Source organism: Haliotis cracherodii, unplaced genomic scaffold, assembly GCF_022045235.1.
Source record: "Haliotis cracherodii isolate W230 unplaced genomic scaffold, xgHalCrac1.p SCAF_6, whole genome shotgun sequence".
Lineage (NCBI taxonomy): Eukaryota > Metazoa > Mollusca > Gastropoda > Lepetellida > Haliotidae > Haliotis > Haliotis cracherodii.
In genome coordinates this window covers 48,810,400-49,066,351 of record NW_027266319.1, presented here as the reverse complement: position 1 = coordinate 49,066,351, position 255,952 = coordinate 48,810,400, and the positions used below count along the sequence as shown (strand labels likewise).

The following is a 255,952-nucleotide window of genomic DNA, read 5'->3' as shown; positions in this document are numbered from 1 at the left end:
TTCGTTGATCATTTCAATACATTTTACTTCATGCATCTATCTTTTGTGGTTCTTAAACCAGAGTGATTTAAAACTATAGTAATGTTTCTTTACTACACACATACCTATGTGTATACACATTTCTGTCCCTTATATGCCAGACTAGCATTTCATCCCAGAAAAAAAGTTACATTATTAAAAAAAATATATCTACAAACTACAAAACAAAATCCATATGGTCCCCATAACAATGCTTAATTTCAGAACTGAGGAAATCTAGACTTGAGTTCGAAGATTGTTTTACTATATTTTCTAGGGTGTGTGAGACAGACAACTTGTATGCCTGCAGCTGTAAGAGACTGATCTCGTTTGCTGAAGCTGGGATGCTGACGACCTTAATCTCGCCATTCATTCATGAAAGAGGCCAGCCACACATCTCCGAATATACACAGAAACAGATATATATGAACGGACTAATTTATTATCTGCGGGTACATTAACCTTCTTCGTCGCTGTTTCAACAAAAATCGGGATTCAATACACAACTCTTCCTGGAAGGATATGCTCCAGACACACAAGTACGGATCAACAGAACAACACGACATTTTAATTAGTTTCATTGTGGGAAAGTTATTCCTACAACACTTTTAAATATTTGAAATATATTGCAGCGCAATCAGCCGTTAATCTGTACCGCATCAGAAGCAGCAAACACACCGTCCATCGTTCACTGTCCGCTTTCAGCTGGAGGATCCTGAAGCCCATGCGCCGTTCACTTACAATGTCCACAGCGAATAGAACACCAAGACTGCTGATACATTAAACTTTCAAACTTTTAATTGATGAGTGAATAATTTCATGTCATGATAATACAAAATTAGATTTACTGTACCATTTATGAGACCTTAGCAATGCCCGGTGTGTGTCGAGGCTCGAGAAGATGATATTCATCTGTGTTTTAAGAAACATTAGTTTAACATTGACTTTGGCTTTAAAGTTTTAAATCTTGCAAGTGCCTAAAATAATATATTAACCACACGAGAAGTGGAGGGTTGGTCAATTTCAAGAGATTTTTAAATATACTACATTTCCGTAACCCAAGGGGTTCACTTAGCTCACTAAACGTAGGACTCGGGTTAGACTTGTTCTTCAGCAACCCTTGCTTGTCGTTAGAGGCGACAAACGGTGGTCAGGCTTGCTGACTTGGTTGATGCATATCATGGTTTCCCAATTGCGTTCATCGATGCTCATGATATCAATCACTAGATTGTCTGGTCCAGACTCGATTATTGAAAAATACCATTGCCCGACGCCCGTGCCAAGTATGCTTTAGATATCGGGCGTGTAACATACGTTTTCTAGTATGCCCGTGGCAAGTAGACACAAAAAATGAACTGGTAGGTCAAGTTTCACACGAATGTAATCATGTGATCATGTTACGATATTTGATTGGCTAATATTTTGCTAGTGTCCGAGACTGGCAATCTAATTTGCATATAGCTACACCAGTCAACCAATGGGATTTATACACTTCCATGTCAGGCAGGTCAACTACGAGAACCAGGCTTGTTTCATTGTTAAATCGTCGTAACACTTCCATATATGGCACATCATGCTTCTTGGAAAATGGAATGACAGACAGTTGACTACTTTCCTTGGAATTTGTAATGCGAGGCAGAAACAGTTTCCGACTATAGAAGCTTTGTTAGGCCTAGCTTTGAAGACATATATTTTTTAGACACACCAGTCACCGTCGACGCTCTGGATCGCGAAAACTTTGTTGACACAAAACAGTCGAACTACAATAAATGTGACTTTTAACGTGTCAAAGAATGGCATTTATAATATAGATCTATGTATCTATTTCTTGTCAACTAAAGTTCGTTTCACGGCGTCAATAGCGATAACCTGACCGTGGTTTCTGTAAATAACGGCGAGTTGTGCGATCTACCGATCCCTTTACGCACAAAATTAATCTAAACTATTGAACGAAATTTTGAATAAAATTAATAAAATATGCCACAAACATATGTCAAAGTGTACGACGAACATGTTTTTATCACCGGATAGTGTAATAATAGGATTAAATTGAGGACTTCATTGCGGATTTGTGATTGGTATTTCCGGTGTTGCGTCCTCGCAGTGATCAGCTGGTAATATTTTTTTGCGATGGGGAAAAGACATCGTGTCAGTGACTTAAGTTTTCTAAACGTGTATATAAACTTTCGGAACCATGTGTTACCGCTCGCTATGAGAGCTATGAGAGCGCGATTTTGACGAGCGCAATAGCGAGGGATCACTGTAAGTAAACCTGCAGTCTTTTGTTTCAAATGAGTAAGCTTGTGAAGGATAGAGTAGCCTCCCTTTGCCTCATCAGCACTCAGGGGATATCTTCAATAACAATTTACATTGCCAGTACATGTCGGATCATGTCACAGCTAGCGGTCTATTTAGGTTTCTACAGCGATGGGGACAAACTTAAAAGGAAGGCGGAGGGGAATTCTGAACATTATATAGAATACAAAGTGTATAAATGAATCTATATCGGCCAAGACTAAGAAGTATGACGAGTGTAAACGAAAACGAACATTCCTCGCTGGGTGGAAAGACCCATTCCCTTGGGTTGCGTATGATGACACGGCCGAAGTCATGAAGTGCACCATCTATTCGAAGTACCCAAACATACATGCTTGCAAGCGAATAAGAACTTTTATTGTTAGATGTTCTAATTTCAGAATTGAATATTTGAAAAGTCACAATACATCAGATGTGCTCTAACATTTTACTGAATTTATTAGCTTGTTTTGGGGCAAGTACATTTTCCCGAATGACTGTCTGGGTGAGAAGAGGGGTCACACCTATCCTAATGACTGTCTGGGTGAGAGGAGGGGTCACACCTATCCTAATGACTGTGAGGGTGGGAGGAGGGGTCACACCTATCCTAATGACTGCCTGGGTGGGAGGAGGGGTCACACCTATCCTAATGACTGTCTGGGTGAGAGGAGGGGTCACACCTATCCTAATGACTGTCTGGGTGAAAGGAGGGGTCACACCTATCCTAATGACTGTCTGGGTGAAAGGAGGGGTCACACCTATCCTAATGACTGTCTGGGAGGAGAGGAGGGGTCACACCTATCCTAATGACTGTCTGGGTGAAAGGAGGGGTCACACCTATCCTAATGACTGCCTGGGTGAGAGGAGGGGTCACACCTATCCTAATGACTGTCTGGCTGAGAGGAGGGGTCACACCTATCCTAATGACTGTCTGGGTGAGAGGAGGGGTCACACCTACCCTAATGACTGTCTGGGTGAGAGGAGGGGTCACACCTACCCTAATGACTGTCTGGGTGAGAGGAGGGGTCACACCTATCCTAATGACTGTCTGGGTGAGAGGAGGGGTCACACCTATCCTAATGACTGTCTGGGTGAGAGGAGGGGTCACACCTATCCTAATGACTGCCTGGGTGAAAGGAGGGGTCACACCTATCCTAATGACTGTCTGGGTGAAAGGAGGGGTCACACCTATCGTAATGACTGTCTGGGTGGGAGGAGGGGTCAAACCTTATTCAATGACTGTCTGGGTGGGAGGAGGGGTCACATCTACCCTATTAACTGTCTGGTGGTAAGAGGGGTCAAATCTACCCCAATGACTGCCTGGGAGGAGGGGTCACACCTACGCTAATCACTGTCTGGGTGGGAAGAGGGGTCACACCTTCCCGAATGTTTGTCTGTGTGTGAGGGGGGGGGGGGGGGGGGGGGGGGCACACCCATCCTAATACACCCAGGATCCATTCCCGTTGTTATCGCTGTCTCAAATTACCTCAATTGCCCTTGATTCCCTTTAGCCAATTTGATTGGCTACGCTACTAAGTCTAACGTACCAATCAGAATGCCAGTTACAAACCTAAAATGTCCTAAACGCAGTGTACACAATTACACATCACCGATGAAGCATGTTTACAACATTACTGAGTGGGTAGGTCAGGGTTTTCGCCGCTGGTAGCATATTATCCCAGTACTATCAGTGCAGGAGACACCAGAAATGGGCTTCACAATTGTATGAGCGAACGTTTTCACCGCCAGGCTACTCCATGGCCCATTTTTCTACATCATCAGTAATAAAATGCACTTTAAGTGCGATTTGGATTTTACGCCACTTTGAATAGTATTTCAGATTCGTGTCAGAGATACACCCGGAGTAGAGCAGGACTTTTAATACGGCTGTGAGACCCTGAACACCGCTGTGATCAATACTTAGTGGAAAGTCAACTTACATTTGTGAAAAACTGAGCCTATTTAAGAATGCCCAGTCTGACATCTGAGTAGCATGCAATATTTCTAATCCATTCTCAATGTACCGAACGGACAGAACATTTACACGTGTATCTACATTAATGTTTTGCAAAAGCAACTTAAGTTATGTCGGAAATGGCCGTTGAAAGAAGACAGGCTTTTGCTATTAAAGTATCGTGTAGCTACCGATCTACCAACCTATGGTTTGAAGTATGTCAGTCGCAAGGAGTCCTATCGACAATTTACAGGAGAAAAATTCGAATGAAAACAGTAAGTGCAGGTTTCTTCTGAGTACAATGAGGAAAGTCTGAAACGGACTTAAGAAGTATGCGCATGTGACTCCGTAATAATAATAATAATAATAATAATAATAAATGTATATTTTCTAATTATAAGATAAGGCTTTCAATAATAATGAAGTCGTCATAATACATCTAATCCACACACAAAAACAAGTCAGTTGGGGAATATTCTAATTGTGCATCTTAGACAATACAAAAATGACGCAGCATTTGTTTTGTCAATACTGTTCCCTTAATACATGTTGCATTACATCTGCACAGCCATAGCCGTGGTACACGATAGAGTAGGAAATGAATACTAGTTCTTTACACTTGAGAGAGACAGAGGGAAACCATTTATCAGTTTAGATAGGATGTATTACCTACTGGCCCTCGCTCTAGGGTTTTCATACCAACAAATAAACCAAGAACGAAAGGGTTGTCAAAAAAGCCCGAGACGTAATAAGACAACTTTGATACAGGGATGATCGGCGGGGATTTCAGGGGAGAACATTCTTATCTTCGAGGTCACATTATCTCTGCGGCATTCATGACTATCGCAGTCAGTGCTTCCAGATCATTTTCCTTGATGAAACCTGGGTAAATAAGCATCATTCCACTGACTACATGTGGATGCCATCAGACGAACGAAAGCATCCACGGTACCAACTGGTAAAGGTAATCGTGTCCTTTTTTGTACGCCAAAACCCATGGTCTGGGGTTAATTGACGGATTGGACCTATTTCGAGGCAAATAGGAAACTTGGTGACTATCATAAGGAAATGAATAGTGGTGAGTTCTTAGACTGGTTGGAACATGAGCTCCTGTTCAATCTAAACAGCCCCAGTGTCATTGTCATGAACCAGATACTGTCGCACCAATCATGAGTAGTCTGAAGGCGACCATACAGCAATATATCTGACTTCTTGCAATGTCGACTTCAGGACATCTGAACAAATCATGGAAACATTTCGCCTGAATATGAAATCAGTACAGTACAAGACAGAACACGGTTACTTTGTCTTACGTACACCAATCAGACATTGTGAGGTCATCCCTATTGAGCTTTTCTGGGCTAACTGTAAAGGGATCGTGGGAAGACATAACACAACATTCATATCAAAGGGTTGATGAACGTAGTATTTTCTAGAATCACATCAGATGTATGGCAAAAGGCTGAAGATCACGCTCTTGAAATAGAACGTCAGTACCGCCATCTTGATGGTGAAAGCCTCAGCCTTTTTGCGACAGTAACCTTTGGATGATTGTACATATTCAAATACGTCATCAGCTGAGTAAGGTAAAGAAATGATATGTGCAACAACAAATACTTCTTGCTTCAAAAAACCCAACGTTCCAATACTCATCCCGTTTCATAGCTTTTGACTATTCCATCATTTTTCCAAGCAAGTAGAATGCAGTACAGTAAACTACGGTTATAACGAACTCAAAGGGACCAGCAATTTTAGTTCGTTGTATCCGTGGTTCGTTATATGCATATAGACAGCATAACTACAGCAAATAGTCGGGACACAAAATTAAGTTCGTTATATCCGTCAGTTCGTTATAAGCGTGTTCGTTATAACCGTAGTTTACTGTACATATCTTTATTGATACCCTGTCAACGCGTATCTCAGTACAATAACAGCAATATTTTGAGACCACCCCCAACTCATGTGATATTTGCACCTGAGAGAATGCATGGACCGGTTTGACAGCAGTGGGGCCCCTCAGGAGTGCCAGAACCTTAGCATCGTGGGTTCCACTTCCAATGATAGGGATGATTATGATGGTGGTGGTGATGATAAAAATCGTAGATGTAGAAGTACCACTTCAGGTAATAGTAGCAGCAGCATAAATAGTATCATCCTCGACACCAGGTCTTTGAAAGGCATTTAGAAGTGATACACATTAGGACGAGAATATATGGATGTAACTTCTTTATTATGAGGAACACAGCGTTTCGGAGTATATGCTTACTCCTTCATCGCCTTCCTTATCCTCGACACCATCATCAGTAGAAATAGAATTATCATCGTATTGTCGTCGTCATCATTAGACAGCAGCTGGACAATCAGTGTAACAGATTGAATAGAAAGGGGTCGTCTGTTGGAACCATTGTAAGACCTTGACCTATGCTTGAGAAAGATACCTTCTTCAACTTCTTCAGAAGTCAGCAAAATCCGCCATTCCATCGTAATTATCGTCCAACGCTTTGAGAAGATGCATGAAGTAGTCCGTCTTCTTGACGATTTGATGAAACAGATAAGCACAATCTACCCATCTTCCTCCCTCACTGACAAGTTTGGCCCGAGGAAAATTAAAGAAAATGTTAAATTTCTAAATTCCTCAAATTCAGGTAAAACGACGGGAAATATGTCCTTGTTGACGGCTCCAGGTAAATCGGTGGAGAAGAAATGACATATTTGTACGTGTCGCAAGTCACTGTGGTCAAAGGACGATGCTTGCCCCACTAGCTGGGATCATTCATATAAAGTTCTTGTCCTACATAGGACTTGTGGTTTCAGAGAAGATTTTGGAAATGTGTTTAAATTACGTGTGTACGTTACAATACGCCAACTGGGATGCCGCCCCACTTACCTCCTGTCTCTCTGTTAGCCTCCCTTTGTGTGACAGCGCATCATTCAACAAGAGTGGTTCGACCCGCCAATTGAGGCGATCCATGGCGTTCTCAGGACTGAAAATAGTAGAATACAACAAAGGTAGCTTCATAAAGCAAGTAAGTGAGATTTGCCGCATTACAAAAGCATATGCCATAACTGTTATGACGTAAAATAAACCAAAGACTAAGAGAAGTCTGCCGCAGGACAAACAGTAAAGAGCAGACCATTTGATATTCTTGTGGAATTGTTCCAGAAAGTGTGCTGCTGACTGTTGAAAATTAAAGAAATTGTCAGCCAAACAAAAATACATGGTTGCAAGCTGGGTTTCTTTTGTAATCACAATTATTTAGGCTCGTAGGTTTGAAAATCTAGCCGACAAAATAACCAGTCTCCATACAAAATCCCAACTATATCCCTAAATTGCTGTAAATGTGAAGACGAGTATCACCTTTCCCCTTGTAGTGAACTAACTTGCGGGGACTCCGAGAGCGAATTATTTATGAAAGTTACTAAACTGTTGCAGACCAATGAGAAAAAAGTCATACGTCTAGACAAGAAAACATTAAGTTTTGCCACAGCATCATATACAGTTGTTTTATAAATGAGTGTATTTGGGGGCAGATTTGTTCTGCTATATTTCTGTGTGGCTGTGTGTCTAGCATAAGAGGTGGAGGTCATAGAATGAGAGGTGGAGGTCATAGCATGAGTAGTGGAGGTCATAGAATGAGAGGCAAAGGTCATAGCATGGTAGGTGGAGGTCATAGAATGAGAGGCAAAGGTCATAGCATGGTAGGTGAATGTCAGAACATGAGAGTCTAAGTCAAGGAAAAAGAGGTGGAGGCCATAGCATGAGAGGTGGAGGTCAGAGCATGAGAGGTGAAGGTCATAGCATGAGAGGTGGAGTCATAGCACGAGAGGTGGAGGTCATAGCATGAGAGGTGAAGGTCATAGCATGAGAGGTGGAGGTCAGAGCATGAGAGGTGGAGGTCATAGCATGAGAGGTGGAGTCATAGCACGAGAGGTGGAGGTCATAGCAGTAGAGACTGATGTCATAGCAATAGAGATTGAGGCCATAGCAGTAGAGACTGATGTCATAGCAGTATACACTGAGGTCATAGCAATAGAGATTGAGATCATAGCAGTAGAGATTGAGCTCATAGCAGTAGAGAGTGATGTCATAGCAATGGAGACTGAGGTCATAGCAGTAGAGATTGATGTCATAGCAGAAGAAACTGATGTCATAGCAGAAGAAACTGATCTCATGAGACAGAGATTGATGTCATAGCAGTAGAAACTGGCGTCATAGCAGTAGAGATTGAGGTCATAGCAGTAGAGACTGATGTCATAGCAATAGAGATTGAGGCCATAAAAGTAGAGAGTGATGTCATAGCAGTATACACTGAGGTCATAGCAATAGAGACTGATGTCATAGCAGTGGAGATTGGTGTCATAGCAGTAGAGACTGATGTCATAGCAATAGAGATTGAGGTCATAGCAGTAGAGAGTGATGTCATAGCAATATAGATTGAGGTCATAGCAATAGAGACTGATGTCATAGCAGTATACACTGAGGTCATAGCAATAGAGATTGAGATCATAGCAATAGAGATTGAGGTCATAGCAGTATGGTTTTTCATCTCACATCGCTTTCTGTAGGCCGAATTAATCACTGAATAAACCATTCAGTTAAAAGTATATTCGTAAATCGCTTTAGATTTTATGCAAATAAGTGCTGGTCAAAAGGTTCTTAGCCAGACTGACTTTCAGCTATGGGCCATAACAGAGTAAACTAGCCAATGTAGTACATTTTTTGAGTAGTTCATTGCAAGTGTATTTGGTCTGTTGAAGCCGTTTGTATTTAGTGACAGCCAGTTGATAGGGGTCCGAAATGGACAAGAATGAGAACCATGCAGTCATAATGTTTTGGATTTTAGAGAAAAGTACTCAGTGTCACAAGTGTATGGGTATAAGTGCCCTAGCTATTCAACTGTTAAACGTTGGGCAGCTATGTTTAAGGCTTGGAGAACAGGCCTTGATGATGATCCTAGGTCTTGGCGTCCCTCAACTTCCATCACTGAGCCTGAAAAACTTATAGACGTCAGATAGACGATTTATCATTGCTGAACTTGAGGAAGACACAGATCTATGCTATGGATCCATTAAAACTATTATCTATGAACATATACAGATGAATTTGATATCAGCACGTTGGGTGCCAAAGTTTCTATTTTTTTCTAAAGGAATACAGAACTGACATTGACAGAGAAGATTTAGAGCTATTTGAGGAGGATTGCGTCAAATTCAAAACGAGATTAGTAACGGGTGATGAAACATCGGTCTACCACTATGATCCCGAGTCAAAACGCCAGTCCATGGAATGGCACCATTCCAATTATCGGGCACCACAGAAATTCAAGGCTTCAAGATCAGTGAAAATTATGGGCACTGTATTCTGGGACGTAAAGGGTGTGATCTTTATTGATTACTTAGAAAGTCAAAAGACGATTACCAGTGCCTACTATGCTGATCGCCTAGAGAGAGATTCTATCAAAGAAAAGCGGCGAGGAATGCTGACTGCTGGAGTTCTATTATGTCATGACAATGCCTCTTCTCACACCTCTCAACTTGCGAAGGCTGCTGTGTGACAATGTTGGTTCGAAGACCTGGCCCAAAGTGATTTCCACCTGTTTCCTATAATGGAAAGCGCTATGACGACAACGATGACCCCATGCTGCCGTGAATGGATTTTTCAGGGTGGCTTCAGAAAACTTCTTCCTGAGTGGAATTGGAAAGCTTCACTATCGATATAAGAAGTGTACTGAAAAGCCGGGCGATTATATTGAAAAATAAAATTAAAAACACTTTCACAATTCTTGGTTTTGTTTGTCAGGCTCAAAACCTTTTGACCAGCCCCCGTAGCTTAAATTTAGTGGATAATCCTTCATTGAATATGCCCAGAGGTATACTTTACTTTTGAAGATAAATTCAAATTAAAGAACATAATTCAAAGCATTCGTTTGATACACACGTACACCCTTGCACAATCCACTGTTGATAAACATCCGCGTGCCATCTCTTCCTCCGCGCCGCTAGAAACAGGTTCTCTGTCAGAGACGAATCCGTTCCTCCAAACCACAGGCATGGTTGAGGTAAACACGTGACACTTATCTACTGATCTGACGCGTGAAAATCATCACCTCGCTATCTACTTCAGCCTCCTTGTCGATGGAACACAGACACAGGAAAGGCCATACCAAATCAACTACTTGTTTTTTTCTGAATTAAAACTTCCGTGTTTGTGTTTTTTGAGTTAGAAAAGGTAAACTATATTTATTTATTATCAGGAATAGGATTCTATACATAGAAAGTAAATTATCTTTTTGGCAATAGATACTTTGTCTGACTTAAAAATGTCAAATATTTTCCCGGTCTTGCTTTCAGGAACGGGTAACTGCAAAAAATATTATTTCGTCAGATTATTATTGTTATCAAATATGATATATCCAATAGAATGTCTTTTAAAGAATAAAACCTCGCGAACATTAGAATACGGGCAAATATGTGGTCCTGTGCACATGTTGCTTCCCTTAGTCGCGCCAGGATTTAAGGTCGTGGGTTCGAATCCTACGATTCGTCCGGGGTTTATTTCGTAAGAATGTAGGGCATCGGCTCACATTCACAACACACAACTGGTCCAACTGTGCGCAGTAAACACGCAATGTACAAAACAAATTTAAGAAATACAGAACAAAGTTGGGTTATATCCTGAGATTTTTGACATGATAAATATACATAGCAAGGGTTTTTTTTATTATCTTTACATTAGATGTAGACATCAACGAATTTAATTTAAACAGTGTTGGATGAATAACGAATTTGTTTGGAACATATCTACCTCATGACGTATTGTATAGAGAACAAATCAATATAAAATGGTATTCATCTCCCACAACATTAGTACCGGCAAATCCTTTCATCTGATCAAGTGGCAGGTCCGCAGGTCTAGACGTTGTAGTGCCGTGTGTGAGACTGATCAAGTAGCAGGGTTTGCAGATCTAGACGTTGTAGTGCCGTGTGTGAGACTGATCAGGAGGCAGGGTCCGCCGGTCTAGACGTTGTAGTGTCATGTGTGAGACTGATCAAGTGGCAGGGTCTGTAGGTATAGACGTTGTAGTGTCATGTGCGAGACTGATTAAGTGGCAGGGTCTGTAGGTCTAGACGTTGTAGTGTCATGTGCGAGACTGATCAAGTGGCAGGGTCTGTAGGTCTAGACGTTGTAGTGTCATGTGTGAGACTGATCAAGTGGCAGGGTCTGTAGGTCTAGACGTTGTAGTGTCATGTGTGAGACTGATCAAGAGGCAGGGTCTGTAGGTCTAGATGTTGTTGTGTCATGTATGAGACTGATCAAGAGGCGGGGTATGTAGGTCTAGACGTTGTAGTGTCATGTGTGAGACTGATCAAGTGGCAGGGTCTGTAGGTCTAGATGTTGTTGTGTCGTGTGTGAGACTGATCGTGTGGCAGGGTATGTAGGTCTAGACGTTGTAGTGTCATGTGTGAGACTGATCAAGTGGCAGGGTCCGCGGGTCTAGACATTGTAGTGTCATGTGTGAGACTGATCATGTGGCAGGGTATGTAGGTCTAGACGTTGTAGTGTCATGTGTGAGACTGATCAAGTGGCAGGGTCCGCAGGTCTAGACGTTGTAGTGTCATGTGTGGGGCTGATCAAGAGGCAGGGTCAGCAGGTCTAGACGTTGTAGTGTCATGTGTGAGACTGATCAAGAGGCAGGGTCTGTAGGTCTAGATGTCATAGTGTCATGTGTGAGACTGATCAAGAGGCAGGGTCTGTAGGTCTAGATGTTATTGTGTCATGAGTGAGACTGATCAAGTGGCAGGGTCTGTAGGTCTAGATGTTGTTGTGTCATGTGCGAGACTGATCAAGAAGGGGGGGGGGGGGGGGGTCTGTGGTTCTAGACGTTGTAGTGTCAGGGTCTATACTTTATTCGGGTAGGTGGTCCCCTTTAATACTTAGATTTGCTTGATTGTTTGTTTGTTGTTTAACACCGCACCCATCTATATAAGACAATCCATTGACTGATATCATGAGCATCGATCTATGCAATTGCATCAACCAAGTCAGCAAGCCTGCCCACCCGTTAGTCGCCTCTTACGACAATCATAGTCGCCACTTCGTCAAGGATGGGTTGCTGAACGAGATCTTCACGGGTCTTAATATACTTCCATGGTCTTTAATACTGCAGGGAATTAATTTGTTAATTATATGTTGTTGTTTTTTCAAATTACAGCAAAATAGGAGACTACCAAAAAACTTTTAGTACAAATAATCATTATATTTTTTCTTTGTAGTCCTCAATTACAGGCAAAGAGCGGAAATAATCACGTACTTAAAACCATTTTTGTGTAAACCAAGTCATAAGAAATGTGGCCTAACGTTCCCAGACCTCAATAATGGTCGGTATTCGGCATCAGGGAAAGTGTGTATACATCAATACAGTTCTGCACTTCCGCACTATGTTTGGAGTATAACACCTTTTCGAATATGTTTATACCTGCGATTGTGAGAAGCAAATCTCATTTGCTAAAGATGGGAGGCAATGGCTGCTGACGATCTTACTCTCGCCAGGCACACACCTCCCAGCATACACAGACACAGATATATAAACAGAGGGATTTAGTCGCTGCGGGTACATCATGCACCGTCTCCATTCTCACGCTATACCAGTCATCGTGATATGATTCAATGTTCTTCATTGAAGGATGATAGCCGCGAATAGCTGGAACATCGCTGATGCGGCTAAAAGCAACAATTACTCACTCACTCGCTGAAGGATGGCTCCAGACACAGACGATCGGATTTGTTTTAAGTCTACTGGTTATAGCATTAATTAATGGCATATACACTGTAAAATATGTCAAAAATGTAAACACATAGAAGATGTTTAGATCTAATCTTGATTAGGAAGGGGTATAAATCCTAAACGGACTACACATTTGGTGTGTTCATCTGAACGCATTTCGGTCTAAACACACAAAATGCGCTATCGTCTCACAGCCTAAAAACAACCTAAACAACATCATAATCTAAACATGTGCAGAATTTAAACACTTTACAACATGTTTGCGAGATGATAGCTCATTTCATGTGTTTAGACCCTAAACGTGTTTAAATAGAACAAACCAAATGTGTATACCGTTTTTTATTAAAACACATCCCTAAACATGTTTAGATGTTAACATGTCTTGTATGTGTTTACAGTGTACTCATATATACACTTATATAAATGTATACACTAGCTATATACACGACGTTATACACACAATGTCCATATATACACTTATATAAATGCATACACTAGCTATATACACGACGTTATACACACAATGTCCATATATACACTTATATAAATGTATACACTAGCTATATACACGACGTTATACACACAATGTCCATATATACACTTATATAAATGTATACACTAGCTATATACACGACGTTATACACACAATGTCCATATATACACTTATATAAATGCATACACTAGCTATATACACGACGTTATACACACAATGTCCATATATACACTTATATAAATGCATACACTAGCTTTATACACGACGTTATACACACAATGTCCATATATACACTTATATAAATGTATACACTAGCTATATACACGACATTATACACACAATGTTCATATATGCACTCTCTATACACACCGTATACTAGTATACTAGTATGCCCCTCATGTCCTGGAATGTCCCTTAGCTGAACTGAATCTGTCCATATGAATGTTAAACTGGAATCAATCAATAAAATCATATACATTCATCTTATCCTGGAGGACTATAAACAGAATACAGACATAAAGCGATCGTCAGAGATAGCCTGTCGCAGACTTTCTCGTTCAGTAGTACATGCAATTTCAAAATCCCCAAATTCCCATGTAACGGTCGGAACTTAAGGTAAAGTAAATTATTAAAGGGATACTCTGGTGAGAGGACTGGTGTCCATTTGTACCGCGTTGTAGACTTTGTAATTAATTGTCAATATCTGTGTAATTCGGGTAAACATTAACTGCTGCATTGATATGCATAAAAAATATCACCAACAGGCAGTAGCAATGTTGTTTCAGGGAGTTAAATCACATTTACTGCACCTGCCAATTTGCTCGAACAAAGTCCCCTATTAATAATTCAAACAGGTTCCTTATGTCCGCGGTCAAAGGCCTCAGCTCAGTACCATCCATCACTTGTTTTCGTGATCTCGTTAAGTCTGACCGATGTACAAGAGAAACAGCGATATCTAGCGTGCAGCGACCATTCCAAGGCCCTTGTGTGAGGATACAGCGTTGCATGAGACCCACTGTGACGAATCTGTTGTGTGTGACGCGAACGGATAAGTGTTGAATCTAACATTATAGTTTATTTTTGCCAAGTGTGTGAATTTAGGTTAAGAGTCTCGCTTGCAAGCACTTTTGTCATGACGAGGAGGTTTGTCGGTCTGTACAAGCAGTCAATGTCTGTATAAAGCTTGCCGCTGTATGTCCCGGGGGATGCTATGTAGCCTGGGGCATGGCGCGGCGTAACAAGGAAACAGTGCTCATTCGGAAGCGCGTGACGTGTGACGGGAAACGTAATATAAATTGTATATATGATGAAGATATATATCTATATCAACGCGGCAAGGAACCCTGTCACGGATGTAACGTCTGGACATTTTCATCGAAGATGAATCAGAAACAGGAGTTTCCACGGATGTGAACAGGGAGATTTCATTGAGATTGCTAGCCGGTAAGTGAATTTCTTGAATAATGTTCTGTCACTTAAAATCGCATCTCAGTAATGGCGGTACGTGATAAAAAGTTACAAAATATGTCAGGATCTTGTAAATAAAGATAGTCCGCACTCCCTGTAAGGCAAGCCTTTTCCTAAAATGATAGCTAGTCCAAGAACAGTGAAACCCCGTACATTCAGACTAGTGGAATTGACCGCATTAACAATAATCCAGATTAATGAATTGCGTAATTGAGTAATGTATTTTTGTGTATATTTAGACGCTCCAAGAGACTAGCGGTTTCGAACAATAGCGGTGTCCTGATTAACGGGGTATGAGCTATAGAGAAGTCCGGATTAGCGGGGTCCGAACTATAGCAGTCCCCGGATCCACTGGGGTATGAGCTAAAGAGGAGTCCGGATTAGCGGGGTCCGAACAATGTAGGATCGGATTCGCGGGGTCCGAACTATAGCGGTGCCCGGATTCAAGGGTAATGAGCAAAAGAGGGGTCCGCATTAGCGGTGTCCGAACTATATAGGGATCCGGATTAGCGGGGTCCGAACTATAGCGGTATCCGGATTAATGAGGTGAAATTGTATATATTTACATATATCCAGCGGCCATTGTGATCTCTATAAGATTGCATTTTATATAGGCAATAGGACCTGTGTTCTCACTAGCCTCCATCAATGAACAAACAAGCTGTTGATGTAAAACACGACTGGAGGGTGGGTGGGTGGGTGTGTGTGTGGGGGGGGGGGGGGGGGGGGGGGGGGTCAGGGTGTGGTTTGAAGGATGGATGGTTGGGGATTTGGGTACATGATATTCCATCTGGATATATAGATATAACAGCCACATAACTCAGGTCTATAAATACGTTTCATAACACTGTGACATAATGTGATGTCGCATGCACAAAGACATGTAGCCTATACTTATTTCTGTGATTGCGGCTGTCAAAACCACCTGTCCAGTAGCCGGCTCTACGGAGCCCACACAGACAGTAATACCCACACGCGGACGTGCTGTCATAACGGGTCCGCATTCTCGGCTGACGAATTAGTGATAGTCGGTAAACCGTGTTTAACATGAACCTCCATCTTCGTGCCTGTAGCATGCTGGTGAAGAGATTGTAGCTGTAGTGTTTATGGTGAAGGTCGCGACTGTGTTACCTCCCTATACACTTTTATGGTAGACCAAATTACGTTATTACTCGACCTGTAGTGGAACTTTCCAGAGCATATAGGGCAGCTTTGGTTGTATGTTCCCCAGGAAGTTGAGAATGAACCACATCCACTGACCGGGATAGTAATGTGTACTTTGAGCCTTTGTAGAGTTATCTAAGTGGCCTACTGTTGTTGTTGTTGTTTGGTATTGGTGGTGGTGGTAGTAGTAGTAGTGGTAGTAGTAGTAGTAGTAGTTGTAGTAGTAGTAGTAGTAGTAGTAGTAGTAGTAGTAGTAGTAGTATCCCATTTTAATCAAGTAATTTTAAAGTCGGTAGAGTTTTATTGGCACGGTTGTCTGCTCTCGGTACACCGCTTATCTCGAACTCCTGGAACCTCGACATAACTGTGCTTCACTGTGTTCCTGGGGATAGGAACCCCTCCGTGGTCTACTGAGCGACCGCCTGGAGAGCGAAAGGTACGGGGTTCCATCCTTGGCCGCGTCATGCCAAAAAACGATGAAAGATGGTACTTGTTATTACCCTGCCTGGTGCAAGGCAATCGGGGATAAAACAAGGACTGGTCGGCTCGGAGTCCGTATACTGTGTCCGAGTTGGGTAGTCTCGTTAAACTGCGGCATGGTATCTCAGTTGGCTAGTAACATAAAATCGGCATTAGTCCGGACTTGTACAAGCAGCCACACACACACACACACACACACACACACACACACACACACACACACACACAAGCACGCGCGCGCCTTCACGCATATGTAAGTCTTCAACGCTGCGTTAAACCCCATTTCACCTCACCTCCTTGGGATAGAGGTTATTGTTGCCATATGTGTCTTTTATTAAGTGGTACAAAGTATGTCTGCTTCGTATGGAGAGAAGCATATGTATTTTATTGCAATATAGCAAACATATATTTATCAACCATTGACATATTTATGGCGTCTCTTATTGTGCCCGTAACTTCCGAGATAAACAGGTTAGACCTGAATTTAATATATTGCCCTTTGTGCGTTATTTATAGCTACATACATGTGTGTCAAAACATGTCCATGATAAATGGTTTAATCTAATGAGCCCCGATGCACAAACCAATCATTGGTCCTCGACGGTCGTAGCTGTTCCTCGCGATAGCATAGACATCTGACAGCATTGGCGCTGTTTGGACACGTGGCCTGTTTTTAGTTTCGCAGTGGACAGTTGTGTCCGTTAGCTTTGACAGGATACCTTGGTCGTGGTTCGAATCCCAATTTCATCCGATTAATATTCTTTGTCTGTCAGAAACATGGCCATACTAACTTGAGGCTTTCCAGGTGTGAGTGTGTGTGCGTGTGTGTGTGTGTGAGTGCGTGTGTGTGTGAGCGTGTGTGTTCTGAGTGCATGCGTGCGTGCGTGCGTGTGTGTGTGTGTGTGTGTGTGTGTGCTAGGTCCGGTCTAATGCCTACTTTATAACATAGCTATCCTACTCAAATCTCAAATACTGTATGCAAAGTACTAGTCAACCAGCAATTGTTTCATCTCCTTAATATCGAGTGCCAGGCAGGGTAACAAAAAGTACTACATTCTAACGCAACCGGGGACTGAACCCCCTACTTTCCACATTCCGGGCAAACACTCATCCACTAGCCAAAGTAGGAGATCTTCGACTTAATTAGCCCACCTAATATTCCGTGATATAATTGAAATACTGTTAAAAACAGCACTCATTGGCTAAAATACCGTTTTACAATCTGGTACGTAAGCGGAGTTGAAGTGAAATGGGGTCTAACGTCGCGTCCTAAGAGGGGGGGGGGGGGGGGGCGCTAATTAATGCCGATTTTATAGTGATAGCCCAACTGAGATATCATACCGCAGTTTATACCCCACCCAGACACAATAAAGTGCGGTGTTAAACAAACAACCACAGTATACCGACTCCGAGCCGACCTGTCCTTGTTTTAGCCCCTTAATGTCGAACGCCAGGACAGTAACAGCAAGTACCAACTTTTAACGTATTTTGGTATGACGCGGCCAGGGTAAACTCGCGACTCTATACCACTAGCGGTTCTGGTAAGTAAATGAGGTTCTATATCAAAATGTAAACCATGGTAGTCAACCTTCTGACAAAAGCTGCATGTACCATTCCTGACAATGAAGGAAAACCATGTTTTAACATAAATGCCATATTAAATCAGGTTAACTCACAACCCGGGAATTTTCAAGAAATAATAATCATTGAACACAGTAACCATTTGATTCGGAATCAATACTCATTTAAGAACTGTTGGCGACACTTGTTATTTTTTAGCTGTTAGACAAATTCAACTTACTATAGAATTCACGGATTTATTCACATGGCTAAAAGCTTATTTGATCTGCACTCAATAACTGGAAAGACAAGGGCGGCGCTAAGCAAATAACACATTATCACAAAATCTAATCAAGTTTATTTTATTCAAATCTAAATAATCGGTTGGTACAACAAGCTTAAAAAGCATTCCTGTAGGAGTCTTACAACTACTTGAGACTAAACATCAACACACAGAGAAGCACAAGGCACGCATGTGCGTGGGAATCTCACATGATATTTGTCTTTAACGCCGAGTTGGAGCACCGCTAAGAGTTGTTGGAGAGCAAATTAAATATGGCCGCTCACTGCGTGGACAAGCATCCGTTTCCGCTATTGATGAGGTGAAAGCTCCTCACAGAGATCTAGGAGTCACGTGAGTATGGTTCACACCATAAAGCGCTTCATGTGCACCTTGTGGGAGTTGGAGAATTGCGTGGCCATACAGTGGGTATATAGTGTGGGACACTCGTTAAAGCTTCATGTGGGTGGATCTGATGAGTGACTATATGTTTTGACTGACGATACAGAAATTTCCAACATTCTCAGAGGAGTGCTTCAGGTCAAAGGACCTCGGATGTTTTCCGCTTGTTTTACAGTGACAGGTAGGTTCTGATGGAAGATATAATACTGGTTCCTCCTGAAGATTTCTTCAGGTGGAATTTATATCCAAGAAAAATTCTCCGGAACTAAAATCTTGGAACTATATTACACGAGTGGGAAGTTAATTCCTGTGAGCGGTATTTCCCAATCGCATATATAAAACCTCTTCTCAAATCACATTGTATCAGATGCTATTTTCGTGAAAGGGTTGGGTTGGTGGAAATAAAATTAGAAAATAAAAGTCCTTTGTTTAGTTGATGTACCCAATTCTCGAGCGAATTAAACAAAACGGAAGTTATTTGTTTCAAAGAATAGTCTGAGGGTGATGGTCTCTATTCCTATTTTGATTGTATTTAATTATTTCTGTCATTATTTGAAGTTATATTTCAACACTTGTGATATTAAGGTTCCGTAAATCATGTTATTAAAAAAAATCACACATCACCTCTTTCGATGAAAACCAGATGCTTAAAGGGGCACTGATCTAACGCAATTCCCCGTGACTGATTGTTGCCTTTGTTATTGTTTTTTCCCAGTGAGTACCCGGATGTATAGCAGAAATCTAGACTAGTTCGCGACCTCTGCTGCGCAATTCGTGAGCGCATCAGTCACAAAGTAAATATTTCACCTGAGCATTGCTTTTTTTATAGTGTGTATATTTTTGTACTGCCAAAATGTGTAACATTTTCAAATTTATTCAAACTGATTAAAAAACATTTCCATTTGTATTAGTATGATACCGAATTCCAAACATTTTGATGTTTAATGTCATCACCAAGAGACTGAAAATGTTACGTTGAAAAGTACATTTCTGTGTTGTTTGGCTTCTAATCCTACATAATGATCTGTTGTGATGTTTGTATGCCCTTTTGATCATCTTAATCAATCTGGACAGATTTTTTAGTCAAAATGACTGAAATATTTACACATTTTATAAATTGCCTGAGAGAATCACATTTTACAAATTGACTGTAATATATACACGCTTACAAAGGAAAGACATGTGAAAACAACGTCTATCGTGCATTGAAGAATTTCCCAACCAAGACGTAGAGAAACATGAACGAATCGGTTCAAATGAAGGAAAACAAAATGCAAATACCATAATTGCAACCTACCAAATTCATGTGTATAAATTTTAGGAGCTTCCTTGTTCGAGGAATGTATCCGTGAATATCCACACAAAGGAACAATATTCCACTCGTCCGCAGCTGTACAAAGAAACTTATTCGATGTCACGTGTCTCTGTAACAATCAAATATTTTAAATGATATATATCGTTTCGGGATATTATAACCCGTGTTCGTTTCTGAACTGATCACTTGGATTGTTTCAGGTGTTTCACATAGGTGTCAAGTCTCAAGGGTCGGCTGAGAAAGCCCACGTGACAACTATTTTCATAACGTCTACGGTTCCTAAAAACTCCATTGAGTGATAGATATCAATGATCAATCAATCAACGTATTATCAGTTAACCCTTTGAACAAAGTATGTTGTTTTTACATCGGCACTTCACGCCATGATATGAGTGTATTCCCTTTGTTTTAGTAAACCTAGACATGTAAACACTCACTTTTGACATATCCACTGTGCAAGATAACAGTAATTAATCAATCAACGTATTTTCTGTTAATCCTTTGATGACCTGGAACGATCCGTTGATTTACAAAAAAAAAGTAAATCAACTGATCATTCACCTCTTGCTGTTCTGCCACGCGCATATTACATAACACACATTTCACCTCACTTCAAACCTGGATTTAGATTGAATAATTACCCCAGACACAATAAATGCCAAATGGGAACCTTTGTCAGGTAATCTAAGTGGTGCTACCACTAATTGTACCTGTAATAAATTCATTAACTGAGCATCAAGTGAATGACGACAAATACACAAGTGTAGGGTTATACGAGAAAACGTGGATGACAACAAGGGAGTAGTAATCGTATTATCGACGCAATCTGAAATCCGAAAATGCTTTCACTGCATAGATTCTTTTATTAGTATTAAACTATAACCATCTGGGGTATTTCCAAATCCAATTAGCTCCGCCTTTCTTTTTGTCTGTTTGTTTAGGCTGAAGAAATTAATTAACATGCGCCCTTTCTCGAAATCTTTAGAGATCACCAATCAGTTAACCAGTCAGTGTTTATGCAAAAATTCGTAAAACACATATTGCCTCCAGCCTCCAAGTTTATTTAGCTGTCCTTGCAGACGGTAGCCCAGTCTCTGGTCACGCTCAGTTGCGTTGCGTATCATCCGGGTACTCACGGGGGAAAAAACAATAACAAAGGCAACAACCAGTCCGGGGAATTGCGTTAGATCAGTGCCCCTAAATAGAACACTATCCTACATAAAAGCCATGAAAAACTGCACATTTCATCCTGTCCCTTTGGTGCAAACGTTGTGAAACAACAAATCAAATTGATTTTTGAAGTTTTTTTATATTTTATCATTCGGGTTGTTATAATTAAGTTCTGTTTTAAAGGGGCACTGATCTAACGCCATTCCCCGGACTGGTTGTTGCCTTTGTTATTGTTTTTTCCCCCGTGAGTACCCGGATGATACGCAACGCAACTGAGCGTGACCAGAGACTGGGCTACCGTCTGCAAGGACAGCTAAATAAACTTGGAGGCTGGAGGCAATATTTGTTTTACGCATTTTTGAATAAACACTGATTGGTTAAATGTGATCTATAAAGATTCGACAAAGGGCGCATGTTAATTAATTTCTTCAGCCTAAACAAACAGACAAAAAGAACGGCGAGCTCATCGGAAGTCGTCATTTGGAAATACCCCAGATGGTTATAGTTTAATACTAAAAAAAAGTATCCATGCAGTGAAAGCATTTTCGGATTTCGGATTGCGTCGATAATACGATTACTACTCCCTTGTTGTCATCCACGTTTTCTCGTATAACCCTACACTTGTGTATTTGTCGTCATTCACTTGATGCTCAGTTAATGAATTTATTACAGGTACAATTAGTGGTAGCACCACTTAGATTACCTTACAAAGGTTCTCATTTGGCATTTATTGTGTCTGGGGTAATTATTCAATCTAAATCCAGGTTTGAAGTGAAAATCGCAAAATTACCAAGCAAGTGACCTATCAAAACTTCGTCACCATTACCTATGCTACCCACAAAGATACCTACATTTTCTTATTATCCCGAAAACTGTATTTCATTTTGTTGATCAATGTGACCATGCGCTCTTATTACTACCGGTATCCATAAAAGTGACTGATGCGCTTACGATTGGCGCAACAGAGGTCGCGAGCTAGTCTAGATTTCTGCTCTACATCCGGGTACTCACTGGGAAAAAACAATAACAAAGGCAACAACCAGTCCCGGGGAATTGCGTTAGATCAGTGCCCCTTTAAGCATGAATGTCGCAACTTATTGACGCATTGTACTGACTAAGATGGCGTTACCAAAGCTTAGGGGAAATGATGTTTTTATTAATACCCATGCTTGATGTATTGCGATGTCTCGTGTCATCTGGAGCAAGAGTGGCTAATCTTTCTTCTGTTATGAGCAAAACTATTCCCTTATGCTAGGCCGATGTCCTGTTTCTAGGAATCTGTTGTGAGTGATATGATCCCGGGGAACTACGCAGTGAGAGATATGATCCTGGGAAAACTATGCAGTGAGAGATATGATCCCAGGAAACTATGCTGTGAGTGATATGATCCTGGGGAACTATGCAGTGAGTGATATGATCCTGGGAAAACTATGCAGTGAGAGATATGATCCCAGGAAACTATGCAGTGAGTGATATGATCCCGGGGAACTATGCAGTGAGTGATATGATCCCAGGGAACTATGCAGTGAGTGATATGATCCTGGGGAACTGTGCAGTGAGTGATATGATCCCAGGGAACTATGCGGTGAGTGATATGATCCCAGGGAACTATGCGGTGAGTGATATGATCCTGGGGAACTATGCAGTGAGTGATATGATCCCAGGGAACTATGCGGTGAGTGATATGATCCTGGGGAACTATGCAGTGAGTGATATGATCCCGGGGAACTATGCAGTGAGTGATATGATCCTGGGGAACTGTGCAGTGAGTGATATGATCCTGGGGAACTGTGCAGTGAGTGATATGATCCTGGGGAACTATGCAGCGAGTGATATGATCCTGGGGAACTATGCAGTGAGTGATGTGATCCTGGGGAACTGTGCAGTGAGTGATATGATCCTGGGGAACTGTGCAGTGAGTTATATGATCCTGGGGAACTGTGCAGCGAGTGATATGATCCCGGGGAACTATGCAGTGAGTGATATGATCCTGGGGAACTATGCAGTGAGTGATATGTTACCGGGGAACTATGCAGTGAGTGATATGATCCTGGGGAACTATGCAGTGAGTGATATGATCCCGGGGAACTATGCAGTGAGTGATGTGATCCTGGGGAACTATGCAGTGAGTGATATGATCCCGGGGAACTATGCAGTGAGTGATATGATCCTGGGGAACTGTGCAGTGAGAACAAAATTGCAGTTCAGGAATTCGTTCGTTGTTCAATCTTATACATTTTCCGATTTGGGTTAAAAATGAATCCTGTTGGGGATGGGGGCCCCACGCTCATACTCCTACCACACACGGAAATCGATATACACTCCACCCAACGCTCACACACACACACACACACACACACACACACACACACACACACACACACACACACACACACGCACACACACACACAGAGTCTAAACACCACAGTGTATTCTCATGCCCCAACCACTCGGGCTGGACATACAACGACGGTGCTACACAGCAACGCTTAAAAATTCACAAAAGGGTTGCCATAGCTATGGACACGAGGAAGTATAGTTGGAGAAGGTGAAATAGTTTGGGGTCATTCAACTCGGAATTCATTAATCCGTCCTGGGTTGTTTTAAAAGGCAATCTGGATACAATAAGTGCAGTATGTCGCTAACACTAATAGGCGTTAATAGCCATGGAGTCATAGTAACAGGCCGATGTCCTGTTTCTAGGAATCTGTTGTGAGTGATATGATCCCGGGGAACTACGCAGTGAGAGATATGATCCTGGGAAAACTATGCAGTGAGAGATATGATCCTGGGGAACTATGCAGTGAGTGATATGATCCCGGGGAACTATGCAGTGAGTGATGTGATCCTGGGGAACTATGCAGTGAGTGATATGATCCCGGGGAACTATGCAGTGAGTGATATGATCCTGGGGAACTGTGCAGTGAGAACAAAATTGCAGTTCAGGAATTCGTTCGTTGTTCAATCTTATACATTTTCCGATTTGGGTTAAAAATGAATCCTGTTGGGGATGGGGGCCCCACGCTCATACTCCTACCACACACGGAAATCGATATACACTCCACCCAACGCTCACACACACACACACACACACACACACACGCACACACACACACAGAGTCTAAACACCACAGTGTATTCTCATGCCCCAACCACTCGGGCTGGACATACAACGACGGTGCTACACAGCAACGCTTAAAAATTCACAAAAGGGTTGCCATAGCTATGGACACGAGGAAGTATAGTTGGAGAAGGTGAAATAGTTTGGGGTCATTCAACTCGGAATTCATTAATCCGTCCTGGGTTGTTTTAAAAGGCAATCTGGATACAATAAGTGCAGTATGTCGCTAACACTAATAGGCGTTAATAGCCATGGAGTCATAGTAACAGACACTGTACTGACACTCAATCACACATTGTGGAGCGTTGCCGTGGAGGCTTGTGGTTAATGACATTTATCATGATAGACAAACCCTTAAATCCGACAAGACCACACCAATCGTGTGATCAAGTTCTTAGATACGCCGCTCGTTTGATGTGGAGATAAAGATACGATGACCTGATTACCATGCAGTTCATCAGAAAAGAATTCCTTTTTGTGAAGACAAGCAAACAATTTAAATTGATGGTTTGTGTTATTACTTATAAAATACCATCCTTGTGCTATTACGAAACAAAGAGGGTATTTTATGAATAATTAAGTTTACATACCTAAATATGGCTGTAAGTACATACACATCGATAAAGCATGTTTAATTATTAATGTTCCATTATTTATAATATGAACATCATCGAAAATAACAGTACCAAACAAAACATGCTAACATTTAAAAAATATGTTTTCGATAAAGCATTAGGTGTGTGTGTGTGTGTGTTAAAACATCAAGATATATCTAAAATATGCTTTATGCCTTAACTTCAAATATTGGTTCATATAGCGTGCGTGCGTGCGTTTGTACGTGGTGAACCCTAAAGCGTATTCGACGCGGCCATTTTCTCGAAAGTGAGCATACGACAAGGGCGGGTAACTCTCACTATTAACTTCACCGGGGTGCGACACCGGAAATGGACTTTGCACCAATGGATAGAATCTCTCCCGGGCCTTTGGCATTAACCACAAGGTTGCCCAACAGGGCATTACTGTGATATTACTTGGGTAGCTGAATAAGCAGAATATATCCGAGGAATGCGTAGTATGCTCTGTAAGAATGTGTAAATTTTCTAAATACAAACCTAAACACGTTCCTTGTCCCATTATTGTGACACGTTTGGGGTCTAAACATGTTTAGGGTTGTGCTAAACGTATTTAAGATCTAAACGTGAGAAAGACCCGTATCCCGAGGCGGTGTTTAGCTGTGAGAACATGTTTATTCTATTACTGGATAATACACGATTTGCGTTTAGTCGTAAACATATTTACACTCTGAAGATGTTTAGATTATTGGGGTGTTGTGTTTAGGTGGTATGTAGTAGAAGATGGCTAATTTTATGTGTTTAGACCCTAAACGCGTAGATGGAACACACCAAATGTGTATTCTGCATAGGATTTAAACATCCCTGAACACGTCTAAACATGTTTTGTATGTGTTTACATTCTTAACACAAATTTTTCAGTGTATTGTCAAGGTAATCAACGTCAGTGAGTATGGTTTTACGCCGCTTTTAGCAATATTCCAGCAATATCACGGCGGGGGACACCAGAAATAGGCTTCACACATTGTACCCATGTCGAGAATCAAACCCGGGTCTTCGGCGTGACGAGCAAACGCTTTAAATATTAGGCTACCCGACCGACCCTTCAAGGTAATCAAGAATTCAACAACGCATCGATCTTCATTAGAAGTTGTTGTTGTTGTTGGTCTGTTGTTTAATGCCGCACTCAGCAATACTCCAGCTATATGACGGCGGTCTGTATATAATCGAGTCTGGGCCAGACAATACAGTAATTAATATCATGAACATCGATCCACGCAATTGGGATCGATGACATGCATCAACCAAGTCAGCGAGCCTGACCACCCGATCCCGTTAGTTGCCTCTTACGACAAACATAGTCGCCTTTTACGGCAAGCATGGGTTGCTAAATACCTATTCTAACCGGAATCTTCACGGGTCCATTAGCAGTAAAAAAGAACGAGCGGAATTGATTGTGCTCTTGTCGGACCTTCAGGTTGTAGTGAGTAATGAGACTTGACAGCAAGTAGAGTATGTCCATGGCACCTGTTATTGATGTGTATACAAACAGTCCGGAGTAAAAGACACTACCAAATGATTAATGACGAGGAAAAATCATTTAAAGTGTCAGGTAAAGTTCGATTTTCTGTTCTGTGGAATCGGAGGAGTTATCAAACATTTACTTCAATCACACATAAAATAGATCGCTTTTCAGGTGTTTTGTATTTCAACACCAGGGCCGGTTTTATAGATAACTGGAGGCGGGCTTGGCCAAGTGGTTGTAGCCACTTCAATTAGCTGTACGGAGTTGAGTCCCTTAGTCGAATCCTTACCAATGATAATGGGGTCGAATCCTAGTTTTGCAACAATTATGTTCTTTAGCTTGTCTACACCATACGTGAGGGTCGTGGGTTTCACCGTAGTTATTGTTTATGAGTGAGTGCGTGAGTATGGTTTGACGCCGCTTTTAGCAATATTCCATCAATATCACGGCGGGGGACACCAGAAATGGGCTTCACACATTGACCGCCCCTGGTGATGTTTATGACCTGCATTACTCCGTGGTTTTTCCCACTTGACGCCAACACGACATGATACAGTAAAACCTTGTTAATCCGGGCACCGTATAATCACATCTTTAACGTCCGGATTAATGAATTATGATTGCTGAGTAATATACGAAGAAGAAGCAATTTGGATCCCCCCATCCGCCATGCCCAACAACACATCCACTCAGCTACATGCCACATCAACTGCCATACCCTACCCATATATATATACACGCCACATCCGCTCCCACACCCATACAACGCACCACGCCACATCCACTCTCACTCATACAACACACCACGCCACATCCGCTCCCACACCCATACAACGCAACACGCCACATCCACTCTCACTCATACAACACACCACGCCACATCCGCTCCCACATCCATACAACGCACCACGCCACATCCACTCTCACTCATACAACACACCACGCCACATCCGCTCCCACATCCATACAACGCACCACGCCACATCCACTCTCACTCATACAACACACCACGCCACATCCGCTCCCACACCCATACAACGCACCATGCCACATCCGCTCCCACATCCATACAACGCACCACGCCACATCCACTCTCACTCATACAACACACCACGCCACATCCGCTCCCACACCCATACAACGCACCACGCCACATCCACTCTCACTCATACAACACACCACGCCACATCCGCTCCCACACCCATACAACGCACCACGCCACATCCGCTCCCACACCCATACAACGCACCACGCCACATCCGCTCCCACACCCATACAACACACCACGCCACATCCGCTCCCACACCCATACAACGCACCACGCCACATCCACTCTCACTCATACAACACACCACGCCACATCCGCTCCCACGCCCATACAACGCACCACGCCACATCCACTCTCACACCCATACAACGCACCACGCAACATCCACTCTCAAACCCATACAACGCACCACGCCACATCCACACCCATACAACGCACCACGCCACATCCACTCTCACACCCATACAACGCACCACGCCACATCCGCTCTCTTACCCATACAACGCACCACGCCACATCCATTCTCACTCATACAACACACCACGCCACATCCGCTCCCACGCCCATACAACGCACCACGCCACATCCACTCTCACACCCATACAACGCACCACGCCACATCCACTCTCACACCCATACAACGCACCGCCCACATCCACTCCCACACCCATACAACGCACCACGCCACATCCACTCCCACACCCATACAACACACCACGCCACATCCACTCTCACACCCATACAACGCACCACACCACATCCACTCTCACACTCATACAACGCACCACGCCACATCCACTCTCACACCCATACAACGCACCACGCCACATCCACTCTCACACCCATACAACGCACCGCCCATATCCACTCTCACACCCATACAACGCACCACGCCACATCCACTCTCACACCCATACAACGCACCACGTCACATCCACTCTCACACCCATACAACGCACCACGCCACATCCACAACCATACAACGCACCACGCCACATCCACTCCCACACCCATACAACGCACCACGCCACATCCACTCCCACACCCATACAACACACCACGCCACATCCACTCTCACACCCATACAACGCACCACGCCACATCCACTCTCACACCCATACAACGCACCACGCCACATCCACTCCCACACCCATACAACGCACCACGCCACATCCACTCCCACACCCATACAACACACCACGCCACATCCACTCTCACACCCATACAACGCACCACACCACATCCACTCTCACACAACGCACCACGCCACATCCACTCCCACACCCATACAACACACCACGCCACATCCACTCTCACACTCATACAACGCACCACGCCACATCCACTCTCACACCCATCCAACGCACCGCGCCACATCCACTCCCACACCCATACAACACACCACGCCACATCCACTCTCACACCCATACAACGCACCACGCCACATCCACTCTCACACCCATACAACGCACCGCCCATATCCACTCTCACACCCATACAACGCACCACGCCACATCCACTCTCACACCCATACAACGCACCACGTCACATCCACTCTCACACCCATACAACGCTCCACGCCACATCCACAACCATACAACGCACCACGGCACATCCACTCCCACACCCATACAACGCACCACGCCACATCCACTCCCACACCCATACAACACACCACGCCACATCCACTCTCACACCCATACAACGCACCACACCACATCCACTCTCACACTCATACAATGCACCACGCCACATCCACTCTCACACCCATACAACGCACCACGCCACATCCACTCTCACACCCATACAACGCACCGCCCATATCCACTCTCACACCCATACAACGCACCACGCCACATCCACTCTCACACCCATACAACGCACCACGCCACATCCACAACCATACAACGCACCACGCCACATCCACTCCCACACCCATACAACGCACCACGCCACATCCACTCCCACACCCCTACAACACACCACGCCACATCCACTCTCACACCCATACAACGCACCACACCACATCCACTCTCACACAACGCACCACGCCACATCCACTCTCACACCCATACAACGCACCACACCACATCCACTCCCACACCCATACAACGCACCACGCCACATCCACTCCCACACCCATACAACACACCACGCCACATCCACTCCCACACTCATACAACGCACCACACCACATCCACTCTCACACCCATACAACGCACCAAGCCACATCCTCTCCCACAACCATACAACGCACCACGTCACATCCTCTCCCACAACCATACAACGCACCACGCCACACCCACTCTCACACCCATACAACGCACCACGCCACATCCACACCCATACAACGCACAAAGCCACATCCTCTCCCACAACCATACAACACATCACGCCACATCCAATCTCACACCCATACAACGCACCACGCTACATCCACTCTCACACCCATACAACGCGCCACGCCACAGCTACTCTCGCACCCATACAACGCACCACGCTACATCCACTCTCACACCCATACAACGCACCACGCCACATCCACTCTCACACTCATACAACGCCACATCCACTATACACCCATAAAGGACGTGCCCATCAATGCGAGGTTTTCGGGGAAATGGGGTTTTCAGAACTAACATGGTTTCACTGTAATTGAAATGCTGATACTAAGAATAAGTTTACATTGTGACAACAATGTTAACTTTATAATGGTTAAAAAGGATGCGTATTTACATTGTTCCATCTGTGCTATTCCAGCCTGCATCCGTAAGAAGAAAATTTGCCTGATCCTAATGGTGATATATGTGAAAACTCATGTGATATATCATTGCAAAAGTGGGTGCGTAGCTGTTTGACAAAGACCAAGCTCATTTCTTTGTTCTCTTCTTTCAGACGGTTGCGTTTCTGCGATTTCTCCAGTTGCATTGAACACTCACTTCAAGAACAGCGGAGGGATTAACCAGTTGAACCCAAGAATAACGCATGTGTCTGTGCATGTAAGCGTGGTGTAGAAGCTCATCCGTACAAGATAAGTGATAATTTAACTTGATGGACGACAACATACATATCGCAGATGCCCCATGGTCTCGAATGACTGACAACTGTGAGCCGTGTATGTGCGGGATGTTGACGAGGAAAATTAGGATCTTCATTTGCTGGATCGGATAGACGTTCACCTTCAGCGTATACACCAACACCAAACATGAAGGATCATTACAGTTTCTGCCTCCAGCGTGTAGCCTCGCTGATGGGCGACATCACTGTGAATACAAAGGCTTCTTCACTGATTCAACGCGTGTGCCTCAACGTCACCCATATTTTGAACGTCACACGACGTTACAGTCTGATGGACCTTGAAGAAGAGGCCCCTGTGGATCTAGCTGTGCCCCTCATGGGCTACGCTGCCCCCGTGGTCGTCTTCCTGACGCTGGTGTTGAATACTGTCGTTGTCGTCGTTCTCACTCGGCGGCGACTCAGGTCGCCCACAAACGTCATACTCGTCTCCATCGCAGCCTGTGATACATTCACAGCATTGTTCTCATTACCGGGATATATGTATACGTACACTTACGAAGGTTACCGGAATTACCCGAGTATGGGATGGTGTTATGTGTTGACCTACCTATGCCGGTTTACCCCACAAGTTCTCCACACAGTGTCACTGTGGTTGACAGCATTACTTGCGTTCCAACGTTACGTAGGTGTCGCTCAAATGGTGTGCAAAGCTTGGATCAGTCGTTACAAAGGTGTGGCTTTGTCGATCGTGTTTTTAGGCATATTTTCGTTCATATCTCACTGTTTTCAGCTCTTTCTTGTCTTAAAACCTGTGACTGTAATCGGAAAAGAATTATTCACTCCGACAGGTATTCAGATCTCGAACACTTGTTACAGACATTTAGCTGTTATAGAGAATGTAGACTATTTCTCCTATGTGTATACGTGGGTGAGACTAACCCTTGCCCAGGTTCTACCCTGTTGTCTTCTGCTAGTGTTCAACCTCTGCCTCATCAGGGCTACATACAGAAGCTATACATATAGGCGACGCCTGGTTGTTGGACACAAGCTGTCCGAATCCTCGGACACGAAAAACACAATCCGGATCTCGTTAATGTTGCTTCTCGTAACGTGCTGCACGTGCATGTTTGAAATGTTTGTTGACGTAAATCTAGTTTTAAATTTCGCCCAAATTTATTCAAAACGCTTTTTGGTTTCCCCGGACACCTTAGGCAGGCTTCTCCTTGTCAGTAATTTTACAATCATCCTTTCGTTTCCTCTCAACTTCTTCTTTTACTTCGCGTTCAGCACCAACTTCCGGGTCATGATATTGTCATGTGTGAAACCTAGGCTCAAGCGGAAGATCACACCTAACCGAGTGACACCAGGTGTCGACGGGCGCAGTACACATCACTTCAGCCTGACTCATTTTCAGAAGCAAAGACATAGCAATGGATACAACGGTAGTGTTCTGTGAATATGAAATTCGACAAAAATATAATACGTTCCAGCGACAATTTGAACAGTACAGAAATGTGCAAGGAAGGTGATTCATGACTGGATATTCATGTGCGTGTTCTCTGTAATAATCTGCGTTGTTGTGAGAACAATTAAAGTTACAAACATCATCCCAATGATGTATCAACTTAAGGATTCCGGCCATAGTGGGTCCCCGAATCATCAGTATGGGAGGCTGGTGGCTACAATGTTGACTTGACCCCGCGTGGTTCGTTGTCCGTCAGTTCCGAATACAGGCCGTTGTATTTCCAATGAAGGTCTAGATGTTATAAACAGTTTCATTTAATCACTGTGACATTGTGTATGTGTAATTGGGGCTATCATCAGCTGGTAGAGCATTGTACATTATACAAATTTAGTTATCAGGTCAATAATTATATTTTGAGAATTGACTTCCTATTTTGACAAATGCACTTTCATCTGACCCAAGCCTCGCGCCTTTTAACATTACTATCCCCTGCCACGAAGTAGGGCGGGGATATAGGAACGGAGTTTGTCCGTCCGTCCGCCCGCTTCTCTAAGTGCACAAATTTGCTCCAAAACTATTTACGTCAGAGGAATAAAACGGATGTTAATGGTCATAATCTCAAAAGAGTTCGAAAATTGCTGTCGTAAATTGATTTTTTTACAGAGTTATGGCCCTTGATCAGTGCTTTTTTACTGCATGAAATGGGAAAAAGTTTTCTCAGAAACCACTAACGTTACATGAATGAGAGTTTGCATGCTTATCTAAGAGATACTTGTCAAGACTGAGTTCCAAGATTGGTCCCGTAAATTATGTTTTACAGCGTTACGGCCCTTGGCCCATGCTATTTTACTTAGTGCATAGTTTCTGCAAAGGAGACAAGTTATTTTACTTAGTGCATAGTTTCTGCAAAGGAGACAAATTATTTTATACTTAGTGCATAGTTTCTGCAAAGGAGACAAGTTATTTTACTTAGTGCATAGTTTCTGCAAAGGAGACAAATTATTTTATACTTAGTGCATAGTTTCTGCAAAGGAGACAAGTTATTTTACTAAGTGCATAGTTTCTGCAAAGGAGACAAGTCATTTTACTTAGTGCATAGTTTCTGCAAAGGAGACAAGTCATTTTACTTAGTGCATAGTTTCTGCAAAGGAGACAAGTCATTTTACTTAGTGCATAGTTTCTGCAAAGGAGACACGTTATTTTACATATTGCATAGTTTCTGCAAAGGAGACACGTTATTTTACTTAGTGCATAGTTTCTGCAAAGGAGACAAGTTATTTTACTTAGTGCATAGTTTCTGCAAAGGAGACAAGTTATTTTACTTAGTGCATAGTTTCTGCAAAGGAGACAAGTCATTTTACTTAGTGCATAGTTTCAGCAAAGGAGACAAGTTATTTTACTTAGTGCATAGTGTCTGGAATGTGGTGACATGTTTTCTCAGAAACTACTGAAGCTTATCTAAGATGTATTTATCAAGACAATTATTTTTTTTCAGAGATGTGTAATAATGTCACATTTAATCATTTTTTCTGATGGCATAAAGAGATCCAAGTGCTTGTCTTTTCTAAAGGCTTATAAGACTTTTTTATAGTTTATATTCACTACTATATCAGTGAACAACATTCTAATGTGCCCCATGGCGGGGATAGTGATAACGCTGTTTTCTTGTTGTTTCTTAATTTCTTCGATTCCCTACGGCTAGATTCTCAAGTAGTGCCTGATGTCGTCATTGGTTTTCAGTGGTCCATTCATATAATTTTCACAGCTTTTTGCCCTTAACCCCAGACGGAATCTCTTTCGGCGGACAATCAAGACTGGTTATTATCTTGCATTGACGTTTAATATTTAAACAATAGTGACTCTGAATTTACCTTTCAAAGAAAATGCTGTGAACCGGTTGTGTGATATATGCATGTTTAAGTTAGCTGACAAATCGTCAGTGATGTTGTTGATAAAAGATGGTGTGATTATTGTTTTTAGAATACCTAAGGATATCAGCCGCGTCGTGTTGGTTCATTACAATGTGTCCGTCGTGTTTGTCAGACTATAACTGCCTTCTGGACAGGTGTATGTCATTTTGTTATATTTTCATAATACAACTTTGAATGGTTATATTATCTTACACGCAGTTGATATGATTTTAATAAACTATGTGGTTGTGTTTTTGCCTTGACATGTGATTATTATATTGTTGAATAAAAATACAAGTTGATTTATTAGTGATATTGAGTTTTTAGAAGTGTGTATGTATCCTTGAAAGATACGAGCTAATACTGGCTCCCACCTCGCATTACAACAGAGAAGACAGGGTGATGAGAAGTGATGGCAGATGGTCGAGTCCGACTCTCAGCTGAGACATGGTCGACATAGTGTACCACTGAACCGGAACGGCATTGATCGATGCTGCTGTTGTGTCTACATCCTGGCAAAGTCCGCCTTTGTTGGCCGTTTGAGTTCATAGTAAATTCGTAGACATCCAATCTCATTGTGTGTCTTGACACCTAAACGACCTATATTTGTGTGTCAGTCCTTTGTAGCATGTTACATGGAGCCGTACTTGCGTCTCTTGACGCTCTGTGGACACCCTTGATGCATGTCAGTCCTTTGTAACATGTTACATGGAGCAGAACTGGCGTATCTTGCCGCACAGTGGAAACCATTGATACATGTCAGACCTTTTAAACACGTAACATGAAGCCGAACTGATGTACCTGGACGCTCTGTGTTCACCCTTGATTGCATGTCAATCCTTTTTAACATGTTACAAGGAGCAGAACTGGCGTACCTTGACGCTTTGTGGTCACCCTTGATTGCATGTCAATCCTTTTTAACATGTTACATGGAGCAGAACTGGCGTACCTTGACGCACAGTGGTCACCATTGATGCATTCAGTTGGTATCGCGGCGGGTTTCACGATATATGCTAATTATCATGAGTCTGTATTATGGCATATAGTCCTGACACTACTTAACAAATCTGTTGTAATTGGTGAGACATTTCTAAAAGTGGCGTTTTCCGTGCGCGGAAATGTGCAATGGTAAGATTTAATTATATCGTGCGATTTATAGGTTTCACTGAAATGACGACCCGGAATAATGGCCAAACGTCTCTCTTTGTCGCCTCTCAAGGAAGCTATGACAAAACTGCTTCCTGCACGTCAAACATGAGTAATCATTGCAGCGTCTGCCTCGAGGGGGAGCCTCAGTGTCGAGCAGGAGGAAGATGAAGAAGGGGCCTAAAATACTGGTTTACTGCTGTCAAAATAGCAGCCGAGTTCGGAATGTATCATTTAATCACAATCCGCTGGACCTTGAAGAAGAGGCTCCTGTGGATCTAGCCGTGCCCCTCATGGGCTACGCTGCCCCTGTGGTCATCTTCCTGACGCTGGTGTTAAATGCTGTCGTTGTCGTCGTTCTCACTCGGCGGCGACTCAGGTCGCCCACAAACGTCATACTCGTCTCCATCGCAGCCTGCGATACATTCACAGCATTGTTCTCATTACCGGGATATATGTATACGTACACTTACGAAGGTTACCGGAATTACCCGAGTATGGGATGGTGTTTTGTGTTGATCTACCTATGCCGGTTTACCCCACAAGTTCTCCACACAGTGTCACTGTGGTTGACAGCATTACTTGCGTTTCAACGTTACGTAGGTGTCGCTCAAATGGTGTGCAAAGCTTGGATCAGTCGTTACAAAGGCGTGACGTTGTCGATCGTGTTTCTATCCATACTTTCGTTCATATCTCACTGTTTTCAGCTCGTTCTCGTTCCAAGACCGTTGACTCTGGTCTGTGAAGGTTGCGATTCTGATGTAAAGGTCCTAAACACGTGTTTTTTACATACATACAACGATACATACCTCACCCGCGTGGACACGCTGCTGCGACTTATCTTGGCACAGTTACTGCCGTGCTTCCTTCTTCTAGCCTTCAACGTCTGTCTCATCAGATCGACCTACAAGAGTCATAGATACATGCAGCGCTTGGTTGTGGGACATAAACCGTCCGAATACGCACACACCAGAAACACAATCCGGATATCGTTGATGCTTCTTCTCGTAACGTGCTTCACATGGATTTTCGAGATGTTTGTGAACTTAAATCTTGTTTTAAATTATGCAGATGATGTTGTGTCCCCGGATACCCTGAGTAGTCTCGTTCTTATATGCAATTTTACTACACTACTTTCATTTCCTCTGAATTTCGTATTTTATTTCACGTTCAGTTTTAACTTCCGGGACGTGATTTTGTCCTTTGTGAAAACGACGCTAAAGCGGAAGCTCGCGCCTAGAAAAGTGACATCTGGTGGGGATGGGCGCAGAGGCAATACATATGTATTCAGTCTTATCCATCTACAGGAACTGATGAATAAAGAACTATGAAGAGACATTACATCAAAATGTGGTAAACTACAGATTGTATAAGGAAAGGGACAAATTATATTTGAGAATTGAGAATAGTTGCGTCCCTTAATCTTGCCAGGATCCGTTTGATGCTGATACGATTCTTAGATTCGCCTCGATAATGATTCTTGATATTTGAGCATCATACCTGCGCCCGGAGGTTTGACTGACTGGATAGCGTCTACGGACTTTATGACTTGGAGTGAGTGTGCTTTTACGCTGCTTTTAACAATATTCCGGCAATATCACGGCGGGAAAAAACAAAAAGGGTCTTCACACATAGTACCCGTGTGGGGAATCGAATCTGCGTGTTCGGCGTGACGTGCGAACGCTTTAACCACAAGGCTACCCAATCGCCCCTTATGATTTTGAGTTTGCATCTCCTATAGAGGTGGCGAGCCGCCAAACAACTGATGTTATGCGAGTACCGTACTCCTGACGTTGATAGTTTAGATTTATGATGTATTGAAGTGAAAATATACATGTACATATTTTGGAAATTCTGTACAGATTTATTGAATGTCTGCTTGTATACGTGGTTGTGTCGAATGTTTTCCTGCCTTTTGCTTCTTTGTGACAATAAATGTTATGTTGGTGTTTTGCAATAATTCCTTGTTCGGCATGGAGTTGCGCCCCTTAGTCGTGCCAAGATACGCATAATGTTGGTTCAAATCCCAGATTAACCCCAATTATGATTCTTGGTATCTCAACACCCGACTGCACAAGGGGTTCACGGAAGTGAATCATAGTAGACGTGCCTCTAACATTAATGTTAAACGCCGTGGAATTACTGAAATACTGTTAAAACAGCACTTTACTGAACCATAGATTATTCCTACACGATACGTCTACCAGATTTATACCGCATATGCAGTGAAAGCGGACAAACGTTGGTTCGATTCCCAGTCGCGTCATACCAGCATACGTTTAAAGATGGTAAAAGATTATCCTCAAATTTGCATTGATTCCAGAGTTTGTCTATCAACAATCGAAAGTTAAAGTTTCATGACGCATATCAGATTACGTGTAGACTACCAATACTTAGTTCTTTATATTGATTAAAATGCTTTTATTCATGATTATATTGATAAATGAAACGAACCTATGCAATGAGCTGAGGTGCAATAATCGCGACGTTACACCTCATTTCAGGTCACCAAATACCAAAAGACGACAACTTCCGTTCCTGTATTGATTTTAGCCATTGCCAGGTGAGCTACAGTGCATAGACGAATATAGATCGTTTACAAACGCATTGGTCACTACATGGTGCTTCGACAGTAATCCTATCCCAACTTGCGTTTGAAGAGGAACACGATGATCCGTTGTCCACAACATGACGTGTTGAGAGACGTGTTCTTGCAAGCATCGCCTGCATGCACAGAGAAGCAATGCCACACCAGTGGGGCACAATGCCAACAGGGAAAATTGATGGCTGAAACCGAAGTCGACAATGGTGACGTTGGCAAGGGTTGTTGACGTTGAGCAATCATCAGCGTCGGTTAAGGTTAGGGCCCTTGCATAACATTCAATATATTAGCGAAAGGTCATTCCAACCATCGAGTATCATATTACCATCTTGATTAAGGTTAATTCAGAGAAGAGTTTTAACAACGAGGAACGAGTTTAGGAATGAACAAGATCAGACAGCCGCGGGCATGCAGCTGTTACTCGTACAGTTTTATATTTTTTAATTTATTCGGGAAAAGAAATAACAAATTATTACACCTTGCCCTGTGTGACTCCCGACATAGTAATGGGCTAGATTCAGATTCAGAGCAGAACGCTGTAAGAATGCATCTCAACATGTCATAAAGATGACGCAACGTATATAAATCCAGGAACCAGTATGCATGAAGTGGGTTAAATAAAACGCGTGACATTTCCGTTAAGCTTTGCGCACTGAACTAGATTAATCTGTTCACACTGACAGTGACGTCACGATTAATAGTGCGAGTCAATGATTGTTTAGACACAATATATATCGCTCAGAATAGGCAAAGGCATATATGCCAAAGTTTAAAAAACATGTTTTGTTCGTTGTTTGTTGTTCAATGCCGTACTGAGCAATATTGCAGCTGTATCACTATGCTGTCACTGGCCATCGATCAACACAGTTTATAGTTGTCTGAATGTGAGTGAGTGAGTGAGTATGGTTTTACGCCGCTTTTAGCAATATTCCAGCAATATCACGGCGGGGGACACCAGAAATGGGCTTCACACATTGTACCCATGTCGGGAATCGAACCCGGGTCTTCGGCGTGACGAGCGAAAGCTTTAACCACCGACCGCCCCTCTGAATGTGACTTTAATATGGAATACACGAAGGGTAAGACAACATTCCTATTGATGCCTTGGGAAAAGCGCCTTTGTTATATGTAGTTGTTACAATGGATCAATCAGTTGAAACAGCTCGTCAGAGAGCAATAGAGAAATTCATGCATTGACCGGATAGAACATTACAACTGGCTGGAGAAGGAATACCAACAACAATTAATTTGAAAGACTTCAGATTACACAGTTGCACGTTGTAAACAGTGCATTGTGGGTCCACATGTTGTTCCAAAGATGCTATGTGAAAAACACGTACATCCACACCGTGGGAAACAGTGCATTGAGGGTCCACATGTTGTGTCAAAGAGTGCTATGTGAAAAACACGTACATCCACACCGTGGGAAACAGTGCATTGTGGGTCCACATGTTGTTCCAAAGATGCTATGTGAAAAACACGTACATCCACACCGTGGGAAACAGTGCATTGTGGGTCCACATGTTGGGTCAAAGAGTGCTATGTGAATAACACGTACATCTACACCATGGGAAACAGTGCATTGCGGGTCCACATGTTGTAAAACAAAGTGAGTCGGAGATCGTCAATAAAGCTCTGGACATCCCTGTATCGTCAGCTGAGGGGGGAGTAGATGTAGGCGACAGGTCTGTGTTCCGTGTTACTGGATTCTCGAGTGCTCGTTAACACGTGTGCTTCGTGTTTCTATCGCACACGCGTGTAATGTAGCATACCCTTGTACACTGTCCCTGTTGATATTATTGTTGTCGATCCTCCCACACCTCCTGATCCATGTAGCTGCCTCTAAAGACATTATACTTTGTAGAAGTTGGTAGTCTACCGGATTCTTGTATATCGACAATATAGGCCCGTCTGAGTGTCCGCAGCGTTGATTCTGAGAGGTCTTCAAGTCAAGAAGTTCCGATCCAAGATAGCCAGACGCAAACCGCATGCGACGCACACCGTACGCACATCTCACGCGGAGCACACGGCACGCGACGCACTGTATATTGCACGTGATATACTGTATACGTCATATGATAACAAGCAAACATTTCTGGTACTTACATTCTTATCCGGAATCAAACGGGTTAAAACAGTCTGCATACTTGTTATAGTAAAACGATGTCTGATTACATGGATAGTCACTGGCGTCGTACTAATCTGAGCAGAGTGGCGTCCCTTAGTCGCGCCTGGCTCCGTTGACTGTGGGATTGAATCCCGGATTCAACCATATTATGATCATTGGTCTGTCAGTACCATTTCAACGGTTTATAAATATCCACGACCTGCGTCGCTGTGTACCTTTTCCACGAACATTAAACTGACAGTGTTCTATGGTTGAAATCCGCGTTAATTTACACCCAACTCACCCATACAGTTATTCAAAAGTAACCTTCATAACGACGCTAGTAATGTAGTACATATATGACTCCCAAATAAATGTTCCTTTATTTTCTTCCACAGTATATGTCTCAAAACAGCGACCTTCATCAAACAGACTTAACGCCAACAATTGACCCACGCACTATGTTTGTGGACTGCTTCCGACTCGTTGTTTTGTGACTTCCATCAGTTACTGTTACAGCTGCTGGTAATGGGTCTAAACAGTAAGTACATTCAGTTTTAAGGCCGACTTAGGTTCTATTACAGTGTTTCAGCTCAATGTGAGAAGAAAACCCCTAAACGTTTATCACTGCTAGCTGACCACTCATGTCCCCTGACACAGTAGGGAGCTAACCTTAGACGACTGGCTGACCACTCATGCCCCCTGAAACAGTTGGGAGCCAACCTTAGACGACTAGCTGACCACTCATGTCCCCTGAAACAGTCGGGAGCCAACCTTAGACCACTGGCTGACCACTCATGTCCTCTGACACAGTAGGGAGCCAATCTTAGACCACTGGCTGACCACTCATGTCCCCTGACACAGTAGGGAGCCAACCTTAGACCACTAGCTGACCACTCATGTCCCCTGACACAGTAGGGAGCCAACCTTAGACGACTGGCTGACCACTCATGTTCCCTGACACAGTAGGGAGCCAACCTAAGACGACTGGCTGACCACTCATGTTCCCTGACACAGTAGGGAGCCAAGCCAACCTTAGACCACCAGCTGACCACTCATGTTCCCTGACACAGTAGGGAGCCAAGCCAACCTTAGACCACTGGCTGACCACTCATGTTCCCTGACACAGTAGGGAGCCAAGCCAACCTTAGACCACTGGCTGACCACTCATGCCCCCTGACACAGTAGGGAGCCAACCTTAGACCACTAGCTGACCACTCATGTCCCCTGACACAGTAGGGAGCCAACCTTAGACGACTGGCTGACCACTCATGTTCCCTGACACAGTAGGGAGCCAACCTTAGACGACTGGCTGACCACTCATGTTCCCTGACACAGTAGGGAGCCAAGCCAACCTTAGACCACTGGCTGACCACTCATGTTCCCTGACACAGTAGGGAGCCAAGCCAACCTTAGACCACTGGCTGACCACTCATGTTCCCTGACACAGTAGGGAGCCAAGCCAACCTTAGACCAATGGCTGACCACTCATGTCCCCTGACACAGTAGGGAGCCAAGCCAACCTTAGACTACTGGCTGACCACTCATGTTCCCTGACACAGAAGGGAGCCAAGCCAACCTTAGACCACCAGCTGACCACTCATGTCCCCTGACACAGTAGGGAGCCAAGCCAACCTTAGACCACCAGCTGACCACTCATGTCCCCTGACACAGTAGGGAGCCAAGCCAACCTTAGACCACCAGCTGACCACTCATGTCCCCTGACACAGTAGGGAGCTAACCTTAGACCACTAACTGACCACTCATGTCCCCTGACACAGTAGGGAGCTAACCTTAGACCACTAGCTGACCACTCATGTCCCCTGACACAGTAGGGAGCCAACCTTAGACCACTAGCTGACCACTCATGTCCCCTGGTTTGGCACTCCCAGGGCTGTTCCAGTCATTCTTCCAACATTTAACTACCGAAAAGCTTCACTCATAATCACGGTAATTCCAAACATTTAACATGCTGCACAAATATATAAGAATTGAAATGTCTTACACCTTTACACTTTGCAAACTATTTCCATGTCCGATTGCAGGCAAGTACCTTCTATCCATGACATTCAGTGTTAACTGTATCTAACGACGAAATGCGCTTACACTACTTATCAACCACATTGCCTCTCAATGACAGCGTTCATTACAAACAGCTCGTTGGCATACACGCTAGCAGAAAGGTGTTTATTACGAGTGGTTAAGAATAATCTGAACGACTGAATGCATGCAGCGGTCAAAAGGGTTTTTGATTTTATGTATATTTTTGCATTCAGTCTCGTACTGCAGATGCGCGCAATCATTCTAAAACGACATAGCCTTCAGTTGTCTACGGCACGTTTTGAAGCGCTATCAGTAGAGTTCCTGTACGGATGTGGTGATCGATCTCGGAAGGAAACGAGCATGACGAAGTGTCCTTGATGCGAACTTGATAGTGTCATTTCCGTGCAAATACCATAAACCTTCAAAACGAGACTCATCCTTCTTCAATTTTCAGCCAACAGTTTTCTGCACCATCAAACAAACAAACATCAGAAAGTACATCGATTCCGTTATATAGACACAAGTGATGAGGGCCCAGTCTCTGCTGTCTTTATCGAAGCGTCCGTAGGACTCCAGGTGGAATAGGTTCCGTCAACCTGTGCATGTATGGGGAGACCTAATGGATTGGATAATCAGGTTTGCTGATTGCCTTGTCATCGGACACGACGGCGTGGATCGTTCATCGTAATAACAATCACTGCAATGTCTGATCCAGACTTTAATAAGTACACGCCGCCGTCATATTGTGTGAATATTGCGGACACCAGCGTTAAAGCAACCTATAAACCCTAACGACTATTAAAGATCAGACAGAGAATTTACGGTACCTGGATATGTGGAACGCAGTAACCAAGTTTCAAAGGCAGTGACGTGAAGCCACCCCCTAATGTTCACCGAATATTGCAACTCTATTAATCATAGCAGAATGGAAATGAACCAAATATTACTTATGCACTTTTATCAGGAAATGATCGTCATAATTATTCCGACTACAAGATGTAATGAGTAAATATAGTACTCTTGTCCTGCTATGTTCAATAATACTATCAAACAGTCACCAGCAGCATTTCTAGGGGGAAATGTTTTTAGTCAATGTGAAAGCAAACCTGATTTTCATTTAGGGAAATCAAAAGACAGAATAGATCACAGTCACACAGACACAAAACCACCTGCCTATCTCCTCTTGGTTAATCCAGGCCACAACAAATCTCCAGAAATGCTGGTCTCCAAATGAGAATTCAGGGTAGAATTAGTCCCCAGGATGGGCTTGTCTCCCTTAAAAGAGTCCAGGACAGGTTAAGCCCCTAGAATCCCACACTTGTGTTTCCAGGCAATCCCAGTTGTACTGGAAGCATGTGCAACAAAGTCAGTCTGATACCATCCTTTGTATCTCCACGGCTGGCAATTTGGTAAACCTGGACCCATCCTGTGGTTCTCACGATCTCATATTACCTGCCCTTCATTTTCATTAGCCAATTTGATTTGCTCCGCTGGTGAGTCTTATAAGAATGCGAGTTACAATACAGCTTCAATGTTGGGTAGTCTTCATTTCCACCTCATGTACCCATTCCCTTGAAAATCAAGGGCGGGTAATATGAGGTGGCAACCAGGGATTGGATCCATGGGTTAGTGTAGGTTTACCGAAATGCCAGCCCTGGAGATAAAGAGGATGGTCTGCTGGTACTTGTGGTACTTGTGGAGGTGTTGGGTTCATGTCATTCAACCCAGACTCAAAACTAACATACCCTGGCCATAGAATCAAGGAAGATGTCCTCAGTACCCTATAATTGTCTCCCCATGGGCTTCTAGCGCAAAATACATCCAATCACCCCAAATATCCCAAGTAACATGTGGATCAGGTTGTTACAATGTGTGTCTTCACAATACCCAGGGTATGAATCGTTGCTTATGCTATCAATCACTGGTTCAACACATACATTTGAAAACAAGCACCTTGTACTTCTTCAACCATCTTCCCAAAGCAAGGGTGTTAATGGACAAGAAAAGTCCAGTTTTCACCCTTGCAGAACAAGGTTTGAATTTCGGAGCTATATTTTGACTGGACTAAGGAGCTTATGTTAAGTCCAATCAAAATCGACATCCTGTTTGTAAACAACATGGCTACCTCAGAAAGCCATCTTCACCATGGTTCAATGTCAATATGAATGCATTCAAAACATAAGAAAGAAATCTGAAATGACAACAAACTCCCAAGTTTCACATATAAAATTTAATGAAACACATCACAATATTGATTTTTATGTCAAGCAATTTAATCATACTGGACATATAACTGAGATAAAAATATAATTAGACCATGTAAACACAGAATTAGTATACTTAACTACAATGTAAATGTCAACAGACAAAGTCAAGGAGGAATCACTGTGGAAATACCACAGGCTTACATGAACACATCTTTGATCCCTATCTTCAACATAGCATGAAGTAAGCATCAAGAAAATAAATAAGAACACTATAAGCAAAGGAAATTGAGATTAAGAATAGTAGAGTTGCTAGAAATTCTACAAATTTCCTCATAATTTCTTAAATACATAACTGTCTTAACAAGATTTTCACAATTTCCTGTTCTATATTAACCTTAACAATCCTACCTACCTATGTTATCAGCTATAACAGTTTGCGGTAGCAGTGATACTTTCTCGCTTGTATATGAATACGTCACCATGATAAAAATCTTGTGTAAATGTGTCTTGCCTATCATTACAAAATATTATTTTATGGAAACAGAATTCCATCTACACTGCTATAAGGAAAACAAAACTGATAAAAATACCTTTAAAATGTTCAAAACATTTCACCAATGTATCAAATCCTTGTTGGATTATCAAACTGTTTGGGGAAACCTTTTCACATTTATCATCTTATTTTTGATTGAATTACATAAATTTTCTGGGAGCAATTCTTTGAAAATTTAACAAAAAACATTGCAGTTAATATTCTCATTTCCAGTCACAGTGAATTATGAAAGAGACTTAATGAGACAATAAATGCATTTTGAGCAGTTATACTGCTAAAAATAGTTCCTTAGTTGACATTGTTGAATATGTTTTATTTACATATGAAAATATGAGTCAAATACTTGAAACAGTTCTGATATGAGAATAATGAAACTGTGAATGATCCTATGCAAGCACTTTTGAAATGGAAATCTTCATCGGACAAATCGCTGGTCCTCCTCTTCGTTCTTGTAGGGATCGGGGTACTCTGTCAGGTCAAGGGTCAGCACATTGCTGATAACACAGTCGCCTTGCTGGAAAACAAATCAAGGTAACATTTACAATCTGTGACAAAATTTTCGGAATCAATTGGCCCAATCTATTAAGTCTTCGATAATTTTCAGTAGATTTCAGAGTTCATATGAACTAGTAATACCGTAGCTTACTTGCCTGAACAAAATTTTACTTGGATGAGTTGCAAAAGTCACAGACTGCATTAAGCATGACAACCATCTAATTGAAGGGGCCAAATACAATGGTAATATGGATGTACAGTGACTGCAGAGAGGGCAACTAGATCAGCCTATTGTACAGTGACTGCAGAGAGGGCAACTAGATCAGCCTATTGTACAGTGACTGCAGAGAGGGCAACTAGATCAGCCTATTGTACAGTGACTGCAGAGATGGCAACTAGATCAGCCTATTGTATAGTGACTGCAGAGATGGCAACTAGATCAGCCTATTGTACAGTGACTGCAGAGAGGGCAACTAGATCAGCCTATATCAGCCTATTGTATAGTGACTGCAGAGAGGGCAACTAGATCAGCCTATTGTACGGTGACTGCAGAGAGGGCAACTAGATCAGCTTATTGTACAATGACTGCAGAGAGGGCAACTAGATCAGCCTATGGTACAGTGACTGCAGAGAGGGCAACTAGATCAGCCTATTGTACAGTGACTGCAGAGAGGGCAACTAGATCAGCCTATTGTACAGTGACTGCAGAGAGGGCAACTAGATCAGCCTATTGTACAGTGACTGCAGAGAGGGCAACTAGATCAGCCTATGGTACAGTGACTGCAGAGAGGGCAACTAGATCAGCCTATTGTTCAGTGACTGCAGAGAGGGCAACTAGATCAGCCTATGGTACAGTGACTGCAGAGAGGGCAACTAGATCAGCCTATTGTACAGTGACTGCAGAGAGGGCAACTAGATCAGCCTATTGTACAGTGACTGCAGAGAGGGAAACTAGATCAGCCTATGGTACAGTGACTGCAGAGAAGGCAACTAGATCAGCCTATTGTTCAGTGACTGCAGAGAGGGCAACTAGATCAGCCTATTGTACAGTGACTGCAGAGGGGGAAACTAGATCAGCCTGTGATATAGTGACTGCAGAGAAGGCAACTAGATCAGCCTATTGTACAGTGACTACAGAGAGGGCAACTAGATCGGCTTAAGGTTCAGTGACTGCAGAGAGGGCAACTAGATCAGCAGAGAGAGCTATTAGATCGGCTTAGTTTTGAGTGTTTTTGATGATTAGCTAACTTACTACTGGGTATATGCCAATGAGGGCATCTAGATCGGCTTAGTTTTGAGTGTTTTTGATGATCAGCTAACTTACTACTGGGTATATGCCAATGAGGGCATCAGCTCGGTTGTAGAACTCCTCCTTCAGGGAGATGACGATGCACTGGAAGTGGGTCTCTGACTGCTCCTGGATGTATGCCGCAACCTGGGAACAGTCAGGTGAAAACACTGGGAACACAGTCAGGTGAAAACACTGGGAACAGTCAGGTGAAAACACTGGGAACACAGTCAGGTGAAAACACTGGGAACAGTCCGGTGAAAACACTGGGAACACAGTCAAGTGAAAACACTGGGAACAGTCCGGTGAAAACACTGGGAACAGTCAAGTGAAAACACTGGGAACACAGTCAGGTGAAAACACTGGGGACACAGTCAGTTGAAAACACTGGGAACACAGTCAGGTGAAAACACTGGGAACAGTCAAGTGAAAACACTGGGATCAGTCAGGTGAAAACACTGGGGACACAGTCAGTTGAAAACACTGGGAACACAGTCAGGTGAAAACACTGGGATCAGTCAAGTGAAAACACTGGGAACAGTCAGGTGAAAACACTGGGAACACAGTCAAGTGAAAACACTGGGAACAGTCAAGTGAAAACACTGGGAACAGTCAAGTGAAAACACTGGGAACACAGTCAGGTGAAAACACTGGGAACAGTCAGGTGAAAACACTGGGAACAGTCAAGTGAAAACACTGGGAACACAGTCAGGTGAAAACACTGGGAACACAGTCAGGTGAAAACACTGGGAACAGTCAGGTGAAAACACTGGGAACAGTCAAGTGAAAACACTGGGAACAGTCAAGTGAAAACACTGGGAACACAGTCAGGTGAAAAGACTGGGAACAGTCAAGTGAAAACACTGGGAACAGTCAAGTGAAAACACTGGGAACACAGTCAGGTGAAAAGACTGGGAACAGTCAGGTGAAAACACTGGGAACAGTCAGGTGAAAACACTGGGAACAGTCAAGTGAAAACACTGGGAACACAGTCAGGTGAAAACACTGGGAACAGTCAAGTGAAAACACTGGGAACAGTCAAGTGAAAACACTGGGAACAGTCAGGTGAAAACACTGGGAACAGTCTGGTGAAAACACTGGGAACACAGTCAGGTGAAAACACTGGGAACAGTCAAGTGAAAACACTGGGAACAGTCAGGTGAAAACACTGGGAACAGTCAGGTGAAAACACTGGGAACAGTCAAGTGAAAACACTGGGAACAGTCAAGTGAAACACTGGGAACAAAGTCAAGTGGAAACACTGGGAACAGTCAGGTGAAAACAATGGGAACAGTCAAGTGAAAACACTGGGAACAGTCAAGTGAAAACACTGGGAACAGTCAGGTGAAAACACTGGGAACAGTCAGGTGAAAACACTGGGAACAGTCAAGTGAAAACACTGGGAACAGTCAAGTGAAACACTGGGAACAAAGTCAAGTGGAAACACTGGTAACAGTCAGGTGAAAACACTGGGAACAGTCAAGTGAAACACTGGGAACAAAGTCAAGTGGAAACACTGGGAACAAAGTCAAGTGGAAACACTGGGAACAGTCAGGTGAAAACACTGGGAACAGTCAAGTGAAACACTGGGAACAAAGTCAAGTGGAAACACTGGGAACAAAGTCAAGTGGAAACACTGGGAACAAAGGGATTTCTTAATACAGATAGGAGAAGGTGTTAGTAGGCCTTTTGGCAAGCAAGACATTTAAACATTGCAATACATTTTATTAACACCTATTATCAATGTCATTATATGATTGAGAATTTGACTCCGATTTAAAGAGCATCAAATTCATGTGTACACAATGCGCCTGACCCTGGTATTCTGGTATTACTGACTAAAGTATTTCCTATTGTGTACCTTGCCAATGTTGGTGTTGTCTAAGGCAGCATCAATCTCATCCAGCACAAAGAAAGGGGCGGGCTGGAAGCTGCAAAAAGAATATTTGTTTGATTGAATACTTGTACAAGTACATGTAAACTGACATGGTTTTCAGTCAATTGTGAAAACTGTTAAACATGTTAAATGTTCCTTTATTCAAATGAAATACCACAGACATTTCTTTTGAGTTTGTTTTCAGTATATTTATTGGTATTCAACGTTCCAAGGACTTCTACAGTCTGTTTTGATACATACTGTACCTTATGTTAACTTATTCATACAGAGAAGTGTGGATTAACTGAAAATATCATTAATGTGTTGTTAACAAATAGAGTGAGTTGGTGTTAACGCCGCTTTGAACAGTATTTCAGTTAAATCACGGTGTATCAGTTTCCTGTTGGAGGAAAGCCCAAAGTGGCCCAGGTCTCAGACTTTTACCACTTTGGTGAAACCCACGAGCACAGGTATGGTGTTGACAAACATAGGAACTTAATTGAGGCGAACTTGGATTTGAACCCACAATCATAGGTTTCTCGCCTGCCCAAGGGACAAACAGTGAATTGGGGCACAGGGCTACTCGTGCCCCTGTTTACAAAGAAGGTAATCTACCAGTAAAACACTCATTATATAATATTTTTATTCATAGAACACAGGATTTGAAGACTCTCTTCATAGAAGCTTACCTATGAATTGCAAAGAGCAGAGCAAGCGCCGCAACAGTCTTCTCTCCACCAGACAGGTTGTCCATGGGTCGGAAACGCTTGCCTGGAGCAACACAGTTGTAGTTTATGCCATCAAGGTAGGGCTCCTCTGGGTTCTCTGGACCAAGGAAAGCCTGGGCACTCTGATTCCGGGCTAGAGACTGGACACGGACAAGTCACACTCGTTTATGCACATCATGAAGCAATGTCATAAAGTAGACACATTAAGAATCTGGTGGACAGACTTGGATAAATATTCACACTAAGCCATGTTGAAAGGCTGAATCTATTTGGATTCAATTTAAAACTTTCATTAAAATAGTCTGTGCTAAAAACCTGACTGCCCAAATAAGACTGTAAGCATCATTTTCAATGGAGTTTAGTGTTATCATATAGACTGTTATAATATTACCTGAGCTTACTGGATGAAACAGAATTTTACTAGACTTGGGCTTCAGACTAGTGGCTTATTCAATCTGATCATGTAATGGTGTCATATACCAACACTGACACTTAATCATGTTTTGTAAGACAGTGCTATGTCTGAATTTACAGATACTTCTACAATGACACACAAGACATCATGCCAACGTAGGATAGATATCAAGCAAGGGCACGATTTAGCTGCATAAAACATGCACAAGTGCAACCTGTTATTGAATAACTTTAATCTAATGTTCATGTCTACATCACTAATCCCTGTGTAACGTGTACTTTGTCATGCTTTCTTGGGCTTGATGTCATCCAACTGAAGGTACTTCAAGGTTATGAGCACATGTTCCTATTACATTTTACAGCAATGCGTCATGAAATATGTGACACTGGCAGCAGAGTGCCTATGTTTCAACTTTTATAAATATATGGGAGCAGGTGCAACCTGTTTTTGTTTGGTGCAACTAGGTTTTCATGTCAACATGCACGGACATGTAAAACAGAATATATTGTTAAAAATAAGTAAGTATTTGTCCTACTGTGTGTATTTACTGTTTGTCTATACATGCTGCAAACTAATAACATCTAACAATGACAGGTATCTCCTTACCTTGTAGATTTCATCTATTCTTGTTGCCACATGATCAAAACATGTCATGAATCTGTCGTATCGCTCTTTACGAATTTTTTCAAATACTTGTTTTGCTTTCTTTGCACGTTTTCTTGCATTTTCAAATTCTTCTGATGTTAAAACTAATCTTTCCTTGACACCGTCTAACCTGAAACACAAGGGGAAATAGATTTAGAGTAAAACTTACCAATCGCTGAAAATGGAGACATTAGTAAAATCTAAATATTTTTTACATTTGTATACTTATCCTGCATTACTCCGTATTGCATTTACTGCTGTCTTTGACAGAGTGACGAACTGTGTGAGATCCAGCTGCTGAAGAAAGTTGTCCCAACCAGCTCAGGAGGCAGCGCCCTCTCACAGTCGGCACGTGACCCGGAAGTCATGACGTCACACAAAAACACATAACTGCTTTAAACATAACATCTGAAACTTCGTGGGGAGGTAGCTAGCGAAAGGGAGGGCACTTAGACTTCGTAATGCAGGATAAGTATACAAATGTAAAAAATATTTAGATTTTACTAAATTTTTTAACTTATCCTGCATTACTCCGTATTGCATCTTTATCAGACGGCATGGCCGGTGGGCATACCTGCAGATGTGAACCATATTAAACCCTCGTCAAGGTCCGATGAATCCGCACCGCATACAAGTGATGACCGGAACATCTACGACCATTCCTGTCTTCAGGAAACAAGAGTCGATGCAAAAACGAAACGCCCGAATAGGTAACCGAAATACAATGAGGCGTGTAGCCAAAATATATAACTTACCGAAGAGCGAAAGCGAAACGCAGTAGAGCCCTCTAATCTGAGGCGATTAACACCAGAGAGTTCGACGGGCCCCGCTCGGGGAATCGAAGAATCAGCGGCGTCGGCGGCAAAATCTACGACCAATCCCAAGAGCGAATGCGAAACGCAGGAGAGCCCTCTAGGCTGGAGGCAAGGAACACCGGTGAGGTCGACGGGCACCGCTCAGGTATCAGAGAAGCAGCGGCGTTGGCGTCGGAGATAGATGACCTGTTGGGCTACAACCAGGGACCAAAACTGTGAACGCCGGCGACAACTTTCAAGGCTACATCACGGAAGTAGTGGTTGGTGAAGGCGGTGTCCGATCGCCACGAACAGGCTTCCCTGAACGACTGGATGGAACAGTATACCGTGAAGAACCAGTGTAAATACGATCGCCCTGATCTCATTTTATTTCAGGTGATAGCCTTTGGGGGGAGGGTCCAATCCGGCGGCTCATAAGCTTTAAGGATGACCGTCCGGAGCCACAGGGAAAAGTATTCCGGCTGACCAACGACTGCGACGAAGGGGAGACCGGCAGAAAAAGGTGTTTCCTAGACTTGCGGCAGTCTTTAGATCGTAGAATAACCTTCAGTGCCCTTACTGGGCATAATGACGCTCATCCTCATCCTCGGCACCCACACTGGACGAGGGGGGAGGGGACAAGGAATGATCTATCAGGCTGTCCTGGGAGTTGAGTCTTTACGCTGACGTCCCAGTACGGTCCATGATGAACGGCGCCCTGGGTACCGCATTCGAACCGGGCACGGGAGACGTCGAGGGCGTGCTGTACATGGACTCGAGCGGCAGTAGTCAAAACCAGTAGAAACACCCGTCTTCTACTTAAGGTCGTAGAAGGAAGACGAGGGGAGTGGTTCGAAGGGCGTTGAAGACCACATTCAGATCCAACGCAGGCGGTCCGAACTTGGCCTTCAGGTCTTCAAGACTGAAGAGCGCAGCCAGGCCCGTAGGTGGGGAATTTTCGTCTTTCTCCGATCGTCCGGGATGGCCAGAACGGAGTAGATGGCGACCAGGTGTGTGGGGGTGGTAAGCCCTTCAACCGACGGGTGCTACGCAAGTACAGAAGGAACTGATCCAGGATCTGCGGTGACGCTGTCATCGGATCCTGGTGTTTGTCAGAACAAAATGCCTGGAACAAGCATCATTTATCAGCATACAGTCCCCCTGTAGATGGACGGTGGGCTGAAGCAATAGCCTTGGTCGCTCTAGCCGAATAGCCCTTGGCTTTCTGCAGGTGTGTCAGGCATGCAGACGATAACATGCGGGTATGAGGGTGTGGCAACAGACCGTGTGGATGGAGCAGAAGGTTGGACCACACCGGAAGTTCCAGGGGTTGTCTCTGGGTAGGTTTCGGAGGTCGATAACCCAACTTCTGGCTGACCAATAAGGCGAGACCAAAGTCAATGGCAGGGGTCGAGTGGCCTGGATCTCTGAAGAACCATGGGAGGGAGAACCGGAGTCAGAAAAGCGTACACGAGTAATCCTTCTCAGGAACAATGGAAGGCTTCGACTGCCACAGCGGTCGTATCCGGCACAGGTGGAATGGAAGACGACAGCTGGCCACATTCAGATATGAGGCAAACAGATCTAGGGTTGGGGTGTCGACCGTTTGACATATTCTGGCCCGAGGCGCCGGAGAGCGTGAGGCGTCGGAGAGCTTGAGGCGCCTGGAACGCCGAAGATGGTGATTCTCGGGGACGCCGGTCGAGTTTGTAGCGCCGGGAGAGGGGCGAGTACTCTGGGTCCGCAAACACCACACTACGGTGACGTCGTCAGTGGACACGATCAACAGGGCGTGACCGAGAAAGCACTGTCAGCAAGCGACGTCCTGGATAAGCCTTTATCTTGAGGCTGTTGCTGTGCCAATGGTGTTGATCTCTGGATCACAGGTGGTCACAATGTGGGCTTGTGTGGGCCACTAGCCACTGACAAGGTGGCAGGGGAGGTAGTCAGCAACAGGGGTCTGCGATTGCGTACCGTCAGTACGATTTGGAAAAAGGTGTGATCGCCTGCGAGCCAACCTCAAGTAGACGAAGTAAACCAGCTTCACAATCGACCGCCGGGGCATCGACGTAACCGGGTAGTAGGAAGTCGAGGCAATATGGCCATTGCACGAAGTAATGAGATCGTTTTCATCCCTGAAGCGGCGTATAAGTACTCCTGTTCTTATATCGAGGTGACGATGGAGGACGACAACACGATACGAGGCAGGTATGCAACAGGGGTTAGTGGGACGGCCGAGGGACTTTAAGTATCAAATCGACACTGTGTCCGGTAGTCAAGGCGGAAGATAGGAAGGTGTCGTAGTCGAAAAGATCAAACCGGACGAAGGAAGGCGATCTTTTCCATCCCTTGAACGCCTATAGGCGCTATCGTTCTTACAGCGAAGGGTTGATGAAACAAGGTTCCTCGTGACAGCCGTGTTGGTAGAGGAGGTCTATTGTTTCCAACATCCGTGCATGGATGGACTGCGACAGGCGCCTGGTTGAGTGGTAGCACCAAGCGTACAGGTAGACATGGAAACCAATCTGTAGAAATACATGGCACCCCTTGCCATGGTAAGTTGACCTAATTCCGGTCAGAGTTGTTGACAGTCCGAGTACTTGACACGTGACATGTAAATCACTCTGCGCAGTAGCCGAGAAAACCGCCTTGGAGTCGGAACTGAGGTGCAAACTCCACACACAGACAATCCTCAATGAACTGCGTGAGAGACGATCAAGTGGTGTACCCGAGTTTTGCGATAAAACACGGAACCCCATGGGCGTAGTGGAAAACCCGGTGAGCGCCGAGGAAGAGTCTCTTTCAGGAACGCTGGCGCTAGGGTAGGGTAGAACAACGTTGGTGTCGGCGATGTCGACGAAGTAAACTCTTTGTAAGTGGATGTCGTCGTCGAATCTGATACAGACGCTGTTCACATGACGCTCTGTTTCGATGGAAACCCGCAGGTCATCTCTCCGGAATCATAGCGCTTTAAACGACGGGATTATGGATAACGTCTCAGTGGGCAAGTTGAATCAGACCAACTGTCTATTGGTTGAAAAGATTCCACCCAGGAAGTAGAACGATAGTCACGATCCCGAAGACCGACGGGAGAGTAGCGACAGGAGCGGCGACAGTTGTTTCACCATGCTTCTCCGTGTGACGAGTTATGAGACGGCAGCAAGAGAAGAGGGCAGTGGCGCCGGGGAGGCGATTGCCGATGGTGCCCCTTAAGCCGCAGTAGAAGATCGGATAGTCGGCTCGTTGATCTGAGCTTGATAAAGCTTGTTGATCTGGGCGCCGGAGGTCATCTTAGGCGCCGGATATATCATAGGCGCTTCTTCCGTAACTCTTGAGGCGCCGGAGTAGTCAGAGGCGCCAGAGACATTAGAGGCGTCGAAGATCATGAGATCAAAGACCTTAGAGGCGCCGGGAGCGCCGAAGACATCAGAGGATGCGGAGGCGCCGGAGCGCGGAGACATCAGAGGCGCCGGGAGCGCCGGGAGCGCACGAGGCGCCGAGACATCGGAGGCGCGGAGACATCAGAGGCGCCGGGAGCGCACGAGGCGCCAGAGGCGCCGGGACTGCCGGGACATCAGAGGCGCCGGGAGCGTCAGGACATCAGAGGCGCCGGGAGCGCCGGGACATCGGAGGCGCCAGGAGCGCAGGGACATCAGAGGCGCCGGGGGCGCCGGAGACATCAGCGTTGATGTGGTGGTGTTGGAGACCGTGAACGGTCGTATGTCGTGCCAGGGGAGGCAGACTCTACGTTGGGAGCGCTGGAGCCGCCGGTGGAGTAGGAGACCGTGAACGTATGTCGTGCCATGGGAGGCAGACTCTACGTTGGGAGCCGCCGTTGGTGCTGGGAGCACTGCGAAGCTCAGCTGAGCGCTGCTGCCATCAACGTAGGTGGGGGTCGACGAGCACGTTGAGCGAGGTGTGTCCTGGATACTCGCATGAGCTGAAGGATCACAGCGACGAATGACTGCAACATCGGCACTGCCTTGTGAAAGTACAGGGCGTCGTACAATCACGGCAGAAAGGGGCGGCCCCGACCAGATTTGTTCCCGCGGCAACAAGTGCAGCGAGGCAGAAAATCTGGAATTTAAGCAAAACATAACTATGCGGCAAAGCCACAAAGTGCGGGAAGCATAATGTGATTCAGAAACTTTGTATTTCAATGAAGTTTATGAGATCAAACAATGACGCTAAAAGGTAGCGAAAAAGCATAGCTTTAAGCAAACACATAACCATGTGGCCAATCACAAAGTATGGGAAGCATAATGTGATTCAGAAACTTTGTATTTCAATGAAGTTTATGAGATCAAACAATGACGCTAAAAGGTAGCGAAAAAGCATAGCTTTAAGCAAACACATAACCATGTGCAAACACGTAACCATGTGGCAAAACCACAGAGTACGGGAGACATAATGTAACTCAAAAACTTCGTATTATATTGAAGTTTATGAGAAGAAACAATTACGCTGAGAGGTAGCGAAAAGGCAAGGCTTTAAGCACACCAAAACAACATACATAAATGTAATGTATTACCCAAGCCAAAGAGAGAATTCAAAACGCAGAACACGACATTACGTGGCCACATGGTGAATGGCCAAAATGGCGGGAAAGAAAACAAAATGGCGGGAACAACATTGCGCCCGTAAATTACTGTGACGTGAGCCACAGACGAGCGATAAACGTTACAATTTACGAATGGGAAGACCCTAAGGTCACGGCCCATAACAGGTAACAATGTAGCAGCATATAATGAATGTAGAAACACGCAAAATATAAAAAACAAATAATAAGCTTTAATTTCCACAAGGGATACAAAGTACGTCCGTCCGTGGAGGTGACAAAGCAGTTATGTGTTTTTGTGTGACGTCATGACTTCCGTGTCACGTGCCGACTGTGAGAGGGCACTGCCTCCTGAGCTGGTTGGGACAACTTTCTTCAGCAGCTGGATCTCACACAGTTCGTCACTCTGTCAAAGACAGCAGTAAATGCAATACGGAGTAATGCAGGATAAGTTAAAAAATATATTGTTTAGGAGCTTCAAACACAAAGAGAGAGTCGGTCAGTGGTTTTATCTCCATAGATGTTGACCCATCAAAGTACTGGTACTATCAACATTGAAAAGACATTGTTACCATCATTACAAAAATTATGCACTAGAGGGAAACCTATGGGGAAAATATCACCATGATTATGATGCATATATTATGCATTCTTTTTTCTAATTATTTCATTACCATGGTTACTATCAGGGAACAGTTAGAGAGTGAGAGTGTGAATTTAATCAGCTTGCTACCTGTCAAGTGAATGACTGGTAAGTTACATGGCTATATCACAGCAGCCTAACACACCTAGCAAGGCACACCATGCATGCCTATTAGCATGGTGGTTTTTGGTATGGATGTGTGTGTGTGTGTGTGTGTGTTTGGGGGGGGGGGGGGGGGGGCTAGCCCACTCAGATTCCGCGCTTCTGCATAAATACCTGACTCAGACACAGTTTACAAACTCCCAGTCTTTGTTTTTGCCTATTAATGATGAACGCCAGGCAGGTTAACATCAAGTGGTATCTTTTAACATCTTTTTGAATGGCATGGCTGGGGATCAAACCCCTGACCACGGGTGCAGTCTAATACATCATGACACATGGTATACTCACTTTTCCATAGCCTTCATATTGGGAGCATTTATCCTCTGTAATGTTGCATTCATATCAGAACACGCCTTTGTTAATTGCTCTAAGCCCTTTTTGACATCATCAGGATGATCGAGCTGAAACAAAATACCACCAATCAATACTAAGTCTACCACAGGAGTAACAGAGATGTCACAAGGTTTTTTTTTACAGATCTATTATCTGTGGCAGATCTTCCAAGGCACAAACTTCCTTGCCAATTATTTCCTGCTTTTAACCTTACTCAGAGATCATCCCCGTAATGTCAAACGATACAGCTAGGGCTATGAATTTCTCAGTATCATGCTGGTAATTTAAAACTAGCAAATCTATCAATTGTTCTTTTGGAAGATCAATCACCTTTAGTGATATCCAGTTTCAAGACTACTTTTATGAATGTCAAAACTGTCTGGATTTTAATTGAAGAGTTATCTTTCCTTGAGTAAACTGTACCACCATGGCTTGCAGTGACAAGAATGAACGAAGGTGGTTATTCAACTCCACCCACCTCTCTATGTTCATCATCTAGCTGAGAGTAGTCGATCTCTATCCGAGCCTCCCTCTCGTATATTGCCCGAGCGCCCCGACTACTGTTGCTATCTGTGGCAGAATCCTGGCTAGGTTGATTGGACGGGTCATTCTCTTGGCTGATATCATCCATTGTACCTCGACGCATTGGAATCCGGACAGCATCCATCTACATGAAAAAAATATCAATTTATAATGATGGTTAGAAATCACACAACCAGAATACTCATGCGATCATATGATGATATGCATTGATAAACAACACAAGGACACATAAAACAGTATGACCATCAGTGTTTGAAACAATTTTATCATCCCAAACTGGCTACCACGGGAGATATGGCGTGGGTGAGATCAAGCGATATTGTAGATACATTGTAGATATCGTTGCAATGAAATTGCATCCCAATGCTTTGCAGACCATTATGATGTCATTGGTTACCATGACATCACACCGGTGGTCTAGTGGTAGAGCGTCAATCCGGAGAGCGGCAGGTCCGGGGTTCAATTCCCGGCCGCGTCATGCCAAGAGACGTTAAAAGATGGTACTTGTTGTTACCCTGTCTGGCGCTCGGCATTAAGGGGCTATAACAAGGACTGGTCGGCTCGGAGTCAGTATACTGTGTCTGAGCGGGGTATTCATGTTAAACTGCAGCATGGTATCTCAGTGGGCGAGCACTATAAATCGTCATCAGTCCGGACTAGTACAAGCAGCCACATACACACACACGTACATGCACGTTGCTATATAAGTGCAATAATCTTGGACGCGACATTAAACCCCATTTCACCTCACCTCACCATGACATCACAATCAAATGACATCACTAATGGCTCTGCTACTGAAGCTGTTAGCAGTACTTTTTTTACACTTTAGACACTGATTATTACTGTCTACAAACTGAAAAGTTGGAAGAATGATGTTGGATGATAAATAAAATCTCACCCTCATGTCTTTTTATATCAAATATATCAACACTCTTCATATTGGGAGCATTTATCCAAATAAAGACACGCGAGGGTGAGATTCTCAATATAAAACCCAACAAGACAGTCGGACAGGTGACCCATAGATGTTGCTTGCCATCTTCAAAGTTGCCTGCCCGCATTCAGACATTAAAAACATTGAAACATCATGCAAAATAAGAGACAAATCATGTCTTGATTCAGTTGAAACAATTCAAACAATTACTTGAGAATCTCTGAGGGGTTTATAATAAAACTGAACACACAAGTCGTCTTAAAATTATCTGCCACAGTCGGGCAGGTGGAGAAAGATTTCATGCAGCCTGACAGAAAAGTTACCAGCCACGAGCAGGCATTTATTTCAGACACTCATGACCAAATATCGTAATTAATTATCGTCAACTCTACTTGTATGTAGGAGGCTTCAAATTTGGTTCATTTGGTAAATTGTACTTTCTATGTCTTAGTTGCGCTACTGTTTATTTCCATGGAACATATCAAGTATTAGGTTTTCATGTACCTTACTGCTTATTATATTGCAGCCCTACCAGCAAGAAATGTATCAAATACAGCCTCAATGTATCAGTGAGTGAATGTTCTTTTGTGTCATAGTCAGGGATGACTGTGAGATATTCAGCCGGACCAGACAATAAAGGGGTCAACTAGTGATCGGTTCCACATCTGATACCTGTGAAGGGAATGAAACCACTGTCTTGCACAGAAACCTATTGTCATCTTCCCGAGGCAAGGGAGTTAACGGACTATAAGAGTACAGTTTGCAAGTAATATGATAGGTGGAATCTGATTGGGCAATAGGAGAGACATAGAAGGGACATAACTCGTAATAGCCACTGCTGGTGCTATGATCGAACCAGACTTCTAAAGTCGGTTAACTCCCTTGCCTCAGGAAGGTGCCTATTGTTGAAGCCACACGGTCCCACTATCATCTCTCCACAGAGGCAAAGTCAGGCTTTGAGTCAACTCAAAGTGGAAAGCTTCGTGACAGGTGGCCAAACCAAGCACAATTTATACCATAGGCATTCAGAACAACATTTATGGGATTCAACTAACCTTAAGTCAAAGACACCATATTTAAGTTTGTCAATAAAGCCAAGTTAACAGACATTATCAGTGATTACCTTGCAAGACTTGAGGAGACTGTGTCGGTCAGCTCTCTTCTGTTCTAGCTTGGTCTCCATCACAGTGATGGACTTCTGGACTGTGTTGATCTCCTTGTTCTGGTTCGTCATGCGTTTCTTGATGTCTGACACAACACCCTCAATGTCGTCCACCTCAGACTTCACCGTCAGGCGTTGCTGCTTTAAACGCTCCATGTTCTGCATCTCCTCATCAATAACCTACAACATGCATAACATATTTTTATTATCTATATGACAACCGCATCAACAGAAAAGGGATGTGCGAGTGAGTTGGGTTTGAATAGTATTTCAGTAATATCCCAGCTTATCTTGGAAGGAAAGCCCCTAGTGATGCAGGCAGACGGTTATTGAATGGTGAAATAGCATGTGCATGTTGCCATGCAACTAGGGATCATGATCAGGTTATATCTTGGATACAAACCAGCAATCAGTAGATCCTGGTACGATTAAGGGACATAACTCTATACAACAAATCATAGCAATTCATAACCCTCAGGCACCTAGAAAATCACCCAGACATACACGTAATAATATCACTGCAACATAAGGCTAAGAAAAAAGTGACTTATTAAAACCTGATATGGACTTGCAGTGTCTCTAAACAGACATCTTCAGACATAGAAGTTGAAGGCTGAAGCTGGGTGCCTGGTACCTACCTTCATGTGTTTGTTCTCTTCATTCTTCACCTTGTCCAGCTCCTTCTCGTCTTGCTGCACCGTCTTCTCCCACTTCAGCACATTCTCTGTTACAACATAAATATTCATTACCAATATGGCTTCATCGGCAATCGTATTGGAGAATCATGAAAGCAATGAACTGAACCTTGCAAAGTGTGATATGATCCCATGATCTAGCAAACTGGAAGCTCCTTTATGCCGGACCACTGTTCGAAGTCCAAGGGTCCTTCTTATAATGAAACCAATCCAAAATTCACTATTGAACAAGAGAATGACTGCTACACTACAATTGGAATACCATCACTTTCAAGATATCCAACTTCACTGTACTTGACACATCTAACGCTAATTCATAGAACAATCAAAGCTATATTGTTTTCGAAAAGGAAATCTCATTCTAATTTCACAAACCATAAATTCCACATACATTGATTTAAAACTGAGCATGAAATGCAGCTACAATTTTCAGAATAATTACCAGATACTACTCCCTCTGACAGACAAGAACACCGACTCACCCCATGTGTCTCTGGACCTCTCAAAGTCAATCTGATTGGTCAGCCGGAAACGCTGGTTCTCAAACTCTAGCTTCTTCTTGGCTCGGTCCTGCTGTACCCTCAGTTCGCGCTCCTCGTACTGTCTGCATTACAGACACTTACATTACTACTAAGTCAGATGTTAATTCATCAAAATTGATTTCATGTGTCAACTTTACTCAAGGTTCGCAACCAACATGAAAACAACATCATGGCAAGGAGATGAGATGAGATGAGATGAGATGAGATGAGATGAGATGAGATGAGATGAGATGAGATGAGATGAGATGAGATGAGATGAGATGAGATAGTGAGTGAGTGAGTGAGTGAGTGAGTGAGTGAGCTGGAGACCTGTCTACCTACGTGTTTTGCCATGAATCCCACATATCCTGAACTGCCTTGTTACCTACCTGATATTGGCAACTCCAATCTGCTGACAGAAAACAGCAAACACTTCATCCTCCACACGATTCATCTTGTCCTTCAGCTGCTTGATGTGATCTCCTCGCTCCCCCATCCTGCGATCGATCTCTGACATGCGCACCTAACACAGAAATTTCCAGTAAGAGTGAGTGAGTTAGTGAGTTGGGTTTAACGCCGCTTTTAACAGTATTCCAGTTATATCGTGGGAGGAAGCCCGAAGTGATGCAGGTCTCAGACATTTACCACTTCGGTGAAACCCACGAGCACGGGTATGGTGCTGACAAACCTAGAAACATAATCGGGGCGAACCGGGGTTTGAACCCACAATCATAAGTTTCTGGCATGCCCAAGGGATGCAACTCTGCTCAGCGAATCGCAGCGCCTTAGGCGACTGGGCCACCTGTGTCCCCTCTTCAGTAAGAAACCACAGCAATTGAATTAGTAATAACGCAGGGTAATTATATTTTCAGACTTGTCATATTGTCTTCAGCTTCATGGAAGTCTTCACTGAATGCCATTAGGTGATATGCCCAACATATCTGGAAGTCTTCACTGAATGTCATTAGGTGATATGCCCAACATATCTGGAAGTCTTCACTGAATGCCATTAGGTGATATGCCCAACATATCTGGAAGTCTTCACTGAATGCCATTAGGTGATATGCCCAACATATCTGGGAGTCTTTACTGAAATAATACTGACCAGTCAAATACCTATCTGTGCTCAATAATCACTTAAAGTGACAAGTAAATTTTAGGGTTGTAACGCTACATTTAGTTCTTGATACATATTTTGCCAGTATGGTTGCTATGATATACATGATACAAAACTTGTTAATTCATGGCATTCTACAGCCTGTGAAACTTACCAGATTCGAAGACTCCACATTCTCTCTACCCAGTATAGTCTCACTAAAACGACAGAGCATTGGAGTGAAACACTTACATCAAATCCCTGCAGATTTTGCTGCACTTTTGCCAGATCCTTCTCAATATGCTGCAACAGTTTGGTTTGCTGAAAAACAAACAAAACAGGAACCAATGAAACATGGCTTGCAATACGTTCATGTACATTATCAGTTATCACAACGACACTCGACAAGCACATGGACATATGAAGCAGATTAAAAACATGTAAGTGAAAATGCTCTCACTTACAAATACCACAATTTCATAAACTCTGGTTTAAATGGTTTTCACTTTCAGTTATAATACATATAGCACAATATATCTCATCTAAATTTGTTTGTGTGTTTGTTTGTGTTTAACGCCACACTCAGCAATATTCCAGCTATATGATGGCGGTCTGTAAATAAGACAATCCAGTGATTGAAATCATGAGCATCGATCTACGTTATTAGGATACCATGACATTCATCAACAAAGTCAGCCAGCGTGACCACGCGATCCTATTAGTCGCCCCTTACAACAAGCACAGTCGCCTTTTGCAGCAAGCATGGGTTTCTGAAGACCTTTTCTAGATCAGATCTTCACAGGTTTCTCAACTTGTTATATTTAACAATGCATCAAAACACAATGCTTCAGTTTTACAACAACAGAGCATTTTATTGGAATGAGAGTTGACACTGATGTCTGAATACCGCGGCCTGTAAATAATCAAATCTGGACCAGACAATCCATCTTTTGATCAAATAAGGAACAATGCACACCTTCAGGGCATGCTGACACAGAATCAACCAACCCACCAAATCTGACCACTCAATCCATTTAGCCAGCCTCTTATGACAAGAAGAGATTGCCATGGACCAATCTTAACCCAGAATCCCCAATGCCAAACATTCTCTTTGCTAAAGAAACCCCCAGCTTGTGCCGTGCTTGAACTGACCGTGTTGTCCCTGTCAGTGATGGAGTATTTCAGCCTGGTCTCGAGGCCCTTGATCTGGGACCTGATGGTGTTCAGCTCCGACTCCTTCCTCTTCCTCTTGATGTGCTCCTTCAGCTCCTCCGACAGCTTCTCCTTGCGAGACTTCAGCTGATTCAGCATTTTTTCATCCCACCGCCGAGCCTTGGCTCGTAGGTCACTGTGAGGACAAGCTCAGGTCATCAACAGTGGCAACATTGACCATTTCATGATTTGATAAAATGTCACAAAATGTTTACATATCTAAAGAAAGAACCCCCAAAAGTGCGTGAGTGAGTATGGTTTTACGCTGCTTTTAGCAATATTCCAGCAAATTTACTGCGGGGGGACACCGGATATGGGTTTCACACATTGTACCCATGTGGGGAATCGAACCCGGGTTATCAGCGTGATGAGTGAATGCTTTAACTACTTGGCTACCCCACCACCCTACCACCCCACCAAAAAAAACAAGCATGTTTTTTTGAAAATTCCCGATGATTAAACCAAAATATTTGACAGTACAGACACTGAATGGCTTCATAAATATATTTATTATAAAGTATTTATTGTTGTTCATATGACAGGTGTACACCTGGCAGATAATATAATCACTTTACCTTGCACCACCAGAGATGATACCAGACTTCTGAAACAATGTTCCATCCAATGCCACTGACTGAAACACAATCAAGAAGAAAGTGAAGTAAGTTTTGAGAAGAAGAGAAACCACTAAAATATGACATATGCTATATCATCCTATATTTTACTCAGTAAACTGAAGGCAGCATCTAGCACGTCTAGGAAGATCCATGACTTGCACCGTGTGACTTCTACACACCTTGTGTCTCTCCTGTCCACCAAAGGCAACTCTCCTGGCATCATCTACTGTCTCAGCAACCAGAGCGTTTCCACAGGCAAACTGAAGGGCCTTCTTTATAGCCGGTGGGTCAAACCGGATCACATCAATGATCAGCTTCACATTCTTCGGTTCACGAATATCTCTGGAAAATAGTTAAACAAACTGGAAGTTAGAATTGCAACTCCCAGGATGATATAAATCTGTAAATCTAGGTTATATTTCATTCCAACATAACATTTATATCATCACAGATAAACTTTTCCCTAATATATTTGGGTTTCCCTTTCCAAGATCAAAATCACAGTAAGGATTTAGAAGAGATTGACAAGCATAGGTTGCTGGGGCCAATTCTAACCCAGAATCCCAACACGGTTACCTGAGTTTCTCATTGACAGGTTTGACATCCAGGTAGTCGAGGGGCAGGAATGTTTCTGGGTCAATACGCTGCTCTTTCATGTACTGGATACAGTCCTTGGCTGTCTTCTCCGTGTCACAGACGATGGCATCCATGTACTTCCCCAGCACCTTAGTGATGGCCACCTGGTACTTCTTGTGACTCGGTTCACAGAGATCGATCAGTCGGCCATGCTGGAACAGCAAAGAGAACAGTTCTAGATATCCTGAACGTTTTACATTTATATCAAAGACTTATAAATCTGGAATCTAGACATCAAGAAGGTGGGGTTTCCAGGCAAACCATGGAACAGAAGAGCCGAAGGTTTCGATCCCCTTGACGTGCCATACAAAAAATAATTCAAAAGATGGTACTTGTTGTTACCCTGACTGGCGCTCGACATTCAGGGGATAAAACAAGAAGTGGTTTTCTCATAACCAGTACAATGTGTCTTAAAGTAGGGTATCCATGTTAAACTATGGCATGGTATCTCAGTGCTCTACGTTTCCTATTCGGAATATTCTATAAGTAATACGTTACCACTGTTATACCAAGGCTGTTGTCTCCCACAACTGCTGCTATAGCAAAATCTACCACAGAGATCTCAATTACCTCATGCAGCACGTGCGTAGCCACCTAGCTGCCATGTGACACCCTTCACTCTTGTCTCTTGCGAGAGCAAGTGCTCGGGGGACGGACGGGCGGGCAGCAGCCTAGTGGTAACGTATTACTTATAGAATATTCCTAATAGGAAAATTCTACAAATTACATTAAGTAATACGTTACCACTGTTATACCAAGGCTGACTACCACAGTAGGCGGTGGGGAGCACCTACAACCCGAATCCTGACTGCTAGCATTCCTTCTGACCAGCGGAAGTAAACACCAAGGCGGAAGCACTCGATGCGCATGCACCTAGGTAGGCGTTACCCTATAGGAATACCAAAGCACTGTCAAGCGCATACCGTAAGGCTCAATCGTCATTGACAAAATGATTGGTGACTCCAAACGGCCCCACTGGATAGGTATTTCATCGCCGCAGCGGATGAGAACACTGTATCCGCATGAGCTAAATCTTAGATCAGGTTAAACAGTCGAAAGAGGGAAATTAATTTCATTCAGACCATATGCCAGAGCAAGCCTACTTAACGTATGTATTAGGCGCGTGACCTAATTCCAGTATTCGTAAGCATGTATCACAAGGTTGGAATACACGACAGACAATTAAATGCATAATTGTCAAAATACAAATAAGGACAAAACACACAAAAAGCCGCCTCACCTGTGGTGTGAGTGCGCTGGTTTGCAGAACCCCCACTCCTGTACCCACGGCGTGGAACATTGGAGACGACCCAGATTGACCAACGTGCAAGGACTGACGACTGCGGAGTTTCGAATTGCGCTGGACACCCCCCCCTAGATGACTGCTTGTGCCGCGATCAGCCGCCAAAGACGGTGCACCCCCTACACGTCTTCATCAGAAACCTTTCTGAGGTAATAATTGGCAAAAACGGAGTCAGAACGCCAGTAACAACCTCGTAATATTCTGTGAACAGAGATATTCGAGGGTAGGGCAAATGTTGCCGCTAGCGCCCTGATCTCGTGCCGGTTTGACGCCAGATTGATGACAGAACGAAGCCATTACGCAATCGAGTTGAGAGTTATGTCAACCATGCGATTAGGGTTACACGATATGAACAGACGGTCACGCCCTTGTCTACGTTCACTCGAAGCCTTAAGATAATACTTAAGGGCCCTAACCGGACACAGCGCTCTGTCCTCAGTATCAGCAGGATGTAAGATTTCTTTGAGTGATCTTACAGTGAATTCTCTCTCCGCTTGCCTGATTCTCTGATTCTTGGCGACAAAGCCCATGAGCAGGCCCGCTCCTTCGTCACCCCTATCGAATCGTACCTTGGCGACATCGAGTGCATGAATTTCGGATACACATGCCGCCGTGGCAAAGGAGAGGAGAAATGCTGTTTTCCAAGTCACATGCCGGAAGCACTATGCAAGGGTTCATACGGAGCTTCCGTAAGTGATTTCATCACTAGGGAAAGATCCCAGGCCGGTGTCCGAAGGCGGCCCTTCTTAAGATCGTGCTGTTGGAAACCCTTGATAATACCCCGTATCACCGGCTCTTTGGAGAGACTGGTACCCAACGGACGAGACATAGTTGGCAATGGAACACCCAGAGAGTTTACGGGTTTCTCACAAGTGAGACATGAAACGAGCAATATCCTGCACAGATACCTTATCTGGCGAACGAACATCGTGAAAATAACCCAACGTGCATTATACACCTTCAGGGTAGAATCACGATGCATACTAACGTATGCCCGAGATGCCCGATGAGAAAAACCTTTACTCCTCAGACGCTCGGTGACATCGACGCGTGCAGATTGAACTGCCCTGCGTTTGGATGAAGCTGATGGGTGTGAGGGTGGATCAAGAGATCCGGTCTCACAGGCAGTGGAAGTGCTGACTGCGTGACCTGGGTCAGTAAGTCGGGGTACCACGATCTGTTCGGCCACATTGGCGCGATGAGTAACATTCGACAGCGAACTCCTCGGAGCCGGCTAAGAATGTGTGGTATCAACGCTGTCGGCAGGTAAGCATAAGCGTCCAAGCCCATCCAGTCTTACGCGAGAGCATCGTGATCGATGGCCCTCGGGTCCAGGACTGGTGATACAAACAACGGGAGTTGATTGTTGAACCGTGTTGCGAACAGGTCGACCATCGGACGACCCAAACGTTCGCACAGCCACTGAAACACTACTGGGTTCAGCATCCACTCTGTGGGGCTTGGATCCTGAGGCCTCGACAGAGCGTCGGCCAGTACGTTCCGCACACCTGGGATGTGACGGGCGCGTATCTGGCACGGGACACTGTCCACAAGAGCGTAAAACTCAAACGCGAGATCGAGTAGCGAGTGACTGTGGGTTCCCCCCAGTTTGTTCACATAGGACACTACCGTCCTGTTGTCGGTCGCCAGCATGAGCCGGGCGGCGACGAGACGATGCTTCCAGTGATTGACTGCGTTGATCACTGCCTTGAACTCGAGACAATTGATGTGAAGACCTAGTTTGTCTACGTACCACAGCCCCGAGGTCGCCTCCCCCTCTAGATGGGCACCCCAGCCCACTATAGAGGCGTCTGTATACAGGTTAAACGTGGCCCGGTAGGACCGCATAGAGACTCCTGATAAGACATTGTAAGGGACCGTCCACCACTCCAGATGCGGTCGGAGCCAATCCGGGAGGGCGACGGCCGCACTGTTCTCCTCCTGTGCTAACAACTGGATTAAAAACCGTTGCAGCGGGCGGAGTTGGAGACAACCCCGTTCGGTGCAGTCCTGGGCTGACACAAGTAACCCTAACAGCTGTTCCCAAAAGTGAACAGTCTGTTGCACCGCTAAGACTTTGGCAATCATTGCCTGAATCTTGTGCCACCGATCTGGGGGGACAAAGAGGCGATTGGTAACCGTGTTGAACCGACCTCCAATGAACTTCAAGTTCTGTGAGGGGGTTAACTCGCTCTTGGGGAGATTGACAATCCACCCCAATTGCTCCAAGAGCCGACGTGCGAAATCGAGATGGCATGACAGGGTGTCCGTCATTCATTGTGCTACTAGCGAGTCGTCCAGGTACACGAAGTACCGGACACCCTTCCGGTGGAGGAACCCCACTATGGGGGTGGTTAACCGGGTGAACAGCCAGGGAGCGGATGAAAGACCGAGTACAACTCACTCGTAGTGCCTGCCTTGAAAGACAAACCTGAGATACTTGTGATGATCCGAGTGAATCGGAACATGCAGATAAGCATCCTTCAGGTCGATCGAAGCGAGCCAGTCGGACGGCATGATCAGAGCTGTCAGGTCCGCCAAGCTCAACATTCTGAACTTGGGTGGCTTGTGCAGGTAGAACTCGTTGAACGATTTCAAGTTGTGAATCATTCTGAGTTCAGCACTGTCCTTCTTGGGAACGAGAAATATCCTGGAGTAAAACCCCGGTGTTATTTCTGGTAGAGCTAACTCCCGAACTGCCCTCTTCTCCACCAATCTGCCGATGGCATCGGCAAGGATGGGAAGATCGGTTTCCGAATAGAAACCTGCCAACGTGGCAACGGTGAGCGGCGGATTCGCTTTGAGATTGAGCCGATAGCCGTACCGAATTGTGTTGACCACCCACGGGTCGTCGAACACTTGTTCCCAATTCTCCCAGTAAGTCTGGCTCCCACTGGGGAAGAAGAGGGGGCCCTGACAGGCTGCGGCAGGCGCAACTGTCCAGGGCTGAGTGACATGGGTTAGCCTAGGGGCCAACCGAAGTTGGCGCTCTCGGCACTTGAACCCCTCCAAAGAGAGTCACCTGACACAGCGGCCTGTTGTTCTTTTAGAACCCCAGGGATCTTGTTATTAAACAGGGTCCGAGCAGACCAAGGCTGCGAAAGGAGCACCTCCTAATTAGCAGCGTCCAACCCTGAGGCAACCAGATACGACTGCGCTGGAGAAAATGGCACGTGCCGGAAATAAAGGCTGAAGCCCCGGCAACGTACTCCAGGGAAGCATTTAAACCGATCTGGCAGTTATAAATGGGCTGGTCTCGGTCCGTGGGAGAACCTTCGACCAGGCCGCTGCAGCCAGGTATGTGTCTCCGTGAGACATTGCCAGCATGGAGTGTCGAGTGGGGGTGTCCAGCTGCTGCAACGGGTCGGGGGAAGGACCGGTGACCACGACAGCCGCCGCCGTACCGGTGGACCCCGCGTCTGAACCCGCGGCCACTGTAGAGGCCGGGGACGGAACAGCCAGCGGCCTATCCTGAGATAAGGCCACCAGCTTGGAGTCCACAAGTTTAGATAGCAATGCAGCGACGGAATCCCCAGACAGCCCGAGGACCGCCAAGGGATCCGCCGCAGCAGTGGAGATGGTACCCGCAAGGGGACCCCGACCGGACAAGCGGGCCACCACAGTGGTGGAGACGGACTGGACGTACAGTCCGTAGCGCTCAAACGTCGCAGGCCCCAGACCTTCGCACTGGGTGCACCGGGTGTCCCCGCAAGGAACCCTGCACCGCGGGCAACGGTCGTGGGGATCCCGGGTCGACAAGAACTTGCGGCATACCCCGCAACTCTGAGGAGCAGGGGTAGAGGGGGTTGGAACCGGGGACAATTCCATGTCAGACATTTTTTATTCTATGAACAAAGAGCAAAACATGGTTACAACGCATGCACCACAATGATTCACAAACGAGCATTTTCACAAGAAAATAAACGAGCCATGTGAACATATAACATACAGATATAACATAAAGAGAAATAAGTGATGTTAACCCCCAAAACATACAAGAACAGGGGAAACGTAAAACACAACGTGCATACGCGAACCCCGCAAGTATATAGAAAAAAGGGCGGGAAAAATTCTCTATTTGGCGGGAAAATTATATCCAAGCGTAGCTACCGCAACGCCCCATAAAAGTACAGTTTATTAGAGAATAAACTGTAATAAATATCACCGAATATTCAAGGAACGCTTCAGAAGTTTTGATACACGTCTTGCTAACGCAAGCGAAGGAGACAAGAGTGAAGGGTGTCACATGGCAGCTAGGTGGCTACGCACGTGCTGCATGAGGTAATTGAGATCTCTGTGGTAGATTTCGCTATAGCAGCAGTTGTGGGAGACAACAGCCTCGGTATAACAGTGGTAACGTATTACTTAATGTAATATAAACATGATAAAGCAGCATAAGTCTGGACTAGTTAAAGCAAATAAAAGTTAACCCCATTTCCCATCGCCTCCACATTTAAAGAAACTATACTGTGATTACCCTGACCCTGTGTTTATCTTCTGAAGCTTTGTAAAGTGTCTTGTATCAGTCAATAGCTAAAAAAGTTCATACATTTACTGTATTGTGTCTTCCACAAATCAAGGCTAACCACTTCAGATACTGCAATAGTGAATTTTTTCCTTACCACTCCCGGGAACAGGCGTTTGAGATTCTCCTTCAGCTCTGCCTTCTTAATTGCTCGGGCAGACTCGTGTTTATCCACCTGTGAGGGCAAATTATTTATGCAATGATACAACTTTTGTAATGGGTTTTTTTTCTATTACAAAAAGTGATGTCATAGGTAAATACATATGGCATGTACCTCAATTTCATTAAACAACAATTCAACTAACAAGAGCTTGAAAATTTCCTCCAATGACATGAAGACTGGATTCGGACTGAATATGTTGTGTCTTCAATCTGTTCAGCCTGCTTACCTTCGCCTCTCCTAGCTCCTGCATGATCTGCGCTAAGTCATCGTTGATCTCGGCAATACGGATGTTGGCACCATCCACTTCCTCCGACAGCTCCTGCTCCACCCGGCGCTGCTCGGCCACAGCCTGTGTGCTGGTTCTGGGCCACAACAGACCAAGGGTTAACGTCAGCAATATTCGAATGCTTATTCTATCAAATTGTAAAAAAATTAACAATACCACTTTGAAATATCCCAGCTTATGATAGGAATGTTAGCTTAACAACATTCTGCAACAGTTTGATAGGATTTGTTAATTTTGACTGTATTCAAGCATAGTCCCACTAGATCGCAGATAAGTGGAAGTTTCGGTTAGTTTGTTGTTTTACGCCACACTCAGCAATATTCCAACTATATGACAGCGGTCCGTAAATAATCGAGTCTGGACCAGATTATCTAGTGATTGATATCATGAACATAGATCCACGCAACTGGGATCAACAACCAAGTCAGCGAACCTAACCACCAGATCAGGTTCGCTGACTTGGTTGATGCAAAGTTTCGGATCTGTAGTATCTCCTGTCAGTCCCCACCTGATGTATTCGGAGAGCTTGTCGACTCTCTTCCTGTTCTCTTCCATCTCCTGCTCCTTCTGCTTGATCTGGGACTCCATCTCATTCTTCCGACGGACCTCGTTGTCATACTTGTCCTGATCCGACTTCTGTTCTCTGTTGATGGACTCCAGTTCCTGCATAGCTCGTGCAGCCCTCTTCCCGGCCTCCTCTTTCAACCGGTGGTACTCACTAACCTGAACAGGTTCAACAGCATACCACCAATGATGAGGCAATGTCATTCAGTCATCACTCCATACAAATCTATTTCAGTACTTCAAAAGGGGGGCACCCTTAACTTAACACCAAAACATTATCAGATCAGTAGTTACCAAATATGCTAACCCAAATCATGAAAAAATATTCTACCTTAAAAAAACACCTGATATAAACAAAATACTAATCAGAGATTGATATTATCACACAACAGAGACAATAATCAACCCTTTGCTCTCTTGCATGAGCTTTGTACTCACATAGCCTTTGAGAATCTCAACTGTTTGTAATAATTTCAGATAAAGTAATTTCTTTTTATTCCATATCTTGTCAAAAGACTTACTGTCCCTGAAAGAGATGTCACTGACTTGGTACTTACCTGTGCATCTTCTAACTGGAGTGATCTCCCTTGAGACTGAGATTCTTCTAAGATTTGATCTTCGAATTCTTGTTTCTTTTTCTCAATTTCATTCAGCTCTTCTTCCAGTGCATTGATCTAAAGCAAAACAAAGTCTCATCATACCCGTCCCTGATGATCGAATAACGTGTTTCTTCACATTAAACTGTCAACATGGTAAATGTCTTCATTTCTTCCACAGGAAACAGGATTTCTAAACCATTGGAAATAGTATAGAAATATTTGAAGCATGTGATTCAAATCAAAATAACTGGAATACTCACCTCCTGTTCATGGTTGTCATGAGTTTTTTTAGCGGACTTGAGAGATTTCCTAAAAGAAAAAGGATGATTTTAGTATTTGTTTGTTTGTTTGTTCTTAATGCTGCACTCAGCAATATTCCAGCTATATGACGGTGGTCTGTAAATAATCAAATCTTGACATTCAAGTGATTGAAATCATGAGCATCGATCGATACAACTGGGATATGATGACATGCATCAACCAAGCCAGCGAGCCTGACCACACACTCGCAACTTATGACAAGTATAGTTGCCAGTTACCATGGTTACAGCAAGCATGGGTTTCTGAAGACCAATTCTAACCCAGATCTTCACAGGTCTGATCTTAGTAATGTGTGCATTTCAACGTCATCCTGTCCACACTTTCCTGGAAACTGAGTTCGGTATAACGCTGCCTTGAACAGTATTTCTGTTATATCACGGCATGTCAGCTTGATGTGGGAGGAAAACTCAAGCTGCTGTATATCCTGAGACTTTCACCAAAACATTTGATACCCATGACGTGAAGGTGGGTCAAAAACCCATAAACTTAATCAGGGAGAATCAATAGAACCAAAAACAAGAAGAAACAAACAAACGTCTGATCATGCTGATTGTATCAGGAGCAAAATTTAGGAAAGTAAAACATTTTCATACACATAAATGTTCCCAAGGTAATAGCTTTAACAGTAACAAAGATACATCAAAAGTGACCAAAATCTAACACATGCCTCTCATCATGGTACAGTGAATTATCTAAACCATTTTCTTAACATCACATACTTAGCGCCTTCCAGTTTCTTGATCATGTGAGCTGTCTTTTCCTTTGACTTGATATACTGGGGACGTTTCTTGTTCAGTTCAACTTCCTGTGACATTGGTAATCATCAACATGTATCATTACAGATCCAACAACATACATAAAAACAATTCAAAGTTTTACATTAATTTACATACAAATGTATGCTGATATCATTTTTGACTGATCAAAATGAAACCGAGAGAATAAAACACTTAATGATTCTTGTTATGTTTCACATTATTTTGGATCTTAAAATGTTAAAATCTATCTCTTACAGATTCCTTCATCTGCTGGTCAATCTTGGTGAGCTCACGGCTGAGTTTCCCCTGCTCTTTCTTCTTTTCTTTGACTTCATCCTCAATCCGATCCCGTTTGCGGTTCTCCTTCTCAAGTGCATGTGTCTTCTTGGTCAACTCATCAGAGATTTCATCAATGTCCCGTTCATTATGGTACAACTTGAAAAGCTGAAGTTCCAGCTGTTTCTCTACCTGCATAAAAAATGTCAATTGGTTAGTGAATGGATGGAAGAATTCTGAACTTCGAAGAACTTATCTGGGTATCAATGAGATTCTGATCCCCACCCAGCAGATTCTGACAACCAAGGGAGGCAACTCTTCACAGTAGGATGGTAAGGTTTCCATCAAAAACTGTCAGGCTTAAAAGGTTTGGGGATAAACTAACATTGATTATTATGAAAGAATTAATGGATGAGTCGATTTAATGCCCCTTTGAACAGTAATTCAGGCCTATCGATGACTTGTCAGCATGACATCTGAATGTAGTCCAAAGTGACACAAGTTCTGAAAGGTTTGGCAAAATCTATTTGGGTATAGTGGTCACAATCAGTCTTAGAGCAAATCTGTGATTGAAATCCATGATTGTCAGCTTCTAACACAACTAAAGGGCGCCTCTCTGCACGGCACTTAAACATGTTAAAGACTGGGCCATCCATGTCCCATGTATAGTTTGTTGTTTGTATATACAGAAACAAGACTTACCAACTGGTCCTTCAGTCTCTGGTATCTCTCAGCTTCATCCTTCTCCATCTTGGCTTCCTTCTTCTCTGCTGCAATCCCCTTCTTCTTGTGGTAGTTGAACTGTGTGTCTTCTTCAGCCTTCAACATTTCTGCCTTGGCTCTGTCATAATCTTCCTTCAACTCACCAGACCTGGAGTGGCAAGAAAAAGAAATGATTCAGTCACTTCATCCCTCCCTTTCCCATACACTGGACACTGGACTTTCAAGGGGAGAAACGATACAGCAAGGTCATAATACGATATGTATCAAGGTACACAGGTCACGACACAATACGTATTGGACGTATATTTTTTTTTTTATTATTTCCATGTCAGGTACACACCACTATGGACTGAGTCAAATTCAAACGTATTGCCATGGAAACTGAAAAAAAAAGAAAAATCCAAAAATTGCTTAACAGCAAACTGCACCAGTTGACAACCTGGTCTGTGTGTGCAAAGTTTCAAGAAATACTACCTATAAGTTTTAGAGATATGGTCCAGACAAACACTACAGTGAACAGAGTCAAAGTCAAACTTGTTGTCATGGAAACAGGAAAAAAATATACATTCTAAACATCCCTAAACAGCAAACTCACCATCTTACAACCTGGTCTTTGTGTGTGCAAAGTGTCATGAAGGAATAACTATTAGTTTTAGAGATATGGTCCAGACAAACACACCATTGTGAACCATTATGAGTCAAAGTCTAACTTGTTTCCATTGAAACAGGAAAAATCAAATTTTGAAAAGTTCCTAAATAGAAAAAGGCACCACTTCATGTACCAGGTTTGGATGAAAAGTCTTTCACAGTTTTCAAGTTGTGCCCCGGAAACACCTACCCCAATCTTTTACGACTAAGTACAAATTGTTTCTCGTGGAAATCAAGAAAAAGAAAAATGCCAAATATCCACAGATTGCAAAAAACACCACTTCAGGATCTGTTTGATGTATCTGCCAATTTTTTCGTCTTTTGAATTACGCTCCAGAAATGTTTACTGACAGACGGATGGACAGCAGACTGACAAGATGTTGACTATTTCCCCCCACATTATATGCTGGGGGGATAAAAATGAACCCATACACATTTTTGACAACTTTGGGTATCCTCCCCAATTTTGCTGGATGTTGCTATGGTCACAACAGGAAGCTGGTCGCAAATAGTTTTGCTTTTTCAATCACAAAAATCAGTGGCTAATTTCTCAAATTTGTAATTTTAATCTGACTTGTCTCTTATGTATACTTTGCCAAAAAGATGAAAATATGCATATTCTTAAAACACAATATACCAGTATTTCCCATTGTATTGTGATACATATCCATTAGCTAGTAATACTGCACAACTCCAATAATTAACCTTTCACAAGAATGGTAAAGTAATACATCAACATATCTAAGACACGAACCTGCTTATTTCCTCGAACATCTGCGTTCTCTCCTTGGCGTTCTTCATGGCTATGCTCTCCACAGTCCCCTGGAACACCAGGAAGTTCTTGGACTTTACCAACACGCCTATCTTCCCCAGCGCCGCAGCGTACTCCTGACCTGACACAGTCTGAAAACAACAGGCAAGGAATGGGTCAGCATCATCCATGTACTTGATTCACATCATAATCACAATTGAAGTGCATTGTGCAGTCATTGATGTTTAACACCACACAAAGCAATATTGACAGACGCCTGTAAATAATCAAGACAATACAGTGTTTAATATTACGAGTGAATGAGTATGTTTAACGCTGCTTCGGACAGTATTTCAGTTATATCACAGCATGTCAGCTTGATGTGGGAGGAAACATGAAGTCTAATATTATGAAACATCATCCATGTCGTCAGGGTACAGTGACATACAATGAACCAAGTCATTGAGACTGCCAACTTGATAAAGTGCCTCATATGACAAACCGAGGCTATTGGGGGCCAATTCCAACCCAGAATCCTCACAGTGGTCTGTGCTAGGACTATCCCTATCAGCATGTATAATGATGTTAACCACCAGTAAATGTCTTAAAATGCATTGTGTGTTGTTCACAGTGTATTATGATCAAGTCAAACTGATGGACAGGGAGTGAATACGCCACATGTCTAAAGCAATCTAATGCAGGCTCCTTTTGTTGCACTCAGCAATATTCCAGCTATATGACGACAGTCTGTAAATAATTGAGTCTGGACCAGACAATCCAGTGATTGACACCATGTGCATCAATCCATGCAGTTGGGATAGCATAACATGCATCATACAAGTCAGCAAGCTGACAACCCGATCCTGTTAGTCACCTGTTACAACAAGCATGGTCGCCTGTTACAGTAAGACATGGGTTGATCAAGACCTGTTGCCGGATCTTCACGGGTCTCTGTTGTGAAAACTTATCCATTGTCCATTTGCAAATACCCATAAATTTACTTTTGATGCATGTTGACACTAACAGGATTAAAAATTTAATGGACCTATTCAACATGTTCAATGAGTTCAACATGTACAAGTTTCCGATTCTCAATCAAATTAATAGTTTCCCTTTTGGCTGTCTGTTGTCAATATTCAGAAAGGTACTTCCCTGTCCAAACATGCCAAAGCAAATTCATAATACATGTCAAGGTTCCTTACCTTTCCATTGATCTTGTGATCTGACGAGTTCCCATGTATAATCCTTGTGAAGCTGGTCTCCTTATCCTGGTCGGGGTCATAGTACACTGCCATCACACTAGCACGGTTTGATGCGGGCTGGCCGATCGGCGCACCATGGATGAGATCCTGCAGGACCCAGACAGTTAGGCATCAATATTATCATGTTTACGCCAGCATTGCCGATATCAGTGGACTATAGCAAGCCAATAGCAAATGTTCACAGATATTGGAGTTCAGGCTGTGACATTAGCTGCCAGTCCAGAACCTGAGCATAGTAAAACACAATTTCTTTCTGGCCAGTACACATGGTACGATTAGCAAATACTAGCATGACTAGTCCTCTAACTAAGTTTTATATCTATTAATAAAGTCATGCTTGTCAACCTGAATATCATGCTCATGTGTCCTTCCTACTAGGGCTGCAACGATACAGGAAGGTCACGATACGATACGCATCTTGATATTCAGGTCATGATACGATTCGTATCTCGATACGCAATGATAAAAAACACAAGACTTAAAGCATGTCAAGATTGAACCTTTCATGATTTTGGAACAGTCAAAATTATTTTAAAATAGCAAGACTACTGAAGTAGTTAAGCTTCAAAGTGGAACTTTGTCTAACTTTCCTTAAAAACAATTCAAATTTCAAACACCAGAAAATAATTAATGTACTCCACCAGTGATACAACTTCAAAGAATTTTGATGCAATAGTCGAAGAAATTGTATCTGAAATTATTATTTTATCAGGAATAATATATTCCAATATCGTGTTACTTAAGTTGCAGCTTTTACTATTATATTTAAAATTATAAGAACCACAAGTGTAGCATTGTGGTACTTGTGATTGCTGTTGCAGGATATTTTTACGTATGGAACAATTTGACCAGTCACCGTAGGGACTTCCCGCGCCTCATGTATTTCGATTGAGAAAACACTGTGTTGACATATATTAGCCAAATTGCCACAAATATGACTTTTAATGAGTCAAAGTATGGCATTTTTAATATTATATATGTATCCATTCTTTAGCAACTAAAGTTCGTTTCAATGCATCAAAAACGGTAATCTGACCGTGTTTGCTGTATCTCTTCACACGATTTCACCTAACTTTATGAAAACAATATTAAATAAAATTTTGAATAAAAATTAATAAAATATATTACAAACACAAGTCCAGATATACAATGAACACGTTTTAATAACAAGTTAGTATAATAATGGTTTTGAAGTGCGTACTTCAGTTCGGATTTGCTGACAGAAATTTCTGGTGTTATGTCCTTGCGGTGATCAGCTTATAATGTTTTTTGAGATGGGGAAAAACATCTGTCAGTGTAAAACCTTATTAAAAATGTTATAACCAAGTTAGCGGTTTATTGAAAGGCACAATAGGGAGGAAACGATGTACTTGAGATTTGCGTTCAGTATCGTTGTGTATTGATAAATGGGCCCACGTTTATCGTATATCGTATCGTGGGTCAAGTATCGCGATGCATCGGAATATCCATGATATCTGTGTATCGTTTCACCCTGACTTCCTACCCTTACTTAGAGTAGAACAGGTTGCAGAGAGGCTGTCACACCTGAAGATCTAGTCAATACTTACCTTCCACTCAAATAAAAATGAAACACAGCACAAAACTGAACAGATGGATGAGGTTCCAGCATATCTAGGGCAGGAATTTATCTAGGATTCCAAACTAAGAGCCCTTGGCAGAAAAATTAGGAAAAATCATTGTTTTGATCAAAATTGGGATTTTTGAAACTTCTTTTCTTAAATTCTGGGGTATTTCAACATTGCAATCAACTAAGCGTTAACATCTCTTTCATAACCATAAGTATTAACAATTTGTAATTTTTTACTATTATCTGCTGCAGACTTGGGGCTGAATATTAGCTTTTACATGTTTTAGCCTAGGCAAGTCTGGATAAATCTAGGACATGTAGATCATCATCATCATCATCAGATATTTTCTTCTAAGTTCTAATAATATGCTCTTAAGTCTTACCCCAAGCCTCTTGACTCTCAGATTGGAAGTTTTTTCACCAAGCACAAAGCTGATGGCATCCATCAAGTTGGATTTCCCTGCAGATATAAACACAAGTAATCACACATCAGCATAAGTTTTTCGGATGGTTATGGGGGTTCCTGGATTCAGATACAATAGGAACAAACTGGAACATGTGGATGGACACAAACAGACACAGACACACACCACCCCATCACCAATAATTTCAAAAACGGAATTAGAACTTTGGTCTTGAAGTCGAAAAACATTATCAGGAAATTGTTAATATCGAATTCTAAAGAGGTACTATGCTCTACAGCCTGCTAACCATATCCAGTTCTCAGGTCTAGACACTGTCATCCTATGTTTGAAACCTACATGACCTAACCAAAGTGTGTTTGGACTGACTTCAGTAATGAGAATGCCAGACACATTGGACATGATATTATCATGATTATCACCTTCTGATAAGTTATGTATAAATTCATTACCAAATCTTCAGAATATTCGCCGATGTCCTAGAAAAAGAACCCCATGAATACACATTTGCCAATTTTCTCAAGCATAGTTCCTTCTATAGTACAATTAATGTGTTCGGTATTAGTCTGATTAATGAATATTATCATCTCAGTATTATTATCAAAGAAACAAGTCACTTTTAATATGTTCACTATCATGGGTCAAATCAGCAACAAATGCATGGACTGTGTTTATCCCATCATCACATGTTTTCAATCCTCACCACTGAAGACAGGGAGTGAATACGCCACATGCCTAAAGCACTCTGATGCATGCTTGTTTGGTTTCACTCAGCAATTTTCCAGCTATATGACGACAGTGTAAATAATCGAGTCTGGACCAGACAATAAAGTGATTGACATCATGAGCATTGATGCATGCGATTGGGATCAATGACATGCATCAACCAAGTCAGCGAGTCTGACCCTCCTGTTAGTCACCTCGTAGGACAAGCATAGTCGCCATAGCCATAGTACCGGCTGCTGTTTGTAAACTTCCTGTCTGTAATCTCATGTGACTGATTATGTAGTGGACCCGTGAAGATTCCAGGGTAGAATAGGTATTCATCAACCCATACTTGCCGTAAAAGGCGACTATGCTTGTCGTAAAAGGCAACTAACAGGATCGGGTGATCAGGCTCGCTGACTTGGTTGATACATGTCATCAATCCCAATTGTGTGGATTGATGCTCATGATTTCAATCACTGGATTGTCTGGTCCAGACTTGATTATTTTACAGACCGCTGTCATATAGCTGGAACATTGCTGAGCGTGGCGTTAAAAGAAAAGAAAGAAAGGAAAAGATTATGTAGTGCATCTATTTTTAACTTGACTGTAATGGAGGGCTGGAAATCATGTGACAATAACAAGATCTCACCTGATCAACTCATCTCACTCGGGCAAGGCATTGTCACTATAAAATTAACAAGACATGGTCATTTGACCATCTAACTACAGGTGTATGTTAACAGAAATAAATGTTCTAAAAGATAAGACTTAATTTCAGTGTACTGGGATTGTTATTGAACACATAATCAGAAATACTCCCTATGGGGCTTGAAAACACAGTATGCACAGGATGCAAGGATATATATGTACAAATCGAAGGTTACTTTTGACATTAATCTGTTATTGTTCAGGAAAATTAGATCAACATGATCAAACAAGTGATAAAAGCAGAGCTCAATTTGCTGATAATGTCTGCCAGTAATATTAACACCACCACTCTGTAAAACATATACTTCAATCTCTTGACAACATAGATAGGCCAGTAATATATGGTCAAGCTCTATCCAATGTGTTGTATGTAAGTTGTAACAGTAAACATTATCAAGATCATCATGGGTCAATGTTCAACATGGTTCAAGCTGTTTATGAAAAAAATGATTGATTGAATACCAATCATTATTATTATATTATATTATGAGATTAACATGATTAATTCTCCAAATCTACCATGAATTTGGAAACTACTCAATTGAGATTTGTCAATCAGAGGTATGAAATAACACGAAAAACTCTGATTAAAACAGCCGATTTGATGGCCGCATCACCGCAGACATGGCAGAAGCTAATATTTTTAGAATAATACTTCACTCACAGTCACTGTCATTGGGCATATTAAAATAATGAAATGTACAATTATACAAAATGCAAATTTGCTGTTACTACAATATTCAAGGGATGTGTGGCAATACAAACATGATAGAAATCTGCAAAGAGAATGTATACAGTATTTCAAGTTTTGAGGACAACAGAGAGCTTGCTGTTTGGCAGAATAAAATCTTAGCACGGCTTGCTTAGTTTGCTTTAGGGATGCCCACCTCATGCTAGCTAGAAGTTGCCCTGCTACATGCTTTCAGTGATTGTCATATTTTTGTGTGAAGTATTATGGTGTAAACAAACTGCTTGAGCACATAGATCATTATATTTTGTTTAAACACTACTGTCAGTGATTCCGTAAATTCTCATCGACGACCTACTCAAAACACTGGAATCAACCCATGCCTCTTCACTCAACAATGCTCAAAATATTTGCAAACACCAAAGAGTTCGCATTTTATTTAGTCATGGTAGAATGGAGATAAACATACTGTTTTCAATGTAGAACTTGGTATGTTTACCTGTAGATTTAACCACGCTCAATTGAATTTGGAGCAGAATGTGCAGTATGAGTTTTTGAAATGATAAATTTAGCGCAGTTAAATCTACAGGTAAATTAGCTCTACATTGAAATCACTATGTTTATCTCCTACTCATTCTTGCAGTATTGTGTTTATTTGTTTAATGCCGCACTCAGCAATATTCAGTCTGTAAATAATCGAGTCTGGACCAGACAATCCAGTGATTGACATCATGCGCATCGACCCACCCAATTTGGATACGACATGCATCAATCAAGTCAGCAAGTCTGACCACCCGATCCCGTAAGCCGCCTCTTACGAAAAACATAGTTGCATTTTACGGCAAGCATGGTTTGTTGAAGACCTATTCTACCCCGGATCTTCACGGATCTGCGGTGTTGTGAACCAAAAGTGGGAGGGGACAATTCGATGATCTCCAGCATCGCTGGTTGCTAATTTTATCGATCAAATAATCTAAAAAGCCAATAAGCAAACTAATGATGATATATCACAAACGCACCTCTTATTAGAACATGTTCACAACATTCTAGGTCAAAAGATCTCAAATCACAACTGACTACTCGGTGAAAACAATGTTTGTTTACATCATGTCAAAGTGATTGTTCTTCGTACATTCCCATGAAATGGGCAAAATCGGGTGTCTATAATTAACAGAGAAGTGCATTGTCAATTTGCAATCGATTAAGAACGAAATTTATAATTGAGACGCAAACAACAGGTACGATCACAAACCTGATCCATTTGGTCCAATGATTGCACTGAACCGCTTGAAGGGACCGATGCGTTGTAATCCCTTATAGGACTTGAAATTATCCGCTTCAATGTATTTCAGGAATCCAGGCATTTTTATTGTGATGGTAGGAAGCCACCGAATATGAGATTATCTGCAATCGCAGCTAGTATTTATGTGTAGAAGTCAAAATGTAAACAAAGTCATCCAAAAGTACGCCATTATCATGGACGACAAATTTTAGCGCGAATAGATGGCGCTTCGTACGAGATAATCGAACATTCTCGCGAGACCAGCATTAATGAATCGGGTTTGTTTGATTCGTTAAAAATATTGTATTTTGTATATTAAAGGAAACAAGTAAATTAAAATCCAAAATAATTATCGAACAATTTGGCGAATAAACGCAGCATATATCACGTTCACGTTTTTCGCGTCTCTTTACAATTATTTATTTTTAGCCAATGAAAAGCCCTCTTTGCCTGCCTAACAACGCCATAAACTTAGCAACAAGCGAGAGGTCTTGTCAGATGTTGTGAATATTTGCCCGGAGGAAGGTCGTCGAAATCTTCAACAAAAATGTACAAACTAGACCTGCCTGTTGATTATAAGGAGGCATCAGCCATAGAAAGACGGCGAAATGTTGAAGAGCAACGTAAATCCAGAATATTCAATGCCCGAGTTAGGACCATTGGGGTAAGAATGTCTAGCCTTCAGTTTTCTTACAAAATGGCATGTGCACTAGGGAATAGTCATGTTTATTTTGCTCGTGTCTTTTTTCACATCACATTAATCAAGACAACATTACACATTTTGGTTACAGTCAACAGTATTTTCGAAACTAACATATGTGTTTTGCGACTTAGGCAAGTGTTTTTATTATTTGTTTTCAAAATTTCACCTCGAACAGACGGATCTGAACAGACTAAGCAAAACATACTTTCAGAGAGTTTATATCTGTGTTACCTTGGTAAGTGGTCCCAGGATAACCCTATATCATAGGTCACACCAATCATCCGAATGAAATAAATCAAGGCATGTTCACAAAAATTGATATTGAGCTGCATATGTCAAAATACCTTTAAAGTTTAAACAGATCTTGATACATAGGACACATCAGATCCGTTGAATTCCTTAACAGTTGTTTTGAATAGGCCTAGTAGGGTTGGGACGGGTAACTCGGGTACCCTTGTCGGGTTGGTACTCAGTAGGACCCACAGGACTACCCGGACCTGTGGTTAGTCATGTAATATATTGTTTAATGACAAAAAATATCTAGAACTCTATGGTTACACTACAAGTCACTAATGTTCACATTTCTTTCTGATTATGCACCCATTCCTTCTGACTTTTCATATGGTTGAATAAAGATATAACTTAAGTCATCTTCAGTGTATGCGTGGCCAGATAGTTTGATACATGTATCTAAATATGTTTCGCAAATGCTGTGGTAAAAGAAAAATATTCCCAATCGGACATTTTGTATCTCTTGAGACCCGGGTAGGGTCGGGTACTAGGGGTGTGGGTACCCGGGTAGTAAATTTGGACTCGTCCCAGCCCTATTGATTAAGTATACAAATCTGTGATATTAGCCACTAGTCCGAATCCTGAGTCTAGCAAATCTTCTGGTCCAGTAAGAACAGCTTTATATAGTGGTCCATTTACGAACACTAGAATATGCTGAAAATAATGCTAAATGGCTTTGGCACAGACTGTGGACAAATTGATTCATTTTTTTCCATTTTTTATGCTGTGTTCTATCACAAGGTTTATAAGAATCTCAGCCACTTTTAAATGTTCCATGACAGATTGACCCACAGGCTCTCGAGCAACAGGCCCGTGATAAACAGGAGCAGGAAGAGTATGAACGAAGAAGGCATGAAGCATTTGGTGAGGCTTGTTTCCTTTACAATGTACATGATGTATTAGACATGGGCATACAACATCCCCTCATCTCATTCCTCTCTACTATTATCTGTTCCTTGTGTTACATGGGACTATTATGGCTATGGGATAAGGTGTGACAAAACGTTCTGCCAATTTGTTCACGTGATGTTGGTTGTAGATCCCCAAATGTGCTGTCAGTTTCTGTTTTTGAACTGATGTCCAAATTTAAAGTTCACATTTTTTTAAAAATAATGTGGACATTTGGAGGAAAGTGATGTAACGATGAACAAGTGTGCATATTTGCAAACTTTTAAAACATCTTCCCCCTAGGTAACAGCTGATGTGAGTCATCATAACAGAACACCAATGAGTACTCCAGTTCAGAATAGGCCCTCAGCACCCAGAAATGTGTCACAATAGTGTGGAGTCGTTGTCACTGGTTTATCTTGGACAGACTTTATTATTTACAGGCTGCCACGATATGACTGTGATGTTGCTGTCTATGGCATCAAACAACATTTTATCACTCACCTGATTATCCCAAACTAGTTGTCACATATCTGCCTGAGGCAAGGGCATAATCTGACTATAAAAGTCCAGTTTCCACCCTTGCTGAACTAGGCTGGAATTTCCAGGCTCAATCCTAGCGCCACCAGTGGTTATTATGTGTTATGTCCCTTCTTTGTTCCTCCTATTGACCAATCAGATTCAACCTCTCATATCACTTGCATTTTCTTCAAACAAAAGGGTGGCACCCAGTCAAGATGAGGCCTGATCAATAATGTAATAAAACAGGTCTTACTATGTAAAGTGCATCAAATCATTTGAGCACCTCAATTAAAAACATGAAAAGATTTTGCAAGATATCTGTCAACGCCCAGTTGGTGCTTAGCAAGTCTTGCAGTTGACCATAGTCTGCATGTAGATCCATGTTTACAAACCGGATGTCTTGTTCGTTATGCAATTTTGATTGGACTATACATAAACTCACTAGTCCAGCCAAAATGTAACTCTGGAATTCCAGCCTAGTTTAGCAAGGGTGGAAACTGGACTTTTATAGTCAGTCCTTGCCTCAGGAGGATGGTATTGACAGGTTTTGAGCTGTCAACTTATTTGTCAACAAATTATTTCCTAATACCTGTGATTCAGCTGAATAACAGGGACAGTGACTACAGGACATCCTGCAGCACTGTTTTGGTACTTCTCACTGAGAAATGTGACCTTGCTTAATGCAGATTGACTACTTCATGCCTATTGTGTTAACTGTAAGCAAAGTGTCAAGTAGCAACATGACATCATATCCATGCATTATTACAAGTAATTACCTTGACACCATGTTGATTGCAGAAGATTTGGTGTGATGTTGATACTAAACTCAAAATCGTCATGATTGTGCTCATAAATGAAGTGTCTTTTAAAAACAAACATTGAATTGGTGAGAGGCCCATGTCTTGTGGCAATCAGAATCCTTCAATTGTCTGAAGTGTCTGAAATCCAGAAGAACAAAATAATATCTATACTTTGCATTTCCTATACTGTGCAATAAACATTATGAAATGAAAGAGGCTTTAACTCTTGATTTGCCCTGTGAAGATCCGGTGTAGAATAGGACTTCAGCAGCCCATGCTTGTGACTCACAGGATTGGGTGGTCAAGCAAGCTAACTTTGCTTGTCATGGGATCCCAATTGCGTGGGTTGATGCTCATGACATCAATCACTGGATTGCCTAGTCCAGACTTGATTATATACAGACTGCCGTCAAATAGATGGAATATTTCTGAGTGTGGTGGTAAACAACAAACAAACAACTCTTGTTTTACATTTTCCACAACTGCATTGGATGCTTAAACTAAGGATGTCAATCATTGGATCGTCTGGTCCAGACTCGATTATTTACAGACCACCGTCATATAGCTGGGATATTTCTAAAAGCAGCGTTAAACCATACTCACTCACTATTATTGAAACTGTTTGGATCATTTCAGCCTCTGATGCTGTCCGCAACGATCTGATTGCACAGCTGCTTGAACAAAGACAGGAGCAGGATATCCGGGAGCTCAACAAGGCAGAGAATGATTTCAGAGCATTACACCAGCAGCCAGGAAACCGACGAGAGTGGGATTTGTACGACCCAGAGGCGCTGAAGAAAGATAAACCTGCCCGTGTGTGCGATGATGACCCTAGGTGTGGCATCTCCAGCATTCAGAAGTTTGATGGCGAGGATCTGAACAACAAGGCTAGGAACAAGTTCCAGCAGGAACAGCTACGTGAGTGGCATACACAGCAAATGAATGAGAGAGACCAAGCCAAGCACAATCAGGATATGGCAGACAGACTGTATGAGCTGAAGATGCGTGAACTGGACCAGAGAGCCATGGAGCTGCAGGACGCAGAGGAACAGTGCCGTAGAGCTATCAACCATGCTACAAAGGACTTTAATGCTGCACTTGTAAGTAGGGGGTACTGATATATGAAACTATCAATGTATTGCAATTGTTTGCCATGATATTGTATTACATCAATAGTGATTAAAAAATGCTGATGGTTTTGTCAAGAATATGCATAACATGGGTGGGTTTGTAATTTTGTATTTAAATCATATTTATGCAAATCTTTATTTATATGTGAGACAAAGATTAAATTCCTTCAAAAGTTTGTTTACATCTTTCAAACTATTTCTCATCGCAATGTAACTTTCTCAAACTAAAAACAAATATAGCAAGTTGATGGAATCCTTTTGATAATCAGACAGTGACTTATCATTGTAATTTCCAGGATCGTGACAGGAAAGAGAAGGAGGCTCTGTCTCGTCAGCAGCAACTTGATGACAACGCCACAGAGATCGCCAACCACATATATGGGGACATCCTGACAGAGAACCCCTCTGTAGCTCAGAGTGCATTCGGCCCCCATCGCGTGATCCCCGACCGGTGGAAGGGCATGTCCCCTGCACAGTTGGAGGCGATACGCAAACAACAGGACCTCCAGAGGATGGAGCAAGATGTAAGCTTATAATTCTCTGAACTTGTAATGTTAGGGCTCGGTATTCATAAGTAGATCATTACTACAAAAGGAATTGTCATAAAAGTATTCCCCAAATACAATCAAGTCCCATTAATAAGACATTGATGGTTGCATATGATTAACGAGTATGTCAGATAAACGAAATTAAGTAGTATCGACGTTTGTGATCGAAAATCGGACAGCTTCGCGATAGATAACGATTCAAACACGTAATTAAAAAATAAATATTCATATTGTTATGTTACAGAGTTGGCAGAATATGTTTTCTAATCATGCAACCTCAAAGTTTAGCACACAAAAAAATACCTGAGACGTAAGAAGTTTCACTTATGATCTTTGTTCTTCCAGCGTCTTAAGCAAGAAGAGCAACTAAAAGACAAGGAATGGGAACGCCAGCAAGTGGCTAATGCTCGTGCAGCGCTGCTGCTAGAACGTGAGATGGCACGGAAGAAGCAGGATATGGACAGGCAGATGGCTGACGAGAATCGGCGCTTGTCTCAGGAGCAGAAGGCCCACAAGGACTACCTCTACAAGGAAGTGTACACCAACCCTCCCACAGCTGCCTACTTCATGCAGTTCAACACCACCACCCGATAGACAGACGTTTCATCACATTTCATTGCAATTATACTCATTTGCTTCTCGCATCACCCTCCAGTTATTTTGGATTATTTTAACTTCTTTGAAATTTCTATGGTTTGGGGATTGATGACCACGCTGCTGTAAAGGTGATATTTAATATGTGAATTTTGTAGAATATTTGGTTTACAGAATTTGTGAAATTGATCTTTTTAAAATGAACTTGTTGCGGACAATCTAGGTTTTGTTGATATTCAGTACTCTGCTGCGTAAGGGATTGTCCAAGGCACACATGCTTTATTGATGTCTTTGATTTTAACTGTTGAAATGTCATGACCAAGCATGTCAACATGCAAAATATATTTTAAACTGAAATCAAGAACTTTGACGTGAGGATGTTTTAATGAGATTGTTGGGAGTTTTTATGCTCATGATTGACCTTTTTTTTTATTCAGTTTTAAGAATGAAAATAATGTTTAAGCCAGTTGTTTTGACAAGTCAGCAAAAGACCTCAACATCTTCATCTGTTGCATTCCATGAAGAAGTCGAAATGTGCATCCTGAAGTACTTGTATAATAATGTTATTTGTATTTATCTGTAAATAGACTAAAGCTTGCAAGTGTACAGGTTTTGTGTGTCAGTCCGTCCAGAATATTATGACAAGCAAAAGCTTACTTTCTTTTTTTCACAATTGTAAAACTAATAGTCTCTGACTGTACGAATAAATTCACATGACATTGTTAGCTCTGTGTTTGTTGTTAATACTGCTGCATCCAAACAGTTCCTGTTTCACTGTTTGAAGGGGGTTGGCTGATCAGGACTTTACCTGCTCAGAAGCTGCAGCAGCTGTCAGTCAAAAAATCTGAAATTGGAATTAAATATTTCCCAATTCATGTCATTGTTTGTTGTAACACCGCACACAGCAATATGACAGCGATCTGTAAATAATCAATTCTGGACCAGACAATCCAGTGATTGACATGAGCATCGATCTATGCAATTGGGATACGATGACATGCATCATTCTAACCCGGATCTTCAGGAGTTTCATGTCATAGCAGAGGTGATTTCACTGATAACAGGACCAATAAAAGAGAACATGTTTTATTTCTTAATTGTTCCACTGAATGTAATGTTAACTGGAGAAAATCCCAATGTCAAAAGCATGGTTTGCCCGGATCTTCAGGGGTCTCTTCTCAAAGATTATTGGGGCAATTCTATTACTTACAGGCAAATCATGTTGCCAACCTGTGGTCAAATCTGTATGATATTAATCAATTTGCTAGACAAGTAAAACTGGAATATACGTGTGAAAAATATAATTCCATGTGCAGAAAAATAAACTTCATGTATACATGTACAAAGAATTCCAGACAGTGGAACATTGATGTTTGACTTTCTTCAACCCAATCCAGTCAAGATATTTTATTGTACTAACTCCGGCCCATATACAGAACAAGAATACAAAGTTTCAGTGAGTACAACCCAGCTATAGAGATATGCTGTATAAATACATTTGTGCCGATGAGGAGCCGATTATGTTACAAAGTGATGTCACAATGCAATACTGCTGACGTCGACACAGCGCATGGTGAACAAAAAGGGTTTACCTAAGAATAGTTTTATCATCCTTAGAGTTTAACAGATATTTACATGAATACAAATTTTGTAATGAAGGTTGAATATATGCTTCCGTAACCTGTACAAACATATAAATTGATGACTTCATGAGCATCGATCCACGCAACTAGGATACAATGACATGCATCAACTAAGTCAGCAAGCCTGAACACCCGATCCGGTAGTCGACTCTTACGACAAGCACAGTCGCCTGTAATCCAGTCTGGAGGCCCGTGAAGTCCCGGGGTAGAATAGGTCTTCAGCAACCCATGCATGCTGTAAAAGGTGATAATGCAGACCGCCGTCATATAGCTGGATTATTGCTGAGTGCGGCGTTAAACAACAAAACAAACAAAATCCAGTCTGGACCGCACAAACCAGTGATTGATCTTATGAGTGACGATTCACGCCGAGGTCTGATGACACACAATAAACCAAGCCTGACCACCAGATCCATTAAGTTGCAAATTCTAACCCGAATCCCCACCGGGCAAAATGGTATTTGTACTTAAGAGTGTTTCAGATTTTATACGGAACGTTTTTTCGGGTGCTCAATCTCAATGCAAAAGTCAAACTCTCCCCGTTGCACACTGAGTACATCCATAAAGATGGGCGCTATGGCAATCCATTCCAGTCAGTTAAAGAGTGACAGTGTTGAGAAATATCCCGTGTCGAACCAGGACATTACAACATCGTAAATACAATGAACACATATAGTAAACATATTGTTTCGGATCATACTAAATTGATATCAATGCTGTAATGATTCATATATGTTCATGAATTCGCAGAGCCAGATCGCGCCTGTCAAGAAGTACTTTCAAAGTCATTTAAAGAAAATGTTTGTCTGCTAACTCAAAGTACATTATCACAATGTCTGTATGAGAGCAACCTAACAATGAAGCCAACTGTACGGAAGTTGCAATGATTGTTCACGCAAGGTACTAGCAAATTTCAACGTCTAGACCTAGACTGGAAATGGCCGTTGAACAGAGGACTTTTCAAAGTGAGTTAGATTTATCGCCGCCTTTGACATTAATACAACCATATGTGGAGACGCCATTAATGGGCTTCACACTGTGTACCCATGTTGGGAATCGAACCCGGTCTTTCGCCTTGACGAACCAACGCTTTTAACCACAGGGCTACCCGACCGACCTACTTACTCTTCAATGTTGGCTTTGTCGTTACGACTTAGGCAAACCAGAGACCTATTTTATGGTCTCTGGACAAATGTGTATCAAGACAAGTTTGAGGCCTTGTTTATTTCACCCAGATGATCGCGAGCATTGTCACGTGATGTCATGGGAACGAGTTAAACCAATCACGGCTCGCTTCCGTTGCACGAGTTTTTCATGCGCGTTAATTCCAGACGCCGCGAATGAAAGCAGACGAGGAATATTTGACAACTGCATGTCAAATTAATTGCAACAATCTGTGAGATTAGATTGTTAACCGGCATGAACATGAGCTTGCAGACAGTATTGATGTTTCTACTATTTACACACTACAATGACGGTTTCGGGAAAAGACAATTTGTGATGTTCATTATGAATGCTACCCAAGAAGAAGCGAATTTTCACCGTGATTTCTTGGCCTGTTCTGGTGCACGAGAAAAAAGGTAAAAAAACAAGGTAAGTGGAGGAATATATGATTAACCAATCTGTTTGTAGTTGAAAATTTCGGAACAGCAGTGGGGGATATTAGTAAGAATGTATTTGCTGCTGTTTGCATCACTAATAATGACGGTGGAGTAGCCCCGTGGCTGAAGAGTTCACGCCCACATGCACATGAAGCTCACCCTTGTTTGTTTCCTCCCGTGATATTGAATATTGCTAAAAGCGGTGTATCACCATACTCACTCACAGATATACAAGACCTGGCCAAGTTTGTTTGGCAAGTAAAATTCTGAGAAGAATGCTCGTAAAGATCCGGGGTAGAATAGGCCTTCATAACCATGCTTGCCGTAAAAGGCGACGTGTATGCTTGTCGTACAAGGCGACTAACGGGATCGGGTGGTCACGTTCGCAGCATTGTTTGATGCATGACATCTATCCCAATTGCGTGGATTGATGCTCATGATATCAGTCACTGGATAGTCTGGTCCAGACTCGATTATTTACAGACCGCCGTAATAGAGATGTAATATTGTTGAGTGCGGCGTTAAACAACAAATCAACCAAACCAAATCTGAGAAGAATGCATGTGAGGATCGCAGTAGAGGTAACACATTTATGAAGTTATAAATGGACCAAACTGAATAAGTATATGCCCATAAACTCACGTGAGATTTCATTCCACACATCTTTGAATCCATCATACAGTAAGGTTCTTATTGAGTTTCAAGCGCGTTTAATGACGAATTGCGGCGTTCAGTTCTATATATATTATATAGTTTGTGGTAGGTTGTTTGGTAAGGATCAATGAGAAAAGTGCGTTAACACGTCCGAAGGTTTATCATTCATTAGTAATGAGCAAAACATGAAATAGCTACAAATTAGCTTTTACCCTACATTATTTTTGACATTAGGTTGTTTGGTAATGATCAATGAGAAGTGTTACAACGGCTGAAGATTTATCATTCATTAGTAGGCTGCAAAATATAAAATAGCTACAATCGCGTTTTACGACTGACACCGACCTTTATACTACACTACTTTGACATGTCAGAGCTTATTGTGTAAAATTAATCAAATATTATTAAAGGTGAAGTATCATGTGCTGAGTGGATATTAAAATCAGGTGTCACCTATTTGTTGTATCAAGAGTCAACGTGCAAGCTGCATTGTCTTCCGTGCCTATTTATGAACAATTATAAGATAATACATAGCTTTCCTTTAGGACCTTTTTTAATTCTGTAGATTTCAAACACACACAAAACAGATATTTACATATCCCATGTTCACAGTTAGCTTATTCATTAACCGAATGCTTTATGAAACATGTTTAGGCTCTGATATTTCTTAGAAAGTGATGCTCGTGGAAGACATTTTGAATGTAACAGAGTGTATATTATATGATGGTCGGGTGGATATATTGCGAGGCATCCTTAATAATTTGAGTGTTGAGAGTTAAAAGTAAACGTCTTCTGTACCCCGCCACAGCTATGAGTAAACCTAAATTTCAGTTCATATGTTGCACGGCATTAATACAAGTCAAAATAAATATTAACTACGCACGATGTGACCTATAATAAGCATGTACTGGTGGTGTGTGCACTTTCAAACGGTGTTTCGATGGAGTTTGGTTTATTCCATAAGTTACAACCCGATTCTTCGAAAAACAGAATGGTATCTGTTACTCTAATTCAGACACTGGCTCTAGTACGTTAATACCTACTCCCGTCCAATCATGGGCAGAGAAGTGGCGATTATGTTTTATGTGAATCCATCTTTTTAACTATCGCATGCCAATAGAACAGATAAACATGTTGCAAACCATGACTACGTCGACATGGAGAAATAAACACTCAACAAAGTAAACAACAATACTAATCTAACAATATTGTATAAGATACTAGTAAATGATAGATATACATATGCACTTATAGAAATCTTCAATACAGTTGAATATCGATCTTTCACTTCAGTCATGCAGCTTGGATTCCTCTGTTTGAAGGCGACAACGTTAAGTATCAATGTACCTCACTGTGTGGCTATGCTAGGTGCCTTACGTGACCTATGGTTAAGTTAAGTTAAGTTATATTTTCTTCAAGAAATCCTTATTACCCCGACTGCTTAAAAACATGACAAATTAATAAACAATGATGTTTTCGCTAATGACTGAAAACATGAAATTCATTTTCCCATTGCTCTAGCGTAGTATTGCGGTTGGTGTTGATACGACCGTAATATACAACACATACCGTGCTGTGCAAAATCAATGGTTGTTTTTTTTCTCTAAGGGCGAGAAATCTCTGTTTCTGAACATAGTGTACCTTGCGTGTAGCATAATAGGGACCACATGTGGGAAGTTGTCACCGTAACACCAATCCTCTGGTATATTGATAATAACATGAGATCCAACTTATATCAGCTTTTCGATAAACTATTGCTGTCACTAGCAACATCAGTTGCCGCTTAAAAAAACATAAACCAAAGCGGACTCAATAGTAATATCATCATATTAACCCCTAACGAGTCATAAATAACAAGAGACGTACGTGTGTGCAGTTTAGGAAACAGATGTTGGGTCTAAACATTAACTGGCACATCAGGCTACTCAGGTGATTCCTCATTCATTCAATCGATCTTCATCACCTTGATGATACATATACCTACAGGCAATACAGTAATATTATCTCGGCAGATTATTTTAAGGTACCAATGGTACATTAACCCCATACACATTGGATAGCCACGATATTTGAAAAAAAATATGTTATACCTAGACGACCGAGGTGCCTGGACATGGGTTTCACATTGCAACTGTCCGTAGTCACGTGGGCTCCATTCTAAGAAAGCTATGTTATGCTGGACTGTCCCTGTGAAGAATGTGGTCAGTAGATATAGGGGTGTATTTTGCGGGTCAGATGTTTCCGAGTAGCGGGGAAAGTATAACCTTCCGCATTCATGGTGAAGTGTAAGAATGAGTTGCGGGTGCTGTCCACACCCAATGATACCCCAGTTACCGTAGAAAGGCAGTTGTAGTGTCAGCTGAGGTCGTCTGGAAGCTTCATCTCATGTAATTACAGATTTGTAGATGAGGTATAGACAATTATGGTTGTAAATCTCTTTTTGTCAATCCAATATACACAGTACTGTTAGTGCAAAGACAGTGAAGTCTCTTTTAAACTCAAAATTTTACTCTGTATCAGAAGTTCAAAACTTTATATTTCTCTTTAAAACACCGCTGGTGGTCAGCAAGTATGACCGCCCGATCCTATTAGTCGCCTCTTTCGACAAGCAGAGTTACCATGCTTACGGCAAGAATGGGTTGCTGAAGACCTATTCTACCCTGGATCTTCACGGGTCTAATTTTAGTAGTTATACGATGGGTGTTCATTAAAGATTTCCCCTAAACCACTTAGGGTTATCATATTTGGTTGAAATTTCACATGTGTAATGATACATGTATCTATAGGTTATGTCTGAATTTGCAGCACCGAACTATTAATCTTACCACTTTTACTGGTGTTATGATCGAGTAGGGTGTGACAATGGAGCCAGTAGAATACAGAGCAGTGATTAGGTTTTTATATTTGAAAGGTCGCACATCAAAAGAAACTTTCGATGAAATGAAAGCAACTTATGGGGAAGATGCCCCATCATATGACGTTGTTAAACACTGGCATCGCCAGTTCAAGTGTGGTCGGACATCTGTGGAAACAGCTGCCATTCCTGGTCGCCCCTATTCAGCCATTGATGAGGACACTATCCATCAAGTGGAGACCGCCATTTTGGCAGACCGATGTATAACTGTTCGCAAGTTAGCACAAGATGTCAAGATCAGTGTAGGGTCTGTGGAAAAAATCATCCATGACAATTTGAACATGCATAAGGCGTCTGCACGATGGGTTCCCAGGTTGCTCACACCTTTCCAAAAGCAGGAACGAGTCAATTGCTCAAAGGATCTTTTGGACATGTGCCCAAAAAAACCAGGCAAACTTTTTTGACAGACTTATCACACATGATGAAACATGGGTCCATCACTATGATCCTGAGACTAAAGTTCAGTCGATGCAATGGAAGCACGTGGAGTCACCATCCCCAAAGAAGGCACTTGTCCAACCCTCTGCAGGCAAGGTCATGCTCACGGGACCAGCACAGAGTAGTGATGATGGATTTCTTGGCAAAGGGTACCACAATTACAGGAGCTTATTATGCTTCACTGCTGCGGGAATTGCGGGACGCTATCAAGCTTAAGAGGCGTGGCATGCTGGCCAAGGGTGTCCGTCTCCTGCAAGACAATGCTCCAGTACACAACTCTCATGTTGCCCAGACAGAAGCGCGGTCCTGTGGCTATGAAATCCTTCCACATCCTCCTTACTCTCCTGACCTTGCACCATCTGACTTCCACCTCTTTCCAACCATGAAGTCATTTTTGAAGGGAAAACGTTTCACAAATGATGAAAGACTGATTTCTGAAGTCAAGTCCTGGTTTGAGATGCAAAATGAGGGCTTTTACAAGCGAGGTCTCCATAGTTGCATAAACCGATGAGAGAAGTGTGTAACTCTTGATGAATTCTATGTGGAGAAAGACTAATACCTATGCCAAGTTTCATTCCACTAGGTCCATCGGAAGTGGGTCAGGGGAAATCTTTAATGAACACCTCTCGTATGTCTTAAAATGTGGTATGAAATCGCAGTTGGGCACAGTAATTAATTCCTGAGAGAAGGAAGTTGTTAATAAATTTAGAGTGATTACCACTCGAACTAGCTAAAATATCGCTTCTCCATTTTTGATATAATACATCCTTTAGCACCCCTTCAAGAGTTATGACAATCAATCGTTATGAAAATATTGAGGTACGAGAAATACTTCGGCCATGCCGCATACAGTTATTAAGTAACTGCCCTATACAGTTGAGCAAAGGGTACAAAGTCGAGTTGCATCACGATCATTAGGTTGCATAACACGTTAGACGTTTTTTCCGAGTTAACTTTCTATTGCAATTTAATGCCAATACTTGGTCATTCTCTTTGAAGTTTGGATACTTATATGTACTCTCCCCAGTTTGCCATATACCATGAAGATTTTAGCCCAGAGACAAGATAAATAAACTTAAACTGTACTCTCCCTATAACGTTAGAACACCCAAACCCCCGCATACAGTAGCATAGGTGAAATTATCACATCACAAACCTCTAATCAGACAATCGATTGGGATGTTAATAGTTCTTGCTTTTTTCAGTAAACAACACGAAGTCCTTTTAGCATCCCTAAACGAAGTTTGAACTGCGTGTGCAAGTATTCAAATGTTTTAAATGAAATTTGATGTCGAGATAAACATACGAGTCCATCGTTTCTATTTGACGAGTGCCGTACTGGGAGAATTTATTATTCTTAATATTTCCACTATCAAAAAACAACTATTTTGTTTTTAGATTTAATAAAAAAAAAAGTTTCCATTTCATACAATAATTATCATGGCGACTATGCTTCTCGTAAGAGGCGACTAACGGGATCGGGTGGTCAGGCCCGCTGACTTGGTTTGATGCATGTCATCGATCCCAATTGCGTGGATCGATGCTCATGAGATCAATCACTGGATTGTCTGGTCCAGACTCGATTATTTACAGACCGCCGTCATATAGCCGGAATATTGCTGAGTGAGGCGTTAAACAACAAACCAACCAGCCACTATATTTGTTTGGATGGGGCGTCTGCCCAGAGAACTTAAGGCCTGTGGCCGATTTATATGGTGAGATGGTACGAGCCGATTTTATATTTCATAAGCCAGAGATATATCGAATACTTATCAGTAAGGGATTTTGTAGTTGGATTGTATATAACTCCGTAAAATACCAACTTATACGAACAGTGTCACGTTACATCATTGAGGGGACAGACCTAAGTTGAACGTTTGAAGTGATTGGATTTTTTTGCACAATCCATTAAGCCATATTGGGTTTAGGTAATATTTCGGAGACCATCCAACATATATCGACAGGACTACACTGATTTCGAGGTATGCGAATATAAATGCCAGATAAACTGTTATAAGATTACATTGATCGATGATAAGTGGGTCAAAGGTAATTCAACACGCCACAACGAGTAGTCAGTTTCTGCCCATCAGGTGATACACATGTGAGAAATGAGTGCAGGTCGTTTCCATACAATAGCTGAACTAATTTTCTTCATTTCGCCTTTGAGTGATTCCAGAATAAGAACGAAAAACAAATTTCAATTCGTTTGTTATTTATTTCCACATTTACAATGCAAAGACCGCGTAAAGAGGAACATCACTCAATTTTTTTTAAATTAAGACTCGAGCGGTTTGTAATATTTTATGTATGAAAAACTGCTACACAAGAATAATAATATTGCATCAAAGAAGAATTTGAAAGCTGTCACAGAATATGTTTTTTTTCTGCATCTGTGAATCAATGCTGTACAGGAAATGTACCGTTAGACCAGTGTTCCCAGACACTCCTCCCCGTGGCATTCTGGGAAGGGGTAGGTATTAGGGATGATCATCGTCTCGGAACAGAACTCAAAGTTTGTCACACCCGGCCCTGGGAATGTTGCCTGAAAATGATAAACACAAACGGGAATGACTTCTGGCATGTACACTTGTGTACATCTTGGCCGGAATAAAATCTCGATGCATCATGCTTCTGTTCACACAAATATGTTAAGTATGTGTACCATTCAAATAATATCAGTTTAAACCAGGAACGTTTCGCGGATAATTCAGGGCCTAAGTTACTGTAATAATTTTTGCAGAGTTGCTTCTCTTCGTATAGATCGGATCCGCTGACAGTGGTTTAGAATCCCACATCGTCATCTACCAAAGGATCCCGTGCAAGCCCCCTTTGACTTCTAGGGGCTATAGGTAACATCAGGTCTTTCTCAAACATTAAGCTGACACGCCATGATATATAAGAAATACTGTTCAAAGCGGCGTAAAATAAAACTCACTCATTCAAGCACTGCAGATGGAACATGTTTTGACTTACTTCCATATAGAAGGCTAGCCAACCTTCAGGGGGATTCTGAAACGTAGCCCGATACACCCACTCTCCCTGCAACAGACACATAAAACATCTCAAGAGTGTCTTTTTAAATCGAAACTATTTTACTACTTTAAAAACGTAAGGACGTCGACTTTAGTCTTTTAAATATTTTGGGAATGTTCGTTGTTCAACAGAATGTAAATGTGAAGACCTACTCTTAATCAACAACATATAAATGTGTTAGCCTGTTCGTACACTTCACGAGCCTGTGATGCCAGGGAGTATATACAGCAAGCCTAGGCAACGTACCATAAATTCCACATCATCCCTGACCCACACAACAAGCTGAGGAAGGAATCCATCCGGGTTATTTGGGTCTGCTGTCGCCAACCGGAAGTCGCGTCTGCAGTGAACGAAAACAAACCACTGTTACGCTTGCTATAAATCATGTTATAAGAACTGAACGTATCAATGTGTCAACCAAACTGTAAAATAGTATATATACTATCAAGTTAATTTCTGGGGGTCCCCGATGAAGTGCATGGCATTTGGAAACTTTTCGACCCTGTCATTAAAGTGCAAATAATAGGTTTTCTTAACGACCGCAACGCATAGTTAATCTTGCGCTGAAAACGCATTTTCATTCATGGAAGCGCGTCAAAATGGAAAGTATACATTTAGAAACTGTTAAATATGATCCCCTTGTAGCCCATAACGCTCTTAGTGCTCGACGCCCACATGTAAGATCTGTTCGTGCAAACATGTTGGACACCAACCTGTATAGGCCGATCCTGCGTGTATGTTGGACACCAACCTGTATAGGCCGATCCTGCGAGTATGTTGGACACCAACCTGTATAGGCCGATCCTGCGAGTATGTTGGACACCAACCTGTATAGGCCGATCCTGCGAGTATGTTGGACACCAACCTTGTATAGTCCGAGCCTGCGAGTATGTTAGACATAAACCTGTATAGGCCGATCCTGCGAGTATGTTGGACACCAACCTTGTATAGTCTGAGCCTGCGAGTATGTTGGACACCAACCTGTATAGGCCGATCCTGCGAGTATGTTGGACACCAACCTGTATAGACCGATCCTGCGAGTATGTTGGACACCAACCTGTATAGGCCGATCCTGCGAGTATATTGGACACCAACCTGTATAGGCCGATCCTGCCAGTATGTTGGACACCTACCTGTAAGTTCCGATCGTGCGGGCATGTTAGACACCTACTTTGTATAGTCCGATCGTGTGGGTATATCAGACACGTACCATGTACAGCTCGACAGTGCGAGTGTTTTTTAACACCTACCTGTAAGGTCCGACCGTGCGGGTATGCTGCACTCCAATAGTTAAGGGCTTTACATTGGTATAAAAAGTCAGGATTCCACCATCGGTGGTCTAAACAAATACAAACATATTATATGAATTGTGTCTATATGAACATGTTATAATTTCATTATTAAATAGCAACAAATGATATAATGTACATATCGTGTACATGTTTGTGAAAGTTTCATGGACATTGTCAACAACTTAATGAAAGCACAATACAATCTGAACAACTTACATAGTTTTTCTCCCAGCGCAACTGAGGCCGTGGTGTATCCTGTAACAAAGACGTAAGGCCTGTTCAAAGTACCGAGGTTATAAATCTTAAGACAGCTTCAAGTCGCTGCACGCAACTGTACACCGTAGCTAATAGTCACTAACTACACGCATCACCCACTAAAGTTGCCTTTAAAGCTATAATCCTTTTCATGAGAAACTCGTACACAATATATTATCGTGAAAAATCTGTGAAACCTGTCTTGAGATTTAAATGGCTGAGCAGGTCAGTTATTCAAATATAACAATGTTGCCTTGACGGCTTCGTTGAAGCTGTAAATCAATTCTGGGTATTCCCAGAAAATAATAATAAAATAATAAAATGAATAACAAAAAAATATTTTTAAAAATGAAGCGACCAAGAGATCGGAATGAGAAAATGCATTCCTGAATTAGATTTCTTTCTACTCTGAGTTTTACTAAAAGTTAAGGTACATTTCCACTTAAAGACAAGGCTGTTCACACAGATACAATTAGTTCCTCACCTCGAGCACGCTCTGGAAGAAGCTCTGTATGCCGAAGAAGAGTGAGATACGATGGAACGTTAGACTATGCTCGGCGTTGGGAATTCTCCTTCAGAAACAATGAACAGATTATGTTGATTTAATCTGAAACCCTTTACATTTCTGTGTTTCGATTGTTCGGCCTTGAAAATGTTTTCCATGAGCTTAATACACATAAAGCCAAACTGATGACTGATTAGGGACGTAGTGATTAAAGCGTTCGCTCTTAACGCCGAAGGCCTGGCTTCGAATCCCCCCATGGGTACAATGTGTGAAATCCATTTCTGTTGTCCCCCGACGTAATTGCTGGAATATTGCGCCAAGCGGCGTAAGACCATGCTCATTATTGAATGATTAAGGGAGGTTTCCAAGAATTGTAACGTGCTGCAGAATCATTGGTGTACCTGAGATATGTGTCTCCCTTCAGATCTTTGAGGTAGAACTTAGCGTCGTCCGGAGGGAAGAACTCGTCTCCTCCCGTGGTAATGATGTACTTTGGCATTGTCAATCGGTCTATGTATGCTGAAACAGAGAGGTACTGGCATATATCCATATCTCTCTTTATATGTATGTCAAATAAAGAATGTCATTTTTTAGATGTCCATGATGCTATTATTATAGTAGATGACACCCCTTTTGTTTTCCTAAAGTTCCATGTGTTTTACACCGGACAAGAAAGATAAGATGAGACTATAATCTCTATATAGATATTCTTTTAAAACCTATTGATAATAGATATTAACTTCTGCACTGTTCATTACGTTGAAAAGGAACGAAAATATCAACTTCTTTCGATAGAAAGCATTTTCACATGCTTGTTCGCTTACCAGTGATGAATTATATAATCTGTATTATTTCAAGAAGTCAATATGGCCACCATGGCAGCTGTACCAAAAAAGCTATATATGGCCACTCTTCAGGCGTTTCTCCTCAACATGTACTGTTATGCGCATAAATTCTATCAAAATGTACATTTTGCAGTGTAAACATCTCCGATATCAGCAGACTGATGAAACTTTGGCACATATACACAAACCGCAAAAAGAAACGCAAGTCAAGTGTTCTTGTTTGTGAAATACACTAAATAGTAATTTGTGAAACGATGTATACAAACGTAAAGAGACGCATTGAAGATACACAGTACACTATTTACATCATTCATTTTGAGCACGTCGCAGGAACGCAGTCGTTTCGAAGCGCAAATCACATGCGAAAATGCGTGCATTTCCCTCCTTGTCCATTATTTATAAGCCACCATATTAAAAAAAACATAGATTATTTCACACTCGACTTAGTAAAAGAACAGGAAACATGGTTTCCAGAGCGGTGTTGCCAATGGGATGCTAAAGTACGGATCAACGCCAACTGCAGTGGCAGTGTTTTTTTAATGTGTTCAGCACACAATGATTGTTCAGCTATAAGGTGCTCAAAAAACATATTTGTTTAACCGTAAATACCGCTTACTAAATGCCCCGGATTGTTGAAAATCACGTCTACGCGCCGTGGGTATGCTTCAAACAGGAATGGTGCAATAAGAAATTGCCAGAAATTTTTATGTTGCTCGAAACACAATATCATCTCTTTGGAGACGTTATCTAGAACATCTTTTACCGTCAACGTATGACGTCAAGTCAACAAGTCAACCATATTCGGTTGGTGCATATACGGGATCGATACCAAACTGCCACAGCTCGGAAATGTCCTGGATTGAGACCAATTAGCGACAGAACCGTAGGCAACCAGTTGAGGGAGCACAACATCCGGCCCCGACGACCAGCGATACGCTTAATGTTCCTTTAACGTCAACGTCAGGCACGACTAGCTTGGTGTAGGCAACATCTGAGGATCAGAAGACAAGACTGGGACAGTATACTATTCACAGATGATTCCAGATTTTATCTGGATATCTCTGATGGTTTTTGCGTTACTCAACGTCGTCAGTTGAACGTCTAATGGTATGGGTGGCCTCACAATTCATGGGAGAACACAGCTCATCATTGTTAATGGCAATTTAAATGGCGTACGCTACCTGGACGACATAACGTCCTACCCTTTGAGAAAATACAGGGACGTAACGTCAGGTTGCAGCAGGATAATGCCCGCCCACATGTTGCACGTGTTGTAACAGACTTTTTGAGGTAGCATAACATTGCTGTGCTGCCATGGCCGGCTGTGTCTTCATACCTTTCTCATGTTTGGGATGAGATAGACGGACACCTAGGACAGAGTCAGAACAAGCCGAGAACACAAGCTCAGTTCGGCAAATCTTTGGTTGACATTTGGAACAACATCCCCCAGGCTGTTTCAATACTGTGGTGTCTTCAATGCACCGCCACATCAACGCAGATGGTGGCCACATCCGATATTGACATTGTTAATTGAGTTGTTACACCACCCCTCTTTTAGGACGTGCTGCTCCGTCTCCGGGTACCAGGTATGGGGTTTGTCATTGAATGTTTTATGGTAGAACATTGATCAGACAAATGACCAAATATTATGTTGTTATTTTCAATAACATAACATTTACACCACTTCATATGAAACAGTTATACTTTTCTGCTGATATATATAGTTGTACAACTGAGTTTCTGGAATATGAAAGCATTACCAGAGGTATCAACAATAGTGTAAAATTCAGTTGCAATATGTAGTAAACATGCCCTTAATACCTTTTGTTTTATAAAAGATGTAATAGAAATAATAATCATCAAGTTGTGTTTACCAAAATCTAGCGGAAGGAGGAAACAAATTACCATGTAAGCGAATCAGAACTTTCTGAGCTCTTCTCAATACAAGGCATTGATGGTTCCAGTATAGCATTGCTCATAGATTCCTACGAAACATTACTCTTCTACTCAAAATGCCATCTACTTTTTGAATAAAATCAACCGTTTTTGTGTCATGACAAAGTCCTATTTCTAACCATACAAAAACCCAATCTTATTTAAATGAGATCATTGTTCTCACTTCCACTTAACAAAGATCTGAAGACATCCCATTACGGGTCACGTCAGAACGACCTTTCAACCGACCAAATCAGAGCGTCGCTTGCCAGATCGGAAAAGTGACAGTCGGAATGTGTTTTCTAATCATGCATCTTCGAAAAGCTTAACACGGGGTATTCAGAACGACAGTTACGGGCTGTATGACTGATTCTGTCCAAATCATCGTCTATCTCTCGCTCAATGGAATAAACATTTGAAACGAAGGAGACTGTCCAAGGCCCGTCTGAAGTATTGTTATACAATATCGGCCGTTTAGACATTGCAGAATTTTCATTTGTTCAGTTTTCAAATTTCGAATGGAGAACATTGTCAAAAAAAATAAAAATTATAGCATGGAATGGAAATCGCTAATTTGAAGTCAAAGTTTGTTCCCCTCATTACCTGTAATGGGATGTCCTGGGACTTTTGTTTGGTGGTCGCGAGAATTAAGGCCTGATTTTAATTAAATTGACAAAAGTCCAAAATATAAATTCATACCCGTTCTTGTGGGTTTCACCAAAGTGGTAAACAAATAAATAAAGCGACAAAAACCTTTCCATATCCAATAGAAATCTCTGCATATATGATATATGATTGTATGATTCCGACTATATAACGAGCTTGTCTTTATGAATCACTATCAAATAGTACCAGTTGTTCGCGAAAAGACCTTTGGGCTTTCTTCCAACATAAAACTGACACGCCATGATATGACTGGAATACAGTTCAAAGCGGCGATAAAAAAGCAACCCACTCACTCACTCTATTATATACACATGCACAAAAGTTAAGCGCCACCCACCATATTTGTGAGCTGTTACTTTTGGCACTTAATGATGACTATTATAACGAGATGTACGATTGTTATAAGCCGTATATGTAAACCTCATGTGATGCAAAAAATGTCCCAAAGCAAGTTTATCTTGTCTTCCAAAAGAATATGAGCAGAAAGGAATTTTACCGAAGACCAGAAATTGAAGGATTAGAAAACATTGAAAAACGTTTTTTGTCATGTGACTGTCATGATATCAGCAGACCATATCAGGTGTCACATAGACACCCTAGGGAGTGCAGAATCTATTGCAAGACAGAAACGTCAGTAACGTGTGTATGATCCACGGACATTGACCACAGCTTCAACCTCACGCCTCATACTCATTACAAGTCGTTGAATGCTTCTCTGAGGCAAACGGATCCATTCTTCATGAAGTGCGGCTTCAAGTCCAGCGAGATGATCGTATGAACTGGGGTATCACGATGTCTGATTTTCCGGCCAAGAATGTCCAAGAGATGCTCAATCGGATTAAGATCCGGACTACAAGCCGGCCAAGGAAGAGTGTCAATAGCCTCTTGACGCCCAACCTGCCCGAGATCTGTGTGGTCTAGCATTGTCGTCCATGTAAACAGGTCTTGTCTGAAGAGGATGGTTGTCAAAATGAGGGACTACCACTGGACGAAGAACGGCATCTTGGTATTGTTGGCCATTCAGGTTTCCACGAATTGTCACCAGCGGAAGTTAGCAGCCGAAGGAAACACAACCCCATGTCATGACAGACCCCCCGCCACATGCTACGGTCTTCTGGATGTTCCTTGGTGCAAAATGAGTGTTACGTTGCCTCCAAACACGTATTCGACCATCAACAGTTCGTAGCAGCATTCGACACTTGTCAGACCAATGGATCCTTCTCCAGTTGACTAAGTTCCTTCGACTACAGGCACGACACCATATCAGAAGATTCCGCATGTGCCTCTCTGTCAGCTGAGGACGTTTTACTGGTCTTCTGGCGTTATAACCAGCCGCTCTGAGGCGACACCTTACGGTCATCGTCGAGAGTCTCTGATGGGTAATCCACTGCAGTCTTAAATCTGTTAAAGTGGCAAATGGATTTCGTCTGACTATCCTGAAAAGACGTCTCTGTTAGAGGTCTTTCTTGGCCTACCAGACATATGCCTGTCATTGACATCATTTGTTTGACCACTGGGATGACGACCCATTTGTCTTGCAATGCCCTGCATGACATGCCAGAATTTTCATGCCTATCACTTGCCATCTCTCAGCGTTCGTTATCTTTCACCTCACCATGGTTGATTTTCAACCTCTATTGGAAGGGGAATCTCACACAGGAGCAGAAACTTGAATTTCACTATTTATAGGATAGGGGAACTGCAGCAACACGTAAAGAACGCTTTCCTTGTGGTATCTGGACAAATGTGGGTTCATGAAACTATGGAAGCCTAATTCAGTCATACATCATCATGTTTCGTATTTCTGATTCCCACACGTGAAATCAAGAGACTATGAATATGGTGGCGCTTAACTTTTGTGCATGTGTATATCAACGTCTATATCTGGTATAATTCACCCGGATCGTCTAAGCCAGTGATGGTTTATCTGTGTTGCAGTAGCCCATATAGGCAAGCATGTTGACATTGCCTTTGGTCTTTTTATACCGTTTTCAAGATGGCCTCCTTGGCGGCCATGTGTATGATCTGATTTTTTTTTTAAATGGCAACCCATCATGACACTATGTCATATGAGTCTTAGTTTGGGTGAGCTAAAAGTGCACTTACCATCTTGGTAGCGCATCAGCCATTTCATCTTTCTTCGAAAAGAAAGGAATTTAACTAATTGTGTGATAAAGAATTAAAACGTTCAATGTCTCACAATAAGGGTCGACGATGTCGCACATGCGTTTAGTGTTGGGGTTATCAAGCTGCCTGGTGAAGTTGAGGCTGTAGTAGTCGCTGAATGCAAACGTCCACCCTCCCAGCGACCGGTAGTGATGGTGAAGATTCTGTCAGAAGCAAGGTGAGATGCCTCGTCGTACATAGTGCAAGTACACGAATATACAAACTTAAAGTTTTCATTACACCTGAAGAGCCTTGAAGGCAAGGTAGGACAAAAAGGTTGATGCGTGAGATTGGCAACTCTTGAAGATGAGGGTGCAGAATAGGTCTTCGGCAACCCATGCTTGCCGTAAGAGGCGACTACGCTTGTCGTGAGAGGCAACGAACGGGATCGGGTAGGTGGTCAGGCATGCTGACTTTGTTAATACTACATGTCATCGTATGCCAATTGCGTGGATTGATGCTCATGATCTGAAACACTGTATTGCCTGGTCCAGACTTACTTACAGACCGCCGTCATCTAGCTGGAATATTGCTGAGTGCGGCGTGAAACAACAAACGAATGTGGGATTGGCAGTGAGCAAGATGTGTGTTGAATGGTGTGAGAGCACGAAAGTGATTATTAGCTGAGGAACAATGTGAGGGGTAGGTGAGTGTAAGAACGTGCGTAAGAGAGAGGGTTAATTTGTGACTTCGAATGAGGACGTCAGGGTTAGGCGAGTGGGAATGCGTTTGTGAGACGTTAGGACTTTCTGTGGATGTGTCTGTACCAGTGTAAATCTTGCATTTACAAAACATCTAGGCACGCCAACATGAAGGCTTGAACACGGATCCCATGCGTGATGAGGCAACAACGTCATTCAGTAACCCATCACCTCTAATATGGCATAACGGGTGATAGCTATGACCATCGAACATCAATATTATTTTTTCTTGTGAAACCAATTTTTTCGGGTCACCCACTGTGATACGTCTGCAACTGTGCTTTAGCGGTGGAACATTAACTCACTCACTCTGTTAGATACGCACCTCTTGTACATTGAGTAGATCCATGACGATTGGAGCTATGGCGACGACTCTATTGTCTACAGCTGCCGTTGTCCACGTCGTCCACCCTCGCTGTAACGACGTCAAGTCTTATAACCTACATACAATCAGCCTAGATGGACCAATCAGTGTCTTTAGACTTCTCGTGTACATAGAATAATACGAAAGGAAACAGGAAAAATCATTATATTTAAGTATTTTAGATTCTATGGTGGATACCATTGTGGATTCTCAAATTTCGGAATATCCGTATCCTACCTTGGATTCCCCGCACACCATGAACTTCTGAATGTTAGACTGGGGGTTGGTCTTCTTGCCGAAGTCGGCCATTGTGTCCATGGCCCGCACAGCTGCCTACATAAACACAGAAAACGCCAGGTATTGCTATAATTAATACACGCTTGACGGACATTTCTTGCTTTTGTGAGGGGTGCAACCGCTGGGGAGGGGGATTCTCATTGCTTACCACTGAGTCCCTAATACTACTTAACACAAATCTCAAAAGCATTGAGAAAAGTGTGTTCTTTGAAATTAAATTGCTGAACAAATATCGAAAGATTAAAATATATAACGGAAATACACCATTATTATTTTTTTAAATGCTGAATCTGTGTACCCAAAAAGATTTTATTTGCGTCCCGCGTACCACACTGCTGAGTCCCGAATACCCTCAAAATAGACCCCCGTATCCCGCGTACAAAAAAGGTTGGCAGCCTCACCGCAGGAGCAGGATAGGCTAACCTTTTCGCGAACTCTTGATACCATCACTAATTGATAGTGATTCATCAACGCATGCTAATGACGTCGACAGTAATCGCACAACGGACTCTGCCTTTAGTAGAGATTGCTTATGGTTATGGAAAGGGTTTGATTGATTTATTGATTGTAACGGGAAACGGTATGGTCAAGTAGTACAAATTCGCCGTAGAGAGTCGTGTCCCTTAGTAGTGCCAGGATCCGGTGATCTTGGGGTCAGATCTAAGATTCGCCCTGATTATGAACTATAGTTTGTAAATTCTATATCCCAGCTCGCGAGTTTCACATGCATCACCTTGGGTTTCCGTACACATTAATTGACACGCCGTGACATAATTGGAGTCCTGTTCAAAGCGGCGTTAAATCAATACTTCTTCACCGAATGTTAGTCCGGAATATTGTCCGGATTAACGAGGTTGCAGTATGTACCTTCGTCATTGGCAACCGAAGCAGCCACTCGGGTCTGTCGGGGTGGTCCTGCACAAACACCTTCCACGTCCACGCTATCACAGCATCCTCGGACCGACTCGCCCTGCTGGGATCGTTCTGGAACACAACATTAATCAAATAGGCCAAAAGCATTAGACAAAAAATAACACAACCTTTTACTACTTTTCAGCAGCACATGAACAATGCAATAACACTGAACATTTTGAAGATGCCACTAGGTGGAACTTGGGGAACATTGTGCTCAGTGTGATTTTCTGCAGGTTTCCAGAAAAATTCAGCTTTCTACTATTTCCCCCCAGGTTATACGTAATGCTTTTGGCCTGTATGACCTCTAGTTGTAAAATAGGGACATGGCAGAAGGGGTACACGTGTGTTGGCCCCCTACACTGACGACGTCTAAGTTCATGGTGTCCCCCACAGCGCCGTGAATTGAAATACAAATGATGCATAGCATTCGAACTTTCAGTTCTTAGATCTCACTGTTCATTTTGGGTTTGAAGATTGATTCATCCTATTTTAAATTGACACGGGCAATTTGAGAACATATTGATTTGCCATTAACGTTAAAGAAAACTGCAAATCGGCCAGCCGAACAAGTGGAAACGTTCGTAAAATACTCATGATCTCTGAAAGCATCGGGATTTTCTGTACATACACCGAGTCCGACAACGAGTGACTAAGTCACTAGATCACGGGTTACAAAAATGTCTAATTATGAATGAAGATCAGTTAGGTTATTCTGCAAATGTCAAGTGATCCAGCTAATTATATACATTTCACTTACTTTACACCTATTTAGAGTGTGAAACATTATGCTACTGTGCCCGTTATCTGCTGGAAAACATTCACGGAGTAATTTGCGCAGATGTCCCTCCGGCAGTGAAATTTGTTAAACATGCGCACTACCGCATCGACACTGTAAAAACGAGTCCAGTTAATGGATCTAGCTATAGAAGCGCCTTTTCAAATGGTACATTTGATCAACAGCTGTTTAAGATTTAACTGGCGTTTCGATGATGCGCACTTTTTCTACTGTCAACTTGTCCGTAAAATCACTCTTTCCTTGTTGCATCTCTTTAACAGCCTTAAATTGAACCCTTCGTCGTAGGGACATGTTTTATGGGGTACTTTGTGAGGAAAATAGAATCAACCTGAGTAATCCCGTGCATGATCTGCAAGGACGTCCACTGATTGGTATTACCGGAATCTGGGAATGTTCAATATCTTTAACAGACTGGCAGATGTAGTGCAAATAGTCATTGTGACGGGCATAGAATGTACCTTGAATACAACCGGCTGGTTGGGGACTTGTCTAAGGTTGGCACATATGGTTCCCGTACTAACCGCCATCAGAGCAATGAAACTGATAAACTCGTCCCCCACGTCGGGAGTGAAACTGGAAAAAGGACAAGTTGTCAGGCATACGAGTTGAAACGTTTTATCATGTTAACGTCTCATTCAGCTAGGCCCCGCCACTTTTAGAGTCCGGGACCTACATAAATATGAAAGATGCCACGATGTAAAGTAAAATGACAACTTTTTCTACATTTGGGGCAGTAGCGCATTTCAATATAATGGTGAACTATAAGAAAAGTAATTTGTTTCACCAGCTTTAGATATGATAAGCTGGATAGGATGAGTCCATACTTGTCCGAGAGCCCGCTAAACAAGGGCCCGTTCCACAAATTTATCTTGGCGCTATTAAAGATCGTCACTCTCATTTTTTCACCCGATAGGCCTAGCGATAACAACGCTTTATGGAATTGGGCCCTTGCCGGTATCAGATACTTTCGTACCGCGGATAGTTCTTGCTATCTGGTTTGTTGGTCCCGAACTCTATCATTTCAATGCGTCTGTGATATAACGAAATACTGCTGATTCTTGGCTTTAAATCCTTAACTTAATACTTCAAAAACATTAGCTCTACGTTCTATACAACACCTCTCTTTACTCCATGACCCTTGTGCATCTTTACACACGTTTTGCCCATGTGTGATATTCGCTGACTCCAGCACTATATTTAACTAGCATCTAATTAGCGTGAAATATTACATATCCAAGTGAAGAAAATCTAACCTGGTTATATTGGCGCTGTTATTGTTGATATATATTTTTCTGCTTATACCGATGAGGTATATTACGTTAAACCAACATACAGTGAGTTCGTTGCGCGGGTAAATACCGTTCTCACCTGCCGTAACCGTTGCTGCCGTACGAGATATACAGACAGCCAGCGTCAGGCCGAGTCAGGTTGTCTGGCACCGCCACGATCATGTAGTGCCACCAGATAGGGTGCTCCACCTCCACCTCTGAATATTCAACAACATGCATGTTAGCCATTAGCCGGAGTGTTTGACACTGCCGTTCCGGGTTGGACCACTAAACAATAACATATTTCCGAAACAGCTGCATCACTAAGTCGTTATAATCAGTAGTGTGTTAAGTGGGGATTTTCAAATTCAAACAGAGCTTGACACAAAAATCCGAAGTACATTGTGAAATCAGTAAATGACTATCAATGAATAATCAATAAACTATCAAAGCACAAAATTATAAGGCAATACAATGGTTCAAATAAGTGACAGCAGCAAAACTGTGCCTGGGGTGTAAATCTGAAGCAAATCAGGTCGGAAATGCCTCGAAACGCTCTCTTGTCGCTGGGCCCCGTGAAGATCCGGGTTAGAATGGGTCTTCAGCAACCCATGCTTGTCGTAAGAGGAGATTTATGCTTGTCGTAAGAGGTGACTAATGGGATCGGGTGGTCAGACTCGCTGACTTGGTTAATGCATGTCATGGTATCCCAATCGCGTGGATCGATGCTCATGTTGTCAACCAGTGGACTGTCTGGTATTATTTACCGACGGCCGTCATATAGCATATTGCTGAGTGCGGCGTTAAACAACAAACAAACAAACAAATCATGTCTTCAGGCATAAGTTCCACTCAAGCGCTTGACGTACTCGTCGCCTGCCTTTTAGAAACTGCCTCATCCCAAAACTTCTAGTACTTTCAATCCCGCCATGTTTATGCACACAACAAGGGCGGGTAACTCTATTTCTAGTACAAAACTGTTATGTTCGACTTGCCGCTGTCTACCTCTGTCCAAATCTGGCTACGACAGCACTTGACACCCCTTGGCTGGTAGTCCAATCATTTTCTGCAAATTACTACAAATACATTTACAACAGTTTCTACCACCACTAACATTGCTTATATATGATAACTGTCACCATAGTTTATTCTACACCATTGACACCTAACATCGTCGCAAACATGGCTGGCTCAGTCGTCTAAGGCTAATTCGCTGCGCAGAGTTGCGTTCCTTGGGCACAGCAGAAACCTATGATTGTGGGTTCGAATCCCGGTTCGCTCCAATTGTGTTTCCGTGGTCTAGTGGTAGAGCGTCCCGGAGAGCGGAAGGTCGGGGGTTTGATCCCCGGTCGCGTCATACCAAAAAACCTTAAGAGATGGTACTTGTTGTTACCCTGTCTAGCTCTCGGCATTAAGGGGCTAAGACAAGAACTGGTCGGCTCGGAGTCAGTTTACTGTGTCTGAGTAGGGTATTCATGTTAAAACTGCGGCATGATATCTCAGTGTGCTACCACTATAAATCGGCATCTGTCCGGAGTAGTACAAGCAGCCACACACACACACGTGCATGCGCGTTGCTATAAAAGTGCAATAATATTGGACGCGACGTTAAACCCCATTTCACCTCACCTCACAAATTATGTTTCTATGTTTGTCAGCACCAAACCCGCGCACGTGGGTTTCACAAACCGTGGTAAACGTCTGAGACATCACTCCGGCTTTCCTCACACATTAAGCTGACACGCCGTTATACAATAAGAATACTTCAAAGCGGCATCAACACCAACATCAACTCACTATCACCCAACAGCATTGCTAACGCCATCACTGCTATCCTCGCAAACACCAGCATATATATAACCAAACATCGCCACAATCATCATCACAATCATTCTTCATCAACAGAACCATCATTTACGTCAGACACCTTTTCACCAAAACGATTACATCACTATAAAGTCACCATCTTACCCTCGTGAATTTCCAATTATAGCCTAAACTAAAATCTTCTGCAAGTTTATGGCATAATTCATTAAAACCTTCAGAGAATCCTACGTAGGACAGGTACTATTCTAAACAGACGCAATACACGTTCACTCGCACACACAAACCTTTACTCGTTAATCGGTCGGCATATTTCTTTTAGTGTTTTATTACGGTTCTATAGTAGAATAGCTTTAAATAAGACTTTGAAACTTCAGGATAGGTCTTTCTGGCGTCGATGACGTCACGCAACAGAGAATTACCGCATTTTCTCTATCATTACCTCACGCCTGACAAATACAAATGCGAAATGTATCGTCCTTGAACACTGAGTGAAGTGTTTACCAAACTATGCGCGTGAGAAGCTATTAAACTCATCATTTCGTATAATTTTAATTAATATATGTCGTGTTGACTAGTGAAAATATGTAAGAATATAATAAATGTTCTAAAAAGTAATATTTAACATGAGTGTTATTAGTATTCAGACCATTACAGTATCGACGATAATGCTGAGTGTTGGAGCTTGTGAGACAACCCAGCTACGCGCGGTGCGTCTTTGGCGTTATCCATCAATCGCAAAAACAACATCCAAGATATAACCAGACTTTAAAAGACAACCTTAATGCTTATGTTAGGGTAACAGATTCTTCGATCGCCTCATCCATCAATCTTGGAACTGTTGTTTTACGATCATTTCTTTACCACGGCGTACAAACGTTGCATGCTCCATGCTCAATACACGTTACACGACGTTTTATTGACGCTGTAATCAGTTCATCGAACAATAACGACGTGACTACTACACTTCGACGTCTATCAGATGTATATGCTGCCGCTGAAGACGGGCGGGTTATTCAACGCATTCGTTAACTTCCGTCATATAGATGTTTATCAGGCTATCACTAAACAGAGCACAGAAGGCGTTGTTCCGAGGAAGGGTTTTGTGAGGAAATTTGTAGGTTTAGGCATTGACTTATTTTGGTGGACATGATTCCATCGTGACTTAACATTCTTGGGAATGTGTATCTCCCGTCTCTCTGGAGTTTATGAGCTCAACTGTACGTGTTAGAAGTAACAGTCTGTGACGGGAGACGGAGTAATAGCTAGCAATCTTTCTTTCTTTCGCATCATCAGATTTATTTGCATTGGTCACATTGTGTAGTGCTGTGGTAGACACAACAATGGCAAGTCAATCGGCCTGTGTGACACGTCTGCGTTGAGTATAGATATCATAAATAAGATTCCGATTGTGGAGCAGACATCTATTGTGAATCATAGGTCCTGGAGCAGGCAGTCACTTCTTACTCAGACTTATATCCTCACTTACATTTACGCCCACGCGTATACTCACACACTCACAATCGCACTTACCCTCGCACTCACGTCCACACTTACATTTACACTCGCTATAGTTATAGATCCGTGGGAAGAAAGAAGAGGGCATAGTCTCAGCGGAACAACAAGCAAAACGTATTGCATTCATTTTGTGAACCTCTTTAACAAGTTTTAGTAGGCTGATCGGTGATCAAAGTTGCGAAAGATATACTTGCATGGTGTAAGCGCTTCACCTCGACCATCTTGTCAACTATAATAACGGTGTTGTGGCGGTCAGCAGTATGTGATGTGGTCTAGCTGCATGGTACTTTAACACCTTGTGGGTATGGGCATCGATTCTCCTAGCAAGTATGGCTACGCTAACACTTATACACCCAGACCATCACTGTCCAGACGGTACAGCCATCATTGCCAGCATTGAGCCGCATTTCCTGACTTGACGAGGTAGTAGTAGTAGTAGTAGTAGTAGTAGTAGTAGAAGTATTAGGGGAAGGACAAGTTTAGACTAATGCTTAGTCTCTTAAAATATATCATTTTCATAGAGACAAATAACCCAATTTAAATTAAAAAAGAACCCCAGTGAGATGGGAGATCCTGAAACTGGGGAAAATCAACACTTGCTTTATTTAGGGCTATAGAATTACAGTAAGGGCTGGGCGAAAGAGAACATAATATGGCTCGGGACTGTGAGACAGACGAAGACAAGTTGTACTACTATAGTTGCAGAGGGTGTGGTGGATGCTCAAGCAGAAACAGTTATAGCCGTAGTCGTCGCCGTCGCCGTCACCGTAGCAGGGAAACTGGTAGCCGTTTTAGAAACCAGAAACGTTCCTGTTCAAATTTCACTTTTAGAGAAAGCAGATATTCATATTTGAAGTAAGCATCCGAGGCAACAATGTGCATAGGATTCAAAAATATTTCTTGACGTTTATTGTGACTGTTTATCCCAGTTCTGGTCGCTACAGACGTGTGTTGTAAATACTGCTGGCGTTTACACTGGCTCGCCCCGTACCCCCCGGAAGTGACATACGGAACAGCTGATCGTGTAACGTGAACGAATGACAGTATATGGAAACCGCAACCAGAAATGTCTTCGCGTGATCCTTTGTCTTCACCAGCTGATGAGCGTCGACAGGTACACACTGAAACCTTAATTGTAAGGTATTCAAGTTAAAGCTATTCTTACATTGAGTCGTGATGATCAGACTTTAAGGCATTAGGTGAGTTGGGTTGAACACATATCACCGCCTGCCAGTGTAATGTGGAAGGAAAGCTCAAATTGACTCAGGTCGAAAACGTTTACCACTTTGATGAGTAAGTGCACTTGCATTGTACTCAGAGACCCAGAATCATAATCGCGGATTCGAACCCACAGGGAGAAAACTCGATCTGAACGACGAGTTGCAGCATCTGGAACAGACGTACCCTTAAAGTGGCCCCTTTTCGCTGTTCGATAGACTGTGTCAAGCCTCTCACGGCGATACTGTATCTATTCTGTCATTCTGGTAACGTTACGAATACGTCAAGCGCTTGTGGAACTTATGCCTGAAGACATGATATGTTTGTTTGTTTGTTTTTTAACGCCGCACTCAGCAATATTCAAGCTATGTGACGGCGGTCTGCAAATAATCCAGTGATTGACAACATGAGCATCGATCCACACAATTGGGATACGATGACATGCATCAACCAATTCAGGTAGTCTGACCACCCGATCCCGTTTGTCGCCACTCACGACAAGCATAGTCGTCTTTTACGGCAAGCATTGGTTGCAGAAGACCTATTCTACCCCGGACCTTCACGGGTCCTGAAGACATGAATGTGTTTTGCAACATTGATGGGTGTACCACTTCTTTCGTACTCGCCTCGCCTCAACACTTGTTGAAACCAAAAAACTAGGGCTTTCATGGTGCCGACAAACAAATACCATAATCTATGTGAATATGGGACTCGAACAAACGACCAGCGGATTCTGGAACACACAAGGGGCACAACTCCGTTCAGCGATCTGCGGAGCCTTACACCACTGGAGTACCAATGCCACCACAGTGAAATGATCTAACATCCTTTCTAAATAACGTCAGTCAACTTAAACACAGTTTCTCACCAGTCAGCCATTGCTGTGACGTCATATTGAGGAGGTATAGCGTGAAGTCCGGACCCCGGAACTTCCACTCCAACACCGTGTAGTTGTAGTGGGGGTCGGCCTTGTTCACGTAGTCGTCGAGGGGGGTCGCCCTTAGGGTGGGAACGATCACCCCCAATGCTGCCACCAAACATATCACTTTCAGCAACATTCTTGTCGGTTTGTCTCGGTGGTACACAGTCAATATTCCATGTAACAAGATCGAGTTCTGGGACCTAGTCCTTCCTTCGGGAGCTAGTATACAAGATAGAGAAGACGCGCTTATCTATTTCTGGGTCACATCCTTATGTGGGTCACCGAGACCACATACTGTGATTATTAAAGTTGCAGTGTCAATGTAAAACGAAGAACTTTATTAAAATAGTTTAATTACTAATTTAGATGTGTGTTACTGACATGCGCAAGTATTGGAAATGAATAAGTCATGGCAGCTGCAGGTCGATAGGAACGGTTAATATACTGTTACACGCCTTACCTACAGCATATCGTATGGAGACCGACTTGTATGCAGTAAGCATGTGTTCGTTTGTTTGTTGTTTAACGCCGCACTCAGCAATATTCGAGCTATATGACGGCGGTTTATAAATAATCGAGTCTGACCAGCCAATCCAGTGATTAACTTCATGAGCATCGATCCACGCAACTATGATACGATGACAAGCATCAACCAGGTCAGGGAGTCTCACCACCAGATCCCGTTAGTCACCTCTTAAAAGCATTTGTTGCTGAAGACCTATTCTCTACCCGGATCTTCAGGGGTCGTGGGCAGTTAGTAAGTGGGTGAGTAAGTTAAACAGTATTCCGCTTATATCACGGTTTGTCAGTATAATGTTGGAGGAAATCCAGAGGTGATGAAAGTCTTATACGTTTGCCACTTTGGTGAAGCCCACGAGCACCTGTATGGTATGACTCTTAATTAGGTCAAATCTGGTATACGTACATTATGCAAATAAAAACTCTGAAACTCTGGGGACAGCATGAAACGTAAAAGATGGGGTAGTATAAAGGCCCTTTTGGTCCACTAGAAATGTAAGAAAATTTTGAAATATTGGCATGAAAATTACCAGTTATGTTCAAAGTGACTGCCGACTTACCTGTTTTCTTCTTCACACTTGCAAGTTCTGGACTTCTGACATGGCGAAATACACCTTCAAATAAAATTCTCAGTACGAGAAAGTCCGTGACCAAATGTGACATTTTACCATTGTATGTGTGTAATGATTGTATGTACATCACCTATGAAAATCAGTTTGGGTCAAAGACTTGCTCGTGTTCAAATATTAGAAAAACGTTGCATGAAAGGCTCTAAAATTTGCCTTTTCGACACATTTTATACTTACCTAAGCATTTAGTATTTTAATAAGTCGTAAACATGGAATTGTTGAAATGAACAATGTTGAGTTCATATCTTATAACTTTCATATGTTCATATGAACATAACTTTCATAACAATTTCTAAATGTTTGCTCTATTTGTAAATCATGTAAATTCCGTGTGTCAAAAATGACCGTTTTCCAAGTTTGTCCTTTGTACCTTTAACGTACCGTTATGCATCTTTAGTGTAGTCACCTATATTTAAGTTTATATCGTTATCTCGGACAATATCAAACATGCTCTTGACCACCGTCAGACAATGTCGCGAGATCACGGGAGAGGGACACGTGGTATATATAAGTCGCGTGAGTCGTTAATATAATGGAACCTCAATATCATTCACCGTCATGTTCAAAACTGACCGGATCAAAGTTCTTCCAGATACAGGATAGGTAATACGAACTCAGTAACCCGTCACCGGGGATCGGCGTGTGGGGGTGCCGATATTTGGAATAGCTACCTCAGAAAAGTAGACACATAAATACGTGAATGTCAGAGAATAATCGGGCTCCATTATCTGCCGAAACAGATTCCATTGAGCTTAAAATCAAGATAGTAATGAACATTATATGAATGGATAATTGAAAATCAGTTATGACACCAGGTGTTCGCGACACTTGGACGCTTTCCGCCTGGGCAGTTCCGATACAAATTGTGTTTACTACTGATGCTCCCTAGCGAGGTTTCCGGAATATAATAGGTCTAAAGTAGCCCGTATCTGTCGTAAGAGTCGACTATATACGATTGTGTGGTTGCGATGTGGGAAAGGTCGCCGTCATATAACTGACTGACTCTGGCGTAAAACTACATTCACTCAAACACCAATTACACAATCAATGCCTGAATAACGTATCAAAGAACAATATTACTAATAATTACTTATAATTCTTGTGTGAACTCTTTATTGTTTACTTGAACATTCATTTATTAAATTTAACGGTTTACTGGAAAGTGGAAGTTACAGATCCCAAACGGTACCCTTCTACTATACCTACATGTCATAATCCAGGGCATTATAAGGATTGCACTGTATATGTAAAGTATATGACATCGGGCAAGAACAGGCATAAATAAACGACAAAGCAGTGACGTATTGGGTCAAAGTTCGCCCACGAAGACACTCAGAAGACTTCGCTGTTCATTATGGGTTAATGCATGAAGCGTTATTGATAATGAAGTTTCTCTACTGACGTGGAAATGTATAAGAGACAGTGATCCATTGCCTAATGAACTGTTCCGGCAATAACAATATTTACCAGAAAGTGTGAAGTGCAGCCCTTGAGGAAGATGAAACACTGCAACGCTCTAACCTTCTCTATGGCTCAGTCCAGAGAGCGCGTATAGACTTGGTGTCTGATATGGAATCATATATCAAATTATTTAAGGGTCCGGGAGTTCTTTTTAATGCGACAGCGACGTTTAAACCATTTTAGCGATTTTAGTTGTTTCATCTTTGTTTTTTATTGAATGAGTCACACTTCAGAAACGGGATAATTTTTACTTGAGGTACAATTTCTGAGAGTAGCGACGGGGTCCTACAGTCAAGACATGACCCTACATCACGTGGTCGTGGCTAGTTTCCATTCTTGTTGAACAAGACAGTAATTTCGGAGTTAGATTCGACTGCACTAACGAGGCGATGCACATTCCAATCAAAATTGCGAAATGAAATCGACGTCCGGTTCGTAAACTGCCGTGCAGATTTCGGTCGATTGCAGGATTTGTAAAGTACGTGTACCATCAACTCGGGGTTGACAGATATTTTCCAAGTCTTTTCATGTTTTTAATTAAGATGCGCCAGTAATTTGATGTACTTGGTGAGATAAGACCCGTTTTATTACAATACAGATCTTGATTATCGATCAGATTGTCTTGACTGGGCGCCGCCATTTTGTTTGAAGCAAATGCAAGTTTGATATGTGGAATCTGATTTGTTAATTGGAGGGCCATAGAAGGGACTCATCATAGCTACCGGTGGCGCTACGATCGAGCCACGAAATTCCGGCCTCGCTCGGCTTGGATGGAAACTGGACGTCTAATGTCATTTCCCCCTTGCCCTGGGAAGATGCACTATTAACTGTATAATAATGTATAATTACTGCATAATTTTAAAGAGAGGGGGAAATATCCATGAAGATGGTACTTCATGTGTCATATAACCAAAGGCGAATTGACAGGAAAGCCAAATGAGGTGTGGTTTCAAATTGGCAAGACGTGATAAATTTTTTTATGTAAATATAAGCAACAAAAGCATTTTAATTATAAGAAATCTCTGATAAAATCAGAGTCCATTGAACGATGCCGACTATATCAAAGCATGTGTTTATGGATCAGTATCAACTAGGAACAGGGCCCATTCTACAATGCAATATTAGCGCTAAGATCGTAACTCCCATACTTTAACATAGGCTTACGATGATCGTAGTACTAAGATCGCCTTGTGGAACGGGGCCCAGGACTCATCAATATTCGGGGCGGTCAGGTAGCCCAGTGGTTAAAGCGTTTGCTCATCACGCCGAAGACCCCGGTTCGATTCCCGACATGGGTACAATGAGAGAAGCCCATTTCTGGTGTCCCCTGCCGTGATATTGCTGTAATATTGCTAAAATCGGCGGAAAAACTCACTCACTCAACAATATTCAAACTTATTGTTTTTATGTAACATATATGCATTTTGTATCATATTTGCCCATCTTACTTGTTCTGTGACTCACAAAAGGCGACTGTTTTTACACCCACCCACAATTAAAATCCTGGACTAGAGGCAAAACTTGAAAGTTTGAAGTTTATCTCAGTCCATTCCAGGCATAGATGACCCTCCATGGTCTAGTGGTAGAGCGTCTTCCTGGAGAGCGGAAGGCCGGGGGTTCAATCCCGGGCCAAGTCATACCAAAGACGTTAAAATATGGTACTTGTTGTTACACTGCATACGCTAAAACATTTTACCCATTGCACCTTACTACCACCTCTGTGCAGAGATTCTTCATTCAGTACAAAAACTCCCAAACATTACTACCTAATGGGCGGGTCTCGATTTATTCCGTTTCTACTTAAACCAAAAAACATTTGTAGAGTGGAGAGCTAATTTATCAAGATCAACCTACAGACAAACTGTGTCTACCAGATGTTAAATCGCAGTCATTGGATCTTGTCCAGTGAAAAATAGACATTAGATCACATGGTGCACATCCACATCACCTCCAATAAATTGAGGCATCTACATTTAGAAGGATTGTTTGCTGCAGGTGTATTCCATGCAAAGTCGTATGCTCGGACGTGTCAATGATAGAGAACTCGCACAATATCAGGATGAATGCAAACTATTCCAGATGTACCTACATCGATATTATTACCTGTAGAATTGGGGTTTGATACAAACAAACCTTCCTTTAACAAACCACTTTGAACCAGCTGGTTCCAAGAAACACTTTCTCTTCAAGCACACTGAATGTATGCCAACCCCTGTGCAGTAACAGTTCTCTAGACTCAACAGTACAGCAGAGATATCTCCAATGTGTTGTACTTTTAGATATGCTAAGGTTGTGTTCTTTCAGTTTCCTGTTTTCAAGAAATGTGTATCCTTAGCTGTTTCTCCGGTTATGTTCATCGATAATGTAGTATGTTGAAGGCAGTAAAATTATCTAAGAGAGGATTTTGATATTCTGCACCCCTCACTCAAAATGCAGGATCTAACCCTTGGTAATCAACATTTGCTCACTTGCTGGCTCGATGGCTCACTCACTCACTCACTCACCCTTACTCAGCAAAGTATATTTTCGCTCTTAAAATACTGCTTGTATATTCAAATCCAAACTGTTTAAATGAACTGACACCACAAGCATAGAATATATGTGGGGTCTGTAATGGAAGGATTCCGAGCTCTCTATTCAGCTGTGTTAATACCACAGTGCTGACTTCGACTATTCGGTGGAATGGTGACTCATGTTGAAAGCTGAAAGTGAATAGCTGATATTGTCACTTCAACTTACACACAGCAAGATCAACTGGAAGGAACTTTTCAGAAAAGGCAAAGAAACAACGCTCTGAAGACCCACTTCTAACAAGGTAAAGTAGGTCATTTAAACAATCTGACAAATTGAAAGTGTGAGGTTTCAAAAGTCCTTTATTTGCATAAATTCACTATATGACAAAATGTACAGATAAACTGAAATCACAAAGGCACACCCTCAGTTAGCCTCTTCCTAGTCCTGGAAATAAGCATACCATGAACTCATTACTGAAGAATATGTGGAATGTTCACCTACATTTTCCCATAATATCAAATTTTTCCCACAGTTGATCAGGGCTTACTTACATTATGGTTTATATATGATATTAGGTATATTTTGGTGCCTGAAAAGAAACAAGGAACTTTTTATTGACATATACCTCTGAAAAAAAAATAATCACCTAGTCTTATGAAAGAGCAATCAATATATCACAACCACACTGTGGAATTTCATCCTCATCAAGTTTTAGGTCAGTGGCCCCAGTCTTCTTGTTCCTGAGACTGAAATTCTCAAACTTTTTAAAAGTTTAATTCAGCTCTGTTTAAAAACCAAAAATTAAATAAATGTTGAGTTCCAAAGCCATGGAGCTACATAGAAGTGCCTCACAGTTTTACAGTTCAATAACTGTCCTCTTCACGAACCTTCAAATTGTATATTGCTTTCATAGCGTCCAATGTTTACTGTGATCCATAAATATTATCAGCTGTCCTAAGATCTAAAGTGTATATTTTTAGTCCTCTCTTTTCGTCTAGTTCCTGTGTTTGCAGGGTTTCACTCCATATGATGCTTATAACAAAATGATATATCTGAGAATGATAAACTACAAGGGTACTATACACCATACAACATGTTGCATATTTGAAACCATACCAATACTGGATCTGGCTAATACTGAAAAAGTACATATAGTGTTATAGTATCAATATTCATAACTCGAACCATCTGAGAACACAAATTACAAGATATAATGTGTGCTGCACTTAGACTGAGAAGAAAACATCAACAGTGACATACATGTGCATAAAGTGAAACACTCGAAATGTTCTTCTATCCTTTATTATTCAAATTATATTGCATCAAGAAGAGGAAACGTCATATAATATACTTTGGCAAAGTGTCATCAGGTTGTTTTATATCAAGCACCTTAGTTCTAAAATACTGGTGTGGGATTATTGAATTACTAACACTTACGTTGCTTCCATCATGTTCTGTCCCACTTAAGTTTTCCTAAGGATAATATCCCATATTAGTGTTCTGATATTCCAAGATCAACAGATCTTTTGATTCATGTGGCCCAAAGAAACAATTTGCGTCTCTTAGTAATATAATACCTGGATACATTGTTTGATGAAAGCATACATTCTGTATGATTTCTTTGTTGGGACAGTCCGCAACATCTGTCTGTCAAGTACCAGCAATATCCCAGCCATGTCATGGTGGTCTGTAAAGTACCAGCAATGTCCCAACCATGTCATGGTGGTCTGTAAGGTACCAGCAATGTCCCAACCATGTTATGGTGGTCTGTAAAGTACCAGCAATGTCCCAGCCATGTCATGGTGGTCTGTAATGTACCAGCAATGTCCCAACCATGTCATGGTGGTCTGTAAGGTACCAGCAATGTCCCAACCATGTCATGGTAGTCTGTAAAGTACCAGCAACATCCCAGCCATGTCATGGTGGTCTGTAAAGTACCAGCAACGTCCCAACCATGTCATGGTGGTCTGTAAGGTACCAGCAATGTCCCAGCCATGTCATGGTGGTCTGTAAAGTACCAGCAACGTCCCAGCCATGTCATGGTGGTCTGTTAAGTACCAGCAATGTCCCAACCATGTCATGGTTGTCTGTAAAGTACCAGCAATGTCCCAGCCATGTCATGGTGGTCTGTAAGGTACCAGCAACGTCCCAACCATGTCATGGTGGTCTGTAAGGTACCAGCAACGTCCCAACCATGTCATGGTGGTCTGTAAAGTACCAGCAACGTCCCAACCATGTCACGGTGGTCTGTAAGGTACCAGCAACGTCCCACCCATGTCGTCGTGGTCTGTAAAGTACCAGCAATGTCCCAACCATGTCATGGTGGTCTGTAAAGTACCAGCAATGTCCCAGCCATGTCATGATGGTCTGTAAAGTACCAGCAATGTCCCAGCCATGTCATGGTGGTCTGTAAGGTACCAGCAATGTCCCAACCATGTCATGGCAGTCTGTAGAGTACCAGCAATGTCCCAGCCATGTCATGATGGTCTGTAAGGTACCAACCATGTCCCAACCATGTCATGGTGGTCTGTCAAATACAAGGCACAACAGCAATGTCCCACACTGACACAACCAAGTCATCCAGTCCATATAGTTGCCAAGCATAGGTTACTGGGGACCTTGAAAGAAAAATAATAGTGAAAATGAATAAATATTTTGTCCTGAACAAACAGAATGTTCAGTGTCATCAACCATTATTCAGTGCTGCCTTCTAGCATACTAGAGATTATTATACGAGCATGTGTGTAATACTGAATTCAGGAAATGAGTGTCAGATTTTCTGAGAGAGAGCAAGGGTAATACATGACTTCTTGAAGTTTTGTATCAGTATGTCACACATGCAAGTGTTATAATTTCTTTGTTACCCCATTATGTCCTATTCCTTATTAGCTCCCCTTTAGAATAATGCACTGATCACAATCTTTGAAAACAACAATTGTCCAATGACGTCAACAATCTTCAGCAATGATGCCAGTCCTAGTGTGACATCAATCTGACCTTATGCCACAAGATTCAAGTTGATGCCAACAATGCTGTCCTGATGTAAACAATACATTGATGCATGTGAGGTGATATTTGCACTAGTGCACATACAATATTTATGAACTTGGTTATTCCTAACTCTATGGGTAATAAATAAGTTGTTGTATTTGGCACAGCTTGACAAAACCACTCATTTCTTTTTTGGAAAAGTTGACCTGTAATTCTGGTCCACTAGATATTGACAGCGCTATATAACACTGAAGATCAACTTTGCTATCAGCGTATCTTTCTGCTAAGAACTCCCTTTCGCATATAAATGTGTGCAAAAATGACAATAATACTGATAAGTATTCATAAATAGGCAAAAAGAGCTCACTTCACAACCATATTGACGATACGGGGGTTTCCTTCAATTTCTGGTCAAAGTCTGATCAAATATGAAAATACATTAAAGAATAGATGTAATTGATTTCTTAAGCAGGATGATGGTCAGATTCCCATCTATTACCCATAGTCCACAACAGCTAGAGGACAAGCCAACTGGCACTTCCGTTGCCTGTCCTCATACACAACATATATACCCCAAATGGGCCTCTTGACGTCAGTGAAATCCAAGGGGCTGAACAGTTCTGTTTATCCCAAATGAATGGAATGCACTCTTCATTGTAAAAGTATCACATCTCCTTAATATTAATCTACAACAGTCTCAGAATAATTTCAAAGTGGAGTATATAGTCACACAAGAATACTGGAAATGTAAGAAAGAAAGTGATGAAATATGTATAGATGTGCATTCAGATCAAACGTTAACCTCCAAATGAACAATATCTGAAACACTGATAGCTGACTGAAGTAATTAAGAAATAAGCAGAACTTATTGGCAAGATGACTGAAAACCCAATATAAAACTCAACAAAAACAAAATAATTTGTGAAAATCAGGTAACTTTATTTCATAATAATTCATGTTGATAACATCAACTACAACATATGGGTATCATTCAACATGCAAGATACTTTGGTGATTTCTTACATTTCAGCTACAAACAAGGTCTGGAAGAACTGTAAGTCATTTCAAAGATACATCTGTATTCTCATCCTAAAAAATATAAACACAAAAATCTTATGATTCTCGTTTCAGTTTCAACCTTGAACCATTTCTTGAACAGATTTTAGAAAACAAGTGCAGGTAACTGTTGTTGTCCGATGAAGTATACTATATAAACTCGCAAAAGGGTAATCATAATCATAATAATTATTATTGAACAATAGCCTTGAATACCCCAAATCGAGAGAGAGAAGATTTTTTATACAGACCTAATACATTGCATGAAAAGATACCATAACAATTTGATAGTGATAATGTAATTAATTCTCTTTGAAATTACATCAGTATACAAGATACATGACAGTCCTGCTTGGCAATTTGGAAGAACTCGTATGAGGAAAAAATCATCCATGATAAACATCATGCTTATAAAATACCTTTTTTTCTGTCTACAGTAAAACATGCATCATGCCCACCATGCATTATCAAACATTGTTTTACTGGATTATGAAATGCAACAATTAACTCAAATAATTCAAGCATTATTTCTAAAGCTTTTATTTTACCCTAACTAAATGTTAAGTGGTTTTGGTAAATGAAACAATGTCAGCTCATAATAATAAAGTTTCTCAGTTGCTTCATAATCCAGGTTAAAAAAGTCTATTTTACATTTTCAGTACTTGGAAATTTTGGGGTATGACAGAGATTTCTACTGTTTACAAGGTTGAAATATACTTAAAAAAGAAATATTTGGTAACTGACACAAAAAACACCAGCAAGCTAAAAATATATAATTCATCAAGGCAACTATCACAGTCGAAAATATCTGTCTATTTATAAGAATTTCATTTAAACAGGATCCCTTCACAATGAGAACCTTCAACAATAACACTTCCCAAAAACAATTTTAAAACTTTTGAAGACACAGGGGTAATGGCCTACCCACCTATTTAAAATATTTCAAATGCTCTTAATATAACATAATCTGCTGGAAATGTTTCAGATTTTGCTTAAAATATTTCAAATAGTGTTTTGAAGGTGAAATAAACAAATGTATTTTATCATGTCAGTACATCCCTATGAAGTACAGGTTTATTAAAAGGGTTTTCTAATACAAAATTGCTTTTCAATAACAGAATGGTCACATTATATATTGACATAATAAACAATATCTCAATATCAAATGCTGTTGTTTGACAAAATATCATGAAAACCAACACTACTTCACTTATATACATACATACAAGAGAGTTGGCATTCATAGGCAGCAGAAGACGAAGGGAGATAACCCTGTATTGCACATCAACAAGTGACTTCTTCAGTAAATGGAGATATAATATGGAAGCTCTGTTACCAAAACAGGTTCAAGTATGTATGGGAGATTAAGAGATTCAAAACTAGCTCCTCTCAACACATTGTAAAAATTATACATTTTCAATTCATATTTTGTATTCTGAAAAGGAAGACAAAATCACAATGTCATAACTGATCTGCAAGGAATTCAAAAATGTAACTTTTATATAAAAAATTGTAAACATCAGTTATGACTATATTTTTCTTCCCATTTATTACACCCTTCAATTCCCTGCAGCATTTATTGTGACTAACATGCAGTTATGAAAAACATTGACAGATTTAGATTAAGTATTTGGATGAAATTCAAAATCACAATTTCAGCACAATAACGACTTAAGATAATATATTTACAACATGGGCAAATATATTAATCTTTCAGTTGTTGGATCTCCAATAATACAAATATAGGAATTAGCACATGGAATATTGTGAAAAACTTATGAAGACAAGTTTTGATTCGAGAAGATTTTCATGCATTCCCGATTCAACATGCAGAAATTTATAAAGGTTTATCACACATGTATTCTGTTCCTATTTCCTCTGCCTGATCGAGATTTTAGGAAAATAGTCTGTACCTCCCACCACTCGTATCCACTACCCTGCTGTACATGTCCCGAAACAACTCACTGATGTCACAACACAAGACCCAATATGGCAGCACTAGCATACTGGAAGATAAATAATGCTTAAGTTTATCAATATACAGTCAAGATTGTTCACACCTAGCTTATAACACACTGCTTGTTCTTGTTCTTGTGGCGGCCCCTAGTGTTCATAGTCCTTGCACGACCTTGGGGTCCAATACCCATGTCATCCACATAAGATATACGTGGTCCCGGTCCTTGTCTCCGTGGAGAATCATAATAGTAATAATAATCATCTGAGTCACTAGAACTAGAGCATGTGCTACACCGATCATCCTCATATGGGAATCGATCAAATCTGTCCAATACTGAACTTTCCATTGAAGGAGGGCGGCCATTGAATCCCCCAGTTGCTCCACGTGGTTCAGAATAGTAGGAATTTCCCGGGCGTCCCTCGAAGCTGCGGCTGCGTGGATAGCCTGAGTTGTTGGCGCCGCTGCTATGAGGCCGAGCTCCTGTTGGTGGGCGAGAAATGGGGTTCATCTTGTGTTCATCAGGAAGAGGTATTGCCGCGGCTCCACGACGCCCGATCTGTCGGATGTTGGGGAGCTCGGGGAAAGACCGGTGTGACGGTGGTTGCTGCTGGCCATGATGGTGATGGTGGTGGTGATGATGGTTGTGATGATGGTGTTGTTGGTGACCGTGGGGAACGGCATAACCATTATCACTCTCTAGACGCTCACAACCGATGGTGGGTGGGGTTTCAGGTGGACAAGGGGGTATCCTCTCTCGCTGAGGATTGATAGAAGCGTAGTGAACACTCACATTCTTCTCGGACCCTGACCGACTCCTACTCCTTGAGCTGAGGTTACTCTTGTCTGATCCAGGGGTGTCCGGTTCTTTTGTTAAGTCGGGCATTGAGAATTGTGACAGTCTGTTACGTTTCTTGGCTTCCTGGCAAGGAAGACCATCAATGAGGCCATCGAGGTTCAGATGATACACAGCCTCGGGGTCAGTAAAGGGGACGCTTTGTTGGGGTGCCTCATAGAGACCCGGTGCATACACCTCACTGTTGCTGCTTGTAGCGTAGCCCTGATCCCTGTCCGATGATGGGTAGCTGTCGTTGATGGTATACTGTTGTCGTAGCACTTCATGAATGTCCTTATTTCCTTCTAGAAGCACGTGGCTGACAGGGGAGCCTACTCTAACAGCCTGCAACTCTTGAAGGTAATCTTCGGGTCGTCGTGGAGTCTGAGTCTGCATAGAACCCGCTCGGCTACACGCAGCAGAGCAGTAAATAACACCATGTTTGGGTAAAAACGGTTGTCCTAGCAAAGACTTTTGACATGTGTGGCATTTGAAGCACTGATCCGTTGCATGCCAGTGCTGACCTTCATGGGTCATTTGTCCTTGATCAACACCGATGTGTTCACCGCAAGTGTCACAATATTCCGCAAACATCCGCTCGAAGCATCCACAACAATATGGCCGCCCTTCTCGCATGATGTAGCGTTGACCACCTAACATGGTGTCACACTCAAAACAGCAGAAGTGCTTCATGTGCCAGCTTCTACCTTCAGCCTCTGTACATTCGTCTGCGAAGATGATCTGAAAACAAAAACACGAAGCTGAGAATGATGTGACTATTTATGAATGAAATCTTTAATCACCTGAGGATTGTTCAATAAGGAAGTCAGTGTGACCTAATCCCTTGATCCATGACCTTACCACGGTGACACATTTCTGACCTTCTATGAATTACATTAAGCTGCTTTTTTCCTGACAAGATGTCACATACTTCAGCGTGACATTGTGACATTTGACCAACCTACCTTAAATATTAGCCTCTCACTCTCAATATAAGCAAACCAGATTTCATAATCTCACACAAGCAATAATTAATCTTCACAACCAAATTATTTAGTAAATTCTCTGATCACTAGAGTTACCATTTACCACTAATATCCTGATGAGTATGGTTAATTCAATACTTACAACAGTCTTATTGCAATTATTATCTCATTAACACGTAATGAATCTGTTAACACTTTTTGACATATGTTTCAAACTGGACGTACCTCATCACATGCTGCACACCTAGGTTTGAGCATCTCGGCATGGTGACGTCCGCAGTAAAGTTCACCTTCAGCGAAGAAGTAGATGAGGTCGACAAGAAGCTCACCGCAAGTGTGACACACGAAACATCCTGGGTGCCAGCACTTGTCGGCCCCAGCACGTGAGGCAAACACTGCCATGTCCCCACCGGGAACAGTGCACTCACACTGCAAGGAGAAACACAATCCAATATTGATACTCCATAATTACATAGTGTCCACACAAAAATAAAACAACTATCATAAGGCAGAGATTTAACTTATGACCATATGATTTATCCAAATTTTCATCCATTTTTTTCCAATTTCAATATTTTCACTTTTGAACAAATTCTGATCTGAGGTGATTTGAAATATACTGATGATTTATTTACTGGAATAAATGTGTTTCCTAGACCAAAATTAATTTAACTGGCAATCAATTTACATTAATTAGGGATAGGTTTAGTACACGGTCCAAATTTCTTATGTTTTTATAATTATTATCACCAGCCATAACAATCCTGATTATAGCCATAATTTCTCCTCACCTGAGCACACGCAGTTCCTTGCATGGTGAGAGGGAGGGGCCTGACAGTACCCCGCCCGAGCGCCTCCCGTTTGCGCTGAGCAGAGAACATCCGTAGCTCATGCTTCTCCTCCTCCGTCAACACATTGCAGTAGCGCACCTCGTTGTCATGAGGCGGCAGTTGTTGCAGTAGTTGCCGCACACGGTACTTCTCCCCGGCACTGTTGAGGTAAGGCACCTTCCCATCTGGGATCCCATTGAAGTACTGGTGAATCTGCCAAATAAAGGAAGGATGATTGTTATCATGACCATTACTGTTTGGTTGGGAATCATATATTAATCCTTGTACATCCAGCATTTTAGTTTGACCTTCAAAACTAGATGTCCCCCAAGGATCCATACAATAAATACGAGGGTCCTGTGAAGTAGCGAAATGGTGTAGTGTACTGTACAGGAAGATTTGATAATTTAATATATTTCTTGTCAATATTCAGGTACAATGAATATCTTGTGCATCTCTCTTGATGCAAAATCCATTTTATTTATTCTGTGTCTATACATTTGTACGTCCTGAATGCACATTTCTGCATCAAGAAATCTATTGCAGTAAATCTCTATTGCACAACACAAACGTCAATCAAGGTACAAGATACTTTCAAATACCCATGCAGCACGAGATACACAACTGTGGCTATCAATACACTGCAAAGGTACATACTATTTTAGGAGAGCTTCAATCACTTTCTCTTTCAACGACTTCTTGCAAAATCTACATTGTGAACATTACCTTTTCAAACTGCAAAAATGACACATATAAATAACAAAAATCAAAGCCACCTTTGGTGTTTCTACTTTCAGAGAATTTCCCCAAACAATATCTTATCAGACAAAACATAGCAGTTATTTCCCAAATATCTATATTCACAAGACAGGTAATCCTATCAATCTTTTTGTAACCCTCAAACATCTGTTCACAGGCAGTATGATGCCAGCTAAGACACAGCATGTTTGTAAATCCATAATTGTGTAACTGGTCCTCTAACAAACACAACATTATCATAATTACATTCAGCCTGGAGTTGCAGGCTCCACCACCAACCAGAGCCAGCTGTCTTAGATACCCCTGCCTAATCAAAGCTTAATCACTGTGTGTAATTCCTACCACAAAACTGCAAGCACAAAATACCTTTATAATGAGCATTAAATTGAGATGGGCTCTAGTGAAGTCCTACCACTCATGCCTGCTTCAATTATACAGACCCTTCAAAAACTAGAGCTGATGCGCTGGAATTTCAGATCCCGCTTAGATACAGTTAGTAGACATTCATTGTATCTTAAACAGTTAAACAGGAATGAATATATCTTGTTATCTTATTATTATATTAATGACTCGTTTGAAAACATCATGCAATAATTCTTCTCACATTTTGAATAAAAAACATTGAACTGTTTAAAAAGAGTAATGAATTCGGCAGTGTAAAAGTTTTATACTTGAATAAATGTAAATTCACTTGAAATAAAACTGTGGAAGAATTTGTCAATTAATAAATAGCTTTGTCCCCTGTGTGTAATAATGTTATAATAATTTGATATTTCTCTCTATATGCCACAACACATTCAATTATTTGATCTAATTTCATACTTGAGATCACATTTCAAATTATATTTAACAGAGCATTCAACCTTGGAGAAATGATGACAGAGTTGAGATATTCCGTATAATACAAAGTGGATTTTCATACTGTGGCTGAAGACTAAATAGGTACAAACCGATCTACCAGTCAAATCCCATGAAGTTCACCAGCAATGTATATATTTTCCATTTAATACATCTTCATGCATGATAGAAAAGTGTCATTCTGCCTAAGCTGTTAAATCATGATAATATACTTTTCACTATTCAATTATTGACTACAAATACATATGCACTTGACTAGGCCTTTTCTCTTTTGTGAAGCATACAAAAAAGAATTGGTGACCTACTATATGACCTATGTATGGGAAATCAGCCAAGCAAGATATGTCATAGTACAAATACATAAATTTCTACTACATAAAATATTGAGATTACAAGTCCAGGATATAATAATTAATTTTCAAACCCAATAAAGTTCAACACTTCAAGAAGCCGGCTGCTCCAGGTGGCATCCATATTGTTTTTGAAAGGTTTGCAACAAAAAACGAAACAAACTTTGTTTCTTCACCAAACCATAGACTGGTCTCAATAAACAAAAGTGTAGATTTCGTTTACAGGCTTCAGAGCAACTTTGTCGCACCAGGTAGGCGAGCTGTTGTTTACCTAATTATTTAATGTTCTTGTTCCTTTTATCCATGTTTCTCTTAACATGGAGAATATGTCAGGAATGCTCCTCAGTTTTCACAAGGAAATGGCTTCGACCTATCACCTGAACATCCTTTAGACTCCATGTAAGTTGACTACAAGATAATAGGAGAAGTTCTGGCACACGCCCAGGACAAGAAATTAGCCAAGTTACAGTAACACTGCAAGACCAGTTGCTTCATTTTTGCAGTTGCTTAATAAAAAGCCCACAAGGCTTATAGCCAGTTTCAATATATACTGGGAAACCTAATCCATGTAAAGAAGATAATTCAGTTTTGATTTATGTCATGCCATGTCATGCCATGTTGTGGATCCTGTGTAGGGTCATCAGTATATATTACATTGCTCAATGACCCGTGAAGTCGGGGGTAGAATAGGTCTTCAGCAACCCATGCTTGCCGTAAAAGGCAACTTTGTTTGTCATCAGAGGCGACTATCGGGATCGGGTGGTCAGGCTCACTGACTTGGTTGATGCATGTCATTGATCCCTATTGCGTGGATCGATGCTCAAGATCACTGGATCGTCCGGTCCAGACTCTATTATTTACAGACCGTGTCATATACCTGGAATATTGCAAGATTAAACAACAAACCAACCAACATTGCTTAACATGAGAAAACATGCCTCAGTTAGTTTGAAGTTCAAGAGGAGTGAGGTTTTGGTAGGTCTGAAGCTCGAGATGTGTGTCTAAGGTTCCTACTGGATATGATTCTATGGGGCATGACTGTGTTAATGGTGATGAGATGGTGCCACAAATCACCGCAACTATTAGACCGTGATCAAACTTGATCAGGCAACAATAAATATAACCTTCACCATCTCTCATAGCTCCATGCAAGTGCTAGCCCAGGCTTCACCTGGTACAAATCTCAATGCTGCCGACACAAATGGAGGCGATTTGTCAGATTGCAGGCATTGAATCTGGTTTCAATGCAATCTGGCAGTTAGCGATCCCCACCCCCTAGCCTCCTCCCCCACCCCCTAACCCCCTGCAGCTGCCAGGCACGTGCCCCCCATGTAAATGTCTCCCTCTGTTGGTTTCCGCCTGTGTGAAGCAGTTACTCCATGTCACTCTCACTTGGTGTTAGCTATGAGAAAAAGCTGAGGTTTACTTTTGTTTTTGATTCTTGTTTTCTAATACTACATCATTGAGACCTGTTTGATTTACCATGGCATTACATCAACACATTGAGTGAGTAAGGTTTTCTGGCACACTGCTATAACACATGATCAGTCCAGGCAAACTCCAGGTCAAGAGCATGTGCAAATCAAAACCTATGCCAGCTACATAATTGAGCTTTAGAGTCAAACCCATTCTTTCTCTGGCAAGCCAACACTTTGACCTGCAAGCTACTCAATTGTTTCCTTAATCAGTAAGAAAAAATACTGTGTTAAGCAACAACCATTTTATATTATGTACCAACAAAACACCTCAGCGTAATTGGTAATCGCAAAGTGTGGAATATATTCTAATTATAGCTACTATCTTACAAAATACCCCCAACCTGCAAACAAAATATTTCTGATAAGCAATTGCTAAAAATAGGCTTAGAGACCTTTGGAAGTTTGATCCCAGGCAATATCTCCAAAACAACGGTTGTTGAGCACTCAAGCACATACAGAGTCTATTAGCAACTCATCTGTCTGAGAAGGGATCGCTCTACACAGTCTGAGACTGGAGCCTCCTGTCAAGTTTTGTCTTAGAATCAATAAGAACAATATTAGTACCTATTTCTGGAAAAAAAATACAGGAATAGGTGAGAATAAATCCGAAATGAGAAGAAATTGTCCTGATGGTTGAGTGTTGGAAGCTTAATCTATTCAGACATTGTTATATTGTGACCAGCCAACAGTTGCCCTTTTCCCCAATGTCAAATTTCAAATTTTATTCGTTCCATTAAAAAGACATTTATGGGTTTAAATGATACAATAGCGGTAACGGTGATATTTCTTGATGCAGTAAAGATTCGTTTTACTTCATATCTGCCACTTACATCAAATTAACATACCATTTTAGAATGACTAAGGCATCCCTGTATCAACTCAATGTTAAAAATTGTCGGTTTAAGTGCCTAAATTTGCGATCTTCCTTTGCCAAATTTCATGAGCCCTGAGAGCCGCCTAACTTTTAATTAACTTCATCAAAATGAAGCACTCTTGCTGACAAGCCTATAATAAATTATCCTGATAAAAAATAAATCTTAACCCATTCTTTGAAGATTGGTGATTCAAGCTGTCCGACCAGCCTTCTAAGCTATGATGCTGCGTCTGTTTCTTTTGTTTCAAATGGGTTGTGTTTAAACTACTTTAGGAAGAACAGTTCTGACATGCCAATGCATTTTAAAACTCCATACTTTGAAATTGCCCAACAACAAAGGCCTGTATGAGGAAGCCCACATGATTAGCTTTGATGCATAATGTGGGATAATCTTCAAATTATACCAATTAAAAGTTTCATCGTTCTGCTTTCAATGTTTGAATACAAGCTGGGCAGTTATGCATACTAGCAACCCAAGAACAATATTATGATCCCATTTTGACAGGAATTCTGGACTGAGATGAGGCCCCGGCTTGTCTGACCTGTGACCTCTGATGACCCCCGAGTTTGGTGTTCCTTCACATTAAAGTGTCCATCTTTCTCATGAATAGGAACAGCGATAAAAGACCCATCAACGATGGGATCCCAGTAGACTGGTTTGATGACTTGCCACAAGATAACGCTGCATTCCGACCCATTACAAGTTGATCATGGATAATGAGTCCAGAATAAAGACTTGCGGAATGTGTCAAAACACACCGCTCTTCATTTACAAAAGATTAATGCATTTCATGACTAAGTTATCATCAGAATGTTTAGATGCTTCGGAGAGTGTCTGGAAGGACACGGAAATGTATGACGGAGTCACCAGCCCTCTGATCTAAGCTGAGAGGTGACAAGCTACGCACTCTTCAAGAAGATTTGAATTTGACCTCTAACCCTGTTGATCATCAATAGCCAATTGATATGGCCGACCTAATGAATCATTTGGGAAATTGAGAGGAAGCTTCACAAGGAATTTTACAACGGTCAAAGCTCAGTGGTCATTTGATAACACACTATACTATAAAAACACCTTAACTCAACAATTACTCAAGACAAACACTACTCTAAATTGACAGGAAATGATAAATGTTTTTTACACCAATCAATACTTGTACAAATATGGAAAGTGAAGTTCTCCAGATGAATTCCAATCAATCCAAATAGTTGACCAGTAAGGCAAAAACTCTTATGAAAACTAACAACCTTTTTTGAGGTTTGCAGACAATTCAGCCTTGTTTATCCTTAAAAGCATTAGCAATTCTCTTCACAAATAACAAAACATCCTCTTCTAGTCTAGCAGCGAGACGTACAGACAGTGCAATAATCAACCACCACAGCTGCAGAAACAAGAACCTCTCCCCTTTAAACCACCTTTTTGGCTCCAAACTCTGGTTTTATAAATCCTCAACCCTAATAACTAATGAGTAGCTAAAAAAATACCTTAACTCTGTTCGACGGTCTCGCATTATGCTAAGTAAATACACATATTATCTCATAGGTAAGGCTGACCTGGATCCAGGTGGGGCTACAGTAACCATATAATGGACACCCCATCTTTACACCTTCCCCCTAGGTCCATGTTTGGATAACCTTTAATAAACCGTTCCCGAGAATCCAATCAATTTACCCAGTCTCAGCAGGATCTGTTACCAGGTGGAGCCCTTCACAGTGTACTGGCAAGTTCATCACAGTCAACTTTACAGTTTTCACAAATAATAACCCTCCAACTGTTTCCTGCTCTGGTCCTCTGAAACAGCACTCGCTAAACAGATGTACGTTTTGTGGCAGAGGTGATGGCTGCCCAAAATAGCAGGTGAAGACTGTACACCGAATATATCATTCCATCTTGTCAGTCAGAGTGTTTGGGTATCTTTCTAATCTCATGGTCTACAAAAACAACCACAAACAGACAGACGGAGGCAACACCTAAATTGCAAATCTTGTTACTGAATCAATTTTCATGAGGTTCAGGACGTAATTTGGGCAAGCTAATTTTGTTTATCAGAACAAGTTTGGAAAATAACCTGTGTTAAAATGACAGGTCATATGCATCTTCTTTCACACCGGTTATGATAAGAAATGAACCAGTCAGCCAGGTCACTGGCATTGCCAGTTACTTGGCCTGCAGTGTGCTGTGTGGGTGGTTGTGAATGCCTCACACAGTTATGCAATCAAGCATCTGGCAAAAAGATCATTTTGACATTTTGGATCTAGATCAGAAATAAACCTTTTCCTTCTGAACCCTCTAACAAACAATTGTTGAGATATTTTACGAAGGCACAGGAAGCTACTAATCAGGACAAGCTCAACTTGTTATTCCAGCCATACTAGTGTGGTTAGTTTGTTCAGAAGAACATGGTGCCATGATATAGTGGATGGAGGAAGAACCATAATGACAGGATGCTATGAAGTGATGTAGCATCCAGGGTCATGATAACAGTATCTGATGGAATCAATGACAGCATCTAGTCAATATTGAGAAGGTTTGATGTCAATGATGACAGTACCTGACAGCACCCAAGGGTAGAAAAATTATAGTACTGAAAGGCATGGAATGATAACACCTTTGTTTGGTGACTGTTTTGTTTGTCATGTAATGCCGCATTCACCAATATTCAGACAATCCAGTGACTGACATCATTGATCTACACACAATTGGGATACGATGATATGCATCAACCAAGTCTGCAAGCCTGACGACATGATCCCATTAGTTGTCTTTTACAGGAAGTATTGGTTGCTGAAGACCAATTCTAACCCGGATCTTCATGGGTATGACAACATCTAATAACAACATCTAATGACACGGAATGACTGCTTCATACTACACTAATGACAGTGCTTAATGTTAAGCAACAGCCAAAAGCCAGGTCCTTTGTAATCATCAAAATATAAACAATACTAGAGCCAGGAACATTTTTTATAATAACATTCTGCTTCACACATCCAACTCAGCCTCCTGCCAAGAAGACATAGAAGAAACCAGTTTCTCCCATGGAGCTCCACATATTCGGATGTGATGATATTTGGCTGCCAGTACTTTCATGTTTGTACATATGCTATGCTATGATGCTTGAGAGAAGAGGCATTCATCATTCATGACAACCCTCAACCATATGCACACAAGCCCTAAATTCGATCGCACATTTGTTAAATGTGGAATGCCGCCTCCTATATCTGTGATCTCCGATTTATTAAATGTGGTATGTGTATGAGTGCACCCTACTGTTGCCACAGATTGCTTGAAGATCATCAGTAATTGTTAGTAAGAACTGCAGCAGAGGCGTGCCGTCTCTTGCACCTGCATAAATATCATCAATATCACATACAGAGACATAGCAACATCATGATATCACGTACAGTGATATTCAAAACATCATGATGGAGCTCAGATAACACTCTACAGCTCTTTGTTTGTTGAGGTGTATTTGGACTGAAACATTGGTAGACTGGAACTGTTTCATTGTGTAATCAACCTTTTGAAGTGAAAGCGGCGTATTGTTTTAGTCGAGAAACATGCTACAATTAGTGCTTTGAAATTGTCTTTATTTGATATCAGTCATAAAAATTGCTAACAAGATGAATCACCCAATTCATAGTGCTACAATTGAAATAAAACCTGCATTTTCTTAGAGAGCATTCTCCGAACATGAAGGAAGAGTGACAACTATAAATGGGTAACTTGACTTCTGTGTTTCATTTTCCTAATGGCGAAGACTACATTTCGAATTCAGATTGTTCTTCATATTGCAACAACTCAACCCAATTCTGTTTTTAGGCAACAAGCAAGAAGTAAATTAGTTTTATTAACATAAACCTATCCCATCAAACCTCTGAATACCTCCATGTTTGTTACAATGAAGCAATGCATCTTCAATCAATCACACTTGTGCCATAAAAAATATAATTTATTCCAATTTGTAACTTATGAACAATCAGAGCAAGGAATATTGATGCCTAACCAATGTGCAACAATTTTCATATCCCATTTGACAATAAATTCCTATGAATCATCCTAACTACATTCCATCAAGCTAACAAATTCTATTAGCTTGTCCTTTGTAGTAATTTTAAAGCATGTCCTAGTACCCATTCGTCCGTGTCCCCTCACCCATCCCAGAAAAAACTGTGTCATTGACACGATAACCTCCACTAAAATCCTTTGTCCCCAATGCATGTAAATAACGCCTCAGAAATACACTGTCCAATAAACAGAAAGATACACACCAGCAAACCAATCACATCAGGTCATAAAACCATGCCAATTTGTAGCCAACTCATTAGTCTAGTTTTGTGATAGGCCTTTGAGGTTTATGCTATGGCAATTAGATATCAACTATAAAGCATGCATTGGAGTTTTCATTCCTTTTGGCAAGTTCTGAACTGATTTTGTCAAATAATTTCAACAATTTAATCCCTTCAAGCCTAAATGAGACAATTACTAGCTCAGGGCGTAAAGCATATTATTAGATAAGTCTGACACTAGCAGAAAACTTGTCAATTATAATTATGTATAGTTTTGGATAAGCTGACATCGAGGCTGCTACTGGTCTGATAATGACTTTATCAGTGTCCCAAATTTCTCCTTAATGCATGTCTGTTGTCCCTATTCTAGATTTGTAATACCACTCTCGATAAACCATCAACTCGTGCATATTTCATACGTTACAGACTCAGCAATCTGATACTTCATGTAAAGCAGTAATTGAGCATCTCATTTTGAGCAAAGAGATTTTGGATGGTTTAAAAAGCAAATCTCTTTGGAGGCAAATTAGGATTTGATTATATAACTTTATTAAGCAAACACTGAGGAGGAAGGCTTCCTGGAATATCTTGACACAGAACCTGTGACATTTTTGGGAGATTGGCTTCATAATGAATTCATGGCTCTTTTGATGTCTAAAACAATATAAAAAGTATTTCAATCATTTCAACAGGAAAAACGTCAAAGGTGAAAAAGGTCAAAGCAGGAATGAATGATTTATCTGAACATACAATGTAATGATCAGACGATACTGTCTTGTTGTACACAGATGGAACTAACCACCCAAAACTGGGTGATACAAAACTGTATGATACACACTGTTTGGGGCTGGTATCAACCAATGGCTTCTGCCTACACAAACATGAGAATGTTGGTGAAGCACAGCTTGGTCAAGATCATCATGATGAAGGCGTGAATGTGATAAATGATGCAAAGGTTGCTGTGGAGTATCAGACAGCATAAGGATTCCAGGTTAGATAGAATATATGCGAGTCATCGAGATCAGGTGGTCAGGCTTGGTGACTGCTTGATTGCATGTCATCATACTCCGACAAAATGGGACATTGCTCACAATATCAATAACCTGGCTTGTCTGGTCGAGATTATTAACATATTGTCATCATATAGCTGGAATACTGTTGACTGGAGTGTTAAACTACAAACAAATCAGCAAACACCAGATTTGATTTACAGCTTATGAACAGAAAGTTGATGCCGAAGAGCTCTCGAGGATATTGTGCACTTGCTCACATCTAGTGTCTGCTTTCACCAACCTTGACTATGCAAGTCTGTTAATCCCACGAGAGCTTTCTACCCATAGAATATAATAAAATAGACAATCCAAGTCTGAAACCTTGCTTAGCAATCTAACTCCTCGCAGAAAGACATTTCCAGGAAAGCTATTTAAGTATTGCTTTCCCCAGATGAAAAATTTCAAGTGGAAGTCAGTTTTGTTTCCGATATCACTTTGAACTTCCTTTCAAGTGCAGCTAATGTGAGATGTAAGAAATTTCCAGATCACACTCTTGAAATTAATGTCCTGAAAACTTCAACATGTGTCTCAAGTATTGTCAGCCATCATCAGGTTAAGCTGGCCAGCTCATGCATATTTCAAGCCAGCAATGATTTGCTCGATGCATGGCGCAATCATTAGATTGTTTGCTGAAAAAGGTATCAGTCTAGAAACTACTTAAAAGGAATCGCGGACATGTAAACAACCAAGGGTACTGTTATCAAGCTCAAAAAGCCTTTAATGTTTAATAGATGAACACGACAGCTTCCACGTGACGTGGTTATCGCAAAAGCTGAATAAATTATTAGATGAAGGTGAAGAACCTTAGCTTTGTAAACTAGAAAATAATAAAAAAGAAATTTAAACAAAATTTATTCCAGTACAGGACACAAAATAAATCTATTGAACACAAAGAAATATAATGCAGCACCTGTTTTAATGTATTTCCGAAAAATAGTCTAACCCATTTCTAGGTAACAGATGTTTCAGAAGCAACTGGTCTTGGAAAGGTGGTTTGTGAACCAGTCCATCAAAACTTGGCCTTCCCATAAATGACATGATAATTTGAAGCAGCACACAAGATTAACTTCTGTATTTCAAAGAATCAATCTCTACTTTGTCTCTACTTTGTGTTGGAAGTCTATGAATACTATTGCAGAGAAGACCCAATAATGTGAGACATCAGGTTCCCTGTCTCCGCACCTGACACCAACTGAGACATAAGTTCTGCACTGAAACTGATTCAATAACCTGATTGGATAAAAAAGTGACCCCAATAATACTATAAATAGACACTTAGTCTCATCAAATTACTAAATAAGGAATGTGTTGTTTAAGTCTGACGATACGATACTAGAACATTTTGTGCAAGGTAATCTTAGCCAAGACAAAATGATGGTGACATTAAACGAGAAAGCAGCTGTTGGTGTTTCAGATCGTCCTTTCAATCACTGAATAAAATTATCTAAACTCAAATTTCCATCCTCATTATTTTAATTCATAACATTTAAGACATATTTGACAATTTAGATTCAATTAAAAAGAGAATTCCCTCGTAAATATTTATTTGGTGAGATCATCTAAATTAAAACATTCAAACTGACAAATATTGATCCAAAAGGCGAGGGCCTGAAAATCTCCACTCATTCAAGAAGCTATCTTCTATTAAGTTGCCCCAAGTTAGCAGTGCGTGGCAAACCTGAAGACCAACCAGCTTTAAACCAACTTACAATCAACAGACCGACAGCACACTCACACTTAACTCAACAGTAAACTAAGTTACGAGCGATGGAGCAAAACGGTGCCATCATTTCCCCCTGAGGCAGTTACTATGATGTGGAAAGGATGTCGTAATGTATCTTTCGCTTCAAGTGTCCAGCACCATTTGATATTTAGCCAATCAATAAGGGAACTGGCGCGAACCTTACCAGAAGAACATTCACGGATGTCAATCTTTCAAAAATCATATTTGTTTTCCTGTGCTTCATTCAACAACGGTGAATGGGCCAAATTGGCTCTCAAGGTTCGTCCCCGAGAGCAATATTTACCCACAAGTCCCACAAAGAAGCTTGGGATGCGTAATAAACTTTGACAGTGAATAAGATGCCTCAAGTTAAGAAAATACAACATGAAGAAAATTATTCATAGAGCATGAAATCAAGCCATGCCTTGTTTCAGAAAACTGGGATACCATCTATTGACTTTAAGTCAGAGTTGCTTTGTCTCTTGGAAATGTGTTCAGGGCCCTATTACCTCAAGACTGATATATGGGTAAAGTTTATTTCCTTTCAATAGCAAATCAACAGGCATCGAGTTGCTTTACTTTTTTTTAACTTTTAAAGAATTCCCATGACTCACAAAGCCTAGTGTTGTGATGATAAACAAGGCATGCTCAAAAACACCTATTTGAAAATTACAATAATTATCCCATTAACATTTTAAGTGAAATCTAAACTTTCTTTGGGGGGTTTAACTAACGCAATAAAGATGTCCAAGATTAAAATCTTTCCCCAAGACCTATTTTGACTTTCAAATTGAAATGAAAATGTTCAATCAACATGCAAAGTGCTGTGGAATGTCTTGGGAATTCATGAGGGTAAAACATTTGGAAAATTACTACCATGAAACATGCATTCAGATGACATAGTAGACTGATAAACATGTCTTAACCCTCCAATTTGTCTTCAACCAGGAGTGTTATTTAATTCATTGATTAACTGTTGTTGCCAACCTTTATCATTCAGAGCTGTTTCAATAATTACTGTGTATAACAAAATACATAATGGTCACATTTGCAGTTTTGAATGTAGCAGCCAGGTGAAGGTTAGAGACAAGGTCATAACTTATTGATAACAATTTTCAGACCCTGACACTGGACCTTGCCAAGGTGTGGAATATGTCAAGCTGATGTGGAAAGGATCATTCTCATGGGTCTCGAATATGGAAATACTTTCAAGCACTTGTCATTTTTTATAAATGAAAATATCATTTAGGAAATATAAAGACATACTACTGTCTGATCCTTTGAACTTGTCTACTTCTATCCATGAATAAAATGTTTATGATTCAATTACTTCAGACAGACATACATATTCATTAGTTATGCATTTACATTTAGGAAAGAAAAAAGGTAGGAAGGATAGAGTCTTACATTATTTTGTCCTCCAAATGAAAATATTGTACTGTGATGAAGTAAAGGTTTCCTGGTGAACGTCCCTTTAAAAATAAAACCACTTGTTTTTTTGCCATCTTTTTATATTTGCTTTAAATTGGAATGGTTCAATTAGAAATAAATAGAAAAATGAAATTCATTTGAAAATGAAATTCAAATTTACTTGAAATGACTTGATCCTGACTGAAATTTCAAAGAGGATCCTTGTTACAAGCACCTGCAGTGAAGAACAGCTTGTGTCAACTTTCCAGCTGGAGATCCATCATAACAACAACTGACAACAATGCACTATGTTGCTCTGCCGAGGAAATCAGGGCACTCATGTGATGGTACACCATCGTTGGTCAGCTGCTGCAATGGTCACCTTCAGTGGACTAATTAGGTTATATCAGTACCTGACCAACAATGCTGTCCAGCTAACATGGTTAGGCAGTGAAATACAGACCAGGATTACCAGAGTACTTCCCAATCATATGATTGAATTATTCTCCCTCCCAGACACCAGCCCACATAGTTACAAGATGCAGTGAATTTGATTCTTCTTGTCCAGACAGTGACATATTTGCTAAAGGCCCTGTCCTTCCATACTGAATATTGAATGTCAATCTCGTGGTAAAAAGAATTCAGTTTAAATGGGAATGTTCTATATTTCTCCCTTTTCAAAGAGTTTAATCTAATGACAAGAAGATGTGTACAGAGAAGATCCATTCCTCCTGAAGTCCATTTTGTTTCAGCAGTAATTGCTTTTTATCCTGTAGAATGGATCCTCCACCTAGAAGAACATTCTCTACAAGGTTTGGTATTGTCAACCCAGTGGTCAAAGGTGTGAGCAACGGCTACGATGTCACACCTTCACTCACAGCTGAGCATTGTCCTGAACGTTCACCATAGTATTATTCATACCACTCATATTCCCTATGTTAGACCAGCAGCACAATCCAGGCTAGTTGGGGAAATACCCATTCCCTTACAAAGAATGAAAAAAGAGGTAGAATCACACTCAAACTGAAAGATTATTATGTGCCCAGGATCAAAGAAAACCAATGCCATGTCTACCCTACAAATATTGACCTTAACCACTGAATTGACTATCTGGACTGTGCTATATCAAATCATCTATATAAGTGGTAAGGGCATCCTTAGATTTGGAACAAGCCAGCTGAAATGCTGCCAAGCTTGATTAGTGGATAAACCAATAGTTATGTGAAGCAACTGTGGAGATGTGATGGTCTCGGAGTACATCAGATCTACTATCTACAGGGATGAAGGTGTTAACCTTGGCTGACCCAGGATCTGGCTCAAGTGTTTGTCCAGGAGAAGGTGTGATAGTCTAGTCCCATGGGCATTTCTTATGAAGCTCCAAATATCCTGGTCAAGTCCGGTCATCTGGTCAGGACAACATAACCACATTAGGCAGTGTGACCCAGACAGTTACAACACCTCAACCAAATAGGTTTCCCTTCTTCTCACAAAACCCTAACACCTTGGGTATAATTACTCAGATTTTCTCTTTGTAGATGGCACTGTAGATACGCCTATGACCCATGGGACCATCATCAGTATGGACTAAAATTTGCAAAATATTGAAATATCACCGTCAAAATTATCCTATTAGAAAATATTGATAATATTGACAAAAAGCAAGAGAACTATTTCAGGAGTGAAATAGCCTCAAATGTTTTGTTGCAAGATGTTGCATTTGTCAAAAGAAGCCTGCAAGATAAAAAAAGAAGTAACTAAGCTAGTTTTTAGGTGAGCGTTATGCAAGATGTCAAATCTTAATCACCAATGTCTTGAAGATTGTTGCTTTTGACAGTGGAGGTGTCCTAGATAGCAATTTGCCCAGCGGTCAGATTCCACTACAGCATTAGATTTCGCCACACAACACTGCCAGCCTACAAAGCCTGTAATTCACATTGATTCAGACCCACTCTTCAACTGCTAAACAGGAAAAACAAGCAGCCATCAGGATAGTTCTAGCAAGATCCATAACTGTATTTATTTTCTTGTGGCTTGGGGACTGCCAACTAGATTCATGTGCAGCATTCATTCACTGTGGACAAAGTTTTTTTGTAGGTATAATTTATACGTAACAGATCTTCTGCAGAAGTCAAAATCTAACATCAACATCACATCTTTTTTCTTTCTGGTATATTTACAAAAGGCAATGCAGTCTCATTGTCATACTGAGTTAATATTTCAGCTATTTCAGTATTTCAGGATAACGTGGGAGGTAAGCTTGAATCTTTGCAGGGGCTAGCCATTTCCCACAGTCACAGGTACAGCAGGATCAAAATGAGATTTGTTCCCATAATCAGTGGATCCTTGCACCACCAAGGGAAGTAACTAGAATGAGAAGATGTCTGTAACAGATTCATCGTAATACTAGCTGTGTTGGTGTACACTTGTCCCCTACACAGATGAGTTCACCATTCATTGATTGGCTGCTCCATATTGCTCGATTTACACGCGGGTCACTGTGGCCGTGCTGGACAACCAACATGAAGTCACAACTCACCCACTGTGTTTCTTCAATCTTTCCATGTTGTGAAAATTAATTATATTGAAACATTCTGTCAAGACTTCTTTTGGCAAATATCCTTTCACTTACGTTTTTCAAAGTAATTTCATTAAGAACCATTCCAAACAATTCAAACCCATTCATAGAAGAGCATGACTTTATTCCTCTAATACAACTTGAAGTATTACTGAAAGACAGAATCATTTCCACCATTTCCCAGGAAAAGATTTCTACTTGAAAATAAAGCTTTGCTTCACACTTGAAGAATGCCCCCTGTCACATGAAAGCCTCCGACAAGCTTTAACAGCCCAAAATGTTCAAACAAGCTGTACAAGTGCATATTTAGGGACCTATTGTTGTTCCACAATGTTCAGACATGCTGCTGAAATAAATCTACTTAAAAAGAAATCAGCCTATCAGGCGACTGTTCCTCAGACAAATTAGTGTGATGTATTATGATTTGCTTAAATGGACCAGCCGGATACCGCTATTGTTTTAAGCGATCCAGTTGGACTTCAAAAGCAAGCCAATTAAGTGTAATGTATGGACTTTAGAATAAATTGGAATCGCTTCAAGTAGACTGACCTCTAAATTAGGTATGGAGGCTCTTATTTACACCTTCTGTCTGGCAGTGAGATTACTCTTCAAAATTACACGGTACAAATGGCAAATTGTGTCACTTACACCAGCAGTGTTTATGTTGTAATCAAGATTGATGTAACACTTGGGATTTTATCACAAATTACTCATTCAATAAATAATCTTTTTTTTCCTGGAACTCTCTTTGTGAATTATTTCTCTCATATGTAATCATTGCAAATATTGCATCACAAAGGATGTTAATATCACTTATGGTACATTACATTTCTTGTTTGATTAATTAACCTGCTACTATATTTTTAGTATGTTAACAATAAGAGTAAACATGCATGAATTATGCACTGAATAAAATTCCAATCAATGTGTAAATAATCCATGCTAGCTACAATAAAAGTCGGATGCAAGAATTAATCAATTAAATCTGATTTCCTTAACGAGTTTTGATTTACCTGGGCAGGTGAGACAATAACCCACCTGAGAACTTCCAGGTGATAACGAAAGCTAACGATCAATTACCTGCTCTTAAGACCGCAAGCAATGTAACAGACACCGCTGATAATGTCAACATGTCACTTAGACGCTGTAATGCATCAAACGCTGAGATTTGTGTCGCATGAATAACCTCCCTTGAAGAGTCTTAACAGATGGTAGAACTGCTCTTAATTACTGCAATTGACGAAATTAAGCTGAACAAATATTGATATATCATGACTTTTCTTATTTAAGATGGTACTTGAGATATCTTTCCAGTGGAAATTAAAGACTACTTGAATCAGACTGTAAATTCACCCGGAAATTACAAAGTGATTCATACGTGAAAAACTTCAGTTGAACACAAATGAAAATATCAAGGTTTTGCAACAAGAACATGGTCTTAACCACTTCATCAGATTCAAAACTGAATTAAAGTCAATTAATGTTTATGTTTTCCTTTAGATATAAGAGGAACTTGCATAAGTATCAAAAGTTGATTTTCAGGATAAAAGCACCAACTTGTATAATCACAACATTTCATTCACAAACCGGGACTTCAGTACAAAACATGGATAAAAAGCCATCCCATGATCAGTCAAAGCCTCCCCAAATCGAATTTAGTTGTCTCAAGAGTTGAAGCTAACATGGTTTCCTCCCTTTTGTCTGGACGCAATATCAATCAGTGTCATGGCATTCTTTTAACAAGGCAAAGGCTTCTACAGACAACTTTTTAAATTTTAAGAAGTTTTCACTTCAAAGCAAAGCTTCACCCAAAAACAAATTTTCAATGCATTTAGTGTCAGATAAACCAACTGCCAATCTTTTGATATCTTGGCATAAGCAAATCATGGGCATAAAACTTTATATATTACACCATAATTAAAAGACACACTTTTGTCTTTGTGAGGCTTTGATGCATTGATAACACACGGAACAGCTTCTAACTCTTGTCAAACTGTCGAGGAAAGAAATATTTCTTTCATTGTACCTGTGAAATGGACTTGACATGCTAAACACAGAATATTTATTTTAAACCACTGCATTTAAATTGTGTATTTCATGGTCATGTTTTTCTGTGAAATGACACTTCAGAATAGCCATACACATGAAAGCCAAAGTAAGAGAAGAAACACTGTTACAAATCTAATAGAAATCATGTCAGCAAAATGCTATCCAGTTTGTCGGACCACTATTGCTTTGGTCTGTGGCATAGTGGGGGCGGTGGGGTAGCCTCGTGGTTAAAGCGTTAGCTCGTCACGCCGAAGACCCAGGTTCGATTCCCCACATAGATATAATGTGTGAAGCCCATTTGTGGTGTCCCCCACCGTGATATCGCTGGAATATAGCTAAAAGCGGCATAAAACCATACTCACTCACTCACTCACTCTCTGTGCTATAATGACACATACAGGGTTTTGAAAGACATTAGACACTGACTTAATATGCACAATACCATTTAAGACAAATACTTGCTCTGTTTAGTTAAGAAAAATACAAGCATACCAGAAACGGAATTTGAATTCACATACAAATATCAGTCAGTGTGTATTATGTGAAGCTATTTTAGTGTCAATAGATCAGATCAGGCTAATTCCCCTCATCGATTTGACAAAGTGCTTTTTTCTGTTGCCTTCATCGGCTAGCTGATCTTTATGAGAATATCTCATATTAGTTTTTGATGTAATTTTTTAGCATAATGTTATTATGTCCCTGGCTAACAGAAGTTTATTTTCTCATTACGTGGAATTTGACTATTAACACAATTAAACTAACTTTCATCTCTTGTATCATAATGTAATCTTAGATGTTTTTGCATCAATTAAAAATATAAAACACAATGTGATGTAATTCAATTTTGGTAAATTAAGAAATACTGCACAATTAGGATGATATCATATTTCGAACATTCCAGTTCTGTTGAAGTATTCGACAAATCCAATTCTGGAGTTCTTTTACTAAATCCCAAGATGCCTTTGGTCTTGAATAAAACCATGACTAATCTCCAGCCAGTTATTCAAAGCAGGAATTTGAGGGTAATTGGGTCATCAATTCAGTTGAATCCAAACTGGGACAATTGCTGAGTTTCTGTCTTGGAGGAAGTGCCACTTCACAATTACCTGTGCCCTCTATTGACCAAACAATTACCAAATCTTGCAAAACCATGTGGTCTTGTCACCGATTTTAAAGAAATGTGGTCTTAATGCAAACACAATTTGCACTTAATTTTCAGATTTTTCACAATCAAAGACCAATGGCATGAAAAATCTATTGTTGGTATGTTAATTACATCAAAATTATCTTTTGTCATGTTAAAACTCAAGTGAATCATATAAAGAATCGGACTGTAAAAATGAATCATCCCCCATATCAGAATAATTATTGAAATGCTTCATGAAAAATCATTACACCTGTCAAATTGTAAACAATATTGTTACCGAATGTGTTATCCAGTTAAGCATCGAAAAATAAAAAATAAAATCATACTCTCTAAGATTCCCAAATACATTCTTGCACAGAAATGTGAAATCCAAATTGCCATGAAATGCAAAAACTTGTATCATGAATTCTTATGTAACAATAGTTCATAGCAATATGCACAAATCAATTTCCATTCACTACACATATATAACTTTGATCCAATTTATTCTAGTCATAAATCTCCCTAACCTGTGTTTATGCACAAAGCAAACACATTGAGCAATATGATCTATAATCAGTTGTGAGCACTAAAGCCAGGCTTTAGGCAATTGTGTTGGGTTTGCATGTGATGTTTAACAATCCCTACAAATTACAACAAATTCTCCAACAATTGATACAAGGTTTGCTAGTCACAGGCTTAAGAGCTCATCAATATTTGCCTTGTTATCCACTGAGCGCTCACATGGCACGTTGGAGAGTCCCTGAACAGTTTCAGGTCAACCTGTCCACAACAGCTCCCTCATTTCAGGGAGAATCCACAATAACCCCATGTTCATCTGACAGGGACCGGCAATGGGATTCACTGTGCTATATGCTGAAGTCAACCAGGTCCAGGGCATTAAAGTCATAGAGTTCCTGGTTAATCTATGTTATATGGTGAAGCAACATCATTTGGTTATCATGTTCAAGCACGAACACTCTGATATTGGGTACTAATGTGGGATTCAACCCTGGATCTTGTGCAAACGGAGAAAGTGCATTAACCACTTGTCTCCGTGACCAATTTGTTCACAACTTGTCTCTGATGTTTGTCGATTTTATCAAATACATTGAATAAGATGCTTGCTTAAGAATGAAAAGAGCCAAAGACAATCGGTTGTTATCATTCAAAAATACTATGAAAACAGCAGAAGAAATGTGGTGATTCAAACACACAATCTATAGAAAATCCAACAATAGTATCCTCATTCTGAAATCTGATTACACAGACGGACGATGACACAACACTGAACGCTTTTCTCTAATGTCCGAGACTGGAAACAAATTCTAATTAATCTACACACTTGGCATTTTGAAGGAACGGCAAATTTATTCATGAAATACCCATTTGGGCCAGTGAACCTTTTGACGAGGGAGGTCCGAAAGTGCACTTTGTAAGGATTTTGTAAAGATTTCAAAGATAAAATTACCAATACCAAGTCTTTTCCTGTCCATACTATCGAATCAGGGTCCCCAAAAAAACAGCAACAGAACAATCATATTCAGTCCAGCAAAAAATTATTTCATTGAATTTGGTCATTTTTCATACAGTCTGGCAAATTAACGAGGGCAAAGATCAAAGATTGGAAATCTAAAACTCTGATTGAAAATATTGACCCGATTTTGAGCGTCCCATAGCATCAAAGATATCAGCCATAGCCTGCTGCAGAATGCTAACATGATGTTGGGACAAGGTCTTGCAGGGGATATCCTTCTTTACGTTTGCATCATTTGTTCAAAGATGGTTGTCATATCAAAAACTGTTATGACCTAATCCTGTGTTGAATCTCAAGGCTTTTAATAGTTGCAAATTTGAAGAAGCACTTTAACTATATCAGGAAAAATCGAGGACAGATTGATTTGACTGATTTCAGTTTGAATACAGAATGTTGACATTTCAAATAAACCTTTCCTGTGAGATATGACTTAATGTCTAAAGCAAAATAGCCTTGTAAAATTGGGAAAGCCCTGCAATAAAGTAGCTTTGGTCAGAGCTGGTGAGGATGCTCTGATTTTATTGTAAACGAACACTGCTCAAAATTAATGTCTTTTTGTCATTTTTTCTGGACTGATATTGATTGCCTAAACAAGCTTTATTTGCATGATGATCAATCAAATGATTGATCACTGTAACATGATTGTTAAAACTTGAATACTTTTTCACACAGATTTTCATTTTTAAAGTATGACACAGCTTGAGAGTTATGTCCCCTTAAAGAGATCAGGGATGCACAAGTTTTCACTTTTTGAGGGTATGGCTGATCTGTTTACCATCTGTTTTCAGTGTTATTCTCAACTGCCACAGGATGATGTACCCTAGATATGCCTGAGGTTTAGTATTGCAGTCTTTTGAAAAGGGAGACAACTTACCTGTTCCGGTTTGAGCCCAGTCGGTACCCAGGCATACTCTTCAAGTGGACAGCCACTGTCATCATCGCTGGTGGAGTTTCTCTTCACGTCATGGATGAGTCTGTTAAGGGTACGTTCTTGCTCGCCACCAGTCGCCATGTCATGTGCTTCGGGAGGACATTTGCAGTGTCTGCATATTTTTCTGAAATTAACAAATATGGCATGAAAATCACATTTTGATTGATCCAAGAATATATACCACAGCAATTCAAGCAGCATTCTGGTACAACACACTGAAAATGGAACGTCTGGGCATTATGAAACATCAAAAAAGTCATATGCCATAAAATTGTGGCATTCCTCAAGGTTCATTACACTAGTGAGCATCTGGTATCATCCCTCACACTATTTATTTGACACTAAATATGTCCTTGGCGACCTTTCCGACTTTGCGACTACTTCTTGAACAGACTCCTTCAGTCTTAATTCATCATTCAGCTTCTACACAAAAAGGCAGAGCCATAATTATGTGAAGAAAATTCAGCCAAACGCAAAAACTACAATCCAAATGAACATGCAATCTGAGCTATTAAAGGATGTAACTGCACAGGCCATTTTTATAAGCAGCAGTGAGACTATTGAATAGCACCTTAATGAAGAAACTATCGACGACTTTACAGAAATCAATCAATGAGAGGCAGGTCAGTCTGCCCATCGGCAGTACATGGACCCGCTTCCGAAACCACGAAACAGCAGTGAAAGTGCCCCCAATGAGCTATGGAACTTGAAACTATGAATGATAATGAAATATTAATACATTCTGTTGGCAATTAGAGGGCGCAGGGGGATTAAACCTCCCGTCTCGCTGAGAAAAGTTCATGAGAACACGTTCAAATGTCAACATTCACAAACGAGCTAAGTCCACTATGCCCGCTAAACCCCAGATTGCCGTAAATAGCATTTAGTCAACTGACGTTCTTAACACTTTCTAAATAGACTTGACACGTGATGGAATCTCAAGGATTTTATTCCAAATAATGATCGCATCTCAGAATATGTTTTGCACTTTACAACAAATCATTTTCAATGTAAGTTTCTTTTACTTTTTGGTTCATCAGGTTGTTTTAAACACCAACAAAACATCGAGTCAACATCAGAAAAGAGACTAGTCATTTGTTAGCTAGCTCATCCGAACAACGCTGGGAAGAATGTCAATACACTTCCCCCCTGCCTCCACCTCTCTGCAGCTCTGAATTCCAACAATTATGTACCACTTGTTTGATGAGAATACAGAGTGAATCGATAATGTCTAACTTCCGAGACCTGATGCCGGGTATTACCTCAACACGAAAACCTACTGTTCCTTATATATTCAAGACAAGGCTTAATTACAACCTGTAGATGCTACAGTGGTAGGTAAAACACTATATTACACCTTCACACTACACAAAAAGTCAGGGGTCGTGTATACAAAGTATTGGTCCTCAATCAAACAGACAATTCCATGATAATCTGATTATTGGCTTGTGTAAGTATGGGCTTAGCTTAAGTAGACGCAATGATTGTAACCACTGAAAACACGTCAATATATCTCAGGGCTGTGAAACGGGATGTGTTAAAGAGCCGTGAAAACTCAGCAAGCTAACCACAAGACTTGGGAGTTTCACACACACTGTTTTGAATATTGGGGGTGTCTGTTGATCATACTGGGACACTGTGCGACCCAGTTTGCAATAAGAATTGTTTTCGGATATTCATAAATCCCCCAATCCTGATTTTTAGTCATCCCGACAAGCCATGGCTAATGGGGGTCTATTTGGATCTTGATGCTGTCATGATCTGCATGTTTGTAAAAAACAAGGGAAGCAAGGATCACTATTGCTTCTATCAAAATTATGTCATATAGTTCATCTTTTCAATCTGTAGCCAGAAAAGAATTTCATGCTAATATTTTCACACATGACATTAATTTTCTCTTCAAAAACTGAAAGTCAGTCAGCAACAAGCATCAGCGAGGGCATCTCTCTCGTGTGCATGATTGAGTATTCATAACTGACCAGTCTTATCAATTTTTGAAAAAAGGTAGAAAACTGTCTCCTAAAAGTCTCAAAGTCATCAACAACTCACAAACATGTTAATCAATATCAGATGCAAATTCTTCTTTAAAACTTGCTAAATCTTAGCCCATCCTAAACCTTGTTACATTTGAGAGATTACTGTACCAGACATTCGTGACAGATCTTATCTCAGAGGAGAAAATTGAATTATGGACCACAAAAGAGCTAGAAGCGGAACCAAATCAAATTAATCGTCACAATTAAATTTGGAGCAAGTGCATGGAAGGCTGTATACATAGGATCAGTCCTGTGGGAAGAGCTATGAGAAGAGATGCAATTAGTATAGCATGTACATGAATATTCATTAGGATGAGCTATTAGGGATATTGCCCTTTCTGCAACAGGTTTACCAACTGTTGGTGGTCACTGGTCAGTCTAGGCTGTAATAAATGACCGTTTGACCACCTTACGGCGCCAACAGCACCTAAAATCCACACAAGCCTTCCCAATGTCAAATCTTGATTGCTTTATTCCTGGAGGAGCTTGGATGAAGGTGATCAGACAATTTATTGGATATTATTTCCAAATCATACTCTGAATTAATTTGATTACAAAAATGGAAAATGCTGAAGATCTCATTTTCATACTGGTCCCATATACAAATTGGGTTTTGTATTAGCCAAGAAATTACTGTGTATTTAACAGGATTCTTATTTCATCATTAACAGAACTTAAAAAGCACAGTGAATACTGAATGGATCTGTTGAAGACATGTCACTGGGAAAATTATCAATCAAGGCTGAAGAAGGCAACCACAGAGTTGCCACCAGGAACACTAACAGATTACAAATGTAAGCCAGCCATTTATTTCGTTGGGCTGCACTTGACAAGCAATTTGAGTCACTGATCATTCTCTGACTGCTGAAGACACACTGAATGCTTTCTCTCCCTCTTAGGGTTGGTAATGTGTCCATCATTATCCCCTCATTTAGCTAACGAGCCAATTCTCCTTCCAGCATCTACCTTAGAGGAGGTGGGCAGGTGAGGGTAGGGATAAGATAGCAAACACTTTGATAATCAATTATACCTTTCATTTGTTTTTTTATAAACCTTAACTTCATTTTTTTAAACAACCAGGCATTTTTTGGTGCATGGTAAATCAATTAACAAGTAAGTTGGCAACAGTAGAATATTGATCATTCTCAGGTGAAAATCATCTTCAAAATCTTCAGCCCTTGTGCGCCTCCAAGACCTTTCTGCCAGGAACAGCATTTAGTTCTGATCTATCTTGTACAAATTATCCAATCTTTGCCAATCAACTCCTAAATATATCAACATGAAACTGATTGCAGCAGTGGATTTATGAGAGCCTGCAACTCCATGTGTGCTGGCAATGAATTACCCACAACTTAAAGCCCAAATCTACATGTGTACTAGGCGATACTTCTTCGTCAAATAAGGGCAAACCTCCAACACCATGTGCTTCAGGCATGTGGATAGTGTTGAAAAATGTCAATGTTACATCAGCAAAACCCAATTTTGAAATAAAAATCATTCATAAGAAATTTTAATGCTACAGTTGACAATATCCTGCTAAATGATGGTGGATTGGTACAATCAAACCATCATGATACACGAACAAACTCCTCATCCCTAGCCTTGTGCTTCAGGAAGGTCAAAGCTCAGGGCCAATCACAGCAAACTTGAAAAAAAGCAGCAGTATTATTGAAAACGGTTTCTCTCCCAAAAAATTGTACCCCATTGTCTGCAGTAAAAATTTAGTCCTTCTCATAAAACTGTGCATGATGATGATGATGATGGTGATGATGATGATGAAGAAGAAACTGTAAAATCAATTCTTTGTTGTCTTTGTTTACTAGTAATTGCTCAAACCAAACTCGTAATCGGTATGGTTTTCTCCCCATCACTATTCACCGATGTCAATTCTCTTTGCCGCATCTTTTGGATCGCAAGATAGACTGCAATAAATGTTAAACAAGCCAAGTCCCACGCTGCTAACAGTTAGATCACTTCCAGCAGGCAAAAAAACAGTGAAAAAACACAACTGTAAACTGCACTGCAAACCCTCATCTTCAAAACTGGACTATTTATTATGCCTCTTGGTGAAGTTCCAAATCACAGCCTGGCAAATTAAGCAGATCAGATAGTCTCTAGATTTCTGTTCCAGTAGCATGGCAGTGGGATCTCTCGCCTACGATCAGGAGGGAGAACTCCCGGCCACCATGTGTTTACACATCTCCGCACACTGCAGGGAGTTTTGTATTAAACATGTCATGTTTGCGATGGAAACCTCTGATAACTTTCATAGACAAGTCTATATCTTCTCAGGGGTACATTCTCACTGACGCTTCATCTGGTAGCCTTTGGTATGTCACGTTTTAAAAAAGCTCTGTGTATATCACTATTAACATAGGTACTTGTCATTGACAAGGTCAGTAAAGGTTTCATAACCCTGTCATTCATACGCCAACACTTGAGGCAATAACTTGTTCCTGGTCCCTGTTAATGACAGGGTGACTGAACCCTGAATGTTTGTTTGTAAGACAACTTTTTATGAAATTGATTCTTTGGGTTATTGACACTAGCAATTTTATTATGACTTTTGTAACTTAAAATGGTCGTTCTCTTTTCAGATTAATCCATGTATTGGTACGAATTGAATATTTAAGTGAAAAGCTGCATACAGGATAATAAATGCTCAACCTAGCTGTCTGATCTTAGTCAGCTCTCAAAACAAGGATATTCTGTCCTCTGGACAATGTCTGCATGACTCAAGCATATCTCAGGGAATAAAACATTTACAACTTTTTTATGTTCCAAAATCAGAATGAGTATATCCCACTTTTATTTCTCCTTGCATAGTCAGCTAACTGTGGGGAACTATTTTCAGCAACTTCAGTGCTATCAATAGCAGTTGTAATAGTCCCGGATTGATTGACTATCAGTCTCAATTGCTGACACTCCCCACCGGCAACTTTACTGTCACACCAATATAGTCCTGTTAGCTTGATTGCGGGTTCCATTCAACGATGTCTACATTATGAGCAAATCCATTTTATTCATGAAAATCATTCCACTCCCACATTCCCACACAAATTGAGCAATTGGGAAATTCCAGCATAAGGGTATCGTTATGACCTTGCAGTAAAAGCATCCAAGTGCCATTTCTGTAGCTATTTATGCTGTTTGCAAATTCATAATTTTTTGCAATTTCAATTTAATTAAATATTTAAGAATTTTATCAATTTCATTGCATCCATGTTTCAATACAATATAGTTCGGAATAAATGAAGCTTGTGTCAAAAAGATAAATTCATTACAATAAAAGAGGCCCATTTCCTTAACATTGTTTGTTCCCTTATTTAGGGGGATTTCTTTATAAAATGAGCAGGTTTCTAATTTCAGCATTACCACTCACTCAATACAGGGAATGGTGCAATACAAAATGAGGCCAAGAAATGTTCATGTTTAAGAGGCAAATAAGATCTTGACTGGGACTGCCAATGAATAACAAGAAAATGCTTTTCCCAGGATCCAAACGAGAATATGTCAAATATTTTACGACTTAAGTAACTTTGGGGCATGTTTTGGTATTCCCTAATCTAGGCTAATTTAGAAGTATTATTTAAATCACAACATATCAAATTTATCAGCAAATGAAAATGGACCAAATATTGAAATCTAGAATCTTGCATTCTCTCCTCATGAGGCTGATGGATTTCTCTGATAACTGAAGACATGGCAGTTCTGAGGTCAAGATATTTATTTCCTCTCGTTTCTCATGTCTGCACGTTGTCGCAGTTTTATTGCACATGCATGCACCTGCTGCTGCTCTCGTTTGCACAAATGCATCTGCGCATCACACCAACATCACACGTAAATAAACATCCAGAGAAATGAAGACAGGGAGGGTTTATTGTCACCCGAATTGGAGGTTTGACGGGGACCGGCATTGCATTAGAACATCATTAATTCTACACTTCCATGCATGTGCAAATATTTGCAGACAGGGTTGGAATATTAGCGTTACTTCTCGCGGAAGATGTTTTCACCCCTTGTCTCGTAAACTTTGTGACTAATATGGTTTAATGTGAAACCGGGATCATCCAGTGTTAGTTGTAGACTGGGAGATGCATGATGGTACTTTGTCAACTTCCTTCATGCTGTGATGGAGGGTTATCCAAACCATGCAAAAGATTCCAATATGGCCTCATCGATGTTGAGAATATCACATGATATGACACAGTTTTTAATCTTCATCACAAAGACACTGTTCAGAGAGAGAGCCAAAGAGCTCCATCCTTTAGTGATCAAACGACTTATTAAACTCTAGCTTTAATCTGATGTTTGGGAGTTTGTTCTGGGACAATTAGCCTCAAATCTAATTAAGACGTTTCACACATCGCTTCCCAAGCCTTGGTGATTCATACAGACTGACCGATATCCTGACACTCATATTTCACATTAAAAAATTCCGTAACAGTTTCTGCTTTAATTGCCCACAGTGACTTGTGTAGAGGAATGGCCAAACACAATTTTCCCATTTGCTGCAGAGAAGCTCTTTGTTTTAGCTGACATGATGACAGTCTCTTGCTCCTTCTCTCACTGACGTCTTGCCGGAGCATTTCACTAAATCACGATGCTATTTAGTGCAATTCATAAATATTGCTTTGGAGTCATAAATCCAAATAAATTTCATTTTGAAGGAAAATGATGTGATTTCAAATATTTATTATTCACAATTTGCATTCATAACCAAAACTGACTAATTCACCTAAAAATCATCAATTCAATTAATTTCTGAAGGCATTCATCAAAACATGAACAGGATGTTTTGACGTTCCAACTAACAACAAACTTGAAAGACATAGCCAAACAAGAACGCTAACTTGTGCATGTACATTTCAAAGGATTGACCTGTCACATCAAGAAATGAAGACGTACAGACCTGTAACTATGAAAAAGAACACATGTCACATAATTCTGCACCAATATCCATAAATAAGCCTAATTTAGGATATACAATATGGCAAGGTTGAGATTCTCTGCCAAGCAACCTTATCCCAAATCTTATGTCAGAGAGCGACTCAGAGGGCATGTTCACATTCGGTTCATTAGCTTCTTCAGATTACCTGCTAATCAGATGCTAGAGCAGCAACTTACACCAGCCAACACTGCACTGGTTGGCTAATATTAGGGGCCATCGTGTCCGCTTTGCCTCTATCCATATATTCTGCCTCCCAAAGTACCATTTTGCTAAGTTTATCTGATAATAATGAGAGAAAGTCTTGTGAAAGCTACCTGGTGCCCTTGTTGTGAACCAACTAACTGATACAATATTTTAAAGCTAGACCGTCTTTTACGATAAGCATTGAAAATATGTACAAAATATCATAGAATGATTTCTTCATGCTTAAAGTCATGTGTCAGGTTTCATTGCAAAAGCTTAAGGGGCATAAAACAATGTCCATTTAATAATGTTCAACTCTGATAGAATATTTATATATTTTGAATTTATTTATTGTAATTGTCCATTAGCAAATCTATTTAGTTTTTAAAATGTTATGGCATACAGGCTAGATTCATTCATTCATTTCTCAAAATTTACTTAAAACATTTGTGTTTTAAGTAAATAGCATACCAGCCAAATATATTATCTCTAAATCCATCTTTAATTAAAAGCTATGTCCAACGTTACTTCACTTTTGCAAGTAAGCAAATATGCTCCAGATGAAAAAAAAATGTTCAAGATCATAATTGAAACATTATATGTAAAACTATCCAGTAAACACGTCTTGTCAAGTTACGATGATAACCAATTAGGAGCTACGTATGTATAGATGGCCATCCTAGCCTCAGTCTGACCCTAACGATATGAAGACAGACGGTATCTCCAAGCAGAACTGCCGCTAGAGACTATGCTTGGCACTGAGGTATATCCAAATAACCAGCTGAGGTAATCGTCTGTCTACATGGTCAAAGTACCAGATTAGTGCTGCACAACATGTAATCCTTGCTGACATTGGGGAATATATAGCATGCTGTGGAGGCATATTTCTTGCATCTTTGCTGTACCATATATATAAAAGAACACCCAATTTTTCATATAATTATATGGCATGACAGATTAAACATAGTACAGAGAGCTACAGATAAGCTGCGTATTAGTGTAACACACCCCCAAAAATATTCAAAACACAATTACTTTCAATTACCTTGCATACAGAAATGCATGTATTAAATAAATAGCTCAAATGTATAAAAACAGTACGCGTAAATACCCAATGAAGCTTTTTCAGAATGCACCCAACGAAGCTAATTTCCGAAACACAATTACAAGCTAATTTACTTTCCGAGTCAAGTCTGTATTTAGAACCGTAATGTACATCTAAAACATTATTTCATTTTTTTAATCTCAAAATGTTTACTCTTTAGGGAAAAACTCAATAGAGTGATGAATAGATGAGTGAAAAAGTTTTGGTTACCCATTGAAAACTGTAATAAACCAATTAAAATAGAAACCGTCGAGTAAAAATTCAATTGCTCAAAAAGTTATCTGTATAGTATATGAATCAGGGGTTCTTTTCATTTGAGTACTAAATATAATGTTATGAATGTCTTCTGACAATTTGAGTTCATGGTGCTTTGGAAATGTTGAAACTATCATTGTGGTAACAGGGTGCCCTTGTCTTGGGGGAGGGATTAATTGTTGAATGTTGAATGACTAATTCAAAGTAAATGCACTGACCATGATCTTGTTTCACATTCACACGAAAGAAACCTATAAACCTATGTATTGTTGTATCTATGTTGCTTCATACTGGGCTATCCTATGGCCTAAATACCCAAACTGGTTCATACTTAGCTTATGTTTGAGCTGCAAATGGAAACAGTCAGTTCTCTGTAGACATTGCTAACATTGCTGATCAAATATACAGCCAAAGAAATACATCTGCAAATACACTAACATCTCTCAATTACATTTCTGTACACAAACACTACTTACCTTCTCAACAAGTCATGTTCCAAGACGCCCAAATACCTCATTTCACCTGTGTGCCCTGAGTGATCTGACCCTCTCATCTCACAGCTAATCCTATAATCTCCCAGGTAAGTCCCCCCTCTGACACATCTACATCAACAATGGGGGTCTCTCACCTACCTGTCTCCTCCATGCAAATGGCCAATTCCCCTAGGCCCGACAAGGTGATCTTTTTCCCGTTATGTAATAAAATTGCCAACCCTGGGCAGATCATTGGATCAAGGCCTGGGTATATGATCAGGTGAGCCATAATCAGATTAACTGTGTCTCTAACCTACTATGTTCAATATTTACATAAGGGCTTGCTTTTGTCAACTTGTTTTGTATTTGTTGAGCTCGGGGTGGTCCAGTGGGGGAAACATATCATATGAGCAGATCTAGCAGGTTGTGACAAATACAACAATATTGATCAGGAATTACTAACAAATGTCATCACACACATTTTGTTCTTTCTATAGGCTGACATTTAATTCCAAAAATAAAGTTATCATATTCAAAAATAGATATCTTCAAAATTGTAGAGCTGAGGCATTCTAAACTTGCCCAATCATTCTAGACATGAACTGGACTCCGTTATTAATTTATTATTACTAAATTCAGGTTAAGCTCATATATAATACAAGAACAGAGGGGCAAGTCTGCCCAAATATTTAATCAAAGATCGTGCAAATGGCTCCAAGGTTCTTAATGCTTGATTCTCCTATATATCTATTCTCTAACAACACACAACCTGAACGTATACTGTCTTTATCAATTCAGTCTTTATAGCTGATAGTTTTGTTAGATAGCATCAATACATATATATATATATATATCAGGGACTGCATAAGACTCTGCATCAGGCCAGAGGGCCAGGGAAATATCAGAATGACCTGATTGTCCAGGTATTAACCATTTCCTGTTGTCCATCCCCTGGCCCCTACTGTGTATTGTATAAAGCTTATCCACATTGCCCTTGTGGGGCTCATCCCAGACAGGACAATGAGGGCAGATAATTGCCCAAGTCCCTCACAGTCCCTCATGGACATGTACCCTTTTATTGTCCCTCCAAGATATATTTCAAGATCTGGAGGCTAGTTCTAGTTGATGTCAAGTCTAGATAGCAATTAATCATAAGATGAGATCTTTATTGTATCGATTGTACAACTCCTTATCCAGACCACATTGCAACCAGCAAGTAATGCTTTGATGTTAAACCACAAAATTCAGTATTCAATGTTTTCAATGTTGACCGATGGTTAAAAAAAAGTATAAAAATACATCAATTATGAACACTTTTTATAGCACCTTTTTCAATGTTTCCATTTTTGAGTGCCGTGTATTATGTGTTACAACATCTACCACGACCAAAATCAATCTACATTTGGCAGGAAACCACAATACCCAAATACTGCATAAGCTATTTTACCAATTGATTTCAAGCACACACTCCTGAAGGGACATAGGTCCAGCTGATGTATGAGAAAAACTAATCACTTTAACCAACACCATAAATTCCTGTGAAAAAATGGGTAGCATTATTTGTGTGAGAATCTGCATGAGTTTACGGAGAGAAGTAATGAGAAGTGTACGTCTGCTGCAGGAACTCTCCTGCACTGAAGACATGTTTGTTGGCGAGCTCTCTGGCACTGAAGGTTAGTTTGTTAGTGAGCTTGGCTGGAGGGATGGATGGTTTATACTCATAGCATGTGTGAGGGAGAAACGTTGTAAGGGTCTTCTTGTTATTTAAGAGACAATGGCTCTTATGTGCATAGACATTTGGAGATTTTATTGCCGAGACATTCCGTTGGGACTTCTTAGTTGGGCAAGCAGACAAGACTCAAAGAGGGTAGAAAAATGGGGTGAGGGAGAAAGGGTTGGAGGAGAAATAGAACTGGACACAGGTAAAAGCTGAAAAGCACCCACTAAAACCATGCATGTTATTTGTAAATGAATCTTTCTCAGGATGGAATCGACTAAATTGTGGCACCAGCTCTTGAATGGTTCACAATGCCATGGCTCTCTCAGTATGGAACCGTCCATTAAGATCATAGCATTGATAATATGATGAAATTCGAACAAATATTACTTTTACCCCCATTATTCATTTTGCTTGGTAAAGCATGGCACCGATATGACCTACTCTCTACACAAGCTGATAGGAGTGGCATTACTGTATAAGACAAAAGACATGCGTGCCAAGTCAGGTTTTCCTGGTACAATGACCTTTTTATTCTATTATTGCTTCAGGTTATCAATAATATCTGTAATATTAACCTAAAAGCATAACAGCAGTAATGTAATATAGTATTTTATCAATATAACTAAGACTATGGAATCAATTTCTCAACCCTCAGCCAATGTGGCATCCATCAGGCCCATGATGAACTGTTTTAGCTCTCTAATGATAGTCAGCGCCAAATGGAAGCAGTAGCTCCCAAGTATATAATATTACCATTTAATGGAATTGTTCCATTTACTATTATTATGTTGACTGAACTTTTGGCAAAAGATGCTTTAGCACAGAAAGCTGTGAGAACAAGAATAACTCTCCTGCATCCATCGTGTTCGATAATACTTTAACTATATGCTTAAAATATTAGTTTTATGAAAATGTTTAAATTGTGGTTTGAATATATAATGCAACCCAAATTACTTATTTTACATCTTGGTCAAAACATATTGTGTCTCTATAACAATAGACAGCGTACAATGCAATAAATTTAACACATCCTGTCAATACTGCTAAAATTCCACTACTCTCAAAAGTAAAGTCTAGAATTAATTCCATATGTGTGTGCGCAAATATTTTTGGATAAAATGGAAATGAAACTGGTTCAAGACATCATGCCACAGAAAAACAACAGTGAAAGGTTAAAGGTATAAAAAGTTCAGCGAGAAGGGTCAAACTTAAAGCTGTTGAAAAAATAGAGAAAGATTGAAACCTCTTAAGGAAATTCAGGTGTTCGGGACGCACAAGTGAAAATTGAGATTTAAAGTTTGAGAACAAAAGTCAAACCATGTTGAGGAACAAGCACAAGTTGTATCAGAAACAGACTTATTTACAAACCTTATGAAGACTCTGCTTGCATTGTGCCAGAAATCACAGCCCAGTTTGTGTCAGCTTGTTATGAAGACAACAGACTCTGGCCATGGTTGGCTCAAGAATGGTCGGATTTAGGTGCAGATCCACACAACAATAACATGCCTCACCTGGGGCTAATACCATCACAATGGACAACATACACAACACAGGCCTCAACCTCAATGCTCAGTCACTGAATATCTGGCAGTTGCATTAAGAGGGAAATCATTTAGATTGAGCTAATTGGCGGTTAAATACCCCACAGCACTTAACACCTGCAGGCGCAGCTGAATGATCGGCAATACACCAACATGCGATCTGTATGAAGTCCATAGATTTGCATTTAAGGTTGAATATGCTTCGTATTAGCACTTCCAATAGACTATGAGTTGAAGACAATTGGAAATATTGGAAAATGTGACGTATTTAACCACACATGCTGTGTCTTTCAACATAGATTAACTTCTCTTGACAAATGAGTTGTAAAATACTGAAATGAACGGAATTGTCACCTTGGGGATCTCATATGTCTATTGATTTGGTTGAAAGAGAATTAAGCATTGTTCAGTCTTATTGATAGAGCAAGAACTTCAAGATGCTATGTGAGGCTAATTTGTCTTTGTCCAAAAATACAAAGTGAATCTTAATTGTCTACTTTTTTTAAATCTAAGAAAAGTTTTAAAAATCAGAAAATTTATGTAACAAAGCTCTTTATCTTATGGAAGACAACATCTTCTGGTCAAACAGTTTAATGCAAAATTTTACATTCTAACCAAGAGCAAACATATTGCAATATAACTTTTAACTTCATGAAAGAACAAAAAATTTCATTGGCACAAAATCATCTTGTTTCTCTTGAAAACAGTAATCGTTTAAAAAAAAACAATCCCATCATGGAAGAAGAGAACAAATCACTGAATATCATTGATTCAGCTGACTGTGCATAAGTAATGGTGTTGCAACAGTTTTAGCTTCAGTATGTCCAGGTTCTTAACACATAGATCAAGTTGCATAAAAATAATAATTAAGAAGCTAAGGTGAAACTTACTTTGTAATATTCAGAGTTGTTAAATCCATAGAATGTAAAAGGAATTTGGTCTTAATGTGATGTAGACACGAGGACATACCTTAAAGAGCTGGTACAACAGTCACTGGAAAGTCAGTTTTTGTAGGCACCGTGTCACCATCCACGTCTTGACTCTAAGCTTATTGACCAAACATTAACACCCCACGTAGATCATGACTTGACTCGTAGCTTACAAGCCAAACATTAACACTTAGAGAGTCAGGTGGCAGATCTGATGCTACAGGTAATTAACCCCTTCCCATTTCTTCTCCTTATGTCTCAACTGAGATCTATTGTTTCCTTGAAGTTATGACAACAATAGCCATCCATAATTGCCTGGCCAGATCTTTTGTTAGGTTTAAACATTAAATAGTCTCCATCTATCTGACCTAATGACTAAACAAACAGAGAGGGCTAATCTCTCTGTGACAAGACAAACATGATTGAGGTTAATCCTTAGAGTGGTCTCCCCTGTCACAACATCACACATGAAGGTGTCAAGCGATCAACAGGGAAAGTGAGAATTAATTGGCGTCTGAGTGAAGATTGACTTCTGTCCAATATAACGATAATAGTACTAGGCAAATAGTCAATTTGTGAAAATTTTCTAAATGAGATTTAGGAGGGTTTTTTTCACTTTGTGATTTGATCCATGTTAGAAGAACGTTGTGACAAAGAAAAATACCATTACTTTCAATATTCAATAATTTGTCTGAAATGGTTTGAACATACTTTTATTTCAAAAGAATTCTGGATAAGTAAACAAGCAAAACTTCCTTATGTAAATACAATGCAGTATTTTTTTTCTATATGCATAAAAATAACGCTTCTCAATTTTTTTGCTATTAACAATGAAGTCATGAATTGATTGAAGAGATGCTGACTTAACCATTGCCCTTAATATTGTTTGTAGCTCATGTCCATGTGTGTAAAACTACATAGTGTTTCTGATATTGTCTTATTTTGGGCAGATACAGAAAACATGGATTGCATCTTGACTAAAAATGGCCACAAGTGCAGTGTGGTATATCCAATACACGACGCCTGTCTGAGATGTAACTACATGTATTATACTTCGATTGTGTCAAGAATGATAATATACAATCACTGCACATCACTTGAGAACACAAGGACTATTTTGGGAAGAAACACTGATGTATTGTTATTATAAGAAAATAAGCAGTATTATTTGAAATATTGTCCCAGCTCTGACACTTCATCGTGGCTAATACTAACCCTAGACAGCTTCATTAGGATGAGGTCCCAGTCTCAAGCCAATCACAAAACTAATCCTCACTCCAATGGTTTAGACTAATTACTTTGGGAGCAGACATGACACGAACCTTGTAACAACAATTAGAGCACAGCCACAGACTTCGATGACAGCATCTAAATAAACACAACTAGGGCCTGATTGGGACCAGGAAGAGGCAGCAGTACTTGGCCCTCTAATCATAAGAATAGTTCAAACAAATGAAGGAAATTGCTACAGCTCAGAAGAAATAGGTTGACATTTTTTATTTTTTCTTGTGGGTTTAACACTGTTACCCTGTTAAGTCAATTTACAATTGTTCATTCAAAATCTGTTTCAGACAACATTATTTTTCTAGACTGAAACTGAACAGGACCATTTCAGACAAATCTGAATGTTTCTGGCTAACATTTTTTTTACAAATGAAAAATATAAAAAACTCATGGTAATGGAAGTTTCTTTTGCACTGGACTGTATAGTAATTTGAGACGAAGCAGGTTTTACTTCCTAAAAGATGTCAACCAGCTAAAGGATGCCTCTTATCTCTGCTCCAGATCTGGAATATGCATCTGCAAAGGCATTCCTGATGCCTTCAGAATTCAAACATTTCTAAGTATAGTGTTATCTAAGATGGCACAAATTTTACGTTATATTGGTTTTTTTCCTTTACCCTACTTTCTCTGTTCAACCCAAATCATAACTCTGGCCATTACCATTTCTACCACCAATTTCCTATTCTAGTCTTTAAAAAAAGTAAAAATCTAATGGCAATTTTCTCTTTAAGCGTGAACTATCATTGTTAACCACTTTCATTCCCGGGTTTGTGATCACCCTTTAACAACAGATTGAACAACCAGGTAACAATAACACATAATAATAAATTCGGTATTTTCATTTTATCACTGACATGTGCTGCTGGTATGGAAACCCGGAAAAGGCGACATGTAATTAGTTTCTCGTAAGCTGAATAATTAGGCAATAAACTATCACTATCCTAGGGGGCGCTGCTACCTGGGGTACCCACAGAGAGGCTTGGGTGATATATGGTCACAGTTATTGGACTGGACAGGAATCTTGGCGAACCCAAGCTGCCATTTCGGCCTGTCAGCACGCTGCACCTGCTGTTGCATTCTGGGTAATAATGTTACCACAAATGAATGTTCAGTATGAAATATTGCATGATCACATGGAGAGTAATGGTCTACTTACATAGCGCTCGATTCCACACAACATTCTACAGTTCACATAATATTACCTGGGCAATAGATTAGTGTATTCCTACTTGGAATCTCAGCTCCCTGGGGTGTGTATGAACCCAAACTACGTACTGGTAGCTAGAAAATTTGGTAACACATCATCCTACCAGGTACCCATTTACAGCTTGATTAATGGGGGCACATATAAAGAAAGTAATCTAACAATGGAGATATTACTTGTTTTCCATGGCTTGGTTCTGAACTCTTGAAATTCTGCATTGACATGTATCGGTAACCTCCCCTGTTAACCTTTCTTGCAATGCACAAGACCTCAAATGCCACCAAAATTAACTAACATATTGTGGTTTTCAACCGAGTGAATGTCTCAATTTGATTTTTACTTCAAACGACCCAAAGGTGTTCCCTGATGATTAAACATCATATGAGCGACACTACGTCTCGTAAGAAGATTTTCATTATCATTAGACATTTCCCTCAATAAGCCACCAATTACTGAAAGGATTGTTAGTATAATAAATTGACAGTTGCGGTTTGTGTCATATTATTCCCCCCATCATGCATTTCTGGTAATGTTCGCCAAAGCGGTGCCAAGCTTTCATTACAGCAATTGTTGAAAAAGCCAGAATTATGTGGTGTAACTGGTCCAAATCCTTGTGATGATCTTGAGGATTTGACTAGCAGTGAGTATCACATTCCTCATGCTGCTGATGCTGAGTTCAAACAGACGTCTCAGCTAAGTTTGCCCACATGCTTTTTGAGATTGCCTCATCCATTTATTGGAAGCTTGGAAGGGTTCGGACGCCACAAAATGTGCTAATTGAAAATGACTGATTCTGCGAGTGGCCCTTAAGAACGAGGCACGCGGCCCTAACTACACAAATGAAATGAATCGGGTGGCTTTACACAACTCTACAGCAGGAACAAATGGATTATTTGGCATCACAGTTGTTGCGTGTGGAAATATGCACACAGGGCAGTGATATGCAGGGAAAAGCGTTACGAATTAGAGAAAGAATTCAAATGGCTTGATTATCACGTTTTCTTCAAAAATCAATCTCAATCTGGAAGAGGAATATTCTGACAGTATTTCCATAGCAAGATTGTGTCACACTGGCTGGCAATGTGATCCACTGAAAGATAAGGCCCTAGAGCCAAGGCCCCCCATTACTTTCCAGTCTTTGATTATTGGTGTTTACCGTTCCGATGCTACTCATTAAGGGGAGGATATTGCTGCCTGCTTTTTTGATGGACTACATTTTTTCCTCTGCCTTTTTGACTCGCCACAAAGCTGCATCCTCTTCTCACTTGCACCCTCCCACTTATCCATTCTGTTTACCATTTCCTGTGTCTGACGGGCGCAAGAATATCTTACATCCAGTCTCTAGGCTACTAACACAGGAAATAGATGCAGCCTCTTGCAGAGTCCCTTAGCAGGCATACCTCAAGACACTCAAACAAAGTACTGTTCAAACGTCACCGTAAACATCTCAAAATGCTACCAATGCATTCCATGCTCCTAGCGATGGAGGGGCATGGTGGAAAAAAGGCCTCATTCATTATGTTCTAGTTTCCTTGTAGTTGTAAATCATACAAGGCCGTCAGATTAACCTTTCCCACGTGTCCTTGCTGTCATAGACAGAGGTTTATTCTCTGGAAATCACTGCCCTCGAGTGCACCCGTCGTAAAAGAAAACTACATTCTCTTAGGATGGTCTTAATGAATACTAACTATCTCGCTCGCCTCCTTGTTCTGGCTCCTGTTTACCTTCGCAAGTCAGTCAAACTATCATAAACGAGGCTGGATAACATGCATGTGCTAGCGTAGGAAGACAACACTGGTCCAAATGAAACCGGGCTGGATTGTTTATTTACTTTAATCAGTAGAACGAGAATAAAATATGCACTTGTACTCACATATATCCTGCTAGCTTAGTGCAAGCAGCTGAGAACATCTTCCATGCACTGATATGCATATACTTGCAGCATATTTCTTCTAACTAGTAATCTGAATGTATTGTCTAACAAAATGTTGATGTTATTTTAAGCTGCCCCTACTTATTTACATAAACATCCTTTTTCTCAATGAGTTAACCATCAAAGATACACATTTACACCAGAAATTCAGTCCATATGAAGAGAGTGTTGACAATTCTAAAGAAAATGTATTTGTTACAAACATAAACATAATCAACTCATGGAAACAGTGTTTAAAAATAATATAAAAAAACCCATAGAGACGGTCGGGCAGATGACCCAAAAGTGTTACCTGCCATACGTCAAAGTTACCTGCCCGCATTCAGACATTATAAATATTGAACAATTGCCAAAATAAGAGACAAATCACATCATGATTCAGTTGAAAGAAAATGCAAACAATTAATTGAGAATCCACGAGGAATTATAAAAAACCTGAAAAGTAATTATAAAATCATCTGCCAGAGAGTCGGGCAGGTGGAGGAAAATAACATGCAGCCCAACAGAAAAGTTGCCGGCAGGGGGACAGGCAGTTATTACACTGCTTAGAAATAGATTCATCTTTGATGACCCAAGGCGAACATAAAGAAGATGGAAAAGTTGCAGCTTAAGTGTCATAGTCCACAGAGATTTGTTTTGATCATATTTTGAATTAGAGGATTTGAATCAACAAAATATCAAATATCTGAGAAAGAATGTATTTCCAATGGTTTATCAATTTCTTAATTCTTGCTACAGCTAAAGAAAGAACTGAGGACATCCCATAACAGGTCACATTGATCAGAACAACCTTTCATCCAACCAATCAGGATAAAGACCGTTGGAATGTATTTTCTACTTATGCAACCTCGAAAAATCTAACACAGGGTATTCCGAACGACAGTTATGGGCTTTAAACTGAATCCATACAATCTCGCCCATCTACAAGCCATTCCAGAATGCTCTTTTGTTCAGTTTTCAAATTTCTAATCGAGAAATTGTCAAAATATGTTATGAAGCATAGTCGCCAGTTTGAAACTTGTGTCATAGAGCACAAGAGAGCTGCTTTCTGATTGGTTAGTGTCAACTTCTTGTAAGTCATTCCATTGGTCGGTCAAAGTTGACAGGGGTCGGTCTGATGTGACCTGTAATGGGATGCCCTCAGATCTTTGTTTAGCGGTAGGCAGAAGTAAGATCAGATTTTAATGAGATTGGTGGTCTGAAGGGTTCAGTTGTACATAAAATCCACCCATGCTGAAACTTGTTACTGTTATCAGCTCCAGCTATAGATTTCTCAGGATCTCATAGCTAATGAATGCCCATAAACATCTAATGCCCAAGTTTAGGTGAAACTTCTGACTTGATCAAAGATTATCATAATCATTAAAAGCAAATACCAATCTTTTGTATTTCACAGATTAGCAACAGTTAACGCCTGTATCTGTGCCACACAATAAATCTCAGGTGATAACGACTTTCACAGGTATCCCCGCTCATCACTGGACAAGGATGGTCGCACAGAACATTTTCAAAGAAACTCATGAGACATGTTAATAGTCCCGCTTCTCTCCATTCACCTGCTCTAACGAGGTCAGCCTTTCACATGAAACCTCTAATGGTCACACAAACATGCAGGTGAGACAACAAAAAGCACCTACAAAAGATTTCACACCTCTGGTTTTCCTTTAAGGAGCGTAAGTGCTGTGGTTTTCACCACTCAATCTCAAAGACTCCCTAGTTTGACGAGTCAAATGTCATGTTTTCTATACAATAGACTGAGCCCTTTCATTAAAGATTTACACCAACAATAAAAGCCCCATGTAATGCTCATTGAGTTAACAACAGCTTTGATCTAACAAACCACTGCATCTGATTTCTATAAAAGCAATCTACAGTTTGTTTTTCTAAATCAAATAAAACATAATGGTAAACCCCACACCTACTGTTGTCATATGCAAAATTGCATGAGTATGAATAACTGAAAAAAATTGTCAGTGAAAAATATCTTACCGATAGAAAAGTAGCTTGAAGGCCTGATGTTACTATATAAAAGTGAGGTGTTGTCTTTTCTGACTGGGAAGAGTATGATTTTCATGTAAACTGATTGGATAGATATTAATGGTCTAACTACATGTAGTTTTGGCAGATTTATTTCTCGATAAAGTCTTAGTTTTATAACCTTTGACATGCCACCATTTGACACAATAATCGTTTGTTTTATATACACCAAGTTACCAATCAGAACACTCATTCAACACTTCTTGACCAATCAGTGACGAGTATCTAACAGTCTGGACAAAGTTAATCATGCACAACACCCTGTGGGGCCCCTAAAAGTTGTGACACCGACTGACTGTTTGACTGAGAGCATGGCCAGAACTGATCACCGGCCCATTTCCCAGCATGCTCTAGCCACAAATCAGCTGGATGTCTGACTTATTCACAACATAATGTAGTTATCGAGTTATCATATTCATAAACAGTTGTGTTATTGACCTTATGACAAGGTATTTCTTTATGTTATTGCCAGACAATTTTGCATTCCATCCGGCATTATTACATTCATTGTTTTCTCAAAGAAGTGTCAAACATGATACAGATCATTAAATCTATTTATATTTTTTATTAATATGTTTTAGAATGTATCAATAACAAATTATGTTCCTTACCAATTTCATTCTTTGGCTTCATTTCCTGTGCATTTAGTTTGTAAGCCTTGTTCAACAACACTAAACCTTTAAACATTGGAGACATCATTAAAATCAAATAAATATCCAAGTAAGGAGCATCACTGAAATATTTGTTGTCAAGAGACGACTTAACAACCACATTCAAATTCATAGTCAATACAGGTCATAGTGAACCCACTGGACCATGTATGTTTAGGAAAGGCAAATTAGATTTCAAACCTTGTTCACATGTATGAACAAAGAATATCAACGTCCAAAAAGAATATTCTTAATATATTTCAAGCTTTAAATATTGTAATCTTTAGGATTTTAGGAAACAGAAACACCAGCAAATATCATTTATCATCTGAACAAGAAATAGATTTTCAAATCTGTGAAAAGTTTAGCAGTAGTTTCATTTCACCACTCTTGACAGACTATAGTGCTTGTGGTGAAATAAGGGTGAGATAGGGATTTGTTCACAGCAAGTTACGGCTCTGTCACTGACCAGTGTGTGTGTGTGTGTGAGAGTTCTCAGTGCTTCTGGCAGGTGTGGCCATCTTGTACCAGCTGTCATAGACGCACACAGGTCAGTGATGATACAAATATATATAATGGCTCTGTCAGCCACACAAATAAACATGGCAGCCGTGATATACTGAAGACATTATACAAAGAGATGGACATACTGTCCTGCTGCCACACCCATGGCATCTGACTTCAGCTGCTGATGAGGTGCTATCTCTCGGAGGGAAACATAGACTGAAATCTTCCAGACAAACTGAATTAACTAACTGAATTCTCAAAGGGTGAAATCAACAAGATTTTAAGTTACATACAATTGAATTCTACAGGGAAGACATCTACAACAGAAATTGACACCTGAAATGTACTACACCAAAAGTTATAACAAAACTCTACACAGCTTAAAACTTCAATATCTGAATTCTTCATGGTTCAAATCAACAAGACTTAAATATCTGAGTTCTTGAAGGCTGAAATCTACAACAGATATTAACACCTGAAATGTACAAGACAAAAACTTACAACTGAAATCAACATGACTGAAACACATGAACTGGAAAAGAACACATAAACACTGGAAACTGAGAAACATACCAGTAATGGCAGTATTGTTTAATATTATAAAAATCATCAATATTTTTAAAATGTTTAAAAAAGGACTTTAACTTTTATCTGGTCATACTTGATCAGTTCATACCTGCAAATGTTGAAACTGATTAAGCGAGCATAGATTGTGTAAGTTCAGATTATCAAAATCAATCCCTTGATGCTAGTATTGCTACAGGCCGTGTGGATTAACAGGCAACACTAGAGCGACAATTCCTTTCCAATGATTGAAACCTCTCAGCAGACCTAACTGGGAACCAGGCAGATTGTAGAATTCAAAATCTCCACATGATCATACCATTTTCTGTTAAATCCACAAAAAACATCACATCATCTTTTTTGGAACCATGAATGTTGAAACGAAATCAGGGTTGTGGATTCATCAGCCCTATAGCACCTGCCGAAGCAGCCAAATCTAATTACATCTCCTGATAAAACCAACCATCATAATTAGTATTGACTGGCAAACCAATAGGTTTTGAAAACCCATTATACTTTTGTATTTTCCTTCCATTTTTCTCCCCGATACCCTTAGATGACAGTGCTAGCACAGGCTGATGGAATTCTAAATCGGATGATACTGAGATGAGTGGGGGAAGCGAAGACTTCAACATTTTTGTCTACCGTAAAAAATTGGGCATAAATTGGACCAAAAAATGTTGTTTTCAAACCAGACAGCTGTACGGAAAGATTGCATCCTAAACCTTTCAACTTGTACCAAGACATACTTAAACAATCCTTGGTTTACCAAAAACGTAACCAAAGTTCATCTATCGTCAAACAACGTGGTGTATTTATGAAAGCAAAACATGTGCATGTTGAGGTGATTTAGGCACGCCTTGCTATCCGAGGTAAAACATCTGCTACGAGGAAAGATGGCGACATTTCTACAGATAGTCAAATGCTTGTTGTATCTACACTTTTAAACAAAGCATAAAACACAGGGTCTCACACAGCCGGATTTCAGTCAGGTCTCTTTGGAGGTTTTTTAGGGGTATTACAAAAATGTAAATAATGATTCACAGATATTCTTTTCCAAACTTTTTATTATGTATGAGCAGATGTATTTTGCATGGTTTGAGGGGGAGCTGGACATTTACAAAACCCATCTGGTCCTCACACATTGAAACTAAGGTATGTTTAGCATATATGTCTATCCTTTCACTAAAACTTTATTTCAATTCAGCAAAAAGTTTAAAACAGATTTTGGAACCCACTACAAATAGGATTTCTACTGTCAATCTGTGAGTGCTAGTTTAGTCTTGGCCCCTTTTTAGAAATTTTCCAGCAGTGTGGAAGGGGATGTACTACAAGGGTTTAGTTTAGTTTAGTTTAGTTTAGTTTAGTTTAGTTTAGTTTAGTTTAGTTTAGGAACACCCATTTTTCTTCATATGACTATAGTTAATCTGTCATGGCTGGTGGGTATTGCAAGATACAGTATTCCAGTTGTGGGTATTCTTTGTTTGAGTACTTTATAACCCAGAGCACAGAGAACTTTTTTATTTTCAAAACTTGCCGAAGTATTGTAGACTTGCTTCGGTTTTTGCTTGTTTGGGTCTATTCATGAAACCACTCTGAATTTCTTTTGAAACCGCATTCAAGTCACTCGAAGCACAAGAAATAAAAATGGTTATTGTAATTTGTTTAGAAGTGAGTATGAGTATAATATTTGTTCATTTGTTTCTTGTTTTACGCAATGTTCCAGCTGTATGAAGGCAGTCTGTAAATAATCCAGTCTGGACAAGACAACAGAGTGATTGATATCATGAGCATCAATCAACACAAATGGGATAAAATGACTTGCATCAACCATGTCAGCAAGTCTAAACACCCACTCCTGTTAGTGGCCTCTAACTTTATAAAGGGTTGCTGAAGACCAATTCTAACTCGCATCTTCACGGGCCTCAGTGGTTTAGAACACACACTGTAGGATTTGGTACAACACATCTCACCCATGTGAGGACTGAACCCAGGTCATCATGTGATGAGCAAACACTAGAACCACTGTGCTACCCAACCACTTCACAGAGTTCATCAAAACAATCTACCACTGCTTCTAAGTGCACAGCCTCCACCATTTCATAATCACATTCCCAAGACCGCCTCCAACTATTACATTATTAGAACTACAAAGACACTTCAAAGTCTGTTACCAAAGAGTTGAAAGAACATCGTAGTTCTCTCCTTTAAGACATATAACTGACATTACACAATTATCCGCAACCTTTTGTTTTCCATCTATATCAATCAGGGAGTATAATACATTTGAATACACGTCTACAGTTCCTGTCCAATGTGTGAAGTTGGCGTGACCTTTTACGTCAAACGAGAAGCATCAAAGATGGAAAATACCAGAGGTGATGCCCTCCGCTATCAGTTATGCTGACAGAATAATAATCCAATATATGACCTGAGAATCACACATACGCTAGTTCTCTGGAGATCTATCTCATCTAACCCAATCCCACTTTAGTTTAAGTCATAGAGGATCAAACAAAAAATGTAATATACACAGTGGGATGATAGATTTATCAATATACATGTTCTGGGCTGTAGAGTATTCAATCATGACCCTGACTAAGATTTAATATGTGCAATCAGCTAAAATTCTGTTCCATGGTTCAACCATGTATATTCATTGTCAGGGCTAGTCTATGAAGCCAAGAGACCTTACTATGGACACATAAAATGTGAAATCTGTCAAGTCACAAAACTAGTATTATTTCTCAAGTGTACAACAGTCAGACAACGTAGAAATAATTTAATGAAAAATCAAAACTTATTTTAACTTGCTTGAAGCAGATACAAAGACAAAGAAACACCATTTTCTGAAAGGTTTTGTAAAAACAATATCTCTTCCAATAAACATGAAACCAAAACGCCAAGGAGATTATGGTCGTAAATAATATAGATATCAAAAGTCAGCAAATTGATATGAACAGCGCCAAAAAGTGCAAATAACAAAATCCCTTGTAGAGAGAGCTAAATCACATAACAAACTGTTAATACAATTCCCCCTTGCATGTTGAATGTAACGCCATGTACACATCCCTTTTTAGATAAGCAGTGCAGTGTATACATGTGAGACTATCTACATGGCGGACGTTCAATACATCACCAGAAGGTGGCTAAAACAGGCAGACTATTCGGATGTGTGATTACTAAGTCAACTTGCTGATCTAATTATGATCTGTAGAAGCCAAACAGACCCACTCTAGTTTCTAATTCAGTAATTGTTGAATGCAATTTACAGTCTTTAAAATACAGCAGACCTTTCCACGAACATAAGATCAATCATTGCCATGTAAGAGGACCTCATGTACATTCAGTTTAGATCGTGACACATTTTTCTTGAAAATGCAGCCATGATCGGATGACTGGGATAGATAAAGCTACAGTTGTTATGACAATAGAATCATTCAAAACAAGTTGTTACAAAATCATTACTTAAATACAGTTTCAACACATTTCATAGCGTAAACAAAAGTAGGATAATTACATTCGTTCACCTGACAACTCACTCACTACATGTTAAATTACAATGTTTGTTTAATAATTTCACATAATTTCTGGAGCTATCCCATCTGTTTTTTAATTAACCCAAAGTGATTCCATGATAAAAACTAATGGATTCTGTTTAGATAATCACCAGTGTTTAAAAAAACAACATTCCAAAAATTGAAAACATTGTTTTGGAAAACAAATGATCCTTTGTAAGTTTAGGTCATATCAAATGTGTTATGAATGGTGATTAACATAATTACATAATGATAGTCTATTAAAGGATTAAATAGGCATACATTAACACTTAAGCTTATTGGAGCTCATGTATTCCTAGTAGGCTATCTGTGGGTGATCGTGCTATCTTGTAAGTGCTGATGTTATCCTCTAAGTGACCAAACACCCATGTCCAACTTACAATCACAACCATTCACACATGTAAAAACTATTGTTGTCACAGATACAGGGCAAAAAAGATACCAAAACTTTAAGAAAGATTAGATTGAAAAGATATGTTATGGTAATTTCATAGTATTCACAACTTTATTAAAACATATGTAGAGATACACACACAAAGGGGTAAGCTTATGTAAATGACAAGCTTACTGAAGACACATCCATTTAAAGAGACATTCACCATCAACTAAATCATCGCTCTGTATGCTCAGATCTATTAACTGAAGGGAGAGTGTAAATGCCTTGCAACATTTACCAAATATAAAAAAAGTGGTCAAGAGGCAAGCATTAGTCTGTAGTGTCCAACATAAGAATATGAATGGTCAAGCTGACCAACTGGCCCCTAGTGACATCTCTGTACTTTAGGGAAAGAGAGACTGTCCTAAAAGTTTACCAAAGTTGCCCCAAACTTTCAGAAATGTGTATTGCCTGTACCAAGTTGCATGCACGTATAATAACTTGCCTGATCTCATCCAGTGAGTGTCAATCCGTTGTAAGATCAATCAAGCATTGTTTAGCTAGTCCAGCATCAACAGGTATAGCGGTACAGTGAGAGAGACAGTCTGTCTCCACGCTATGCTGCTCAGGCCCCCACGCTTGTGACAACACCTGATTGGTCAGTTCCCCACTTGTGATGAAACCCAACACCTAGCAACTGCCCTAGGCAAATCTGACTCCTGACTCCATCACATCTGGGAGGTTCATTGACAGAGTGTAGCAATGTTGTGGGGGGGGGGGGGATGTGAGGGTGCTGCTTCATGGGAATGGGGGTCACTGAGTAGGGCGTTGTGATACTGTGGGGAGGGGGTATTGGTTAGACAGTGTGTGGGATTCCTCTACAGGGGATGGGGATGCTGTAGAAGTGCACACAACAACATTGGGAAATGGGACCAGCAAGACATACAGAAGTAACCAGTCCTGCACCATGACTGTGGACTATATGTCTTCTATGATTGGTATAAAAGCAAGCCCTACTACTACACTGGATGGGGGTCAGGAAGCAGGGTGTTGGGGTAGAAGGTGGGCAGTGAATATCACTACACACAGACATACACACATGACCTACAAGCTGCTTTGGAAGTACAAAATCTAAACAAAAGAAAGACAAGAGACAAGTATATAAACACCTTGTGCTTATTCAAGGATCTATATATGGGGAAGGAGGGTGAGGTAGATGTGCTTATTCAAGGATTTACATATTGGGAATGAGGATGAGGTAGATGTGCTTGTTCAAGAGTCTACAGTATGAGGAAGGAGGGTGGGGTAGATGTGCTTATTCAAGGATATACATATGGGGAACGAGGGTGAGGTAGATGTGCTTGTTCAAGGATCTACAGTATGAGGAGGGAGGGTGCTTATTCAAGGATCTATGGTATGGGGAAGGAGGGTGAGGTAGATGTGTAATTCAAGGATCTAAGGATCAACAGTATGGGGAGGGAGGGTGAGGTAATTGTGCTTATTCAAGGTTATATAAGGGGTAGAGGGAGTAGGGAAGAGTAGGTGAGTTACCGTACCAAGCAGGCAGGTTTGCAGTGGGTTGCAGAAAAAGCAGTTGAGGAGGTTAAGGGATTTGGGAGGTGAAGGAGACTGTAGTTGTGGCTGCTGGAGTTTGTCAATGTGGGTTCAGGGATACAGGTGGGGTATCACAATTCAAACTACAACCGAGGATCAACACCATGTGGCAAGTGATACTAGGGTGAGATCGGTGTCCACACAGATCAACACCACATGGAGATGGTGGGGCTTTAATGAGCAGCAGGTAACACCAATGAGGACGGCAGGGGGGAGGTCCTGACTACACACCACCAAGGGGATGCCTCGTTGACAAATCTGGACCATATGGACACAGGGTACCACAAAGGCCAGGCTGACTGGCAGGGGAGGGGGTGTCATTGAATGCCTTTACAACCAGAATGGCCCAGGTGGAATGGTTTTATTGCCATGATTGCTTTATAGAGTGGGGATGAAGTTGTTGACACTGATATACAACCAGTGTTTACGGCAAGGTATGAGAGATGCATTCCAAGGGTTGAGTATGGTACATAAATTTGAATGCATACTTGCTGGAATTACAATATACTAATTTGATGCCACTTTGAACTGCTCCCAACAAATTAAATAACACAAATATAGAGAGAATGCCGCAAAGAAAGAAATTATCCATAATATTGTTTAAACCCTGCACCTTCTAATTTGTATTCATTTGTTTTTTTCTTATTTAGGACTAAGTAACATTTAAGCAACATTTAAGTATCATTTCTTGATAATAGTAAACAAATTTCTCACATATTTATTGACATATTACCAAAAATTTCAAAAATGTAAAATAAAATTTATAAATAATATTTGAAAATTTAAATCAAATGGGTCATGCTGATATGGACCAAGCTGATGATATGCTTTAAACTGATAACTGATAGTGTGCCGACAGGTGAGTGATCAAACACGTTCGTTAAGGTGACAGGTGTGAAAATCTTGGCAGCAGTGCCATGATAATGTTTGATCCCTCTCTGACATCTTCAACTTATAAGAATATATGCAGTAATGAGATCTCAAAATACGCAGGAATCTATAAAAACAATAAATTTTGGCTTAAAGATTTAAATTCCATTTCAGAGGTGTTAACTTTTGTAAACAGCAGGGCTTGCTGGCGCTAGAATTGAGGAGGAGGAATGAGATTACAACAAATATGGTTCCAGTAGAGGGGAGATGCAATCGAAAGGTGTTATGTAAATCCATTACAATGTAATGTTATTTGATAAGGCTTTATAAACACAAATGGATGGTGGCCCCTTGGGGGTGAAACCATACCATCGTGCTAGGATTTTCTGGCTCAGTCAAGTTCTATTTTCTAAAAGTGCAATGAACTGTAAGAACCTAGATAAGAATTTGTTTTTCAAATTGATCAAAAACTGAATTCAATTACAGTGTTTTTTACATGACAAACATTTGTACCGGTTGTAATTTTGTTTTTCCTTTAAATTATCTTTTCTTTTTTAATACAAGATACAAATTGCATGTATAAAGATTTTTTTTATAAAAGTGTGAAATCAGAGGGTGTTTTGTAACCCATACCTCTGCACTATAGTTTCTAGAGTGTTTTGTAACCCATACCTCTGCACTGTAGTTTCTAGAGTGTTTTGTAACCCATACCTCTGCACTATAGTTTCTAGAGTGTTTTGTAACCCATACCTCTGCACTATAGTTTCTAGAGTGTTTTGTAACCCATACCTCTGCACTATAGTTTCTACAGTGTTTTGTAACTCATATCTCTATGCTATAGTTTCTACAGTGTTTTGTAACCCATACCTCTACACTATAGTTTCTAGAGTGTTTTGTAACCCATACCTATACACTATAGTTTCTACAGTGTTTTGTAACCCATACCTCTACACTATAGTTTCTAGAGTGTTTTGTAACCCATACCTCTGCACTATAGTTTCTAGTCTTTGACTGTTCATACACATTTTTTGAGTTTTGAAAGCAAGTTTTCAAAGTCCTTCTCCCTGTGGGTTTTGATAGGTACAACATCGCCCATATCCTGTTTACATAATGGACGATATGGACGATATGGTTAAGCATATAGAGTACTTGCCATTCAATGTGTGGGCAACTGCTGGCTGAAGTTGTATAGATTCATACCCAAACCTGACATGGGGCAGTTGTGCAGGGAAATAATAAAAGACGTTTTCAATTAATTTTCTTACTTTGACTTTTGGCTATAGTTGGTCAAATCTGTAAACCGAAAAAGAATCTGGCCCAATCCACACACAAATTTACTTTACTTGAAAGCAATTTAAATGTTTCTACCACTGAAAGATACATGTTGTTTCCTACGGCTAACTCACGACAATGAGAACTTCTTGAACTAATAACAGCTTTGCCTTGTGTGATCAATGGCAGAAAATACCTTGAATCTTCTAATACAAGCTTAAAACATGAAAGTGGGAGAAGGGCAGAAAATGAACACTAACACCCACATGGAGGTGTATGTTGATTACAGACTTGGCAGGTGGTGTATGTCGTGGTTACCTATGATTAATAAAGCAAATGAAACATGTGGTTGGACATCTGTTTTACATCTACATCACGTTTGAACATGGGCCAAGGTGGAACTGGTTGACAAATTGATGCTAAATTTACAAAATCGTTAATCAGAAATGAAACAAGCAAAAGAAATTGTAATTAACTTTGTTTAAGGCCACTGCCCTCAGGATGAATTATAACCTGTTTCATTACTTATGGTCATATAATCTTCATAACATTCAATAGATTCCTGATCAAATTTAGATTAAAAGTCAGAATGTCTGAATTAAAAAACAATTACAGAATTCACTCAAGACTTGGAAATAGTCTGTTTCATTTTAAAGTGGCACAAGGCTCAGTCAGTTTGCCAGTCCTTCACAAGTTTTCAATTAAAGCAATTCAAACACCAATTACTGCATCTTTAATTTAATTAAAACCATTCTAATTTATTTTTTTTCAAATTTAATTAAAATAATTTTAATTAATGTTATTAAATATAGAGAAAAAATGTAGACAAAGCATCACTTACCATGTCCTTACCCCCAATGACAACAGCAGAGGCTCTCCAAATACCACTAGACCCAAGCCCCCATCTAGTGAAATTTATGTTGGGCCAGTACAGATCAAAATCTGTTTGAAATTAAGCTAGTAGAGTCATAGACTGATATTATCTGAAAAATCCTGTTAACATGTAATAAATATGAGATGAAATGGACAAATCTGTACAACAAAACACATTGAATCAGTCTTCCTACCTTTCTGCATTAAGTCCACTACTAGAGCATGTACATGGCATAAATGAGTATGACCACAACAACACTAATGCATCAGTGTAGAATATGTATATCATTATACTGAGGAAGTACCTGAGGATCACATGACCAGTTGTCAATGGGGGTAGCTACAACCACACAACTATTCCCATGCTTCAATCCCAGGTAGAGACATTCCCACCACCTACACTTTCCATCTGTTCAGACCTTGCAATAACACTGTCATAAACTCCACACCATAGAAGCTAGCTCACAGACGAAATAACTTTAATTGTAATCTATTTATTGTCCAAGTACTGGGATTGACCATAACTAGTCTTGCTGTACTAGTTTCGAGTCTCAGTAGAACAATGCCACCGACACCATGGGAGATTGGCCATAAATCCACATTCACTTGTAAAAGGACAAATTTTAATGCACGGTTGTAATTAAATTCCCGATTTTCTTAAGTTTTCATTACTCCATGTGTTACACAGGCTATAAGAGAGCTAACACTAAAATGAAATTGCAAATGTTTCACTTCAGGGAGTCCAGTTAATTGAATTCTGCACCTATTCAGTGTGTAAGTGTGTTTAATTTCACAAAAGATGTCAAATAAATTGAATCTTATCTGCACAGCATATTCTTACTCCTGTAATAATTTTCACTTTTCATTCTCTATCTGTGTTTGAATGTCCAAAAAATAACCAATGTTTTATTCGTCTTCTTTTTTCATTCTAAAATTATAAGTAAATTAATTTTCAGCATTTTTCTGTCCATTGCATGGTCAAACAGTTCAGTTCTCATTGACAATAATGTCAATATGACTATCCATCAAAAGAACAGTAATTACAATATTTTAATCTGCAATATATGTAACTAAAGAAAAAAATAGAAAAAAATGTGGTTGTTGTTCCGTGTTCTAATACTAGAATCAAGTCAAATTTGTATACTGTAAATATTTCGAGGCCTGTTGATCCTTGTGAACGTTTTCAGCGATTCTAAATAAACAGAGCTACTCTGTGAGGATCTGCCTGGAGCAGGGCTGTGTGTGATTAGCGGAGAGATGCTCTCGGTACCTGACGAAGGGCCGACCCAGAGGATATCCAGGAACTAGCAACTATATACACACACATCCAACCAGCCACCCTGTACTCAATGTGGACAGCAGATCATGACCTCAGTCCATTGAGCCATCTTAGCACTAAGATGATCCTAACTCGTTCACCTTAACATAATCATACGACAGTTGTAGTGATAAGATCATTGTGAGGAATGAACCCTGTCTTATCCATGAGAGCAAAGGGTGTACCTTTATGACAATCTTAGCACTAAGATCAGTTTGTGAAAGCTCAGGTCATAATGGGATATTTACTCTCAATACCATAGCATCCATTAATGTTTTATTCTTGGGAACGAATGATGGTGTCAGAGTGTAGGAAAGTGATATTTGACTGGGGATGGGATTGTGAAAGAAAATTTGTCTGTGTGGTGTCATGTGAAATCTAGGAAAGGTGAAATACAGAATGAAATCCTCAGCATTTGGCACATGGCAGTGTGGAAGATATATCTGCTTGAAATACATCCAAACACTTAATCCAGTTTACTACAGGACCAGGTTAAGAAGAGGCTTTATGGGGGCCTGTCTGACATGGGTATTTGTACGAACAGGACTTATCAAGAAAATGGATCCTTGTTTAGAAAATAGGAACCAGACCTATAGCAAAATAAGATAAGGGCACGTGAAATTGGAATCTGTTTTGATATTGATGAAGGAGATATTGAACTTCATTCCACCTGCTCCCAAAACAAATACTGGTTGCCCCTGACACCCTCACCTCTCCCCCCTTCCTCCCCTTCTCCCCCTCAACAACTGCAGTGTTTTTCATTATCAGTATGTGTACCAGATTACTTCCAGTTTTAAGATAAAACTCCAAATAAACACCACAGACTAAAAATCATATTCTTCATACCACTGTTGTACTTGTTGTACTTATAACACTGTATAACATATATTACTCAAAAAGAAGTGAGGATTCTCTCATATTAATGAACTATAGTTATATGAAAGAATTGGATGATCCTTATCTTTTTTTTAGTAGTATAACTAAAAAGATGAAAATAGGGGCAAAGACATATTTTCAAACCATCGGTTACGTTCTGAATCCCTGTCTCTCACACACACACACACACACACACACACACACACACACACACACACACACACACACACAGCCTAATACCTTACAATACTATGCCATGTTCACATATCTCGCATCATTGTCTCGACAGCTATGCTACTTGGCTTTAGAGTGTTGATCCCATTGTTATAAGCTGCTAATCAGGTACAGATACAATAATCCTACCCTACACCTTTTTGAAGTCGTATCAACCCCTAGACCTAGGCCTACCAGTGAAATACCTGCCATAAATGACTAATGAAACACAGGTGTGTCCCGTACACAACCCCCCCCTTTTCCCCATCCCCCTTTTCTTGGTAGAGCTAACCATGTGGGTATCCTCTACCATCCCAAAGTTTTAACAAGATGTGTTGGAAATCATAAACAAACCATTTTACCCGTACCAGTGCACTAGGGCACGAGGTACTCGGGTCGGGTGGGTCCTGAGTAGGACCCGGGTACCCACAGGAATACCCGGACCTGTGGTTAGTCACATGATATATTGTTTAATAACAAAAACTCACTATAGCTCAGTGGTTACACAAGGATACAATGAAGCCTGTTAATCTGGAAGGTTGCGTTTCCACTGAAATTGTCCAGATTGATCAATTTCCAGATTAGCAAATGATTATTACGCAGTCACTTCACTTCGTATATATGGCGTGAAGTTTCCAAACTAACAAGGTTTTACAGTATACATATACCCCTTTGTTATCTCTTGGTCTTATTTCTTGAATTAACTATACAATGATATTGATTTTTTGGAAATTAAGATAAAATTTAAACAGTTTCAATATAAAACAAATTTGCCTTTACAAAAAGTAGAGTGTGAAAAACAAACTCCAACTCAAACGAGTTATTCAAACACATTTCTGTCCTTATGTAACCAGCAGAGAGAATGATTTACAACACTGCTCTATTCCAGGACCTACTGACTCCCATATTGCTAAAATAATCATAAATCAAGAAAAAACTAAGTTGAGGTAATAAATCCTGCCTTATTTAGTAGTCCCTTCTTAAACTATTAGCCTTGTGTCATCACGCTCTAACCCCACCACACCTCCCATCATCTGGTGGTCCCTGACCAGATGACCATTAATCACTTCCACTCGTACCTGCCTCCTCCCCCTCAAAGAGAGGTTGACCGGCTGCCCATCAGATGTCTGCCCCTGCCACCAAGTTGTAATCATTACCACCGGCTAATAAAACAATAGTTCAAAGATCAGGTTGGTCTGTTTTACGGTCATGTTAATAATTTGCTGATACATTACAGAATTAGTGCTTCATTTTAATCGCCCTACGGGGAGGGCAAATATTAGCCTACTGCTTTTTGTTCTGTGTGGAAAATGTTCCTTTATTGACTTGCATCCTATAATGTGCCTTGTATTGCTCCATGAGGAGCGGTGGTAATCAACTGGCCTCCGCCTTGGGTAAAACGTGAAACAATGATAGAGCAACTGCTTCACTGGAGACTGAGACTGGCGAGGAGGGACTGGATGACAAGGTCTGGTTCATAGAGGCTGAGTCTGGCGAAGAGGGATGGGATGGCAAGGTGTGGTTCATAGAGACTGAGACTGGTGAGGAGGGACTGGATGACAAGGTCTGGTTCATAGAGACTGAGACTGGCGAAGAGGGATGGGATGGCAAGGTGTGGTTCATAGAGACTGAGACTGGTGAGGAGGGACTGGATGACAAGGTCTGGTTCATAGAGACTGAGACTGGTGAGGAGGGACTGGATGACAAGGTCTGGTTCATAGAGACTGAGACTGGCGAGGAGGTACTGGATGACAAGGTCTGGTTCATAGAGACTGAGACTGGCGAGGAGGGCGGGATGACAAGGTCTGGTTCATAGAGACTGAGACAGGCGAGGAGGGACGAGCACGGGTATGGTGCTGACAAACCTAGAAACATAATCGGGGCGAACCATTAGGATTCGAACCCACAATCATAGGATTCTGGTGTCCCAAGGGATGCAACTCTGCACAGCAAATTGCGGCGCCTTAGACGACTGGGCCACCTGTGCGCTTGATTATGTTTCTAGGTTTGTCAGCACCATATCTGTGCTCATGGCATTCACCGAAGAGGTTAACGTCTGAGATCTGCATCACTTCGGGCTTTCCTCCCACATTAAGCTGACACGCAGTGATATAATTGAAATACTGTTAAAAGCAGCGTTAAACCCAACTCACTCATTCATGAAGTCATAGAGACTGGATCATGTACAGCACTTATGTAACTGATAACCTGGTTTTATGAGAACAATTCCCCAATGTCACCTTGACAAGAGTTGTGCAACTAGCACCATATGTTTCAGGATTCCTGTCGCAGGGTGATGCCTGGGAAGAGAGTTTGAAATGGCTATAAAAACATTCACAACATCGCACACAACCATTGCCTCATGTTCTGAAATGATGATGTATATTCTGCCTCCTTAACTTGGCAGTATTAGATTGGTTAATCAAGGCTGGTGACAACATTCACAGCAGTATATGAGAGGCCAGAATGACTGAAGGTCCCATGTTGTCTGGAGAATGTCTAGTACCTCTTGACGCCAAGACAAGCCACTAATGGCAGCTACCTTTGATGTATTCAAGCAAAGAAGATGACACTGTAAGCTTGGCCAAAGTAGGTTTTATCTAAACTCAATTCCATTACACTAAAAGCAGTCAGGAACAACTGTTTTTTCGGATGAGACACTGTCAATTGTTTTCTGATGGATTCTAGCTGATTTTATCAAATTACATGTGTCACTGACAGAAAAATATGACAGCCAAATGTCAAAATGGAAGACAGATTGCAAGGGGGAAAGACTATACTCAATAGGGGGTAATGGCCGCTGCAAATTATGAGTCCAAACATTCCCAACTACAAACCTTCAATAGATTGCACAGACATATTGTATTACATACTTTCACCATCTACATCAGAAATTAAACACCACTTTGATGTGTCCTTCACATATTGCAGAATATAGGTAATATAATATTTCCTTTAGAAGATCATAAAGGCCTCTTTAGTAAAGTCCGAGAATTGCCTGGGAAAATAGCGTGCAAAAGTTGCAGTAATGAAAAACAGCTATAGAACTTGCTGTTTTATATTTAAACTTTTTTGTGTGCTACTTTATCTTATTATATAACCAATCACAACAGTTCATACATTGCAAGCATATTGCATAGCAACGGATACTCGTTTACAACATACTATCTGGCTGAGATGATAGATAGGTTACATATTGGGCAAAAAGTATGATTAGTTGAAATATAGAACTCATACTATTTAAGAAAAGTTAAAAATTTAGAGTGGAAAGATTTAAAGAAATATTACATAAGTGTTTAGACAGGAGAAATGCTCAACCATTTGGCTCCTGCACAACCTCATCAACAGAGCCATAAAACAGCTATATAAATACTTCTGCTACACTTAAGTCCACTTTCTTTGTACATTAAACATGGATAATAAGCTCAAAGGTAATCATTGATGTACTTCAACTCCACAATGTTTGTAAAGAAAAGAATCCCACCAAAGTTCAGTTACAGTTTGTTCAAATACAGGAGAAAAACAAACAAATAGTGTGTTGTCTTGCATAATATCATATTACAAGTAATAAAATTTCATTGCCTGTGAACACAGCCATGAATATAGGTTCACAATAGACAATATCATGTATATAGACTATCCTTGACATCCTCAAAACATCAACAGCGATTTGGATCAATGGATATCTTTCACGGAGCTTTTTATCCAGTTTAATGTGATTAGCAGGCAGAACACTACAGGTTAAGGCAGATTACGGCCAGAATAACAAGCCTACAATCAAATGCAAAAGACTCAACAGATCAGGAAGAGGCATAAATTTCTCCTTGTTTTGAAGCCAGCAGATGGTAACATACTTTGAGGCAAATAAAAACAGTGTGTAAAGTCCGAGAGACAATTTCCAACAGCCTAATGTCCCATATACATGAACTGGAAGACATTAGTGAAGCTGGGGGATGCTGGGAGTCCATCCTCATCATCAGCAGTTGATAGTACAGTCAGGTACGCATGCTGATGGCTTCAACAGAGAGACTTCCATGAGAAGTGCTGTAAGATGTGCTGTAAGTCTAAGGCAGCTAGCTATACATTGGTGTGTATAGGTGGGAACTTTGTTCTAGACTGCTGTGGTAGTCATTGTCTACACTATTCCTTATCAAGGTCTACAATATACAAAAAGTATTCTTTTTTTATGTTTCAGCAATAACAATTATTTTGTGTATTGTATTAATCTGAAGCTGACAGTGAGGGAGATTGTGTAAGCGAGGATTATATCCTAACTTAATGTTATCCTGGGGGAGTATAGTATCCTACCTTTGTGCCACACTGGTATGGGTTCAAATTCACTGGGGAGAATCATCCTGACACTGGGGAATTTCATCCCCGGGATATAAAATAGGGTAGGATAATATTCACTCTTACAATTGCTCATATGCTCATAATATCAGTCACTGAAGCTGTTGGCGCTGGCTCTATAAATCAGTCACTGGTTCTTTTAGTCCTGATTCCATCCCACAAACAACTCTTTTAGCAGAGATTTCATGTGGCTTTGGAAAGGTATTTGTTGGCTTTTTTACATACGCCACTACTATTTAGCTGTAATATTGCTGAGTGCAGCATTGTACAGCAAACAAACATTGAACTCATAGTCTACATTGGTCATTTCCCCCAAAGACATGTTGTTGATTCAGAAATGTTATACTAGAAATAGCAAGCACTCCATCTGGAAGTTAAGCAAGTTTTGTTTGTTTGTTGTTTAACGCTGCACTCAGCAATGTTCCAACTATATGATGGCAGTCTGTAAATACTCGAGACCAGAGAATCCAGTGATTAATATGAGTATCGAGCCATGCAATTAGGATCGATGACATGCATCAACTAAGTCAGCAAGCCTGACCACCCGAACCCGTTAGTCGCCTTTTACGGCAAGCATGGGTTGCTGAAGACCTATTCTACCCCAGATCTTCTGTCAAGCAAGACAACAGTATAAGGATCTATACCGAAACGTCGCTTTTTACAGTATTAAAGAAGTTGTTATCCATAAAATTGTGTCTACCTTGTCATCCATCAACTTCTAAGTAATGCCTATCAAACTTTTATTTCTGATGCAAAAAAGGTTTCATTGAAAAATTAAATTAGCCATATTGGTAAAACAGAAAAAGAACTACAGCTGGAGTATTATGAGTTGACAATGAGTTTAATTATATACAGAATGTGTTGAATAACCCACTCACCAAGTCCTAGAACTCTACAGACACTGACGCTATTGTCTCACAGCTTGAAACAATTGAGTAAAGATTTACCATAAAGTTCCAGAATACCAATTTAAACAAAGACCACAAGACTTCAGAAGACTTGTCTCAATCTAATGTAAAAAAATTGATGGTGGGGTTAATTAAATGCTAGTTCTTCCTGAATAAACATTTCGAGCAAATCACCAAGTTTATCTATCGTAACAATGTTTATCTATCGTCAAATGAGCAACACGCAAACCTATAATCACGTAAGTATGGTAAACGATGGCTTAATGCTGCTTCATCCCGATCGACAGGCAGCGACCAATTCTGATCAATGCCTAAACACAATAAAGCTGTCATTGCAAGCACACGCTACAACTTTTTATTCCACCAAAATCCTACACAAAGGAGTAAATTCAACCTTTATCTTTGGACCCCATTTTTTAGCAGTTTTTGGAAAGGTCTATGAGCTGACCCGAAGCAATAGGGGCAAGAAGGCGAGAGCTATGGTAGATTTATTGCTGATTGTTCCGATAAATCTCCCCAACAGTTTCTGTCCGTGATCAATAGCAAGTTTTGCATTTACACTAGTACGATTCTCATGTTTAATGAGGAACATCTGACTTTAAAGCCACGAAACAAAATGACAAGAGCGAAAGAACTATCGCGACCAATCGGATCAGTTGACTCATCTCCATCCATCCCCGAACACACTGTTGTGACGAAGTTCTATGTAAATCATGTATAGGGATTATTTTTGCCTTCAAGTGTGGAAACTTATAGATTTCTGGATATTACAATCTCCAAATCTTGTAAACAGAATTGATGAGTATCGGATGATTTATTTGGCCTTTTCAGTCTCCCAAAAGCAGACATTCTTTCTTGTGACATTTATTTCAGTGATAGGGAACTAAAGCTTGCCATAAAAGATTAAGTATCCAATACATAAAGCAAAACAGCCTGGCTTATGCCGGAACAATATTTATGATATAGGAACGTTTCAGTCTGACTTGAAAATGAATATTCACTGGGGAGGATGAAACGCTCTTTTATAAAAAGGAAGTAACGCCAGAAAATCTATCAACTTTTTTGAAGAATAATATATATCAATAATGGTATTCGGAAATTGATCCCCTGAGAAAACACGGTTTTACATTCTGTAAGATCTTGTGTTGTATTGTTATTTAGTGGAGAGAGTATCCAGCACCCTTGATTGCAAAGTATCATCTTTCATTTACATATAAATTGAATAGTTATCAAACATGTATCTTTTAACTGACAGCATGTTCTTCAAATGGTGCCTTCTGGTTATAACCGTCATATATACAGTATATATCTATCTTGGAGCCTTTAACCAGTATCAGTACCAGAGTCCAAATTACAGTCTGAACCTTAGTCTAAATTACAATCTGAACACAGTCTAAATTACAGTCTGAACCTCAGTCTAAATTACAGTCTGAACCTCAGTCTAAATTACAGTCTGAACCACAGTCTAAATTACAGTCTGAACCTTAGTCTAAATTACAGTCTGAACCACAGTCTAAATTACAGTCTGAACCACAGTCGAAATTACAGTCTGAACCAGTATAAATTACAGTCTGAAGCACAGTTTAATTTAGTCTGAACCAGCCTAAATTAAAATCTCAACCAGTCTAATATAGTCTGAACCACAGCCTAAATTACACTCTGAACCAGAGTCAAACAGAACAGTTTGAACCACAGTCTATATTACAATCTGAACCACAGTCTAAATTAGTCTGAACCACAGTCTAAGATAGACCTTCAACTGAAAACTATAATTGCATCTGAACCAGTCTAACTTTGCATCTGAACTGATGCAAAATCTAAACATGAATCTGAATTGCAGAGCCTCATATTAACTCTGACTGTACCAGCGATTAAACTTGAAGCTAAATTGGAATCTGAACAGCAGCATAAACTGGAATAAGAACCATATGCAAAAACATAGCCAAAAGCCAAAGTTGAAACAGAACTTTTGAGATTCAGGCTGAGAATGATTGAATTGCAATATTTTAGTCCTTGTTAGAAAAATTGATATAAACACGATTATTAGGCAACTGAACGTCCACCAACTGCTTGTAACGCAAGTCAGCATAAACAAAACAATGATAATCCCATTACGCCATGCTGGTATTTCATGTGACATGTGACTGCAGAATAACATATGTGGCACCGAGACATAGCCGCATAGCCCATGTATTAGCAGGAAATCCCCGCGTGGCAGGCCTGCCCAGACAGGGCTGTTTGTAAGCCCTTCTGACAGTGTTAGCAGCACTAAGTCAGTTATGGCATGAGAGGTATATGGTCTTGTCACGCTCACATCTGCTGGCAGACCATGCTGTAGGATTTACACACAAAACTACTTACACCACACATAACACTGTTTTCTGTGTTGGTCAAAACAGATTGACTGTAACACCATCCACACCTGGCAAGCTAGACAAACCCTTCTTCTGGGCTGATTCCTCAACTGGATCACTGAGTATCAGCATTGATCCCACACTAAACTAATCACAGAGAGTAAAAGACTTTTAATCATTATTCTTTTAATATATACTACTCAAAAGAACTTAAAGAACACCCATTTTTTTCATGACTACCGGGTATAGTAAATCTGTCATGGCTGGTGGGTATTGCAAGACACGGTATTCCAATTGTGGGTGTTCTTAGCTTGTTTTGAGTACTTTATAACAGAAAGGTGCCCAGAGAACATTTTATTTTCAAAACTTGCCTCAGTCTTGTAGACTTGCTTCGGTTTTGCTTGTTTTGGTCTATTCATGAAACCACTCTGAATTTCTTGTGAAACCTCATTTAAGTCACTCGAAGCACAAGAAATAAAAATGGTTATTGTAATCTGTTTTGAAGTGAGTATGAGTATAATATTTGTTTGTTTGTTTGATATTTAACACTGCACTCAGCAATATTCCAGCTATATGACAGTGGTCTGTGAATAATCCAGTCTGGACCAGACAATCCAGTGAATGACATCATGAGCATCAATTAACGCAATTGGGATATAATAACTTGCATCAACCAAGTCAGCGAGCCTGACCCCCCGATCCCGTTAATTGCCTCTTACAACAAGCATGGGTTGATGAAGACCAATGCTAACCCAGAATCTTCACAGGCAATGAGTATCACAAAACAGGACATGCTGACCCTTTTCACAAACACCTGGTGTCACCACTGATTTTCACTGAACGAATCATACAATGTTCACCATTATTTGGCCGTTTACACCCAATGCACAGAACATTGGAATCAGAAGTCATACAAATGAAATCCGACACCTTATTCTGATGGTTCCCTGTCTGGAGCCATTGGAGAAAATTGAAGAATGTACCGATATGTCAATACAGATCTCTTCAGTGAATGTCAGCACATTGCAAGGAGCAATTACCAAACATATGCCGCCATGGAGCCATAACACAATATGGTAAGCTAATTACAATGACCTGCCTCCATAAACATGTCTGGTGCCATTACTCAATGCAATTCTGCAAATGGTCTGCCAGTCAAAGAGTTATGACATTGAAATCACTGTATATGACTGCAGTCAAATGAGAATTACACATTTGCAGGAATTCTTGGAATATGTTCACTGTCTGGTTGCAACCGGTGGTGCTTAACAAATTAGCAATTATTGAGACTGACCAAAGATAGCAGAGAATGCTTCATTTGACACCCACTCCATATTGTCACGCTTAGTAGGAAATTATGGGTTTGACCAAAGAAGATGGCAATTAGTAGATTGGGACAATTTCACAAGTGGTCAATAAACACTGCTACTGGTCATCTTGTCAGCCTGTGGTCAGTGTCTACTATGCGTAATTTAATGTCTAAATGGACATTGGGAACATTGTACCATTCTGAAGCTATAGCTAAGAGACCCAGACAAGAACACCCTACATCTTCATGCTTGAGTTACACTGATCATGAAGTCAGAAGTGTTGAGTATATTCTCATTTGATACAAAGCCAATCAGACAAATATCCTTTCATTAAAACCCTAAAGTATTATTCAGTCAATACATAATAACATATTTCAACAACATATCTTTCATAAACTTTGTTTGTTTTTTGTTGTTTATCGCCACACCTAGCAATATTCCAGCTACATGATGGCAGTCTGTAAATAATCAAGCTTGATTGTGATTCCAGTGATAGACATCATGAGCATGGATCCACACAATTGATATATGATGACATACGTCAACCAAGTCAGTGAGCCAAACCATCCAATCCCATAAGTCGCCTCTTACGACAATAAAAGTCGCTTCCTACGGCAAGCATGGGTTGCTGAAGGCCTAGTCTAACCCGGATCTTCATGGTTCTTTCATAAACTCAAAGAAAGACACACAGTATCAAATCTGTATTGCCATGAACTTCATGAGGACAAGGAAAGACACTTTTTGTTTTGGGATGACTGAAAACAAGTACTTTTTATGCCAAAATCACCAAACAACCAATTACTTCTAAGTGGTTCATTGTCATGCATGGTATGCATGTGCATGTCTGTTTGTGCAAACACTTGCACATGTGCATAGGTGCACCATCTCCAGAGGACAATATATCTTGTACACATGCAAGTCCTTCATCTCTGATGACACAGCTGCATCTTGCTAGTGAAGTTTTCTGACATCTTACAATCGCCATACTACTCCCATGACAGGTGCTTTGTAACAAAAACATCTTCATTAGAAAGTCTCTATTCAGATAGAAATACCATTTGGCTTCAGGACAGATGTAATTTAATCAGTTAATGTCAGAGTGTTTGGCCACCAGAACACCATCCATCACACACAAACACACAACTTTGGCCACCAAACACTGACACAAATGTCACTTCTAATCAAAATGGATGAACAACTGTTTTCATTTTCAGATACAAAAGGCACAACTCTAAGAGCATCTGATAGCACATTGGAAAAATATTGTCAAACAATTGAGGGAAGACCACTTTACAAAATGTGTTGTCTGACTCAAAGTGTGATTTTAAAAAACCCTGGTACATGTACATGATATTTTGGTTAAACTGTAATTTCATAGGTTTTTTTATGAAAACATAGAAAGTAGTCATATGATGAAGAGAAAGTTTAAAAAAAATTCCCCGAGGTATTGAATGTTTTCAATTTACAAAATCCAAGATATATTCAATAATTATTTTTGCCCCTGGATTTTGAAAATAAAGAAAATATGTAAAGAAATAAGAAAGGTCGACCTATATAACAGTTACATAAAGTGAAAGTATCTTCAAAGTCTTTGAATAAACACCACTATAAAACTGGCATCCAACCAACACACTGTGTCGGACATCTTGGATAATCTCCACAGAGAACCAAACTAGCCTTAAGTTTACTATTTCCCAACTTGCTTTCACAAAAAAGCTTACAGGCAAATTTTCCTACAACATACCCACTGGTGGGGCCAGGACTGTGATCTGACAGATAGGTGTAAATAAACAAAGCATGTCACAACAAACACCATCCCATGGCACCAGTAGAGTATCTACATGGGCTTATCCTTAGGGGCCTGTTAACAACAGTGAACCATAACAGCGCCACCTATTTGGGCTTATCCAGGTATCCCCTTCCAGGCAGTTTGGTGTAACAGCGCCACCTATGTTGTAACTCCTGGTGAGATAACTCAGTGTGAGTGTCTCCTCTGTTGTGAGCAGATCAGGAGGAAATCAGTTATTGTAAGTACAGAAAAAATATTCCAAAATCTACTGACAAATATCTATGATCCAATGTTACTTAGCATGTCCTGTTTGTATACAGATTTCGGGATTATCTTACAAACATTTGTCCAAATATAATATTTATACTTCAAATTATTTATATAAGTTTTTTATCTTACAAACATTTGTCCAAACATAATATTTTTACTTCAAATTATTTATATAATTGGTTTATGTGTTTATGTGCAGTTGTTCATTTTATACAATATGGTTTACACATCCTCTATTTCCCCCGCCCCCCCCCCCCCCGCCCCCCCAAAAAAACAAAATTGCTAAATTTCAATATGTTTCCTTAACTTAATATGAGCTGCCTAGATTTGCATAATATGTTGTGCTGATTATGATAAATGGACATAAATACTTGCTTATGGTAAAGTTGATTTCCTGTCATCCATCAATCCTTAATCAACTAATGAAACCACAAGTAGACTAATCAGTATTATTAGTGCCAAATATTTGACCCTATTCTCCTACGCAAATGCCTGTGTGGTCAGTACAGTGCTAGCTTCCAACACTTCATACCTTTCTGTCTATTAACCCACAAAACCCCTTCACACTGAGACATCTGTAAGCCCCTTAGCCTGATTGCCGATACCACCCAATCAGCCTGTCTCTTACCATCCTAGAGCCCAACAACACCACCCCAGTTCATCATCATTCAAATTTTTACAAAAATCATATCATTTTAACATGATTAAAAAGATTTGATTTTACAACAGGCACTTGTATATGAACAAAATATCTTTCTTTATAGGATATGTTGAAAAAAGCAGCTAAAAGGAATTTTGGACCTCTTAAAGTACAAAATATACATTGATAAAAGAAAAAAATGCATTTTTTATATATATTTTAATAAAAATAGGATAAGTATACAGAAAAAAGTTACCGGTACATAAAGAAATAGATGTGTATTTGGCCAGGTCACTAAACTTTTGCATACATAAAATGTAAAACTGGCATATTTGTTTGTCTCAATGATCAACATTCCATCCATTTCGTCTATCCTCCCCACTCTCTAAGCTCCAAACATTCAACCATAAAAAAGTCCAAACATGGTACCAAAGACACCCACTTTTCAGATTTCACCCTAAATCCCCTTTTTATTGATCTGTCTTCATTCGAATGAATCATGGATTTCCTCAACACCCAGTTCCCCCCGTCTTTGAAAATGTTTGCAAACAAAGCTCCATCTACCCAGTAAAGCTATATTCACACCATCCCATCAGCATCAACTTGTGTACAACGCAGTTCATCACTGAGTGAGATCCATGCTGACTGCAACACAAACAAGGCCCACTGTTCAACGACTTTAACTTTTTCAGTTTAATTAACTGCATAAGCTGTTCATCTTTCTTCAAATCCTCCCGTGATTACCTATTATACAACATACCTTACCTCCATCAGAGTGGACGAGGGCCTGAACTGGGGTCCTTTCTTTCACAGTCTTAAACTAAAATATGTACCAGATAGATAGTCACTCCCAGATCCACAGAATAAATGAAAAAAGGAGACCGACTCAAGTCTAGTATGTTCTGGCAAGTCTAGATTGCCTCAGCTCCTGAAATTAAGGATTGTTCTGGGCTTCATTTGGATTTTATTTCTTTTAATTTTGCAGATAATGATATAAATAAAGATCATTTTATTTCTAAGAACAAATGTTTGTCTTCAAGAATGATTGGCCAAAAGGTTATCTACTACTCCTGTTTTGATTGGGATATTCTTATCTTACCAGGAATCACAAAGCTGATTCTAATAATATGTCAATCGTATATTTAAATAGAATGACATGTCTGAATATCCCTATCAAAAATTGAGTAGTATATTATAGGTGCTATAGACCCTTACAGTACCATCTTGTGGAATATTTGCACTATAGGTTAAAGTCACTTTGAATTTAAAGATTAAAGTTTAATGATCTTTTGAAAAGTAATTTTTATTTAATATCATCATCAAACATGTCAGCTTAAAGTAGGGGAAAACCAAAGTGGCACAGGTCATAGACATGTACCACACATGAATACAGAGATGACACCAAATATCATCGTCAGGGACAAACTGGGATTTGAAGCCAGGATCAACAGATCCTGCCACCAAAGGGAGGACACTCTCTACTGAGTGTTGATTCTACTTATATCACAAGGCCATCCTTTCCTTTTATTTCCCTTGAAAAGAGTGATGTGGAATGAGGGATGGAAGGACAGATGGAGGCAGTGCCATTTTATTCACCTGGAAGTGGCATTGCCAGGAACCACACATTTATGGTCTATACCACCGATTCCATGAATAAAATCACTGCATTAATTTTTCAGACATGTTCAACTTGAGTTTTGGGAGAAGTTGGCTTCAACAAGACAACCAATTACCAATTTCTGACTGTGTTTATGCAAATACCAAACAAGAATTTGCAAAAGTCTTTCAGATTAATAAATACAATATTGTCTCAAAATAACTCAATTTTTAGAATACTTTTTATGTTACTGTAGCCAATGATTAACTTTCAAATAACAACAAAATTAAACATATTTCAATCTGACCTCTCCTTGTAACCCTCATTTCAAATGCACACCCCCATTTACTGAAGGCATGTGTGCTGCTTGCCCTGGTGGAGGTGGAGGCTGGTGGCCCTAGGATAACCACCTGGACCATTACCTGATATTGGAGATGTCTGAAGGCTTCGTTTAATGCTAGTCAGCTTCAAAGTACCCCTGTGTAAACACTCCTCTCAACAATACGTCATTCACTCAAATATGTTACTTATCTTCATTTAGTCGTTGGATACAGTGCCAAGAGGAACTGTTCATCTTCACAATGAAATGGTCTCAGTTTGTGGTCCAGCCTCTTAATGCAGGAAAACATGCTTTTTTGGCTTCAAATATGTTTTCACAGCATGTTAATTACTCCCTAACTTTTAATCATGTTTATTACGAAAATGAGTTATGCTCAAATTACACACCTGGCAGAAAAACATTGACGATATTTCAAAAGTACGTTTGAGAAAAAAATTAATTTGAAACTTATTTTATACCAGAATTCATTGATCTAAGGGCATTTTAGAAGCAAGGTCTTCTTTTCACTTTAATGTTAATTTAGTAAAAGTGATGTTTGTAGATAATATTAATAAATGCTAAAACATCAGCAGCATTGATTCAAAATCATCACAGGACAATTTTGTATCCCTGATGGTTTTACTGTAAACATAAGTAAAATGGTGATCATACTTCTCGGATCATCTTGAAAGAAAGAAAACACACCACATGGCTTGTAATTACGAAGCAGCTAAGTGACACATGATCTACATTTTCACTTTGCATGCTTTGTGAGTCTATCTCCAAAGTTGCCATCCTTGTAGATTGTTTTCCTATCATTCTCTCAGACATAAATAAATCTATCAAGCTATTCAGAAAACTCTCCTCAAATGGCAATAAATATTATTGTTAAACACATAAATATGCCATGTCTCAAGAAAAGTAAACATATCAATGTTACTGAATGATTCTACATGGGCACGATTGAACCCAATATCTAACCACAAAGACGTTTTAACAATTAAAAACAAAGTGTGGCAAAGATTTAGTGCAAATTCCCCCCATAAAGATGTAAATGGCTGAATTGGTTGCTCCGAAAAGTTAGCCTCTAGTTTATTTAAAACAGCATGGTGACATCTTAATGTCGACAATATGTCACATGGCGACCCCTACCCGTCATCTCCTGGACCGGCCCTGCTGAGAACACAGGTAAATGTTTCTAATACAACTCGTTACCACAAACATGGAATGCCATAAATATAAAATGAGAATTAATGTTTAAGACAAGTGTTGTTTCTTCAGCGATATGGGCTCATTATCAGCAAGTATTTCACCATTGATGGTATAAGAGAAGACAGCCATTGATAGACGAGTAATCATATTGACTAATGGGGACTACAGAATAATGTTTCATGTGGGAAGGTTAGTTGTAAATGGTTATTGAAGTCTGAAGCGTTGGATGATGATCATGATGATGTCATTTACTGGGTTAATTTATTTCATTATGTTTTGCAGTGATAGTGAGTTTCATATCCTACTTCAGAAAACTACTTCTATCTATTATTATGATGAAGGCAATGACACATTTTTATTTCCTTCAAAACTTATGATTAAAAGTGTTTTCATACCTGTGTTAAAGAGACAGATACTTAAACTATTTCATAAAACTACTTCCATCTATTAATTGTTACTATAATATGGAGGAGACACACCTAAATGGAGTCATCAGATGATGTTTCAGTGTCTTCTGAAGTATGTTTCAGAGTTAGTGAGTTACAATTGATCTGAGATCGGTAATATGTTTCAGCAATAGTTGCAGATACTACTTCAGAAAACTAGTTCCAAATGTTCAAGTAATGCAATATCTTAAACAAGGGACAGCCAGGCAGAAACCTTGGCCATGTAGACTAATTGACTATTATTAGATTTAATAAGTCCAAAACTGTCATTCTAAGACCCGCTAAACAATACCGGTAAATGCCAAGGTAAAGATACATGCACCAAGGACAGATGTTCATTGAAAAAGACGGAAACTTTGAACAATTACATTATTTTTCCAAAATATTTTAAACTTAAAAAATAGCTTTCATGACCTTGAAAGATGAAGAAATACAACATGCTTTTATGAAGGGTTTTTTTTGCCATCCTGATGTAGAATTCCCCCCCCCCAAAAAAAAATGTTGTAGCATCATTCCCTTTCAGAAAATAGAACACAGCAGATTGTTGTTGAAACAAGAAAATCAATATCAGCATGTATAGCTTACATTGGAGAGGGATTCACCAGTTAGCGACATTTGCAGCATGTCAAGAAAGCGGGCCTGCCTTGGATGAACCTGTTCACTGACAGCCTGTTTGCATTTTTGCATCTTCAAAGAGTAATTGACAATTTAAAATTTACTATTAATGGTTAGGTAAAATTGATGTTACGTGGAGATGAGGCTAGAAAAGAGGATTTTCTGAAGGGATTTTTAATACATGGTGATGATATCGACATCTCCATACAGAGGACGCTCTGACATGGGGCTATAGTGCATGTGCTGTATATAGTGGACACTTTACATTATGGAAAGAGTATTATTTGAATAGGATGCTGTTGGGGGACATCTTGATGTATGAATGTGTATGAGAGAGCATCATTAGGGGTAATGTGTTGATAATGACAATGCAGTAAATATACCCTCCTTATTGTGGACACCTCGATATAGTGGATTCTTACAGCTTCTTTGCTGGATTGTATTTTGAAGAGAATTACTGCATAGATGACTGCAGATACATTTTCAACCAAGTGGGCAAACAAATTGCTACCTTCATTTTGAAAAAATGCACATGTCAGCACAATTTTTCTATGTCATCTGGAATGAAAACACTAGCCAGCATCTATTACTGTTTGACAGACTGTTTGTACCACTATGCTTCAGTGCATGGAATCATGCTGGCTGCATCAGGAGCTTTCTGTTTAAATAATGCTGCACGCTAACAATATATCTTCAATATTCATTGATACACGCAAGAGACTACTCAGTCATACACTTAACAATTGCATAATCTAGGCTCCAAATGACACAATATATTATTGCTTGCACAATCTCAGGCGACAGTGATGATGATGATGCAAATGCCAAAAGAACATTCATACAACAGCTGACCAACCTGAATCTTGCATCGATCAATTGTGGAACTCTCCTGGGATGGAGTCACAAAAACGACATTTCCATCGATGGCCCTGACATTTTACCTTTGGCCATACCCTACTATGTACACATTATCACTGCCGCGTTGGCTAATAGTCGGTAGTTGATCAGGAAATGATGTACAGCAATGGACGACACATCCAACATTCCCGGACACTGTCATGGAAGGTGCGCCATAGTTCGTCTTCCCTTCACCGTGCTGCAATCCCTAGGCCTCGCCAAGGATGTGTATTCTGTATGTCGAGACAGTACCTGTCTAATAATGATTGAAAACGAAGCCACACATCCGAAACAATTACGAGGAAAAGTCTCAATGCCAACTAATTACTGATAATTCGACAATTTGGTTGTTTTGTCTGGATCCCGATTCTTAATCAGTTTTTCATTGATTTTGAAATTTCAACTGAATATCAAACACGGACAGTCTGTTAAAGATCAAATAAATTTAAATCTCCTTAAATACGAAGAACAATATTCAACTTTAATTGGTGTTCTCTGATTTAAAGAAGAGCAATTAACGAATCCAAGGGAACTGACAAAAATGTTGCATTTTAACAAAGTAAATTTCTCCCTTTTCGTCATCAAAGAGTAAAGGTTCAAGATAAATGTTTGACAGACGTCCTCCAGTCTGATGGGTCGTCTATTGCATCCATGTGATTGGCATTATCTGCACGTCTATATCTGGATGCATTGGGTGTTAATGATGACAAAGCATGACGGTGTTAACCATGACATAACATCATGTCAGACACCCAGCTGTTCATGTCAACATGACATTTCTAAAGCCCAAGGCTAATTTTCAAATTGATATGATTACAATATAGCTTGTTAAATTTCATCATTGAAAAGATGCCAAATATGATGAATAAAAAAATTCAATTCTCTTTCATGTCAAACTTTGCATTTTAAGTTCAAATTCACTCTAAAATATTCAGTTTCAAATTGGATTCTATTTATTGAAACTTTGAGATAATTGTCATTTTCTCTTGAGCCATTGTCTGTGTTCTGCGTCTGTTTTCTATTAACTCACTTCCACATGTCTGGACGAACTGTTGCTAATGACACATTCAAATAAAACAACCTATTCTATAAGGTCGTTATGCGATAAATCGCAATGAACAATGAAAAGTGAAGCATGGTTTATTTCACGATAAAACATTGTTCTATCATGACGTCATTTCTTGAGATTCGAACATACTTTCGCAACTTGATGGTGTTGTAAATTGGAAAAACATAATATTTTTAGAAGGAGGTGTCCAGTGTCTTGTTCCCCTTAGACGTAGCTGGGCAAACAAATGCAATGTCCAAATGATCGCATCCAAAATTTGGAGAAATATGACAGTTTGTATTGGGAGAAAAGGTACAGATCATCGATGTGAGGATTGTGAGAGTGTGCATTAAATACCAAACTTAACCCCGCTTGTTCATCAACTGGACCTGTCTAACATCGCCATGGTCGGATTCTATTCAGGAAGTCATCATTATTAAAATGCATGAATTTTGTTATAAAGCTTGTACATATGATTAACATCCTTAAAGGCTGTACAAAATGTTGATGTTTCATATAAGAAATAAACTATTGTGGTTGTTGTTATTGTACAATAAAACACTGCAGGGAGAATAAACCACTCGGGGTTGAGTGGCTCAAGGTTTATTCTCCCTGCAGTATTTTGATGTACGATAAACAATGCCCCTCGTCATTTATTTCTTAAATATAAAGAACAAAAAAAGTGTGAACCATTCCAACAAACCATCAGGTGACACTACTCCTCAGAGTAAAAAAAGTAAACAAAAACAACATGTCATTTGTCACTAATGTTTAAAAAGTCAACAAAGCAGCATTATTCAGAAATTGTAAACACCTTGAAGTCTTATTCCCCAACAGAACTATCTCCAAGGGCTTGCTGGTGACGTTCAAAGCCTAAACCTCATCCTGGTCCTGCAATGACATTGTGTCAACTTGTTACAGTTTTCTGTTGTTAAAATCCTCCGGTAGACTTTGTTGACTAGTCTTGACATGTGTTTGTTTCGCAAATGATGTTGTTGACAAGATGCAAAGGAATGTGAAAGCGTCTTGCCGCAAAACTTTCTCAAACTTGCAAAAACCGATTCGTGCGATCCATTCTGCTCCACCTCAGTCATCAGCTGGATTTGGAGACCAACCAACCCTTTCACCTCGCATCAAGTCCTGTGTACAGATACTCCTAAGGGAGCAGAGACAACGGAAACACCAGACGAGAAACACAAAGTACAAACAAGATAAGCCCCAAGCGCTTCAGGCACGTTTCTGGAAATAGATGAGCAATACTCTGATTCTGCAGGTAACGACAACTGGTCCCAGAGCACTCTGAGCTCAAATACTGACTTTGGAAAGAACAGGTGCTGTAAGCCTTCATCAACAGCAGAGCAGAAAACATCCATACATAAATAACAAAACCAGCACAGGCCTTGTGACTTATAGCTAGCCAGGCAGCAGACTGGTTCAGCATGCTCGTGTGCCATTAACTTAGACAAAACATGTACATTTATATGAGAATATTGAGATCTTGAACCTTCTCAGTTGCTTCAATAACAATGTGTCATTGTCTTTCACAAAACAGTATTCCATATATACATGTATATTAGAGTGTTGAGATCTAAAAACAACATGTTTTGTCGTTTCAGTGGTGTTGTGTTATTAACTTATGCAAAATCTTACTACATATACATAAACATGAGAATGTAGAGAACTGAACTTGTTTTTTTATTCTTAGAAAAGTTAAAAGCAGAAAAATACATCTGCAAGTTGTGATATGAATAAGATTATGGAGCTGCACATTATCATTTAAGACAGATTTTTGTTTCAGAAATTGCTTTCTGTAATAGCAGTATGATTGAAAAGCAGAGCAAAGTGAAGGGAAATATGTTGTTCTCATGGAAACGTTGTTATCTTTAAATATGATTACACTTTTAATCCCACATCTGCAGATTTGAAGCATACTGCAAGCTGTGAAATTTCAAGTCTAAAATGTATTTTCATATCTGCCAACAAAAGCCTTTATCATGTCTCCAGGATCACAAGAAATTGTTTTGCATTCACAAAAAGAAGTGTCCCCCCACCCCTTAAGTTTAACCTGAATCCTCTCCTTGAAAACACTGAATCCTGTTTCAACAAAAGTTTGTGGTTGACATCTGTTTGTTCACTCCAGAAAAACAATCACATCACATCCCAAACTGACAGTCGGACAAGAGGCATCCAATAGCTCACTACCCTCCAATACGGTTTGTTGTCTTCAAAACCACAAGGACATCTTATTTCCACTTTCTTCTTCAAGTTAATTGTAGCGTTGTGTCATACTGAGCCTAGCTGATTCTCCTCCTCCGTTTCATACCATCCTTCAAGTTCGGTCATCCGTCTCTACATCATTTTCTATTGATTTCCACTTCCCCTGCAGACGTCAAACCAGAATGGAGCAGACGTCAATCCAGATGATCTCTCAAGCATGAGAGCCTTTACACCTTCTTGCTTGTTTACACAAGGTTTACACTTGAAGTCATTTTGGACAATTTTCATACTCCTCTGAAACTTGACAACGGCTTCGATTCCAGAAATTTTTCACGCCACCTACGATCTGAGTGTGATCCCCATTCGATTGCGATTACATTCTGACTATGAAAAAATGAACATTTTTTTCATACAAGGAATCAATACTTTTCAAATGTTTTCCAATCACTTGAGAAGTGGCATGGATTAATTATCTCCCATATAATGTAAAGACAGTCAGTCCTCTTGAAGTGTTTTGTCAAACATGACGTCGAAGTTCGTTCTGATAATGATTCATTTCCATAAGTGATTTATAAAAAAATACCCTTTTTTATCAATATATTATGTATATGAGTATATTACAAGTTTTTCAAACTACATTAATTTAAATGATTTTCAAAATTTATACTCCATTACACAGCCACAAAACTACCCTTAGCAGCAAAAATTCAAACCAAGCAATTCTAATTTTGATTTCCTGGCAAACTGTTAAAGACACATAAAATATAAACACACGTCTGAATTTCTATACTGAATAAGATTTGTCAGCAAACTTATATAAAGTGACAACTAAAAAAAACCAAATCCATGTCACGTGGGTTTGATCACACACTAGTACAGCCAGGCATGTTTCTGCTTTGCCATCTAGTCACAGTGGTAGCAACTTTCTACTATTAAAGCCATATAATCTCATTGTAGCTTTATGAATCCCCACGAGCCACACAAATAAATGGTTTAAAACAATTTTACCTATCTATAAACTCTTGATTATAGAAAGTCTGCAAAACCCTTGCAGTTAACCGTCAAGATGTCATCAAAATGAAGAACTTTTTGTGTGGGAAAACCTGATTTTCTGTAATTTCTATTACAAATATATGGCATATCCTTCATTCTGACCACGGAAGTGTGCTGCGATCCTATTTGGCAGGATCTCTCCAACAGCATCACCTGATGAATACACTGGGTATTGCTACAACTGCCACAAGTGAAGCCAGCCAGCATCCCCAAACATACTGGCTCCCTCATCCCTCGCTCTATTAGCAATGTTTTTCTTGAGATCCATCTCAACCTGGCATTCTCATCACAGACGTGCCTCTCAGACTGAAGAGCTCCCGGTCTAGGCTGCAGACCCAAGATGATCCTCTGACCGTCAAATGGTAGATCCCCGGACACCCATGGGACGAGGGAAGTGGAGGGGGAGTGTTGATGTCTCTTCTCTTTGTGGTGTTGGTGGTGGTAGGGGTGTGGGGTGGGGTGGCTGTGTTTGGCGGCGGGTAACCTATATTTAGGTAACAACAACTACCCCAGGCACAACTGATGGATGGCCTGTTATCACAATTATATTTAACAATGCTTTAGACTTGGTTGTAGAAATTACAAAGAATAAGATCCGGATTGAAAATATAGCCTTTGAAATTTTTTAATCTGTTTTCCTTGTTGATGCTGAATTGTGGAATTTGACAGAAATGAGAAACAGTGAGTGAGTGAGTTGGGTTAAATGCATATTCCCGAGGCAAGAGCATTAACTGACTATAAAAGTCCAGTTTCCAGTCTGCTTTTAACACTATTCCAGTTACATCGCAGCTTGTCTGCCCAATGTGGGAGGAAAGCCCAGAGTGATGCAGGCTTCAGACATTTACCACTTCGGTGAAACACATGAGCACAGGTATGGTCGCAACTCAGCACAGCAAATCGCAGTGCCTTAGACGACTGGGCCACCCGTGCCTCCTGGAGCAGGTAGGAACTGCATGGTCTGTACTGACCTGACCTGAAGGACACCTCCATGTACAACATATGGTGTGTACATCAGTACAGATGCCAATGCAAGTTTTTTCAAATTTGGTGGACAAATAATAGATGCAAATAAGCACAAAGGAAAAGATAATATATGAATAATTTTGTACAGATAATATTAAAAAGCTGTCAGTTTGTACATGTTATTTTTATCCCTTAATTATTGAATGTCTTATGATAATACCTTTAAATAATCAAGTTTGTCTAAGTTCGAAATGTCTATCTTTGTCATAACAGTACTCCTTCAAATATGTTTGTTGTCAACTTTATGATGACATTGTTGAAATATACTGTATGGTATGATGGACGACTTGGAATTTCATCAGTTGTAGCAGCAGCAGCAGCTCATGAGTGAAGTCAAGAATGGCCATACATCATCATAAGGATACATTATTAAACCACAATATGACAAGTGTAGCACTAAGGTGGAATAATTCAAGTGGGCACTTGTTTCTTTAAATTATTCTTCACATTTCTATGTATGAGGAAAGGATGAGGTATGATGATTGCTGGCCCACAAGATCTACATAAGCCCTCATACACCCCAACCCCCCAAAAACCAAACTGTTATCTTTCTTGTCCCCATGTGCACTATTTTCAACCAAAAACATCAGGCTTTTAACAATTCCTGATTAATAATCAAGGGCAGGCAACTCTAACCTCCTTTCCCCAAAAAACGAATATCCTACATGTAGATGATGCATGCTGGGCTCTTGTGTCTGTGTAAGCAGGTCAGGGGGAGGTGATAAGTCCTTTCGGGCTTGTTTATTGCTGTTTCAGCAATATTCGCTAAGCTTTACTAAATAAATCACTTTGAAAAGGGCATTTCAATACCAGAGGGAACTATCGTTTTTCTCCAGAAAATAGAAAGATTGTTAGTGTCATTCAAACCAAAACATCAGAAGTTTCATACTTTCTGTGGGGCCTAATATATGAATTGCCAAACCTTGAAGAATTTGTATTGAAAGATGTTTTAAGAAATAATGTTAATTTGTCTTTGTCGGTTTCAACACTTGTTGTTTTGGACTTGTAACAAGACCATATGCAGTGTAAAGCTAAACTATATCAAAAGGGCTGATTTTGGAGGCTTTCATGACATATTTTTCTACATTCTTAACACCTTTGACCGAGCTGATTTTCTTCAGCGATGTAGATAAACACAGCAGTCATCTTGAATCACAGACCTGCTCATAGTTGACATTTGAAGAAAAACATTTTTTTTTCACTCATTTTGCCATCATGCACTTTATCATGTTATCAGTCAAAACTTGTACAAAAAAAAATATGGACTATTTATATGAACATGTTCAATAATCTTCATAATATTACACTAAATTTTAAAATTTAACAAATCCCGAGGTCAAAATGGGCTCAGATATTACCTTCTCCTTTGAAGAAAATGCATCTGAACACTCAGCAAAGAACAGTACCTAGATACATGACTTGAGTACACATGGCCAAACACAAGCCATTGTAGACCTTCTACACCCAATGCCATTTGGAAGTTCACTTGAGTGACATAACCATCGTAGATATCAATTATAGTGTGTGACATCTGCTCCCGGGGGCAATACACATCTCAAAGAAACACTAAGGCATTTGAGAGATGGACACTTTTATCCCTGCCAAACTATAGATAATGACACAACTGTTCCTTGGGGAATATGAAGGGTTTGGATGGAATTCAGGAAAGAAACATTGCAGACTTAACAAAAGATACCATGGCACTGTGTCCTGGGGGACTATGTAGTGTTACTTGGGATAGCAAGTGAGAACCAATGTAATTATGAAATTGACAGAGTTCTGTGTGTCAAGAAAAATATTTACAGCTCTGAAGGAATGTGTGTTTCATTATTAGATATATATGAGAAAATAGAGGTGTTGTTCTTGTGTCACATCTCGACATCTTAAACCAAGGGTCACACATAAAGTTTAACTTTTTTGCTTGTTGACATTTCAGGATAGAAGAAGGTAGTGAATTAACAGCAAACATCTTGATAGATGTGAAACTTTTTGACTTCATAGATCTTATAGACCATTTAATTTAATCAACACTTTCATTTCAATTTTGTAAAAAGGTTTAAAAACATATGTTTAAAGAACACAGATGTGTGAGATAAAACTTTGACTACAGTGATGGTTTTAGTGGGAACTAGGAAACATGGCAGTATGAGAGGGCTGGGACGGGTAACTCAGGTACACAGGTCGGGTGGGTCCTGAGTAGGACCAGGGTACCCACAGGACTACCCGGACCCGTGGTTAGTCATGTGATTATATTGTTTAATGGCAAAAATTATTTAGAACTCTATGGTTACACTATAAGTGACAAATGTTCACATTTCTTTCCGACTATGCACACATTCCTTCTGACTTTATATGTTTGCATGAATATAAAACTTCAGTCAACTTCAGTGTATGCAAGACAAGATAATTTTATACCTGTATCTAAATACATTTCGACAGGAGTACGGTCAAACGTTTCCCAAACGGACATTTTGTACCTATCTCTTGAGACCTGCTGCGGGTACCCGGGTAGGATCGGGTAATACGGGGCTGGGTACCCGGGTAGTAAATTTGGACTCGTCCCAGCCCTACAGTATGGGAGGATTCAGGAAACACATTCTGGATTTGAGATAATGAGGATCTAAGAAAGGATGGAACACATTGAAACATGTAAGCATGTACTTGATATACAGACACGAGATGTGGACTTGAGTCAAGCATACAGGTACCTTCAGTCTAGGACAATACTCATTGCTACATATGACGGAAATAGTCAAGATTTATTGTATTGCGGGAACAAAATTGAAGCAATTTATATCCTTTGAGTGAGGGAGTGAGTGAGTATAGTTTTAATGTTATTCTAGCATGTGCGTATGGTTTTAGCAATATTCCTGAAATATCATGTTGGGGGACACTAGAAACCCATTTGTACCCATGTTGGTAATCAAACCTAACCTTTGGCATGACAAGCAAACACTTTAACTGCTAGGCTATCCCACGGCCCCAGAAAGCCTTTACCCATGTATGACACCAGAGTGAAGACAAAAGGAATTTATTACAGTGGGATTCAGTTCATAGCTAATATAAATCTAACACCATTTTGGAAATATTGCAGTAGGATCAAGGTGAATTGAGAAACATCATTGTTTCACTATACACAAATCCAGACAGGGAGTCAAACCTGAATCTTCCACACAATCAGCAAATACAATACACCATGGCTAATCTGCATCTCCATCCAGTTGGATGATGAATCGTCTACTGAGGAAGAAGCTGAGATACTTTAACAGTCAATTCATGATGATTCATACATTCAACATGGTATAGTGCAGGTCAGACATTTTGAGTCAGACAAATGTTATATTCAAAGTTTCGGGGTGAGTGTTATATTCCAAGAGAGTGACTTCAGAAGCTTGAACTCAGGGCAGGCGACACAGGATCAAGCATGACTAATTCCCAATCTGTGAGGACCGATGGGAAGGTATGGCTGGAGCCAGCAGGAGAACTTCCAGAAATGATGGCTATTAGAAAACAATTTGCCTGCAATAAACTCTCCCTCTCTCAGCCATGTTTGCTTTTCTGGAAGAATTAACTACCAGATGAGCCACAACTAACGTTGACTTATAACATGCACCATGTCTGGCTTCTGCATTAGCCAGCCGATGCATTTTCACTTCATACATAAAATTTTGTAAAGAGTCATGCAAGACTTCAAGTATTCGAAAATAATTCGGAATTTTTGTTTTCTCCCTGCAAAGAAAAGCAGTTCGTCAAATTTGTGAAAGAAAACCAGCACAACACAAGAAAATCTGTGTCATTTATAGCCCAGTGCAGTGTTCCTTTTTAGGTGAATCCAAACATGCATCATAGATCTCATCACCCTTTCAGCATCCACCAGAGCACTTGAAACAAGATTGATCAGATACCAGGGACTGGGTTCAAAACAGACAAATACTTTAAAATACCCTTCTTCAAAACCTTACCCTTTGCTGATTGATATCTACAACAATTTATAGCATAAATTAACTTTCAAAAATGATCAAATCATGTTATACTTCCTGTAAAAAAAATTCATAAGAAACTTCGCAGTTTTTACAACGAAATTAGTGCCAGTCATGGTATGAGAATGAAGCATCTTTAATATCAATCTTGCAAGAGTCGTAAATAATTCAATGTGTTAACTGTCGACCACTTGTGAGAACTCTTTAGTGTTACTCCTCCTCTGATATCCCTGGGGTGAAGTTCAAGGTTTTATCGAAGAATCAAAGGCTACCTCTATCATTACTCTGGTAAATCATTCTATATCAGGGTGACAGAGTTTAATTTGTTCATGGGAACCCCATGCAAACCAGATAATTGACTGTTTTGAGAGTAGTCTCCCAGGATATGGACTACGTAGGTAAAATAAGTAGCTATCAAGATCAACATCAGTGAAAGTAATGACTTGCCAGAATGCTATTTTCCTTTCAACTAGTTACATGTTAATGTGAAACTGAATTTATGATCATTTAAAAGTTTCATATAGATAAAATATGGATTATCATCAGTAAAATAGTTTGCATTTCATTTTTAATTTCCAACAATAGGTGACATAACATGAGTGACAAAGAAATCTTCTTACATTACTCCAACCCAGTTTTCATTAGTTTTGCCTTGCAGTGTCTAGTAGTTTTTTTTTATGATCACAATACAACGGTCTTTATGAACGATACACCTAAGTATTCTTAAGTGATTGTGTTCAGCTTGCCTTGGCTAAATTTAGTTTCCAAAGTGCTTTTACAGAAAAAATGCATGCTGAGAGTAAGAAATTTGGCCTGAGTAGGCATGGTAGACACTGAAGAACTACCCATTAGACACACCTTGTTTCAAGGAAATAAATGTCATACCTAGTTTAAGTTTGAGCAGTATTCTTCTCCAAAAAAAAGAAAAATTTCTGGTGTAATGAAAACCTTTTTCATCTTGCCACCTGCAACCCCGAGTTGGGTTCAAATCCCAGGACATTTTGTGTTCTTGCTAACAATCTAAGTTTTAGAAATGAGAATAAAAAATAGAGTTACAACAATTGTAAACCTTACTAAATAAAAAAAGACAGAAAGACAGACTGCATAGTACACAGAAGTAAAAAATCAATGACCTTTCTCTCGACTGGTCCATGTAAAATTGAGAGAAAACACAAGAGTATAACTGGAATATCATTACCCAAAAATTTAATAAAAGTACACTTGATGAAAGTTATTTGATTAACAATAATTAATTTATCAGCCTCACTTGCACTAAAAGCAACATTACCGGGGTACTTAAAACTTAGTGCAGTCAACATTTTAACAAAACTACAAGTTCTAGTTTTCATTACACCCATGAGAGGTAGTTTACAAAACAAAAGCGTGCCAAAGATCCCTCCCAAATCTCTTGATCCTCAAATATAAACAATTAATGGCTTGTTATGAATACAAAGTGATGATCGGGTTGCATGTTGAAAACCGTTGTGGACTCCGGACTGAAATGCTTGACTTGCAAAATCTTTCTCACTGGAGATTAAATGTTGCATAATTATTGCCTTGTGGGACATAGGACTCTGTTCTGGTTACAACCCGGAGTGGGCACGAAACAGCAGCGGGTCTTTACCCACTAATATTTAGAGTATCCTCACTCATTTACATCACGGCTACAACTTTGTCTGGATATTGTTGAAGAAATTCCCTAACGGGACATTAGGTCTTAAACTTCTGGAGTTCTTTTTTGTAATATGCTGCACAGATTGTTTTCTTAAGGTTTCTTGGGAGAATTTTATGTCACTCTAGTATAAGATCATCGTCTCTCATCAGAAAGTCAATCTTGTTTCTGGAAGAAGCAGCTGATCTCATTTTGTTAACTAAGATTTCATTTTTTACAAAAGAATTTTTCTGAGTTTAATTTCATTCTGGAAGCTGATGCAAACAAAAGTAAGCAATTATGTCCATGTTCACAACTTCCTTTTATATATTTTAACAGATTTTTCCTATCAGAGGTCATTGTGACTCTTTGAGATTAAATCAGCATGCAAGTAGGACGTTGGAGAATGACAACCAAAATGGTTTATACTGCTTTTTAGATAATGACCTTTGTCACACATATTCTAAGGATATCTTGAACAGAAATATTAAATAGTTTGTTAATTCATATTGATGCTGCAAAAATCCATGTGGGGATGCAGGGTTAAAGAGGTCTGTAGTGCTTGTTTTTTGTTGTTGAACGCTGATCCCAATAATATCCAGCAGCCTATATACAATCAAGACTGGACCAGACAAACCAGTGACTGATATTATGACCCATATTCCATCTTATTTCACCCCCCAATCTATTTAGTCACCTCATAAGGGACCAACCTATTGATATTCTGGGGTGGGGGCTGCAACTTAGATCATTTTTCAGCTACAAAACCAGATATTTTTTATATTAATACTACAAGCGTCAATTCATTTTTGTGGGAGACAATTTCTTTTTGTTTTAACAGTCAGAAGCATAATTATCTTTTTCAAGAATTTTCTTGGACGTAATATGTTTTGGGATAAAATCATGAGAATTGATCTACGCAATTGGGATACAATGACATGCATCAACCAAGTCAGTGAGCCTGATAACCCGATCCTGTTAGTCACTTATACGACAAGCATAGTCGCCTCTGTGACAACCATGGGTTGCTGAAGACCTATTCTAACTAGGATCTTCGCAGGTTTGTTCCATTCTGCTTGATATTCTAGCTCAAAATGTCCTCTCATGTATTTAAAGGTCATTTTGTATTTAATGTGTGACAACAAATAAATATATTTCCTGATTCTAAATGAGGAAAGTGACATGGGAAAATTACAATTTTTTTATCTGCTCATTTCTCAACAATACAGCCCGTCCAAGAGATGAGTCAGACACAATTATTACAAAAAGGTTTTCCCCCCTGATACCAAATTCAGTATAAATACCTTATCAAGAAATTATATTCATTGCTATGAGATATCATTAATCCCCATTCCCAGGGGATCTCCATATTGCCATGTAAGTCATTATCATCTGTACAGCATCCTCGACAACGGATGGTAAAGGCCTCCACGATTAACTGACCAACATTGTCCTAAATCATTGTAATAAGACAACAGCTATCTTGATTTATTGACATCAACGGAAAAGATAATAGTTCTATGTGCAAAAAAGATACCCATGAAATGATCACCCTCTTTCCCCCAAGTCTTCATACATGACAGCAGTGGGATATCAATTTAACATTCATACAAAACCCTCACACAAACTGTTTCAGGAATTGTTCAATGATCTCTATCCTATTGTATGCATTTTGTCTTTGAAATATGATAGGAATATCACCTGAGACTCACCCAGATATGAATGCTATTTAGATGGTTTCAAAATAAATGTTTCATGTTTGTGTCTGATATAATATGAAATGCATTTCAATATGAACTGACCATCTTGTTTCAACCATTTACAGAGGGACAGGGTTGACAGCAGAATACTGGTACCATTAACCATATGCAGTCTCTGCATGGTTGAATTTGGGTGCTATTCTTTCACCTTCCTTCAGCAAATTCAAAATCAACATTTAATGTCAAAGCTGCTGGTAATGATATCAAACAGAACCTTCAATGCCACAAAAGAAACATGATTGATGGTGATGATTTGTCATGATCATATTTCAAAGTTTATTGGAAAAAGCATATTCAATACAGTTATATTCCAAATGGATGCGGGACTAGATGAAACCTTTGAAAACTGTTAAAAAGAGAAATGCTCTCCCATATCTTGTACCCACGACAAGTCCTACACCCCTCTTTTTTCTCTTCTGTCACGCCCTACATATATTAAAGCTACATACAACTTGCCCATCCTTGCTTCATTACATCCCATAGTTGGTTCATTACTAAGATCGATTCCGACACTGATATTCCAAATTTGCCAAAAGTCACCTCTGTGGCATCAGAGTCAGAGACCTTGTCAGTTTGTATTGACAATTATGACTGTCAAGACTCACAACAGTAGCAAGATCCTGACTAGAATACATATAATTTTGCCAATAGTCACAAAACTGTCATGATGAACATTGGCGGACAGTAACCATGCTGTCCAAATGCTAACGGCTACAGAACAACCATGGAAAAATTGACTGATTGTCACAAACAGCTAAGAAACACGGGCATTTAAGGACTGAAGCAATGCATGAGATTCAGTGTCAGGGACCTTGGCACCAAAGGATGACAGCCGCTCCTATCAGACCTGAAGGCTGAGTTTGTAATGGTCGGCAGAGGAAGCAAGGAACCCAAGGCTGCTTCCACCATGGTTGGCAGTTTCACATCTTGTTAGCATGGCTGTCTTCTTCACCAATAAACACAGCATCTTGATCAGGAGGCAGAGCACGACTGTCATATAATGACTGTGTTACATTGCATCCTCATCCATTTTGCTCAATGATGACCATCTTGTGCTGTGAATGCTGCTTACACGACTTGACTGTTTTTGCTCAGACCTCTTTGCCATGATGAATTGATTTCTTGATTTTTACCACATTTTTCCTGAATTTAAGAAATGTTTATGAAGATAGATTTCCACGGAATGCTGACTCAGCGTGTTTCACTCCTCCTACTTCCTTTCATCCCTGACTGGGAGTTTCTCACACATTGTAAATATTTAGAAACTTGTCCTGTTTCTTCAAGAGGGGCACACTCACATGTTCATTTTTCATCCCAATTTGTATCAAGTACACAACTTTCAAATATTGAACTCGCAAGGCAGGGTAAAATTAAATTGCATGGCGTACGGATCCCAATTTGTTCTCTACAAAGTTGTTTCCAATACAAACTGTCTGGATTAATTTCCCAGTGACAAAACACAGTTTATAAATTAACTGGACAAACAATATGTATACCAGACTAACTAACACTTTGTCTATGAAAACATTTCTTTCAAATTATTGTTTGGGTTTTTTTTTCAAAAGAACCTTGCTTATCTGTGGAATTGAGGAAACTAAACATGGTTTAGTTTGATCTAGCCTTGACTAGGCTTTCATTAAAAGAAATGATATATACAAATATATATATATACACACTCAACAGTCATGCCACAGGACTATATATATATATATATATATATATATATATATATACCTTCCTTATAATATTCATATTTAAGATATGATTAGCTCAGGAGCTATACCATATTATACTATACTGTACTGTACTGTACTGTACTGTACTGTACTATATGATCCAGAAAATGATGTTTAGACTACCAAGATTTGGGAGAAAAATGCCTTCAATAAGAGGTCTTTACAGAGGCATTACCAATTAATAAGAGCATAAGATTGCCTACCACCAGCCACCATTGATTCTGTTGTTGTTCATCATTCAAACCACTATCTAAATTCCCCCCAGCCTTATCAGTGAGTTGTTGGGGTGTCATCAATTCTTCAGTCACCAGTAGTACCTCATTAACTTTTAAGCCTAATGGTTAAGGAGTTCATGAAACTATGGAACCCGATGCAATTCCTCCAGTTGAAGCCTATTCTTGGTGTCTCATCTCATGATATACCTGGACCATAGCTGACATCAACATCAAATCTCTCACTCACTCTGTGTCATAACAGCTCTGCCTGTTCCATCCCATGACCTTCACCTTCACATCAAACAGAGAAATGAGTATTTCAATACCTCCTATCTAGGTGGCATTATGTAACCATCATAACATGCTCTGTTACAAAGCCACATGGTTCTGACCTGACCCAGGAAGTGAATGTGTGGGCATGAACCTCTCCCCATCATAACGGTCATCACAGTCTCATTCCCCCCACATAAACCCGCCCTAGTTCCAACCCCACATCCTAACAATCTCATTTCCTGCTTTCTGCTCAGAATTATTGCAAATGGTGAGGATCTCGTCAAAAAACAATTTCCATCGCTCCCTGTTCCTATTTCCTTATCTTGAGCTCTGAATAACCACAGGTAATGCCTTCCACACTACCAGCAAGTCAATGGAGTCCACGTGTTCCACACAATCACACACGGAATGCCTGCAATCATGTATATACACACATGGCCACTTGATACGATACCTTTCTCCCAACAAAAAAAGGCGCTTGGTTTCCCAGGACAAAGGCAGCATGTAAAGGTGCATGTGCTCATTGTGAGAGAGCAACAATACAAGCTGAACGGACAAGTCTTTCACCTAGCACTCATACACACAAGAGGTGGAGGAAGAACAAGCCTATTTATTTCTGTCAGTCAGCAAGCATTGGAGTGGTCCTCTTACAAAAAAGTGGCAAATTCATCTCCAGATTTACAACTTGGAAATACCAATATAAAGTAGTTAGCACCCTATACCTTTGTTCCAGCTATAGATGGTGTTTCCGATAACACTGTGTTATGAAAAGTCAAAAAGCTATCCGAGTCACTTAGCATAACTCTATCAGTACCGACATACTTACCTGACTTCTATAGTGTACAGTGGTATATAGGTACTTCTTGTCTACATGTTGGCATCTCCTTCACACAGACAATGTGCCCAACCTGACAAACTAATTAGCACAATAGGTCATCACTGTTGATATTTTGACAGCTAATGTATCAATGATACATGCCATTCCAGAATTCAAATAGTTGGCCCAAAAAATAGAATTTTGACTTGTCAGACAGTCAAACATCCTACAGTCATCCTTTATCTGCTCTTCATCCTCATAAGAAATCTCTGACCTGGTTAAAAAAAAATTCGAACTAAAAACATGTTTGTCCATCTGCAGATGTCATATCTTTCAGAAGTAATTGCCTGAGAATAAATTGTTGGCTATTATTTAATATCTTACCCTCTTTACTAAATTTGACGCCATATCACACAGATTGTAACTCTTAAGAAAAATATTATTCCAGCAGGAAATTTTAATTTCATTAAACAAATTGATTCTTATCTTCCCAATTTTCCTTATATCTGAAATGAAATCACACTTGGATAGGAACTTCTATAGAAAGGTTTACAGATGTTCGATATCCCCCGGCGAGTCATCATCTCTTAACTTACTTCTGAATAACATTCAAAGAGACAAATTCTGCCATCTGACGATAAGTTTTTAAAATCATATTTCACAAATGAGAAGTTATAGGTACAGTGCTGCCACCTAAACCACACACTGACTTTGTAGGCATCGTATGTAGACGCTACAAATCAACAGGATGTCTTTTTTTCTCAGATCAAACTGTTTTTATCATTGGCCTATAGCCTGAAGCTGCAGAACATGGCGTTGCCGTGTCACCAGTGATGTAACCCTACACCGGGAAGTAGGCAGTGCTATCAGCAACACAGCATTAATGAAGTCAAATGAGTTAAATTGTCATCATGAAGATTGGAAAATATATATAATCTTTCTGCAAGATCTTTGCCCTTATTACGATGCAAGCATGAATTCTTTTCTTACTCATAATTGTCCATCAGTGTTTGTCATCCCTGAAGCATATTCCCTGAAGCATATTCCCTGAGTTCAAAAATAATCCTTTGCAAATATTCTGATACTGATTCTGAACTGGTATATTATTATAATTTGTTGTTACTGGTATACTTACTGTTAAGTCATGGTTCATATGCTGACATACTGAACCGTTTAACCGTGATCATATGCTGACATACTGAACAACATAATCATGATCATATGCTGATATACTGAACTGTTAACTCGTGTTCATATGTTGATATACTGAACTATTAAATCGTGATCATATGTTGATATACTGAACTATCAAATCTTGATCATGTGCTGACATACTGAACTATTACATCATGATCATATGTTGACATACTGAACTATTTAATCGTGATCATATGCTGATATACTGAACTATGTAATCGTGATCATATGCTAACATACTGAACTATTAAATCGTGATCATATGCTGACATAATGAACTATTAAATCGTGATATGCTGACGTACGGAACTATTAAATCATGATCATATGCTGACATACTGAACTGTTAAATCGTGATCATATGCTGATATACTGAACTGTTAAATCATGACAACACTTATTTTCTGATAATCCTGATATAACATCATAGGATCTGCCAATTAGGATCTTTTACAAAGAACATATAATCATTGTTCACATTTCCACATGAACTAAATAACTATCCAGCAACACCTAGACCCTCACCCATCAACAAATGCATCACATCCCAGCACTACTTTCCTCTCAACCAGTCACAAACCAATCAAAACCAAATATCAAGTAACTGTATAGTCTTTGCACAAAAACACCCTCCATACAAAAAACCCCGCCTAAATGCCAAATATTACACATTAATCACAAAAACAAGCTTGATACCAAGGGAGACAGTGTATGCCCCATGAGTAATGAAAGCAAGATTTATGGTACAGTATCAGTATGCTAAAACCTTATTACTACGAGCATGCCACGAGATGATTGATGAGTGAGTGCGGAAAGAATAACAATGCATGATTAGTTCTCCTGCACGTGTTTGGCTCTGACAGGTAATACCCTTATCTACGAGGCATGTATACAAACATGGCTTCTAATTGCTACCAAACTGCTTCCCAAGCGACCAGCTCAACTCATTCTCGTAACTCATCAAAAGGGTTACGTCATGTCTCGTAAACAAACACTAACTTGCTCATTAAAATACTTCACCGTTCCCCTTCAAATGAATCTTTTCTTAAGTCCATGTCAATTGAGAGACTTACACCAAGAATCAGTGAGTGAGTGGGTAGGGTTTAACACCGCTTTTAGAAATATTCCAGTGATATCACGGCAGGGTACACCAGAAATGGTCTTTACACATCGTACCCATGTCGGGGATTGAACCTGGCCCTTCAGCGTGACAGGCGAACGCTTTGACCACTAGGCAACCCCACCGCACAGAACAGAATTACAAAACTCTGGGTCCGTGTTAGCAGTTGCACAAGATAGAGGACAGAGAACCTTGGGAATCAGTGCAACGCTTCTCAATGGAATCTGTTATTTAGATCCATCAAGTGAAGGCAAGATCTGACAAATATGTCAAACAATGATTTCCCCCTCTGCCTTTCTTCAGGTGTTGTTGTAAGTCCAAAGACAAGCTCAATCTGGAATTATGGGAAGGTGCCAACCACTCTCCACAGACATGCTACTTCCTGTCTTGTTGCTTCCGTAATGTCTCAAAATACTTCAAATTACCTTTGAAGTATGGAGCTCCAAATGGCCCCGCTCCACTAGAACCTTCTTCAAAGTCCAGCCTTACGAAGGGCCCAAGGTAAGGCAGAATGGCAGCATATCCTGGGCAGGGCTTTTCAAATTTCCATCACTTCTGAGGAGATTTATTTTCATAGTAAATATATTATTGACTTAGATGTCTCCACAGGTGGTACATATAAAACATATGTAAGAATGCATCAATCCTCACCAGTGGGAACAACAAACAAAAAAAGATATCAAAGTTTTCACCGTTTTTTATATGTCAATACAATATTATTTCTGTATAAAAAACATCATTTTACTAATATATCAAGTATCTTAGCCCTTTAATCGGCCTCTTAGTAAAGACATTATCAAAAAAATATTTCAGTCCCCCCAAAATGTTCAAATTCTATTAATACAGTAAGGCTAATATTGACAGAAATTAGCAAAACATGAGTAATGATGTATGAACTTTTGAATTACTCATTGACGCAGCAACAGTTTATTATGCTATGTGCCTCAACCATCGTATGACTTGTGATCCTTACCAAAGTCTCACCACTGAAAGAGCCCACTTTGAAGTTACAGGAGCATGTATGAATAACAATAAACCTGACCAGACCTCTGAGATGGGGTAATTAATGCGTGTCTGCATGTGCAGAGAGAACCCTGATGTGCCTTATGAATAGCATACAGACGGCCAATTGCATCAAGCAAAAAAATAAGGAATCACAAAAAGTGGTGGCTGTTAACCCTATGGGATGGTGGCCGGCATTAACATTGTGTTTGAAGGGATACTGCTTAGGAACTCCCCCAAGAATCCTCTTTAGTTTTTCTCAAATTCAAAACAATTTCTGTGGAAATTGCCATAATCCATAAGGACATCATATGCATATTGAAATTCAGACGGATCCTTTAAGCACCAACAATTGCGGCCAGAGCTGAGACAGGTCCTTGAGTGTAGAGGCTTATTCCGCATTTATTAATAGCCCTGACACCAGAACAAACGCGGGCATTCCCACTGGTCATCGCAGCATCATCAGTCTGCTGCAACGATTGCAGGATTGCGACAAATGATTCCTACAGTGGGCTGGCGGCAATTGAAATGCCCAGTCTGACCTCTTATAACATCATCAAGTCAAAATGCCAGTTTTAAAGGGAAAATACCAAATTTATTCATGGGCAATCCATTATCGGTGTTTTGAATAACTCATTTTTCGTTAGCATGTTTGTCACAATTTCCAGGAATAATGGAGCTACGCAATTGTGGGTGTTTTGCAGACGAGCCCAGTTACAGGGGAAAAACTGAGTGTATTCAGCGCCTATCCATCAAAACAATGACTTGTTATTTCTGTGTCAGCATGGAGATTATTCTGCCTAAACTAGATAGAATGAACTGAAAGTACAATGCCCTCAAGCTAAGGGAAACATCTGCAATATACATAGACAAAAGCATAAAACATACAAATCATAAATCCCCTTGGGCAAACTATAGAAAATTATTCAAATACATTTTATTTTATGTCTACACTATAACCTGCTGACACTTCACTCTTCAATAAATGTTTCCTTTGCATCCTATGATCACCGTTTCAGTTAAAACCTACTGTTGTTAAGAAGTAAAAGTTTATGCCTCCCAAAGTCTGAACACTCCATTTGTGTCTGATGAAGCAACACGCTCTCCTTACGACTATTTCAAAGAAAACACAGCCTGTCAATTATTTCCACTTTGTGTAATTCCTTCACTGTTGAGCTGAATAGAGTTGTGACATCCAGGATTAATCACCCTCTGCAAAAGAGCCAGCTCCAGTGATTTTCAGTCTCTTTTCTGAAGGACACAAAAAGTCAGAAAGACTTTTGTCCTGTAATCTTGTCCTTGTTGGCAATGTATTATACCTTTCTAGCATGCCCAACATTATTATTATGTGTCAAAATCTTTCCCTTTGCAAGTCTTCCCTTTCAACTCGACCTGTCCAATTGTCCATTTCTGGTCACTTGATGTAAAGCGGTCCGCGTATACACAAGTATACATAAAAGCATACAGTCTTGTATAAACTCAAGAAGATCTTATTGCAAACCATTCACATTTGTGTTATTTACCTGACCTCATAAGCAGATTTACCTGAATTGACCCTTTAACACACTGGGCTAGCATCGGGGCACGACAAGTTGATTCAAAACTGCTCAAGTGTCAAATGGCATATTTAACAGTGGCCAAATAACCAGTGAAAGATTCTTGTTTGAGTGCTACAAGTAGTGAGTATATACACTGTCGCTTCACAACGACTTGTAAAGACGAACATCTTTTTGTAGTCTATCTGGACTGCTGCAGAGCTCCTATCAGATTTCTGTCTATTAAAATGTCAACTCCCCAGCAACTGTTGGTGAAAATCTTTATAAACAATATGACTTGGAGTGTATGAAACTTGACATTTGAATGAAAAGCAGTTAGAATGGAAAGATGCTATGATGTCTGGGAACAATGGGAGTGACTGTCAAGTATGACGGCTGATACAAACACCACAGGTTGGAGGCCTCCCTAGGAGGCACGATGTGGTGGCAGTTCTCATAGAACTCATTTCTTTCTGGAAATCAAATTCATGAACTCGAAACAACAAAAGGAGCTGCTTTAAAAATAGTTAAGGTGTATCTGTTTTGAGAAAATATGTACTAAACAGCATCTTTGTGTACGTATTTTGTCGTCAGTGTATTCAGCTGTCAGTTTTAATGACTTAACAGCAGATGGGGACCATGGTAGACTGATAGAGGACTTGTTGAAGACTCACGTGATAGGTGCGAAGGGGTGATGGGTACACACCAATGACAAGCATACCAAGACAATATGGAGAGAAAATTGAACAAATTCTAAGAGCTATTGGTACTTGTCATAAATATACTACCACATGTACCATTATCATTGAACAAGCTGGGCCAGCTTGAAGTGAGTGAGTGAATGAGTATGGTTTTACGTCGCTTTTAGCAATATTCCAGCAATATCATGGCAGGGGACACCAGAAATGGGCTTCACACATTGTTGGGAATCGAACCTGGGTCTTTGGCGTAACAAGCGAACGCTTTAACCACTAGGCTACCCAACCGCCCCCTCTTGATTATGCCTGATTAACAAGTGTTAGATTAACGAGTGTCAGATTAACGAGTCTGTATTTACAACCAAAACGTGCATGTCTACTCATTGTCTTATGCTACTATTTGTAATATTCCATCAATCTCACCAACAGACATCAAGAATGGGCTTTACACATTAAACCAATATTTGGAATAGAACCAATGTGTTTGGCTTGGTGAGAGAGCACATCAACCACTAGGCTACCCATGTGCCCTCAAAGATAGAGAACAGGATTGAAGTACAGTGAAAGGAACAAGACCACCTCCATGTCTCATTATAGTTAGGTATCTTTCATATCAGTCTATTAGATTCTGGAATTTGTTGTAACAGCAAATTACACCAAATCTGCAATAAACAGATCTCATATACATAATCCAGCCATTCTCCAATCTGGACCTTATGAATGAGCAATGCTTTTACAGCACTTCTTGCCAGTGACTCGCTGCCGCCTGGAACACTCAAACAGACGTCTTCCAATGATAAGGTTAAACCAGAGGCTGTAGTTCCACACAATGGCCAACTGTGCATGTTCTAGTAATCTTGACGTCTTCACCTGATAACTGGATCCTTTCCTCCATGACATCGGCCATTCAGAAAAGAAGGCAGCCCAGGCCTGTAGATTACCTGTGATATCAGAACATAACATTGCCATTTGGTTCAGACATGTCTGCTAAATGCAGACACACTACAAGCAGAAACAGCATTTGTGAAGATTCTTTTGGACAGAATATATCACCTTGATAACAGCTGTGAAGAACGTGAACAAAAAGTTCTGAGTTTGTTTTCCGTGTATGTTAGGTGTTTAAATGTGTTTTGAGTAGATACATTAACCTTCTAAAATGGATATCTCAAAAGCTTTTCTTGTCATAAATCTTGTTATTTTTTCATCAAACAAGTAATCAAGACTAAATAAACTTGTTCAAGCAGAAACCAATATTTTCTCATCCAATCTTCAGAAATTTTCCCAAACTCTATTTTCGGGACTTCAAAAGATCTCCCTCTTATACACCATCTTATTGCTGCAATAAAATGAAAGTCTCAGATTTGAAACATCTATCTCCTGTCCCGGAGGACTTCACAGCAGTCTGTGTCCAATAACCAAGTTGTAATGAGACCCAAATAGTTTGTGTCTAGGCCAAATAATAACCCTCTGCTGGTTGCCTGTGTGCCGTTCTTCCTGATAAAATAAACTCGCTCTCTGAGGAAGGCTGCTTTTGTTAGTCAAATAATCAAGGCATCCTTCTAGCCTTAAAGGAAATCGGTTTTAGGACACTGTGTCACATTTTGAGTTGACAGATGTCAACAAAATCAGGCCTGGATAATAAACAAAGCTCAATTATCTAAATTTGATGCAGTTGAGCAAACATGTTTATGACAATTAGCTTGTTTCATTAGAATATTATCAACTCAGAAATGCTGAGGAGATATAAAGTAAGCAGAATGAGCATGACTTTGAAAAGTTGTCATTCGAATGCTTAATCAACTAGAGCTTAGCGGATGTAAAGAAAGTAAGTGGAAAAAGATTTTGAGAAGGGTTTGCCACATTAAATCAAATCGTGTAGCCTTGACTTAAACCGTGACGCTGCTGTGGCGAAGATGGAGCTGATTCATCAAAGACATATAAACTACACACTTCAACAAGTATTGGAAAAGTTGGAAAATAGAATTTAAATATATTGAAGCAGTTCATTTTAAGGAGCTTGTAGACGATTTTATTGGGAATATTGGAAATAGTCAGGAGTGGAGTGACCAGAAAGCCATTTCTTGGGTATTGATCTTAACCAGCAATTCAATAGTTGAGTACATTCTCTTAAGCTTTTATTTAATCAACTTTTTATTTTTATTTTATTCTTCAAGTATTAAATCTATTTTGCCTTTAGATTTTGAAAATGTTTGGCCTTAAGTTAAATTTTAAACACCATTTTTCTCCTAGTAACCACTACTTTCAATAGACCTAGCTACTTTAACTTAAGTCAATCATAATTCAGATAATTCCAAAGTAATGTACATTAACATAGCAGTGAATGACAACCATACTTTCACCATGACAATCAGTTCCACACAGGACACTACAGCCCTACAATGGAACTTGGCAGCATGGGGCGCATTGACCATCCTTATACTGGTCACAGAATGTTCTACTGGTGGAGTCTCCATACCATCCACAACAGAACAACAACGCTGTTGTACTGTCGGTGCTGGTTCAATGTCAATTTGACCACAGCTAACTTTATATCATATCATATCTATGCTCCACGGGATCAGATGCAGCGTGATAAAAACCTATTTCTTTGAGAACAGAACAATCTCAAAATAAAACCATACTCTTTTAATGGCCAGCTGCCCTCATAGTCAAGTGCATCAAATGATGTTTTCTTCTTATACATGTGACGGTGGATACAGAAGAGGATAAACACATTACCCTTCCCGATTGTTGCCCTGACACAAGATTGAGCCACTTGCAACCCGCCTCATGTTTGCCTAACATTCTGGGGGGAAATGCCATCTCATTTTGATTCTAGCACACACGTCCTCCACCGCCCTGTTCAATACTAAAACATTCGGAGCTAGCTTTACTAATCCATGCCGCTTCTCGGTTTGGTGACATCTTTCATTACCATGACAGTAATCATCACACTATGGTATCAAGTGGGCAAGAGTGGCCCTTGTTTATTTTTACAAGATAATCCTGGATCAGATCCGCCAAAGTCAGTTTCTCAGTTTACAAATATATGCAAATCAGACACTGATACAATGTCCTCACAGCCCTCTTTTGACTATTCCTCATCAACCTTTCCACTTAACAATATTTACACAAATATTTAAATTTCAGCATGGGAGCATTTTGGGGTGGACTTTCTACAAATGTTATTCCGAACATGTGACACGAACATTAGGGGTGACATTTTCTGTTACTTTGTTTACAGCAATCCCTCGGCTTCCACCAAAACATGAAATTCAATCAAGAAAGTCACCACTCGTACAGAATACAAATCAGTCACAATACATGCAGGAATGCTACACACTGATTAAGACTTGCACAAGTCTCTAAGGCAATATTTTTTAGGTTATATCATAATTTCTAGATCATATACATGATAAGAACAATTTGTCCACATAAAAGACTGGTGTCCTTTGTACTGTCCACTTATCTAGACTTGCCAATTATAAGGATAGAATTACAACACATGCATGGACTTATCTTTCAGTACAGCCTTGGAGCAAGGCTACACACTGATCTTGTTCAGCATTTTCCCATTCCTGTGATTGTAATGTTGAATTAAACATGTTTCACACGTGGACATGCATGCAAACACCCCAATCAGTTTCTACAGCAAAAGATAGTTTGATATATTTTTTTTAAATTTCAATGAAAGCAATCATGATTTCAAGTTATGATGGAAAATGTTTTGGTGTTCAATATTTGCCAATATTGAATGTTTTTTTTATGGAAATGAACATACAAACATCAAACAGATTTTTTCTGTAAATTTTTAAGTGTCAATGGTAGGGATTTTTAAACAAATATTCAAAAATTATTATCAAATCAGTGTCGTTTCATACAAATAAAATGTTTCAACATTACATCACTCGAATATAAAATGTAAAACTCCTATAGATTTTAACCATCCTAAATACAATTCACAACAGGAACCGCATTAACTATTTTATTTCACCAAATATTGAAATATCAATGATGATCTACAAGACCAAGTAACAATTTTCAGTCAGAAAACAACCACCTTTGAGATGTCACTTTGCTCTCCCTAACTCAAAACATCCCACAGTTGCCCTAATTTCACAGTTGAATTCGCACCAGACACCAAGACATAAGTGATAGTTACACCTTCTCTGGCGTTGACCACCTCTGCTTATTTCCTCTTCCCTCCTCATTAACTAATAAGCAGCTGGTCACCTTCTGGTCAATGCTGCTTATGGTCAATTGGTTGCCTAATCTGATGGAATGCTTACACAAGATCCAATTCCTTACAATGAGGCCCCCATCCCAGCACATCCTCTGCAGAAGGATCTCCTGCTGTTGGGAGAGGTGGCTCTTGATAGAGCCTTGCAGTCTGAGATTATATAATGAGTGCATTACACTTGATGCTGGTTGCCATCATAGGCTGATCAGGAGGTGGTCAGTATGAGTAAGACACATCTGTGAACTCGATGCATTAAGCTAATGTTAGTCTTTACCATCTTGGAAGGAGATCTACACTGCTAGATAGGACCTTGTGTTGTGTAGAGGAGGGCTGAGAGTCATATACAAAGACCGTTGAGATCATTGCCCCATTCACAGAGCTATCTTAGCGCTAACCAATGTAACATAGACTCGACTATACTGTAACATAGACTTGTAATAAAGTAGTGAAGCACATAATTAAGGTTACTCTGTGGTTCAAGTCCAAGGGATACTTTAACAAAGCATTACATAAACTTTGTATATAAAATCAAAGTGCAAAGTCTACTGAAATGATCTTAGCATAACGATTGTAAAAGTTATAGCATGGGCGTTTGAACAGCCAAGATTTTATAAAGTGTTCCTAGATCTATGATTGTCATAAGTCTATCTTAAAGTGTAAGAGTTATGTTGCAATGCTAATAAGATCACTTTGGAGAACAGGGCCCACTTGCACAAAACAATCTAAGCGCTAAGATGATCATAACTCCCGTTCGTTAACATAGGCTTACGATAGTCTTAGCGCTAAGATCGCTTTGTGCAAGTGGGTCCAGGATATCATTCCACAAGGCAATCATAGCCCTATTGCAGTCGTAAGTCTATGTATAGGAGTTACGATCACATTAGTGATATAATAGCTATGTGGAACAGGGCGCTTGTACTTTTTCCTGAAAGCCATCTAAGCAATGAGGCTATTGTATTCCTACATTATTTTATGTTGACACAAGTATTACTATGCCAGTTGTAGGCTAAGATCATTTTGAAGAAAAACATCGATGTTCTCTGAGAGTTTTCCAACTCATGTCTATTCATAATGATGTTGACATCAGCTTAATCCAGAAAATACTTCAGAACGAACTACAAAGAACAATAGATCCCAATGACAAATATGAAGACAGATTTTTAAGGTCTCGAAAGCAATAACCATGCTTCAACAAAGTATGCTTTGCATACATACGCTACCAGAGAAAGCAACGGGTGTAAAGCTGGGTTTGAAAACAGGACCATCTGCATGCACGGCCCACCAGGGTATAGGTCGGACTCCGACACAGAACATATGCATTAAGTTTGTAGAAGTTTAGGAAGCAGCTGGGGTGATTACTGAAGTGGGTGGCTGGAGGTGATTCACAACATTATGCAATTAGTGGGCATCAGTTAATGTTGGTATCTGACGGCAGGGGGGCTACAAGGTGGCAATAACACCCAGGCTATAATAGCCCCAATACAACTGACACTGGGGACAAGCAGGGGAACTGGGTGATACGGTCAGTGATGATAACGTAGTTGAGTCACTGAGAAAAACATTTGAATTGTTCAAATGAACCATGAAACCACACACCCTGTGTGTTCTTTAGGGTAAGGCCCTGGTGACCCCAAGTGACAGTCAGCCCATTCTTGGATACCATCAAGTCACTTTCTTAAGTCAGATTTTGTGACAGTTATGAACACTTGCTTCTGATTCATATTTAAAAAACCAGAATGTCCTTTTTATGTTATTTTGGCACTGTTTTGCACATATTTCCTGATATACCACACAGAAAAGAACACAACTTATCATTCTTTCACATTTTCTTGTTCTCAATGCCTTTTAACATATCTATATATTATCAACCTTGAAGAAGAAGATTTATTGTACATGAACACCCAGGAGGCAGGGTACAAAGCATGAACATGACTAGTTATAAAGGAAAGTTATAAACATCGATATACACAATGAAATACAAATATTGCTATTATTCATGTCTAGAGAAGAGATGCAGATTTCCTTTGCATGAACATTTTGTAAATGATATAGGATATAATTTTTGCAGAAGTCGCTGGTGGATTGAGAAGTATTTTAAGTGATATTGGGTGCATAGCTTAGGTAGGTGATGATATTAGTTCCAGTCTCAGATCTTTGTAGAGAGGGCTTGGCAACAGAAAGTGTTCCTCATCTTCTATTTCATTAGTATTACAGAAGATACATACTCTGCTGATGGATGGGATATCCGAAGTTTGAATACATTTTGTCTTACATTTTTGAATTAACAAAATGATACATTGAACGTCAAGGTACAAACAGCCAAGACATTTGTAACATATTTATTTGTGATGCTTTGATTAGCTGGGACCAGATCAACTGATGGCTCCACAAAGGCAGTCCCTGACGTCTGTGGGCTGGCAGTATCTGTGTGAAGTGCATGGGGAGATCAACAGATAACGCAGGACAAAGTAGGCCTACAGTCAGATACAGACACAGGCAACAGTTTATGACGATTTAATGCTATGTCCAATAAACAAACTGTCTGTTCAAGAGGGGTGCAGAAGGTTCTCTTTCATTTAAGTCTCAAGGATAGCAGTCATCACTTCAGCCAGCCAGACAATTTAGCATCTTAGAAGAGTTATGTACTGTGAGGCTAAATCAGAAGGGACCATCCTTGTGACAATGTAGCTTTCAATGTAATGTACTCAGGAATTCGTACCTTGGGACTGCACACATATGGACATCCCAATGTACCAGCTACTTCAGAGTACCAAGTTGGAGGATGAAGTCAGGATGGAGGATGAAGAAATGGAAAAGCTAAATATTCCTGAAGATCCTGTAATGTATTTTCTGTCCTTAGTGCATAGTAACGTCCTGGACACATTGCACTATGCATTAATCCAAAGGATGCAGCGCACCATGCATGAGTGAGTGAGTTGGGTTTCACGCCACTTATAACAGTATTTAAGTTATATCACAGCATGTCAGTTTAATCTGGGAGGAAAGCCCAAAGTGATGTAGACCTCAGACGGTCGTAAGTTTGGTGAAACCCCTGGCATGGGTATGGTGCTGACAAATCTTGAAACAATCAGGATTGAAACCCACAGTCATAGGTTGCACAGTGAACAGCAGCACCTTAGGAGACTTGGCCACACGTCATCCATAAGTTCCTGTAGATATCTGAACATCACTCGAAACAAAAAAATGTAAATAGATGAAAACAGAAAATATTCTGCTTTGGGCTTAAAAATCCTACTTACACAATGCTTGCCCGTGAAGGTAAGTGTAAAAAATAAACAATAATATTGATTCAGTACTGAATCCTACTGATAGAACATTCATAGCATCCATATACATCCTACAGGAGCTCCAGCAAGAGCAGCAGCAGCAGCTGAGGACATGCCTATTGTTATAACAAGACCCTGATGCTGCTGGTCGTGCATGGTGATGTCGTAAAGACATCAAAGAGGAGCCGGCAAACTTCACAGTCCAGAGGTTGGTGCGTTACAGTCAGGGAGACACTGTTCTCACTAAGATGCTGCTGATTAGCCGGAGCTTGTCTGGAACTTGAAAGATGTGGGCAAGCTTCTAGTCATGCATGAGGCTGTGCAAGAAGAAGGAGCAATGATCTGCAGGAGGGATAGAAAGGGTTGCAGATAGCATGTGCCTCTGATGCATCTTGACGTGAAAATTGTATTGCACTTGGTGCACAGGTCAAGGACACTGGCATGACTATCTTGATGTTTTTCTTGGCGTGGAATGATCACAATTTAACCTGTGCTCACTGTGTGCTCCATGTTATTGCAGATTGTGTAAAACTGTCAGCAAGGAGTGTTGATGTAACCCACAATCAGAGCTAGTAAATGGTGGAATTTTAGTTCTATTTGAAGTTAGCCTGGGGGTGTCGTCATCTGAGCCGTGATCTCGCAGACACAACGACTAGGTTGTTACGCAGTAAAGATTTCTTCAAGATGACATGTCTACATTTCACACATGCATGTTTGAGGTTCCTTATTTCATAACTGACTGATTTAAATGTCTGCCTTTACTTTGTCATAATAGCCCATACATCATATATTTATATACATATACGTAAATTATAATATATATATATACACACACACATATATGTATACATATATATGTGTATATACACAAAGAGAGAGAGAGAGAGAGAGAGAGAGAGAGAGAGAGAGAGAGAGAGAGAGAACAGAAAATTACTCTTTGATGAAATTCTTCTCTATCATGTTTTGAATTGATTGAAACTGAAACATTGTTTGTGCTGGTCGATCACTGTGTCCTCATAACCAATCCTGAATCTAAACAGATCAGGCAACTAGCTCTCAAATTCTAGGCATGTCTGAAACATAAACTTTCTGACTGCAAAACTTTTGTTTTTATAGCAGTTGTTTCTAATATCAGCCGTCCCTTGAATAGTATCTGTTTTTGTTGATAACCAGTCGTAAATATTGTCAATGTTTACTGATAAGCTGGACCACCGCACAAAAACAAGCAAAGGGCTGTTGATGTCAAAGGGCATACAAATACGAGCATGGAGCAAATTCCACAAATTTCAAGTTATTTTGACAGCGAGGTGGCTGAGTCTCCTGAACAAGTACTTCATTCAACGGCAATGTGAATGAGTGTCTGAGTGTGTTAGACTTACATACTCACTCATGTGTCATATCAGACCATGCACTGATGTGTCTCATCATCAACAGGTGAGATCGTCTTCAAATAGCCAAATCGTGTTCAGCGACCGAGGATATTAAACAAGTGTCTCTCATTGCTGCGAGGTTCAACAATGGGCACACTGATGGTACAGTTTTTATGGGACAACTCTTTCATCTCTATAAACTAGTGTTGTGAAAATGTCAACAATTGACTTTTATAAATTTACAGTTTGATGTGTATATGAATAAAGAAAACCAACAAATGGTGAACGTGTTGAGTGGGATAGGGATGGGGGGATCATGTGAGGACGAGGCTAATGGATAGGGTTGGATGGATGGGAATGAGAAGATAGGTATGTTTGGAGGATGAATAGATGTGGAGGGTTGAAGGATGGATGGATGGATGGATGGGGAGGGGTGAAGGATGGATGGACGGGGAGGGGTGAAGGATGGATGGACGGGGAGAGGTGCAGGATGGATGGATTGGGAGGGGTGAGGGACGGATGAATAGATGAGGTGCAGGAGAGATGGATGGGAAGGGGTGAAGGATGGATGGATGGATGGACGGGGAGGGATGAAGGATGGATGGATGGGGAGGGGTGAAGGATGGATGGACGGGGAGAGGTGCAGGATGGATGAATGGATGAGGTGCAGGAGAGATGGACGGGGAGGGGTGAAGGATGGATGGACGGGGAGGGATGAAGGATGGATGGATGGGGAGGGGTGAGATGAATAGTGATAACAGTTGGGAGACATACATTGGCTTAAAACCACAATATGAAGTCAAATTGTGATACATTTTCCCCAAAACAAATATTGTGAAATTATCTGATTTGAGGATTGTCCATTGTGTTCAAAATCATTTGGGACGACCATTTTTCACCAACATGCCAAAGGGTCTTGTTAACCCATTTGACTTTTGTGTTAACTGCAATCTAATACTTCATTACTTGTCCATGGTGCATACTCCACAAAGTCCTACATTCAAGGCTAAGCTCAATCTTCAAGCCCTACCTTCTGCACTTATCTGCCCTTGAAATATGAACACTACAAACTTCTCTACACAGTTTGTTAGTTGGTAAGTTAAACCATCTCCATGTGACTGGGGTTAAATCAAGTCAAGCCCCAAAATAGGTGGCACTGACATTAGAAGCACAGTTAACACAACCGGCAGTATTCATTCTTTCATTTTTTCTAATCCAAGTTAAATCAAACTTGATTTATTTCCTATCCTCCCCTGGACTTTAAAGATGACTAATTTGGGTGGTACCCCGTTTCTCAACCCCTCGTCTGATCCCAGTCAAGTTAAGTCTGAGCCCTCATATACCCCTCAACAGCCCTTGCTATGTTCCTCCTCTATAGACCCGGGCAGCCCTTTCTGACCCGGCTCAAATTAGGTTTGATCCTAAAGTTGATGTGTCCGTTTTTATGATTATGGCTGTCTCTGTCCGAACAAACAAACAAGGTTTCAGGGATTCTTGTAAGCTTCAGATCAGAGGCAGAACTAATACCAACCACAAGAACAAATGGGGGCCTATTCTATATTACATTATCGTATGTCTGCCTGTTCGGGTGAGCCAGGCTCTATGTAAGTGTGAGAAAGTCAAGAGCAGTTCAATACTGAAGCCAATTAGATGGAAATACACCCCATTGTGACAGAACAGGGGGGATCTCAGTATATGGCCGAAGAGGACCGGTGTGTCTGCTCAGTTATAATGTAGCCATTGTTGTGGGGGCTCGTTGTAATTGCTACAATCTGGTAGGGATGAAATTGTCTGTGTAAATTACACTTGCCTATCAAGTCAGCAGAAGGCAAACTGTCCCCTTTGACAAGGTTCTGCTAATAGAATGTGATAGAAACGACTCCACACTTGAGATAGACATGCACAGTTTAATCAAAAAGTTATAAATGGGGTGAGACACCCCTGTTCCTCTAAGTGATCTCAGCTGAGAGGCTATCATAAGATCATTCTCAAGCATATATGAAATGACAGTCAAACACCACACTGTGATGATCACTTAGTTAAAGTTTGAAGGGTCATAAGTATATAGCTGAAGGGGTCATTGATGGCATGGGTAGGTACTACAGATATGTACCCCAGGAATGTTTTCTGGATAGGGAAATGTACCTAAATCAGTATACAGGACGGTACGATTAGTTTATTCCGCACTGCGCAGTGGGCTTAACCCATGTTATGTTTTCTGTATACAGAAATGTACCCTAGCCAAAATCAGAATACAGAATGGTACAATTAGTTTATTTCGCACTGCGCAGTGTGCTTAACCGGTTCCTTAACTCTGAACGAGGAAGATTTTCTTAAGCTTCTGGATCAGAACTGTCATACCGTCGTATGAGATGCATTCGAGTCTGCATCCATGTGACGTACATACAGTCTTTTTATATTCCACGATGTACAACATAATCCAGTATGTAGTCTTAATCAGGCGAACTGGAACTACAACAAAAACCAGTTCTTTTGGGGGTTGAAGAATATGGAACGTCTGCCATTGATGGTACCAGGTACTGTTCTGTATACAGAAACATACACCTGGAGACGTGTCTGTACTACTTATGCCAACAATAACCCTTTGTTTGTTTGTTTGTTGTTGTATGCCACACTCAGCAATATTCCAGCTAGATGACGGCAGACTGTAAAAAAGCCAATCTGGACCAGGCAATCCAGTGATTGACATCATGAGTATCGATCCACACAATTGGGACCGATGACATCAACCAAGTCAGCGAGCCTGACCACCCGATCCCATTCGTCGCCTTTTACAGCAAGCATGGGTTGCTGAAGACCTATTCTACCCCGGATCTTCACGGGCCCTTAAAGTATGGGAGCTTCAAGGCTTAGATTGCACATGCAATATAGGACTGTTCAACTATGATAGTTACGACAATTGTTCACATTCAGTGTTCACATTCACAAAACAATATCAGCAACTACCATATGTCCCCCATACAGATTCATGATGGTCTCAGCACTATCATCTCTTCATGGGAGTGAGTGTTTCAATGCTTCAGAAAAGCAGTTTTTTAAAAATGTTTTAAACATATATTAAGTACAGACATTGCATGATGTCCATGTTGAATAAGGTCAAAGTCCAAATGAGACTTACTGTTAGATACTGCTCTTTTGATCATTTACACATGTTTCCAATATAATTAACTGCAATTTGACTAAGTTATCTGTTCACAGTAAATTTGAGATGGTGATAAGTCATAGATTAGCTTGAAGTTATTAAGACAGAAATACACATAAAACATTTAGTACAGCTGTGAAAACGTGGAAAAGGAAATAGGTGCAAATTTGATAGTGAGGTAAACAGGATGTTAACATTTCACATCAACACTTCTTCCAGCCATAACCGATTCCTATACAGGCTGATCGATAACAAGCATAATATTTTATATTTTTGACCCACGTATGCCAAACTCTTAGAAATCAAAGAGTTATTAAATAACAAACATGAGTTGCATGGTGACAAGACACATATCAATGTCTACAACTTAATTACAGCGCCTTTTGCACATTTGCGAAGCTTAGCGCACCTACTAATGGCTTAAATAAATGATCATGTCAATATTGTGCATTAGAGCGTTGGCAATCACTACACTGCAATTACTTTGTCCTAGAATTACACACATTACTGCATGATTCTATTGAAGAAAAGAAATCAATGTTCAAGTAATGACATCAAGTTGCAGACTTTTGCGACTAACATGAGAAACATCCCTCAGCCAAGCCAACAGGAAATTGTAATTTTCAATATAGAAACTTTATATTAGTACACGCCGGAGGTGTTTATAAGTAATCAGAAAATACATTATTACAAGCAGGTGTGTGATATATTTGAGCACAGATGATGAATTTGGTCTTAAATCATAGTGACAATTGAGATTTTTATCATTTGGAGGTTGTTTTTGAAACACACTTGATTTCCTTGTAAATGCTTATCATAATAATTCAGATGTTGAGAATAATGGAACTAATTTCAAATCAAACTTAATAGTCACATTAGGGACACGAAATCTATAGAACACAATTTTTACTATTTTAGGAATGGGAATAATCTATTTTATCACAATTTCTTTTATTGATATAATACTTCCCAGTTCATGCAATATAAATGCAAATTTAAGATTAAAATTAAGATTTTAAATACTTGGATCATCTTTATTCCAACACATAACAAATAACTGTGAAGAAGTAGTTTTAAGGGAAATAGTGGTGACTTTTCCTAGTTCTTAACTGAGTAAAAACTCCGACTTAAATAAACACACTCGGAGATGATCTGTACTTAATTTTGTGCTCACAATGAATGCAACTAATTCAAGTTGGTGTTTACTCTTAAACATCAACCATGACTGGAATACTGATGAGCTGAAGAATAGAAGCTCTTTGCCTCGACTGACTTTTGGCATAATATCGCCAAGTACAGTGGAGAGCTCAACACAGAGTTATGCATTATGTACAGGAAGTCCTGGAAAGCACAAGGCTGATGATTGCGAAGCAGATCACGTTTACAAAAATCAATATGAGCTATTTCTCTTTGATATGACAGAGGGTATATTAAGTAGTCTATATTTTGTGTATGCAATTCACAATGATAGGCCCAGATGACAGCCTGGTATTAACTAAAAAATGTCATTTTGGAATAAGTTACTGCCTACGAAAAATGTTTGAATAGGCGGCTTAGGCAAAGAAGTCTGTGTTCCACATCTGACAGTTCTGATAGAATCCAATCCCTAATGTTTACCAGTGTACACACAACTTATATTTTCCATATCATTTTGAATAGGGAGTTCATGTACATATACACGGTTGTTTGGAAACATGCTTCTCCTAATGACAGATCTACTGTCTGGACAAGATGGTATGTTTGTATGGAAAAAAGAACTTCTCAAACAAAAAAAGTTTTAAAAGTTTTGCTGCACTTCAAACTTTCTACTACAAGTCACGCAATTCAAGACAAGGTAATGTTCTTGGCAATTATTCAGTCACTGCTTTTATCATGAAGAATTGTTTTTACATCTGTCTCACTTGCAGCACAAAGAGAGCTTTAAAGTTAAAAGGAGTCTTGAGAGGCTTTTCTCTGGAGACTGTTTTGCCAGAGGATTCAAAAATCATTTCCTTGCTTATTGTGACACAAATTTTGTTATATGATGAAGGATGCTTTTCTTGTGAATTCCCGCTTGTGCAGTGTCGTGAAGATTGTGTCTCGGAAGTTGTGACATGTTGACGATCCCAGCATAAGAGGAGGTATATAGTAGGGTTTTCATGGGATGTTCTGTTTCCATAAACCAAATTTTACTTATGTACACAAGAACATCTCCTTTAAAACATGACCGACGAAACAGTATTACATAAATACTGCAATATACTGTTTCCTATTCTACAAATATGGGCAACTAATAAGGTATAATTATACACAAAATTCTCAAGGAATTTATATTTTGTTTCCTTACAATCTGGGATTTTCAATGACGAAATATGTCGGTAAAATTCTGTGTGACTAAATAAAAGATTGAAGTCATCAACCATTAGTGCCTTAATGGAACCCATATTGAACAAAGGTTACTAAGAGACCATGTACTCACCGTTGCTGCAGCTCAGTCACTAAATAGCTCACCCAGAAGTAGAGTCGACCAAAATACAGACTTTTTAACCATCTAACCCTAGGGGGCCATACTAGGCGCGGCTCCTCCACAGGTAGGGATATAACGAAGAACTTGTGATAGATTGCGTTCAGTCTTATGGTGCACAAACATTTTCACTATGTATCTAAAGTGGTGTAACCAGAGTCTCTTTATCCACAAAACCCATCTAGGTCTTGATAATGAAAGATAGGAGAATGTACCTGACATAGGTGTGTGATGCTCATGCTGAGTGCGGCTGGGCAGTGAGGGGGTAGGGAGGTCTGGGGGCTGAACGGGAGGTTCTAGGGGGGTGGAGCAGAGGGTAGGGTATATGGAACCAGGGTGGGGGAGACAGTCTGGTGGGGGGACAGTCTAGGAGGGAGGAGGATGTGGGGTCCACTCGGTGACTATCACTCAAAGGCATCTGGATTAGCTTGGGTTTTCTCTGTTTATGATTACAAGGTGCATTTTCCATTTAATAACTCCTGTCTTGCATTAAATGTTCTTGATGTTGCCAAATTCAGTTCATCTTTAGATAAAAACACCTTCTATCATAATCTTGGTTACACTGGTATGTCACAACAGATATGAGTTATTATATACAAAAACCTGGGTAAACGGGACATCAGGCTGAAGCATCAGATCTATGTTCTTTGAACTTGTTCTCAGTTACTTGTCTGGCATACAGAAGTATTTAACTGACTTTATCAACTGGACTTCTTTTTAAAACTGTTTGCGCATGTATTGAGAATAATTTTGATAACCTCTGTGACATTTCGTATACTATTACTTTCAAACTTGAACCTTTGAAAACTTGCAAAAACATTTTATCCTAAAGAAAACAAAGCCTAAAATCTTTCAGTCTATTCCCAAACTTGCCTTTCCAAATATCTATCAAAATCTAAACTGAATTACAACGCTAAATAATTTCTCTCTCCAACCCTACAAGGGTCTTGGCACATGTTACAGCACAAGAATGAAGTGGGATATTTCCGGAGCAAATTTAATGTCATTTTAATCTTGTTCCACGTAAGTGCTTTTCCCCTAAATATGCAGTAGCATTAAACAGAACTAGGGACAATCCTTACCATAATAGCAAAGGCCAAGCCTCTTCTGTGTGGTAAATGTGCCAACTAGTGTTATTTGATAATGTTCCATTCAGTCTTAACATCAGCAGCTAAAATATTCACAAAGAGTACTGAAACCTCAAAAGTGACAATCCCTAGATCTAACATAGCCACATCTTAACATGTGTGAAAACTCTTCAGCAAGTACTTACACTCACAATTACCAACTTCAATGTATTTCATGCCCAGAGTGCATAACAAGTTTCCAAGGATGAGCTTGTATAAGCGACAATCTTTTCCACTTTACATAAGCTTATGCACATATTCTTACTACAGTATATAGCCGTCTATAGTAAAAACCATCAACATTGATGTTTATTTATATACACCATCAATAAAATGATCCGGAAAGGAGCATATCACCAGACATATACTGTATATAATACAAATACTGACAGAATTGAAACAATAAATGAATTGTTAAATTTTATCCAAATAAGTGAAGAGTGAGACATTTTAGTTATAATATTTCAGTTTTTTAAGAAAATGTTCAATGCATCTGTTACAGGATTTGATTCAAATGAAGCAATGATGTTTAATTGACTATTTAGGTGTATTTCATCAAGTAAAGAAAAGACTTGTACATTGTCTGGACAGACTTGAGGATGTGAGGTGGGAGATTTGGAGGCGAGGCATGTGGAGAATATACAAATCTAATAATTAATAAATATTAGCCGCAGTAAAATACTTTGAAATTTTGTTTTAAAACCATTTGACATTTAATGGAGCAGGGTTATTAACAGAATGAATATGGTACCCGCACGAGGGGGTCCCACTTGAAATGTGCATGACCAGAATGCATTGTATAAGTTCTGTCAACCTTTATACTCCATTATCCTCCACTATGGTTTATGTGACCAAATTCTTTGAAAAATATCTGACATTTCCCCCTGTCCCAACATCTTGCCAGCCATAAAATTCCCACAAAAAATGTTTTTTGATACCTCTTATCTGTGCTGGAACGTAAGACCATATATCAAATCAGTCTTTACTCTGACATTCTACTGAATGTGTTTTGGTATATATGTTATAAGTTGTCTCTCTGCCAGATTTCAATTATGGCTAGAGTGGCAGCATTGTGTTGATGGCAAGGGCTGTAACATGATACCCCCCAAACACATGACGAGTATTATCTTTTGTGTAATTGGTGAGTATCACTGGCAGTGAACAATATCGGTAGATACGTGGTGACAGGGAGCCTGTCTGTGCTGTACATTATATTACTGCTAATGCTCGCCTGGCGGCACCGATATTGTGACCATTCTGGATTCACAGACGTGTATGGAGTCTGTGTGACTTTTGTCACAGATCTGTTAAAACTTTGATGTTATCAGCAACACAGTTGTTAAAAAAAGTTTCATGCTCTTAAGAGTAAGATAGATTGGATTTCATAAGATATAAAAAAAATTATAAAGCTAATCAATTTAAATACTCCCTTTGTCATCCAATATATTCCCAATGTCATCCAATATGGTGATATGACCATTCTTCAAATAAAATATGAGGGAAGATAAGAAAACATTCATTCTGACAACTTTGTGTTGTGTAAATACACTATTATCCACAGATCGTAAAGAACTCCACTTTTAGGGAGTGTTAAACCTATAAATAACCACATGTGAAACTGTAAGCACTAAATTTAGATCTCAAGTTCAAACATATTCTTGAACATCAATCAGAAATGTTTTTCTTTCCAGTGGGCATTCTTGTTCAAAGAAGATCAATGGCTCCCTAAACTTGTTGTAAGAGTGACGTAAAATAGGAAGTCTGTATAGAGTGTTGGTTATGCTATCAACCACCGGTTTGCCTGGCCCAGATTCATAAAGTAGTTGGCATATTGCTGGCAGCAGCATAAAATGATATGATATTGGATTTGAATTGTGAAATTGTAAGAAACGGATGTTATCCAATGTCAACTTATAGATGAGGTTTATGTTATAATATCGAAGGGAGAAAGGTAATTTGTTATTTTTTTGAAAATTCAGTGTAAGACCTACATGGAAATGTGTTAAATCCTTTTACATCTAGTCCTGAATGATGCCAGATTTATAGTGCTAGCCCAATGAGTTTACCATACCACAGTTTAACATGAATACCCCACTCAAACACAGTATACAGTCTCCAAATCGACCAGTCCTTGTTTCAGCCTCTTAAATTCAAGTGCAAGGGTAACAACAAGTACCATCTTTTAATTTGTTTAGTATGATGCAGTTTGGGAACGAAACAGAGACCTCCCACTCTCCTGGCAGACAGCTCTATCCACTACTTCACGGAGACGGTCTCCTACCATGGAATAGGTCAGACACATAACAATATCTAGGCATATTCTTACAGACACACAAAGGGGCAATTTCCTTATTCAACACAACATTTTACAACACCATTATGTCACAGAATCAAACAAAGTAACATACCTTATCTGCACATCAAACCCCCATTATCAGCAGATGAGACCCTACCTGCATAAGAAATGGGGAACGAGGGGGTGGTGTATATAAAAACTCTACCTGACAGGTGACAAACCTCGTCATAACTCGTTCAGATGTTGCTGTGTCAATACAGATGATTTCTCAATGGGTACTAAAGTACGGGCAGTGGGGTTATTGGGCGAATGTGTTTAAACAGGTGCTTGGAATATGGAAATATTTTATCATTGTCACATCTATTTTCAGATCTTGACAAGCATAACATGGACATAGATTTTATTTCACTTCGCTATCATGTCCTGGAGTGTTTTACTGCTGTGGAACATAAATGAAATATGAGCATTAAAATAATCTATTCTATCAATAAGGTTCACATATTCCTTCAAGCTGAAGCTCTGAGGAAACAGTTCTACATTTAAACCTGTCACTTCTGGACAATTTCTGAAGTGTACAAATAATATCTCCCAAATACTTCATGAGGTTTGGGGTTGAACGTCGCGACCAAGATTATTGCACTTATATAGCGATGTGCATGTACGTGTGTGGTGTGGTGTGGTGTGGTGTGGAGTGGTGTGGTGTGGTGTGTGTGTGTTAGTGGTATTTTTTTGGACGTGGAGTAATGCTGATTTTATAGTGCTAGCTCACTGAGATACCATGCCGCAGTTTAACATGAATACCCCACTCAGACATAGTACACCGACTCTGAGCTGACAAGTCCTTGTTTTAGCCCCTAAATGCCGAGTGCCTGGCAGGGTAACAACAAGTACCATCTCTTAACGTCTTTTGGTCTGATGCGGACCTTCCGCTCTCCGGATGGATGCTCTACCTCTAGACCATTGAGGTGCATTCATTATGTAGCTGACTACAATTGCAAACATGGTTTCCTCCCTTCTGAAAAACAAATTCTTTTTAACATTTTACTTAATGAGAATGTTTGTAAATTTTATTTTAGTGAAACATTTTTACAAAACATATTTTCCTTCTAATATCTTTTTGTAAAGGCATAGATATCACAGCTTTCATTAACACACTCGTGGAATGAAGTGCCATTAACAAACACCTTATCAATACCGCTAGCGTTACCTTGGTTATAGGCTATAATCCCTCTTAATCCTACATACAATAATCTCACACACACTTTAATCCGTGTTAATCTCTAATGGTGATGGGTGGCAGGATCTGAAGCTGTAATCTGTGATTCAGTCCCGGCATATCCAAGTTCTTACAGTCGGGCTGGGTACACACGATGTTGAAACTGGAGACAGCGGTGTACACCATGCAGCTCTGCTACACATAACGCATTACGCTCCATCCTTTCATTAAAGCAGCTACTGGTTGCGCTGAGCATAATGATAAGTTGTTGGGGAAGTGGTATGAGAAAATGATTAACAAACATGAATGCCATGTGAAAACCTTTAACAATATTCAGAATTTAAAAACTCACCAGCAGTTTTTAATGAAACACAGCAATTATGGATCAGGGGGTCAGTGTGACATTTGTGGGTAAAAATTCCGAGATGCGTGTTCTGATATAGTCATGAACCTTATTCCGAGCTGAACATTTAACCGTTGAGTTAAACAAAAAGATGGCATGTGATGAAAACTCATCTGGAACCGCAAACAGCCCCAAGATAAAACTATATATTTTAAATATGAAAGGACAAATGCTCAATTTTCACAAAAAGTTACCTCCAGCGATGAGATGTTTAGACTTATTAGACTTGCCATATTTTCGAACATTTTAGACTAACATTTAATCTCTGAAATAAAATTATTTTCATTTTTTGGTTCCATTATCATTTAATAAATAAAAGAAAGGTGCCTTGAGATTCTCTTCAGAAAGTGAAGAAATCTAGACTTGCCAAAGCAGTGTAGACTTGCTTGTGAGTATTCACAGTGTCAACAAAGGATCAATATGACAATCATAGCACTAAGGTCTCATTGTGGAACTAATGCAGCTAAATAAAAAACAACAACATTTGTGACATGTAGTTTCCCATTTCGTCCATTCAGTGGTCCCGATTTCGGACATGTAGTTTCCCATTTTGTCCATTCAGTGGTCCCGATGTTGGGTATGTACTGTTTCTCATTTCGTCGGGTCAGTGGTCCCGATGTCGGGTATGTACTGTTTCTCATTTCGTCCAGTCAGTGGTCCTCATTTTGGCATATTTTGAAATGTTAATGACTCCTGATTGAACCAATTGTATTTTTTAGTTATTCTGTTCGGTTCTCCATATATTACCAAGAAGACTACATGATGAATATTTTTCTCATATGGGTCCCATTGTTTGAAAAGAATCTTGATTTATATGTGTCACACAAAATACTGGTTCACAACGTTTTTGCTTGGTTCACATAACTGACAATCATACACTTGTGTTAGAAATCAAAAACCTAATCGTAAAACAGTTTAGGTGATTTATGAGCGGTGCATATGACTGCCAAATTTTGTAAAACACACAGATTCCCATACTAATGAGAAGCCATGCTGCCCCCACTGTTTCCTCTGTACAGCTGTACACGTTTTACAGTCAACTTCCCCTGCACCGAGCTCCACTCCGAATAGCATACAGCAGTTGTTGCATCAACAGCTGACATGCAGAAGCAGTGTGGGATAACTAGGAATAAGGGAGGAAGGGGGGTAGGGGGAGGGCTCATGGGTAGGGGTACCCAGGAAGGGGATTCCGTGTATGGGGTCAACTTGACAGATGTGCAGTAACCTGCTGTATTTCTGTGTAGTTCATAGTAACCTCCAACAAATCTATATCCTTGTGAAACCTGGCTGCCAGGTCTGGTGATAAATAATGGTCTTTACAAGCTGACCTTCAAACTTGGGGCAGCTGTGAGATCCCGCTGGTCAGTGGGGCTTGTGATGGAGAGTACTTTCTTAGCAAATCTGTATCTCAGTTCTTCTACTTCCTCCTCTTCTTCTCTCTCTTCTTCTTCGAGTGAGTGAGTGAGTGAGTGAGTGAGTCCTCTAAATACTTGGCACGGCAAACCAATGGTTAATAACATCCAACAATCCACAACTTGGGGTACGACGACAGTTAGGTCAGACACTGCACCCACCAAATCCCCCTTGTCAGCGTGGTAGGCCTGTGATGAAAGTGTTGGCTTGTAATGCCGAGCATCCAGGTTTGAATTCCCATGTGGGCACAATGTGTAAGACCCATATTTGAGGTCCCCCTGCACTGATATGGCTGGAATATTGCTAAAAATTAGCACTAAACATAACTCACACACTGAGTTTAGTTGGCGTTTACGACAAGCAGTGAGAAGACCACTGGAGTGAAACCCTTCCTAGTGATACCATCCGGAATAACAAAACATGTGACATGTGACTATAATTACACTTTCCTAACAGTAATCATTCAAGAAGCAGGGTTTCCGGAAAAACTTGATCTGGACTAACAGAGTTCCAAAGTAAATCATATGTTGAAAAACAGAGAAAACATACATTTACTTACAGAGACATACAATACATATTGACCATATTACCTGGAGCCCTAGGTCTTCAGCAACCCATATTTGTCATAAAAGGCGACTGTGCTTGTCGTAAGAGGCGACTAACGGGATTGGGTGGTCAGGCTCACTGACTTGGTTGATGCATGTCATCAATCCCAATTGCATGGATTAATGCTCATGATATTAATCACTGGATTGTCTGGTCCAGACTCTATTATTTACAGACCGCCGTCATATAGCTGGAATATTGCTGAGTGCGGCGTTAAACAACAAACCAAACCAAAAAACCTGGAGCCCATAGGAGAATGGTTCGAATCTCCATGTATTTCAAACTTCACACTTGAACTGGCATTTGTATGAACCTTAACACGACTACACATATGCCTTCTCAACTCTCCTTAATTCTCCATCTCTCTAAACTGAAAGTGATAACTAGTGGAAAGTCTCAATATATTTAGTTCAGGATCTTTCACAATCTGATTTATAGACATAAGCAGGCACTTTGAGGAAAGTTACTCTGCAGCTTTCAAGAGATCAACCTAAAAAGTATTGGTTTAATCTTTTGATTCAAAGTAATCCCGGCGTTGAAACAAACCCATGTCATGACTACAATCATGTCCAGTTTCCCCAACAACTATTTACAATCTCTGATCTGTAAGTGTACATAGTCCTTTTCACAATCAACAAAAATATGCACTCAAGGAAATTAAGTTCAGAAATTAGAAACATCATTTGAAGTACATCACAACGAGGTGAGAATTAATTCATCAAGCTGTCCATTGAAAGAAATGAAAGAAACAGAATCACTGACAAAATATGTTCAACAAGACTTTTTGTTTGAAAATTAATCAAGTCATATGATCAATGAAATCAAATTTTCTTTGAACTGTCCTCTTTGTAGAGTAATCACTTGAACCCCAAAACTTGAACCCCACAAAGGCAATTTCCTCTAAAGGTGAATATTCTTGGATGATTTGAAAGGCACTTTAAAGAAACACAATCTAGACTTGCTTTTAATTACAATTCGAATGATAGATCTTTACAGTTGTGATGTTGTAAGCCTTTTATTCTCATTGTCAGGATCAGGGGGTAGAATTTTTGTTCCCTTGATACATCATAGGCTTTTAAACCCACAGTCATCTCCGAAGCATCCTAGTTGGAGGGATGAAACATGGTTAGTTAGTTGGTTACAGTTTGTGTCAGTTTTTATGAGAGATGAGCTGTTGGCGGCTGCTCTTGGTTTGGATTTTAAGATGGCTGCAGTGTGTGTTTGACAGCAGGTGTAACGTGAGCTGTGCGAGGGATGAGGCTGATGAAGCATCTGCTGGGAGGAGACAGGATGGGGGTAAGGTAAGATAAGAGAGTTTCAGGTAAGTTTGAAACATCTACTCACCAGCGTTCATGACCTACTGATGCAGCTTTGGAGGTCACTGTCACTTTTTACATCATCGCAACTTACCAAAGGTTTTTTATACAATAAAATCTGAAGGCAACGAAATGCAAGTATGAGCACATATTATCACCTAAACTGACATTTAGTACCAAAAATAAAGTAATCTTATCTAAAAATATATATGTAAAAAATCAAGAAAAGAAAATCCAAAAGGAGCCTGTTCTCAGAATAAGAGCTGAGGCAATCTAGACTTGCCAAATCCTTCTACACTTGAGTTGGACTCCTTTTTCAATGTTATTCTCTAGTGTCTGTTACCATGACAACCTGCATCAGTTATATCAAACCGCCAAACTTTACATAGTTGTGACATCTTTTAGGAAGCTGATATGTACATACCACCTTTAATCTTCCCTAAAATATTTGCTATTAAAATTGACATGTTTAATAAATAGACAGAATTTAACTGCAGTAAAAAGAAATCTGCTTGTCCAAGGATAAACAGAAGTTTTTTTCCTGCTGAGTTCATGACTTATCCAATTGACATCACAAGTATAATGCTAGAGTTTAAAATGTTAGACATCCAGGACAGATAATCTGCAATTCTTGCACACCTCTCTTGACCTCGAGGTCCCACTTGAGGCAGGTTTCCACTCTCCCAGAACATGAGGTCCCCTGTGTGGCACATCAAGCAGATCAGCAGGTCCTTGTTCGTCCTAAATGTCCTCTCTCATCCTTACTTTCCCAACAGGGAGTAACCTCTGGCCAAACCCACCCTGCAGCCACCATCAATAGCCTAGTGATGGGGGTATCAAGACCCCAACAGGGACATGCTCCTTGTCTGCCATCTTCAGCTTCAGAATATCTCAGCATTCTTGACAAGAAGGAGCGCCCTTTATCAAAAGTTTTCATCAAGCCAGGAATCCACAAGACGGTTTTAACTGACAGGAATCCTGCCTATTTGACATATTACGTACATATGACTTCTATTTATCAGCATTTTATGATAAAATGATAGAAGGGTCCTTATATTCTTTGAAACTAAATTATGAATCTTCATAAAGTGAAAAGTGAAGTAAATGAAGTAAGTTTTCATTTGTTTGCGAATTTTCATAACCTTTGTTCCTAAGACGCAAGAAATATAACTGTACTTGTCCCCTTTGAAATCTAGGGTGTGTGTTGGATGGGTTAGGATGGGTTAGGATGGGTACGTGGTTTGGCTTGGGATGAACAAATGTACCACAATAAAGCCTAAGACTTTCATCAAACTGCTTCCTCAAGACTAAAATTCTGTTCACTTTTCACGAGCTTATGGTACATTCAGGCTTTTGATGCGCCCTTTAGCAGTTGAAAATGATCAACTCAGGAGCAGGATAATATGCAGACTGCGACAAATCCATACTTCTTACACTTTAAAGCCTCATCCCAATTTTTTCATCCTTCAAGTTTGCCCCCTTTTTCACCTCTTTTTCCAGGATGTATCATAGCAACATATCTCCATGTCTTAGAAGATGAACTACCATAAGCTGTCTCCCATCTTTGTGATTACATCCTCCCTCTCAGTGATTAAATAGTAGTAGGTTAATTACGTCTTTTGAAGTAAGTAGCATTGTCAATTATTACCCCCATCCTGGGATCGTTACTAAATTCACTGCCAATTGAATCAAACTGCTGGGGTGTTTATGAAGATAGCTACCAATATCACCAAAGTCATCAACACGATTCACAGACAGTGAAAAGCTGCTCTCGAAGGCATAGATGTATCGCAGTGATAAAATACAGCAGTTTCTTCACAAGAAGTGATTCATGAAAATCAATCATGAAGGATCGGTCTTAGAATGGCCATTCGACTTCTGATGTCGGAATCAACTCATGCATTTCTAGTAATCAGATTTTCCTTCCTACATCTTTTATTACATTTGGTGATCATGCATTTAAAGTTTCAAAGATGTCATTTTCGGGCAGAAGATTTGTTCTGCATATTGGAACCACATCAGTCACTGAGAGGGGTTACAGCTGAAATCTTATCTGTTATAAATCTTAAAATAATGCAACAAAGTTTTGTAACATCAACACAATTATAGCATTTGTTACCAGCTGGGCTTTTAACACAAGGGACGTCTTGGGATATGCTTGTGGGAAAATAGAATACAACAAAGGATGATGCAATAAAGCTTGAAGACAGATTACCAGAAGCTGCACTACCCTGATCAGCAGGGTTTTAAAAAGGTTACTGTTATACAGAGGTTCGACAATACAGAGGTGAAACAGAATAATGTTATGGTTGGTTATAGACACATGATTGAATTTGACAGTCATGGATACAAATTGTTGGAATGCAAAGGTTTGTTGCAATAGCCAGGTTGAACAATAAGTCAAAACAAAATCTAAATTGACTGAATTAAAAAGTTTGGTTGGCATGTAAAGTTTTAAATGAAAATTAAAGCAGCAAGTATTATGTTACAAAGTTTTGTTTGTTGTTTAACGCCACCCTCAGCAGTATTCCACCTATATGATGGGATCAGTATATAATCAAGTCTGGACCAGACAATCCACTGATTGACATCATGAGCATCGATTCACGCAATTGGGATCGATGACATGCATCAACCAAGTCACTTAGCCTGACCACCCGATCCCGTTAGTCGCCTCTTACAACAAGCACTTTTTGCTTGCTGGTCACTTTTTACGACAAGCATGAATATTCACAGGTCGTTCCAAAGTTACTGGATTATTAAGGGATTGGAAACTTACTATAATACAACCTATGTTCTATATATACACACAGGTTGTGTGGCATGTATGCCATAAGTAGTGTTATAATGAGGTGCTCAGATGGAGTGTTACAGAGGGGCAGCACCTGCCTGCATACCAACCAGCCCTGCACCACCAGTAAGGTCAGAATGTGGTCAGTATGCTGACCAAAGGAATGGCCTTGCGACAGATTGCAATATAGGCAATCAATTCTAAACTCAGCTGTTATATCTCAATTACAATAGGAAAGTTTCAGTGTATAGTTCTTGGTCTCTGCACCTCTGGCTTCTGTGACTATGTACGAACATTACTTGGCAAAATATTATAAAAGCAGCACTCCCAAATCCTTATCTTTTGCTCATAATCGTTCATCTATGATAAATGTCTCATTTGATACTTCTTAACACTTTAGAACAAGAAAGAAGAACAGAAATTGAAACTCATAAAAAAAATCTTCTCATTGCCACACAAAGAATGTACTGATTAAACCCATAGGGTCCAAAATCGTTTGAAATGTTGATTAACGCTGCATATTTTACAAATTATTCCGAAGTTCCCCTTAAAGTTTCAAAAGTCACAAACTTTTGGAAAAAACTAAACATCCATTTACAAGGCGTTAATTGCCTTAGAGACCTGGGACTTTGAGCCCCCTAATCTCTTCCTCAGCGTTGAATTAATTCCCTTGCAAATGTATTTGATTGATTGAAGGGAATGAAACTAAAAGCGACAAATCCACAAGGAATATGGCTTGGGATGAAAACATACTGATGAATAAAATACAAGTAATTAAAAAATATTGATCAAAAATCTTTTCACTTGTATTACACAAATTTAAGGATTTCTATTTTTCACACCTCCATGGGAATAGCACCTAGGCCTTTAATTGGGTGAAACTAACCAGTAATTAATTTATCTTATTTAGACGTTTCTGGAGTACTCAAGTGTGTAATTTGTCTCTGCTTGAAAAACTATTCTAAATATTGTAGGCAGTCTAAGATCCTAAGAAATGTCTTCAACCAATACTATACATGTTTGTTACCTACATTTTTCTCACAAGTTTGGCAGTCATTTATGAATAAATCATTTTAAATAACTCAGACAAAACAGAAATTACTCGGATGTTAACAAGAAAAAAACATTCCTGATCTTACATGTTTTTATTTGTCGATAATACACTTTGTAATCAAATGAGATATTCAATCCTTCCATGGTGATAAACTTTTATTTGATTAGTCCTTAAAAAAACAAAAATTGTTTTTCGACAAATAATTGCAATTTAAACTATCTCATATTTCTCCATCATTATTGAAGTAATCAATATCATAATGACTCAGTTTAAGTCATCACAGATGGATGAAGTTGACAACTTCTGAAAAAAATGATCAAACATTACTGAGTTTCAATTATTTCACCATTTCTTTTCCCAATTCACATCCCTTGAGATAGTTTTAATGATAGTTTTCTTGTATAAACGCCTCACTGTCTCCTAAAACTGGTATTCTTTACACTTTATCTATATAAAAAATATAACATTTGAGCTGTTAAGTGGAAATATTATCTTCAAAAGTGGGAAGCAAATTTCAAAACAAATGTGATCATATCACATCTCTTTTTTTTAAATTATTAATTCCTGATGCCTAAAACAGATTAGGGATACATGTATTAAGCATGACAACATGGAACAGGCATTGTGATAAATATGTCTAACTGCATTACGGATAAGCTGCATATGAATTCCAAATGACATGTATGTAAAAAACCGATATGAATGTTCTCAGTCTCCTGTTTGCTTTCTTGGCTAAATTTACTTATCAGATAGGCTGCACACACAGTGAAAATATTTACATTTTCAAGAAAATTTAACACAGATATCACAAAGATATGTTTTCCTGAAAACTTATGCCAAAAGATAAACTGATTTAAACATATCTTTACCATTTACCTACTGGAAGTAGATATATATTCCTTTAAAAACCTTTATCTGACAAGTGCAAGTACCTTCAGTATTAATGGCACAGATATTAATCTTCAGAAGAACTATTTTATAGCATATCATCATACTTTGTTTATCTAGTTTGGAGGAAAATAGTATGATGATACTTAATAAAGATATCTTTCAATTTACATGACTGAAGTCTGACAAAATAATCGTTTCGTAAAGGTCTCTATCTGGTGCAAACTCAAAGGTTTGTTTAAGTTTACGGTTCAAGATTCAAAAAATGAAAAGCAACTAAAGTGAACACTCCCATTTGCCTTGCTTCTCAAAGCGATCTGATGTCACTCCCATACTTTCACACTAGATTTAAAATAATAGAGGCAATGTACATAGTCTTGAGAAATGATGCCCAGGTTACTAAAATATGGAATAACACAATGTTACTACTTCTGAAGAAAGGAACAAAAAAAACTCCATTCAAATATTTTGTAAAAACAATAAAATTAATTAAAAACATTCTGATCCTTTTAAAAAAACAATATAATGAAAGTGAGATGTTGCCATTCATACAGTTGTATTCATTTAAGAACTGACTTTCACTTTGTGTGAGTTCATTGGAGTATAAACCTTCACAGAGTGAGGGCCAAACTGTATGAAGGTTGGAACATACAATGTTATTGTCATTCCTACATGTTAATGTCGTTCACTGTAATTCCAGTAATGAAAAACCTGTTCTTCTGGAAAGAAATGGAGCACAATATCCCTGAGGAAGGATAGAGAAAATTGCAATACTTATATTGTCATTTAAGATCCATCATATTGTGAAACCAGCAGAAATTATCTCACTCTTAACAGATTTATCAAACTGTAAAAGTGGGCCACACATTCCACAAAACCTAAATCATCCCAAATTTGACTCAATCGTCCATAAATGTTCCAGATAATAATTTGAAGTGTTTTTTCTCCGGCTGAGAAGACGGGCCCTTCATGTGAGGGTTTGCAGACATAGGAAAAATGTCGCAGAGTATACGTCAGTGCACTGAAGCAACAGAGATAAGATAAATAGCCACCCTTTCCAGACCAACAGTGTATCATTGGGACAGAAAATAAACCCTCAAGCCTCATTCTGGTGATAAAAATTAAAACATTGCGAATCTGAGAGTGCCCATGGACAGGTGGAGGAAGGGAATTGTGGGTAAAAAGGAACTGGATAAGGGAATGCTGGGAAAAAGTAACAGGAAATGAGATAATGGGTGGAATAAAATCTGTCTAGAAGAATTACAGGTAACTTGAGGAAGTCTTAACTATACCAGGTGCTCAATGAAACATGATTAATCGACAAGACTGTTCATATGACCCATGGCAGCTTCTTGCAGCTATTTCAATTTCATTTCTGCACCAGTTGCAATTATGAAACACTTAAAAGGATGAGGGATATTTGGTTAAGACGACACATCTGGGGGTTGCATTTACCTGAATTCTTCATATTACTAGCTACTTAGAGTAAGACCGCCTCTGTGGCCTAGTGGTAGAGCATCGGCCTGGAGAACGGAAGATGTTAAGAGATGGTATTTGTTGTTACCTCGCCTGGCACTCGGCATTAAGGGGCTAAAACAAGGACTGGTCGGCTCGTAGTCAGTATACCGTGTCTCAGTGGGGTATTCATGTTAAACTGTGGCTTAGTATCTCAGTCGGCTTGCCTTATAAAATCAGCATTGCTCCGGCCACATGCAATGCACGCACATCGCAATGTACCGTATTCGACGTAATAAGCGCCCAGGGCGCTCTCAAAATTAGAAATAGGGAGCTCTTATTAGGATATTATTTTGAGTTGAAAGATCGTAAATTTCGTGGTTTATGCTGACAGCCTGAAATGTTTATATACGACAGATATATTTTTCCAGGATTTAATTGCCCATAATTAAGGGTGCATATGACATACGAGTGCGTATTATACACAAATAAATAAGTCTTGTGTACATTAATCAATTGGAAGGGATGCTAACTGAGATTGTTCATTAACCAATATATTAGCAAATATCGCCGTGGGCGCTTATTAGAGCAGGGCGCTTATTACGTCGAATACGGTAAGTGCAATAATCTTGGACATGACATTAAACCCCATTTCACCTCCCTCAGTGGGAATCTTCTGAGCTAACTGATCTTCCAAAAAGATGGCATGTGAAGCCCATTTCTGGTGTCCCCCACCGTGATATTGCTGGAATATTGCTAAAAGTGGCATAAAACCATACTCACTCACTGACTCACACCAAAAAGATGGCAGAAACTTAATTGAACCCAGTGATTTCCTTTAGTGGCTTCACAGTCATTTTTAAAAAAACGCTCGAGTTGTATTAACAAACTTTTAGATACAGAGCATTTCTACATGGATGAGGAAAAACACTGAACATGGACAAAAAAAAGACTACTTGAATCACAGAGTTAGTGAGTTGGTTTTTACAATATTCAAACCATATCATGCCATGAGATGCGGGAAAACATTCACAGGGATAAACAATTATAAATGATCCTACTTATAAAGCACACAGTATAACTTGCAAATGTACTCAGAAACCTGTAGTTTGACCAGGGATTCTGCTTGGAAGAACAGTATTGTACAGTGTTTACCTATCTGTTGATGCTGCTGATTGTGGAGTATGTTTCAGGTATGTGCCAGACTGTATGGAGCTAGCAATCAGGTCTATTCGGGTCATGTGCAAAGCATCGTCAAGAAAACAGACCCTTGTTGATGGTAGAGAGATGCTTCGATTCACGGGCTACTGAGGGCCTTGTTGATGTTTGATGTACCATACCTTTCCCATAGTTAAACCTAGACGCCAAAACATGGCTGGTACAGATAAGAAATGTTAACGAGTGTCATAAAGCCATACAGGTTAACACAGGTAAAATGTAGTAGGTCAGTTCTGTATGTACTCTAATCCTCTGATTGCCTCAGGTAAGTCTCTCACACCTGCCATACCCCTTACCAGGCCACACAATCAGGTGATAACAGCCACTCACCCTACTATGTATCAGCCCTACCCCAGGGGAATATAGCATACCCCTTAAGTAGCTTGTTGTTTTGCTTATCTGTGAAGGCGTGAATGACAACAAATCTAGATAAAGTTATTGATTTAACTAGTAAAAGGGTTAACTGAATTTTCGGTTAATATTGAAGTTATAATTTAAGTTTCATGTATATAAATAGCAGGATTCAAAATAGGTATATTTGGCTGTAATATTTACATTTTGTATGTTAATTAATTACAGTTTAGTGAGACAGTATCAATTAGTGCATCTAATCTGTATTCGTAATTGGCACTTATTACTCTCATTAATATTCATTAATTACAAGAAGCACACAAAACCACAATCTCTCTTCTTCACCTAAAGTAAAACGATGATTAAACGAGAATGAATATCGCCTGATGTTCTAAGACAAATTGACCTAATCACGTACAGAGCATGCAATGAATAAAATGGACAGGACCAGCTACGTCCAGAGCTATTGAGGAGTGGTCAATAGCTGAGGTTTACTGCCCCTCTGTTGTAAATGACACATGTATCAGACATCGACAGTTCTGACAAGCCAAACTAGCAATCAAACAGTGCCTGTTGCTGGATCTGCAACGCCACATGCACCGATTCCCAGAGAAGCAATGAATGATTGATGGAATCTCTAGCATGGAAATGAATAATGAAGAAATCACAAGATTTTCCACAGTAAATGCCATGTTTGGACAGTTTGACAGTGTGTGATAGATGTAACCTTTCTTATATTTAACTTGGCTGTCTACAGATTAGATTAACAATGCATGTAAATTTAATGACAAAAACTGCCTTGTCAGCAAATTTCCATTGTCTAGTGTCAGAATGATTGAAAATACATTGTGGTGTTAACTATTGAAGTCGTTGGCAGTGTTAGAGGTATTAAAATATTAATAATATATGTGTCTTTGAAGACAATTTGAATATTTGTTACTTCTTATACAACTGAGTCACATCACCTTTCAGATTTAGATAAAATAATATCAAAAACAATTTCACAGGTATTTCTGTGACATGTTATTACCTGTGTGAAAGAGATATTGGAAAAATAAAACTTCATGGCGACACCTAGTCTGTCTCACAGTCCTTGGTCCATATTATTTCCAATTCCGCTCAACCCTTACTATAATGCAAAAGCCGTTAATGAAGCAAGTCTAGGTTTTCTTCAGGTTCCCATCTCACTGGGGCTCCTTTAATTTAAATGAGTTATTTGTTTCTATCAAAATTATACATTTTCAGAGACGAAGCGTTAGTCTAGGCGACACCCATCCTACATACATTGAGGAGATGTAAGCCCTGCTCACAATACAATTCTTGCCTGCCATTAGCCATACATCTGTCAGCGCAAGATGTTCACTGGTCTGGGCTCTCAGCTGCCTCCGAGTGGGGCTAGATAGAGATGGGGGCTAGATATGAGAGAGGCCTGTAGGTGGAGGAGTGGAGTCATAATTATCACAGAAACAAAGAGACAATGGTAGAAAAATGAACTATCTCAGCCAGTCGCTGTCTCCAAATAGCTCTGGACTAACCATAGACGATGATGTTTCTGTCGCAATGTTTATATTTCATGATGTCTCCCAATGTAGAGTATGTTGATCCAGGTTAACATCAAAGCTCTTCAATTGTAAATCTTGATAACTTTGGAAACAACAAATACAACATAGGATTTGGAGCCGACTGAGGGATATTTGAACGTGAACTCGTACAGACTGGACAATACTGGGAAGAATGTCTCAGAGTAGGAATTTGCCTTTACAAGTCATAACTGAAAGCAAGTCTGCTCCTCTCAAACTCTCTTCGTATGTTTCACAGTGGAATGAAAAAATGTCAGATACTAGCGGCGTGTCGGCAGGGTGATGCCCCGACACATCTGCCAATACAACCAGACTAGACCGTTCACTTCCGTAAATAAGATCTCCAGTGACTTTCCAACCTTTTTACGTGAACCACGAGATTGCAGAAGTTACGGCCGTGACGCCGACGAGCGCAAACTTAGTTTAACCTATAACGATGCATATCGATTGCCGTCCCATAGAGCCCACGTACACATTGAGTAAATATGAATTGTGAATATTGGCTTTGCAGGGTAACAGGAGCCTAATCATTGAACAAATTGAAAATTGCTCCGTGAGAATTGTTGAAAAGGCTAACTTTGTATTTTCGCCCGTGGGGTTTCTTGGTTTCGGAAATACGGCACCGGTAGTAATCGTATATCTCACAACCGTCTGTTAATTCACTTAAACATGACAACGTGTCATTACTGTGCTTGGTCCTCGAATCTAACAGAAATCTCTCAGAAACTAACAGAAATCTCTCAGAAACTAACAGTTCTCAAGTGGCAGGAAATGCGAGGTGCAAGAAACGTAACGCTGCAGAAAGTTCATTGTTAAACATTCATACACTCGCGCGTAGGACTTCTTGAACGCGTATTTACTTATCTTGGCAATGTTCCAATGTCAACTTTAATGACAAGGCAAACACTTCTTGGAAATATGGCGGTAGAAACGAACAAACGTACACAAATCAAATAAACAGTAAGAAAGGTTCGTGGTGTATCGCGAGCTGCCAACATCGATGCCACAATGCTAAAATTGCGATACACCTCTCCGTAAGCGTAACTTACAGTATAAACTTCCGTTAAAATATAAAGCCATTTCAAACAAACACACCGACAAACAGCCTCAGCACTTCAAGATCAATATCTCCTGTGAATGTGAAATTATTGTGTCACTTTTCAAACCCAATACTTTAACCTATGGGTTAACTAAATCCCCTCTATGTTGATAACGGGACCGTGATTACATAACAATCACAATCGCAGTGGTAAGAAAATAACGCACACATTGATGTTAACTTAGATTGCCAGAGAGTGTTTCAAGGTGATGGTGCTTGAGTGACAACAAAATTGTCTAAGTCTTGCGTAACCATCTTCAAGAAATTAATTATATTGACGCTGAAATTGCCGGTGTGAAGGCGAGGAGAAAATCACTATGAATTATGTTCCTCTGTGAGCGCTGGAAACGCCAGGGGTCATTCGTCTTCTAATGGTCAGCTACAGGTTGTTACTGTCTAAACCCGACCCCCGGGGCTGTTCTCCCACCCCTAGATGTGAAGTAACAATTGGCCATTCGTACACAAATCATAGGTGTTGTAATATACTCTGACGCTGTTCCGGGTCATGTGACAAATATAGGTCACGTCATATAAAAACTGAAAATGGAGGTTTCGTGTCTAATAGCAATTATGCGGAAAAAAGAGTAAACAAAAGAACACGAATGTAATGAGACATGCACATAGTGACTGAACTGAATCAATTAGCTGACTCAACAGGTAAGCACCAAGGCCAATGACAAGAAAGGCAAGTCACGTGACAAAAACACAACTGAAGGTAGTGTGTACGGTTGACCCCAGTTTCACCTGCCCTATACGGGATGCCATCACATGTTTTAGTAATCAGTGCCATGATAATCGGATAACAAGAACTGCCACAGAAAAATGAACGCTAACTTTTACAACTTACGAAAGCTGAGACGTTTAGAGCCTTAAAAATGCATTTAAATCCCCCACCTCCCCCCTCCCCCCAAAAATACCTTTCAACGAGTATTGGCACATTTTCCTGGAAGCGATGGTTATTTTGATGTCGGCACAAGTCGTGGCGTGTGTTATTGAATAGACGTTGACAATTATAATTATGAAAGTATTTCTTTAACATGCAACCTTACCTCCAATAATGCAGAGCGAAGCCGGGACACTTATCAGCACAGTTAGAACATTGTTTACCAGGTTCCACGCCGCTGATTCCTAGACGGGGCCTCTGAAATAAACACAAACAACCATGGTAGAAGTTCACATTAAAGTTTTGGCCCACGAGCGCAGGCAACAGGTCACAATGGTTCCGGGCACGCAACATGGGAAATACCCTTAAAAAAACACAGCGTTGACTTACCAGAGAGGGTGACGGTTCCTCCCCTCCAACAGCCCCACCCACGGGGCTAGGGGGGAGACCGGACCGTCCCGGGGGGCTAGGGGGTTGAGTGTCTGCCCCACAAGTCGCCATGATGAAGTAACTTTAGACAGAACTTGATAATTTAAGTTATAATCCACAGTGAAAATCACGAGCAATGCAGACACACTGCTGACATATCCATGAATGAACAAACTTGTTCAACTTGACAAACTTTCCCGAATTCGTATCCACGTGCTAAGATGGCTTATTCTCAAAACACACAGAAATCGACAAACTTGTGGTCCGCACTCGTAGCATATAATCCACAGAGAAACAAGAAAAAGCTTCAAGAAGTTCTTATCCCCTCTTCTTGTACAGCCAGGTGATATGGTGTACTATGCCGGTACGAAATCAAACTATTAGCCCCGCCCCCGAGACTAGACGCTTGTGACGTCACAAGATTGACAGGTGCGATCGATGCGTGAATGAAATGTACACCGCTGAAAGGGCCCGCGAGACGCCACAAGTGAGCGGAAATTGAGAGAAATTTAATTCCGACGTTATACGGTATTATGCAACGTCATGACGACACGGCGGTCTATGCTGGACTGGGAGGATCCTTGACGCCTCTGAATACACGGCCAGTTGCACAGGCGATCAAGCGTTGTGTTCCAAGCTTCGACTGGCGGCGGGCCTCGTTGACGAGCGCAGAAAGTTTCATTTCGTTGGGTGATGGACAGTTGCCGCTTGCACACAGCCCTCGACCCACGTGTAAGCGTCACTCAACTCGGAGTGTACCCTGACTTGACAAATCACTCAAGTCTCCGCTTGCCTAAAAACAGCCCATAACGGCATCGGTACTTCAACAATATTCGCGAAATTGCCTATTTCAAAATAATTTCAAGTCCGCCTTCAAATTACACGGAATCATTATTTGAACGAAGGGAAAGCATCTTAAGATACACTCACCACTTAATCTGTAGACTGAACTATTCTCATGGATATAAAATGAACGTGTTTTGTGCTTATTCACATATAAAAACATAACAATTTGATTTCCCATTGATTTTTTTATTGAATTTAATCAGTTGTAGAATCAAATTATTTAGAAAAGTTCCTAAGTAGGACATTATTTGAAACGATCTGATACACATTAATTTCAAAAACATGTTTTTTGTTAAGCTGATGTCTACTTATAGGTTCATTGTCAGTCAGCCATAACAAAGTACACATTCAAACATAATTCAAGAAGAAATGGA

At 40.1% G+C, this 255,952-nt stretch overlaps 5 protein-coding genes across 10 annotated transcripts; 2 read left to right on the top strand and 3 right to left on the bottom strand.

The window, feature by feature from the left end:
- Positions 1 to 14,767: 14,767 nt before the first annotated feature.
- On the top strand, positions 14,768 to 40,429 carry LOC139444909 (sex peptide receptor-like). Of its 3 annotated transcripts, none has more exons than XR_011651852.1 (2): positions 14,768 to 14,989; positions 40,297 to 40,429. XR_011651852.1 is itself a non-coding variant. In XM_071225914.1 (2 exons), exon 2 carries the CDS (start codon positions 30,856 to 30,858, stop codon positions 32,122 to 32,124), a length of 1,269 nt encoding a protein of 422 aa, XP_071082015.1. In that variant the 5' UTR covers positions 14,768 to 14,989; positions 30,546 to 30,855; the 3' UTR covers positions 32,125 to 32,618. The 3 variants fall into 3 exon arrangements, 1 of the variants encoding a protein (XP_071082015.1); XM_071225914.1 differs by lacking the exon at positions 40,297 to 40,429 and adding an exon at positions 30,546 to 32,618; XR_011651853.1 differs by lacking the exon at positions 14,768 to 14,989 and adding an exon at positions 39,391 to 39,476.
- A 3,727-nt stretch (positions 40,430 to 44,156) lies between these two features.
- LOC139444908 (structural maintenance of chromosomes protein 1A-like) lies at positions 44,157 to 81,854 on the bottom strand. The gene is made up of 28 exons (XM_071225913.1): positions 81,603 to 81,854; positions 78,208 to 78,284; positions 76,177 to 76,323; positions 74,978 to 75,126; positions 73,555 to 73,723; positions 72,832 to 73,044; positions 72,538 to 72,623; positions 71,758 to 71,806; positions 71,456 to 71,572; positions 70,843 to 71,057; positions 70,275 to 70,410; positions 69,983 to 70,060; positions 63,998 to 64,209; positions 63,601 to 63,763; positions 63,380 to 63,438; positions 62,745 to 62,940; positions 61,845 to 61,913; positions 60,886 to 61,019; positions 60,458 to 60,579; positions 59,919 to 60,004; positions 59,242 to 59,460; positions 57,117 to 57,305; positions 56,594 to 56,706; positions 50,110 to 50,278; positions 49,050 to 49,228; positions 48,346 to 48,415; positions 46,521 to 46,631; positions 44,157 to 45,215 (listed from the first exon to the last, which is right to left on the bottom strand). The coding sequence occupies exons 1-28, from the start codon at positions 81,712 to 81,714 to the stop codon at positions 45,117 to 45,119; spliced, it is 3,738 nt and encodes a 1,245-aa protein (XP_071082014.1). The 5' UTR covers positions 81,715 to 81,854; the 3' UTR covers positions 44,157 to 45,116.
- Positions 81,855 to 82,109: 255 nt separating this feature from the next.
- On the top strand, positions 82,110 to 87,849 carry LOC139445043 (RIB43A-like with coiled-coils protein 2). The gene is made up of 5 exons (XM_071226105.1): positions 82,110 to 82,296; positions 83,409 to 83,490; positions 85,473 to 85,936; positions 86,263 to 86,490; positions 86,860 to 87,849. The coding sequence occupies exons 1-5, from the start codon at positions 82,180 to 82,182 to the stop codon at positions 87,106 to 87,108; spliced, it is 1,140 nt and encodes a 379-aa protein (XP_071082206.1). The 5' UTR covers positions 82,110 to 82,179; the 3' UTR covers positions 87,109 to 87,849.
- Positions 87,850 to 96,619: 8,770 nt separating this feature from the next.
- Positions 96,620 to 115,050, bottom strand: LOC139444660 (autocrine proliferation repressor protein A-like). Its single transcript, XM_071225589.1, has 14 exons — positions 114,828 to 115,050; positions 109,500 to 109,617; positions 108,590 to 108,704; positions 107,288 to 107,404; positions 106,361 to 106,456; positions 106,085 to 106,174; positions 105,093 to 105,222; positions 99,848 to 99,965; positions 99,426 to 99,513; positions 98,903 to 98,941; positions 98,645 to 98,733; positions 97,641 to 97,734; positions 97,335 to 97,400; positions 96,620 to 96,903 (listed from the first exon to the last, which is right to left on the bottom strand). Exons 1-14 carry the CDS (start codon positions 115,015 to 115,017, stop codon positions 96,784 to 96,786), a joined length of 1,470 nt encoding a protein of 489 aa, XP_071081690.1. The 5' UTR covers positions 115,018 to 115,050; the 3' UTR covers positions 96,620 to 96,783.
- An 8,289-nt stretch (positions 115,051 to 123,339) lies between these two features.
- On the bottom strand, positions 123,340 to 255,360 carry LOC139445754 (prickle planar cell polarity protein 3-like). Of its 4 annotated transcripts, XM_071226958.1 has the most exons (6): positions 254,694 to 255,360; positions 254,470 to 254,561; positions 149,612 to 149,792; positions 128,618 to 128,869; positions 128,052 to 128,255; positions 123,340 to 127,581 (listed from the first exon to the last, which is right to left on the bottom strand). In XM_071226958.1, the coding sequence occupies exons 1-6, from the start codon at positions 254,802 to 254,804 to the stop codon at positions 126,112 to 126,114; spliced, it is 2,310 nt and encodes a 769-aa protein (XP_071083059.1). In that variant the 5' UTR covers positions 254,805 to 255,360; the 3' UTR covers positions 123,340 to 126,111. The 4 variants fall into 4 exon arrangements, with proteins under 4 accessions (XP_071083059.1, XP_071083061.1, XP_071083060.1 ...); XM_071226960.1 differs by lacking the exons at positions 254,470 to 254,561; positions 254,694 to 255,360 and adding an exon at positions 194,399 to 194,459; XM_071226959.1 differs by lacking the exons at positions 254,470 to 254,561; positions 254,694 to 255,360 and adding an exon at positions 194,394 to 194,439.
- Between the last annotated feature and the right edge of the window lie 592 nt (positions 255,361 to 255,952).

Excerpts from the sequence above, each read along its gene's own strand:
- LOC139445754 (XM_071226958.1), bottom strand. The coding sequence starts at position 254,804 with ATGGCGACTTGTGGGGCAGACACTCAACCCCCTAGCCCCCCGGGACGG. Across the intron at positions 128,870-149,611 it reads CTGGGCTCAAACCGGAACAG|ATTCACCAGTACTTCAATGG; the intron begins GTAAGTTGTCTC and ends TTTATTTGGCAG. Across the intron at positions 128,256-128,617 it reads AAGGAACTGCGTGTGCTCAG|TGTGAGTGCACTGTTCCCGG; the intron begins GTGAGGAGAAAT and ends TTCTCCTTGCAG.
- LOC139444908 (XM_071225913.1), bottom strand. The coding sequence starts at position 81,714 with ATGCCTGGATTCCTGAAATACATTGAAGCGGATAATTTCAAGTCCTAT. Across the intron at positions 73,724-74,977 it reads ATGTTCGAGGAAATAAGCAG|GTCTGGTGAGTTGAAGGAAG; the intron begins GTTCGTGTCTTA and ends TTGCCACTCCAG. Across the intron at positions 64,210-69,982 it reads AACGCCTGTTCCCGGGAGTG|CATGGCCGACTGATCGATCT; the intron begins GTAAGGAAAAAA and ends TTGCTGTTCCAG.
- LOC139444909 (XM_071225914.1), top strand. The coding sequence starts at position 30,856 with ATGAAGGATCATTACAGTTTCTGCCTCCAGCGTGTAGCCTCGCTGATG.
- LOC139445043 (XM_071226105.1), top strand. The coding sequence starts at position 82,180 with ATGTACAAACTAGACCTGCCTGTTGATTATAAGGAGGCATCAGCCATA. Across the intron at positions 83,491-85,472 it reads AAGAAGGCATGAAGCATTTG|CCTCTGATGCTGTCCGCAAC; the intron begins GTGAGGCTTGTT and ends GGATCATTTCAG. Across the intron at positions 85,937-86,262 it reads AGGACTTTAATGCTGCACTT|GATCGTGACAGGAAAGAGAA; the intron begins GTAAGTAGGGGG and ends TGTAATTTCCAG.
- LOC139444660 (XM_071225589.1), bottom strand. The coding sequence starts at position 115,017 with ATGTTGCTGAAAGTGATATGTTTGGTGGCAGCATTGGGGGTGATCGTT. Across the intron at positions 105,223-106,084 it reads ATCTACTCAATGTACAAGAG|AATCTTCACCATCACTACCG; the intron begins GTGCGTATCTAA and ends TGCTTCTGACAG. Across the intron at positions 98,734-98,902 it reads TGCGCTGGGAGAAAAACTAT|ACCACCGATGGTGGAATCCT; the intron begins GTAAGTTGTTCA and ends GTATTTGTTTAG.